General features: G+C 49.6%; 3 protein-coding genes and 1 long non-coding RNA gene across 13 annotated transcripts; 1 reads left to right on the plus strand and 3 right to left on the minus strand.

The window, feature by feature from the left end:
* Positions 4,827–206,318, plus strand: ZNF618 (zinc finger protein 618). Its single transcript, XM_021067808.1, is given in 16 exon segments — positions 4,827–4,965; positions 109,424–109,467; positions 128,840–129,099; positions 138,585–138,680; positions 142,415–142,492; positions 143,096–143,134; positions 148,226–148,315; positions 149,201–149,236; positions 149,330–149,407; positions 158,831–158,920; positions 173,747–173,986; positions 177,870–177,953; positions 181,057–181,134; positions 197,636–197,737; positions 198,420–198,590; positions 198,593–206,318. Coding segments are annotated over 16 exon segments (2,862 nt in total). The 5' UTR covers positions 4,827–4,932; the 3' UTR covers positions 199,936–206,318.
* Positions 210,856–230,191, minus strand: AMBP (alpha-1-microglobulin/bikunin precursor). 2 transcript variants are annotated; one of them, NM_001164006.1, is given in 13 exon segments: positions 210,856–211,183; positions 212,235–212,408; positions 212,661–212,828; positions 213,815–213,896; positions 219,011–219,052; positions 219,055–219,056; positions 219,795–219,891; positions 219,894–219,895; positions 220,719–220,739; positions 220,742–220,834; positions 221,944–222,020; positions 223,781–223,923; positions 225,116–225,377. In NM_001164006.1, coding segments are annotated over 13 exon segments (1,050 nt in total). In that variant the 5' UTR covers positions 225,233–225,377; the 3' UTR covers positions 210,856–211,151.
* On the minus strand, positions 238,791–247,530 carry KIF12 (kinesin family member 12). 9 transcript variants are annotated; one of them, XM_021067853.1, is made up of 19 exons: positions 246,659–247,530; positions 246,302–246,367; positions 246,125–246,203; positions 245,867–245,994; positions 245,688–245,763; positions 244,926–245,060; positions 244,625–244,760; positions 243,709–243,800; positions 243,370–243,517; positions 242,592–242,710; positions 242,405–242,509; positions 241,731–241,833; positions 241,558–241,648; positions 241,287–241,373; positions 240,840–240,930; positions 240,664–240,768; positions 239,720–239,820; positions 239,507–239,625; positions 238,791–239,188 (listed from the first exon to the last, which is right to left on the minus strand). In XM_021067853.1, the coding sequence occupies exons 3-19, from the start codon at positions 246,191–246,193 to the stop codon at positions 239,049–239,051; spliced, it is 1,845 nt and encodes a 614-aa protein (XP_020923512.1). In that variant the 5' UTR covers positions 246,194–246,203; positions 246,302–246,367; positions 246,659–247,530; the 3' UTR covers positions 238,791–239,048. The 9 variants fall into 9 exon arrangements, with proteins under 9 accessions (XP_020923512.1, XP_020923509.1, XP_020923493.1 ...); XM_021067850.1 differs by having other exon boundaries at positions 243,370–243,541; XM_021067834.1 differs by lacking the exon at positions 246,659–247,530 and adding an exon at positions 246,439–246,641 and having other exon boundaries at positions 243,370–243,541.
* LOC106509240 lies at positions 248,516–252,189 on the minus strand. The gene is made up of 4 exons (XR_002337367.1): positions 251,743–252,189; positions 250,834–250,980; positions 250,482–250,679; positions 248,516–249,833 (listed from the first exon to the last, which is right to left on the minus strand). It is a non-coding gene; the product is annotated as an uncharacterized LOC106509240 (long non-coding RNA).

Raw genomic sequence — 284,244 nt, forward strand, 5'->3', positions numbered from 1 at the left:
CAAAAATCTCACCATTCTCAATCCCTTGTTACCTTGAAATCTTCAGACTCCACCAGGAGGAAATATACCTTTCGGTGTGTTTTTGTGTCAGCCCTGGGCAGAGCCCTTTAGACCCCAAGTCTCAGCAAACAATCACCATCCTCAACAAGGTTCAATATTTAAGGGATCTGCCCAGACCGCCATGCCCCCTTCCCTCAGAGGTGGGTCCCCAAAGTCTCTGTGCCTTATGCGACCATGTTCCCCTTGCTCATCAGTGATTGGCTCCTGGTGGCGTTTGAGTCAAGCTTGGCCAACTGCGTTCTCTGACCTGAGAGTCTGGATTGCAGCGCAGAGAGGCCAACCCAGCACCTGTTGGGGCTGAGGCCATTTTGACTGTGTGTCCAGAGAGGAAAAAGTACCTACCTGGAGAGAGATGAGAAAAGCTGGGGGTGGGGGCGGAGAGAGAGACAAGGAGAATGAATTCGGCCTGAGATGTTGAGAGAGCTGTGGCGAGAATGATGGCGAGCGTAAGCCGGGTTCCTGATTTTCTAGTTCCTGACTCCAAACCTCTGGAGGCTTCATTTCATTTCCTGCCCTTGGTACCATGATTTAATTTAATAAAATAACACCTTCCTTTTTTTTTTTTTTTTTTATAAGTTTAGCATGATTTCGTTCCTACTGGTTACAGCTAAAAGAGTGTTGATAAGACTGGTAGGTTTTCGGATCCTCGTGTTACAGAGGCAGAAACTAAGGCGTAGAGATGAAGCCACGAGCCCAGGGGCACAGAGCTAGTCAGTGGCAAAGGCAGGAAACATATCTCTGAGAGTCCAATAGCTGATGTGCATGGGGTGCTTTCTTTATATGAGGCACTTTCTAAAAGCTTTATATGTATTATCCCATTTCACCCTCAAAACACCCCTAATTGCCAACACCATTTGAAGGATAGGGAAATAGAGGCAAGGGGGAGATTGGGTTGTCTGCTCAAGATCAGGGAGAATTCAAGGGCCAGAGCCAGGTTTGGGTCCCAGGAGGCTGACTCCACAGCCTGGGTTCCTAGTAGTTAATGCAGCACTGGTTTTGGAAGCAGTGGGGTGGGGATAAGAAGGGTGAGAGGTTTCTAGAATTTGATAAACACAGGCATGTTAAACTGAGTCATGGACTCTTAAAAGTATGGGCCATCCCTTGGCAGTCCCTACCGGACTCTGTGTCTACTTAGTGACAGTGCCTGTTCTCAGCAGCTCCGATCCATGGTCATTGGCACCTGTTCCATCACTGAGCAGGTCTTGTCACTAAATATTCCCTGTCCTCCCACCTCTCATCCCTGCTTGTAGTGAGCCTCCTCTTAGGTAACTCCTGAAAGGGATAAATAAATCATAGCTCTGGGTGACTATGTCATTTGGGGTGTGTGCGTGTCCATTTAGAAAGCGAGTTTTGTCGGGAAGACTTCAAATTCAGCCTTCATCCTCTGAGCTAATACCCTCTGTGATCCAGGGGGGATGGAGTGAAGAAGGGACAGACCCTCCAAGGGCCAGGCCCCCGGGGGAGGACAGTTCCACCTCCCACCCCCCTGGCCGGGTGGTGTTGAATGCACTCTGTGCTCTCAGTTGGGATGTGCTGACAGAAGAGAAGGCCCAGTTCCTGTGGCCCTGGGTGGTAGTGAAGCAGAAAGGGCTTGCAGTGATTCCAGAAAGAGAAGAGGTGCCTGGAAACAGGCTGTAGGTCATTCCAGGTAGGGGTCACTGACTCTTTTGTGAAATCCGTAAAAGCCAGAGATTTTTCTCTCCCAAAAAGCACATGTAGAGATACACTTATTTAAGACATAAAATTTCGGAGTTCCCGTCGTGGCTCAGTGGTTAACAAATCCTACTAGGAACCATGAGGTTGTGGGTTCGATCCCTGGCCTCACTCAGTGGGTTAAGGATCCGGTGTTGCCGTGTGCTGTGGTGTAGGTTGCAGATGTGGCTCGGATCCCGCGTTGCTATGTCTCTGGTGTAGGCTGGCAGCTACAGCTCCAATTTGACCCCTAGCCTGGGAATCTCCACATGCCGCGGGTGAGGCCTTAGAAATGGCAAAAAGACAAAAAAACAAAAACAAAAACAAAACCAAAGACATAAAATTTCTTAGTTCATGGTTCCCCAGACCTACCTACAGACACTTGAAGCATCCTTCATCTAGAGAGACCCTAAATTAATCTTTTTTTTTTTTTTTTAAGGATGCACCTGTACCATATGGAAGTTCCCAGGCCAGGAGTTGAATCAGAGCTGCAGGTGCTGGCCTATGCCACAGCCACAGCAACGCAGGATCCGAGGCACATCTGCGACCTATGCGGCATTTTGTGGCAACACGGGATCTTTAACTCACTGAGCAAGGCCCCGCATCCTCATGGAGATGACTTTGGGTCCTTAACCCCCTGAGCCACAAGAGGAACTCCCCTAGATTAATTTTTATCACCTGATGAAGACCCAGAGAGGAAGGATGCTTCTACCCCACCTTCCCGAAGGATGTTACTCCTCTAAGAATCTTCACCAAACCTCTCAGGGTGGGGTTGGGCCCTTTCTCTTTCTCTTGTGCCCGTGCATTTTGCTGTTGGCATGGTATTACAATGATCTTGAACATGTGGTCCTTAGACCAGCAGCGTCAGCATTACCTGGGAACTAGAAATGTGAATTCTTGGTCCCTATCCCTGACCCCTGACCAGTTGAATCAGAAGTCCAGGTAGGACTCAGCAGTCAATGTTGGAACAGGCCCTCCCCCTGATCTGAAGATCGTGCAAGTTTGAGAAGGGCTGCCTCAAGCAATCCTCTTCTGACTGTTGTGGCTGCACTACACACAACATGCCTGGCACATAGTAAGTGCTCACTGAATATTTATTGTATCACGTTTTCCTGACTTCCCAGGCAGGGTACCCTGCTCTTCCCCCACCCCATACCCTATATCTCTGAGCTATGATGACTGCGACCCAGTGTTACTTTGGATTCACTTTTTTTTCTACTCCAGAGTCTAAGGTCAGGCTTGCATCCATTAAGCAGAGGAGGGGGCTTGGTTTTGAGACAGGTGCCCAGAAACCTTCACACAGAGATGGAGCCACAGAGACATCAAATATAGAGCATTCTCTGGGTAACAGGGCCTCAGGCGTCCAGTGGGTGAGGAGCAGGTGGGCAGGGGGCTGTCTGGCCTGCACACATGCCCCGGCTCATGGGAGCCCGACACTGCCAAACTCCACCGGCAGCCCTGCTCCTTTTTTGGCGCCTGCCCTACACCAGCTTTGGCAAAAGCTGCCAAACCTTTGCCCGGGACATACTTGCCAGGCTGGCAGGGAGAAAAATGGCCACCTTTTCATTTCAATGACTCTCCAACTTTTGGGGTGGTGGGGAATGGTTCAAAGATCCCTCTTAATCGTGTATGTGTGTCTGGCCTGGAGAAGATTGTCTCAATTCTCTGCTTCCTACGTTGGGCTAACTTGTCACATTTTCATTCTTGAGGGAGAAACAGTGTCTTCTGTACAATCCTTTAGTTTCCGGACATTTAAAAAAGAACTTTTCTAGGAGGTGCAGGGAAAAACTCTCTGTAACCCTTCCTGTTTCGTGTTGACCCAACTCCTTAAATATTAATTTTTCTTTTTCTTTTTTAAGGTAGTTTCAGAGAAAAGATACCTGTTTACCCTTAATTTCCAATGCTTTTATTTTTAAAAAAGTATCCTTCTCCGTTTTCTCTTGGGGAGGGGTGAGGAAAGATTTTCTCCATCTCATGTATGTGCAGTTCTTCAAATTCTTATTCTAAAAATCAATCGTGGGCCATGTAGCATGGCTCCACTGATCTCTTTAGTCTCTCATGGGGCACATCCTTCACACTTAATTTTTAAAAAAATCTGCAGGATAAAAATATTCTTGTTTATCATTTATTTCACACAGAAACAGTTTCACACATTTTTTAAAAAATCAATTTGATTTCGGGGGCGTGGGGGCAATCTAACCCCCCTTAACCTTTAACCCCTCTTGTTTGACATGGGGCCAGTTCTTCAAACTTTTATTTTTAAAATAAATGTTCTTTTCAAAAAAAAAATTGACAGAGGTAGAGAGAAACATTCTCTTAATGCCGCATTTCACATAGAAGCAGCCCAAGTATTTATTTTTAAAATCAATCTGATTGGGGGGCTAGAAAGAGGCCCCTCAATCCCTGCCATCTGGCACAGGGCTAGTTCTTCAAACTTTTATTTTTCAATTACATTAGATTTTTTTGGAGGGGTGGCGGGGCAATAGGAATATACCCATTGAGCCTTCCCATTCTTCCGTAAGGCCAGCTCTTCAAACTTTATTAAAAAAAAAAAAAATCAATCTGATTTTGGGGGGGTGAGGGGGGAGCCGAAGAGCTCCCATTAACCCCTTGTGTTCCGTCCAGAGGCAGCTCCCCAAACTTTTTTTCCAACGTGAAAATGACCTTTCCGAGGGGCTGGAGAGCGGGGGGAGAGCAGGAGGGCGCCGGGGCGCGGGTGCGGGGGGCGCGGGGAGCGCGGGGCGCGACAAGGGAAAGTTTGGGGGGCGGGTGCGCCGCGGCCCGGTGCAGGCGGGCGGGCGGGAGCGGCGCGCCCGGGGGCCAGCCGGCTTTGTGTGCGGCGCGGAGGCCGGCGGCGCGGAGGCCGAGGCCGAGGCCCGGAGCTCGCGGGCCGCGCGGCGAGGCCGGCCCGGGGGCGGGCAGGGCGGCGGGGGGCGGACGCGGCCCCGCGAGGGGCGGCTCGGCGGCGGCGGCGGCGGCGGCGGCGGGTGCGGGCCGGGGGTGGGGGCGAGGGCCGGGCGCCCCCCCCGCGCGCCCCCAGCGCCCCCGCCCCCCGGCCTGAGCGGGGCGGGCGGAGGAGGGAGCGGCGGCGGCGGCGGCGGCGGCGGCATTGTGCGCGCACCAGCAGCCCGGCCCGGGAGGAGCAGGACGCGCCGGGGCCGCCTCCTCCCGCACGGACCCATGAACCAGCCGGGCGGCGCGGCGGCTCCGCAGGTACGACGGGGGCCGGGGGCATGCACCGCGCGGGGGACCCCGGGGGGCCGGGGCCCGGGGCGCTGCGCCACTTCATTGCAAGATTTGCAAAATGCAAAGTGCCTGAGCACGTTTGCGGGGTTTTTGTGGGCGCAAACGGGAGGGTCGGGGTCTGGAGAGCCCCCCCGGAGGCCGCGGGGTGTGAGGAAGGTGAGGGTGACGCGGGGGTCTTTTTGGGCCCCCACCCGGCGCCCCCTCCAGCCCCGAGCTCGGACCGGAGCCCAGAAAACAAAGCGGCGAGAGAACAGAGCAGCCATTTCAGTTTGGACAATTCACATTTTGCAAAAATGCAACCCCTTCCAGCTCTCCCCCCTCCCCCCCAAATTTACAATTTCCCCCTGACCCTCAGTGCGCTTGGGGTCCCTGATGACCCCCCGGGAGGTCTTTTGCTCCTAGTCCCCTATCTTTGCAACAGTCTTTTTTTTTTTAAGGCCATATTTCCCTTTCTCAATTTTTTTTTTCTAATTTTTCTTCAAACGGTAGTTTTTTCCCATTAAAACGACGCCACCTAGAGGATACTATTTTGTAAATAAAAAAAGAAATTAAAATTGAAAAGAAATATTTTTTATTTCTTATTTTTTCAAAAGTTTGCTCTATAAGGCAGTGGAGGGGAAAGAGATTCTTTTTTTTTCTTTTTGGGGGTGACAGTTTTCACTTTGATCTTTCCAGAGGCATGGAGACAATTTTTATTTCTGAAGCCAAATCCAGATAATATGTAAATGAAAATTAAGCTGAAATTTGAATGAATTCAGTCTTTGAAGGGAAGACAGCAAAATGCCTTCTAAAACCAAAGTCAGTTTGGCTGTCCAACTCATTTTAGTTTGAGAAAAAAACTAATTGGGATGAAGAAAGGAGGGAAATTGTTGAGTTTAGGGGAAACTGGGAGAATTGGCTTTATTGAAGCAATTAGAAATTGTACTTCATTGTAATTTGGAACTTGTTTAGCTCATCGGGCAAAAAAGACTAATTTCGCCATTTGGCGATCTTTAAAGTTTTTCTGTTTTCAAGAAGGAAGGATTTCAAAGAGAAAATAGACCCTAAAATGTTGGCTTTGGACACACCCAAAAATTGTAGGTTTTTTTTTTTTTTTTAATTTTCATTTACATTTTACTGCATTTAAATCCCAAGGTTCTAAAGAAAAACAGAAACTGGAAAAGTTAGAGGAAAATACTGCCTTTTTTTCCCTGCATTTGTTGGGTTTTGTGTTTTTTTTTTTTGTTTTGATGGAATAATTAAGACTGTTTTCTGATTTTGTTTCCTGAAACATCTAAGCATTTCTTTTTTTGTTGTTGTTTTATCCAGAAAATGTCAGGACCCTTTTCTGAGCAATATTCATTGGGAAAAAATGTAAATTCATTACATTATATAAATTGAGTAGCCCACAGATTTGTAGGAGAGACCGCCATTAAAATAAGATATGCATAATTAACATTATTATGAAAAAACTAACAGTGGATTCACAGAAGCTCATTTTTTATGACATGCTACTGAATCAGTTGATAAAGACAAGGGTTGAAGAATCCTTGGTAGGAAGAAAATTTTCCTTTCTGTGTGTTTGCTCAATCTTCTTCCAATTTGAAAATTTTATTATTTAAAAAAAAAATCCAGATTGGTTTCAGGCCTCTTTGATTGTGATGTGGGGTTGGTAGTTTATTAACATTTGATATTTTTCACAAATTTGAATACTTTCAAAGGGGGGAAAAATCCACTAACCTTGATCATTTGTGTGTGGGGGGGCATCTGTGATTTTTTTTTTTTTTTTTAAAGCACAAATTTTACTGACTTGAAGGATAAAAGAGGAAAGGACAGAAAGGAGATGAGAATTCTGATTTTTATCCATCTCATCTAGTGGAATACTTACTTTGCTGGAAAAATGGGGTAAAACACCAATTCAGCTGATTCTAGCATCAAAATTTATGTATTTTTTTTAAAGAAAAAAATCAAAATATAAACAAAAGCCAAACCCAAAGGTGCTTGTCTTTGGAACATGAAAGCACATGTGCAAACAGTATTTGATGTAGTTTTTTGGCCTTCAAAAGAATCGAATAAGATGAAACCCCAAAAAAAATTTTTTTTTGGGGGGGGGAAAGACAAATATTGACTGAATTGAAATTTAACAGAGGAAGATAAGGAACCCACCCAAAGTTGAAGGGTTATTTATGATAAATTAGTATCTGAACTTGCTGGGGATTTTGCACCAAAAAAAAAAAAAAAAGTTCTGATTTTTCTGTCCGAAATGAAGGGACAGAAATGTTAGCATTTGTAGGATGGGATCTTGTAGGACCTGATGGTGGCAGATTCCCACAGGGCTAAGACAGGAAACCCTGAGCCCCTTTGGACAGTGATCAGCTGCTGTTGGAAGAGATGATGGTTCCAGTCCATGGATTCACAACCCCTGTTTTGTGGAAATTCAGGTTTCTAAGGGGACACGAATTCTGTGAAATATTTTTGACAGGGGCAGAGATTCGACATTTCCCATCATCGCCATTGCATTTGGGAGATTTTTACTTTTTTAGTAACAAAATCCTTCAGGGCTGACTGGCCACATTCTGACATATTTGGAATGAGCTTTTTTTTTTTTTTTTTAAGTAGCATAATTAAATTTTTTTTTTTTCTGTTGAATTATTTAGGCCGATGCCTAGGACAGTCAAAGAATTTATAATTTCCAAGGGCTCTGGAGGCCTCTTGAGATAGTCAGGCCAGTTTAGCAAGTGATGAAGGAAAGCTTCCCCTGGACTGGGGAGGAGTGGGTGGGCACCCCTCCCTGGCATCTGAGAAAAAGTCAGGGTTGTAGATAACAGGTTATTTCTGGTGCAAGGAAGGAAAATATTGCAGCACGGTCCCTTTGTGTGTCCTAGATCTCGTGACACACCTGCTGAAATTTTGTTGTGTTGTCTACAATTTAAAGGGAACCCCTGGGTAGAAATTGAAAATCATCTGTTTTGTGGGCCTGTTTTTTCTTTTTCTTTTCTTTTTTTTTTTTTAATTGGCTATTCTGATCATGTTGGTTGTAAAGGAAATAGAGGTGCATGATGGTACTGATGGGGGCGGGGTCAGTTTTCTTTTGTTTCTATTGGCGTCTCTAAGGATTGAGACCTGACCTGGGTCTTGCCTCTCGCGCACCACCTATCATGGATGGAAGTGTGACCAGAAATGGATATCTCAGCTAATTTTTATTAGCCCCTGTCTGTTCACCAAACCCTCTTATAATATTGAGCAAAAAAATCTGGCAAATTGGACTTGAGGGGTGGTAATTTGATGATGGGCTGAGTTATTTTGGTGAAAGATCATTTATGCTCAGTTTCACAGAGGAGACTCTTATTACTTAATGTTTTGCTTTTCTGCCTAAGGAGTTTTTTTTTTTTTTTTTTTTTTCTAATTAGGTTTGAAATTTCAAGGGCTTGCTTTATAGCTTGACTTTGGACCAAGCTAAGAAAAAGGGTTTGCTTATACTTTCAGCCCCGCAAAGAGGTGAACTTGAACAAGGGCTCTTGTTTTTGCAGAAGGAAAGCAACAAAGATGGCTGGTCAGTATAAGGGTGACCTCTCCCTGGTCCTCGAAAAGAAACAGCCAATGATTTGTTTCGTTCAAGAAACAGAGTTTAAAAACTCCTCCATTGTCAGATACAGTTTTTTCCCCTACCTTTGACTCAGCTCTTGGCCTGCTGCTTCCTCTGACCTCAGAATCCTCCTGTCTTCTTCTTGGTGGGGTGATAAGAACTTCCTTGTGTGTTTCACCGGCTGCATAAGCTGCGTTTTCATGGTCATGGTGAAATTTTGAAATTTTTCCATGTTCTTGTGATGTTTCATGTCAGTTGTGTCTCCTCCCTGGTGATGGAAAGTGAAGTGGCTTTATGGGTACACAGGAACCCTAGCTCTCCCAAGGTCTTACTGTATGACCTTGGACAAGCCACTTTTTCCTTTGGAGCCTCGGTTTTTGCATTTGTAAAATGAGAGCTTTGAATCAAAACAGGGATATTAAGGAATAATTTTCTCCTGTGATTCTGACTCCAGGTAGCTGCCTGGATCACTGGATTTGAGAAGGAGTCTGAGGTTACACGTTGTGTTGTGTTGTCTACGATTTAAAGGGAACCCCTGGGTAGAAATTGAAAATCATCTCTGTTTCGTGGGCCTGTTTTTTCTATATGGAACTCATACTCTAGAGGGTGGGGTGCAGTGGTCAAATAGCAGTACCCATCACAGAATGGGGGGTGTACTTCTTATTCATCACACCCAGGCTAGGCTGTGAATCATGGTCATGATCGGCATGATAAAAAAAGAATAGGAGTTCCCATTGTGGCTCAGTGGTTAACGAACCCTGCTAGCATCCACGAAGACGCAGGTTCGCTCCCTGGCCTCGCTCAGTGGGTTAAGGATCCAGTGTTGCCGTGAGCTGTGGTGTAGGTCGAAGACGTGGCTCCGATCCTGCGTGTCTGTGGCATAGGTCAGCGGCTACAGTAACGATTTGATCCCTAGGCTGGGAGCCTCCAGATGCCTTGGTGAGGGCCTAAAAAGACCAAAAAAAAAAAAAAAAAAAAAAAAACCCACAGAAGCGGAGGCATAGCTTATCGAAGGTTAAGTGCTGTCTTGTGCGAATTAATTTTACTTAGATGTGCCCATGTATGTGCACGATAAAGCCAAGTCCTCCCACGAGTCCTGGTTAAAAGAGTTTGCTAGGCTCTGGACTAGATGATCCACCATGACATACTCCAAGAACTGCTTATACTTTGTTATCTTATTTATTATCCCAGTCGATTGTCTCGTGCACCCTGTGGGGTGAGCATCCTAGGCCACTGGTTTTGTCCCCTGGTTGAGCCTTCCTGAAGGGCCGGTTGTGAAGAAGTCTCAGCTGCGTAGCAGTCAGCCGCACCCCCAGCTTATTGGCCTTGGATGAGGCTGGAGGGACAGGTGTCCTTCCTGAGCGAAGCAGCATCTTGGCCAGGTTCTCTGGCTGGAAAGGAGAGTTTAGGTAGGCTGGGGTCCCTGTCTTGGTGGTGGGTGGGCAAGCAGCCCCAGTTCCTTTTCTTCCTCACTTGCCCTTCAGGTTGCCCAAAGAGTTTTTGTGGAGTTAGAGAGCTCCTGTTTGTGCCATATTTATACTCCAATCAGACTCTTGAGTGAATTCTGTATTTTCGCGTATATGCACTGCCGAAGAACTTCAGGACTGCTGTCTTGGTCTCCTCATCTTTTAAATGTGTCAGACCGGTGCTGTCCAATCAAACTATAATCCAAACCACAAATGCAAGCCACATATGTTGTTTTAAACTTTCTGGTAATACTTTCAACAAACGAAAAAGAAGCAGGTGAAATTCATTTTAATGATATAGTTTATGTAACCCAGTATATCTGTGAGACTGTATCATTTCAATATTCATTAATGTAGAAATTATGAATGGGCTAGTTTACATTCTTTCTTGGGGGGGGTATTAAGTCTTTTCTGACTAGCCACATTTCGTGTGCTCAGTAGCCACACATGGCTATAGTGGCTTCTGTATCGGACAGCGCAGGGCCAGACCCTTGTTCCATCTAGTTGTTACTGGGTGGCCTCAGAAGGTTAGTGACACATCTTTGAAAGCTCTTGGTTTTGTTGATGGGACTTCCTTCCTGAGCCCTGTGTTCTGAGGCATTTCAGCCTATAGTGGTGATGCATTCCATCCATTTGGCCTTTTCTGGCTAACGTGGTCTACGCCTTTATTTAATAACTTGTCCTAAAGCAGTCTTCTGCCAAGATTAGGCCAGAACACTTTAGTGAAAAGTAACAAATGGTGGCTAGAAACTCCAGGGTGCTGTGTCTTAGCATTGAATGCCGTTGAAGTTGAGAAGTGCAGGAGGCTGTCGGAAGAGGGCTTTAAATAAAGTATTGCCTGAAAGAAGGATGGAGATGGAAGATGACAGCAGGTGGGTAGGACCAGGGCTGGAGTCCAAGGGCTGGGAAGGAATTTGGGGGCAAAGACAGTCTGTCAGTGAAATCCATTTCCAAACCCCACGTGGAACCACCAAGAAATTCCTCCAGGATAGGCCTGAGGTCTGGAGTATAGAAAATTTCTGACATCTACCCAATTGGTGAAATAGGAAGCTGGGTTTGAGGTCAGCCAGACCCGAGTGTGAAATCCAGCACCACTGCATGGTTTGCTTTGTGTTATTGGTTTTGGAACCTTAGCTTCTGTATCTGGAAAAGGGAGGGTACTAATGTTGACCTTGAAGGGTGGTCCTGTGATGAAATGAAGCAACACGTGTGTTCCATCCAGCCAGTCCTTAGAAGGTGGTCACCATATGTTAGTAATCTCCTGACCACTTGGGGAGATGGAGTCCCAATGACAACAATTTTGGTAGTTCTGGAGACTTGGTGACTCATCTTTAATAGGCAGAGTTGAGTAACAACAGAAAATGTACACTTTTTTGGGGGGGATTTTAGGATGAGACATCCCCTAGACCTTACACATCTTTCTTGTCAAAAGTGTCCTCAGTGCTTTCATTGCAAGGATGTTGTGGCTCCTCTGAATATTCCTGGATTTGTCTCAGAGCCTGTGGCACAGTGTTTAAAAACATGCATCTTAATTCCCGGTGAACTGTCTACCTCTGAGCTTCCGCTCACGCTGAGCCTTCTGCCTCTGGTACCCTTTCCCTCTTTGGGCTCTGTTCTTTGAGGACCACCCCCCCGCCCCACCTTGAGACCTACTTGCCTGTTCTCTGTGGACCTCCCCAGCCTACAGTACTTTCCAGATACTCTGGGGCCACAGATGAGAGTTGGTTGTTCACATTTCTGTTTCACCAGCCAGATCGGGAAGTCCTGGAGGGCAGAGAGCATAGGTTATTCATTGTAGGGTCTGGAACAGAGTAGCAGCTCAATAAAGATTTGATGGCTTAATTTGATTTTTCTTTTGGAAAAGCTCAGGCCATTGGGATTTGGATGGAGTGAAGAGTAGGTGACCGATTTGGGTCTGGCCATGTGGTCAAAACCAGTGTTTTGTTAGGGAGCCATAAATAGATTTTCTTAGAGCCAGCTCTGAAGCCCTTGGCTCCCTTGGAATAATAAATCAGAGAGGGCTCCTTGGATGGGGATAATTCTTGGACTTTACATGATCTGGGGAATTTTTCAAAAGCTCCCCATCCCCCTTCACTCCTTCGTATAAACCATTTCCTTAACATGGCTGGGGAGGGGGAGCCTCTAGGGTTATGGTCCAGATTTGCAGGTGTGGTGAATGGGACCCAGCGTGTCTAAGGAGGGGGGAAAGGAAGGGACCTGACAGCACCCCATGTTGTCGTAGGAGCCGATCTGGGCCATGAGCCCTAGATCTGGACGTCAGGGGACTGTTTGCAGAACGCCAGCTCATTTGGGCCCCTTAAACGTGAAGCAGCTAAACATGAGATTTGATGTTCAGCCAGACCCCGTCTTTGGTGGGACTCTCATTTGTCCATGCCGGAGATTCAGGGAAGGTTTATGGGAGAAAACTGAGAACGTTCTGTGTATTTGTTTAATTTTTTTTCCCTGTAAGTTTTAGAAGACACTGTCGTTTTTAACACTTTATGGCTCCGCTCGGCAGATGGGCACAGGATCCCATCTTTCCTCAATGGTCACGTTCTCACATTTTCACATTTCTGAGATTGGGATGTGTCTTAACCGTGGATGTGTTCTGTTAGCGCACTGTTTCTTGCTCTCTTTTCTTCTCAAAAAGCTGTTATACAACTGATGGTGTGGGAGCACCCTTGTGGTACAGCGGGTTAAGCATCCACCAGCATTGTCACTGCCGCGGTCTGGGTCCCTGCGTGGCATGGGTTTGATCCTTGGCCGCAGAGCTTCTGTGTGCTGCAGGTGCAGCCAAAAATAAATAAATAAATAAAAATGAAATGGATGCTGTATCTAATAGTTTCAGGCACCTTGGACTTGAGGATGTAGTGTCCTTTTCCTGGTGGGGTGGACTGTGACATTAGGGACTTCCTATTCTGCTCTTTTTTTTTTTTACCTCACTTATCTCCGGGCTTGGCTTCACCTGTATAGTGAGGACCAAACTTCACCTTGGGAAGAGGCATCTAGAACTGTGAATTAACACCTCTTTCCTTCCATGTCTTAACCTTGGCCCCTGCTCTAAAAGGCGGAAGTAGCCAGCGGGAGGGAGGCAGAGCCTTTTGAATATGTGGTCCCTTCCGTAAGGCCACATGGCTGAGCTCTCCTCCCAGTGGCAGAACACCAGCTCGGACATTTGCACGGGGAGAACAAACAGATGGAAATGGAAGGGACAGGGTTCGGCTCTCTTCTCTGCTCCACTACTTAATCATCTTTGTGAACTTGGCCAAAGGATTTCACTTCCCTGCAGTGTGTTTTCCAGTCTGTAAAGTGGTGCTCACCACAGTGATCACAACGATAAAAGCGTGGCACAGGCTTCTTGTAAAAAGTTCCAAGGGAGGTGAGAAAACTTCGTAAGGGCAAAGTGCTTTTCACTTGCAGTATGTTTTGTACATCACATCCAGGGCTGGTAAATGATATACATGCCCTCACTCCCCATTTTTAAGCCTGTGGCAGACATTGCTAATCGATCACAACAGTCTTTTCCATGGAGTCTGTCCAGTGGCCTCTGAGTCCTTCTCAGTATGATGCCATGAAGCCAGCTTGGCATTTCTGATCTAGTTATAGGCACAGACACACACAAACACACAGGCCTGGGAAGAGAGGTAGAGATAGTTGCCCCAAACCTCAGTGACTAGGCAGAGCCACTTCAAGCCTCAGCTTTCTTAACTCCTCAACTCACTGCTTTCCCTACTCTTTGCACATACACTGTGTCAAAAGGAATTAGAGTTAATTTGGTCTTGAGAAATAGTGAGAGGTTCCTGACTCTCCCTTCCCTGTTATAATTAGGTACCTTTGGGGTTGTCATCAAAGCAGGGCTGGATGACCTGCTTCTCTGATGCCCAAGTGATCAGGTTTCAAAGGGGAGATGGTGGTGGCTGGGCCACTGGGCTGGGTGGTGTTGCCGCTTGCTCACGCCTGTGGTATAGATGCCATGGCAGAGGAACAGGGCAGGTCCTGGGGTTCCTGGATGACGACCTAGGGGTATGATGACGACTTTGCTGTTTACAGGCTCTAGGACCACAGGCTAGTTCCTCAGTCCCTCGGAATCTTCATTTCTACATCTGGGACCTGGGATGGAAATAGTCCTTCACAGGAATGACATGAGATAGCATATTTGAGAAAAATATACCTTTAAAACTCTGAAGCCCTACAGATGGATTATTTTTGTTTTTGTTTTATGCATGTTAATTTTTATAACCAGCACCAGTCACTGATTCTTGGTGTCCTGTTGGGGGAATTGTATAAACCCAGAGTCACAGGTGGAAGTCCACAGGTTGAATTGGTCCCTTGTTTTTTATTTGATTTGCTAGCCTAAGGTTTAAGACGTTGAGAACTTTTAGGCTTTTGCATTGTATGTGTTCTGTTTGAGTCAGTTCCTACCCTCCTCTCATTTCAATGCTGTATGTGACCTGCTGGCCCTGGAAGGCCCCTGGGTCTGGACACTGCCTGCTACCCCCGGGGCAGCCTCTGTTTGTTGATCCCCTGAGTGGGAGAACAGCCCATTCTGCTACCTCTGATGGGCTTTCCGCAAGCATCCCACGAGCTAGTGGACTCAGCAGTGCTTCCTAAACAGGGAAGCCACTGGAGAAACATGTTGGCGACAACTCCTTTCTTTGCTGAAAAAGGAAAGGAGGGAGGCTGAGGTGAGGGTGGTATTGAGTCGACAGAAAAATGATAAAAATATTTCGGCTGACGAAGCAGAAGGAGGCTTCACATATAAGCTAAAGAGAAAAAAAATGGAGTCAGGTGATGTGCCGCTTCCTCGGTCTGCTCTGGAAAACACAGGGACACTTGGCATTCTAGGGAAGCCAGTTCTGTGCCCGTGGTGGGATCGCCAGGTCCAAGGAGGGACCCAGGGAGAAAGGAAATCTGCCATCTCCCCCATGGGTGGAAATGACTGCTGCCAAGCGGAGGAGGTCCGAGTGTCCCTTGGCAAGCCCCCTGGCTTGCGGTTTGCTGGTAATGTTCAAAGTCAGAAGCTGTTTTGGCTCCCTTTCTGGCTGTGTTATTGTCCAAGACAGCACGCCCGAGGGGCTAGCCGTTCGGCCTCTCAGCTTTGAGCCTCTGCCTGGATGAATTCCCACCAGCCCCAACATTCTTGTAGAGAATTGAGGATGGGAATTTTTATGGGGAGAAATTTGGGGGAGAACGTAGATCTTGTATTTGGGGCTCAGAGTTTTACCTGACATGTGGACATAGCCAGGGCCCTTGGAATACCCAGAGAGAATGGAGGAAGATGGTTTTGGAGGCTGGAGATTTTTTTTTTTTTTTTTTTGGTTTTAATTTCATCAGCTGGGAAAAAAATACCTATAAAAACTTAAGTGCATTTCTGTGGGTGTTTCTTCTAATGTATGCTGGAAAGGCAGAAAGTGAAACTGATCTGAAATAAAACTGAAACTGGCCTGAAATGAGGCCCCAGGGAAGGCAGGCTTCCCTGGGGTGCTGCTAGCTGAGGTGGTGGAATGTGTGGTGAAGCTGGTCTTTTTGGATCAGAGGGCTCTAGTGCTAAAAAGGTTCATGGGGATTATCCAAGTCGGTGCCATCCCGTATGTGTTGATAACCACCAGCCACATGTGGCTGTTGAGCAGTTAAAATGCGTGGCCTGAATTGAGATGCACTGTGAGTGTAAAATTCACACTGGGTTTTGTTAAGTTAAATTAATTAATTAATTGATGGAACTATAATTTTCTCTTCTCTAGGTCTGGATCTTAAAGACTTACTAGGTAAAAGTATAGACGATCACAGTCCTTTTTTAAAATACAGGTTGACATGATAGCATTTTATATATTGAGTTATATATACAAATATATTGATATATTGATGGCATTTTATATATTGAGTTAAAGGAGATGGATTGTGAAAAATAATTTTGTGTGTTTTTTAACTTTCACTTTTTGACAGTGTGGCTCCTAGAAAATCTGATATTGCCCATGTGGCCCATGATATTTCCATTGGACAGTGCTGATTTAAGGCCACCTGCATGCTCCAGAGAGCGGAGTAGCTGGCTCAGGGTCACAGGGCAGCTTCATCTGGTCACTGGACAGACCACAAGGCTCAGAGTTTGGGATCGAGCAGGAAGGATGATGTTGCAATGTAGGCATCAGCATAACTAAATGGTTAAATGGAGGCTTAATGGGAACTTGAGAGGGGGACGGACAGACAGAGAGAAAGACATATTAGTAATTCGGGGGAAAAAATTACCCACTTTGCTTATCCATTGTCCTAAACACGAGTTAAACACTCTGGAAGAAAGCAGACCTAACAAGATGAACAAAAACAAATCGAAAAGATTACCCCTGACAATTACTCTGCTTGCTGAAAACAATTTCAGTCTGCTCAGTCTTTAACTAGGGTCCTTTTGAATCAGAGTACAGTTCAGAGCTGGTTCGGGCGTAGAAACCCAGGTCACATTAAGGGCTATGGGTCTGGGGTCCCAGAGGGCTGGAAGCCATTCTCTTGTAAGTCGTGTCTACTCCTTGTAATGATTTGGGAGGCATGCCTTCTAGAAAACCCAGAGGACATCTAGCCATAGTGGACAGAGCCGGCAGGTGGGGAGGTTAGCCAGCTGCCCTGGCATAGAGACCTGGAGGAGGGTGACTAACCTTAGGGAGAGCTGCAAAGTTAAGCTTGTATCCGGGTCTGACTTTCCAGCCTGGTTCTCCTGCTTAGTGTTTTGAAAGGATTTTAAGCGGTGTGTTGGAAATTCAACCTTACACATTTTTGTTCTTTCATCAGGAACTTTTTTCCATCAGAAGGCTCGAGTTTAGCATTCCTATTTATCTCACTTGATTTTTTTACAAAGTAGAATTTGTCTGCCTTGAACTATAATCATTGCACAGTTGTGGGCTTACTGTATGTCTGTCAGGCACTGGGCTAAGCATTTAACATCTGTTATCTCATTTAATACAATCACCCTGGAAGACAGAGATTTTTCTTTTTTTTCCTTTTTTTTTTAATACGAGAGAACTGAAATTCAGAGGTGAATGGAATTGCCCAAGGGCACACAGCTGGTAGGGGGCAGTTGGATTCAAATTCAGATGGACACCGAATTCCAGGCTCACCCTGGGCAGTCGCAGCAGCCGCTTTGAGGTGAGGAGTCATAACCATTCCTGTTTGACATTTGAGGAAGGTAAGCTTGCCCAAGACGTGGAATTGGTGATTGACTGGGACCTGACCCCAGCTCCTATAGATGCTCTGCTCATGCCCTAAACTTCGCCGTGGTGTCAAGGGAGGTTGCCCTCCCCACTGGGGGGCTTGGGTATGGTGCTGGCCGCCTCCGTTCCCCAGCTCCCTGCTCGCCTTGGTGGACCCGGGCTGTGTGTTTCATGCACACAGAGCCTGTAACACCACGTTTGAAAACAGTTGCAGAAGGTTTGCTGTAATTAATTACATTTGACATACTTGGAATCGGGGCCTCCTGGATTCAGAATGCAAATTTATGCCCAGACAGATGTAAGGTATGCTTGGAGCCAAGAGCTCTGGCACGTCCCAGCTACAGGGCTTGCAGCATCACTCGCTGCCCTGATGGGACCGCCGTCACAGCACGGAGTGGTAGAGGCAGGACTCAGACTTGGGGGATACCTGGAGCCCACAGGTTGTTGGGGATCAAACAGCCCTGGGCTTCAGGGCAGGACCTGTGGTCTCTAGTCTGAGCCCTGCTCCTAACTTAGCCATGCTCAGCCCTCTTTGGGCCTCAGTTTCCCCTGCTATGCAATGTAAATACTTAGTCTGGGTGGTCCCCTAGGTGGTCTCAGAAAGCATGTGCTATTAGTTCGTTCAAGGGCAGGAGAGCAGTTAAGCAGAGAGTTGGAGCTTGGAGTGCTGGCTTTTGGAAGCACGAACAGTCCAGGTGAGAAAGGCTTATAAATACGTAGGTAAGCAGGAGGCTGTTGGAACAGAGAGGGGTACAAGACAAGGCCTGATATCTAGCACAAGATGTTGCTAATTTCCAGGGCTCCACACAGAGAAGTTATTTATTCTGCAGTCCTCCTCCTACCCACGTATACGCATCTCACCATCTGTATTAGATATCTATTGCTGTATAACAAGTCACGCCAAAACTTAGCGGCTTAAAACAACAATGAGCATTTATTGTCTCTCATGGTTTCTGTGGGTTGGGAATTTGGGAGAGGCTCAGTTCTCACTCTGGTTCAGGTCTCTTTGTGGTTGTGGCCAGGTGGTGGCCTGGGTGGGGGTCATCTTAAAGGCTGCTCCACTCTCATGTTTGGTGCCAGGGCTTGGAAGACTCGAAAAGCTGGCGCTCCTGGAGTATCCATCTTTCGTCTCTCCACCTACTCGGCTATCTCTCTATCCGTCTGTCTGCCTCGATCCAATCGCTCTGTCCATCTGTGGATGTAATCTCTATCTAATCTGTTTAATCCATCTATCTGTTTTTGCACTTATCTCCCTCCAGCCTAGAGATGCTTGGCTGGACTTCCACATGGCACCTCAAGGTCCTGAAGACATGTGTCCTAGGCAGAGAGGGAGCCAAGCAGATGCATTGAATGATTTAGCCTCCAAAATCATGCCTCATGCTTTCCACGTCAGTCTCTTGGTTGAGACAGTTATAAAAGTGTGCCCCAGTTCCAGGGGAGAGACATAAACTCCACCTCTCTGTGGAGTTGTGTCACTGTCCCATTGAGCATGTAGGATGGGATAGATATTGATGTGATCATTTTGGGAAAACAAGGCTGCCATTCCATCTGTCTGCTAAAATCCATCTGTCTAGCTAGCTAGTCACCTGTTCCTTCTTCTCTCTCCTGACCCACTCATCCACCCATTTCATTTTTCCATCATTCAGACATGTCTTTCTTTATCCATTGATCCCATTCCATCACCCAACACATTTTGAGTACCGCATGTGAGCCAGGGACATGCAGGTGCTTTCAGTAACGAACAGAAAGGGAAAATGAAACTCATGTTTGTTGAGACTGTACTCACTGTTAGTCTCTGTATCCTCAAAATCACTCCGTAATGTAGAATTACTATCGTCTTTATTTGTCGGTGAAGAAACCAAGGCACAAAGAAGTAACTTGTCCAAGGTCGTTCCGCCAATTAGTGTCGGAGCCAGAATATAAACTCAGGACTTCCTGACCGCACTGTCCCAGGCTGGCTCCATTCTGTTTCTGAGTATGAAATGGCCATCCAAGAGTTGGTTCTATACTTCTGGTTTTTTCCTAAATGAAAATAAGGTTTTTTTTTTCCTCCTGATTTTAAAAGTAAATTACAAAAACATTCAAATGATTTCTCTTTAAAAAATCACCCCAAATCCTACCACTGTTCACATTAAACATATATACATTTTTTTTTTTTGGCCACTCTTGCAGCATGTGGAAGTTCCCAGGCCAGGGATTGAACCTGAGCCACAGTGGTGACAGTGCCAAATCCTTAACCGCTAGGCCACCAGGAAACTCTACCACTGTTCACATTTTGATGAACGTTATTCAAGTTATCTCACTGCATATTTAAATGTTAGTGTTTATAGAAATGGGATTATAGTCATGCTGTTCAGTAGCCTGCTTTCTTTTTTTTTTTAACTCATTGGATAGCTTTTTAAAAATCAATTAGTTATTTTACTGACTGCACTGTATTTCCATTGTGTGTATGTCCTCAAATTCGGTGCCTGTAGGATTTGGGTTCTTTCTAATCCTTTTACATGTGATATTCATTTGTATGGTAATCTCCTTGGTATCACACACTGAAAGACTGAGCACTGAATCATAGCCTGTTCACTTTCTACAGGTGGTATACAGTTCACTTTGTGTGTGTGTGTGTGTGTGTGTGTGTTTGTCTTTTTGTCTTTTAGGGCCACACCCACGGGATTTGGAGGTTCCCAGGCTAGGGGTCAAATTGGACCTGTAGCCACTGGCCTACACCACAACCACAGCAACTCGGGATCCGAGCCACATCTGCAACCTACACCACAGCTCACGGCAACGCCAGATCCTTAACCTATGGAGCAAGGCCAGGGATCAAACCCACAACCTCATGGTTCCTAGTTGGATTCATCTCCACTGCGCCATGATAGGAACTAACAGTTCACTTTCTACCAGGAGATTGTGAGTGCTTATTTTTTTTTTTTTTATGGGAAGGTATGAAATTTCTTTAATTAAAAAAATCATAAGCAGTCATTCATTAATTTATCTTTCACCTTATTTTGAAGTTGTAATTTACAAAGTAAAACAGTAATCCCACAAAGCTGAAGTTAGAGAAAAAATTATTCCTACAACCCTATATCATTATACCAAATATAAGTTTTACATATTCTTTTCCAAGCTTTTTACATATTCATGTGGAAAATATGTGAGTGCTTATTTTATGCATTGTGGCCATCATCTTGTATTGCCAATATTTTTAATCTTTGATGTCCTGATGGGGAAATGAATGAGGATGAACATTTGTAGGGATATTTTTATTATTTGATTGTGTTTCTTTTTTTATGCATTGCCTGTTCAAGCATTTTGCCCCTTTTTCTCTTTAGGTATTTGTTTTTTCCCTTAATTTTTTTATTTTATTTTATTTTATTTTATGTTTTGTCTTTTTTTTTTTTGCTATTTCTTGGGTCGCTCCCGCGGCATATGGAGGTTCCCAGGCTAGGGGTCCAATCGGAGCTGTAGCCACTGGCCTACGCCAGAGCCACAGCAATGTGGGATCCGAGCCGCGTCTGCAACCTACACCACAGCTCACGGCAACGCCGGATCGTTAACCCACTGAGCAAGGGCAGGGACCGAACCCGCAACCTCATGGTTCCTAGTCGTATTTGTTAACCACTGCGCCACGACGGGAACTCCCTTTAAATTTTTTTTTAAAGCTGTTTGGATTTTAGAGGTATTGGCTCTTTGTTATTTAGATTCCAAGAATTTCATTTTCCTTTTTTAAGAGAATATTATTTAGTGGCAGTTAAATAAAATGTTTACTTGTAGTGTTTACATTTTGGCGTTTTGGATTCTATTTTCTGTGTGTGTCACTCTGGAAAAGACTTCCCCACCTTAAGAATTTATAGTGAAAAGGCAGCCTGTGGCCTAGGAGGAAATATTTACAAATTCTGCATCTCATAAGGGATTAGTTTCCAGATTATGTAAAGAACTCCTACAACTCAACAACAACAACAAAATACAATTTAAAAAAGTGGGTAAAGGACTTGTAGACACTTCTCCCGGGAAGTTTAAAAAAGTGGGTAAAGGACTTGTAGACACTTCTCCCGGGAAGATATGCAAATGGCCAACAAGCATATGAAAATATGCTCAACCTCACCAATCATGAGAGAAATGCAGTCTAGAACCACGATGAGTATCATCTTACACCCGTTAGGATGGCCATTATCAAAAAACCAAAAAAACATGCTGGTGAGAATGTTGAGATCTTGGAACCATCATTTACTCTTGGGGCAGCTGCTACGAAAAATGGTATGGCCGTTCCGCAGAAAGTAAAAATAGAGTTACCATGTGATCTGACACTCCTGCTCCTGAGTCTATATCTAAAGGAATTCAAAGCAGGATCTCATAGAGGCATTTGTAATGCATTTGTGGCAGCGTTATTCACAATAGCCAAGTGGTGGAAGTAACTTCTTTGTCCTTTAATGAATGGATAAACAAAATGTGATTTCAACAGAAGATGGAATATCATTCAGCCTTAAAAAAAGACAGAAATCCTGGTCACCTGCTACCTCGGTGAACCTCGAGAACACTGTGAAAGGAAATAAGCTGATCTCCAAAAAACGCAAATATTGTATGATTCCACGCATGTAGGGTATCTAAGGTAGTGGAGTTCGCAGAAACAGAAAGTAGGGTGGTGGTTGACAGGGGTGGGGGCGGGGGGAGGGGGGAAGGGGGAGGTGATGGTTAGGGGGTATAGAGTTTCAGTTTTGCAAGTTGAGAAGGTTCTAGAGATCTGTCGCACACCACTGGCAATGTACTTAGCACTGTTGAACTGCACACTTAAACATTTATTTAACTGCATAGATCATCCGTTTGTCTTGTAGGAACATACGTACAAGAAATACTTGTGCCTGTGTACCAATGGAAATACGCATACGTGCTCATAATAGAATTGTTTATAATATTAAATACCTGGAAATAACAACAAAGAGTTTATAGAAATATTCACCCCTGTTTCTTCTATTATTTTCTATGAGTTTTGTTTTCTTACATTTCAATTGTTTATCCATCGAGAATGTATTTGCTTTAAAGGAGGAGCGTAGGGATCAGGCTCTATTTTTTTTCCAGATGGTGAGCTGCATTTTGTAATGTCAATAATTGAATGATCCATCTTTTCCTCCTGGATTTGAAATGGCATTTTAATCTTATATTACATTTCCGTAGACTTAAGTCTATTTCTTGACCCTGTTACTTTTTCTGTGTATACAGGTATAGTACTGTTTTAATTTGATCACTTTAAAAATAGGAGTTCCCATTATGGCTCAGCAGGTTAAGAACCTGACATAGTGTTGGTGAGGATGTTGGTTTGATCCCTGGCCTCGCTCGGTGGGTTAAGGATCCAGCATCGCCATAAGTTGCAGCGTAGGTCACAGATGCGGCTTGGATTTGGTGTTGCTGTGGCTGTGGTATAGACTGCAGCTACAGCTCCGATTTGACCCCTATCCTAGGAACTTCAATGCACTTAAGGTGCGGCCTTAAAAAGGAAAACAGACAAACAGACAAAAAAAACCCCTTTCATCATGTCTTGAGAACAGACTTATAAACTAGGATATAACATTGCCACCTGCAGTGCTTACCAAGTTGGGGCAGTTTTCTGGTGGGCGTCTTCATTGGACACACTCTCCTTGGCACCCATACTGTCATCACTGCCGTTATAGATATGGAAACCGAGGTTCATTGAGGTTTGGTACCTTGCCATAGGTAGGTAATTGGTGCTCTCATTCACATCTGGGAAGTGGCAGAGGGGAGATTGCAGCCTGGGTCTGAACAACCTCAAATACACACCTTGACCCCCATCGTATGTGGCATAGAGTGGTACTAATAGGTGCTTCCTCAATTGGAAGGGAAGCAATTGTCCTGTCTTATCTAAAACAGATATGAAACGGATTATTCCCTGGCTGCAGTTAGATGTATGCTGACATTTGTTTTAATAAGTTAATTTTTAAATAATTAAAGTAACCTAATGATATTACAGAGAAATCAGACAATAGAGAAATAAAATTTGTGTTAAATCTATTCTAGCCTCCTTATATTCACTGTTCTGGTGCATTTCCTTCTAGTGATTGGATAAGCATATTTTTGTTGTTTAAATCATAACGTGTGGGTTTTGTCTCCTGTCTTTTCCTTGTCTTTGTCGTCATCATTTTTCAAGATTGCACAGTGTTCACAGAAAAGAATGAACATAGTTTATTTCACCCATGCTCTGTTGCTGAACATTTAGATTGGCCCTAATTTTTCTTTTATAAAATGACACTGCAGCGAACATCCTCATATATTAAAAATTCTGATATTTTAAAGCCATCCCCTTTGGATATATTCCCCAAGAGAGAGAACTGGGTCAAAGGTAGATAGTAGGTTTGGGCATTTATTGTTACTAAGCTCTGTTGATTTGGAAAAGAACTATTTAGTAAATTCTTTAAAAATGTTTTACTGACTTTTGGAGTTCCCGTCATGGCGCAGTGGTTAACGAATCCGACTAGGAACCATGAGGTTGCAGGTTCGATCCCTGGCCTTGCTCAGTGGGTTAAAGGATCCGGCGTTGCCGTGAGCTGTGGTGTAGGTTGCAGATGCGGCTCGGATCCCGTGTGGCTGTGGCTCTGGCGTAGGTCAGCAGCTACAGCTCTGATTAGACCCCTAGTCTGGGAACCTCCATATGCTGCAGGTACAGCCCTAGAAAAGGCAAAAAGACCAAAACAAAAAAAGGTTTTACTGACTTCATTATTATGAAAGGAATTTATGTTCACGAGGGAGCCTGGAATATGTATTAAAAAAAAAAAAAGATTCCGTAATTCCACATTTTCCCAAGATGATCTCAGGTAATTTTGTTTCTATCCTGGTATTATTTATTTATACAAATATTTATTTTTCAGTAAATTATTTCAAATTTCATTTTTATCAGCCAGAATTCTCTAATAATTCATTTTTCTGCATATGTTGTAAATCCATTTTTGGATGAAGATCCTTTGAGTTTCGAGATGCTCAGTACATTTTGCATTTATCCATTCATCAACCATCCATTAAATATTTGTCCCAACTGTGGGTGACAACCTTTGATAATTGCCAGGGTACTGAATCACAGCCATCTATAATGCACTGTAGAATGTGTTGGGTGCTCTAAGACTGCTTGCCAAGGGTGTTTAATGGAGGAAAAGATGAATCCTGGTAAAGAAAATCCAGGGCAACTTCCTGGAAGAAGTGGCATTGGAGCTTAGCTTTGAAGGACATGTAGGATTTAAGGGTCTAAAGAAGGGCCTGTGAGGGGAAGGGGATGGAGCAGTGCATTTTGGATCAATGATAGAGCATGAATCATCAAAGAGAGATGAACTTCAGTGAATTTTTAGTGTCAAGTATATCTTATTGTAAATCTTAAAATCTTAATTCTTTCAAAGCTGATGAGTTGTAGAATTCTGCCCAAATGTGGGTGGGCTCACGAGTTGGTTTTTTGTTTTGTTTTTTTTTTTTTTTTTGCTTTTTAGGGCCACACCCGTGGCATATGGAAGTTCCCAGGCTAGGGGGCAAATCAGAGCTGCAGCTGCTGTCCTACACCGCAGCCACAGCACCTCAGGATCCAAGCCCGGTATGCAACTTATACCACAGCTCACAGCAACGCCGGATCCCTGACCCACTGAGTGAGGCCAGAGGTTGAACCTGCATCCTCATGGGTACTAGTCAGATTCATTTCCACTGTACCACAATGGGAACTCCTGGGATGTTCATTCAATCAGTACTCTTGTCTGAGGGGGTGGGGTCAGTGGGGCCAAGAAAGGAAGAAAGCCAGTCTTTGGTAGACTGGCCTCAGATCAGAATAGTATTTTAACTTTGCAGAGTTCTTTTGGAAATGCAGTCTCATTTTTTCCCTCCTGATATCATGACAGGACGGACCTCTGCAAGCCTGCGACTTGTTCAGAGTCTCAGAGCTAGGGAGGAGCTGTGCTGAGCAGTGGCCCTCAAATGTTCATGACTGACCCTCAGGAAGAAATATATTTTATATCACCACTGTATACACATAGGCGTACACATATAAATAAAGCAAAAGCAGAGAACGGTGTTTACACTTAACCACTTTCAGTGCATTGTGATACTTCCTATTTTCTTCTGTTGTTTTATTATTATTATTATTTTTAATGCTGGCTGTGACCCATTAAATTGATTTCAAGACCCAACAATGGGAGTTCCCATCGTGGCTCAGTGGTTAACAAATCTGACTAGGAACCATGAGGTTGCAGGTTCGATTCCTGGCCTTGCTCAGTGGGTTAAGGATCCGGCGTTGCCGTGAGCTGTGGTGTAGGTCACAGATGCCGCTCAGATCCCGAGTTGCTGTGGCTCTGGCGTCGGCCAGTGGTTATAGCTCCAATTAGACCCTTAGCCTGGGAACCTCCATATGCTGCAGGTGTGGCCCTAGAAAAGACAAAAAAAAAAAAAAAAAAAAAAACCCAAACAAACGCAACAATGGGTCATGACCTGCTGTTTGAAAACCGCCAGCCTGGAGGTCCCTGAAGCCTGTCAGGACTTCCTAGCTGTCTGGAGCAGGTAGAACCCAGAGTCCATTTCCTCCTCTTTCCAGCAGCTAAGAAACAGATCAGGTATGTTCTGCCTGCATGGCTCCCCCATCCTTGTGATAAATATTGATCTTCTTCGCTTCCCTTTGAAGATGTGAGTGCGTGAGACAGGCTGCTGTGGAGCTCTGGAATTGGTGAGCTGAGTTTGAAGATGAGCTTGGACCAGTTTCCCACAGGTGATTAAAGGGGTTCCAGTGAGCCACAAGGAACAAAATCATGATCAGAGATTATCTATGGTATAGGATTATATGCTTTCCCCCCCCTCTTTTGGATCTATATTGTAAGTTTCCTTCATTAAACTCGAACCTTTTCCATGGTAATGAAGTGAGTCAACAAAACACTTTTTGAAGAATGTAGTGTGTTTTTCCAAATCAACAGAGCTTCCCAGAGCTTAGTACCAATAAATGCTTATGTGGGGAATGACCAAAACTCTGTATGTCTCTGTGTGTGTGTACGTGTGTGTGTGTGTCTTATGGACATGTGTTAAACTAATATCTATCCTTGACCCAGTAACCCCTCTTTGGGAATACATCCAAAGGAGAGGATTTTAAAATGTCAAAATAGGATATTTTGGGTATGAAGATGCTCATCACAGTGTGATTGTACAAAAGCCAAGCATGAGGTCTGGTAGAATGTGCGGTGTGGGACCAAGTGCTGGGCTCCTAGGGCTGCTCTGGCCCGAGAGAACCTGACCTTAGGTGCCTGCTCTGAGAAGCAGTACAGCAGAGTGACCGAAGGATGTACACACTTTGTAGTCAGACTCCCTGGACTTAAGTCCCAGATCTGCCTCTTCCAGACCACACGATTCTGGAAAGATGACTTAACCTCTCTTTATATCAGTTTCCTCATCTGTGAAGTAGGGTATAGTGAGAATTACATGGGGAAATATTAAAAGTGCTAGAACAGTGCTTGAGATAGAGGAAGTCCTATGTAAGGATTAGCTGGCTGAAATTTTTTTCTTTTTTTCTTGCACAGAAGATGGCAACTTGGTGTAGGCCCACTTGTCATGTCCATTTGGGGTATAGGACATAGAGAGTGGAAGCTCCATAGGGTTGGAATTGAGAGACCTAGGGTTGAGGGCTCTGGCCCTTATTAGGCCTTAGCTGAGTTGGGGTTGTTATTTTTTCCCCCTCGGAAGCATTGTCTAGAATATGAGATAATAAGGTTTTTTTGTTTGGTTTGGTTTTTTTCTGCTTTGCCTTGCAGAATTGTCATGAGGATAAAAAACACATTCATCCATAAAAAGAAAGGATTGGATTTTAGAGATGTCTGAGTGGTTTTATTATGAATTCCATCTGTGGTTGGTTATGGATTCTGTGGATAGGCCATAGTGGGAAAGAGTTGCTGAGACTGATTAGTGATGTCTGCCACTGAAAGGCAATGTGGTCGTAGCCTAGCTCCCCTTTGCACCTCAGGGATATGTGGCTTCATGAGCCCCATCTAATCCATGGCTAGGGGTTCTAAGGTTATAAAAGGATTAAGGAATTGATTGGGTAGTACCATGACCAGAAGATGGGAGGTCGTATTTTCCAAATGGATATGTTAAAATATCTTAAAGTTACACTAATTAAAAGTGGGTGGAAATTCTATATTTAGTTTTCTGAGGTACCTCCACACTGCTTTTCATAGTGGCTGTACCAATGTACATTCCCACCAGCAGTGTAGGAGGGTTCCCTTTTCTCCACACCTTCTTCAGCGTTTGTTACTTGTAGACTTACTAAGGATGGCCATTCTGACTGGTGTCACGTGGTACCTCATTGTAGTTTTGATTTGCATTTCTCTAGTAATTAGTGATGTTGAGCATTTTTTTCATGTGCTCGTTGGCCATCTGTATATCTTCTTTGGAGAAATGTCTTTTCAGGTCTTCTGCTCATTTTTCAATTAGGTTGTTTTTTTTGCTGTTGAGTTGTATGAGTTCTTTTTATATTTTGGAGATTAAGCCCTTGTCAATTGCATCTTTTTTTTTTTTTTAATAGTTTCCTTTGCTGTGCAAAAGCTTGTAAGTTTGCTTAGGTCCCATTGGTTTATTTTTTTTTTTCTTAATTTTTTTTTTCTATTACTTTGGGAGATTGATCTAAAGGAAAACATTTGTATGGTTGATGCCAGAGAATGTTTTGCCTGTGTTCTCTTCTAGGAGTTTTATGGTGTCTTGTCTTATATTTAAGTATTTAAGCCATTTTGAGTTTATTTTTGTGCATGGTGTGAGGGTGTGTTCTGGTTTCATTGATTTAAATGCAGCTGTCCAGTTTTCCCAGCACCACTTGCTGGAGAGACTTTTCCCCATTTTATATTCTTGCCTCATTTGTTGAAGATTAATTGACCATTGGTGTCTGGGTTTATTTCTGGGTTCCCTGTTCTGTGCCATTGGTCTGTATGTCTTTTTTTTTTTTTTAACAGTACCACAGTCTTGATTACTCTAAGCTCCAGAAGTCCCACTCCTGACAGAAATTATAAACCAACTATAATAAAATTTTTCTTAAAGAGTGGGTGGACCTGGCATAGGTACGGACAGGCAGACAGATGGAGTAGATTACAGCCCAGAAATAGACCCAACAGACCCTGCTATGTATTAACTTTAGTTCTAGTTCCAACCAGTTTTGGTTAATGTTGCTTTTGAGATATTTTAATATTTGGTAAACAGCTCTCCTGATTGTTTTATTTCAAAATCCTCATTAGTCTTGCTCATCTATTGCCTTGTGGTTTTAATCGTGTTAAATAGATGTATGCATTGAATCAAGTAGGAAGGATGTACTCACGATACTGTGTTTTTTTACCCAGTAACGTGGTTTGTCTATTCATTCACATTCCCTTATACGACCTACAGTAACATTCTGTGCTTTGCTGCCCAAGTTTTGGACATTTCTTTCTTTCCTTCTCTTTTGGCTTTTTAGGGCCGAACCCATGGCATATGGAGGTTCCCAGGCTAGGGATCTAATCGGAGCCACAGCTGCCGGCTTACAGCACAGCCACAGCAATGCAGGATCCAAGCCACGTCTGCAACCTACACCACAGCTCACGGCAACGTCGAATCCTTAACCCACTGAGTGAGGCCAGGGATCGAACCTGCAACCTCATGGTTCCTAGTTGGATCCGTTTCTGCTGCGCCACAGTGTGAACTCCCTGGACATTTATTTCTAAATAGATTCCTAGGTATTTGATGTTTTTGACTGCAATTGTAAGTGGGATAATTTCCCTCATTGTATATTTTGCCTAATTAATGCAAGTACATAGAAGAGCTACCAGTTTTTATGTGTTGATTTGTTGTTGTTGTTGTTAGCGGATAACCTACTATATTGTCTTCTTAGTTCCAGTAGTTTCTTGTGGTTTTTAGGTAGGCAGTAGTATATGCAAACAGTAGTCATTCCCCTTCTTTTGCAGTATTGTCCTCCCCCCCTCATGTTGTGGGTTGGCTAGACTGTCTAGAGCAATTTAAATAATAGCAGGGATAACCAGTATTCTTCTATTGTCTTATTTCATACTTTAGTGGGAAGCAATCTAGAGTTTTATAATCAAGTATGAAGTTTTATTTTGGTTTCTGATATGTATTTTTTTATCATTAAGTATCTTTCTGAGTCACTAAGAGTGTCTTTTTAAAGAAATTTATCAAAACGGAGGTTAGTGGTATGATTTAGGGTGATTTTTACTTTTTCTGTATTTGAATTTTTCTTTTGCAGTGGAGCATGAATCATTCCCTCCCCCACTATGGAGCTGTGTAGTAATAAGAGGGGGAAGGATGATGAATTTTTAACAAATGCCTTTTCATTACATACCCAGATGGCCATATGGTTTTCTTACTTTGATCTGCTGATGTGATGAATGATATTAATAGATTTCCTAATATTAAACCATTCTAGAAGGAACCGATTTTGTTCCTGGTGTTTCATTATTTTAATACATCCTGAGTCCATTTTGCTGGGTTTTGTGTCTATATGCATTAGTGAGATTGTCCTGCAGTTTTATTTTCAGTGTGCTGTTTTTGTCATCTTTTTTATGGGGGTCTTGCTAGCACAATGGGTTGTCAGTTGGACAGCTTTCCATTGTCTTTAGTGATCTGGAACAGGAGGGTAAATACGTCTCAGATTGAGTCCCTGTTGGTAGTGGTGGCTGCAGAGATTGCTGTGTTGAGAAGGATTCTGAGGCCTTGTCATGTGTAAACAATTTAGTGTTTTGTAAGAGTGTCGGAAATGAGAGTTTAAGCATGCATGCCAGATGTTTATTTGTGGTCCCTGCCAGGAATGATTTATATTACATGGGAATTATCTATCTTTTGAAAGTTTAAAAGGACTTGCCTTTAAAACTCTATCTTTTTAGACTTTTGGAGATGATTTTTTTTTCCTATTGTAATCCTTCCTTTAATAATTTTTTGGCTTTTGCTCTTGGTGACATAGTCTTAGTCATTTATATTTTCTTAGAAATGTATTTATTTCATCAAGAATTTGAATTGTATTTGGAGAGAATAGAATACATATATATTTTTAAATGTCTTCTGTTTGTTTTTATTTCCTAATCTGATTTTTTTGTGTGTTCATATCTTTTTATTTTTTGGTTGAATACTAATATCTAGGCCTATTTTTATTTTTACCCCTCACCTCTTAAAATTTTATTTATTAATTCTAACTACTTAGTGCATTTCTAAATTATTATATATATGTTAAAGCCACACTGCTGTGTTCTTCAGATTTTTAAAAATCTGTATCCTTAGCTCTCTCTTTTTTTTTTTTTTTTCTGTTTAGCAATAAACAATGTTTAATCAATGAATTTTCCTCAGAGTACCTTTTTGGTCACATCCCATAAATCTTACTGTGAAGTATTGTTACTCTTTTCTCCCCTAAAAATTTCCACAATTTTAGTTTTGATGCTCTGTTTAGCCTAAAGATTATTTAAATTTATAATTTTAATTTTTATGTGATTCTTTTTTTTAACATTAGTGTTTATGTTTATTCATTGCTAGTTTATTGCAAAAGGAGGTTGCCAGTGATAGTTCTGCTTTTGGCAATTTATAGACATTTTGGGGTTCCTTTTAAAATATTAGTTTGTGTAAATGTTTCATTTTGCTTGCAAAAGAAGTAATTTCTGCTTTTAGGGTTTATTGTTTGCTATATACACATACTTCTCAATATTATATATCATCAGCAGTATTAATTACATTTTTCAGACTCCCCGTAGGGCCTTCGTCATATTGCTTTTCCATTTTTTATTTCAAGAATTGGAGAATGTGTTCATGTCTTCCCAATAATATGTTTCTTTTGATTTTACCTTTTCTTTATATTTTACTTTATATATTTTATTGCTAGGTTATTTAACAGAAATTTACCTGCCTACTACATTTTATTATAGGCTGTACTCTTTATCTGTAAAAATAGGCCCTCCTTGACCTATTTTGTGCTCTCTACTTTCAGGTCTAGTTTTTCTTATTTTTATAATGCATTTTCTGCTTTCACCTTTAATTCCAGTGATTTTTATAAAGCACTTCCTACTTTGTGTTTTTGGATTTTACCTGATAAAATTTTATGTGTTTATTTTACTTCTAACCTTTGTGTGCCCTTTAAAAAATTGCTCTTTCAGATAGCATGTTGTTTTTTATATTGAAAAACTCAGAGTCTCTCGGTCTTTTTATACAGAACATACCCCGTTTATATTTATTATAATAGCGAATTTTTTTAACGTCTTTCATCTAGTTTTCGTTTTCTTTTTTTAAAGTACTTGTGTAACTAAGAAAATATTTTTGATTCATTCTTATGAAAATGGAAACTTGGATGACTAGAGCATTTGGGGTTCCATGTCTTATCTCTCTATACTCTATAGATGTTCTGTAGTCTTAGGTTGTTAACATTGCAGAAGATAATTCAGCCACCACATGGTGTTTGACTTCTGTGGTTGATTCCTGTGCCCTGCTCCCAGCCTTTCTGAATGCCTGTCATAGTCTTTTTTTTTTTTTTACTCTTGGAGATTCAGGGTTATTCCAGTCAATATCTGCCTTCGGTGCCTCTTAATTCATTTGCCGGGTGGATGGTATGTGCTTTCCATCTACAGGTTTAGCTCTTAGTAACAGGAACATTTTAGTCCCATATGTTCCACTGATCTCATCTCTATTTGGAATGGCATTTTATGCATTTATATCCAAATATCCCTCTTGTTTGTTTTCCACAGTTATCTCTTCTTTTGATTATTTTAATCCCTTTTTTAAAAATTTTCTCTGCATTTTACGAGTGCTTCTCAAGCTTATTCTTCGTGTCGCCTACTCAGTTTTCTGTGCTGACAGTCGTGCTGTTTACTGCTTCAGATGCTGGTTTTACTTTCTCCAGTGGTGGTATATGATTCCTTGCTCTTTCTTCTTAATTCCTTGAGCTTCCTTTTCATTTCATTCTGCTCTTGGTTAATTTTATTGAGGGGGCAGAGGAGAGTGTGTCCAAAATTTATTTCAGCTTCCTAGAGTTAAAACTATGTTTTTTAAGTCCCTTCTCTACGTCTTGAGTGGAAGGCTTATCTCCTTGTTTTGCCACACAGTTTTGTTTCATTTGCCCTTCCCTCATTTGCATCATTTACTCATTCTAAATAAAGCAAGGTGTGTTTTGGTCTGATATATACCTTAAAATGATATCAGTGCTGCATCCTCAGATCTTGAGTTGAAAGGGCAAGGCCAGATAGCAGGCGTTTTAAGACAGGTGCGGGATGCAGCAGCCCGAACTTGATGGGGCCGGAGGTTTTCTCCATCAGTGGGGGTTCCCTTGTTGGGTTTTGTGGAGCTACGCTGGGTTGCGCCCGGTGGGCTGTGTCCAGATTCTTTCCTGATGGATTGGGGGTTAAGCTGAGAAGCTCTACCTGGGAGAAGCTTAGCTGCCACTGGGATTTCCGTGTGGAAATACCACGAAAGAGGGGTCCCAGGAGGTCCCGTCACACCCTCTCCCTGACTCCACAGCTGCTTTTGGTTTTCATCTTAGCAGTTCTGTGATGGAGTCTCGAGGAGGGTGGCTGTGAAATGATCCACTCTGATGCCCTTTGATTTGTCCCCCTGCCCTTCACATCTAGCATAGAGTCTTCCGTGGGTGGCTTGTATATATATGCAACTCTCTTCTGATTTTTAGGACACTCTTTCAATTTTTAGTTGTGGTGAAATATACGTAATATAAAATTTATCATCTCCACCGTTTTTACATGTACAGTTCAGAAGAGTTAAGTACATTCATGCTACTGTGCTGTCAATCTCTAGAACTTTCTCATCTTGCAAAACTGAAACTTCTATTCATTAAACAACTCCCCCATCACCCACTTCCCTTAGCCCCTGGCAACCACCACTGTACTTTCTGTCTATGAGTCTGACTGTTCTAAGTATCTCATATGAAAGGAATCCTACAGTATTGGTCTTTTTGTGACTGGCTTATTTCAGTTAGCAAAATGTCCTCCAAGTTCATTTATGTTGTAGCATGTGTCAGAATTTCTGTCCATTTTAAGGCTGAATAATACTTCATTGTCTGTCTGTACCAAATTTTGTTTATTTGTTTATCTGTCATTGGACACTTGGCTTGTTAACACACTTTTTTTTTTTTTTTTTGTCCTCTTGTGGCCAAACCCATGGCATGTGGACATTCCTGGACTAGGGGTCGAATTGGAGCTACAGCTGCCAGCCTACACCACCAGCCACAGCACTGCTAGATCTGAGCTGCATCTGCGACCTATACCACAGCTCATGGTAATGCCGGTGATCCCACTGAACGAGGCCAGGGATCGAACCCGGGTCCTCAGGGATATCAATTGGTTCTTAACCTGCTGAGCCACAACAGGAACTCCCTGCTTCCACACTTGGCCTATCATGAATAATGCTTCAGTGAACATGAGTGTACTATTATCTCTCCTTTGAAATTCTGCTTTCAATTCCTTGGGGTCTATACCCAGAAGTGGAATTGCTGGATCATGGAGTAATTCTGTGTTTCATTTTTTGAGAAAACGCCATGCTCTTTTTCCTCCCCTTTAAGAAAATGACTATGGAAAATTTCAAAAGCAGGCAGAGTGAACAGTGGCACCACGACGCCGCATGTCCCCTGGTCCAGCTTCAGCAGTCCTCCGCGTGTTGCCACTCATTCATCATCTCTCCCTCCACCTAAGCTCCCCACTCAATGGTGGTGATGGTGGTTGTGATTTGATTACAGCTATTGGAGGAAAACCTTTCATTAAGTAAAATAGACAATCATCGCTCAAGGTTTGATCAATGGATCAAATAACTCATGCGACTCCTGCGGTGTAGACCATTTCCGCCTCCCAGAACATCTCCTTGTGTCCTTTGTCACTTGCCCTCCGTCCAGGCTGTTCTGGTTGTCTTCATGTTAGGCTAGTTCACCTGGTCTGCATATACAGTTTATATAAATAGTGCCTCCTATTTTTATATTCCTGTGGTCCATCTCTTGAGGGCATTGACGGTCCTTGTGCCACCTGCCTTGCAGGACTCTCCTCTTTCACCCTGTGGTGGGTCTGGGGGTCCATGTCAGATTGGGTCACCACTGCCTTTGGTCTTTGTTTTTATTCTGTCCTGCTAGTGTTAGAACTTTGGAACCCAAAGAAGATGCCTCAGCATTTCCCCAACATTTAAAACTCATTGTAGGGAGTTCCTGTCGTGGCTCAGTGGTTAACGAACCCAGCTAGCATCCACGAGGACGGGGGTTCGATCCCTGGCCTCATTCAGTGGGTTAAGGATCTGGCGTTGCCGTGAGCTGTGGCGAAGGTCGCAGACGCAGTTCAGATCCTGCATTGCTGTGGCTGTGGTGCAGGCCGGCAGCTGTAGCTTCGATTGGACCCCTAGCCTGGGAACCTCCATATGCCTTGGGTGCGGCCCTAAAAAAAAGAAAAAATACCAAAATAATAGAATAAAACTCATTGTATTTAACCCCTCTTTTTGTTGCAAAAGCAGTTATTTATTAAGACTTTGAAATATAGAGAATTAAAAGAAAATAAATCCATCATTGTGATGTCACTTCATAGTCATGATGAGGGGTTCTCTCTGTTAAAGTTTGTCTTTTTTATAGGTGTCCTTTTTTCCTTTGTTTAATATAATATCATTGTAGTGCAATCTTTTTTTTTTAAGGCCACACCCACAGCAAATGCAAGTTCCCAGGCTAGGGGTTGAATTAGAGCTGTAGTTGCCGGCCTGCACCACAGCCATAGCAATGCAGGATCCAAGCCGTGTCTGCTACCTACACCGCAGCTCATGGCAGTGCTGGATCCTTCAACCCACTGAGCAAGGCCAGGCATCAAACCTGCATCCTCACGGATCCTAGCCAAGTTGTTACCACTGAGCCACAATGGGAACTCCCACAGTGCAGTGTTATATCTTGCTTTTTTCACTTAACGCTGAAACGTCAGTATTTTTCTAGCTAGCTGCATGAACGTGGCAGTGGTCATTTTCTGTTGGCTTCATAGTTGCCTTGGAGGGGCTGTCATTTGAGCACTTACACTGCGTCTTACACTGTTTTCAGTCTTATTACCTCACTGGATCCTCACGTCATACCTGTGAGGTATGTCCTGTTCCTCCCATTTTACAGATGGAGAAATTGAGGCCAAGGCAAATTACTCACCCGTTTGGTGAGCAGGAAAGCTGCTGGGCTCCTCTCCCCAACACTTAGGTACAGTAAATAATTTCATCATTCCTTTGAGTGGGTTGTACTGGCGTCTTTTACTCCGTTTTATGGATGAGTACACTGAGGCACAGAGAGGGAGAGTGACTTATCTGAAGTGAGGCAGCAAGGAAGTGATAGACCTGAGGCTAGAACCCAGGCATCTGCTTCCTAGCACCATCCTCTCTCACTGCTTCCGGAGGTCCTTTGTTCTCCCTGGGGGTGTTCTGCCTTGGTTCCAGTTCTGCTGCAGGGTAGACTCTCTCCCCCACCCCTTTTCTTCCAAGCTTCTGGTTTCCCTTTCAGTCTCATTCCTTGTCATCCTTCGAGCAGCCCCTAGGTCCCCTCGCCTGTCTGGGCCTCAGTCTCTTCATCTTTAAAATGGGCATCTCCTTTCTCCCACACTCTGTTCTGGGCTGGCTGTCGCTTCAGCCCTACTCTCCTGGGCCTGGCCAACCCGGCGCTTTTCCAGACACTTGCGGGGAGCTGTACTTGCGACTGAGCTAGCATCTGCTTCCCCATCTGGTCCCAACTTTTTCCTTAATTACCCACTGAATTGGCTCTAACAAAACGCTGACAACTTGAATGAGACATTAGCTGATACATCAGCACCCGTGCCAGGGCCTCACGGGCTTTTCCGGGATGTGACGAACCCAGGCCCAGCAAAGCCCCTTGTTCCTGGCCAGGGTCCCCCCTTGCAGCTGAGAGACAGGCCTTGCCAAGGTGCAGGGTCCTCATGGGGCCTTGGTGCTTATAAATGCCACCTTGCAAGGGCCGGACCCCAGGCTTTCCTATTGTCTTTGCGGCTGGGTCACAGGCCTGGAGGCACATTTTTGTCCTCTGTCCTGTCTCTCCCTAGTCCTTCATGTCTTTTGTTCCAAGTTACTATTTTTCAGACCATTTTCATTTGTTTTCTTCTCAGCGTTTCCGAGCAGTCTTATAACAGTGGGACTAAGTGTGCCTCGGAGGGAGGGACCTTGTCTGGGTTTTCCCGGCCTCAGGGTGCATCCCGCATGCTCTTTTTTGGCACCTGTGTTTGCATTTAGAGAAGGGATCCAATGAGGTGTAATGTAGGCTCGAATTCTAACTTTCCTGTGCTTCTGAGAAGACAAGCCAGAGCTTCCGTTTTCTCATTGAAAGGAGGGTAGGTAGAGTCTGTGGCTGCCTAGGTGAGGGGTGAAGAGTGCGGGTTCCGGGGCCAGCCAGCCTGGATTGAAGTCTTGTAGCTTCTTCCTTCCTTCCTGTGCAACCTTGGGCAACTTGCTGAACCTCTCTGTGTCTCAGTTGCCTCTTAAAAACTGGAATCCGAGAACTCCATGAGAGTTGCTTATGAAGATTAAATGAGTTAATACCTACAAAGCACAGGCACATAATGAGCACTCAGATGTTACCCATTTTCACCCCCTCCTTTTGAAGCTCATGTGCAGCAGGTAAAGTTAATTATACTCAGTTTAGGGTGCTTCATCAGTTTTGACTCATTGCAGCTCTTTCTTGCTCTGTTTAGTTATTTCTTTGTATCCTGTTGCTCCCCTCCTCTTCTCCTTTATCTCTAACCCACTTATTCTGCATATTTAACATGTTTTATTGGGGGGGGGAGTGTTATATGTGTTCTTACAAAAATACATGCTTTCGTTTCATGCACATGTTTGAAAAATTGACATCAGTGCTTTAGTGTCTGGATCTCCTTCTGTTTCTCAGGAGCTTTTGTCCCTCAGCTCCTAGTTCTTGAAATGCGTCACATTACTTCTAGCTTCTGGGAGCAGGTGCCACATTTTACCAATCCCCCTTTCAGTGGTGGACAACCAAGTTGCCTTAACTTTCCCCAGGGCCCAGATAAAGCTGCAGTGAGCCTCCCTGTGCATGGTCCCATGCGGGTCTCTCTAAGACCTTTGTTAGGATGTGTCCCCAGGGTGGGATTTAGTATAGAATGAAATGGAATTTTTTTTTTTTTTTTTTTTTTTTTTGCTACACCTAAGGCATGCAGAAGTTCCTTAGGGGCCAGGGGAAATAGAGAATTTTTGAAGGAAGCAAAAGGTAGGGTCTTTTCATGAATTGAGTAAATCACAAATGGCAATTGGCCACTTAAGAAGCTGACTCTCTGTTGGGCTTGCTTTGACTCCTACCTAAGGATTTAAAATTTTTTTAATTTAAAATCAGATGAATGTATGTTCTTTGAAAACAATTCAGATGAATTGTCATAGAAGTAAGTAGAGGAAAGACTAAAAGTGGAAAGGGCCCCTTCACATTGCTCTGCATCCTCCTAAGTCCCTTTTCCAGGAATTGAGCACTGGTGACAGTGGAATAGCTTCTGCTGGGTCTCTTCTTATATATTTACAGGCGCAAATGTGAACCTCTCGTACTGCTTTACAGCTTGGCTTTTCTCATTTCATAGGATGGTGTGTGTTAGCTCCAACAGCTCTGTCTCAGTTTTTATCAGTGCTTCTGAGGATCAGTCATAGTTTTATCAGTATTCTGAAGATCTGTCATAGTTTATGTCATTAGTCCCCTTCCAATGGGCATTTTGAATATCACCAGTTTTCTGGCCATATTGTGACAGAACCAGCACTTCTTGTGATATTGGTCTGCTAATGATGAATTCCTTTAGCTTTTGTACATCTTTATTTGTGAAAGCTCTTTTTGCTAGGTATTGAATTCCAGGTTGACGGTTTTCCTTTTTTTTTCTTTCAGCAGCTTAAAGATGTTGTTCCACTGTCTTCTGTTTTAATTGTTTCTGATGAGACATTGGCTGTAATCCTTATCTTTGTTCCTCTGTACCTTATGTCTTTTAAAATTTCTGACTACTTTTTATTTTTTGTCTTTTTAGGGCCACACCCAAGGTTCCCAGGCTAGGGGTCAAATCGGAGCTGTAGCCACTGGCCTGTACCACAGCCACAGCAACGCCAGATCTGAGCTGCTCTGTGACCTGCACCACAGCTCATGGCAATGCTGGATCCTTAACCCACTGAGCAAGGGATCAAACCTGCATCCTCATGGATTCTAGTCAGATTTGTTTCTGCTGAGCCACAATGGAAACTCCTCTGAGTACTTTTTAGAAGTTCTCTTCATCTCTGGTTTTAAGCAATTTGATTGTGATATACTTGAGAGTAGTTTCCTTTGTATTTCTTCTGCTTGTGCACTTCTCGGTTCTGGGGGTTTATAGTAGTTTGCACCAAATTGGAAACTTTTGGCTGTTATTTATTCAAATATTTTTTCTCTCTTCACCCCACACCATGTGGATGCCTTGGTTATTTCTGTCTATCTTTTTTTCTGTGTTTTATTATTATTAGTTTCTATGGTCAGATCTTCAGGTTTATCAGACTTTTTCTTCTTTAATCCGTTCTTCATGCCAGACATTGTATTCTGCATCTCTAGAAATATGATTTGGGTCTTTTTTTCTTCTTTTTTCTTTTTAGGTCTGTACCCACATGCAGCATATGGAAGTTCTCAGGCTAGGGGTCAAATTGGAGCTGCAGCTGCGGGCCTATGCCACAGCCACACCAGATCCAAGCCACATCTGCAACCTGCACTGCAGCTTGCTTCAGCACTGGATCCTTAACCCACTGAGCAAGACCAGGGATTGAACCCTCATCCTCATGGATACTAGTCAGGTTCTTAACCTGCTGAGCCGCAATAGAAACTCCAATGTGGGTCTTTTAAAATGCTGCCCTAGTCTTTCTCTAACATGCTCCTGTTTTTCCTTACCTTCTCGAATTTATGGAGTACATTTAGGATAGCTCTTTGAATGCCCATAAAGTCGTCATCTCTGTTATTTCTGGATCTCTTCCTATTAATCAATTTTTTTCTGCTTCTTTCATGTCTAGTAATTTTTGATTGACAGGTATGGTGAATTTTACATTGTTAAGTGATGGATGTGTTGGCATTCCTTTAAATTGCTTTTGTATTAGGTTATTATTGCTACTGTAACAAATTATCACAGACTTAGTGGATGACAGCCACACAAATTTATTTTCTTATAGTTCTGGGGATTACAAGTTCAAGATGGGTTTCACTGGGCTAAAATCAAGGTGTTAGTAGGGCTGTGTTCCTTCTGGAAGCTCAAAGGGAGAATCTGTTTCCTTTTCCATCTTCTAGAGGCTGTCTGCATTCCTAGGCCTGTGGCTCCATTTCTCCATCTTTAAAGCCAGCAATGTTGGACAGAGTTGGGCAGTGTTGGGCTGCCATCTCTCTAGTTCTCTCTCTTCTGCCTCCCAGTTCTACTTAGACGGACACTTGCACTGGGCCAACCCAGACAATCCAGGATCTCTCTATCTCAAGGTCATCTGATTAGCAAGCTTAATTTCTTTTACCCATATTCCAGCCTATTCACAGGTTCTGGGGTTAGGGTTAGCATCTTTGGGAGGCTCCTCTTCTGCCTACCACAGCAGTTAAATTGTTGTGTAGCACCGGAACTGTCTTTAGAGCAGAGTTTGGCTGACTTACAGTAAGTCCATGGGGCAAATCTAGCCTACCCCTTGTTTTTGTAAATAAAATTTTATTGGGACACAGCTGTGCTCATTTGTTTACATATGGTCTATGGCTGCTTTCATTCTGCAGTGACCCACAAAGTCTGAAAAGTTGACTTTCTGTCCTTTTATAGAAAAGGTGTTCTTAGAGTTCCCGTCGTGGTATGGTGGTTAACAAATCCGACTAGGAACCATGAGGTTGTGGGTTCGATCCCCAGCCTTGCTCAGTAGGTTAAGGATCCGGCATTGCTGTGAGCTGTGGTGTAGGTCGCAGACGTGGCTCGGATCCTGCGTTGCTGTGGTTCTGGCATAGGCTGGTGGCTACAGCTCTGATTAGACCCCTAGCCTGGAAACCTCCCCATGCCACGGGAAGTGGCCCTACAAAAGGAAAAAAGCCAAAAAGAAAAAAAAAAAAAAAGAGAGAGAGAGAGAGAGAAAAGGTGTTCTGACCCCTGCTCTAGGGCTCAGTTTTCCCCACTACTGAAGCCATACCTTTCTGAGTACCCTCCCCGATGCCCTTGTGTATTAGGAGATTTTTCCACTTTTGGCAAGTGGGAACATGAACTCTTCTGAGCCCTGTGTGAGCCCAGAGAATTGTTCTGCTGGGTTCTCTCTGGTTCTTGTTCCAGCCTCAGGTAGTTTCTTTATATGCATGTGCTGCCAGCACTTCAGCAGCTGGAGAAATTGGACCTCATTCTCTGGGCACCCCTCCTGCCCCGATTCTCTACCTTGCGTAGTCTAGCTTCCTTGTCCTCCCTAGTTCTAAACTCAGCTCAGGGGCACCCCTGAACTCTGCTTGGGCTCCCCGCCCCTGCACTGCAGCTTAGAAATTCTCCAAGCAGTCACCTGGGACAGTCGTGGGACCCGGCTTCTCTTATGGATTCCTGTCCCGTGCTGCCTGTTGCCCAGTGTGTAGAACTAGTTGTTTCATCTGTTTCGTCCAGTTTCTTGGTTGTTTAAGGTGGGTGGTACATCTGGCCCCTCTTAACTCCTCCATAACTGAAAGCCACTGGCATTTCTTATATCAGTATTATTTTATATTTATGAGGGTACTTTGAGAAGATAACAGACTGGAAGAGGCATCGTGGGGTCAGAGAATGTGCATTTTTATGATACTACCAAATTGGCCTTTGGAAAGGCTGTGCCACTTTATACTCTGAGAGTCTCATTCTAATCACAGAGGTTGTGGAGACAGATGATGATATGACACTGCTTTGAGCTCCGTAAAGTGCTGGGAACATGCCAGGGGTTATGGTTCCTAAGAAATGGCTTCTCCTAGCTGTTTTCTCTTTCGACTTGGGTCCCTGGTGGCCATTTTGCCCTGCCAAGCCATCATCCAGCTGGGCCTTGTAGGACTAATATTATTTCCTTAGTAAGTGGGGGTGCCTGGGGAGGGGGAGATTTTCTGTTAGGCTGCTGCTTTCTTTCCTGACATCTGTTGAGCAACTACAGATGCTAAATAATGTCACAAGTGCTTCATGTAGTCATTGTGATATAATTTAAAGCTCTATCACAACCTTGGGGGCTTGGGAAAAAAACAGAAACCTAGAGAGGTGGCATGGCTTGCCCAGGGTCACACAGCTGATTCCCAGGAGAGCAACGATTCTTTCTGCCTTTAAGCCAAATCTGCCGGTTCATACAACTGACTCTCCACTTTAGTCAAGACTCCTTAGGCTGGCATTCCTGTTGTGGCGCAGTGGTTAACGAATCCGACTAGGAACCATGAGGTTGCAGGTTCGATCCCTGGCCTTGCTCAGTGGGTTGGGGATCCAGCGTTGCTGTGAGCTGTGGTGTAGGTCGCAGATGCAGCTTGGATCCCGCGTTGCCGTGGCTCTGGTGTAGGCTGGTGGCCATGGCTCCGATTTGACCCCAGCCTAGGAACCTCCATATGCCACAGCAGCAGTCCAAGAAATGGCAAAAAGACCAAAAAAAAAAAAAAAAAAAAAAGACTCCTTAGGCTGCAAGTGACAGAAAATCATCTCAAACTTGCTTAGACCAAACATTTATTGATGTACCTACGGAAAAGTTTATGGCCAGGCTGGTCACTTAAATGAGGTTGTCAGAAATTGTTGTCTAGGAGTTCCCACGATGGCACAGTGGATTAAGAATCTGACATAGCAGCTCTGGTTACGTGGAGGCATGGGTTCAGTCCCTGGCCCAGCACAGTGGGTTAAAGGATCTGGCGTTGCTGCAGCTGTGGCGTAGGTCGTAGCTATGGCTCGGATTCAGTCTCTCAGCACTTATTTGCTTGTGTTGACTTATCCTTCATGCAGGCCCACCCCAAGTGGTGGCAGAAATGATGGTAGCATCTCCAGGCTTATTTCTTACCCCAGTGGAATAGTCCCAGCGGAAAGAGAGAGGCTGTTTCCCAAGGGTTTCAGCCAAAGTCCCAAGGAAGGCTCCCATTGGCCCAGCTTGGGTCATAGGCTTATCTCTGAGCCAATCACAGTGTAGGAAGGAGTGTTGTTCTGATTTTATGGATGTGGGTTATTTGATCCTCCTAGAGTTGGGGGCTAGGACTGTGGGTTCCTGAAAGGACAAGATAGCCTTTATTGGAAGAGGGGATACTGAATAGGCAGAAACAAAGTGTGTATGCCCCCCTCTGGCTCTCAAAGCTCCATCACCCATGGTGCTCCTTCACCTATTTGGCACCTGCAGAGTGACTTCTCTTGTCTGGCTTTGATTCGACAGTGGCATTCCACCAGTGCAGGTTCTGACCATCAGTTGTTCTCTCTGGCCACTTCGAGCAGGTGAGGCTTCCTGGCTGTTACTCCCACTTGGGCAGAGTTAACTCAAGCCCAGAACTGTATCATGTTGTCACTGGGCAGATTAGGGGAGATGCAAGACCTCAACTTTTGAGTGCTGGAGCCCTCATTCTTCAGTCCCAGGATGGGGATGAGCCATTCCCAGGGAAGGTAACACCAGGAGAGCAGAGGAATTGCGTGTTGTGTGTATGTGGGGGCGGGGGGTGGGAGTGCATGTTGAGAGAAGCCCACTACGCTGTGCCCATTCCACTCTGAGGCTACTCAACAAGAGGCCCTGTGGGGCCGAGCCTTACCCCTCCATTGGCACCAAGAAACAAGCCCCCTTTCATCATTAGTAGACGAGCACTTTCCCAAGGGCAGTCTGGGACTTCCTGCAGTAAAGAAAGCAGCTGGCAGGTTCCACTTCCCCCTCCTGCTTCTGAATCTCCATGGGGGGGGGGATGGAGCATCTGAGATTTTTGACAAGCTCCCCACGTAGGGCTTTCACACACTGCAGGTTGAGGTCCCCAGCTAGATGATCATTTTTGAATTGGCTGAGTTTTATCTGGCTTAGATTTTCCTCAAAAGGATTCTCCTTTCTCCGGATGTGACTGTACACCTAGTTTACCCGTTTGAGGGATTTCCCTCCTTCAGATTTGAACTGCCCCTTTCCGAGCTGTCCGTCTTTGTTCTTGGGAGAAAGTTCCCAATGTGAGATCCCTTTCTGACGAGATCAGCATCTAGTACTTTCTGAGTCTCAAGACATGCATTGGAAATAGCACGTAAAGAGAGAATGACGCACAGCGAGCCTACATTCTTTTTAAGAAATGCTGACATCTAAAGCCAGTGACACATCAGGACTGGTCAGGGGAACTGGGAGGCACAGATGTGTCAGAGGAATGGAGCCTTTGGCCTGGAAAAGCTTAGTGACCAATATGACACCATGTTTCATTGGTTTATAAGTTAAGACCCTAACACTTGGTCAAGTGAAACATTCTATTTATTCACTTGGAGATTTCAAAAGTCTTTTTAGCCCAAGAACCCTTTCACAAATGAAGTCCTTTAGAGGAGCTCAGAATGTTAAATAGATAAAAGCGATTTTTAAAAAAGTGGGGCAAGAGGGCCACATTATCACATTGACAGGCCCCGGGTACTTCATGGGCTCCTTCCTTCATAAAAAATATTAAAAATTACATTTTATGACTGTCTTGGTATAAAAATGAGCGTATTGATATGATTTGGTAAACATTTTTCTGACTTAAAGGTTCAGTCCCTGTATTCTGATTTTAAAGAAATTAAGGCATTTGGTGGGCCCTGGGCACTGTGACTCCTTTGCCTGATGGGGAAGCCAGCCCTAAGGGAACAGGTCCTGGCCTGGTCACCCGCTAGGTGGCCCCTGAAGCAGGCTGGAGAAGAGGCACTCAGTTGGAAGACCATTGCACAAACTTATCACTTGCACCTTATCAGACACTGTTCTGCCTTACTGGGGAGGAATCATAAGCTATTACAATAAGGACAGGATGTCAAAGTCATTCTTCTCCTCCCTGCAAAACACCCAGATCTTGGAGTTCCATCGTGGCTCAGTGGTTAACGAATCCGACTAGGAACCATGAGGTTGCAGGTTCGATCCCTGGCCTTGCTCAGTGGGTTAAGGATCCGGCGTTGCCCTGAGCTGTGGTGTAGGTCACAGATGCGGCTCAGATCCCGCATTGCCATGGCTCTGGTATAGGCTGGCGGCTACAGCTCTGATTTGACCCCTAGCCTAGGAACCTCCATATGCCACGAGAGCAGCCCTAGAAAAGGCAAAAAGACAGAAACAAAAAACAAAACACCCAGGTCTTGTCCTTCAATCTCTTAAGCATCATTCCTACCAGTCAGAACCCTCAGTCTTCAGCCCCAGGATGGGGGTGAAGTGAATTCCTCCAAGGGATCATCTCTCTAGCCTCTGCTTGAATCCCTCTGGGGACAGGGAGCTCATTCCTGTGAGTTCTTTCTGGTCCACTTCTGTAGGACTTCCTGATGACCTAGCAAGCCCCTGGCTGGGTCACCATTCATCCCCCAAGCCAGTGACTCCTGTCACGCCCACGCCACTGTGGAGCTGGGGTAGAAGTCAGGAGTCTGGGGTCCAGGGTGCAGCTCTGCCCCTCTGTTCTGTGAGCCAAGTGGGACACTTCCTCTCGGAGCCCGAGGTGCCTCATTTGGGAAGGGCGTGGGTTGGACATAACATCCTTTCTTGTATCGCTGTTGTGTGATGCTCAACACACCTGGCTCGTCCTGCAGCCCAGAGTCTTCGGGGATATACAGGGCTTGTTGGCTCTTGCTCGGAGGTCAGGGGTTGTGTGTGTCCCTGTCCCCTGTGGTCCAAGCAGGGCACTCTTACACAACAGGTGTAGAGAAAATTTGGGGAGGATGTGGGAAGGCTCAGGATGACCGCTCCACTCCTGGTCCCCCCGTCGGCTGCTGATTGACATTTTCCTGAGATTTAGGAACATTTGGCCACCCCAGAGCCCAGTGGGCAGCCGTCCAGGGCCTTATGGCACCCTCTGCTTGCCCACTCAGGCTGATGTGATGTGCTCTCCCCACCCCGGGGCTTGCTTAGGAGCGAGCTGTAGCTCTGAAGGGTGGGAACGTTCCTTCTCTCCCCTGCTCCGTCCAGCCTCTCCCAGCCCCTGGTGTTTGGAAGAGGGATGCTCCCATCCCATCCCGTGCCACCCGCCTCCACTCGTGGCCCAGCCCCTCTTCATGACCACGCCTCCTCCATGCCACCCCTCGTCCCTGCCACACTGAGTGGGTCTCCTGGACACACACATGGTTTCTCACCTCCATGCTTTGTTCCCTCTGTCCCTCCTGCCAGGGCAGTTGGTGCAGGGGCTTCCCAGCCCTCAGAGAGCGGGGTGCGGGGTGAGTCTCCATCCCGGCCTCTAAGGGAGGGAGCATCCTGCCGGCTCAGCTTCTCATCCACGCCTGGTGTTTGCTCACCTGGCTCCTGCTCAGCACTTTGTAATTATTGATTCCTGCCGCGTCCACTTACCGTGAGCCAGCTGGGGCGGACTTGTCCTCGAGCTTAGAAGTTCCTGGAAACAGTGACTTATTACTTGCTTAATGAGCGTGTCTTCCAGCCAGGTGTGTCCAGGAGAACGCGCGAGTGTGTGAGGTGCTGGGCAGGACGTCTTCCTGTACACTGGGTGAATTTTCCTTTCTCTGGGGTCTGGCTCTTCAGGGCTGTTTTCTCTCCAGCCATTGCATTTGTGCTTAAATAACTCAGCGCGTTGTATGCCAAGGGAAAAGTCAGTTTCATAGGGCGGTTCATCTGAAACCATTTTTCTCCATCCATCCATCCCTCCCTCCCTTCACACCTGGTGTGAGCAGGGCCCATCCTCCTGTCCTCCTGTCCTCCTGTCTTCCTCTCCCAGCCGGCAGGGAGCTCACGGTCCAGTGGGAGAGGGAGGAAGTCCACTGCTGTGTGAATTCCACATTCGGGCAGAGCTTCCTGGTCTCTGAGCATGTTTCTCCCAGGATCTTTCTGGTTTGTTTAAAACAAAGTTTGTTTGACTTCGTTATAAAAAGTAGCAAATGTTCTTTGTAGAAAAAGTTGGAAAGGGAGTTCCCATTGTGGCTCAACGGTTTAAGAATAGAATCCGACTAGTATCCATGAGGTTGCAGGTTCAATCCCTGGCCTCGCTCAGTGGGTTAAGGATCTGGCGTTGCTGCTTGCAGTGTAGGTCGCAGATGTGGCTTGGATCTCGCATGGGTGTAGGCTGGCAGCTGCGGCTCCTATTCGACCACTAGCCTGGGGATTTTCATATGCTGCGGGCACTGCCCTAAAAAGCAGGAAAAAAAAATTTTTTGAAAACACAGAAAAAGTCTGAGGAAGAAAGAAAAATCACCTATAGATCCCTACCAGGTGCTTCCACCTTTGACACTTTGAGCATTTTCCTTCTTTTTTTTCCTTTTTTTTTTCTTAAACCAATGGGTGCAATAGATACAATTTCTTTCCTACTTAGAAGAAAAAAGCTCAGTTTGTAAGATTGGCATTTCCCAACTGTACTGTAAACCCCTCGGTTTCGGCTGTACGCTCTTCCACGAAGTGGCTGTATCCTAGTTTACCCAACAGTGCCCTGTTTGGGGGATATTTTGCTGTTTCTGGTCTTCCCCTGTTATAAACAATGCCGTGAAGAATATCTTGTAAGTGAATTGGTTTTTGTGTTTTGGATTGTTTCCCAGACTTTGTCATCTAGAAAGAATCTTAGAGATCACCCCGACCCCTTCTCCAGCTTTAGTGTGTGTTAGCATCACCTGGAGGGCTTGTTAAAACACAGTTCCCGGGACCTCACCCTCCGAGATGCTGGTTCAGTGCATGAGGGTGGTGCCAGAGAGTCTGCATTCCTGCAAGCTCCCAGGCGGTGCTGATGCTGCCGGTACCTGGACCACACTCCGGGTGGCATCCATCCACCTCTCCTGGGCAATGAGGGAAGTTGAGGCCAAGGAGAGGGACAAGTGGGATGGGTGGGTGGCCACTGCCCAGACCAAGCCAGTGTGTGGTTCCCAAGCTGGGCCACTGACCCCAACCAAGTCCCCACGGCCTGGGGACCGTGGGGAAGAAGGCAGCGTTCATTCTCTTGAGGGATCTCCTCCCTCAGAGTGTTTCAGCCCCTCTGGGCAGGCAGGTGCCAGCCAGGCTCAGATGTGTTGGCATACAGGTGGGGCCAGGGTAAGAGCTAGTATAGGAAAGAAACCGGCAGAGACTCTGGTGAATCGTCTTGAGCGAGAGTGAGTGACAGCCCCTCTAGGATGCGAGGGGTTAAACAGGCGGCTGGCACAGCCTCCCCGGAGCCAAAGGGGGAACTCAGGAGTGAGTCGTGACTGCCTAATTAATTCAATTAAACTACTTTATAAGCTCCACTGGTGTCAGTAAATTGTTAAAGTCTATTAAAAAATCAGTGGAACGTGATGAGGGTTTGGGGACACTGCGTCACCTTCTTAGAGTTCTTCTTTGGTCTTCCTCCCCCGCTGTGGATGCGGGCGACCTGTCTGGCATCCTTGCCCACCTACCGTGTGTGCTGAGGCAGGTCCCGCCTGCCTTGGGCCTTGGTTTCCCCGTCTGCACCGTTGAGTGATGGACTGGCCCTCGAACACCGCTTCAGCACCAGAGTTATTAAGATTTTCCAGGCCCTTTGGTCGGAGGCCATGATTACTACAGATGCACTGGGCAGTTTCTGGGGTGCCTGTGAGGACAGGTGACTCAAAGGGGAGCTGTGAGCTCTGGAAAGAGAGAAGTGAGCAGAGGGGGTCTCACCAAGCCCCTCAGCCCTGCTCCAGCAGGGTCGGGAGCTGCTGGCAGGTCCTCATTCAGCACCCCCTCCCAAAGCTGGGAGTTTTACAGGGAGGCGACGGAGGCTCCCAGGAATCAAAATGACCTACCCAGGAGTACCTGGGGGAGTTGAGATTTGAACTCAGGGCTGCCGTGGCTGACTGCTTTCCTCTGCAGACTTATGAAAATAAACCTACAACACCCTCCCCCCGCCCCAGCCAGACCCTACAATATGCAACATTTGCAGTCGTGGGAAGGAAAACGCCAGAAATGTTCTTTTTCTCCGGCTAGCATCCAGACATGAGGGATCGAGAAAAGGGAGTGACATTCTTGTCTCTGGAGGTATGTAAGCAGTGGATGGCTGACTGCTTAGGCCTCTTAGAACCCAGATCATGCAACCCTGGGCCCGTTTGTCTTACATTTTTTGAGCATTTTGTTAAGGACAGGCTGGGAATTCAGCAGGAATTGCTCCCTCGTGCATGGGCACTGGGGTTCCTATCTTGTCTTCTGTCAGATCAGATCTTGTTTAGCCACTAGGGCAGGCAGTGCTGGTCTCGAGGATGACTCTGGTCCTGGGTTTGAGGGGAGCCTTTGTCTTTAATTAGCCAGGTATGGCTCTTGGGCATGTCCTTTTCCTCTCCTAATCCTAGAAGTTGAAGGTTTTTCCCCTTGTCTCTGAAAGGGTGGTCCATGGGGAGAGGGGGATGAGGAGGAGGAGGAGTTTAGGGCCAGGCAGACCTGTGAATGGAGCATGCTCGATTTTAGAGGGTCATGGCAGCCATTGGACCTTTAAAGGCTCTGAAAAGTCCTGCAGTAAAGTCTGGAGATGCATTTTGTTTACCCAGCCTCCCCCAACCTGGCCATTCTTTCTCTCTCCAAGCACACCCTTTGTTTAATGACCCGAACAGACATGAAGACTTAAATATTACCCTAGAGAGAGCGCGGCTTTTTAAGATGGTCCTTTTTTGTTGTGAGAATACCCTGCCTATAAACTGTATAAACCAGTCCTGGGCAAGGTGGTGTCTAACTCCCCTAAATTGGATTTTCTTAAACCAAAGTCCATGTTTATTCTAGGATCCTGGAGGCCTGCCAAGTTCTAGGAGCTTCTCTTGTTTCCAGGAGTCCTTGAGTGGCCAGGCCCTGAAGATCTGGACTATACCCTGCTCGGGGTTCCTTTGGTGAGCGAGTAGCTGTAGGACTTGGCATGGAGGGGAAACCCCTCTGCCTCCGTTCTTCACACCACAAGGCAGAGGAACCCTTTGGGGGAGGGGGCTCGGGAGTTGCCCAGACGTGTGCTACAAAATCCCAGCCACTCGGAGCTGCCAGTTTTAAGAATTTGTGAACTGCAGCTGACCTTTCCAAAAGAAGGTTTGCGAAGGAAAATGCTCGTGTAAACAAGATCTTCAAGGGAAGGACTGTAAGGTGTGTAAGGAATCAGTCTATTTTTAAGCCTTTTGAAAGCTCCCATTGGAACATAAACACTACACTAATTATAAAAACACCTTTTCTGTTCAAAACTGGTGTAAACAAGAGGGGGGCTGGGTGGAGGAGGGGAGGAGGGTTTGAACAGAGGTTAAACACCAGAGATTAAACCGAGGTCTAATTGGCACAGCAGTGTACATCAACGATAAGAAAACAAGAAAGAAAAGAGAAAAACAAACCACAGTCTGGCCACACTGCTTGATTTCATTGCTTATCTTTAAAAATGCAGACTCCCACTTGTTTTGACAACCTGGATACCCAGGCGGCCGTGGACATGTGCTCCTCCTGGCCAGCGGTCAGCAGGAGCGGGTGTGAGTGGCCTCCTGATCTTCCCCCAGCTTGGCTCGCTTGTGGGAGTTCCCTGCGCTGCCCTGACCCCTGGAAATGTACACCCCCGCCTTTCTAACAATTTCCCCCAATATTTTAAGAGCAAAGTTAGCATATCATTACTCATTTCCTCTCCATTGCCCATAGAGGAAGTCTTCTGCCTTGTTCAGCAAAACTTTCAAAGATAAACAGTTTCAAGAACAACCAAGCACTTTTTTTTTTAATTGAGCATCTACTATGTATCGGGCTGTGTGCATGGTGCTGGAATTTGGGATTGCGGAAATAAACATCCCCCAGCCCTGCCTCTCCAGAGCCTGCTGGCCATGGCATCGGGCACTGGAGGATGCTGTGCAGCCCCCGGCCAGGTGTCACCCAGAGCTTCTGCCCTGCCTGCCCTGAATGGGGGCAGAGGACTCTCAAACGGTGGGTGAGCTCCTTGCCCTTGTCCTGCCTTTGTCAGAGAGATGAGGCAAAGGGCGAGGGGGACCCCCGAGACGTCAGGCTGTGGGCTCCCTTTGAGCTTTGGGGATATGAGGTGGGAGGGGGGACGGGTGAGGAGACTGAAGGTGGGAAGGGGCTCAGGGACACCTGCTGGAGGGGGTGTGGTGTGGTTGACATTGAGATGGGCAGAGGGGAAAGAAGAGACCATCCTGGGCTGTGATGAAGAGAGAGATTATAATTAGCAGAGGCTTTATGTGCGAATGGTATTTGAAAATGCTTAAAAATATCTTTTGAGGGAGGCTGAAAATAGCAGGTGGTCTACTTGAACAGAGTGTATTTGAGGCGTGGTAAATGGGTTGGGGGGCTGAGGAGGGGGAAGAAAGAGAGGTAGATGGGTGGATGGACAGATGGATTGATCAGGAGTCCTGGTGTAGGACCCTGAAAACCCATTGAAGAATTTTGCTAACTAAGGAAACGTATATAACAAATCGTGTGTGTGTGTGTGTGTGTGTGTGTGTGTGTTATGGTGTTGGGAGGAAACATGGGGACACCAGAAAGATTTTTTGTTGTTGTTGCAGCACTGTGAAATATTGATCAATCTGATTCCATTGTATGACCCAGGGACAATTTTACTAGCAGAAAATATGACCGTGTTATATGGCTGCAATAAAAAATCACAGCCACGAGCCCAGGCCCAGAAAACGAAGCAAGCTGACAGTGGAGGCAGGACTCATTGACTCCATGTCTTTCTGCAGACGTGTTCGTTTGCTCTTCGTGTCTCCCCGGTGCCCGTGATGAGCTCTGTTGCAGATAGGCGGTAATACGTCCCCGCAGAAAATTTAGAGAAGAAAAACTTAACACCGAATTCAGTTTGCAGTTCTCTTGCCGTTCGGAAATGTGCAGTGTTGTTGGGTTGTAGGGGGAAAGCGTACCAGTCTGGCCTGAAAACTGTCCTGTGAGAAGGTTTGGCAGGAGGGACATGATTTGATGAACGGGTCTCGTGAGTAGTGGAAATGCACTTAACTGTGGAGAATGCGAGTTGTGCAGGTGGCAGGTGTCCTGGGGTGAGATGCCGAGGAGGTGAGAACTGCTGAGAGCGAAACGAGAGCATCTTGCCCCGCTGACTGTGGTTGTTATGTTGCAAGTTGTGAGTCTTTCACACAACACGGTCCTTTAATGCTAGCCAGCATCTTCATCGGACGCTCAACCAGAAAAGCATGGCTTTATTCTGACTGTGTAGGACAGACTGGCCATTGGTTTCCGTAAAAAATGGGAAGACAGTTTCCAGCATGGTGCCTTCCTAAGAAGGAGTTGATGAGAAATTTAAACTGTAAGATTTTAGGTTTACGTACTGGCTTTGGGACTTAACCTCGCCTAAGATGTGACTGCCTTGACTTCAGGTGGCTGACCCGGCAGCTTGTCCAGGAAGAACTGGGATGTGTAGGGAGAGGTTGAGTGGCCACCTCCCCTGGAAGCAGGGATGGAGCTGAGAGATTTGCCCCCAGGCTCAATTGGGCCGTGTTTTTCCTTTGTAATACACCAGGCTCTACAACCTCAGGGCCTTTGCACTTGCTGTTCCTCTGCCCAGAATGCACTTCCCAGTTATTTTCTTGGCTCATTCTCTCACTTCTCACATAGCCTTCTCTGACCATCCTGTCTAGTTATATCCTCCTGCCATGGTCCCAGCCTCCTTCTTTGTTCCATTTTTCTCCATAGTAGTTACCATCTAATAGTATATATTTTACCTATAGAAAGAAATTATACTTCCTTTCTCTTGCCTTCCTTTGCTTTCCCAAGAGTGTAAACTTTGCGAGGACAAGGCTTTAAAAACATTTGAAAAACAAAACAAAGCAACTTTTCATTTTGAAAGCATTTCAGGCGTTAAATTTGGCAAACAGTGACGGAGTTTCCATATACCTTTCACCCAGCTTCCTCAAATGGTAGCACCTTATATAACCATAGTGTCATACTCCAGTTATATCATGAAATCTGTATTAGTACAGGGAATTCATAGTAGTGCAATGCTGCGAACTATGTACAAACCTTATTCAGATTTCACCAGTGGTCCCCAAATGGTCCAAGATCCAATCCAGGGTCCCCCGTTGCATTTAGTTGTCATGTCTCCTCAGTTTTTGCCAGTCTGAGACAGACCCTTGGCCTTTCGTGGGATTCTGTGCCCTTGACCTCTTTAAAGAGTCCTGACTAGTATGCGCCTTCTACGTTTGCGGGATGTTTGCTGCATCGCTGATGCGGGTTACGCATTTCTGGCAGTAGTAGCCCCAGGAGTGATGATGCCCCTTCTTCAGTGCATCACAGCAGGAGGCACAGGATGTTGATATGATTTATCACTGGTTCTGTGAACTTTGAACATGCGGTTTAGGTGGCGTCAGCCTGGTTTCTTAAGTTACTCTCTTACCCTTTGTGTTAATAAGTATCTTATGGCGAGGTACTTCGTGACTCTGCAAACATCTTGTTTCTCATCCTCTTCTTTGTCCACGATTTTAGCATCCTTTGATGATTCTTGCCCATAACCATTACTATAGTGTTTGCCAAATGGTGATTTCCTATTTCTGTCATTCCTTCTACATTTATAATTGGAATTCTGCTGTAAAAAGAGCTCACCTTTCTCCTCCACTTATTTATTTATTCACTTATATCTTTACACCAGTTTAGACTCCCCAGCTGGTTCTTTTTCTGTGTTTTTGTTGGTTGTTTGTTTGCTCGTTTGTTTGGGGTTTTTTTTGCTGCACCCGTGCAGCATGCAGAAATTCCCAGGCTAGGGATCACACCTGTGCCACAGCAGTGACAACACCAGAACCCTAACCAGCTAAGCCACTAGGGAACTCCCCTGGGTGTTTATTTTATGGGCTGTAACTACCATTATTCTGCGACTCAAGTTGTCCCGGATTTGGCCACCAGCAGCCCCTTCATGTGGGCTCCTCTGCCCTTTTGACAAGTGCCCATTATTCTCTGGGCGCATCCTACTACTCTGCAAGATACTCTGGGCTCGTCTTGGGCTGTCCCTGCCCCAGTGCTGGAAACCTCTCTTACTCTCTGAAGGAGGGCAGTGAATGTCAGCATCCCTCATTTTGCTGTGTTCTTAGTGCTCACTGTGTCTGGCACACAGTAGGAGCCCATCAAATAATTTTCAGATGAATGGATGAGTAAATGACTCCTGGAAAGAAAGATTCCATAGGACTGGTAGAGAGGCTCCAATTCATACTTTTACTAGCCTCCTCCTGGTGAGCCTGAATTAGTGATGTAGAGGTGAGGGGGCTTTCCCTGTTGCCTTTCCTGTGTGCCTTAGGGGCTCTGACAGTCCCGTTTTGTGCCTTTCCGCCTGTTCTCAGCTCTGCGTGCAGTCTGAAAAGGAGCCCAGGGCATCCCCAATCTTGTCAAGTAGAAAGAGCCAAAAGCATGGAAAGCAGCCAAGAGGAGCCGGCTGGCTGGAGACTTAGCTGGGGCTGGCAGAGCCCGGACCCACTCACTGCTAATGACTTGGTTGAACACCAGCCATAGCAGGCAGGATGCTCTAGCGGTTGACGGCAGAGGTCCTCGGACCCCTGCTGGCATGTCTGTAGCTGGGGGCTGCCGAGAGCCACTTCTAGTCTCCTGAGATGCACAGGCCTTGCTTGAATATTTTATGAGTTTTTCTTTATAAAAGATTAAAACTCAGTCACATTGGCTTTGGAAAAGCTTGTGATAATCAGATTTTTATTTATGAGTTGGATTGTGAGTGTGTGTGTGCGCCCCTAAAGAGGAAAGCTGGCTGCCAGCTTTTCTTGCCGACCATTCTGGCTGAGTTTTATGCCAGGAGCAACCTTGGCAAGTGGTAGCCTTCTCAGAGTCGGGAAAGGCCTGGCTGGCTCCAGGGTTGCTGTCGCCAGTGTCCTCTGAGACCAACGCTGGGGTGGAACCTTCTCCGATACCGCCTTGATTCAGCAGTTCAGGTTTGCAGAGCACCTCAGCATCTGTGTTCTTGCTAATTCTGCATGGTGGTCCCTGGAATCAGGCCAGGCGAAGGGGATTGTCCTGGTTTGCAGACAGAGAAACTGAAGCCCAGGAAAAGGGAAATGACTGCCTCTCTGCAATGCTAAGGGGTCTGGAAATCATGAAAAATTAGAAAAATGTCACAGTACTCAGCTAAAGCCTTCCCATCATCGCCTCCCTGACTTCTTGTGAATGGAGGTGAAGGCAGTGAGTGAGGATGCTGGGGACTGTAGCCAGGATCCTGTCCCATGTGGACCAGGCAGGGGCTTGATGCCTGGTTGGAGGTAGGGAGTGAAAGGAGCCCTGGGCTGGGCATGGGAGCCTCTGTGGGTGGAGCTGTAGGGGATACTTGAACACCCATTGCCACCACCTCAGGCATCTCCCGGGTTGGGGTAATGGATCAAAGGTTTATGTGGATGAGGAAGACATGGGAGGAGCAGGAGGGAGAGCTGCACCTGCTTGGAGCACAGTCACCTGGGAGGGGGAGCTTGCCTTGAACCTGTATTTATCAAGCATCTATACTTGGTGATACCTGCTGGGCAGGGACGTGGAGAGATCCCAGCAGGTGTTGGAAGACCACCTGTCAAGGACAACAAGGCTTCTGCAGTCTCTTGTTAGGGATGCTGGAGACCTGTTTGCTCAGCCTGGGGATGTAGCCTTCAGCTGAACCAAGCATCCCCAGCCTGCTGTGCCCCCAGCTTAGCACACAGCACATCCGCTACCACCACCCCGGTGGCCCAGAGTAGGGAGGGGACCCATCCTAGAATTCATTTCAATCACTTACCCATCCATCTGAGAAGTTTATCAAGTGTTTTCAGTATGCCAGGCACTGTTCTGGCACTGGAGTGAGCTAGACAGCAGGACCCCTGCCCTGTGAGGTTCACTGATAAACTGGCAGTTATGCAACATGTAGGATAAGTGCTCTAATGGTAGAAATCCAAGGGTTTGTACAAGGCACCCCTTGTCCTTACATGAGATGTATTTCATCCTCGGGACAACTCAGAAGTAGGTTCTGGCATCATCTCCATGTTACTGATGGGAAAGGGAGGCTCGGAAGTTACTCCACCAACAGGTAGCAGAGCCAGGTTGGAGCCCACATGCCGACTCCCCAGGGAGGGCACTGGCCAGTGTGTAACAGTCAGTGCAGGAGTTCCCGTCGTGGCACAGTGGTTAACGAATCCGACTAGGAACCATGAGGTTGCGGGTTCGATCCCTGGCCTTGCTCAGGGGGTTGAGGATCCGGTGTTGCTGTGAGCTGTGGTGTAGGTTGTAGACACGGCTTGGGTCCCACATTGCTGTGGCTCTGGCGTAGGCAGGCGGCTGCAGCTCCGATTCGATCCCTAGCCTGGGAACCTCCATATGCCGAGGGAGCGGCCCTAGAAAAGGCAAAACAAACAAACAAAAAACCAAAACCAACCAAACAAAAAAACCAGTCAGTTCATGGCTAAAGCCTGCCCATCACCCCAGCCTCCCTGACTTCTTGTGAATGGAGGTGAAGGCAGTGAGTGAGGATGCTGGGGACTGTAGCCGGGGTCCTGCCCCATGTGGACCAGGCAGGGGCTTGATGCCTGGTTGGAGGTGGGGAGTGAAAGGAGCCCTGGGCTGAGCGTGGGAGCCTCTGCAGCTTCTGGTTCCGGACTGGAGAATCTCTGCTGGGAGAACTCTCAGGCCTGGATTCCTCCCCCAGGGTTTTCCTCCCTCAGGCACCCCCCCCCCCCCCGATTCCTGACAGTCTCACTCAGCCAGTTACCATGGTGATACAGAAGTCACCTGGTCTCTGAGAACTTTCCCTCTAGAGAAGCAGTTAGTGTGGAGCCTAGGAGGCCCTTCAGCTGTGATGCGTGCGCGTGCGCGCGTATATGTGTGTTGGGGGGGGGCAGGCGTGGGGGGGGCAGACCTGCAAGGGCAATTCTCTGCAGTGGTAGGAGAAAGTTCTATAAGAGAGAAAGGGCGTTCCCGTCATGGCTCAGCGGAAATGAATCTGACTAGCATCCATGAGGACACAGGTTCGATCCCTGGCCTCACTCAGTGGGTTAAGGATCCGGCATTGTTGCGGTGAGCTGTGGTATAGGTCGCAGATGCAGCTCGGATCTGGCTTGGCTGTGGCTGTGGCTGGTAGCTACAGCTCTGATTGGACCCCTCGCCTGGGAACTTCATATGCCATGGGTGCGGTGCTAAAAGGACAAAAAAAAAGAGAGAGAGAGAAGGAGATTTTTCACTTATTTTCAGAGTTTCAATTTACTTACCTGTACAATGGGGATGAATGAACTCACATCATAGGGTGGTCATGGAGATTCAGTAAAGTATGGGATATGCAGTGCCTAGCACAGGGCCTGGCACGTGAGAGGAGCCCCGATGGCAGTTTGCAGCAGTACAAATAGGATTTGCTGCAGTTTGCCATGCGGCAAGTTATTGTTTTGCTTAACTGTGTTTACTTTCCTCCTGGCTGAGGGCATGAGCTCTACCCGGGTGGCGGCCCCTTTCACAGAAGTCACTTGTGTGGTTATTAGGAGTTGTGTGATGGGTGTCTCTTGCTAGCATGTAAACTCCACTGGGGCAGGGTCAGTGGCTCTCCTGTTGGTGGTCCTAGTACAGAACCTGGCACAGATCAGGCACTCAGTTCTTTGGCCTTTTAATTTTTTTTAGGGCCGCACCTGTAATATATGGAAATTACCAAGCTAGGGATCGAATTGGAGCTGTAGCTGCCAGACTTACCCCACAGCCACAGGAATGCCGAATCCGAGCCGCATCTGTGCAACACTGGATCCTTAACCCACTGAGTGAGGCCAGGGATTGAACCTGCATCCTCATGAATACTAGTCTGGTTCATTTCCACTGCGCCACAATGGGAACTCCTCTTTTGCCATTTTAATTTAATTTAATTTTATTTTTGCTTTTTAGGTCTGCACCCATGGCATATGGAAGTTCCCAGGCTAGGGGTCTAATTGGAGCTACAGCTGCTGGCCTACACCACAGCCATAGCAATGCAAGATCTGAGCCACCTCTGCAACCTACACCACAGCTCACAGCAATGCTGGATTCTTCACCCACTGAGCAAGGCCAGGGATTGAACTGACATCCTTGTGGATCCTATTCAGGTTCGCTAACCACTGAGCCATGAAGGAAACTCCTCTTTTGCCATTTTTAAAAGTTAGTTGAACATAAAGCTTTGTTTGTTGTGATTGAGATTGGAATCCTGAGTCCTATTTCTTCTACATAATAGCTGGGCAGCTGTAGGTAAGTTACCTTTCTGATCTGTCTCTTCATCTCTCAGATTGGGTGAGTGTTGTACACCTGGATTCTGCTCTGCAACCAGAGAATTTCTTTGGCATTTTGCCTGTCAGGCTGAGGATGTTCTGTCTCCACCCATTCAGTCGAAAGTTTCTTCCTGGTTATAGCAACTGAGTATCCAGTCTGTTTTCCTGGAGTCACAAAACATCCACATCTGAAGGCTGATGGGGTCAGGGGTCCCTGAGCTCAGAACTGATGAATTGGGATGTGCTGTGACCTCCTTTGAGGTGAAAAAAAGGAAAGAGCACGTGGCTGGAAGAAGGAAGAAGGAACAGCTTCTTCATTCCCCTCCAGGGAAACAGGACTTTCTAAACGTCACACCGCCCTGAAAAGTTTCCTGCAAATCAAATCCTTTTTTGAACTGTTCCCTGCATAAAGGATTCTTATAACAAAGCTTTTTTTACAAAGCAAAAGTGCCTTCTGTAAAGTGAATCACTGTTCCTAGTGTTGCCTTTGTATAAACCTGACCTTTCTTTCTTTCTTTCTTCCTTTTTTTTTCCTTTTTACAGCCACACCTGCAGCATATGGAAGTTCCTGGGGGTCCAGTCAGAGCTGCAGCTGCAGGCCTATGCCACTGCCACGGGAACATCAGATCTGAGCCACATCTGCAACTGTCACAGCTTGTGGCAGTGCCGGGTCCTTAACCCACTGAGCAAGGCTCACGTGCTTACCAGGGATCGTGCCCACATGCTCACCAACACTATGTCGAGTTCTTAACCTGCTGAGCCACAAAGGGAACTCCTAAACATGACCTTTCTTATGTTGTTTTCTTGTCCCCCCCCTTTTTTTGCTTCTATTATTACTTTTACTAACCAAAGTAATACATGTTCACTATTGAACAGTTAGGAAGTCCAGATGAACAAAAAGGAATAAAAAATCAAAATCGCCTATACCTGGGTGTTCCTGTTGTGGTGCAGCAGAAACAAATCTGAGTAGGAATCATGAGGTTGCAGGTTCAATCCCTGGCCTTGCTCAGTGGGTTAAGGATCCGGTGTTGCCGTGAGCTGTGATGTAGGTTGCAGACACGGCTTGGATCTGGCATTGCTGTGGCTGTAGCCGTGGCTGGCAGCCGTACCTGTGATTTGACCCCTAGCCTGGGAACCTCCATATGCCACGAGTGTGGTCCTGAAAAGCAAAAAACAAACAAACAAACAAAAAAATCACCTATACCGTTCTTGGAACCCAGAGATAATCTACTCCAGGTGTTGATATATTGATATTTTGGCATGTTAGGAGACATGTGACGTGTAGAACATAAAAAGACACTCATTTAGGAAGCATTTTCTGAGTTTCTACTCTCTGCCCAGTGCTGGACCAAAAAAGTAGATAGATTTCCTCCAGGAAGCAATTTTTGTAGACAAAAGGAAGGAAAGAAATTGGAGTGGAAATGGGACTGAGGAAGAGATCTGAAATTGAAGGTAAAACTCGCCATGAGCTCTGAGAGTTTTGCCCTGATTCAGAAATGGTTGGCATGAAATGGGCTGGATGGGGCAGAGGGAGATAAGTTGGCCGCTGCCAGGCGAGCTGACACATACTGCCCAAAGGAAGTGGTGGTGGTTGGTGTCTGTATGCTGGGGAACAAAGATGGGACTGAGAAGGGTTTTCTGATATTGTCGATTTTTTGTTTGTTTTTATATTTTTTTGGTAAGGGACTGTCTGGTTATTCTAGTACCATTTGTTGAAACACTATCCTTTCTCCATTGAATCACCTTTTTCAAAGATGAGCTGTCGGTATATGTGGGTCTTTTTGTGAGTTCTCTATTCTGTTCCATTTGTCTCTTTGTCCACTTTTTCACCAATACCACACACTTGATAACTGTAGTGGGTTTTATTTTTATTTTTGTCTTTTCAGGGCCACACCCACAGCACATAGAGGTTCCCAGGCTAGGGGTCTAATTCAAGCTGTAGCTGCTGACCTACGCTACGGCCATAGCAAAGCCGGATCCTTAACCCACTGAGCAAGGCCAGGGATCAAACCCGCAACCTCATGGTTCCTAGTCGGATTCTTTAACCACTGAGCCACAACAGGAACTCCCTGATAACTGTAGTTTTTTAGTAAGTTTCAAGTGTGAGTTTTCTGACTTTGTTCTTCTTCAGTGTTGTGCTGGCTACTCTGGGTATTTTGTCTTCCATATGTACTTTCCCATCAGTTTGTTAACATCTGTAAAATAACTTGCTGGAATTTTGATTTAGATTGTGTTGATTCTATAGACCAAGTTGCCAGAAATCGACATCTTAATAGTTAACTTTGAGTTTTCCTTCCATGGAATGTGGAATATCTCTTCATTTATTTAGATTTTCATTAATTTCTTTCATCAGAGTTTTGTAGTTTTCATATATCCTTTACATATTTTCTTGGATTTATACCTAAGTAATTCTCTTTTATTGATGCTAATGTAAGTGATATTTTTTTTAAATTTCAAATTCCATTAACCCATTTTTTGTATGTATGAAAGCAATTAACTTTTTTAAAATATTGACCTATATTCTGTAACCTTCTTATAATTACTGATTCAAGTTATTTATATCAGTTTTGGGGGATTTTCTATGTAGCAATCATGTTATCTGTGAATAAAGACAATTTTATTTCTTCCTTCCCAAGTTATATACTTTTACTTTTCTTTTCATGTCTTATTGCATTAGCTAGAAGTTCAGTGTGATATTGAAGAGGAGTGGAGAAGGGACATCCTTGCCTAGTTCCCAGTCTTAGGGGGAAGGCATCTAGTTTCTCACCATTAAGTATGATGTTAGCTGTAGGTGATTTTGTATGCATTCTTCATCAAGTTGCGGAAGTTCCCCTTTATTCCTAATTTTCTGAGAGTTCTTATCATGAACAGGTGTTGGAGCTTGTCACATGCATATCTATTGATATGACGATGTGAGTTTTTTTCTTTAGCCTGTTGATGTGATGGATTATGTGAATTAGTTTTCCAGTGTTGAGCCAGCCTTGCATTCCTGGAATAAATCTCATTTGGTGGTGTATACTTCATTCTCTACGTCATTGGATTCAGTTTGCTAATATTTTGTTGGTGATTTATGCATCCCTGTTCAGGAGAAATAACGGTTTGTGGTTTTCCTTTCTCGTAATGTCTTTATCTGGTTTTGGTATTAGAATAATGCTGATCTTGTGTAACAAGGTAAAAAGTGTCCCCTCTGCTTCTGTTTCCTGGAAGAGATTGTTGAGAGTTGGTATCATTTCATCCCTAAATGTTTGTTAGAATTCGCACACAGAAACCGTCTGGGCTTGGTACTTTGTTTTGTGAAAGAATGTTAATTATTGATTCAGTTTTTTAATGTGTGTAGGCATATTTTCATTATCTGTTCCTCCTTATGTGAGTTTTAATGTGTAAACATTATATCTTTTAAGGAGTTGGTCCATTTCACCTAAAGTATCAAATTTGTGGGCAAAGAGTTCATAATATTCCCTTACTATCCTTTTAATGTCCATAGGGTCAGTAGTGATGGCCTCTTTCCCACTTTTGATATCAGTAATTTGTGTTTCTGGTTTTTTGGGTTTTTTGTTTGTTTGTTTTTGTCTTGGTTAGTTTGGCTAGAGTTTTATCAGTTTTATTGATCTTTTCAAACAACCAGTCTTTGGTTTCATTCATTTTCTGTCTTGTTCCAGTTTGCAATTTCATTGATTTCTGTTCAATTTTTTTTATTATTTCTTATGATTGCATGGTTTACATTGCTTTACTTTCTCTAGTTTCCTAAGGTAGGTGCATAGATTATTGATTTTAGGTCTGTCTTTTTTTTTCTAGCATTTGTACTCAGCTTTATAAAATTCCCGCTAAGCACTGCACTCATTGCTTTCCACAAATTTTGATAATTTTAATTTCATTTTCATTTAGTTTAAAATATTTTAAAATTTCTCTTGAGACCTCTGCTTTGACCTAAGTGTTATTTAGAAGTCTTTTATTTAATCTCCAAATATTTAACTTTTCCAGCAATATTTCCAGGAAATATTTTTGAAATTTAACCACAGTTTTCAGTTATTTCTAGTTAAATCCATTATGGTCTGAAAGCATATTTTGTATGGTTTCTGGCTTTTAGCTTGTTAAAGTGTGCTTTATAGCCTAGAATATGATCTATTTTGGTGACTGTTTTATGTGAACTTGAGAAGACTGTGTGTTCTGCTGTTGTTGGATGAAGTACTCTATAAATGTCACTTAGATCTGGTTGATTGATGGTGCTGTTCAGATTAACTATATCCTGACTGATTTCTTTGGCTTCACCTTGCAGTTCTATCAGTTTTTGCCTCACATATTTTTATGTTCTGTTATTAGGTGCATACACATTAAAGATTGTTATGTCTCCTTGGAGAATTGCCCCATTGTCATTAATTTCCCTCTTTATCACTGACAATTTTTCTTGCTCTGATTTCTGCTTTGCCTGAAATGAATGTAGCTACTCTAGATTTCTTTTAATTAGTATTAGCATAGTATGTCTTTCTCTGTATGTTTATTTTAATCTAAATATATCCGTGTCTGTGTTTTTATATTTCGAGTGGATTTTTTTGTTCACAGCATGTAGTTGAATCTTGGGTTTTTTTAATACTCTCTGATAGTCTCTGTCTTTTAAGTGGTTTATTTGGACCATTCACATTTAAAGTGATTATCGATATAGTTGTATTAATATCTGCCATATTTGGAAGTGCTTTCTATTTGTGTCCTTGTTCTTTCTTTTTTTTTTTCGACTTCTACTTTTTTTCTCCCTTCTCTGGTTTTAATTGAGCATTTTATATTATTCCATTTTCTCCCTTTCACAGCATCTCAATTCTTAAAAAAATTTTTTTTTGGTGATTGCCCTAGACTTTGCATTATACATTTATAATTAATCTAAGTCCATTTTCTTTTTCTTTTTCTTTTTTTTAGGGCCACACCCATGGCTATGGAGGGTCCCAGGCTAGGGGTCAAATCAGAGCTATAACTGCCGGCCTATGCCACCACCACAGCAAAGCCAGATCCAAGCCGCGTCTGCAACCTACACCACAACTCACGGCAATGCAGGATCCTTAACACACTGAGCAAGGCCAGGGATCAAACCCACAACCTCATGTTTACTAGTCAGATTTGTTTCCTCTGTGCCACAATGGGAACTTCTAAGTCCATTTTCAATTAACACTGTACTGCTTCACAGGCAGTGCAGGTACCTTATTACAGAGTATTCCTAATTGTTCCTTCCCATCTCTTATAAAGTTGCTGTTATTCATTTCATTTAGTCATAAGCTATAATCATCCACTATATTTTTGTTCTTATTATTTTGATTGAGGTATTATCTATTAGATGGCTTAACAGTAAGAAAAATAAAATATTTCATTTTACTTTCATTTATTCCTTCTGTACCACTATTTCTTTATGAATGTTTTCCTTGTCTCTGAAGAATTTTTAACATTTCTTGAGGAAATATCTACTGATGACAGATTTCTTTAGGTTTTGTCTGTATTTCTCCTTCACTTTTGAAGAAGAATTTGACTGGATACAGATTTCTAAGACGGTGTTTTTTTTTTTTCTTTTAACATTTTAAATGTTTTACTCCACTGTCATCTTGCTTGCATGGTTTTTGGCAAGAACTTTAGTGTAATTCTTATCCTGGTTATTTTATAGGTAAACTGTCTTTTTTCTCTCTTTCTCTATCCTCTGGCTTCTTTCAAGATTTCCTCTTTGCCTTTACTTTTTCTGCCATTTGCGTATGATATGCTGGTGTAGATTTTTTTTGTTATTTATTTTGATTGGTTCTCTCTGAGCTTCTTGGATCTGTGGTTTGGTATCTGTCAATAATTTTAGAAAATTCTCAGCCATCATTATTTCAAATATTTCTTCTGTTCCTTTTTCTTTCTTTCTGATATTCCCATTATATATATGTGTGACACTTTTTGTAATTGTCCCACAGTTCTTGGATATTCAGTTCTGTTTTTAACATTCTTTTTTCTCTTTGCTGTAACTATAGGTGTCAGAGGCTAAAATTTCCTCTGATGTCCTTGTTTTTGTCTTACTGTCATCTTTGGGTTTCCTTTGAGACTCCTTAAATAGAGTCCGAACCGTGTAGGTCTATCAGCCATAGTCCTCCATTAATTTTTCAGGAGCCTTACCGATGTGGTGGTAAGATGTGGGGGGAGGAGAACAGTTTAGAATCTTATGATTAGGTGTCAGTCTTTTTGTGGCCAGGGTCCCTGGGCTGTGACCTTTGCAAGTGCTTCTCCAATTTTTCTTTTCCTTTTTAGGTCAGACAGGAAGGCTAGAGGGGACTGGAGTTGGGTATTTCCATTCCCTTATGTCAGTTATTTCCTTGTAAAACTCACTTTGGTTAGACTCCATAAATATCTTCCCTTAAGGGTACACCTTTGTTGAATAGGACAGAATGTTCTGGGTGTATTTCAAAATTGTTACTTTCCCCTCCCTGCTGGAACCAACAGGAGAGTTTTCGTCCATCATAAATCGCTAAAAAGCTGGTAAGGCTCATGGAGGTAAAACTCAAGAAAGAGTTGGGCCCCCAGGAGTTTTCTCTCTTAAGCTCATCTACAGTCCCTCAATCTCCACAATTACCCCAAGTGTTCTACCAGTTACTGGCTTCAGGGGGCAGTTTCAGCTCATGGTAAGTTGTGGTTCTCGTTATTCACCTGTCTTTCCAGTTTTCAGGGCCCTGTGACTTCAATTCTCTGATGGTCTAAGTTAAGTTATTCATTTTTCAGTTTGTCCAGTTTTTCTCTTGTTGTGAATTTGTTACAATTTTAAGTGGAAACAAGAAGTTCATATCATCTCATTGTTTTATCTGTTTGAATTTCAGATGGGATAGTTCCAATTGACCTACCTTCCAGCTCAGTGATTCTTTCTGCAGCTGTGTGTCATCAGCTGAGGAGCCTGTCAAAGATATTTATCATTTTTGTTGCTGTGTATTTGATTTCTAGCATTTTCTTTTTAGAGCTTCAATCTCTCTGCTTATGTTATCTGTCTGTTCTTACATATTATCTATTTTTTCTATTAGAGCCGTTAGCATATTAATCATAGCTTTTAAAAATTATATTCCAAAATCTGTGTCCTATCTGAGTCTGGTTGTGATCCTTACTTTGCCTCTTTGGACTGTTTTTTCCTTGCCTTTTAAGATGCCTTGTAAATTTTTGTTAAAAGTCAGATGTGATGTATTTAGTAACAGGAACTAAGGTTGTGAGAATTTTAGTGTGCAGCTTTATTTCTATGGCTATGCAACGGTACTGGGCCACGTTTAATGTTTATTCTACTTGTAGGTGTCAGAGGTTTCCGTTTCCTCCTTGTTTGTCCTCCCTTTCCCTTTTCCTGTTGTCCTTGGGTTTCCCTATGAGCTCCTCCTTAAATAGAATTTGTGTCTTGTAGCTCTCAGTTGTGATCCACTGTTGTTGTACCTCTAGTCTTTTTGATGTGGTGGTAAGACATTAGGGAGAGAAAGGAGTCTATACTCTCAGGATTAAATCTTAGGCTTTCTAAGTGGGCCTGAGTCCCTAGGCCCTCTAGTAGCATTTCTGAACCTTTTCTTTTCCTCTCCTTATGTGAGACAGACGGCTGCCATGGTCTAGTTGCCCATCCCCCAGGTCAGATAAGTCTGTGAAAAATACTGTCTCTTGAGGACAGGCCTTTGTTCTGGAGAATAAGTGTTCTATGCTGTTTCAAAATGGTTACCCCCTTCTCAAAGCATGGTTGAGGTTCCCACAAAGTGTAGTGGCTCCCCTAAGACTGTTTCCCCAGGAGTCCCAAGCCCCTGGACATAGCCTCCAGCAATTAGGCAATTATGACTTGTGTTCTACCAGTTACTGGCTCCAGCTCTGTGCTGTTTCCATGAAGCTCTACTTCTCTGTTCGCCTGTCTCTCAAGTTTGTCAGGGTGGTGGTTTGCTCTGTGACTTCAATTCTCCAGTCAGAGAAAGTTGACTTTCAGTTTTTTTTAGCTGTGTGCTGTTGTCGTGAGGATGGGAGACGATGATATTTGTGCTCTTTACAGGTGAAAGCTAAAACCGGAAGTCAGCTCTGGGTGGATTTTGATGTTCTTTTATTTGGTGATTGTGCTACAGGGCTTGGTACCCTTACATTTTCTGAGGAATGGGGACACAGCCAGGACCTGGACATGTCATAATACTGCTGCCTTCCCCCTTCCTCGTAGCCCTGCCTGGCCCAGCTGGATAGACTAGAGTCCCTGGTTTGGCTAGTACTTCTGCTCTCTTTGGCCAGGGCAAGTGATGGTGAACCAAACTGGGCCGAGAGTTCTGCATTCAGGTCTGAGCTGCACTCTCTGGGCCTCCATTTTTCCGCCTGTGTGTCGGTGAGGGGGGAGCCCCTGTGGGGGTACAATGTGTTCCTGTGAGATTAGCACCACCCTTAGTTGACACATCACCAGGGATGAGGGAATGATTTTGTAACGAGTGTGGGTTTTATGGAAGTATTTCCAGATGCCAACTTTGCCTTTGGTGTTGCTGTTAAACAGAATAGGAAGAGTGGAACCTGCAGTCACATATGGGCGAATGAATAACCAGTAACTCAGAGTGTCTTTATCTTGGACGTTTCTTCCCATGATGAGTGTGTTTTTTAAAAAGCATTTCCCCTGATAACAGGCCTGGCTTACAGGGCTTCCACGCCTTGTGAGAGAAATAGGGTGTTTCCAGGGTGCGATAAACCAGTGGCCTTCATTCATTCCTCCTTGTTTGCACAGCAGACACAGTGCTATATATACATTCTCGGCAGGTTCTTAAGCCAAAACTTAGAAAAATTGCTTTCCTTTAGGAAAACTGAAATTTTGGAGGGGAGGGGTGGAAATATATGTTGGGGTTAACTTCTGTTCATTTTCTTAGATATGATGTCACTTAAGGCATTTGAGGTGCGGGAAAAGCATTGCACATGTCCTCTTTGCTCCTAAAAAGGTTTAGGAGCAAAGCTTTAAAAACTGCAGTTAGTTTAAGTCATTATCTCAATGCTACTCCCTATGAGTTCCTCTTAAAATTAAAAAAAAAAAAAATTGGACATGCATTGAACCTCATGATGGTGAACTTCATAGGTTCAGGAGTCCCCTATGTAAAAAAAAAAAAAAAAAACTGGTCAAAAAAAATCAGGTTGGGCCCTGCATGGACAAGAAACTATTGCCATTTTAGCAGAAGAAACTCAGGTGTAATTTTCATCCCGCATCCCAGTACCTACAAAGAGGAAATGCTCATTAGTGTTTGTTGAGTGAATTACTGACTGTAGCAACATGCCTGCATTTCTGTCGGTCAGAGCTTGACAAGAAGATGAGCACAAGCAGAGAAGGGCTCTGATTCCTTGCCTTCCTCACTCAGATCTCTCATCTATCTCAGCTGTGGGCAACAGTGGTAGCTGCCAGGGCCTGTGGTGTCGGTATTGAGCTGCCACTTTCCTGGGCTGGGGGCGGATGGTGAGCTGACAGGATCAGCTTTCACGTAGTTATTTCCCTTGCCTGGGTTTTAGCCTTGTTTGGGTGGGGAAGGGAAGTAAAGGCCAGAGAAGCCCAGGCACGTATTTGACATTGCAATGTATGTTCATCCTTGCTCCCCAAGTCAGAATCCTGGGGGAAATACAGAATTTTGCTTTTATAGGATAACATTTCACAAAATTTATTGGATTTAGAAGGAATACGGACAGTTGTAGAGTTGGGAGCATGACTCTGCTCTGTTTTTATGCTGTGAGTAAGAGCAGAGAGAGGCTGAGAGATGGAGTGAGCAGAAGTGGACATGAGTTATGCCCTGATTGGCAGGGGAGCCTTGTTCGGTCATTAATTCAGCACGTGGTCGTGGAGCATCTGCTGTGTGCTCAGCACAGATGAGCAAGGGGATCCCTGCCTTTGGGGACAACACACAAGTCGGGGAGATGGGCAGTTTGGAAGCATGAAGGAGGGGCACCTCCCCCAAGCTTAGGATGTCAGCGAAGGCTTCCTGGGTCAAGGGGTGTTGAAGATTGAGTGGGCAATTCTAGATGAATAGGAAAGCAGCCTTCAAGACAGCAGGAACAGCATGCGCTAAGGCTCAGAGGTAAGTGAGCAGATGGCACATTCAAAGATCTGAAGGTGTGGCTGGTACAGGGAGCAGCTGTTCAGAGTAAGTAAGACACTTTTGTGCCTGGTGGAGTAGCTGGGACTTTATCCTGCGTGCAGGGAGGTGTCAGGGAGGGGTTTGGGTTTAAGAGTGACTGATCCAGATCATGTTTGAGAACTGTGCTGGCTGGCACAGTAGCCACTTGCTAAATGTGGCCATCGAGCCCCTGAAGTGTGGCTTGTCCAAGTTGAGATGTGCCGCAAATGGTAAGATACACACTTGTTTTCGGAGACTTAGTATGAAAGCGTAAAATAGCTTATGAATAATATTTTCAATATTGATGTTGAAAATAACATTTGAAACATGTTGAAATCACATTTTGGATGTAGGGGTCAAATTAGAAATATATTATCAGAATTAAATTTGCTGTTTCTTTTTCAGATGTCGCTACTAGAAGATATAAAATCACCTGTAATAACATGTGGGGTTCACATTATATTTCTCGTGGACAGTGCTGTTCTCTCTGGGCCGATGGGAGGCTATTTAGTGTCGTGGTTGATTCATTTGTTTGTGAATTCATTTATTCAGCACATTTGTATCTATTTATAGGTTGCCTACTCTGGGCCAGGGATTACTGTGAGAATTGGGAATATGGCAGTGAATAAGACAAGAGCCCTGCTCTCACACAGACTTAACAACTAATTAAGTAGTGGAATTCAGGTAATATTAAGTGGCATGAAGATAAATGGAATACAGTTGGGATATAGTGGTAATATACAGGGAATGAGGTCTAGGGCTCTTTGAGATTGGGAGTCAAAAAAGGCCACTGCTAAACAGAGGCTTGCATGGAATGAGGAAACAAACCTTGTAATTGATGGGGAAAAGCATCTACATGGAGGGAACAATGAGTGCAAAGGCCCTGGGGTAGGAATGAGTATGGTGTGTTGGAGGAACAGTCAAGGCTACTGTGGCTACTTGGAGAAAGTGAGGGGTGCATTGAGATGACGCAGCCAGATAGGCAGGGTCCACCGGATCCTGCAGGGTCTAGCAGGAAAGGGTGGAAGTTTTATAAGGTTTTAGGCTAGGGTGTTCCCAGGATCTGATTTACATCTTTAAAAGATCCCCCAGGCTGCTGGGAGGAGAAAGAATGGAAATGAGAAGGCCGGTTGGGAAACTTAGAGGTAACCTAGGCGAGAGGAGATGCTGGTTGGGAGAATGGGGGAGAGGTGATGGAGAGATGATGCTCAGGAGGGATCAGAGGTAGGATGAATCTCAGAGTCAGAGCCAACGGGAGTTACCACCAGGCTGGACACGGAAAAGGAGGGAGAGCAGAGTGCGTCGAGGCTGACTCCAGCCTAGGTGTTTGCTCGAGTGCTGTGCGCTTGGTAGCACCTCTCCCAGATGGGGTGCAACTTGGGGAGCAGCAGGTCCTGGTGCAGTGAGCTTGGGAAGTGGGAACCTTTAGACCCGTGAAGTTTAAGTTGCCTCTGAGACAAGGAGGCAGTGGGATATTAGAGTCCGCAGCTCAGGGGAGCAGTGGCCAGATCTGAACGTTGAATCGTGAGTCCTCGGCATGTAGATGGCACTGAGCTCTGGGCCACTGGCTGAGGTGCCCTGGGAAGGGCGTGTCGGGACAGGGGCGTCCCAGAGCTGAGCCTCTGGCTCGGGAAGAGATGGAGGAACCAGCCCTGGGGACGGCCAGGGAGGCGGGGGCAAAACCAAGAAGTGAGGGCTGCTCAAAGCCAAGAAAAGGGTTTCAGGAAGGAAGGAGAGATCAACCGTGTTAGCCAAGAAGAGGACTGAGGGATGGCCTTTCGACGTGGCGACAAGAGGGCCAGTCTCTGGACACCTTGGGGGGAGCAATTTCAATGGCATGTTGAGGACGAGCTTGGCTGATTAGAGTGGACTCAAAAGAATGGGAGTGGGCAGTTTTGCTCCAAAGGGTTGGGGTGGCGGGGCGGGGCGGGGGGGGCTGGGAGGGGGAGTTAGGTGGAGCCTGAGTGCCGACGTGACAGCCTTTTCTGTGCTCTGGGAAGAGCTGGTGGAGAAGGGAAAACCTTCATTCAGGAGGGCGAAGGGGAACTTGCTGGAGCCGTGTCCTCGGGGTGGGCAGAGGGGGTGGGACCCAGCCCCTGAGAGGGGGCTTAGCTTGGTGGGGAGGGGTGCCTTTGGGTGTAACAGTGGGCGGGGGGAACTCATCAGTAACGATGGAGCAGCCTGTTCGATTTGGTGGTGGCAAGAGGAGGCGTTTCTTCTCATCGCTCTTACTTTCTAAGGGAAAGTAGCCATCAGCGCAGAGAGTGCAGGTTGCTTGAGGTTTGAGGAGAAAGGGGCAAGTCTCAAATACTCATCCAGGAGAGTGAGTCGGGGAGGGAAACGGTTGGGCGTAGGAAGGACCCCCTTGTGGTTTGCGGCCGTCCGTCTACAGTGAGACAAGGCGGTTGTGTGTGTTCCTCCAGCACAGGGTAGGCGAGGCCTTGACTTGGCGTTTTGCCAGGAGTGAAAGGCTAGAAAGAGCTGGCGAGTTGCATTATGCCAGGGTTGGGGGTGGGTAGGAGGGTGGTTGCCATGGGCCTGGTCTTGGCCGGGGTGTTGGAAGAGGAGGGGGAGACAGGGCAGTGGGTGGGAGGACCCACTGAGGCGGAGACTGGCGGCAGGGTCCTGGATGCTGGAGTTGGGACTCTCGTGTGGTGTCACTGGTGAGGACAAGGTATAGACGTGAATGCAGGAGTGGGTGGTTGGGCTGGTGTTGGGGAAGTGAGAGGGAGGCCACTGGGGCAAAGGATTAAAGGCCAGAGTCACAGGGGCTGTTCTGAAGGCAGAGTAATGGTGGAGGGAAAGACAGGGCTGGCCTCTTCAGCATGAGGTGTCTCCAGATGATGCCCTAGCAGACGGGTGGCAGGGGCTGCCTGGGCCGTGCGCTTCAGTGTTGCTGCCGTTTTCCAAGGAGGCTGGAGGAGAAATGCTCCAGAACTGGCAGAGTAGTGAGAGGAAGCCCACAGACCGGTCCAGCCCACCGCAGTGACTCAGCACCAGTGTTTGCCATTGGGTGGGTGACTTCCTCATCTGAAAAGTGGGGATGAGAATTGCACCAGCCTTGTCTGTCCATTGCAGGGATTAAATGGACAGAATACATGGGGCACGGTTAAGCCCAGTGCTTGGTTTATGATAAGCGCCCAAAGACTGCTCACTCTTTTCACCAAAGCAGAACTGTCCTTACATGCGGAAGATTTGTTCCCAGAGAGGGATTTGCGGATGTGTTCCCCCAAATGGGATTGTTGGAATGAGAACAGAGCCTCCCAGGGGCGCTCTGAAGGGGACGCACCCCTTTCGGTCATATGCATTCAGGCCCATTGGTAATGCATCGTTCTTTAGGCATATAGCAAAGAAACAGATCATGGTACCAGCTGGATTAAGTTAATTCCTGAGCTGCGTGTGACTCGGGCAGACATGAGGAGTCAGGGAGACCTTGGCTCTGAGGATGCTCTTGGCCTTGGCTGGAGCGTGGAGAGGCTGGGGCTGCCAGGGTATCTTATTCATAGAGCCCTTTATGCGTTATAAGCTCATTTGCTATGGCAACTCAGTGAAAGAGCCGTGGCAGGATGAAGAGGGGACTGGGGCTCCAAACGGTCGGGTCACGCTCAGGATCCCTCCCAAGCCCAGCCCTCTCCAAGTGCAGGCGTGAGCCACCTCAGACTGGGGTCTGGTTTTATGAATGGCCATGAGGCCAGCTGGCCGGTCAGAGATGAGGGGACAGTGCGTGCATGTGGGTGCCTGGCTGAAGCCCCCTGTGGCTGGTGTGGGACTGCAGCCAGTGTCCCCTGCCTGGTGGGAAGCTGCTTGGTGGCCCAGGCCCTGGGATGGAGAGACTTCCTGTGGCTGCTTTGACCTTTCCAGCCCATGCCCCTGTGAATGCAAGTTGCCCTTTCCTCCCAGGCTACCCCAGGGCCAACTGCAGCAGGTTCGTGAAGGCGGGCGCCTTGCCAAGGTCAAGTGTGCCATTTTAGGAGCTGAAGTGGGAGCTGCCTGTCCAGGGGCAGGCCCAGGAGAGGGCACAGCTCAAGTTCTCTGGACGCCTTCCCACAAGGCATTGGGATGACAGCTTTTTGCAGGGACCACCGGCCCCTGCCTATCACTGAAACACCTACCACTGTGCCCAGAACATGTGTGCATGTCACTTCACCCCAGAGAAGGAGCGCAGCCCCAGGACTGGGGTTGCAAACCTTGAATTTCAGTCTCCCACTTCCTGGCTGCATCACCTTGGAACAGAGTTCTTTCTGGGCCTCTGCGCTGCTTCTGGAGGGGGTGTTGGGGCCTTACCCCTTACCTCCTCCCTTCTCCCCGCATCAAGTCCGTGTTAATGACTTTCATTCTTAATTGGGCTGGATATTGAGTTCTCTGGACCTCAGGCTCTTTGAGGATGGGGCGAAGTCTCTGACACTCCCCTCTGTGTCCCCAGGACCAGGCACATAATCTGCTCCACAGATGTTTGCTGAATGGACCACCTTCAAGTTAACTTGCATCCCTCGGAGGCTTGGCTGCTGGAGCAGAAGCACTTTGGGCCTGTTCTTCCTAAATCCCAGGGGAGGGAGTAGTTGGCTTGAACCCACAGGCTGATTCTTTCTCCTACTGCAGGGAAAGCTGCTCGTGCAGAACCTGGCACACTGAGCATTCTCTAGAATAGGCAGTACAGCTGGGTGGTCAGAGACCAACTTTGGAGGCGGACAGACCTGGGTTCAAATCCCAGCTCTGCTGGACCAGCTGTTGCCTTGAACAGCTCTCTCCCAGAGTTTGAGCCCCAGTTATCTCAGCTCAAAAACAGGAATAAAAACCTACCTTGTGATGGTGGTATGAGAATTAAATAAGTGAAGTGCCTGCTACAGAGCCAGGAGAAGAAGATACCTTTTCTCTTTTTTAATGAGTAGTAAATACTTGTTGAGAGAGTGAATGCGCATCTCTAGAACCGTCTGGAATCTGGCTACTCCTGGATCTTCTTCAGGTTGCTGCATGGGATTTGCAAAGAACTGGGGACCTTCTGCCATGAGCAGCAAAGAAGGGTGGAGATTGGGGCAGAATTTGGAGTCTGGGAGGTGTCTTGGACTTGTGACCAAAGGTTCTCTCTGAACCTCATCCATGTCCTGGGAATAATAGAACCTGTATCATTGGGTTGTTCTAAGGATCAGCTGAGATAATATGTGTATAAAATGCTTAGAACTTGGCATACTGGTAAGTATTATTTTTTGTCATTGTTTTACTCTGCTTTCTGAAGATGCTTAGAAATACTTCGTCCTTCCAATATTGTTTTTTAAATTCTCGTATATTTATTTAGGGTTTTTTTTCTTTTTAGTGTTTTTCTTTCCAATTTTGCTATTTAATCCATCTGGCACTTATTGTTGTGTATTTTTCCAGGTAGCCCACTCTTATCTATTTCTAAATTTTATTTATTTGTTCTGCCACATCTCTTTATTTAATCAAACTTTGCCGAGAGAGTTGGAACCCTCCCCTGCAGCCTCAGTGCCCTCCCTCCCCAGAGGTACCAGCAATCTAGAATTTGGTGTTTATAATTCCCAGACATGTTTTATAATAATACTGTATATGGATGAAACCACAACTGTCCCAAGGGATTCTTGCAACTTACATTTTGTCCTTTAAAAACTTATTTTGTCAGAGTTTCAGGCTTACAGAAAAGTTGTAAGACTAGTACAAAGAATTCCTATATCACTTTCACCCCAATTCCCCAAGTGTTAACATTCCCATGTCTGCTTCCCCTCTCCCCCACTCCCCCCCCAACTCTCTACCGAATTCCTACCATTTGAGACAAAATTGCAGGCATAATAGATCTTTACCCATAAATATCTCAGGATGTATTTCCTAAAAACAAGGATATTTGCTTATATAAGTACAGTTCAGTGATCAAAATCAGGAAATTAACTGGGGGGGGGTTACTATTCGCAAGTCTCAAACCTTATTCCTGTTTCACCACCTGTTTCAATAATGTTCTCTATACAAAACGAAACCCCTGGGTCACAAACTGAATTCCCCCGTGTGTCTCTTTAGCCTCTTTAGGCTGGATCACTTCTTCAGTCTCTCCTCTGCTCTCCTCCCCTCCCCTCCCTTCCACCCCTCTCCCCTCTCCCCTTCCCTCCTCCCCTCTTTCTTTTCTTTTCTTCCCTCCCCCCCCCCTCCTCTACACCTGTGGCATATGGAAGTTCCCACGAAAGGGATCAAGCCAAGCCGTGCCACTGCAGGGACAACGCTGGATCCTTAACCCAGTCTGCCACAAGAGAACTCTGAGTCTTTTGTCTTTTGTGACTTTGTCTTTTAATTAAGTACTTATTTATTTACTTATTAGCATGGACTGATTGTTGTATAAAATATCCCTCCGTTTGAGCACGTCTCATGTATCCTTGATATTAGATTCAGGTCAGGCCGTCTTTGCAGGAATACCTAGAAGTGTCCGTGGGACCTTCTCAGAGCACAGCAGCAGGAGGCATTACTGTCGGTAGCAGGTAGTCTGTCCTCTGCCCACTGACTTGAAATGACATGTTCACAGTTGTCTAAATTCTCCCTTATACATAATTCTGCCTCTGAACTTCTTTTAAATTGATCAGTTCACCTAATTCTCTGCCATCACCCCCCCCCACCCCACCCAGTTATTTTAAGTACTGTACCTTCCAACTATACTAGGTTTGCTTCCTGGTCTTTTATAACTTTTACTCGTGGAAATGGGATTCTTCTTTCCATTATGTTTTCATCTTTTTTTGTTTTTATCCCATTATATTTTCTAATTGATTGTTGTTGGTGTGTAAGAAAGCCAGCCACTGACTTGTGAATATTTATCCTGTGTTTGGTGACCCTGCTGAATTCTCTTTTGTTCTAATAGCTTTTCGGTGATTCTCTCGGGGTTTTTTTGGGGGGGGGAATGTAGACAGCCGTTTCTGCAAATACTGGCAGGTTTGTCTCTTCCTTTTCTATATATTTACGCTTTTATTTTCTTTTTTCCAGCCTTTTTACATTGGCTAGGATCTCCAGAATAATTTTAAATAATATGATAGTGACACTGGGCATTCCTGGTTATTCCTGACTTTAATTGGAGTAGCTCTGGCATTATATTAGTAAGTGTTTGAGGGAGGTTTTGGAGCAATATCCTTCATGTGGAGGTTTTTAAAAAATTCCTAGTGAATTATGTTGATTTAAAAAAAATTTTCAAAATCCAGATCTAAGTTGGTACTTATTTTTAGGGTTGCGTTTTGTAATTTAGTGCCACGTCTTATTTGCTAACATTTATGTAGGAATTTTGGGTCTGGATTTCCATAAGATTTCTCTGTAATTTTCTCTTTTAAATGATCTTTGCCCGGGTTTAATAGCGTACGTTGGCTTTGCAGCAAGAATTGCAGTGCTGCCTTCCCCCCCCCAAAAAAGAAAAAATTCAGAGAATATAATCTGTTTATTGAGGATTTGGTAGAATTCGCCAGTAAAATTATTTGAACATTGCCAGTAGTTTTATAATTGAAATTTCTTCCTCTGATTCTTGGTCTCTTTTTCTATTTCCTCTTGAGTCAGCTTTGGGTCATTTTTATTATTTAGAAACATCTATTTTGTATGTGTTTTAAATACATATAGTAATAAAAAGTCTTCCTTCCTTTTAACCTTTTTTATCCCTCTTACTGATTCTGTACTTACAGTCACCTTCTCATTTCTTAATATTGTGTGTGTGTGTGCGTGTGTGTGTGTGTATGTGTGTGTGTGAGAGAGAGGAAGAGAGAGAGAGAGGGAGAGAGAGAGACCCTGTTGCATATGGAGCTCCTGGGCCAGGAATCAGATCCAAGCTGCAGTTGCGACCTACGCCACAGCTGTAGCACCTCTGGACCCTTTAACCCACTGTGCCTGGCTGGGAATCACACCTGCGTCCTGGTGCTGCAGAGACACTGCCAATCCTATTGAGCCACAGCGGGAACTCCTCATGTTTTAATATTTTAAATTTATTTTTTATATTCTTGGCCAGACACATGGTGGGGACAGATGGGGTTAGCTATTTTATTGCCAGTTTCAAAGGACTTGCCCTTGCTTTTCTTGTCAAGTCTTTTGTTTTCTATTTCTTTAACTGCTGATTTTTTAAATTCATTTTCAACTTTCTTTTGGTCTCTTTCAGTTTTTTTCATCACTTCTTTTTGAGGACCGTTTGGAAGTATCCCATGGGTTTTGCTATATAGTACTCTCATTGTTCATTTTTAAACAGTCTGCAGTTTGTTTTAATTTCTTTTTCAAAAATACTCCTCTAAATAACCTTTGGGTTACATTTCCAAGTAGTTAAATTTTTTGTGGCTCTCTTTTTGTTTAATTTTTAGTTTTATTGCTTCATGGTCAGAGAATATGGCCTGTGTAATTTCTAACTTAAAAAAAAAAATTGTTGAGGTTTTCTGTGTGGCCCGTCACATGATCAGTGTGTAATTGTTCTATGGATTTTTGAAAAGATGTGCATTGTTTTATAAATACATATAAAAGTATATTGAACTGACTAATTGTTTTTCAAGTCCTTTCGTGCTCCTCCCTTTTGAATCCTCATGATCTGTCCATTTCTGGGAAGTATGCTACAGTCTCCTAGTATAACTGATTGGTTTTTTACATTTCTCTTTGTATCTTCAACAGTCTTTGCTCTGTATATGTAATGGATATGTACTATTCTTTTAGTGGTTAAATTTCGTATCCCTTAAAAAAATCTTTTTGTCCTTTGTAATTCTTTTTTTCCCCCCCTCATGGAGTCTGTTACCATTTCTGCTTTTTATTGACATATGCCTGGTGTCATTTTGTTAATTCCTTATTTTTTTAAAAAAAGCTTCTTTAAAAAAAAAAAAAATGAGTGACAGCTTCATGCGAAGTGGCAGATAGTTCTCATGTGCCCTTCCCCCAGCTTTCCTCAATGATAGCCTCTCATGTCATCATAATCCCTTCTATTTTAACCTTTCGGGGTCATTTTGGTTCAGCGTCCAGCCTGCCCTCCGTCCTCCCCTCCCCCTCCTGTGATACACTGTTTTTTAATAGGGGAATTTATGGACCATGCATATTTATCATGTTTGCTTAAGTTTCGGTTTCCTTCTGCCACCTTGTTTTGCTTTTGGTTTTCCATGATGTTGTTTTTCCCTCATACTGTTGGATTGCCAAAGTTTTCTTTAGTCTCCAATTGTCCTTATTTCCATTTTTTATTCTTTCCCTTTCTACTCCTGCTGCTTGAAAACCCACCACCCCGATCCTTTCTACCGATTCGGAAGTCCTGGTCTTATTTCTCATTTCTTACGCTTAAGTTTTTAACAGACATATTTAAACTTGAGCAAGAATGAATTAGTATGTCTAATTACCCTCAAAGAGTCCCCACCCACACACAAATATTTGACCTTGAAATGTTCTTATGCTCTCCTTATCCTCTCCCTATCATCTGTTCTTGGTTCATATGATATGGAATTTTATTTCCAGCTTTAAAAAAGTTCTGCATCGTGTCTTTGGGAATTACACACGAGCTGCCTGGAGCTTCACAGCTACATTTTCAGTCGCTCTTTAGACTTAGCTCTACTGTGTTGAATTTCTTTCTCTTCCTTTTAAAATTCTATCTGATGTCTTCTTTCTTGGATTCATTTTCCTTCGTGATTTTCCGAAAAGGTGCTGGGGTGGCCCCAGAATCTTTGTGTGTCTGAAGAGGTCATTCTCTTTCCTCTCACTCGAGCAATGGGTTGGTTTGCCGTTGAGTTCTAGGTTTGAAGTCCTTTATCGCAGAACTTTATAGGCCTGATACTCTTGTTGTCTGCCCTGGATCTTGCAAATGAGAAGTCTTATGCTAGCCTGAGTCTTGTTTCTCTATAGGTTTTGGTTTGTTTTTGTTTTTGGTTTTGGTTTTTTAACCCCTCTGTGGAAGCATTTAAGGATTCCTCTTTATTTTGAGAGTTGGGAAATTTCATCAGGGCGTGTCTCAGTATCTTGTTTCATTCTCCTTCTCAGCACTTGGCGCTTTCGATTGGAAAACTCCAGCCTTTATTTGTCTTTTGTCCTTCACTCTGGGAAGAAGAGTGCTCGTTGGATCTCCAGGGTGGAGAGATAGTGAGGCCCTGGCCATCAGATGGCTTGGGATGTCAGCGCAGCTGGACAGCTGGTCGACCCTCTACCGTTTCTCACCTGGAGAAGGCAGATGAGAACAGCTCCTGTCACACAGAGTTGTTGGGAGATGACATCAGACCCAGCTAGAGAAACATTTGGGAGTGTCTGTTATGGAATAAGTGGTCGAGAGTGGGAGATGCTCTTTGTATAATTTCCTGGAGACATCAGAGGTGGGGGAAGGATTGGGCTGTTGAGCTGGACTTTGAAGAATGTATAAGACAGGACCTTCTCTGAGCCTCTGTCTCTCTTGTTAAAATGATGGATGGAGTTCCCATCAGGGCTCATCAGAAACAAATCTGACCAGCATCCATGAGAACTTGGGTTTGATCCCTGACCTCATTCAGTGGGTTAAGAATCCGGCGTTGCCATGACCTGTGGTGTAGGTCGCAGATGTGGCTCGGATCCCGAGTTGCTGTGGTTGTGGTTTAGGCTGGTGGCTACAGCTCTGATTCGACCCCTAGCCTGGGAACCTTCATATGCTGCGGGTGTGGCCCGCAGAAAGACAAAAAAAAAAAAAAAAAAAAAAAAAAAAAGATGGAGCTTGATAAGTTTATAGGTAATTGTTATCCTTTTTTGAAAAAAAAATGTACAGAGAGGAATGGCTTGATGGTAGATCATTTCTCACTTTGGGATCTTCAGTATCTTCGTTCTTGTCTCTCTCTGTCTCTCTGTCTCTCTCTCTCCTCTTTCTTTCTTGCTCTTCTTTACTTTTGTATTTGGTCTTTCTAGTTCTTGTGACCTAATCGAAGGCAGAATCCAGGGATTCAAAGAACCTTTAATTTGCTGAAGAGAAAGGACTTCAGATTGCCTACCAGAGCCTGTTTTGATGGAACACATGAAAAGTTGGAGGTCCTTGCGCATGATCTGTCTCTGACATGCCCTCCGATGCCTCCTCGTTCTCTGTTGCCACTTTGCTGGGCTGTGAACTGACCTGTGTGCCCCCCGAGTCTTGCATACAGTAGGCGCCTAGCAAATGCTTAAGGCGCAGACGTCAGTCAGTGCTCCAGTTTTCCTGCGTGGAAAAATGATGGCTTCTCGCTTCACTGGGCAGGTGCCCTTGCATTTGTTGTTTTATGAAAGATTTTATTTGTGATTGAATGACAGACAGTTCTTTCAGGAAAACGAGAAGAACTGGTTTGGGACCATTGTGAAATTCCATTTTAAGAGCAAGAAGACAGGGCTCTGGCAACTTCAAAAAGGGTGATCAAGAAATTCTTGTTTGCTCAACAGAAAGAGCTATTTAGGGCGGTTCCATGGGTTCAGAGTCACTCCAGACTCCATATAATTTTCAACTTCTGATGATCTGGGGAGCCTTTAAGGTAACTGGTGAAAGTGTAATTAATTCACAGGAGTGTTCTAGGTTGGTTCGCCAGGTGGCTGTCCCAGGCACCTCTGGAAACATCACAGGACACGCTGCAAGGCGACGAGGGGAGGGTATGATGTCCAGCCAGTTTTCTCTGCTCTTGGTGTGGTTCACAACGCAAACGTTTTTGAGCATCTCTTCTGTCTGGCACTGGTGAGACAATCGAGGGATGCAGGATGGGAATGCATTATGGCCGTAGAGGGGGCTAAGTGCAAAGTCTGTGCTCGACTCAGGAGAGCTGGAGGCTGGGAGGACTGTTGGGTAAGGAGGGCTTAGCCAAGGAAGAGGGAGGGAAGGACACTCTGGGCAGTGGTTTCTGCATGAGCAGAGGTTCTCAAGCAAGTGCTCTGCAGGTGCGGGGTGTGTCTGGGCTGGGTGCAGACCCACGTGCAGGTACGGCTGGGAGCCCCTTGTGGTCCATCTAAGGGGGAACCGCTGCCACTCAGCTACAGATCACTATGGCCATGTCAGAACATAGGCCCAGCGTGGCCAAAGCTTTGGATGTTTTTAAATGGGACGCTCCTACATCTAGAGTTTTATGTAAAATTTCCCAAAATTCAAATTATGGCAGTTCACTGAAGAGCATTTTTAAATAATGTAAGACACACACCACCACCCCCGCCCCTGCAGACTCATTCCAGGCCACTAGTTTGTGAAACCTCTTTAGGGGATGGAGTGAAGCAAGGATGAAGAGGGACTCGGGTCCCCTAACCTGTGTGCCATCCGTTGCTAGTGTCAGGAAAGAGAGCTTGGCCTGGAGTCCAGGAGACTCTGGAGAAGCTTGATCTTCCTGTGACCTTCTGACTTGGAATGGGAGTCAAAAGTTTTAGGTTTTCTCCTTTTTTTTTTTTTTGCTTTTTAGGGCTGCATCTGCAGCATATGGAAGTTCCCAGGCTAGGGATCGAATCGGAGCTGCAGCTGCCAGCCTACGCCACAGCCACAGCAGCACAGGATCCAAGCCGCATCTGCAACCTACCCCACAGCTCACGGCAATGCCAGATCCTTCACCCAATGAGCGAGGCCAGGGATCAAACCCACATCCTCATGGATGCTAGTCAGATTTGTTAACCACTGCGCCACGACGGGAACTCCATTTTTTTTTTTCCTTTTCTTTTTAAAACTGGTTGGGGAATGTGATGGCAATAGTTGGGGCTTATTTGCCCCATAGAACTTCTAGTGTCCTCTTGCCCCCTGTTCCCGCCCTACACAGGTCTGATCTGATGTGGCCTCTCTGCCATTTCTACCCTCCTTTCCTGAGAGAACGAGAGGTGGTTTGAGAGGCGGTGGAGCGAAGGCCAGATAAATACGTTTTGGGGCCCAAACTAGCCTCAGTAGCCATGCAGGCTCACCTTCCCTCTTAAAGCAGATGAATAAATATTTTATTTAAAGTTCTTCTTAGGTACATAACAGAGGTACATAACACTAGCAATGTAACGCAAGCCCCAAGTGTAACTTTAAATTTTCTAGTAGCCCCAGTAAAGGAAAAAGAAACAGGTAACATGAATGTCAGCAATACGTCTTCTTTAGCCCAGTATCTCTAAAACGTTACCGTTTCAGCACATAACCAATATTAAACTTTTTATTAAGCTGTTGTATGTTTTTTATCGTACGAAATCTTTGAAATCACTGTCTGTTTTTCACATGGAGCCATCTCTCTTTAGACTTGCCACATTCAGATGCTCAGCCACATGTGCCTAGTGGCTGTCGTATTGGACAGAGTGGCTGTATCAGGTGCATGGAAGGTGGTGATATTCCACAGACATAGGAGTATACAGGCCAGTTGTGAACCAGTTATGTGTTTATTTATTTATTTATTTATTTGTCTTTTCTAGGGCTGCACCCACAGCATATGGAAGTTCCCAGGCCAGAGGTCCAATCGGAGCCTACACCACAGCCACAGCAACTCGGAATCCGAGCCGCGTCTGCAACCTACACCACAGCTCACGGCAATGCTGGATCCTTAACCCACTGAGCAAGGCCAGGGATCAAACCCGCAACCTCACGGTTCCTAATCGGGTTTGTTAACCACTGAGCCACATCGGGAACTCCTGAACCAGTTATTTAAAAGGACATGTTAGGAGTTCCCGTTGTGGCTCAGCGGTAACGACCCCAACTAGGATCCATGAGGACTCAGGTTCCATTCCTGGCCTCGCTCAGTGGGTTAAGGATCTGGCGTTGCCGTGAGCTTGGATCTTGTGTTGCTGTGGCTGTGGGGCAGGCCGGCAGCTGTAGCTCCGATTTGACCCCTCGCCTGAGAACTTCCATATGCCGTGGGTGCAACCCTAAAAAGACCAAAAAAAAAAAAAAAAAAAAAAAAAGAGGGACATGTTAGATCATGCTTTTTCCCTACTTGATCCTTGGTCAGCTCTCCCTTCCCTTCAGGATGAAATTCTACCCGCTTTGTCCCCTTTTCAGCCCCATCTCTCACCTTCCCTCTCCCTCTCTGCCCCCACGAGACGGACCTCTTCTTCCTTCCTCAACATGCCAAGCACCTTCCAGCCTCTGAGCCCTCACACATGCTGTTCCCATTGCCTTCCACCCCCTCCCTTTGTCTGGCTATGCCATACCAGTTTTCAGGTTCATGATCAATTTTCCAGGGAGGTTTTTCTTGATGCCCCAACTCCAGGCTAGATGATATTTCCCTGTTCATTGCTGTCATGGGGAAGAGAGGGGTCTCTTTCTTCTCAGCACCTAGCACAATCATAATTATCTAGTTATTAGTGAGATAATCATTGAATGCTTCTCTGCCCCATTAGGCTGTGTGCCCTAAGAATGAAGGACCATGAGTACTTTGCTTATTTTATGCACAGCAGCTCCTGTCATGGCCACAGAAAATAGATGGTCAATAAATAGGAGATGGGAGTTCCTGCTGTGGTCCAGCAGGTTAAAGATCCAGCGTTGTCTCTGCAGTGGCTCCAGTGGATGCTGAGGAGCAGGCTCGATGCCTGGCCTTGCGCAGTGGGTTAAGGATCTGGCGTTGTGGCGTAGGTCACAGTCGTGGCGCAGATTCGTTCCCTGGCCTGGGAGCTAACTTTCATGTGTTGCGAATGTGGCCCAAAAAAAAAAAAAAAAAAAAAGAGAGAGAGAGAGATGAACCGTGTGGGGCTGAGATTCAGTCTTGTAAGGTAACAGGGCACAGACCCCTAACAGTGAGGCCAGAGCTGAATCTCCTGCTTTCTCACCAATAGAACCTGCCGCTCCCTGTCCCTCTCTTGACGGGCTTTCGGTTGCCTGTAAATTATATTTTTGGTGGCTGTTAATAAAAATATAGGGCTGGGGGAAAAAAAAAGACTTCTCCTAATAGAATTTTATTAAATGGCACTAGTTTAAAAATGTCTCGTAAAAAGTTAATTAATTTGGGATTTGGGGATGAAAGGCGTGATATAAATGTCAGTTATTATTATTACAATTTCAGCCTCACGCTTATGCTCTTGATCCAGCCCCTGATCTGGAGTTTCTCCTACACCCGGGGACTGGCAGCTCCGCTGAAATGCCAGAGGCAAATTTGAGCTCGGGGGGGTCCATCAGGGACAGAGGGACTTGGCCAGGTTAGGCTGTCCTGCCTTTTCATGGAGGATAACGCCAGGCCTCGAGAGCTGGTGTTCCTGAGTCAGGGTTGGGAGCGGTTCTGAGCGGGCTGGTCTTGGTGCTGCAGGAAGCTCCCAGCCATTGAAGCAGCCGTGAACCTCAAGGTCATGTGCCTAGCCCGAGCCTGGACACAGACTCCTGTCGAGCTGTTAGGGCTCTGAGAGATTAGAGCCCACTCTCACTTTATAGAAGGGGAAACTGAGTTTGAAGAGGAGTGGAGGCTTGCCTAACCCATGGTCACAGAGCAGGTTAATTAAATTTATGGAGAAACAGGCAGTGAAAGCAATTAGTGAAGTCGGGGAAACCTTCCAAAAAAAAAAAAAAGAAAAAAAAAAGAGGGATTCAGGCAATTTCTAGGTGACAAGTCTAGAAACTGTTTTCCAAGGAAACAGGGAGTCCTGGGACTGAATGTGAGTTCGGAGAGACAGACAGCCCTCCGCTCCTTCAAGACGCCCCGTCATCACTCCCCTGATTGCAGACACAGTACCTAGAGGGAGGGACTCCAGACCTGACCCAGTGTGTAATTACTTACTCGAGGTGGGGGGCAAGCTGGGATGTTAATCATCACCACAGCCCCTTGCATCTCTCTACTGATTATGGGCCAAGGAGTGAGGCTCGCTGTGCCTCTGCTTCCTCGAGTCTGCGGCGGGTATGCGAGGAGCCCTTGCCAGGGCGTGATGGGGACCGGGTGAGTGGGAGAGTGTGTGCTGGTGTGCTGTGTACGTGGCACTGTGCAGGCCGGGGCCTCGTGCTCTTCGACTCATCTGTAGTCACAGAGCTGAAAGGGAGACACGGGCGGGCTGTGGGTTATCCAGGGGAACCTCCTCAGAGGCCTGTCCCCGCCACAGGATCCCCAGCCAGGTGGTACTTCCTGTTCCCAGGGATGGACTTCACCCGATTCTCTCCTGCAGCCCAGCCATCGTGTCCTCTTTGGCTGTGGGAAGGCCTGTCGTCTCCTGTCTGTGGCTCCCTGATCCCTGTCCTGTTCTGAGGCCTTCAGGGAGTTCCCATTGTGGTCAGCAGGTTAAGGACCCAGAGTAGTCTCCGTGAGGATGCAGGTTCCATCCCTGGCCTGGCTCAGTGGGTTAAGGATCCAGTGTTGTCACAGACTGCCTTTCCCTCCAACCCTCTAGGGAGGGTGTCTGGTTCTGACAAGGTGTGGAGAGCGAAGGAAGCAAGCAAGCTCGTGCCCACCTGGCTCTTCAGTGAAGAATCTGTCCTGGGGCTTGAGTGCCTCCTGAACCAGTTGGTTGGGATCATCCAGGGAATTTGGGGATCAGAGTTGGAGCTGAACCTGGGTTCGTCCTACTTCATCGTGGTGGTTCTCTGTTTCCTCATCCGGGCAGTTGAGATGTGCAGTACCTACATTGTTAGGTATTATGATAAGGATTAAAAGAGCTGGTGTGTGGCAGGTACTTAGTACACGCCGCACACACAGTGACACGGTGTGGTATCAGGGATTCGAGGACACTCATGGCGTTGATGTGATTTCCATGGGGCACCATCTTGGCCCCTCTAGATAGCAAGTTCCTTGAAGTGTCCATCAAGTCCAGCACAGAGCTTGACACAGAGACTCCTTCTGGGACCTTCCAATTCCCACGGCCGCATGCCTCCTCTGATTATTAAATGAGAGTTGAGTGGAGCTGAACTGAGTTGAGAGTTCTGGCCTGTGTTAGAAGCTCAGGTTCAGGTCCCTGGTTTGGGACCAGGCCTTCCATGTGTCCCGGGCTGTTCTCTGCAGCTGGAACCAGCCCTGATGTGGAGGCTTCTGAGCAGGTAAAGGTCTCCCTGCCTCTTAAGAAGTGAAAACAGCCAATGATTGTCCCCACTAGAAAAACAAATGCCATGCCTCTGTTTTTATGTTTTATTAGACATAAAATTTTTTGCTCTTGCTCCCCATCCCCTCCCCCCTCCCCCAGGAAACCACACCTGCCTCAGACTTTTGAAGGCCTTTATTTTTTAAATTTTAATTTAGTATTTTTTATAGCTGCACCTGCAGCATATGGACGTTCCCAGGCTAGAGGGCGAATCGGAGCTGCAGCTGAGGTCGACACCACAGCCATAGCGACGGCAATAGCGGATCTGAGCTGCATCTGCAACTTACGCCAATCTGTGGCAACCCTGGATCCTTAACCCACTGAGCCAGGCCAGGGATGGAACCTGCCTCCTCACGGAGACTATGTTGTGTCCTTAACCTGCTGAGCCACAATGGGAACTCCCTGAAGGCCTTGATTTTGAAGGCTTGTAGCAATGTGGGGGAGAGGAATGAGTCCCAGACGTGCACTTGGCCACCGTCTTGCTGCCCTTGACAAAGTGCATCCGAAAGGCTGCCTATCTTCCCGTCTGTCAGTGGCAGAGTTGGGCAGGTGGCGTGGCCGGAGATCCCGGTGGCCTCTCCAGGAAGAGCATCTTCCTCGGTCCTCATCTTTATTGGATTTCAGTGAGTCTTTCTGCTCTGGGTCCTGTGTGCGGTGCAGCCTCGCAGATGATGCCTTGGAACTCTTGCTCCCTTTGTAAAGAGGGCCTCGGTCACCCTCCAGCGCCACTGTCAACCCTGAATGCAGAACATGCAGAAAACCCAGCAGAACTCACTTCTCCCAAGCAGCCCTGCGCTTTGAATATGACTGTTCTCATCTCAAAGGCACAGATGAGGCAGGAGGTGAGGGAGGAGAGCAGGGAACTGCCTCTCCCACTTCCGTGGCGCCTTCACCCCAGACCTGAATCCTCACATGCTTCAGGGGTGTTTCAGGGCTTTAGGAGAATTTCTGAACACACGCCTACCCTACCCTGACATCACAGCTTTGCAGTTGTCACATCAGAGAGATCCGAGGAGGCGTGTGGCCTTAGGAGTTGAAAGGTTCTGGAAGGAATCAGGAAGCCCTCTCTGACTGCGAAGCTGAGATGTTTTCAAACAAACACTTACTGGATTAAAAAGGACACATGTCAGAGTTCCCATCGTGGCACAGCGGAAACGAATCCAACTAGGAACCGTGAGGTTGCGGGTTCGATCCCTGGCCTCGCTCAGTGGGTTAAGGATCCGGTGTTGCTGTGAGCTGTGGTATAGGTCGCAAATGCAGTTCTGATCTGGCATTGCTGTGGCTGTGGTGTAGGCCAGCGACTATAGCCCTGACTGGACCCCTAGCCTGAGAACTTCCATATGCTGTGGGTGCAGACCTAAAAAGACAATAAAAATAAAATAAAATAAAATAAAATAAAAGGACACATGTCATTTCATCAGTTGTGGTTGCTGGTTGAGTGCCCTTTGTCCATCCACATAATCATCAGTGCCCGCTCCGTGACAGGCATTGTGCTGGGAGCCCCTGGCATTGTGGCAGTTACGGTTGTAACAACTTCACAAGGCGGTGACCTCCTATGGATAAAGTGTCTATACAGCCTCAGGTGTGTGTGGTGGGGTTATCTGTGCACTTCCTGGCTTGAGAGAGGCTTGTCCTGCTTTCCTGCATTTTGGAACTGGGCAGGGCAGGGGGTGCTATGAGAAGATCCATTTTCCCCCTTCTCCCCAAGATGGGAAACTTACGGACAGTGGAGCAGTGGATCTCTGCCTATTTTCTCAACCTCAGAGTGGCAGAGATTGGCTTAATGCAGGCTCTCTGGTCCCCAGTCCAGATGTGCTTGTATCCAACTGGAATGATGGAGAAGGCCCTGGAACAGAGTGAGGCTCTTGCAGTGGCCATGGCTGCACATGAGACACCTTGTTTTTCTCGTCGGCAGTGGACCTTCACTTTTCCACGCAAAGGTAGCTTCTGGTTACTGCAAATTGCTGCCTGTGTTTGAAAAAAAGGAAAAAATAATAATGAGAGGCTCATTTCCATTGCTTCCCAGATGTGAGGGCTGGGTCTGCACCGTGATGTCCCCGTAGCTCAAGAGGTCAGTGGCTGGAAGGCAGGAAGGGTCCTTTGAGGTGAAGAAACCCTTTCTCTCCCTCCCTGTCCTGGCAGACCCTTTGCGTCTCTGCAGTCTGGAGAGAGGAGGGGTTTGTACAGTCCCTCAAAAGTATTTGGTTCCTCCTCCTGGCTGATTCCTCTGCATCCCTACCCCAAGCTCGTCCACCTTGAATGCCTCCGTTGTCTGGGTGCTCACTTCCTCGCAGTCGTCCTCTTTCCCTGGAGGAGAAGGTTCCTCTTCAGCCTGCCTGCCTCTGATTTCTGTCCCCAGGGCTCCCCCTGCCCAGGACCACCCTCTCGCAGGGAAGGCAGGGCTCTGGCCCCACGCAGCCCAGCTCCGCCGGCCGCCACCACGCTGGCTCCGCTGGGGAAAACACTGCCCGCCGATGTGTAAGTGTGTCACTGCCAATAATAGTGCAAAGGCTCCAAATCCGAGGGCCTTTCTAGGATCGTTTCCTGATTAATTAGGTCAGCGTCTCCAAAATCAATTTCCAGTGAAGTCGTGCCGCCTGGTAGCGCCGTCCCCCCGCCCAGCCGGGCCAGGGAGTTGGTGCGGGAGGCAATTCCCCGGCCTCTGGCGCAGTTCAGGCCTCGTCTCTACCTGGGAAGAAAGTCACATTCCACATCTCTTCTGTGATTATCCTGACTTTTTATTTTATCTGCCCTCCCCCTCACATCTTCCATTAAACCCCCGTAGATCCTGCTTCAAACAGGCAATTAGACTAACAACGTAATTATATCCCTCAATGCTAATTGTAACTGGTTTAGGGGAAAAACAAAGAGAAAGAGGCTTCAAAATCTCTGGAAACTGAAAGCAGCTGTTATAATTTCCAGGTATTCCTTGTCCCCGCGTGTTTCTTTGAGAGCCCTGGTTGCTGGCCGGCTGGTGTCTGTGTCCAGGAGCTCTGCCTTTGGCCCGGATCCCCCTGAGGACACACTTGAACCTGTCCGCACTCTCCTGCGCACGTGCTTGGGGCCCCGTGGCCCTGTCCTCCCGCGCTTTGCTGCCCCCCTCTGCTCCCTCTGGCTCGCACTTCCCTGCCTCTCTAGCTCAACCATCTTTATACTTCTAGAGCTGCTGAGCAAAGAAGGAACAGGCGAGGAGGTTGAAGGTTTGGAGAAAAGGATGTTTCTTCCTGCTCTTGGCAATGCTTCATTGTCCCCAAGGACCGTGGGCTGCTGGTCCGGTGATTCTCCCTGGGGGAGGCTGGGGAGGGCTGGGCAGAGCTGGATCTGGTTCAGGGTTTGAGCCTATTGTGTGACCAGGATGCTATAGAGAGACATCTCCTGCCACTCTGCCCGTTTTTGGCATTTTCTGGGTCTGTCATCTGGGCCAGGCCCTGTGCTCAGAGGTGAACTGAGCATTGCCTGCCTGGGGGCCACCCTCAGCCTGGGGAAGGAGGCAGGCAGGTAGGTAATTGATGAGCGGGACCATTGGGAAGAGTGTGTATCGGGGGATCCAGCCCTGCCTTGGGCAGCAGGAGAGGTGGAGTGGGCAGGGTGGTGGAGGCAAGGTCTAGGAGGAAGGATGGGGATGAGGGTTAATCGGGCAGTGAGCATGGGGAGCAGGTGCAGGAGCCCCGATGTGGCCGGAGTATGAGGTGTGAGGGCTCTGGTGATGGTAGCCAAGAAGGAGCCTGTTTTTCTCTTGGCAGGAGGAGCAGAGCCTATGAAGGGCTTCATCGGGAAAGGCAGTGTCATGCTTGTATCTTATAAAGACCATGCATGGAGGTCCCATTGTGGCTCAGCCGTTAGCCAACCCAGCTGCCATTCAGGGGGATGCGGGTTTGATCCGTGGCCTTGTTTAGTGGGTTGAGAATCCAGCATGCCCATGAGCTGTGGTGTAGGTTGCAAATGCGGCTTGGATCTCACGTGGCCGTGGCTGTGGCTGTGGCTGGCAAGTGTGACTCCGATTTGACCCCTAGCCTGGGAACCTCCATGTGTTGCGGCTGCAGCCCTAAAAAGACAAAAGTCAAAAGAAATTTTTTTTTTTTTTTTGTCTTTTGTCTTTTTTTTGTTGTTGTTGTTTTGTTGTTGTTGTTGTTGCTATTTCTTGGGCCGCTCCCGCGGCATATGGAGGTTCCCAGGCTAGGGGTTGAATCGGAGCTGTAGCCACCGGCCTACGCCAGAGCACAGCAACGCGGGATCCGAGCCGCGTCTGCAACCTACACCACAGCTCACAGCAACGCCAGATCGTTAACCCACTGAGCAAGGGCAGGGACCGAACCCGCAACCTCGTGGTTCCTAGTCGGATTCGTTAACCACTGCGCCACGACGGGAACTCCAAAAGTCAAAAGAAATTTAAATTTAAATTAAAAAAAAAAAATGTAGGCTGCAGGTGGAGGCTCTTAGGTTGGAAGGCTTTGAATAGAGGCCGAAGGCCTGTTAGTAGCTTTTGAAGAAAGCCTGGAGGATTTTTCTCTGTCTTTTTAACATTTTATTTTGTTTTGTTTTATTTTATTTATTTTTTGAGTTATTTTATTTTTGGCCACCCCACAGCGTATGGAGTTCCCAGGTCAGGGATCAGACCTGCCGCAGCTGCAGCAATGCTGGATACTGAACCATGGCTGACGGGGTCAGCTGTGTGGTGCAGCAGAGATGCAACTGATCCATTGTGCACAGCGAAACTCTAGAGGACTTTTCTTGAGTGCTGACTACTCAGGTACCTTGCTGCTGCGATGAGGATGCACTAGCTGTGTTGCGTGACTTTGAGATGGTCTTGTCACGTCTCTGAGCCCCCCTCCCCTTGCCAGATTAAAGTGAGAGGAGCCCCTTTCCCCGGGGTAGGGGGCCTCTGAGAAATAAAGTCTGTAAAGATTCTGGCTATATGCTTGACGCAGTATAAACATCGAAGCGGCAATTTTGAATAGGGAGCAGGTACCAGGGTGGCCTGGGGCTCTTTTTACAAAATACGGGTCCCCCTCTCCCGTCAGTTTGTATTTCCAGAAGAGGGGAGCTCAGGCAATTATATGTTGATGGACTCCTTGTGGGAACCAGCAGCACGCGATGGCTTTTCCGTTATCCTGACCTGCCCCATCGCTGGAGTCTAGTCCTGAACCTCAGGCTTCTGAACAAATTCCTGGTGCTGAGCCATTTTCCTTTTCTTAGCAACAGGGACTTCTATTTGATGATTGAACCTGCTTCTGGCGTTTTCCCCTAGGGTAGATGTAACCCACGCTGCCACCGGAAAGCTTGGAGTGGAGGCTTTTCTTGTCTCTCAGCCTCTGATGAGCTTGGAACCACATTCTTTCAGTAGGTGTTTCTGGGCTTCCAGGGCACCAGTCTGGACCATGAAGTCCCAGGTATTCCGACCCCAGGTTTGCCATCACTTATGCGAATGGGGTGTTTTCATTAAAATTTCCATTAACTGTTTTTTTTTTTTTTTCATTTTTTTTCAAGCCAGTGAGCAATTTATAGATTCATTAACTTTTTACTACACGTGTGAAGCCAGGAAGAGGGAGAAAAAAGGAAATGAAATATTTGGCTGGCAACATTTCACTAAAAGATGGTAACCCTTAAATATGGAGGATGAAAACGCTGGATGATTACAGTTGGCCCGAAGGAGTGTTAGGAGGGGCTGAGATCTTCTGGAAGAATCCAGAACTAGAATATCCTGGCAGGGAACACCGTCCCTTTCATCTTCTCCGCGCTCCCCAGAGCTGATCCATCCTTTTGCTTGCAACACTGATTATTTTTTCACCAGGTCACTGTCCTCCCTCTGGTGACACACCTCCCCCAGGGAGCTCACCACCTCTGGGCAAACTCCATGGCCCTGAACGTTATTTCCTTGTGTGGTGGTGCAGTCTGACTCCTCATAGCTCTCTCTCCATTTCTCTGGTGGGGGAGTTAGGTTGGCGTAATGGTTGAGTGTCTGGGCTTTGGGGGCCAGACAAATTGGCTTACTAGCTGTGTGACTTGGGGCAAGTCACGTTACCTCTCTGAGTCTCAGTTTCTTTATCTATAAAATCGCAGTCGTGTTAGGAACCCTGGGAAGACCTGGAAACGTGGCAACAGTATTCTTCACTGTACACTTAAGGGGCAAGGATGAAATGGGAGGATTTACGAAAGGTGCCTGATTCTCGTCCATATTCCACACTGTGCCGGGCGGCTGGACCTCTCGGCTCCAAACCTTCTCACTTGGATTCACTTCCCGGCAACAGCAAGTCACTTTGCCTCTCAGGACCTCTGTTTCCCCAGTTGTAAATGGATGAATGATCCCTAGTTAATGAGGATGTTGGATGACTTCACACACATGTATTGAGCCTTTTTGAGTCGCTGGCACATCATAGTATCTCACTACATGCTAGCTGTTGTAGAGTTTTTGTGGCTGCAGTTACATACAGTATAAAAACATCACTCTCAGGGTCTGCTGTTAAAAAGGCAACAAGCTTAAAGATTACCTCCCTCAAGAGCCTCTTGGAGAAAATCTGAGTGCTTAAAGGTACTCTCCAGGTGATCTTGTTCAGCTCCCAGGTGGAGCTTGAATGCCCTGAGTGCTGCCCCATGGCTGGGTATGTACCTGGGTCTAAAACACCGTGTCTGCTCAAGTGGCCACATCCTCAGAGGACAGAGTGTAGACACAGATCTTCAATCTGAAGAAGGGTGGCATCCTAGGAAATCTCTTTGTCCGGATACCTGCCTTTATAGATGTGCAACCTGGGTCTTTTTAAAGTAGAGTGATTAAAAAGTAGTAATGATTACAGAGCTTATCAGGAAGGAAGGAGAAAAATCATCTATTTTTGAGGCATCCAGGGCTGGCACTTTTGGGAGTGTTATGTGCATGTAGTATTTATATTAAGTTACAAATAGAGCTTTTATTCTGTTCTTGTCGTTTTGCTTTAGCACGTAAGCGTTTTTCATGCAGCTCTCCACCATTCACGAGCATCCGTTCTCATGGCTTTGATATTTACTGACAGTGTTGTGCCTATAGGTCGTTGCCTAGTTTTTATTATAAATAATGCAGTGGACATCTTTGTGCATGAACCTTTTTCTTTCTTCTCTATGATATTGATAGAATCTGTCCCCCAACATGGTCACAGGATATGAGGGTTGGCGAGTTGGTTGTGACAATATGCCAGGCTAAAATTAGAGAAAGGCAGCAGTAGATGTGACAGCTGAGGGCACACAGCTGCTTTAGAGATTCTTTAGAAGAATCCATTTGGGAGAGTTGACATGGCCAGGATGCTGCCTTTTCATCCTCTGTCCTTCCTGGGGTTGATAGCACGTGACTTGTTTATTTGCCCAAAGACTTTGGCCCAAGCCATGCACTGGTGATTGGAATATTGATTTTTACTTGCCTGGCCTAAAACGTATACTCATGCCCGTGACTGCAGAGTTCCACTCTGGGCCTAGCAAAGGACTAGGCCTGATGAAGCTGACACCCAGGAAAGGCACTTGCAGGTTGCATTAAAATACATGCGGCCTCACACATTTTACTTCCACTCCGGGCCTTTATTTTCCCCCTGTAGGGTAACAGGCCTTCTAGCTTTAAAGACTCTGCATCAGTAAGGAACTACTATGGAGTTCCTGTGTGGCTCAGTGGGTTAAGGATCCACCGTTGTCACTGCAGGGGCTCGGGTCAGTGCCATGGCATGGGTGCAGTCCCTGGCCTGGGACCTTCCGCATGCTGTGGATTTGGCCAAAAAAAAATAAATAAATAATAATAATGAGGAAGCACTGTACTTTATGCACTGAAAGTGCTCCCTAGTGCAGTCAATAGAGTCAGACTTAGTTTTGAGTAAAGCGTTGGTGGTTGCCTGGGACGGGGAGGTCCGTGCTTTGAGAACCGCACAGTGTCTTTAAGTGTTCCCTCTTAACGGTTAAGTCATTTGACTGTCTATGGTTTTTTTCAGTTTTAATGAAATGAAGGCATTTTCCATATTCTGCTGCTTTGGCTGTCGAGTGTGCGGAGTGTAGATATTGGGGGGGGGTGACTTTTTGAAGTGAGTTTAATGGAGATGGAGAAATAATAGCAGTGGTGACAGTGAAGACAATGGTAGCCATTACTTACGTAGCACTTAGTCTGGGCCAGGCCCTGTTCTAAGTATCTTACATTTATTAACTTTTATCACTTAATGATTTCATTAAATCAATTCATGTCATGAAAGAGAAGCAAGGCATGGGATCTTGGAAAGAGAGACTGGAGCCAGGAGATGGAAGGAGCTCAGTATTTGTTCCAGAAGAAGACTTGGGTTTGAAGTCTGGCCCTGCCAGTAACTAGTGACTTTGGTCAAAGTTCCTTAACCTCTACTCTCTCCTGCCTGCCTCTTTTTCTTCCTTCCTTCCTTCCTTTCTTTTTCTTTCTTTCTTTCTTTCTTTCTTTCTTTCTTTCTTTCTTTCTTTCTTTCTTTCTTTCCTTCCTTCCTTCCTTCCTTCCTTCCTTCCTTCCTTCCTTCCTTTTCTTCTTTTTCAGCCACCCTGTAGCATATGGAGTTCCCAAGCCAGGGATCAGATCCAAGCTGCAGCTACAGCAACCACAGATCCTTTACCCCACTGTGCCAGGCTGGGGACCGAACCTGCGTCCTAGCTCTCCCAGGACGCTGCTGATCCCATTGTGCCACAGTGGGAACGCCTCCTCTCTCCTTTCTGAAGTGGAAATCATGGCTCCTACCTTGCAAAGAATTAAATAAAGTAATGGATGTTAAAATCCCACCAATCCCTAAACAAATATGGACATTGATAAAAGGTGTTGTTCCTGCAGACTCAGGATTCTGGCATCTGGGTCATTTCCCCCTTTAAGGATGCTGTGCAGATGCTTTCTGTGTGTTGGGCTGTATGGTCGGCGCTGGGGAATCCAGAGGCATGCCCCCCCCCACCGGGGGGGAAGATGTATGGTCCAGCTGGAAAGACAGGTCATAAAAAGATGACTGAGTGTACCAGCTGCTTGATCAATACTGTGTGAATGGCTCAGGCACTAAGTGCTTTAAGAAAACAGGAGAGGGAGATAGGCCCTGTGGCTCGGTGCAAGTAGGAATGGAGTCTTCGGTGAAGGAGAAGGGCCCCTTTCCTTCTTTCTTTCTTCTTCTTTTTTTTTTTAATCATTTTGTCTTTCTAGGGCCGCACCCACAGCAGATGGAGGTTCCCAGGCTAGGGGTCAAATTGGAGCTGTCGCTGCCGGCCTACACCACAGCCACAGCAATGCGGGCTCCAAGCTGTGTCTGCGACCTACACCACAGCTCACGACAAAGCCAGATCCTTAACCCACTGTGCAAGGCCAGGGATCAAACCCGAGTCCTCGTGGATGCTAGTCGGGTTTGTTAACCACTGAGCCATGATGGGAACTCCATGCCCTTTCTTTCTTTGCAGAATATGGTTTGAACTAAGCCTTCATCAACAGCCAGCACAAAGACGGTCACCGGGTTGCGTCTGTGCCCCACGGGACAGGAATACTCTTGTGATACAGTTCAGAAACCACCACCACAGAGTTCCCAGTGCAGATCTGGAGTGGCCCTGACTTTTGGGGGCCCTCGGAGTGTTTCCGCCTCGGCCTGCCCAGCTGGCATGAGGCTTGGGTATCTCAGAGCCTCCGCTCCTGATCCCATGAGCACAGTGCTCTAGATCTGGTCAGGAGATGCTTTTAGTGTGTCCACCGGGGGCGTGGGTCTTCTGAGCTGGGGACATCTCGCCTTCCGCGTTATGGGTTTTCTGTCAATCGTAGATTCTCAGTAAAAGCTGGAAGCAAGAATCTGGTGGAAGGCTGTTCAAGCATCCCTCGTGTTGGGGCCCTGAGAGTGGATGGCCAGGCTTCCATTCCTCAGACATTTAGGGTCCTTTCAGCTCTGGAGCTGTGACTCCTGGATATTGTGGAAGACAGTGCAGTTTAAGGGAGGACAGCCCTTGCCTGTGAGAGACTTAGAGTGTAAACATGGAAATAGAACCCAGGCGGACCCTCGGTGAGCTGTAAAGGACACGGCCATCGAGAGGCTTCAGCCCTTCTGGAGTATTCTAGTTGGGATCAGCTGTTAGTTTGACCTCAGCCCCATCCCTTTCTTGCCCCTCTGTGCTCTGAATCACAAGGAACTACATTTTCCAGGTGCCCTTGCTCTCTGGCCTTCGCTGGCTTGGCCAGGAGGATACACAGCAGGGACATTGGAAGGTGGGAAGAAAGGAAAAGCCCAGGGTTATTTCTCCCCACTCCTTTTCGGCCTCTTGTCATCTTTTCGGTGTAGCTCCAGCCCCTCTCTTTCTGAACCACACCCTTTGGGCAGCTCTTGCTGAACTGCCCCAACTCCAGTAACACCATCTGTTCCTGTCTTTCTTCATAGCAGCACCTCCTCATCTGCTAATCCTTGGTTGCCTGTGTCCCCCCCATAAAGCTTCTCAGCCCATGTATCACCTGAGTACTCAGATCCCTGTATTAAACTGCTTCTATTTTAAAGACCCAGAATGGCTTTCTTTTTCTGGTCCAGACCCTGAAGAATGTACCACCCACAATCAGGCCCCATGGAGCCTTGGGCTGTTCCCACCCTGCAGAACCCCATGGACGCCACTGTAAGATAACGGCTGCCCTGATGAATTCAGGGTACCTGATTTTTTTTTTTCCCCTCTGCAAAGAAAACAGAATTGTAGAATTATTTCAAAGTAGCCTGGCTGCCTAGGTTTCTCAGCAGGCGCCCATTGGGATGTGTAGAATTATAATCTTTCTTTTCTTCATGGGCCTCTCGTTTTGTAGGATAATGGGTGACTCCTTCCTTTCCAGCTGTGAGAAGAACTGTTTTGATTTTTTAAAAAATTCATGGAGCCATTCTCCCCCTCCCCCCATCTGCCTGAGCTGTTGATCTTGTGATATATTTATAGAGCTTGTGGTTGGCTGACCAGGAGTTATTTTGCAATGGGTATTTCTAAGATTTCTACTTTGAGCATGCGTTCTGGACTTTTCCTTCTTTAAAAAGAAAAAAAGTCTTTCTTAGAGCATCTACTTTGCCCTTCTATAATTATTTCTCTTTCACAACCAAAGTAAGCCCTGTGTTTTACACATTTTTTTTCCCCTTGTGTTACTTCTTTTGTCTCTGGTTTTTGTCTCTGGTGTCTCTTTTTACTCCAGATTTTAAAAGGCCATGGCTCCTCCTACATGTAGGAATGTTTTTGCGAGTGAGAATGTGGTGACCAGAAATGGGTGCTTTGGGGATAAGGAAACCTCAGTTTCTCTACCTGTAAAAGGAGAGTGTTGGACTAGACTAGAGGAGGCAAGCTGGCTGCTGTCCCCAGCTTTACTGTGCTCACTGCAGACCTCAGTAATCAATCACAGCACTCCTCCTAGCTGAGCTCTGATGTGGCCCCAGAATCCTTCTCAAGGATGGATTGCCCCAAGCAGCCATGACTAATTGATTAGAATTGGAGCTGAGAATAAAGCCTGAGAATAAATCATCATTCTTGATGATTCCTTGGATCCCATTCACTGCAGTTAAGTATTGGCAGTACAGTTCTTTTTCTTTCAATCAATTGACTTACTACACTCCTTCTGTGTGCGACGCAGCCCTGGGTACCGGGAACCACAGAAGCACACTAAAAGCTAGCTGCCCTCGCAGAACTTACAGTTTGGCAGGGAGCAAGGCTGCAAGGAGTGACCATACTCCCAGCACCGCCTTGGGTGCTATAGGAGGTTGACCCTGTGGTCAGGGGAGGGCTTCTTGGAGTAGGGCCTGGGGTCCAGCCGGTCAGAGTGGAATGCGATCTGAGTGGTGGGACAGCCTGAGGAAAAACAAACAACAGAGTCAGCAAATTGCAGAACTAAGAGGGTCCTCTGAGCTCATCTGGTTGGAACTCTCCCAGTTTCTAGCTAGGGCCACTGAGGCTCAGAGGAGGAAAGGGACTTGCCCGAATTTTAATAGATGGTAATTATCTAGCTAAAGTTTAATAAATGCTAAATCATTTTAATACATGATAATTATTTCTGCAGTTAATGCTTATATAGCACTATGTGCCAACCATTTTTTTTTTTTGTATGTTCTTTTGTCTTTTTAGGGCCATTCCCATGGCACATGGAGGTTCCCAGGCTAGGCGTCCAGTGGGAGCTGTAACCCACTGACCACGGCCAGGGATCGAACCCGCATCCTCATGGATGCTAGTTAGGTTCGTTAACCGCTGAGCCACGATGGGAACTCCCTGCCAGTCATTGTTTGGAGAGCTTTACATGTATTAACCGATTTAGCCCTGCGTGTCACCTTGTTAGGTGAGGACTCTGTTGTCCTGTTTGACAGACGAAGAAATTGAGTCTCAGAGGGTTAAGCGATTTACCTAGTGTCACATGGCTTGTAAGCGGTGTGGAGTCAGGATTTGAACCTAGGACATCCTAGATTCTCTGCTGGGAACTGCGGAGCCTAGTAGATCCTCCTGGAGTCATCAAAACACGGTGTTCTTGGGTTTTTTTTACTGTATTCATTTTACTCACCGCCGTCCGTGGAATCATGATGCCGTCATCCAGATCTGTGGCTTGCATCGTGCCCTGAGCCCTAGCTGAGAATGTCACAGGCTTCCTAGCTTCCTGTCCACCCAGCAGCTGTGTCCCATGGGGACTTTTCTCTCTTCTTTTGCCTCCCGGGAAACAGGCGGTGAGAGGTGATGTGCCCTGGGGCAGGTCACAGAGCTACTTCGTGGCCCAGGCACTAAGTTTGCAGTCAGGTCTGCCTGTCTCTAGATGTCAGAGTTGAAAGGTTCCTGAGAGGCCATCAGTCCAGCCACGTCGCTGGGCAGGGGGACAAATGGAGAGTCAGAAATCACCTCTGCCAGTCCGCAGAGAAAACGGGCTCCTGCTCTGGGGGCTGCTGCTCTTCCCTGCAGGCTGACCTGGCACTCCCAACACCACCTCGGCCTTGTCCCCGACGGCTCTAGCCCTTCATGGTCCCCTTGAAGAGGTTTGATGTCCTCTTCCTTCCCGCCTTGTTTCAAAAAAGCTACGGGATTGACTTTTAAAAATTCCGTCCCCCAATTTTCCAATACCGTATTCCCTAATTTGAAGCTTGCAACCGTCCATGTTACAGTAGGTTTTGTTTTTCCCCCATGAAGCAAAAAAAAGTTTTTCTTTTTTTTTAACCCCCCTCCCAACTTCCTGCTGATCTGAAGCGAATATTTATCACGTATTTAATGAGTAATCTGAGTCTTGGCTTGGTGAGGCTGTACCAGGACATGGTTTATGACTGAGCTGGTTTTAACTCGCTCCAGGCGGTTTTCCCTGGAGTTTTCTGTAAAATCATAAACCTGGAGAGAGAATTTTTGTGGAATCCAGTCACATGACCTGCTCTTTTGTAAATTGCGAGATTAACTGTATAACAGTAAAGAAGCGAGATGCATTTCTTTTTTCAAAAGAAAACAAACAGAGCAGCATTTATGCCCCGAGAGGAGCGCGTCCTCTCCTAAACAAGGGAAAACCGCTCGCCAAGGTCACCCCGCTGCGACTTGGAGCAGCGTGGCACAGGGTTTGAGAACATCTGGGGTGGAGGCCTGGCTGAGCCTCTTCCCAGTTATTCCCAGCCCCCTGCAAGCTTCTGGGTCCTCTCCTGGACAGCAGGGCTGGGAAGGGTCCCTGCCACTTAAGAGGGTTGAGGAGATTAAATGAGATGGTGCACACGATGCCCACGCCCTGGGCTGGCATACAGGAGATGCTCAGTAGGTACTGGCCGCTGGAGATTGCTGGCATTATCCCTGAGTGAGGCCCTTTATGCTGGATGAAGAATACAGACTGACGCTATGATGTAAAGGCCCCGCTCTAAGCAGGACTGCTTCACTCCCTTGGTCCTCACAGCAGCCCAAGTGCTAGCATCTCTCCCCTTTTCCAGAGGAAGGAACTGAGGCGCCGAGAGGTCAGGTCACCTGCCCAAGTGACATCAGTTAGCAAGTGGCAGGGCTTGTGCCCCACCTGACTCCCAGTGCCCGCTGCTCATGCTGCTGGGGTCCCTCTTCGTGGTTTAGTCTGAGAGCCTGAGGGCTTTTGACTGCTGGTTCTGGGGAGGGACCTTGCCTTGCTTACTCACTCAGGCCTCAGCTGACCCTCAGCTCAGGCAGCAGCTCCCCAACTGGTCTTCATGCTTCCATGTGCCCCCTCCAGCAGCCCTTTTGTGGACAGAATCCCTATCGTTTCTCTGCTATAGCTCTAAGTGTAAAATTATTTTAGTATAAAAAGTTAAAAAAAAGAATTCAGGAACCTTACTGGACCTGACCCTAGGAACAACCTCATGCTTTTTGATGCAACTTTAGAACCTTCTGTGATCCAGCTCAGCTGGACAAATAAAATCTATACCCATTAAGCAATCAGGACCTGTTCTAGATCCACATAGACTGTGGGCTCCCATTGTGATGGCATCCAGCGCCCTGGGATGAGAACGAGGCTTGCGGTCCGGGTGGCGAGTCTCACACGGCAGCCCAGAGGAGGCTCCTGTCCCTGCTCCCTGAGGCCAGGACACCTGCCTTCTATGGCCCATGAGTCAGCCACGGGGGTCGACGTGGATTCATCTTTTCCTCCCGTCTCTCCCAGGTGCTGAGGTGTGTGCAGAGGAGACCCAGCCCTTTGCAGGTGGTCCCAGGCTGACAGCTCCTCAGCAGCTGCAGGGGTGTAGTTATTTTTAAACCCGTCCTTTATTGAGCAACTTTTGTGTGCCGGCTCCACCCTGGGTGCTTTGCGATGCTCGTTCAGGGGATCTTTGTCACTCCCAGTAGCTCCAGGTCCTGGAGCTTCCTCTCCTCCGCTGCCATCCCCCAACCATCATCATCTCTTTCCTGGAAGATGACAGTGGCTTCCATGTTGGGCTCCATGCCTCCGTACAGCAGCCAGCAGGTGCTCTCAGAGGTTGCACGTGCCTTTCAGGTGGCCTATGCTGAGCCTTGGAGCGAAGCTGAACTTCCTGAGCCTGGGTTACAGGGGCTCAGTGATTGCCTGCTGTTGGTGGCAGTGACGGAGGCGGTGATGACCATGATGGTGGTGATGCTGTCAGAACTGCTCCAGTCCTGCTCCAGTCGGCCCTGCTGCCCACCAGAGAGGGAATAACCCGCCGGGACCTGGAAGCGTGTATGAACCAGACAAGGCCTCTGCTGGTTCCCTTCCTAGGAAGCGTGATTTCTTGACACTTGTTCTCAGAGAGCAGAGGTGCGGGGCGGGCAGAGGGGCTTCACAGCCAAGGGGAAGAAGGACACTGGCATTTCTCGTGGGTTTCCCTTGTAGTTGGAAACGTGGCCAGTCAATGAGGGGCCTCCCTCAGCCTTGGGGGTCTGGTCAGGAGCACCCCCGCCGTGTGAGCCTGGCCATGTCAGCAGGCTGGTCCCTTCTTCCAGAGGTGGAGGCCCTCAGAGAAGCCTGCCCCCTGGCAGGCTTCAGGGACCCAAGGCTTCCCAGCTGGGCAGGATGGCACTCTTCTCCTTGCTCCCTGACACCAGCTTGCGTTGCTCCATTTGCAGTAGATTTTGCATTCCCCCCAGTGAATAGGCGCTTTCTGTGTGCCCTGTTCCAGCATCCTTCCCTCAGGAAAGTCCTTCCTGACCCTGTAGTCTCATTGGGTCCTCTTGTCAGAGATGCTCATGGAACCCAGGCCTTTCTCTTCAGAGCACATGTCTCATTGGTAGTTAGAAATTGATGGCGTGGAGTAATTAAGTAGTCACAGCCTGTCTCCCCCACTGTTCTTTTTACTGTTGTATTTGCAGGAACCACCCTGGTGCCCAGCACATAGTGGGCACGTAATGAGTAGTATTTGGGTAAATAAATAATGAACCATGTCTGATTCATCTTCGTATCAATTCCCCAAAGCCTTGCCCAGAATCACACATCTAGTCTGAACTCTGTAAATAAACTTCTGTTGAAGAATGAGCCCCCTGAGTTTCCATGGGTTTTTGTTTTGTTTTGTTTTGTTTTGTTTTTGCTGTGCCTGTGGCATACAGTTCCCAGGCCAGGGATTGAGCCTGTGCCAGAGCAGCTACCCAAGCCACAGCAGTGACAATACCAGATCCTTAACCGGCTGAGCCACCAGGGAACTCCGAGTTCCAGTTCTTGTAACCCAGAGTATTCTCGGGCAGCCTCCAACTCTGCCTCTCTAGCTTGAAACCCTGAACACTTGTACTCAGTGGCTTTGAGAAACCCTGTTCAGTTGGGAAAATAAATGCAAAATTAAAACCAAGTACCACATGCTAGAAGCATATCACTGAATGTGATCTAAGAAGCAGGGTCTAATTAGGGAATTTGTAATATGTTTAGTTCTCCAGGAAAGGAATCCTCTTTTAACTTGCACAGCCCTTGTTCGGGGTTGCTCTGGTTTCCCTTGCTGGATCTTTTTCAGGAATCGCTGGTCAGTAAAAGTGGGGGCTGCCTTTGCTTGAGTTGGGACCCAATGGTTAGATAGGAAAACAGTTCATTTATTTTGTTTGGAGCCAGCTTTGATTCTTTGGTTCTAGAGATGAAAGGCCAAGCACGTAGAGGAAATGGCCATGGACTTGGAGTGAGATGCGTGTGTGAGCCCTGGCCAAGCCACTGGCCAGCTGTGTGACCTTGGGCAGGTCACTTGCCCCATCTGGGTCTTGGTTAATTCTTGGAGAAAGGGGAATAAAACTGCAGTGCCTTCTTCACAGGGTCGTTGAGAGGATTCCGTGTAGTGTAATAATCTGTAAAATGCTATGCTGATGGCTAGTATTCTCACGCAACAGAGAGACGCAATTTTGCTTTTCTTGGTGCAGAGGCCCAAGATCTTTGGACTCTTCCCTGCTTTTTTCTCTCATACCCCAGACCAGTTCACAGCAAGACCTGTTGGTTCTGCTTTCCAGTATTTTCAGAGCCCAATGCTTCCTCAGTTCCCCGCTCCTGCCACAAGCCAGGTCTGAGCCACCTTCATTTTTACCTGGACTGCTACACTCCTCATTGGTCACCTGCCTTCCTCGTCCATCCTTGCCCCAAGGTCCGTTCTCGGCGCCCCAGCCAGGATGATCTTTTTAAAATGGAAGTCAAATTGTGTGACTGGCAAAACCTTCCCGTGGTTCCCCAGAGTAAAAGCCGAAGCCCTTCCGTGGCTCAGAGGCTCTGCATGGCTGACCTCCTCTCGTCCTCACTCTGCCCCGACTTACCGGCATCCTTTCCATGCATTGAGCACCCCAGGCACACTCCCGTCCTTGGTCTTCCCAGCGGCCAGTCCCTCTTCCCCAGTCACCACATAGCCAACCCCTCACCCTCCATTGTTAGCCCAGAGGCACCAACTCTGATCCCCTTATTTAAAATTGCAGCCCAGAACTCCTCCCTTGGCCCAGCATTCCGATTACCTGCTGCCCTTCTCTCTCCGCCCTCCAACCCCCCACCAAACAGATTCCTTTCTAGCATACGGTGTATCTTGCTAATTTATTACCCCAACACTGCCGCCACTTGAGTATCATCGTCGTGAGGACAGAGATGTATCCCAGTTGTCTGATACCTAGAAGGAGCTCAGTAAATGTTTTGTCAGATGAATGATTGACTGACTTTCTCTGACTTGGGTCTTGTGCCTCAATGGGACAGATAGAAAGTTTAAGTTAAACTTGGGGGCTCCACTGGCTGTTGGAAAGGAAAGAGATGTATCAGTGAGGCTTGAGTTGTTTCAGACCCACTTGTCCTCCTGTCCTCAGTAAATAGTCGGGGACACAGAATCATCCTCTGGGCAGGTCCTGGGGCTCTGGCAGGTGTTTCTTGCAAGTTGAGCGCCTCCTGCAGGTCCCCAGGTCAAGGTCACTTGGTCTCGCTCATCCCTGAGGCTGAGCATCTTCCCACAGGGTCAGTTGGACCAGTTGGTAACTTAAAACAACTTTTACCTTCATACTAACATACATACCTGTGTATGAAGTACACAGACGTATTTTGGAGTGATATGCATTTGATGCCTGTGAATATAACATTCATGCGAATTCGTAAGAAAGAATAAAAAACGTCAGAGACATTTGAGCCTGCAGAGAATGTCCCCCTCTTCTGGGTTCATGCTCACCCAAGGAAGCCGAGACGCAGTGGACAGCAGTGGAAATCTTGGGGATTTGGCATTGTCCACCAGTGGCTTTGAGGTTGTCCATCCAAAGCTGAGCCCAAGTCAGGAGAAAGTTGTTTATCTGACAAGTATTGACTTGACACATAGTAGGCTTTCAAGAAATATCTGTTAAATGAATTAAAGAATGATTTAAGATCAATCGTTACATTTTATCTGAGTACAATGACAGGGCAGTTCCTCCCTTGTCTAAGCAACCTCAGGATCGGCGTTTCCTGAGAAATAATACTTCACATTTGCTGAATATTTCCCCGGGCTGGCAAATATTGGGGGTGCTGGAATCAGAGTCATGTGTGGGGTGTGATCTTTATCCTGGAGAAGCGCACAATCGCGGGGGGGGGGGACACAGGCCCTCCAGGAACTGTGGCCCCTGCCAGTGGGGTTGGCGAAAGGCGCTGGTAGTGGTGTGTTAGCCGCGTAGGCAGAACAATGAAGGGGGACTAATCCAGTCGGGTGGGGGGAGGGGAGAGTCATTGAGTCTCCAGGGAGGAAGCAATTTTTGCGTTGCAGTGGGGGAGGGCAAAGGCAAGATCCTAATTATACCGCTGCAGCAATGTGCTGCCCTAGGTCGGGCCCGGCCCGACTGGCCGACGCGCCATCTTGGAGGTGCCCTCTCCAAGATGGTGGCCCCTGCATCCTCCCAGAGGCCCTGAACCCCCACAGTCGCAGTGGCCGCTCGGCCTCCCTGAGCCTCTGGCTCTGCTCGCTTATCGCAGAAAGGCATTTCATTCTTCAAGATCAGGCAGCCAGGACCCAAGGAGCTGTTTTCCTCCATTGTGCAAGCATGACAAATCATTAATTTTTGATTGATTTGCTTAGAATTATGGGCGCCCCAGCATTCTTTCCGCCGCTGAACAGCTGTATAACAAATGAATATATCAGTGTGCACAAAAGATTGGCGATCTAAGAGAAGCAATTACATTGGCCACCCTCCCCCACCCTCGCCCCTTCCCGGGCAATGAAGGGAGGAAATTTTTACCAGAAATTCCTCAAGTGGCTTTAAAAAAAAAAAAAAAAAAAAAAATGCCTTTTTATAATTGAATTAAATTTTTATCTCTTCATCTTTCACAGCAGATTTCCAAACACACCAGTTCCCCATGTGCTTGGGTTCCATCCATCTAGGAAGAATCTGTAATTCACAAATTTCAACTTGTGAATTAAAACCAAAATGAAAAAAAGGGAAAAAAAGAAAAAAAGGAGCAAATTCTACCCCTCCTTTTTGCTTTTTTTTTTTTTTTTCTTTTGGTTGCTGCTATTCCTTTAAGATTTTGGAACCGTACCAGTGCACTAAATGTGACCTCCATAACTTTTAAATTAAGAATTTATGCTGGCTTGAAATTTATGAAATATTTCAGCATGAAAGAAAGCCTTTTTCCCTCAGGAAAATTGAGCAATAAATCACAGCACTGTGGATTTACTGCCCTAGAGCCAGCGAGAGATAGGATTTTTTTTTTTTTTTTTTGCTTCATTCTGAAAAAAAAAAAAAAATGTAATCATATAAGACAGCTTAGCTGCTATCCTCCCACTCTCTAGAATTTTTAATTTCAGCTGTTTCTGCTTGGATTTATTTCCAATATTCCTGCTCGGCTTTTCAATTTCCTCAGTTATTAAATTTTAATTCAGTGCATTAGCATTTAAATTAAAAAAGGGTTTATTTTATCGAAATCGTTGGCCAGCCCCCATCCCGTAGCACACGAATTGCCTGTTTCTGCCATTTGCACAAAATGTGAAATGCAGCTAATGTCTTACAACTTGCATTTGCACAAATTTAGAAATAAAATTTCTGGGTTTGGAATAATATTTTCTTTCCAAGAAAATCCTTAATAAGAGGACGGAAAAGAACAACTTAACGTTCATTTGGGAGGGAAGAGGAGGGTCAAATGGAACCACGAGTAGCTCGCCCAGGTGCTGAGAGGAAGCTGGAGCGTTAAGGAATGGATGGGGCTGGGAGAAGGGGCAGGTGCTCTTATGGGGAGCCGGGGGGGGGGGCGGGTAGGTACCTTTACCCCCCCCCCCCAAGAGTGAGGAGGAGGGTCTCTCATGAGCCTGCTTCCCCCACCATATTTCATTTACCCTTGAGGGGTTTACAGTTGGGGCAGTTGAAGATGAGGGGGAGATGATCTGGATTTCGTGCATCCCATCCCGGTTTTTCCCCGTGCGAGCCTCAGGACCAGGGAGAGGAAACAGCTCGCCCAAGGTTCAAAGCGAGACCCAGACAGAGCCGGGTGAAGCAGCATCTTCAGGAGCATGTGGCTCGGGGGCAGCAGCCGTAGAGTTTCCACTGCTTGAGTGGTTACTTCACACACCCGGCCCCCGGCTTAGGCCTTTACCTGCATCGCTGCATTCGGCGTCACTCTGACCAGCCCTCTGGAAAAGGCCTCGGGGCGGTGGGGTCTGGTGGGTGCTCGTGACCTGCTGTCTTGCAGCCCAGGATTCAGAGCAGGTCCCGAGACAGGCTGGGAAGATGCCTGGCTCCGTCCAGGCCTGGCTCTGCCTCTTGCCCATCTGCTCTGTAATCTTGTACAACTCACTCTGTTTTTCTGGGCCTCCGTTTCTTGGGCCCAGTAAATGGTGGCCTTGATAGCTGCATCTGGGGTTGTGATTTTGCTGATGATTGTTATAGCTGAGCTCACGCTGAGGACTTTTATAGATGTATCTTATTTACCTTGTTCAAGTCGTACTCCAGTCCCATGAGATAGGATTGGCGCATTGCCATTTTGTGGATGAAGAAACTGAGGCCTCAGAGTGCAGATGTCTTGCCAAAGACCATACAGCTGGAAAGTGGCAGAACCAGGACTTGAACTTGGACCATCTGACTCTAAGCCCCGTGTTCTTGAACTTTGATTCAGATTTAGAATCAGGTCAGATTACACTGGAAAAAGGTGAGTTTGTGGTTTAGGTTGAATCTAAAGAAATTGCTGGCCATAGACCACTGGGGCCTAGGAAAATGGCAGAGTCAGAGGTTCAACTTAATTTATTTTTTATTTATTTTTTGTCTTTTCAGGACTGTACCTGTGGCATATGGAAGTTCCCAGGCTAGGGGTCAGATTGGAGCTGCTAGCCTACACCACAGCCACAGCAATGCCAGATCCAAGCCACGTCTTCGACCTACACCACAGCTCATGGCAATGCCAGATCCTCAACCCACTGAGCAAGGCAAGGCCAGGGATCAAACCTGCATCCTCATGGATACTAGTCAGGTTCATTAACCACTGAGCCATGACAGGAACTCTGAGATTCCATTTAATTTAGACCCTAGGTATTGCTTAGAGAGCTCTCCAATGAGGACACAAGACAAAGCTGGTCTGGTACCTTAGGGATCTCTGCCACCAAGAATTGGTGCCCTTAGCCCAAGAGGCTGTCCCTTGTCCTTACAGTGACTCAGCCACACCCAGGGGCCGAGACTGACAGGTGCGGTGATGTTGACATGTGCTCCCCTGGGCATTTCTCACTGTGCCCATTGTCCATCTTTATCCCCTTCCCATAGCCACTCCTCACACCTGCCAGTAACTGGACATCCCACCCTTCAGAGAGACAGCACCCTTCCCTCCACCCAACCATTTCCTCAGTCACACCCTAGGTTTCTGCAAAGGGATTTATCTGGACGGCTCTTTGAACATTTTTAGCATTTTTGTCTTTGTTTTATAAATATGGGTGGAGGAGTTCGCATCATGGCTCAGTGGTTAACAAATCCGACTAGGAACCATGAGGTTGTGGGTTCGATCCCTGGTCTCGCTCAGTGGGTTAATGATCTAGCGTTGCCGTGAGCTGTGGCGTAGGTTGCAGACGCGGCTCGGATCTGGCGTAGGCATGTGGCTACAGCTCCAATTAGACCTCTAGCCTGGGAACCTCCACGTGCTGCAGGTACGGCCCTAGAAAAGACAGAAAGACCAAAAAAATATATATATATATGGGTGGAAAACAAAAATGTGTGTAGCTCCCAGTGATAAGAAGCTTGGGAGTTCCCATAGTGGTGCAACAGAAATGCATCCGCCTCGTATCCATGAGGATGCGGGTTCCTGACCTCGCTCAGTGGGTCAAGGATCCAGTGTTACCATGAGCTGAGGTATAGGTCATAGACATTGCTCTGATATGGCATTGCTGGGGCTGGCACCTGCAACTGCGATTCGACCCCTAGCCTGGGGACTTCCATGTCCCATGGGTGCAGCCCTAAAAAGAAAAAAAAAAAAAAGAAGAAGACGACGCTCAAATATCCTAAACATAATAACAGGAAAATGAATGTAGATGGTCAGGCATCCCGAAAAGAGAGGCTCTTTTCCCCGTCCAGGCCCAAGGTCAGTGCACTTGAACCCGTCCACTCTGTGTGAAATTGTGATGGCAGAGAACAACAGCAACAACTACAAAACAACATTATGAAATTTTAGAACTACATGCCCAGAGTTGCGTCTGAAAGGCGAGAGGTCATTTGGGATCTTACAGTTTTTTAAAGCTCTCTGGGGCAGAACTTCCACCCCTACTACTCTGCCTCTCCTGATAGGAACATTAAAACTTCTTCCCATTTGCTTTCCATACAAGTGCGAGGAATGCAGGATGTCGCAGAGAGGCTGTAATTGATCCTCTTCTTTTGCTCCTAGTGAAATGATATGCAAACCATTTTCCACTTTCTCGTTTCTTCTGTGGAAATAATGCACTGGCAGCCCATGAACTGCTCCCTCCCAGGCTCCACGTTTCTGCCTCCTTCTTTGTCCTTCTCCTGGCCGTTTCCCTCGTGTGAGCAGTGGGGGCTGTGTGCGTTCACCGAATGTCCTGATTGGCTCTCCTGAGTGTCAGGGTGAGAGAATATTCCAGAGTGGGAGTTCCTGTTGTGGCGCAGGGTAAACCAAACTGACTAGTAACCATGAGGTTGGGGGTTCAATCCCTGGCCTTGCTCAGTGGGTTAAGGATACAGTGTTGCTGTGAGCTGTGGTGTAGGTCGCAGTCATGGCTCAGATCTGATGTTGCTGTGACTCTGGTGTGGGCTGGCAGCTATAGCTCTGATTGGACCCCTAGCCTGGGAACCTCCATGTGCTGTGGGTGTGGCCCTAAAAAGCAAAAAAAAAAAAATTCCAGAGTGGAGGAAGGCAGGCATTGGAGTGACCCAGACTTGGGCTTGTAGCTATGGGGTGTTGGATAAATGCCTTAAACTCGCTGACTTTCAGAACCTCACCTGTAAAATGGGGCTATTGAGTGTGTATGTTGGGTGAACCAATTGAAAGGATTAAATGAAAGGCCTTAAATGCCCTTATTACTAGTGCCTGATGGGACATTAACTGGGGGCATGTGTCTGGATCCCCACAGGGCCTGGCCCAAGGGCTGGGAATTAGGCAGGAAGGCATGGGGGGGATTGTGGCGAACCAGGTGTGGCATCTCTAAGCTGACGGTCATTGAGACTGTGTGTTGCTTTCAGAAGCTGCAGTCTGGCCTTTTTTGGGTGAAATCCCTTTATTTTTAATGTATTGACTGTTTCAAAGTCCACCATCTGGTTTTGCCAGTTTGCAACTTCACGAAAGTACTCATCAAAAGGTAGCTGCTGCTGTTTTTCTTTTAGGCCCTCCATTCTTCAGCTGCAGCCCTGAAACTGGAAAAGCTTGAAAACAAAAAGGTGTTTTGTTACTGGTGAAGCGGCAGAACTTGACCTGAAGGGAGAAGAGGCTAGTTGCCTGCTTCATTGAGTTTCCGTAGGGCGGCCTGCACTACATTTCGCTATAGAAATATCAACATGCTTGAGGACTGGGGGCTCCCCAGTCCTTGGCAGGGTCATTTCAAAATGTAGAACATGGAGTTCTCGTCTCGTCGTGGCGCAGCGGAAACGAATCCGACTAGGAACCATGAGGGTGCGGGTTCGATCCCTGGCCTCGCTCAGTGGGTTAAGGATCCGGCGTTGCCGTGAGCTGTGGGTGTAAGTGGCAGACGTGGCTTGGATCCTGCGTTGCTGTGGCTGTGGTGTAGGCCGGCAGCTATAGCTCCGATTAGACTCCTAGACTGGGAACCTCTGTATGCCGCAGGTGCGGGCCTGAAAAGACAGAAAAGAAAAAAAAAGAAACAAAATATAGATAGAACACGAGTGCCACATTACCTTCCTAAAACTGGAAAAGATTCTGAATTTGGAAACACACATGATCTAGAGTTTTGAACTGCAGTTATTTCTAACCATGATTTTTAAAAGTTATTCAAATAAGTTAATATACAGCATTGCGTTAGTTTCAGGTGTACAGTTATTATCTGTGTTTTGACCAAGCTAAGGAAGGCATTTACAGCCAAGGGTGCTGGAGGATCCAGGAGTTTTGTTTTTCCCGTGTCCCTGGGCTCCACATGGAGGTCTCCCCGGCATTGGCCTAGGAGTCAGGGTCCCCGGATTTTGTCACTTGGCCCTCATGAGACTTCAGGCAGCTCCCTTTTCTCCCAGGGCCTCAACTCTCTCCCTCTGAACCAGAAACCAGAATTGTATGATTTCTGAAAATTCCATTTGGTCAGCCTTATCTCCCCGTGCCCCACCCCCAAATAAAAGAGATTATTCCCTAGTGCTCTCTTGCCTCCCCCCTGCTTGCAGGGTAGGGGGATAGACTATTTTAACATAATAGGATTATCCCCCTCCACTTGGTTGGGATAAATCTGCGGCTACTGTTTTATTGGAAATCCCAGCTGAAAATAAAAATGGTGCAATTCAATCTCAGATTTAGCTGGTTACTTACTTTTCGCCGAGTCCCCAGGGCTCTGCGGTTGCTGGGTTTGTGTTGGCAGTGGGTGCTCAGCTGGATTTGGAGGGCTGAGCAAATTTGAGGCGGGCAGGGCAGCGGGAGGGCGGGGGGAGGGGGGTGACTGTCCCAGCTCCCTCTTACCACTGGGGGCAGATTTTTCCAGCCTGAAGGAATGGAGCAGGGGCTTGTGGCCAGCTCACCCCCATGAAGGCAGGTGTCGGAGCGGGAGCTTGTTAGGGTAACAGTGGGTAGGATCTGTCTTGCCCCTTGGCTGACGGAGGTGTCTTGGGGTTTCTTTTGCAGGCTGACGGAGCCAGTGCAGCTGGGAGGAAAAGCACGGCAAGCAGGTATGCTCCCCTCCCTCTGCCCTCCTCTGCACCCCCGTTCCCCCTCTCCTTCCTCCTGGTCTCATGACCAACAGCCACCTCTCTCCACCGGCAAAGATGGATGGTCCACCTTTGCTGAGAAGTCTCCATACGTCCCTGGAGGATGTGAGGTTGTGGGTAGCACTCTCCAGCGCTCCTGGTGCCCTCTGTGGGCACCTGTGACTGGAATCTAAGGATGACTCAGTCCTGAACTGGCCTCGGCTGCTCAAGTTGGAGGAGACTCAGGGGTGAAACACGAGACTGGGCAGAAGGACCTGGGCTTGAATCCCATTCCAGCTGCTGCACTGTGAACTCCAGGGGCCCCCATCCTAGTTTGGACTTCATTGGCCTGGCTTGGGTCCTGGCTCAGCCCCCTTACCCTGCCACTCCGAAGCAGAAGGATGGACTATTCTGCTTAGCCAGACCTCACCCCTAGAGCTGGCAGGAGATGAGAGAAGGGTGGTCCCCAAAGGAGAGCTGGGGTGTTGTGACCAAAGACGGGAAGTGATGCTGGACAGACTCATGTAGATGTCCACCGCTAGCGGCACGGGCAGGCACTGGTGTAAATATTGGCGCTACTGCTGCTGTTCTGTTAGGTAGAGGGGAGCTGGGGGTGGCCAGATGACTTTTGTTTAGGGTGTTGGAGGCAGGAAGAAGGCAAGGGACAGCCTAGAGAGATGGTTCCCCAGGCCACTGCCACAAAATCTAGACCAGGCTAGAGCTTGGCATGCCAAGCAGAGGAGTTTGCCCCTTAGCCCATGGAACACTTGTTCTTTAAGTGTTAATCAATTTTTTTTTTGGTCTTTTCAGGGCCACTCGTGCAGCACATGGAGTTTCCCAGGCTAGGGGTTGAATCGGAGCTATAGCTGCTGGCCTACGCCAAAGCCACAGCAACGCAGGATCTGAGCCACATCTGTGACCTACATCACAGTTCATGACAATGCTGGATCCTTAACCCACTGAGCAAGGCCAGGGATCGAACCCGCACCCTCATGGTTCCTAGTCGGATTCGTTCACCACTGCACCACAGCGGGAACTCCAGATGTTAAACGATTTTTGTGGACAAAAAGGGTTCTATGGCCAAATAAATTTGAAGAGCAGCGAATTAAAGTCAACAGATTTCTTTGCGGTGGGACTTTTCAAAGCATTTCACATACTGATGCGCTTCCTTGAGAGCATCCAAGACGGAGAGAGAGGAGAATGACGTGTTTCTCAAACTTACCTATGAAATGCTTTTATTGAAATTTATCCCATATTCCTCGGAACATGCTGTGGGAAACCATGGGGGCAGAAGAGTGGGGTGTTCAGCTCTGTGTTTCCGGGAGATCACGCCAGGCTCCGTTTGCAGGGTGGATTGGAGGTGGTAGAATGGAGGTGACGACACCGGGCTGGAGGTCATTGTGACCCACCCAAGCCAGCTTCCACCCACCTCCCCAGTCTCCTAATATGTCAGTCTCCCCCTCGCTCAGTCCTTTTTAGCTACCCTGACCGTCTCTTATTTATCTAACACTATAAACCAGAGGCCACCCAACTTTAGCCATTAAGGGCCAGACAGCATGTATTTTATACTTCGCAGGCCATAGGTCTCTGTGGCAACGTCTCAACCCTGCCGGCATAACTCGAAAGCAGCGATAGATAATTTATACATACACAAATGGCTAGAGTTCGCCAACCCCGGGCCTGAGAGCTTTTGCAGCTGCTGTTCCTTTGCCTGGAATGTACTTTTCCCTGAGCGTCCCCTGATTAGTGCCTTTTCATCCTTCGGGTGCCCCTGCCATTCTCCCCTCCAAGAGGCCTTCCGTCCCCACCTGTGGCCTGTGGCCCTCACGGCCTGTTTATGCTCTTTAATTATCCCACGTATTTGTGTACTTTCTCTGTCTCTTGAGCGTCCGCTCCACAGGCAGAGGCCGTGTCTGTCCTGTTCACTGCTGCGGGCCGGCCTCTGTTCACGGGATGGGAGAAGATGGGAGGAGGTAGGGGCTGCGAGGATGGGCTGGAATCCAGCGCTGGATGGCCGGCCTTGGGTCTGGGAAGCTGGACAGTGACCCACGTGGGTCTCTCCTGAGCCCCTGGTAGCGGGAGTTTGTGTACGATCAGTGTATGAGGCTATGGCCTGTGTGGGACAGTGGGAGTGGTTAGTGTGGCAGTGCCTGGAAGTCTTCCTGGACCTGAGTGTCTGGCTCCCGGCGCCCCCATCCTTGTATACCTGGGGAGGAAAGGCCCTGCTCAGGGTCACGTGCTCAGTGAGCGGCTGTGGCAGGCCTTGACCCTCCCTAAGCCAGTGCTTTCTCTGCTTGGCGATGCGGAGAAAGTAGCCAGCGCTCCTCCTGCCTTCCTGTGTTCACTGAGCACTTGCTAGGTTAGGCCCAGCGTACTGTGCTATGGACTCAGGTGGGTTAGATGCTGATTTATCCATCCAGGAGGCAGCTTAGCATCCACTGCGTGGCAGGCTCTGTTCAAAGTGCTGGGTCTACAAAAGTGAACAGAGACAGATTTCCCTGCACTCCTCATCACTTGTGTGTGGATGTGGGCCTTGCCCTCGCTCTCTAGTGCATGAATCTCTCCCTCACCAGCATCTCTGCCTGGTGATCAGGGAACAGCAGGTAGGTTTCCTGACTGTGAGAATGGGTGCCTGAAGCTCTGAATCGAGTCTTATCAGCCCAAGGCTATCATCAGAGGGGGAAGAGTGCTGAGATAGATTAGTGATGCCTGCTCAGGTCAGGGGAGGCGAGGATGATATGTGTGCTGTCTCTTTACTCTCGCTGACTAATCTAGGTTTGCATAGACTCAGTGATGAGCCCCATGTTGTTATGACAGTGCCAGAATATATACCAGGAAGGCCAGCCCAGACTTAGTGTGTGATTTGAGGTGTAAAGGAAAAATTTCTGACAATAATAACTACCATTTAGTCATACTTACAGGTCGGGATCTGTAAGTGACTTACATTTCTTAGTTGATGTAATCTTTATAGCAGCTCTGTGAAGGATGCTCTTACTGTTCCCACTTTACTGATGGGGCAGCTGAGGCACAAAGAGCTTTATAGGCCTCAGGATGCCCATATGGATCCTGGATTCCTGCCCGGGTCTGACTTTGCTGAGACAGGTGTTTCACCACATGCCCACCGGTTTCTCTGTAGGAAGTGATTAGTTCACAGAGGAGAGGGGAGCCTGTTAGGGACCTAGGGCTGTGCCATAGGCTGGGGGCTTGTCCAGAAGGCAAGGCCTTGGAAGGAGCTCACAAGTAAGTGTATATTGATTCTGTCATTAAAGCGAATTAGAGCATCTTTGAAAGATCAAAGCAGCCTTGTTGTAGAGGGACCCAGCATTCAGTGCATGACGTGAATTCTGCATTAAACATCCAGAGAACATTAACCTAGTCCTGAGCTGATGCCACTGGTGAATTTGACCCTGGTCTTGGGTGAGATTGGCCAGGTTGGGTTTGGAGTCGTAGATACTTTATGGAGCATTAGACTCATGCAGTTCCTGTTTCCGATGGGGAGGCAAAGGCCCAAGGCTCCCCAGAGTCCGAGTTAGGCTGGATGGCCCTGGCCTGGAATGACCTTGAAGGACCTGCGACCCCCTCTGACATGGGCCCCCGCTCCCAGGTCCCAGCTGTGCCACGCACCCTCTGTTAATACCCCAGGGCCTGCTTTGGCCCCTGCGCCTTCCTTTTGGCCCAGCACACCTCATTTTGTTCCTTCTCCAGAGGGCCTCTGGCTAAACCCCAAAACCAACAGCATGGGCTGCTAAGGAATTAGTGTTAAATTGAGGGGGACAGGGAGAGATGGTGTTTCTGATCCTAGGAAACAACCGAATGTGGTTTGGTTTACTTCCCTGTAACCCAACCCAGGTCGATTTTACAAGGCCAGTGATTCAAGTGCTTGAGGTTAATGCTAACGTGGTGTGCAGGTTACCAATCACGTAGCACGACTGCAGCCAAACCTCGCTTACTTGAGGCAGCACGGGGGGCTGTGGGGCCTTAACTGTGGAAATTCTGTAGGAAATACGGTTTTTATAATCAAGGAAATGTAGCTACAGGCTTGCAGTAATGAAGAATTATGCTTTTTTTTTTTTTTTTTTTGGTCAGTTGAACGTTTTCAGAGCTGGAAGAACTCTAGATAATCTGGTCCAAACCTCATATTTGGAGATAAGGAAACCAGGGGTAGAATTTGCGTTGTGTACAGTTGCCGAACAAGTGATCAGGGTTTTGTCGGAAGATTGGGGAGGGGAGAAGGTATTGAGACCAAGTCTCATTCACTCCACAAACACTTTCTGAGCACCCACTAAGTGCCAGGATCTGACCTAGGTGCTGGAAATGCAGTGGGGAACAAAAAAAAAAAAAAAAAAAAAGAAATCCCTGGTCTTATGGAGGTGATATTCTGATGGGGGTGGGGGAGACGTAATAAATTCTTAAAACACAAGTGGAGGAAATGTAAGAAATTCTTTTTTTTTTTTTTTTTTTTTGTCTTTTTGCCTTTTCTAGGGCCGCTCCCACAGCATATGGAGGTTCCCAGGCTAGGGGTCTAATCGGAGCTGTAGCCACCGGCCTACAACACAGCCACAGCAACGCGGGACCCTCAACCTCATGGTTCCTAGTCGGATTCGTTAACAACTGCGCCACGACGGGAACTCCATAAATTCTTAAAACACATGGTGTCATATGGTAAAAAGTGCCAGGGCGGGGGATTGGAAGAGCCAAGAAGGTAACATTGGAACAAGGAACTGAAGGAAATGAGGGCCTGAGCCAGGCCATCGTTTGGAGGAAGCATGTTCTAGGCAGAGAGAACGGTAGGTGCAAAGGCCCTGGGGTAGAAGTGTGCACATGGTGTTGGAACAACCACAAGGAGGCTGATTGAGCCATGTAGGGCCTTAGAGATTTTTGTCAGGGCCTTGGCCTCCACCCTGTGTGCGATGGGGAGCCATTGGGGGTTTTTGAGCCAGAGGAGTGATATGAAATGATTTGGTTTTAAAAGGATCATTCTGGCTGCCAGAAGGAGAATAAACTGCAGGGGATGAGATGTTATAAGAGGTATCACCAAGGGTTCTGAAGAGGCAGGACATTACAAGTTCGGCTTGAAGTGTCTGAAAGGCTATTTGGTGGGGGGGGGGCACTGAGGAATCCAGTTTAGCAAAGCATTTTGTGAGTCCTGCATCCAAAATGCACAGCCTCCTGTTTGGTCCTGGGAAAGCCCCAGAGTGGAGCAGCGTGGCCCCTGTGGCTCCCACTCGCTAAGCCTGGTCTGCCGGGCATCTCACTCACCCCTTCTCCGAGCCCAGACTGCCTGGCTTCAGATCCTGGCATCATCTACTGCCTGGCTGCATGACCTTACCTGACCTCTGATTCCTCAGCTGTAAAATGGGGATTATGTTTGTACCTCCCCCCCCCAATTATAGTGGTGTCAGTGAGGAATAAGTGCCGTAATAATGGTAGGTATGCGCTTAGCACAAGCACAATGCCTGGTGCCTAGTAGGTGTTCAGTAAATCTTGTTCTTGTTGCCACCATCGCCGCCACGCTGGGTTCCATTTGTAGGGGGAGGGAACAGTGAGGAGCAATTAAAATCGCCTGGAGCCTGGACTTCAGAGAGAGGCTGGAGGTAGGGATGGGGTGGGAGTGGAGCTCATGTTTGTCGAGGGCCTCCCGTGAACCACCTCCTGTGTCATGCAGTTTAGACATCTCGTTTGACTGGCATCCCTCTTCCTCAGAGGGAACCAAGAATAATCGAATGGCTTTGGACCTAGCTGCATCTTGTTCGTTTTTTTTTTTTTTTTTTTTTTTTATTGTTATTTCCCCAATACAGTTTTTTTTTCTACTGTAGAGCACAGCGACCCAGTTACACATACATGTACACATTCTTTTTTCTCCCATTATCATGCTCCGTCATAAGCGACTAGATATAGTTCCCAGTGCTACACGGCAGGATCTCATTGCTAATCCATTCCAAAAGCAGTAGTTTGCATCTGTCAACCCCAAGCTCCCCAACCCCCCCCACTCCCCCTCCCCCCACCGCCCACCTTGGCAACTACAAGTCTGTTCTCCAAGTCCATGATTTTCTTTTCTGTGGAAAGGTTCATTTGTGCCATACGTTAGATTCCAGATATAAGTGATATCATATGGTATTTGTCTTTTCTCCAGAGTCTTGTTCTTTATGCCAAGATTTTTCACCAGTGGACAGTTTAATCTCATAACCACACGTGTACGGCTACATAATTGTTTGGTTTTTGGTTTTTGGTTTTGGGGTTTTTTTTTTTTTTTTTTTTGTTTTTTTGTCTTTTCTAGGGCCGCTCCCGCAGCATATGGAGGTTCCCAGGCTAGGGGTTTAATCGGAGCTGTAGCCACCGGCCTACGCCAGAGCCACAGCCACGTGGGATCCGAGCTGCGTCTGCAACCTACACCACAGCTCACGGCAATGCCGGAACCTAACCCACTGAGCAAAGCCAGGGATCAAACCCGCAACCTCATGGTTCCTAGTCGGATTCGTTAACCACTGAGCCACTACGGGAACTCCAGTTGTTTGTTAAATAATATCTTTTTCTTGTTTAGCATTTTGGTTTTCAGTAGTAAAATTAAAGTAGTCTGGAACAAATGAAGCTTTACACAAAATTCAGTAGCACCAGTAGATCCAATGCTAGTCAATGACCAGTACGGTCTTAGCAGAATGGATTGTTCGAGAATGAGTTTGGGGTATATTTTAGTCAGGCTGCATCTTCATCTTGACTCTAGGTTTATGTTCCTCTTATTGGAGTTCATTTGATTTCCAGAAATGTGTCTCCTTACCCTACCAAACTTGGAGCAGAGTTTGGCTACAAAAATCGTAAATTGCAGGCTGACTTGGGATTCACAAGCTCATTCTGAAGGGGCCACTTGCCTTTCTGGTGGGCAGAGTTCACTCTCTGCTTAGTCAGTTACTATTAAACTTGGGCTTTGCACAAAAGGGCAGATTCTGGAAAATTCAGACATGTCCTCCAGAGACTCAGCCATAGACATGCAAACTGCAAGTCATATGCATCAAAATTGGTGACTCCTTTTTCCAGAGGGCTCTGTGGTTCTTGAGCTTGGGGAGGCCCAGCAAAGGGAAGTGACTGGGAACCTGGGCTCAGTCCTCCTGCCCAGCTGGAGTTTCCCACCTGTACTCCTTGAGCAAATTAAGAGCCTTCTCCTTGTGAAGCTGCAGCTCCCAGTTCAGAGCATCCAGAAGTCTTGTCCTGACCTGAAGAAGCACAGTCTTGAGAATGAAACCAGGAGGATCTGACCTGCTTGCTTCTCAAGCCCCTGACTGACAGAGGCCCCTGATCCGAGAAAGCGCCGCGGGAACCGTCCACACCGCCTCACTGTCTGTCTGGCTCTGACAACAGGAGAGAAAAATCCTCACCCACGGCTTCTGCTTCCCCCAGGTTCCCTGCAAACCGTCACACCTACCATCGTGACCCGCCCACCTTCCCGTCCTGGAGTGAACCTGCCTACGACGTGCGAGTCCCCACCTCTCCCTCCTCTTCATCGCTGCTGCACGTCGGGGGCTGTGCCTTCCGTGGCTTTGGTTTTCACAGGAGCTAACGCTTCCTCTGCTGCCTTCATCTGCGAGTACTCACCCATGGCCTAAATGCTCATCTTTTTCATAGTGTGACCAAACTTTTCATGTTTTGCCTGGCGAGTGCTTGGTAAGGACATGAGAAGAGAACTAACCTTTATCGAGCCTCCCTATGGGTGCGGTGCTGTGCTGGGTGCCTTACGAACATCTCTGTGCTTTAATCTAAACAGGCCTTAGCAGTTAGTGCTTACACATCACCAAAGAGAGGTGTGGGCAGGTTAGAAAGCTGGGCCCTGGTCCATGCATCTCGTTTATCACCCACAGTCCCCTTGGGAGAGCTGGGCTGTGTAGCGAGGCATCTCGATTGTGTGTCCGGAGGCCGCCTGCCTCTGTGCAGGGAGGGACCAGGCCTGAGTGCTCACATTAGAGCGTGTGGACGGAGCTGGAGGTGCATTCCAAACCTCAGTCTGTCTCAAGGACTGGTGGGGTGGGGGCGGGTGGGGGGACAGAGGCCAGATGTGATGCTGGAATGTGGCGAGCATCTAAGCACCTGGGCAGCTCCGGGTATCACTTGTCAGGGTGGGCAGGATAGAAGGGGAGTGGTCCTGTTGGGAAGCTCCTTGATGTTTCATTCCAAAGACGATGGCCAGAGGAGTAGGGCATCAGAGAAAGGCCGACTGTGACTTGCTAAGTCACAGTCTCGGCAGGAAACGGCATTGATGGCAGAAGGGATGTATTTATCCTCCATTTATACATCCCGCGTGAGACCCTAGATAGGGCCTCAGTCTTCATGGTTGAGTTACATGCATGCTCTCTGGGGTCACAGGTGCCCTGGAAGATGCAGGACAGTGGGCATTGCCTCCTCCGTGGCCTCCTTTTCCTCGCCTGCCTGTGGAGGGCATTCTAAGTGGGGGAGCTTTCCTGAGTCTGCAGGGTCCCAGTAGTTGTGTGAGGGGAGACACAGCGAGGTGGGTCTTCAGAGATCAGTGCTTTCTGCTAGCTCGTGTGTACTGTACCGTGGCCAGACCCCCTGGAAAATAAAGGCAGTGCATCCATTTAAGATGCTGTTCCCGGGAGTTCTCATCATGGCTCAGTGGTAACAAACCCAACTAAGCATTCATGGGGACTCAGGTCCAATCCCTGGCCTCGTTCAGTGGCTTAAGGATCCCGTGTGGCCATGAGCTGGGGTGTAGGTCGCAGATGTGGCTCAGATCTCGTGTGGCTGTGGCTGTGGCATAGGCTGGCAGCTACAGCTCCATTTCGACCCCTAGCCTGGGAACTTCCATAGGCCGCGGGCGCGGCCCTAGAAAGACAAAAAAAGAAAAAAAAATTCTGTTACTAGTAACTCCTTTCCAGCCAGCCTTCTATGGGCCTTGAAAGGTGCCCCCAGCCTTACCTGGAGGGCTCCACCCACTAAATGCTGGAGTTGGAGTGACTTGACAGCACTGCTCAAGACTCCTGCTTTTCTCTATTTTAGGTTTAATTAACCAGGGAATTAACTTTTCATATTTAAGTCTGCATGCTGTCTTTCCGAGCTGCAGTATTACCCAGCACTGAGACTGACACCATACATCGAAGAAAAATTAAGTGCCTAAGAATCATCTCAAACTAATGATGTATTTATGCATCGTAGATTATTTTGAATTTCTAGACTGTTAAGAGTTGTTTAATAGGTTGATAGTTTTAGTCTATTAATCTAATCTTGTCTCCTTGACTATTGATTAAAATATATCGGTGTTACGTGACAGGAGTGGAGGTGCAGATAACTCTGAGGGGTGCGAAGGCAGGGCTGGGGGTGTGAAGGTTTGAGTCACGGGTGAAGTGCTAAATACGGACACAGGATTTGTGGTGGAAACCGGGCTTTTGCTGTAGGGTCGCTCTTTTGGCCTTTCCAGGCTAGTGGTGAAGCTGCGACCTTCATCCCCATTGTGATTTCTGTGCCTGTGGCTAAAAACAGGAATTTCTTTGCCTCCAAAGGACAGATGTGAGCACAGCAGCCCTTCTAGGAGAGTTGAAGGTCAATGGTAAACACAGAGCCCATGTGCTTTTCTCTGGAGCAGTGAGGGGGCCTCCACTCCTTTGTTAGGTTGCATTTCTTTATTAGTGTTTTTTTCTTTCTTTCTTTCTTTCTTTTTTTTTTTTTCCGTCTTTTGTCTTTTGTCTTTTTAGGGCTGCACCCGCGGCATATGGAGGTTCCCAGGCTAAGGGTCTCATCAGAGCTACAGCTGCCAGCCTGCATCACAGCTCCCGGCAACGCCAGATCCTTAACCCACTGAACGGGGCCAGGGATCGAACCCGCAACTTCATGATTCCTAGTCGGATTTGTTTACGCTGCACCACTGTGGGAACTCCTGTGTTAGTGTTTCAGGCATCTATCGTGTGTCCCTCCGGTCAGGATGCTGAGGAGACAATAGGAGACAGGGGAGACACATGCGTCCCCATCTCTTGCAGCTTCCAGTCGTTTAGTCACTTATTTATTCACTCATTCAACACGTGTTTTTTATTCTTTTTTCTTTTCTTGAGAAAAAAACAGAAGTCATCCAAATGATTAAAGGGGTTGGAGTCAGGCAGACCTAGATGATTCCTGCTTCTGTCACTAGAAATCTGTGTGACCGTAAGAAAGTCACTCTGTCTCTCTGATGCTGGGTTTTATTATCTGTGGAGCAAAACTATCTGCCATGTAAGAGACCGAGGAGCAGGGCGACGGAGCACGCATGCGGCCTGACTCATCACCGTGGCCACTCAGTCCGCCGCAGCGACCCCGTCCTCACTCACCCTATGATTGGCATCTCCTCCTCCCTGTGTGCTGGCGTTTTTACACCTGGCTGTTTTCTGTTTGTATCGTTCAGCAGGTGTTAGCTGACATCGGCCAGGGGCCAGGCACAAGGAAAAAACAAGCAGTGGGGTAGAGCCCTCGCCTCTGGCAGTTCCCAGAACCACATGGAACTGGCAGGCAGATTCAGAGCAGGGACCTGTTAGAAGCAGGGGGAACCTTCCCAGAGTCACTGGTAGGAGGCTGCAGGCTCCCAGTGGGTGTCACCCTGAGACCTCAGCACCTCACCTCCGCCCAAGGGCCTGAGCCTGCTAATTAATGGATGATGTAATGGTAACCCTGCATCTTCAAGAGTTGGTGTCATTTTGGGAGTTCCCGTCGTGGTGCAGCGGAAACAAATCTGAGTAGGAACCATGAGGTTGCGAGTTCGATCCCTGGCCTCGCTCAATGTGTTAAGGATCTGGCGTTGCCATGAGTATTGGCAGCCCTAGCTCGGATTCGACCCCTAGCCTGGGAACCTCCATGTGCTGTGGGTGTGGCCCTAAAAAAGCAAAAAAAAACCCAAAAAAACAAAAAACAAAACAAAACAAAAAAAACAAAAAACAAAAGTCGGTGTCATTTTGCAATATCAGATCATCACCTTGTGTGCCTTAAACTTACATGTTATATGTCCGTAGCATCTCACAAATACTGGAGGTAAAAGCTGAGCTGGTGTCAGAGCATTATCAGGCAGCTCTGTTTTGGCATTGCAGAAAGTAGGAAGGGTGGGGTGTGTTGCATTTAAGGAAATGTCTACTGGAAAGGACGAAGATGAGACTGTGAGACTCCAGGAATACGCGTCACCCATTCAGAAGGTTGGCTCCTGTGAAACATCCAGCGCATGTGAATCAAGGGCCGCGTGAGACGGCGCTGCCTTCAGTTCTGGATATCGACCCAAGCAGGTCAGCCCCCACGGTTCCTGTGGGGATGGATGGAGGGAGCTGCCTCAAAGGCCATGCTGGCATTGACCTTTACAGGGCTCGTTCTTGGCTCCTCCAGTGAATAGGTGCTTACCTATCACTTTTCCCGTGCCTGGTGCTGCTGTAGGTGCTGGTAGGTGACAGTGAACCCAGGAGACAAGTCCCTGTCCTCTCATAGCTCTCATTCTAGTTGGGGAGACAGACAGTGAAGAGGATGAGAGGTACCAAGTGTGTTAGATGAACGCAGGGCAAATACTGAACAGAACACACGGAGCCAGGAAGGGATAAGATGTGCTGAGGCTCCAGGTGGGGGTGACGGGTGACATTTTGGATCAGGCAGCCAAGAAGCTCTCGGGCAGCCCTGGGACATTTGGGTGAAGACCTGGAGGAGTGGAAAGCTAGCTAGGGGGCATCTGGGGAGAGGGGGTGAGTATTTCAGGCAGAGCCAAGAGCAGATGCAGAGGCCTGCGGCAGGAGCTTCCCCAGGCTGGTGTGGCCAGAAGGAGGAAACGGGAGGGGCCGTGTGAGCAGATGAGGTCAGCAGGTTCATGGGCCACGTCGCAGGGAGCCCTGAGGGTCGGGGTGAGGACTCTGGGTGAGACATGGAGCCAAAAGTGAGTTTTGAGCTGAGGCGTGACCCGACCTGGCCTATTTGAATAGGATCGTTCTGGCTGCTGTGTTAACCATCAGTTCTGGGGCGCTGGGCAAGGGAGGGAGCAGGGAGACAGGCTCTGGGGTGTTAGGAGAAGACAGGAGCGACAGGAAGGCAGCTTGGATGAGAGTGGTGGTCGTGGGGCAGTGAGGAGTGGTTGGGTTCTGGACATGTTTTGAAGGTGGGGATGGTAGGATTTGCTGCCGGATTCCTTCATAGGGAGTGAGAGGGAACAGGCAAGGATGTTCCCAGAGTCTGGGTCTGAGGAGCCGAAGGGGTGGAATTGTATTAACTGGAATGGGGAAGACGGCCAGTACCTGACAATAGCATTTTAGGCTGCAGGGTTTAGCAGGAAGAGCAGCGGGATTGGGGTCAGAAGAATTGTTTGCTTGACTTGGGAAGGGGCGCAGCCCTGGCTCAGTTCCGACCTGTGAATGTGGGTGCCTGTTGGGCATCCAGGAGGAGGGGTCAGTGGGCAGTTGTTCATGTTGGTCGGGGGCGTTAGAGGGGATCCAGGCTGGAGATTTGATTTGGGATTCATCACCCTGTAGTTAATATTTAAAAGCATGGGAGTTCCCGTCGTGGCTCGGTGGTTAGCCAATCCAACTAGGAACCATAAGGTTGCGGGTTTGATCCCTGGCCTCGCTCAGTGGGTTAAGAATCTGGCGTTGCCATGAGCTGTGGTGCAGGTCAAAGACTCGGGGTTTGGATCCCGAGTTGCTGTGGCTGTGGTGTAGGCCGGTGGCAACAGCCCCGATTGGACCCCAGCCTGGGAACCTCCATATGCCGAGAGTGCAGCCCTAGAAAAGACAAAAAGACCAAAAAAAAAAAAAAAAGTATATATATATACACACACACACATGTATATATATATATATTTAAAAGCATGAATCTAGGTGAGATCACGTAGGAAGTGAGTGTGGATAAAAATAGAAGAGGCTCTGGAACTGATCCTGGGGGCAGCTCGACATATAAGGGCTGGGCTGGTGAAGAGGGATCAGCGGAGACAGAGGAGTGGCTGGAAGGTGGGCGCGCTTCCCCCCCCCCCCCCCCCCGCCTCCAGACAGGCCCAGAGCATAAGTGAGAGAGGGAGGAGGAGAGAGGGGAGCTCCTCAAAGGCTGCTGATAAGAGGATGAATTCAGTGAGGACCAGGAAAGGGCCTGTGCGGTCCAGGAGCCTGCAGGTCCTGGGAGGCCTTGAAAGAACAGCTCTGGGAGTTTCCATCATGGCTGAGTGGGAATGAACCCAGCAAGTACCCATGAGGATGTGGTTTCGATCCCTGACCTTGCTTAGTGGCTTAAGGATCCGGAGTTGCTCTGAGCTGTGGTGTAGGTCACAGACATAGCTCGGTTTCTACGTTGCTGCGGCTGTGGGGTAGGCCAGCAGCTGCAGCTCCAATTTGACCCCTAGCCTGGGAGCTTCCATATGCGGCAAGTTCAGCCCTAAAAAGCAAAACAACAACAACAACTCTGGTGGAATCTGGGAGGAAAACACCTCATTGGACCTAGGAAGCATTGCCAAGGAAGAGCCTGCCCGCAGCTATGAATCTATAATTATTTGCACTCAGATCGTTGCTAGGTGGGCAGATGGGTGGGGTTGGAGAACTAGGTCAGTGGTTAGACTCTGCCACAGGGTAAAAACGGCTCCTGAAATCATGGCTGGATGTGTGTTAATTCACTTGACACCCCATGCATCCACGCATTCATGGAGAGTGTATTTAAGCTCAGCTTGAGGCCAGTTAACCCTCATTCATGATGAGTGGCGTCTTTTAATGAAGTTTTATTCTAGAGGGAGTTAACCAAGTCATTACTTACACACTGTGATTAGAGATCGCCCCCCTCCACCCCACCCCCACCCCTTAACATTGTTTCCGGAGGCTAAAGTACCAGAGGAAATAAGCAGTAGCCTTTGGAGCAGGTGGAGGGGCCCTCAGGCAGTGTCATGGGGCCTGGACAGATGCGCTGCTGCCCATCCTGTGCGAGGAGACATGCACCCGAGCTGGGTAGCGGTCTGGGCTCCATCAGGGCCTTCAGCATCTCAGACTCTGGCACATTCATCGTCGTGCGGATGGGAAAACCCAGTCAAGCAGGGGCAGGACCAACGTCTGCCGTGCTCAGGACTTTTCACGATCTCTGTGACTTGGTGGAACGTGGTGGAACTTCAAGCCTTCGCATTTTTAGTGGGGTTGATGTAGAAGCTGGATCCGGAAAGAGCATTGTCTGACTGCCAGGCACCCGGCATCACAGGAACCCTTCCTTCAGCACTTGTCTTTGGGCCTCCAGTGCACTGAGAAGTTGTTTGCTTGCCTTGTCTTGGGCTGCACGCAGGGCTTAGTGGGAACGGTACCAGAAGAAGAGTTGGAAGAGTTGTTTTCACACCAGCCCATTGGTGGAGGTTTTGTCCCCTTGGGGACACTGTTTATTCTCCGTGTTGATCGAGGTCCTGTGTGTAGCAGGCCCCAAGCTAGGGCCGGATGTGCATGTGGATGCGGACGGATCAGGCACGGGCCCTGTCCTATGTTTGGGTTCACCATCTGGCCACAGGATGCTTGCGAGCACCAGAGGTGATGGGGTGGGTGTAAGCGCCAAGACATCTGGTGAGACCCAGAGGAAGAGATTTGCTTCTGAAACCTCCCCAGGTGGGCACCTTGGATTGGTCAGATCAGATGCGGTCACGGGGCTGGGTAGGAACAGAACACGAGAAAACTTGAGGGGAGGGGTGGAGGTCAGTGGTTTGCAAAGGTGACTGCTTTGGAGCTCTTCCTTCCAGTTCAGTCACAAGTAGTGTATCAGTTTCCTGCAGCTGTTGTAACAAATAGACCACAAACTGGGTAGCTTCAAACAAGAGGCATTGGATCTCTCACAGTTCTGGAGACCAGAAGTCTGAAATCAAGGTTGTAGGTCAGGGTCACCTGCCGTCTGGAGGTTCGGGGGAGCTCCTTGTTTTCCCAGCTTTGGGCGGCTGCAGCATTCCTTGGCTTGTGGCTGAGCTGCTCCAAGCTGTGGTCATGCTGCCTCCTCATCTTCTCTGTATTGTCCCCTCCTCTGCCTGTCAGATCTCCCATGTGTCTCTTATAAGGACGCTGGTCATTGCACGTGGGGCCTGCCCAGATCATCTAGGATGATCTTATCTCAAGATCCTTAAATGAGGAGTTCCCGTCGTGGCGCAGTGGTTAACGAATCCGATTAGGAACCATGAGGTCGTGGGTTCGGTCCCTGCCCTTGCTCAGTGGGTTAATGATCCGGCGTTGCTGCGAGCTGCGGTGTAGGTTGCAGACGCGGCTCGGATCCTGCGTTGCTGTGGCTTTGGCGTAGGCTGGTGGCTACAGCTCCGATTCGACCCCTAGCCTGGGAACCTCCATATGCCGTGGGAGCGGCCCAAGAAATAGCAAAAAGACAAAAAAAAAAAAAAAGATCCTTAAATGAACTACATCTGCAAAAGAGCCATTTTCCAAATGAGTTCATACTCACAGGTTCTGGGGATGAGGTCATGGGCCTGCCTTTGGGGGGGGCATTATTTACCCCACTATGGGGAAAAGAATCCCAAGTATTTAAGCACCTCAGGCTAAAAGCAAAACTCAAGGTATCAAAGACAGAGAGAGTAGGGCTCTGAAGAGGCCTGCTCACCACCACCCTCCTCATTCAGGCCTCATGGGTGCTTCTGGGCCATCGCTGTGGAACCCCTAGGTTCCACACTTTGAGAACCATTGCCTTAGCGCAAGGCCAGGGCTCCTAGGGAATTCCTTGGGCAGGGACTCCCTGGGTCTGGCTTCTCTCCCAGCATCCTGGCATGAGCAGTAAGCAATGACCACAGACAGCATGTACTTACTGAGAAATATCCTTTTAGTGCCCGACTTTAGATTTTATGTTGAAGTGTGACTCGGGTTAAATATAAAATTCATAGCATATCTTGAGCAACTATTTTGTAGTTATCTATATATAAATCTATTTTACAGCGACACAAATAGAATAGATTATGGAGTGTCAGCATGTAGATAGATTCCGAGTGCTTTTTCACTAATATACCTAATGATTCGTGCTGAGAATATCCAAGGGCTCCACTGTACATTTAAATGGATATAATTAAAATAATGAGCTCTATTTAAAAAAATGATATATGAAAGAAAATTTTTTTAAAGAAGTTAGAAGGAGCTGCGCCGCTAATTCAAAGTGATATAAGTACTTCTGCAATTCCATTGTTATTAGGGCACCTAATTAAATGCAAAGCAGCCGAGAAAAGCAACATCTGGGCTTTAAATCTTCAGTGTGAAGCCGGGAGAAGTCACCCTTGTCCTCCGCGCAGCAAGGGCTTAGGGGGTGTCACATTTTAAGAGCGTGGATGATCACGTGCTGTTGTGCCTGGGGGTGGGAGGGATGGGGTGGTGGCTCATGTACCTCCTGGCGTTAAGAGTCACCTGTACGGGGCAGATGGGGCATTCACAGAGGGGGTCTGACTCCATCTGGAGCAAGCAGGAAAGGCGTCCCAGAGGCCCAGGTGTCACTGTGGACCCGTGTCCTCATCCTGGCAGCTGCCTTCCATGGAGGTCCGCTCTGTGCAGCTCTCTGGCTCCCCTCCTGCCCTGTGCTGGCAAGGATCCTGGTCCCCCTTTAGCGACGAGGAACCTGAGACTCAGACAAGGGAGTCTCTGACGTGAGGTTGCGAGGTTTGCGTTCACCCAGCCTGTCAAACTCCAGCAGCTCGTCCCTCCCTTCGGGATGTCAGATGCTGATAAAGTCCTGAGGGCAGGAAGACGGGATGGCCAAGTCCTCCCAGGCCACGGGATGAGGGTGTTCTGGGCAGGGGGCTCTTCTGAGTCATCCCTGTCCTGTGACCTCAGCTGCAGGGAGCACCGACAGGTGGGCCACCTCTGCTCTGGTGGGCCGCTCTGTTGGTCCTGGGAAGCACATCTGCCCTGAGCTTGGGGCTTAGCCCCTTGTTCAGGGTCGGGAGCAGCCAGGGCCAAGCCACGGATTGTCCTCATCTGCCCGCTGGTCCAGCAGCCCCCCGGGACCTGTGTGTTCTTGGTCGGGCAGGGAGGGTCGGATGGGGTCCCCAGGTTCATCTCTGTGCCCCACAAGCCTCAGGGTGGGCAGGACTGGCCAATTGTAGCCCCACTGGGTCTTAGCTAGGAAATAGGGATTTCAGCAACTTCCATCACCAGTTTCCCTCCGCAGGTTCTTATCGGCAGACAGCATCATCTGGGTGTATGTTTTTGATCCTTACAAGGCCTTTTGAGGCTTGTGGTGCCCCCTGCCTCACTGGTGTAGAAATAGGCTCAGAGAGGGTCAGGACTCACTCAGGGTCCCCAGCTGGGAAGTGGCAGTGCTGGGATTTGAACCCTGTTGATTTACCTCCAAGCCCTGCACTGAAATCTACCCGTGGGAGACCCTTTCCTTGCCCCTCATATGGTTGGGCGGTGCCTATGGAACATCTCCACTGGGGCCACTGTTCTAGGTCCCCTGCAGACATTGCCTTGTGTCTGCATCATGGTGCTGTAGGGTAGGTACCATGTTTGTCCCCATTGTATGGGTGTGAAGACTGAGGCTTGGAGGGTGGGTCGGGGGGTGAAGTTACTTTTGCAACTTAAGAGAGGCTGTTCAGAGATTTGGCCCTGGGTTGATGCAGATTCAAAACCCAGTGCTCCTCTCATCTCAGTTCATTACATCCCCTTGCTTTCAGGCTGCCACACACAGCTTCTGCTCCCTCCTCCTGGCTTGCAGACAGCCTCCTCGCTGTGTTCTCAGATAGTAGGGAAAGAATGAGAGAGGTCTCTTTCCTTCCAAGGCCATGGTCCTATCAGAAAAGGGCCCCACTGTCGTGATCTTATTTAACCTGAATGACCTCCTGAAGACCCGATCTCCAGACACAGTCACACCGGGAGTATGAAGTAGGGGGTGGGGGACTCAGCAGTCCGTAGCCCCCTCCTCCTCAGCTGGGGCCTTCCTTCTCCCTCTCTCCTCGATGCCCCAACCTGGGAGAAAGCTGAGAGCTGGGAGAGACATGGTAAAATGTATGCACTTGTGATAGGTGGAGGTGGAAGCCCAGAGAGGGGGAGGGTCTTGTCTAGGGTCACACAGCAAAGCCCACTTCGGATCCACGATGACATCATGGGTCCTGCCTCTCAGCAGGGCACCCCCACTAAGCTCCAGCTGGTATGCTAGGCGGCCTGGCCTGAGCATGCCTGGGTCTCGGCCTTGAAGTTCATTCAGCTGCTTTCTGGAGTCCTAGATAGAGCTGGACACGGCCAGGGCGGCAACCCCAGGCCTGGAACATGACCTGCTTCCCAGTTTGTGCACACCTCAATGTTGCCACCTCAGGCAGGGTCATCGTGACAGTCCCCCTGCAGGAAGGATGAGGAGCCCTTAGGAGTCTCGTTGAAAAGAGAAAAGTTCATGAGTGTATGGCAGAGACCTGGCATCATGCCTTGACCTGCCACCAGTCTTGTGTGTGGCCCTGGGCAGGTCACAGCCCTGCTCTCAGCCTCAGAGTGCCCCCCCCTTGAAGAAGATTGAGTGACAAAAGCCCTTGTCCCCCTCAATAGTGAGCATATTGACTTGAGGTGGTTTCCTCCTATTTAAGAGCCACCGAGAGGCCAGAATGTCGGGGACCAAGTGTTGGCCGTTTGGCTGGTCTGTTCCCGTCTGTAAAGAGCTCCACAGTTCTTCTGCCAGCGAGCCGCACACTCTGCACACATGGAGCCACTGAAACGCCGCTGCTCAAGGTGCCCTGAGGACTCACAGCACCAGCCTCCACTGGGCGCTTGTTAGAAACGCAGAGTCTCAGGCCAGACCACAGGCTGCTGAACCACATCTGCGTTTCACCAGGGTTCTCAGCTGATTCATGGGCATGTGGATGCTGGAGAAGAGCGGCTTTCAACCCGCCAGAGCTTTCCTTGTAGCGCCAGTTAACAGGAGTTACTGGGTACATTTAGACCCCAGCTTCCTCATCTGCAAAAAGGGTGGAGATGGAGCCCTACTAGCCCAGTGATTCCCCCCGCCCCCCAGGGCCACACCTGCAGCATATGGAAGTTCCCAGGCTAGGGGTCGAATCGGAGCTGCTGCTGCCGGCCTACACCACAGCCGCAGCAGCAGGGGATCCGAGCCGAGTCTGCAGCCTGCACCGCAGCTCATAGCAGTGCCAGATCCTTACCCCACTGAGCAAGGCCGGGGCTCGAACCCACGTTCTTAGGGATACTAGCCTCGTTTGTTACTGCTGAGCTGCAATGGGACCACCCTAGCCCAATGATTTTCAAACTGCGTTCCTTGGAGCCCCAGGATTCCCTCAAGGACCTTTAGGGGCAGCCATGGCGGTGTGTGCTTTACGGGGAAGGACATGAGAGCGGGGTGTGTAGCTCAACATTTTGCAACCGCCTGGGCTGGCAGGTTCCCGGTCGGTCTGGGGTGGGTCTGGGGTCCACACTGAGCAGCCTCTCTTCTTTGCCAGGGAGCGCTTGAAGCGCAGCCAGAAGAGCGCCAAGGTGGAGGGGCCAGAGCCAGCGCCGGCCGAGGCCTCCCTGAGCGCCGAGCAGGGAACGATGACGGAGGTGAAGGTCAAGACGGAGCTGCCCGACGACTACATCCAGGAGGTGATCTGGCAGGGCGAGGCCAAGGAGGAGAAGAAGGCGGTCGGCAAGGACGGCCCCGGCGACGTGCCCGCTGAGATCTGCGTGGTGATCGGCGGCGTCCGCAACCAGCAGACCCTGGGTGAGCACCTGTCTGCGGGGTGGGGCCGGGGCCAGAGTCCTGCGGAGCAAGGCCTGGGATCCCAGCGCCTCCCCTGCTGAGCCCGCCTTTGGTGGCTCCCCTCTGCCCTCAGGGGAGAGCCTCGGCTCCTGAACTGGCCTTTGCCTGCTCGCTTCTTCTCTGGAGCTCTTCCCACTGGACAGGGCAAAACCCTGCCTGTCCTTTAAGACTCTGCTCAGGTCAGATGCCTGGGACTTTCTGCAGTTCAGTGAACCCCTCAGGCCGGGGGTCTCCCATACCTCAGAAGGTTCTAGCACAGCCCACATTACTCTGTGCATTACTTTCACCTCGGCTTCCCCTGGGGGCAGCTTCCAGCGCAGGTCCTGCTCAGGCTGGATGACCAGTCCGGATCGAGTAGGTGGCCATCTGACCCCTTCCCCTGCCTCTTCTGACCTGGGCCAGGTTCAGGGATGCTTAGTAGAAATGAGCTTCTTATAAACCATCTCTCCCCGCCTTTACAGCGTAAGCCAGGGGATACCCCTCAGGGGCTGCCTGTATTCCTGCCAGGTTTGCAAACGCAAATGCCCACAAGGCCCAACAGATCCGTTTATTTAGCATCATGGAGATGAGCCAGACAGGCAGGTGGCAGGGCCCAGGTCCAGCTGGAGAGCGCCCGCCTCATGTACGGTAACTAGGTGGGGAGACATGGCCAGATCTCTGGCCACAGCACATGCCAGAAACGAGCATTTTAATGTAAATTCTTTTGGCTTTAAATGTGGGTGACTAATTTGACTTTTAAAATCTGCCAAACGAAACATATCAGTGGGTCAGAGTCATTCCACCGGCCACCAGTTTGCAGCCCTGGTCTGTAAAAGAAAATCCATGTGCCTCAACCTGGCATGGAGGCCTTGCCTGGTCTGTTCACAGACGTCTGTTTCCATCCGTGCCCTCCTCCTTAGTTCTCTGCTCAGCGTGTTCTTAGAGACGCAGCCACCTCGCTCCTCCCTGCCTGTCCATCCTGCAGCCGCTCTGACCACCTCCTGCTGACTTCCAGGTTCCCATCCCATGTGTGCCAGACAGGGCCTGGCGAAGAGGCTCCCCTTTTCTGCTCCCCCCAAATTAGACTCAAGTCCTGTTGCTGCCTTTTGTCCCCAGCCACTGGGATTCAGCCCCCAGTCCCTTCCCCAGCGGTTCCTCTGCTGATTGTGGCCGCTGTCAACCCCTCCTGGGTCACCATGGTGTCCCAGTCACCACCAAGCTTCCGTGTCTCTCTGCCCTCTCCCCTGGCTACCGGGGGCCTTGGCAAAAACAAGACACTGACCATGTCACGCCCCTCTGTGTCTAAGGTCAAGGTTCTCCAGGACCTGAGACCTGTAGCCCCCTTTCGCTTTTATTTCTCTCTTTCTTATCTCTCTCTTCTTGGTCCTTTTATTCCAGTACAGTCTGCTCTTCAGAGCATTTCCTGCCCTTTGCTCATGCTGATTCCTCTCCCTGGAATGCCTTTGCCAAGACGCAGCCCAGCCTTCAAGGCCAGGTCCAGTGCCCCCTCTTCCCAGAAGCCTTCCTTGATTGTTTCTGGTCAGAACTGGTCTGTTTCTGCCCTACCCCTCAGTGGGCACGTCCCGTCATCCACTTGAGATTAGAAGGGACCTGTCTGCATCTGCCTCTGCTGCAAGATTGGCAGCTCCCGGAGATTAGAGCTCCAGGATCTGTCTCACCTGTGTCTCTGTGCCCCCTGCTCCCAGCCCACATAGCCAGGTACTGGCCTCTAGGAAGCAGTGTTGTCCTTGGTGCTGTAGCTGTCAAGATAGGGCTAGGTTATGCTACAGTAACAGAAGACCCTAAGAAGTAATGAGATCTTGGGAGCTCAGACCCACAAAAGTTTATTTATTTCTTAGTCCCACTGCATTTCCATTGTGGGTCTGTCGGGGGCTCTGCTCTGATCTGGACCCAGGCTAAAAGCAGTTGTTATCGGGTGTGCTGCCAGCCAAGTGACAGAGGGAAAGAGACCTCTGGAGAGACTGCTACATTGGCTGCAGTCCCTTCACAGTCATTGGTCAGATTCATCAGGTGGCCCCACCCATCCTCACTCAGGGAGGCCAGGAAATGCCATCCTCGCACGTGACAGACAGGGGATGAACCAGAAATATTTGCCAAAGAGCGCAAGTGACTTAGCCCTGCGTCTGACCTCCCTCCCAGCATTCACTCCCCGAGGCTAAGGATTGTGTTAGCCACTAGTGGAAGTCCTCGTTAACCGAGAGAGGACCTGCCCTTGCTCACCTTAGTCGGGGGTATATTTTAAGACTCACTGGACCTAGGAGCCATTTATGCCTTTCACCGGGAGATGCCCGGGGAAGGGTAGCTGAATCTGAATCTTGAGACGGGGCCAGCAGTCAGGATTCAGCGGGGAAAGCCTTGAGCAGCCATGCTAGGGAAATGCTGGAAGCGAAGTCCTGCCCGGGGCCAGCTGCCTGCACAGTGCAAGACCCCGGGCCTCATGCCAGCCGTGGATGCTGGTTTCCAGCTCAGCTGCTACTGAGCAGCAGGGTCCTTGGCCTTGCCGTGCCTTGGGGTCCTCTCCTGTGAACGGAGGTGTGCTCCCTGTCCTGGCCACCTTCCGGGTGTGGGAACCCAAAGGGACAGTGGAAGGACCTTGGCTCCTCCGATTGGACGTGAGTCGAGGCGCCCTGAGTCAGTGGCTGGTGTACCATGGGCGTGCTGCCTGACCTCTCTGTGCCTCAGAGAGGCACAACTGCCAGTTTGTGGTTGGTGAGAATTCAGTAGGCTAATGTGTTTTGTAAAATACTCAACATTGTGTTTAGTAAATGATTCGCTGCTATGAGCAGTAATACTAGTATAAAGTACCTGTTTGAGAGGAAAGAGTAATAATAGTTTCTGCCTTTTTCCCAAGTCTGAGAGCTAAGCCACTGTGATGGGGAGGAGAAAATGGGACGCAGGAGAATGTTGGCCCTGGATGTGGTTCAGAGACGTGGGTTCTAGTTGGTCTTTGGTTTTTTCACCTGAGCTCCTAAAGTACCACCCCCACCCCCCACCCCCAGAATCCAGGGACATTGAGGATGTTGTGAAATTTCTGAGTAACTTGCTTTTGGAAGAATCTTGTGGAAAAGGTTTAAACACCAGTTGGAAATGGAGCCGCTGTTTTGGAGCCAGCACCAAAGCAGGGCCAGGGTGCTCCCTGCTGGCCTCACATCCCTCAGGTCAGACTTCCCTCCCTGAGAGTGTGGTCTCTGCCAGGGGTCAGGCCTGGAGGAATCTGTCTTGGCCTTAGCACCAGGAAAGAAAGACAATTAAAAAAAAAAAATCAGAGTTCCCATCATGGCTCAGTGGAAACAAACCCAGCTAGTATCCATAAGGGTGTGGGTTCAATCCCTGGCCTTGCTCAGTGGGCTAAGGATCCAGCATTGCTGAGAGCCGTGGTATAGGTCACAGATGTGGCCCGGATCTGGCATTGCTGTGGCTGTGGTGTAGGCCGGTAGCTGCAGCTCCAATTAGACCCCTAGCTTGGGAACTTCGGTATGTCACAGGTGTGGCCCTAAAGAGACCAAACAAAGAAAAAAAAAAAAGTTAGAATTGAACCTTTCAAACTCATCTTATCTCAAAATGGCAAATAAATTTCATCTCACTGGCCAAGTCCAAGCAGTTGCTGCTGTTTGGGAGTTCTGTGTTGAAGGTTCTGCAGTATGGCATGATTGATTATTGATGTCTGCCATGGATGTGGCTGTGGGCAGTGTGGCTCCACATGCTATATATCTGACACCCCTGACCCCCTCTTTTTATAGAGGGGCAAATAAAGACCTAGGATGTGGAAGCAGTTTGCCAGTCCCCCTCACAGCACCCCCCTCTCACCTGCTTCTGGAAATAACTCAAGGAGGGAGAGCGTTCCCAGGGGTCTGACGGGGGTGCAGAATGCTGATTGGAGCCATCCCTCTGTAAGAGTTTGTGCCATACTGTGCTTCTGTGCGCCGGGGGCTGGGCATTGTGGAGTTAATGTGTTCCCAAGCCTCTTGGCAGGGGCATGCAGGGCTCTGGCTGGGCACTGTTGCTGAATAGAATAGCGTTCCTGTTCCGTCACCCAGTGCTGTGCCATGAGGGAACCTCCTGTTTGCCTTTTCTCTGAGCTCCACCCCCCGTTGTCCCCACCCCTGAGTCCTCACTGGCCCTTTAACAGCCATCAGACAAACAGTGTTCCCAGTGACACAAACATTATCCAAGGCACTTCCCTTTGGAGGGGCTTGGGTCATGGCCACATGGATGGCATTTGGCAGCTTCTCAGGCTGGGAGAGTTGGGAGGAGCCTCAGTGCCCAGGAGACTGGCTGCCAAGCTTGCAGCAGTTACTGCTGCTTTTCTGCTGCCCAGAAATTCTTTGTGCTAAAGAGGGTATCTCTTACTCTTAAAAGGACATCCCTGCCACTGGAGCCAGTGTGGGGCTTAGGGGCAAGATACCAAGCTTCCCTTTTTAGCAAGAAGAGCAGAGATAATACTGACCGTGACAGCTTTGTGGGATAAAACCAGAAGTGAAAGGCGTCCCTGACTGATCACTGCACACTGTCCCAATAGTACACCTCAGAATCCTTCTCAACACAGCACGCCAAGAATTCACTCGCGGTCAGCTAGAATTGAAAAATCTACAATGAAAACCTGCTCGTCGTCCTTGTCCTAGATGATGAAGACACGGCAAGCTGGGTTTGCAACAAAAAGGCACCCAGCCTGTGGAGCGTTGCCTGATTCTGGGAGATAGGGACGTTTCGGTCCCATCGTGGTGGCCAGAAAGTACCAGTACCCCGTGGGTGCTCGTCTCTGTGCCTCGACACCGTTGGTCCTTAAACCAAGGGAGGCTGCACGTGAGGGACCTGGGAGAACGACAGGTGCCTGGAGACCTGGTGGTCCCAGGCTTCCCCAGGGGGAGTACGGGTACCCTTAGAGGGAGCCAGTGACCCAGCTGGGCTCCTTTTCAGTTGAGGGGCATGGACCGACCAGGCGATTTCCAGAGAGTTAACTCTCAGTGTGCGGAGGAGCTCTGAAGAGCTAAGGGCTCTTTGGCCTGGGGATGGTGCAAGGGAGAGGGTGGAATCGAAGAGCATTTTGGTGGGAGGGGGTGGAGCAGACACATTCCAAATCCCCCAGCCAGGATGGGCACGTCACCAGGAGGTGATTGCAGCTCAGTCAAAGGGAGGACTCTGTGATCATGGGAACTGTTTGGTAACGGAATATAAGCCTGCGAGGGAGAGAGCTCCCATCCTGGAGGTGGGCGAGCAGAGAGGGTCCCTGGACGGGGTGCAGGAGGGAGAGTCAGCCACCCGCTGGGAGACTGGATCCTGCAGGGATGTTTCTGGGCACCGAGCTTTGAACACTCAGGCTCGTGGTGTTTTCACACACATAAAGCTGCGCAGGGAGGAGGGGCGGGGAAAGAGGAGCCCGGCCGTGGCACTGGAGCGAGCAGCGGAAGAGCAGACGGCCATTCAGACACAGCCACGTGGGTTTTGGTGTGTTGTAAACCCGGGCAGCGAAGGTGCCAGGTCGTGCTTCGTAGTGCCAGCTGATAGTTTCCTGTTTCAGTCGCTGTTGGCAGGGCCGTGTGCCTGAGCCTGCCAGAACCAACACTCAGCTCTTTGCTGCAGCCACTCAGAAAGGAGGGGTTCTGGCCTCTTCCCAGGCGCGTCTTGTCTCCGCTGCTGACTCTTCATCTGGTCCAAGGTGGGATGGGGTTCCCGGTGGGCAGGTCTCCATGGAAAGGGCCCCTGCCCTGAAGCTAAGAGACCCGGAGTCTGCCCTACTGTGGGGCCTTGGACAGGCCCCTTAACCTCTCTGAGCCATGCTGCCTTCACTGATCAGGTATAATAAAATCTGCCTGTCTTTCCAGGAGGGAGTGTTGAGGTCAGAGTGAAGTAATGAGGACAGAGGGTATGAAAGCATTTTGATTTTTCTGTTTTTTTTTTTTTCTTTTTAGGGCCACACCCACGGCATATCTAAGGTGCCAGGCCAGGGGTGGAATTGGAGCCACAGCTGCTGGCCACAGCCACAGCCACAGCAACGCGGGATCCAAGCTGTGTCTGCGACCTACACCACAGCTCACGGCAACACCAGATCCCTGACCCACTAATCGAGGCCAGGGATTGAACCCACATCCTCATGAATACTAGTCGGGTTCGTTGCTGCTGCGCCACAACAGGAACTCCGGTATGAAAGAATTTTAGGGGGGGAAACAAAAAAAACCGCAAAACAGGTGCCAATGGTATTAGCCAAAGCCCTGGACCTTGACACATGCAGGTTACCTCTGGAGCAATAGGAGCCTGAAAGGTCAATAGCTTCAAATTGTTTTCCATCAGTACCTCCTAGAAGAATTTTGAGAAACTGTATTCTCGTTCCCATTTTTGCGTTGACAACTAACATTTTTATCCAGAGTTTAAGGAGTTGCAAAGGACATCATTTCTGGAGTATTGTGTTTTTAAAATGTGGCGTTTTGGAAATAAAACCGCGAACCACTTTCTTAACTGTTTTCAGGGGCATCCAAACCCCACCTCTTTGGATACCCGCCATCATCCATTTAAAAAACATATGAACAAGCTCATCTTAACAGTCAGAAATTTTCCATCTTTCCTTTTTCTCCTTGAACTCATATTTCCAGTCCGCTTCCCTCACAGGGAATATATCCTCGTGTGATATATTTTTTATGCTTGAGAGTCTTTTATTGATCACTGTTTCACACTCATCGCCCAAAACAGGATGTACATAAATTGAAATAGAAATTTCTAAAAAAATTTGTTGGGATCATAAAGCGCTACATTTTAAAACATTTTTTCCCCCCGATCGAATTGTTATTAGCATGCAATTTGTCAAAAACAAATTTAGATAAATAGCAAGCATAAAAGCAAAAAATTACGGAAAGTGCACCTCTTCATGGAACGGATGGGGCTTTATTTCTTTTTCATTTGGCTCATGCTTCTGTGAATTAATATTTCCTATTGTTGAGCCAGACAAGATTCAGCACTAATTTCATTCCTTTTTTTTTTTTTTCTTTTTTTTCATTTTCTTAAGTGTAAGTGCTTAGAAAGCTTGATCACCTAACTAAGGAGCCAGGGCTGGATGGAGTCTTGTTTTGGCAGTGTCACTCAATTCTTTGAACTCCTTCCAAGTGGTATGCCAAAAATCTCACAGGGGTCTATCATCAGGCATTATTTTTAATGGTCTCTTCACTGACAACTCCATTAGATCCTTCTTGGGTTTTGTTGAAAGCGAAGACTTGGAAATCACCCGATGGACAAAAGGAATTGTTCCCAGTCGATGGGTCCACCTGCTTCCTAAACCCAGCAGAGCCTCTCTCTGCTTGGAGCCTCGAGATGGTCATCCGCCATGGAAGGCAGCCCACTGGGATAGGGTGGGTGAAAGAGCCACCGTGTTTGTCATGTGGGGAAGGAGGCGGGGGAGAGGAGAACCAGCCCAAGGGGACCTCCCTGCCCACCACGTTCTCTAGCCCCTTGGTTTTAGGAAGAAATGCATTGGGAAGTGATGATCGGGATTGAGTCTCTTAAAACTCCCTGTGCTCACATATCCCCAGCGGATTATTTGTACTCTACTTGGAAGGCCCTGGGCCTGAGGACATTCGGCCTCAGTCCAGACCCCAGAGAGCCTTGGGAAACCCACTTGTCCACGACTTACCTCTTCAGGCACCCCCCCACCCCCGCCGCCCTGCCCGGCCCCAAGCAGGTCATGGGTGCAGCCCCACTGTATCTTAGAACCAAGAGGGCAGGGTGCTCCTGAGCACGTGATCTGTGAGATGCTCTGAGCTAAATACGGGACTGCCTGGTGTAAGGAGACATCTCTGTGACCCTCCCACTCCCCACCTTGGCTTTTTCTTTCTCCTTCGCCTGCTCTGGATTTCCACCTTGTTGTATTTTGTGTCTCCTGCGGGTGTCAGAGCGGGTCAGGAGCTCGCTGGGTGCACGGGGTAGTTCCGGGTGCTGCCCACGCTCCTCCTCTGCCTCCGTCTTCCCACCTTTTCTTTCGGTGGTTTCAGGAACTCAACCCAACTGCTCTCACCCGGCCTCGCCTGGACTGTCCGGTGCTCTCGGGGAGGGAGCTTAAGCCAGGCCCTCTGCCAGGTGGTTACAGAGAAAGCCAGATAGATGCTCTGAATCCGTGCCTGTGGATTCTTACTGTGTCACTAGTGACAGCAGGAAGGGGGAGAGGAAAAGCCTTGCCGGTGTGTCCTGCCAGTGTCCCTGGCAGTTGCTAAGGGCTCTTAGGGCACCTTGGGAGTCCTTAGGTGGTACCAGACAGACATGGTAGAGGGTTCTGCTGTCCTGCAGTATTAGGGGGAGCCCAGTGACTGAAGGGGGGTGTCATGGCTCTCTTGGCATCCGGAGGTGACCCGGCATGGTGGCATGAGGATGGCTCTGGGTCCCTGAAAGCTAGCTTTGAGCCCAGTTCCTCGCTAGCCACTAGCAGAGTACCCCAGCCCTGGACCACCTGGCCCCTCGAACTTTCAAGTTCCTGGTTGAAGAGGGTGTGGTGTTGTCCTCAGCACACGAGGACTGCTGGGAGGATGGAGGGTGGAGACGAGACCTCGGTGTACTCAGTAGGTGGTGACCATCGGCTGGCACCATCTCTTCTTGGCGCCCTCTCAGAGACTGCGTGGTGGTCCCACATGTCGGCTCCGGAGCAGGACAGATCAGGAAACCCCAGGCCAGATGTTTTGCCCCTCATCTGAAAAATGGGGATAATAATTGCCTTTTTGCACCGGACTTGAGAGGGTGAACTGAGCTGACGTGTGAGAAGCCCCCTAGCTGGCTCAGTGATGTGGGTAAGTTCCCGCGCACCTGAGCAGTGGGGTCAGAGGCCAGCCCATGCGTAGATGCTGGAGAGGCGTAAATGAATGAGTTACAGGGCCTGCTAAGCAGGGAGAGATGAGGTGAAGGTCAGAAGGGAAATCAGGGCACATAGCCGAGTGAGAAGTGCACGGGGCAGTGGGTCAGGCAGCAGGGCTGGGCTGAGAGCCCCTGAGAAGGCTCTCCAGGGCTCCACCGCCCCAGCCTTGGGCACATGGTGGCCATGGGTCAGGGGGACACAAGGCCACAGCACATATGGGCACATCCTCCGTGGAAGGTCATTTTGCTGGAAGACGTCCGGGGAGAAATGTTTATAACCACACAATGGATACTTTCCTGTCACGTCCATATCATGAATCGGAACACGGGAAACACAAAACTTGAGCGGACTTTGGGCCTGCGGCTGCTGGCTTCTGCCACATCCCAGCCTCCCTCGCCTTTCTTGTGAACGTGTGGCTGCCCTTAGCAAGCACAGGCTCTTCAGTGACAAAGTAGCCAGCGGGATCTTGTCCTCTCTGTGTGCAGTCGGGGAAACCGAGGCGCTGAGAGCTCGGGTGACTTGCCCACCCTAGACTCGGAGCCCTCCTCCCCGGGCCCCTCCCCAGCCTCCCAGGCTGCCCCATCTTTAAGGGCTCTTTCTGATTTTTCACGTAATTCAGATGGAAAAGCGCCGGAAGGCAGCCCCCACGGCGGATCTGGGCGAAGCCGGTATTCAGGGACCTGGATTTTTGACCAAGCGTTGAGATATGCATCTGGTAGGTGACGGCTGAGGGGCAGGAGGACCTGATCGGGGCCAGCATGAGGGCGGGGGCACGGCTAGGTGCAGCCATCAGCTGCAGACCCCCAAGCGAGCAGGGCCTGCTAGCATCTGCAGGGACTCGGCGGGCCACCTCCTCCCCCCATCACTGCCACCCGTCAGCAGATCTGAGCCTGCCCGGGAGCCAGGCAGACGTGCCCCTGGAGGGGTCATAGAGCATGTGGGAATCTGGACGTTGGGAACATCGGGACCGTTTTCGGCAGCACTCACTGTGGGCTGCAGCTCTGAAACAAGCCGAGGGGGTAGGGGAGTTCGTGCCAGGTTTGTTGGGAGACCTGGGTTAACAGGCAGCTGGATTCCTTCGGCAGAACCTCTCCGAGCCCGGCGCAGCTCCCGTGCGCTGTGCCTCCCAGGCAGGCCGTGCCCCCACTTACTTGATCACGGGCCCCTCTCCCTGGGACGCATTCAGGAAGTTGGGTTGCAGAGGACTTTTTTGGGGGGAGATGCTGGCAGTAACCACACCTCTCCTTTATTGAGCATCTGCTATGTACTGGGTACTGTGCTGAGTGGCCACAGTAGGATTGCTCATACCCTCCTGCTCACTGAGATGGGTAATGGGTAATACTGTTTTACTGTGTCCTTTTTACGGAGAGGAAGCCTGAGGTGTGGGCAGACACGTGGTGAGCCAGGATTTGAACCCAGGTTTGCCGACGTCGCTGCCCTGCAGGGCTGCTGCTCTGTCGCACTCTCACACATCCCAGCCCCCACTTCTCCGCCCTTTCTGCAGACAGGGCACCTGAAGTCTTTGGTCTTAGGGTGAGTGGGGGCAGGCAGGGCCTTGAGCTCAGGTGTCCTTCCTGCTAATACACAGTGCTCCATCCCGACACTCGGGGAGTTGGGCATGGGGCCCACTCTGCCCTGGGCTCAGCCGAGGACCCGTGGCTGACGAACTGGGCCCCAGTGACTCTCCAAATGGGTTGACCCCTGTCAACAAGGCTGTGTGTACCCTGGCTATCTGTGGGTTGAGGGAGAAGCCAGTGGGATGGGCCTATTTCTAGACAGTGTCAACTGGGTGGGTGAGTCAGGGGCTTTGCAGCCTGCAGACTCTGTCCCCCAGCTTACACTGTCTGTTGGGGGAAAGACCTTAGGTCATGGAGGGCGGCTGGGGAGACTGAGGCCCAGGTCTTGTGGCAGCAAGGGGCAGAGCTGGGGCTTCCTTATCCAGAAGTAGAACAATTCTCAACAGCTTTTCCTTCATCACAAGCTACGGCCTCTCTCCTTTGGGGAGAGCCTCCCCTTTCCCTCTGTCTCCCCCCGTCTTTCCTTCTCCTGCCGGCTCAAGGCCCCTGACTGTGGCCCCTTGCTGCAGCCGGGTCAGGGTCCCGAATCATGCCATCAGGTCCTGCACGTGGCTGTCACAGCCACCATCACCCCCAATGGCCGCTGTCTGTTTCCCATCAGAAGGAGGACAGCCATCGCATCTTGCTCGTGGTTGGGGCCTCAGGGCTGGGCACATTGAAGATACTCATAAATCCTCCATCGGTTGAAGGGGAATTAGCAGAAACTGTTGAAGAGGGTGCAGGCACAGGGAGGGAGCCCGGGTCTTTATTACTCGGTGACAGATGCCTAGAACAGCAGGATGCTGTGAATTTCCCGAGCCCCCGCTGTGTGTCAATCACAGGGCTAAAGACAAGGAAATATACACCCTAACCTTTGCCTTCCATGCGTTTATATTTTCCCAGTGAGACAAGGGTAACACATATAAAACTGCTAAAAAATAGGCTACTAAATTCTGTGCTGGTTTGGATGACAGGGTTCCCTTGAATTTCCCACAGTAGCCAAGTGGCACTGCCACCTGTGCCCCCAGCTGACTCACGGGTCGTAGCTCATTCATCCTGACTTCAGTCCTGAGACTAAGAATCCTGCTGTACGGGTGAGGAAGCTGAGGCTCGGCCTGGAAAAGGAGTCTGCCTGGGATCAAACAGCCAGGGGGTGGCAGAGCCGAGCTCCCAGCCAGGCTCCAGGCCCAGTTCTCTCTGACCTAATCTGGTGTCTGGAGTTCACACCCAGTAGCCAGGCCTCAGCCCCCCCGCCCCGGGCAGGACCACAGGCAACAGGAGTTGGTGATGCCCCGACCCACGACTATCTGGGCTCGTGGTAGGAACACCGTTCCTGCTTTATTCAGTCTCGGCATTAGTGCTCTTCCATGATCCATATTTTTCAAATAAGGAAACTGAGGCGCCACCAGTAGATGGTTGAGCTGAGACTCCATCCCAGGGCTGTTGTCTGACTTTAAAACTGGGGTTCCTAAGCCTGTTGCTGGGCATCAGAATCCTCTGTGGACATTTTGGGAAAAGGCAGATGCTAGGCCCCCAGCGCCAGCCGTTCTGGTACACTTAGCCTGAAGCGGGGCCAGGGACTCTGCGTGTGTAAGCTCCCTGGCCATCCTTTTAGGAAAGATGGGGCCTGGACCAGGGGGTGGGTGGCCTGTGTGAGGGAGGGGCAGGGCCTCCAACTCCCTGGGCCTCTGCTAGGCTGGGTCTGATGGGCTCTCCTTGCCTTCCTGCTGTGGGCTTTTGCCCCCTACTCTGCATAGATGGCTCTGCCTTTGACCCGTCTGAAAAGCCCCCTGGGATCTCAGCCCATTTTAGTCTACCTGCCTCTGGGAGAAGGGCCTGCCCGAGAGCTGGGGTCAGGCTTTCATGCGTATCTGAACCAGGCGGCTGCTCAGCAGACGAGAGGGGGCCTCTCCTTGTCAGGCATATCACATCCGTAGTAGGGCCTCCTCCTGGCACGGGCCCTCGGACAGGTGTCTGGCCAATCTGAGCCTCGAGTCTCCAGAAAAGGTAGTGGGCACGTGGGGCCACTGCTATGAGGTGGATACTTTGAGCCCCATTTGACAGATGAGCAGACAGAGGCTTAGTGTGTCTAAGGAAATTACCAAGGTCTTGTGGCTGGTAAGTGGCAGAACAGGGACAGAGACACAGATGTGTCTGGCTCAAAGCCTGTCCTCCTAACCTCTGACCATCCTGGCAGGGAGGAGCAGTAGCTAGAAATAATTCGGTTGCGTCTAAGTGACAATTTCCTTACATGGATGCAGCTTATGTTTTATTCTGAAATTCTTTTACTTTCATCTCCTTTCTCCTCTCAAGGAATAACTATGCATTACCTAAGAAGTGACCCACTCTATCTTCGAGATTGGGAAGATGAGGGCCCAGAGATAAGGGAAGTGACTTGCCCAGTGTCACTCAGAGTTGAGATAAAAACCTGGAATAGGAGTTCCCTTCATGGCTCGGCGGGTTGAGAACCCAACTAGTCCCCATGAGGATTCAGGTTCGATCCCTGGTCTCCCTCAGGGGGTTAAGGATCCAGTGTTACCACAAGCTGCGGTGTAGGTCACAGGTGCAGCTCAGATCTGGCGTTGCTGTGGCTGTGGTGTAGGCTGGCACTAATCGGCTGCAGCACTGATTCGATCCCTAGCCCAGAACTTCCATATACTGCAGGTGCGGCCCTAAAAAGAAAAAAATAAAATAACCTGAAATAGACCTGGGCCTCCTTGCCTCCTGCTCAGCTCTGTCTTCGCTGGTCCTTGCTGCTTTTTTGCTGCCAGGGGACAAGACAGCCCATTGGCGCAGAGGTAGCCTTACCTGGAGTGTCATGGTGGGTCCCGGAGCCTTGTGGTTGCACACCTGGGATGCTGGCTGACCCGTCCCTTCCTTTCCTGTTTTCCAGGGTCCTATGAGTGTGGAATCTGTGGCAAGAAGTACAAGTATTACAACTGTTTCCAGACCCACGTACGGGCGCACCGAGGTGAGTAGCAGGTCCCCAGGGCAGAGCTGAGAGGTGTGTTTTTCCACCTGGGCCCCTTGAGGGGTGACCCCAGAGCCCCTTGAGCTCTTTCTGCAGTAGGAGTGGGAACCTGAGGGGGACAGGAGATGCCTCCTTAACTTGGGGGAGCCCCCAGGGTCGGGGGGGGCGTGCAGCAGGGCATGCCAGCCGACTTCTGCCGCCAGTGCTCCATCTACCCCGCACAGGCCCACTTGTCCCAAGATGCTTCAGTGCACTCTGTGTCACTGTGTCACCTTGTGTGCTGCTCATGACAGCCCAGGAGTGGGGCAGGGGCACTGTCTCCATTCTGGGCTTGAGGATGCTGTGGCTGAGGGGCCAGGAGGGGTGGCACTGTCCCTCCCTGAGCCTGACCCTGACGGTCATGGAGGAAGGGCACCGGGTCAGGGCCTGACGGACAGCAGGGGGCACGGGGAAGGCTTTCTCCTTGCCTCTTGAGTGAGAGGAGAGCATCCTGGGCATGCAGTGGTGGCTTCTCCTGGCCTCCGCCTGCCTGGCTTTTCCTCTCGGCAGCAGCCCTTGCAGCGATCCAGTCTGCTTACCTCCTTCTCCTTCTCTCCGTCACAGACACAGAAGCCACCTCAGGGGAGGGAGCCTCCCAAGGCAGTGAGTATTTCTCCCCGCTGGCGGGCTGAGGGGCCGAGGGGGCCAGGGGTGGGAGGTAGAGGGAGAGCCAGGCCAGGGGTGACTCTTTCAAGCGCCCACCCCACCCCAGGATGGCCCCAAGCACATGACTGTGGTCCAGGCTTCCGCAGTACCTCAGAAAAGCCTTTCCCAAAGTGTGTTCCGTGGCACAGCCATCCTGAGGAAGTTAATAAGCATTCTGTCAGGAAGGACTTCTCTGGCCAAAGAACCTGGATGTCTTGAGTTCTGCTAAGATGCACGTGTTTCTTGGAGTCCCCCGTTGTGGCACAGTGGTTAACGAATCTGACTACGAACCATGAGGTTGCGGGTTGGATCCCTGGCCTTGCTCAGTGGGTTGGGGATCCAGCGTTGCCGTGAGCTGTGGTGCAGGTCGAAGACGCAGCTTGGTCCTGAGTTGCTGTGGCTCTGGTGTAGGCCGGTGGCTGCAGCTCTGATTAGACCCCTAGCCTGGGAACCTCCATATGCTGCGGGAGCGGCCCTAGAAAAGGCAAAAAAAGAAAAACACACGTGTTTCTTGGCTGTAGGCTTCTCAGGGCCCTTCACTGGTAAATGTGCACATGCATTGCCAAGAGGGGCCCAGTGTGTACACCACTTCCTCTGTTCTTTGGATTCCCACTCAGGGGGACTGGGGCTCCATAGCTGATGTTGGGGAAACGCTACTTCAGAGATGTTAGCTCAGGAGCACCCCGGGCACTAATCCTGGGGTACAGTGTCCCAGAACTTGAGACACACAGGGTCTTGGCATCTGGGGACCGTTCTCCGCTTAGCTGCTCGTGGGCGCTGCCTGCCCTCCCTCCAGATCTAAACTGGTAGGCAGCCAGCCGAGTGGGTGTGGGCTGGGGTGGAACCTCTCTGCACACCCCAGACCTGAGCTCCGGAACCCTGAGCCTGACCCTGACCACTCCCAGCTGGGTCCCCAACAGGAGTGCGTGCACACGTCCACCCAAAAACGTGAATTAGGATGTTCTCAGCAGCAGCACTGTTTGTCACAGCTTCAAACCGGAAACCACCCGAGTGCCCAGCGCTAGTGGAATTGATAAGTCACGATGTGTTCCCACAAAGGACCACAGTACCGCAGTGAGAAGGAAAGGCGGCTCCACACAGCAGCGTGGGTTACCCACAGACAGAGGGTTCGCAGAGGAGCCCAGCCCTAAAGAGTTGCTTCTCCAGGATCTGTGTCAGCAAGTACAAGAAGAGGGGAAACTAACTCAGGCTGGGAGAACTCAGGGTCCCAGTTACCCTTGGGAAGGGGCTTCTGGGTTCTGTGATTTGAGCCGGACGCTGGGTTACACAGGTGTTTTCCGTTTCCCAAAATTTAATGAGCGGAGCATTTAAGATTCGTGTATTTTTCTGCATCAGTGGTCAGCTTATTTTTTATAAGGCACCAAAGAGTAAATATTTGAGACTTTGCAGGCCAGATGTCTCCATCACAACGGCTCAGCGTGGCCATGGAGCACGAGCACAGCCAGCAATGCTCTGGGAACGAAAGTCTTACAGAAACAGATGGTGGGCAGGCCGTAGTTTGTCAGCCTCTGTTCTGCACGGTTGGTGTATCACCCCAAAAGATTTCTTAATAAATAAACATGATTCCCCCCCCTTAAAATCCAAAACAGAGGAGTTGGAGGATGCGTTGGGGGCCGGGGCAGAGCCTTAGTTGCACTGGTCCTAACAGCATCTCTTCTCGGGTGCTTTGTCACCCACTTTCTCTATAGATTCTTACACCATGTGACAGGCCAGCAGGACTGAGGCTACGCACTACCTTTTCTGGAGGCTCGAGGCTCAGATTGGCCAGACACCTGTCCTAGGGCCCGCACCAGGAGGAGGCGAGGTCCCGTGCCTCGTCCCCGAGCCCCGCCCTGCCCGGCCTGGCCCCCGGCTCCTTCTCCCTCAATAGCTCCCTTCTCCTCCGCTCCCATCGCCTGCCTGTGGTCAGCCGCACAGTTAAAGCACTTCCCTATTTATCTTTCCTTCCTCGGCTATTCTGGGCCCCGGCCTCTCCAGCAGGCAGCCCCTCAATGATCCGTTATGCTCCGTCTGGCTTCCGTTGTTCCCGGAGGCTCCCTGGTGCTGGAGGACTTCGTGACTGGGGGTATTTTTAGTCCTTCCATCCCTTTTCCCTTCCGCCCTGCGGAATTCTCTCCCCGCGGCCAGGGTGCTCTGTTTGAGTCTCAGCCCCGCACCCCGGCCCTGACCCGGGCCAGCCACGCCTGCTCAGAAAGCCTGGTGTCCCCACACACCCGTCTCAGGACAAGAGCCTGGCCGCCGAGTCCCATGGAGAATGTCGAGTCCAGCCTTGTTATTTTGGCAGATAAGGATGCTGAGTCCCAGGGAGAAATCATACAGCTTGTTAGGGGTGGAAGGGAGCCTAGAAACCAAGCCTCATACCCGTCTAGTCTGGGGATCTTTTATTTGTCAGAAAAAAATAGTACAAACAGAGGCCTATACAGGCACCCATCTCTCAACTAAGAACATAAGAGATTGTCTCCACATCCAGCTCCCTTGCCACTGTCACACTGATTCCCTTTGCTTAGCAATAACACTAGGTAACGTTTACCACGTATTTATCGCATGTTGGGTATGATGCTCATTTATTCTTTATTACAATTCTGGGAGATGAAGGAACTGTGCTTCCTGTTTTACAGATGAGAAAATCGAGGTGCAGAGGGCTTAGGGTGCACACATGTCCAACATTCATGGCACCTGTAAGTGGTAGGGTTGCATTTGACCTTGTGCAGCCTGACTCCAGAGCCTGCCTCCCACAACCGATTCGCAGTGGCATTGCTGGAGATCCTGAGCTCTCTTGGGGTTCTAAAGACGTGATCTCACTAACCAGAAGTCATTTTGCCTTCCTTCCTTTGGGGGCATAACCCTCTTGTCCTAGTGCACTCCTGCATTAGATGGGCCCGGAAATGTGGCCCCACCCACGTGGAGGAGATGCAGTGACATGGGCCTCGGCAGAGCAGGGCGGGGGCGCTTCTCAGTGGCAGAAAGCTGAGGGTTCACGTTTTCTTGGAGGTGGCAGGTGTACGTGGACCAGCTGGTAGAAGAGGCCATGTGGGCAGAGATGAGACAAGTAGGATGGGCAGCTGGGGGGCGACCAGCACTGGCCAGTGTGGGAGAGGAATTCAGGAGCAGGACCCTGTCTGTTACCGGCAGACCCCAGGTGGCCTTGACTTTCCACCTCTGTTCCCCGATGGCCAGCACCAAGAAGGTTTAGGGTCCAGATGGGACAGCACGCGGGAGGTGATAGTCCCTGCTGGATTTCTGGCCTCGGGAGAGGATAGAAGCCCGAGCCAGGCTTGGGCTCCTGGAACCGCCAGCTCAGAAATCATCTCATTTACCACCACCTCCTAAATTAGGGGGAAATGGGGACGCTGAATGCAGAAGTGGGGTTGGCACTTGCTGGCCGTCTGGACGAGGCTGGCCAGGACCAGGTCCCTCCTCCCCACAACCCCGCCGCCTCTCCCCCTTAACTCCATGGCTGACTCAGGCGGGGCCATGGAGATGGTTTGCTGGCGGCATGCCTGGGCCCCACACCCTCAGACTGTCTGTGTGTGCCGAGGCCGTGTGTCCTTTGCTCACAGACCAGTTCATCCCCTTGCGCCTCCATCCTTCAGGGCGCACCCAGGGACTGAAGGTGCCATGGAAGAGGTGGAGGCAGAGGCAGGGAGATGGCCAGTGTCATCTGTGTCCCTCAGTTCAGCTCAGTGGGGGCCAGAAACCCTCCCACAGAATGGCCTGGCATTACCTCCTTGGGATGGGGGAGTCTCATCAGATTCTGTGTTTGGGTGCTGACGAGCAGAAGAGGGGTCAGCAGACTGGTACCCCAGCCCAGGAGTAGAAAGTCATTTATCCAGGCAGAGAAGGGCCATGTGCCCTGGCTCACTGTGGCTCAGAGTGAAGTGAGTATCTGGATCCTGGCTATTCCCTGTCCCACTGGGCAGCTTGGAGCAAACCGCCCAACCTCCCTGTGCTGGGGGTGAGAGGTGGGGGCTGGGGAGGGCTGTCCTTAGGTCAGCCCCAGGAACACACACACACAGGGTCTTTGCTAGCACAAACATTAGAGGGCTTGTCAGTGTGGCAAGGGAAGTGTCCTCCATGAGTCCAGCCTCAGACTTTGGAGAGACCTGGGGGTCATCCAGACTCAGGCCCTGCCCTTATTTATAAGCTGTGTAACCCAAATGTAATGGCTTTTAAAGTAATAAGCATTGATTATGTTATTACTGTGGGAGAATCTGGGTTTGGCTTCACCTGGTCCTCTGACTTTGGGCCTCTCATGGGGCTACAGTCAAGCTGTCGGCCAGGGCTGGGGTCTTATCTCAAAGCTCGAGTGGGGACGGGGCTGCTTCAGTTCTCGCACTTGTGGTTGCTAGCAGCATCCACCCTTTCCAGACTCTTGGGCTGAGGGCCTCAGTTCCCAACTGGCTGTTCAGCAGAGGCAGCCAAGGGGGTCTCTGTGAGGCAGTTTACAGCAGGGCAGGTAGCAAGATGGTGTGAGCAGGACAGAGGTCATGGCCTTCTGTGACTTCATCTCAGAAGGGCATCCCGTCACCGGATTAGAAGCATCGCCCTTGGTTAGAAGCAGGTCACCGGATCCAGCCCAGACATAGCCCAGGATGGGAATGCCACTAGCCAGGGTTGTTGGGACCATCCACAGTGGGCCGGAGCTGTGAGGCTTGCAACAGGCCCCTTCTGTCCTCAGCAGCCCCGAGTGTTAAATGGGTTATTACTTCCAATGGAGGGATCCTCCTGGCCTGGCACCTAGCAGCACCCAGGAAGTGGTCGCTGCATTGGCTGTCATTCTCACATAACTTTATGGAGGGGGGGGGGGCAGTTATGAACCAGACCCGTAGGAGCTCAGCTCATATGCAGTGGGACTGGAGTGGGTTTGAAAGTCACCTCAAGGCTCCCCGGTCCCCTTGTGTAGAAGACGCCTAACCACCCCCTCCCCGAACTGTTCTCCACGGGGTCACCATTTGGACCCAGTCTGCAGGAATCCACCTCCCCCAGCCCCAAATGACTCATAACCACCTGTCCTTCCACCCCCCGCAGACAACTTCAGGTACACGTGCGACATCTGCGGGAAAAAGTACAAATACTACAGCTGTTTCCAGGAGCATCGAGACCTGCACGCCGTGGATGGTGAGTCAGGCCCCTCACTCCTCCGGAGCAGAGGCACCTGAAAAGACCCCCCCACTCCAGGGTGGCTCATCGGGGCCCCCGTCCCTCCCATGGCTTCCCCTCCCCCCTCCTACCCAGGGAGGGTCAGGCAGCAGCCCGACCACAAGCAGGGTGACCAGCCTCCGAGGATTCCGGGTGCGAGAGGGTCCCCATCATCCTCCATCTGCACCTCCGATGAGGGTACCCCAAGTGAAACGGCTGCTTCTGTAGGTCAAAATCAGTCGACTGTCAGCAATTTCGCATCCATTTATTTTCCCGTTTCACGTTGCAGGTTCGCATGCTCTGGCGAAATTAAACCAATTTTTTAAGATGAAGGATGATGTTTTAGCACCTTAGATTATAGAGCTAGAAATTAGAGCGATAAATTTAGGTAATTTATTTTGGGACTCTTAAGAATCCTCGAAATAGGGTGTTCGACTGGGAAGACATCTCGAGGGCTCCCTCCCTCTCCCGCCCCACACCCCCAGCCCATGTCAAGCTGTGGCAACCAGTCCGTGCCACCTACTGCCACCGGCCATCCCTTCTCTCGCCTCCTCTTTCTTTCCCTGCCCCCATCTCTTCCTCTTTTTCTCCTGCCCCGGCCCCTCGAGCAGGTGGCGGTGATCCAGAAATAGGCCAGGCAGAGAGCATCTTCCTGCCTGGGGGCGGGCGGGGAGGCCCTGCCCGGGAGGGAGGATAAGGGTTGGGGCATGGCCCCTGGTTTTCTGGGGCGTCTGCAACGGCTGAGGCAGCTCTCCGGGGCCCCAGAGCCTGGGAGCATCGGGCAGAGGCGGCTGTGGGCAGGGACTAACAGGGCTCCTGTTTGCTTCTTTCCTTCTGCGGCTGCCGCCTCCCGCCCGGGCGCAGTGTTTAGTGTGGAAGGGGCCCCTGAGAATCGGGCAGGTAAGTCCTTTGTGCCTGCCCACCTCTCCCTGTCCCCCGTGGGGCACTGAGACCTGGTTACCAGGGCACTAAGGTCCATGTGTTCTCCCACAGACCCCTTCGACCAAGGTGTCGTGGCCACTGACGAGGTGAAGGAGGAGCCCCCGGAACCATTCCAGAAAATCGGGCCAAGTATGCAGGCCTCTGTCTGGGGCCCGGGCTGGGTGGGGAGACAGGTAGGGGTGGCTGGGCGGCAGGGCGAGTCCCACCACTGGAAGGGGGTGGCACTGCTAATCCTGCAGCAGCGTCTCTGACCAGTGAGCCCCTGGCCTCCTTGTACCGCACTTTGCCCACCTGTCAAATGGGTCAGTCACTCTTAGGATTTGAGCTTTTGAGGGGCAGCAGGACAAGCACAAGGTCCATAGCAGTGAGAATAGCACAGGCTTGGTGCCCAGTCTGTGAGCCATCCTGAGCCTCGGCTCCTCACTGATGGAGTTAGAGTGACATTTCCCTGCAGGTTTGTTGGGGGATTAAATGACATCATGGATGTAAATCACCTATTAATTAGCACAGTGCCTGGTACATAGTAGGTGCTCAGAAAATAACTGTGGGTATTGTCATCTAAAGGGTTTATCAGCAAATGAATCTGTCCAAAGGAGCCACATGCAGGTGCTCTGTCCTTGTCCTAATAAACCCCTGAAGACAGGAACCGTGCCCTTGACCTGCCTGTTTGCAGCACTCTTGTGTTGAGTGTTATGGGGGCACAGCAGTGGGCAAAACAGATGTGGCCCTGCTTTGCGTGGTTCACACAGGGAGGGGCAGCGGATCGCTAAGCAGTTAGTTACACCAGTAAGCTGGAGAAGCACAGGAAGCAGCAGGGACCAGGAGGCATCTGCGTGGGGACCAGGGTAGGGACAGGCCCCTGTGTCCCACATGAAGACAGAACAGCTGTGCTTGTTGCAGGAACTAACAGGCAAATTGCTTCTGAGTTCAGGTCTTAGCCTTGACAACCAGAAGAACGCAGTTAGACTTCATCCTGAGGGGCCTGTGCCAGAGAGTTGACCCGGCCGAGATGGGACTTGATCGGATTTGCATTTTAGGAGGACGTTTTGGCTGCTGCAAGGAGAATGGATTGGGGGGTGTGGGAGGTCTCACAGGCGAGATTGGGCCAGCCTTTGAGGAATGTGCATACTCGCTTCTTCCTCTCTGTTTTCCGTGCCTCTCTTCCTCCCCAGCAAGAGGAGACCTCTGTTGGCTCTGCCTCTTGCAATAAGGATTCAGGCAGCTTGAGAAGCTATGCCCATGAATGTAGATTGAATGGATGAGGAAGTTGAGGGCAGGAGAGTCCAGGGGGCTGGAACTGTGAAGCCGGGGATCAGTCTCAGAGGGCAGACTTTGGTCCCAGCCCCTGGATGGACCCCAAGTACATTGTCAGCCTCCTTCCTCCTAGAGGATGGGTCTCTCCTTTCCTTTACCTCTTCACGCGCTTAGGAAGCTGGAGATATGGTAATATCTGTAAAGCGGTTACACAGTGTTTGTCCTATGCATGGTAACCGTGCAGTAAACAGTAGCATTAAAGCAATCTCGAAGGCAGGAAAATGATGAAATCCTCAACACGGAAACTGCTAGATGGTAAACGGTGGGAAAACCCAGACATGAGTCAGACAGGTTCCGTGATGGGCATTCACAGACCACCAGTACAGAACAGGCATGTTGAGAACTGTGACACTCACCACCCCAACTTCAGTGCTATCTGCCAGCAGCCCCAGCATAGCACCCCTCTTCTATCTGTAACATCATAATTATGAAAAGAGACTATGGAGTCCCACAGACCCAGGTTTGAAGGCTGGCATCACCCATTTACCAGCTCCTTAGCCCCTCTGAGGGTCCTTTGACTCATCTCTACACTGGGGACAAGAACATCTCTCTGTTCTGCGGGGCTGTTGGAGGATGCCTGCCTCAAGTGTCTAGCCCAGCGCTTGGCTCACATTCAGGGCTTAGCTAATGAGCGATGTTGCCGAGATAGTCAAGCGCTAGAGCTTTAGAGTCACCCCAGAGATGAACCCCCAGCTCTGCACTTAATGCCTGTGTGACGTCCTGCGAGTTTTATAATCTCTCTAATCACAGTGATGACAATACAGCGCACCTCTCAGGATTGTCATGGAGATTAGATGAGATTATATTTGTAAAGGCATTAGCATAGTCCTTAACATTTACATGGAAAGCATTAAAAAAGCAGTTCCTATTAATTACCCAGAAGGGTACAGAGCAAGATGAAACGGGGTCTCTGTAGCAGCAGCTAAGGCTGACAGTCGGCGGGTGCTAGGACCTGGGAGGAATTTATCACAGATGAGGGGGAGGAGGGAATTTCGCTGAGAAAACTGAACTGAGCTTAGCTCCCAGCTTGACGCCATGCAACTGAGACGTCTTTCAGAGTGGGAGGCTGTCCTCTGTGACCACTCCAAAGCTGCCTTGGGAGAGAAGAATCCTACCTCTTGGACTTCTGCCACTTTTCGAAAGCTGGCCCGTGCCGCAGAAGCCTGGCGGCGATGAGGCATAGGGTAAGGGGAGCCAGTCGGGGCACAGCGGAGGGACTCCTCCCCACAAGCAGAGCTCTGCAGGTCACAGAAGAGGAGACACCATGGTAGCAGCGCATGGTAGGAAGTACACTTTCCACATCCACGTCAACGGCGCAGATCGGAGAATTGAGGACTTAAAGAGGAGGAAGCCAGAGCCATGACAGGGCTGAGGAATTCTTCTAGAAGGAGAGAGCTGGTCTGGGAGGCCCTCTGTCAGCTTGCTTCTCAGCTGCAGGTCTGAGACGTCCTCCCACGGGCATGGTCTACCACGATGATGGCACCATCGAGGACAGTTCATCCATGTCCATTGAAAGAGAGTACGTCTGCATTTATTTATAGGTTACTTGATTTTTATACCTGGATCAGGACGAGTGACTTGAAAAAACCAAAAATAAAAACGTGGGAATTATGAAAATTCCGCATGACAGGAAAAGGAATTTAGGAGGCTCCAAGGAAGAGTATAGCTCTGAAAATGATCTACCACCATGTCTCGAAGAAAACTCTATTTGACAGCCATGGTCCAGTATGAGAAAATATGACTGTCTTAGGTCACTTGGGCTGCCATAACAAAATCCCATAGACTGGGTGGTTTAAATAACAGAAATTTATTTTCTCACAGTTCCGGAGGCTAGAAGTCTGAAATCAGGATACCAGTATGAATGGGTTCTGGCCTAAGAACCGTTGTTCTGCCTGTATTCTCACATGTTGTGGAGAGAAAAAGAGCTCTCTGGTGTCTCTTGTTCTAAGGGCACTAATGCCATCATGAGAGGCCCCCACCCCACCGCAGCCTCATGGCCTCATTTAAACCTAATGACTTCCCACAGGCCCCATCTCCAAATCCCACTGCATTGGGAGACAGGACATCAACATCTCTTTCGAAGATGGGGCATCAGCATCTGAATTTGGGGAGGAAATAATGCCTTCCATGGCATGACCTCTGTGCAAATGGAAGTGGTACAGTGAGAAAGCAACCAGATAAGACAAAAAGGCAAAGAGAGAGGCGTGAGATGAGAAGAAGTGGAGAGAAGTAGAAAATATAAGAACAGAATTAACACCTACACTGTAGATAGGAAAGAGCAGAATCGATCTGTGGAAATGAAATTGAGGATGTGAAGGATGAACTCGAAAAGATGAGCATGATGAGAGGAAGACCTGCTAACGACGCACAGTGGGGAACCTCTTCCAGGTAATTGGTGGTGTTCTACCAGTGGGACAGAAGCCCTCCCCAAAGATATAGGAGGAGAAAAAATGGCTCAGCTAAAGAAAGACCTGTGTGTGTCCATTTAAGGGCTCGTCCTATGTCAGGTAGAGTCAATATAGAGAGAGCCAGGAGTTCCTGTTGCGGCTCAGTGGGTTAAGAACCTGACCAGCATCGATGAGGATGCAGGTTTGATCCCTGGCCTTGCTCAGTGGGTTAAGGATCCAGCATTGCCGCAGGCTGAGGTGTAGATTCCAGATGTAGCTTGGATCCTAAGTTGCTGTGGCTGTGGGGTAGGCCGGCGGCTGTGGCTCCGATTCAACCCCTAGCCCAGGAGTTTCCATATGCTGCATGTGTGGCCCTAAAAATAAAAAATAAATAAATAAGAGGTCCATAACTAGATCTTAGTGACTTTTGAAACTGTAAATATAGGGGGGAAGACTGTACAGGCACCTGGAGATTTAAAAAGCAAGTTCCCTGCAAATGACTCCGAGATGGACTTGCCTCGTGATTCCCTGCAATATTAAATGCTGAAAGATCATGGAATAAGTTCCGAAGGGAAAAGGTTATAATATGGGCATTTTATATTTAGACAAATGGTGACTTATTTGTAAAGAAAAAGGCAAGTGCTCAAAACCATGCTATTTCTCCTGTGTATTCATCTTTGAAAAATTACTTGAAGATAGACTCCAGCAAACTGAATGGTAGAGGACATTCAAGGGCTCAATTACCAGGGGTTAAATTCATGGTACAAGAGGGCTGGTGGGTTGGAGTTCCCATCATGGTGCAGCGGAAACAGATCCAACTAGGAAGCATGAGGTTGCAGGTTCGATCCCTGGCCTCGCTCAGTGGGTTAAGGATCCGGTGTTGCCATGAGCTGTTGTGGTGTAGGTCGCAGACGCGGCTCGGATCCCACGTGGCTGTGGCTCTGGTGTAGGCTGGCCGCTACAGCTCTGATTAGACCTCTAACCTGGGAATTTCCATGTGCCATGGGTGTGGCCCTGAAAAGACAAAAGAAAGGAAAAAAAAAGAAAAAGCAAGAGGGCTGGTGGGTGAATTGTGAAGCCAGGTACACTAGAAGTAAGTTTAAACTATTGCAGATCTGATTATAAGATTGAAAGCGACAGGAGTTCCCATCATGGCTCAGCAGTAATGAACCCAACTAGTATCCATAAGGACACAAGTTCGATTCCCTGGCCTCCCTCAGTGGGTTAAGGATCCAGTGTTGCCATGAGCTGCAGTGTAGGTCACAGATGCGGCGTGGATCCCATGTTGCTGTGGCTGTGGTGTAGGCCGGCAGCTGTAGCTCCGATTAGACCCCTAGCCTGGGAACCTCCATATGCCACGGGTAGGGCCCTAGAAAAGACAAAAAAAGAAGAAATAGAAAAATGCGACAGACAGAGATCATTCTAAAATATTTTTAAAAAGAATTTTAAAACCCAAGAAGGAAGGAATAGGTGAGGGATACAGTGAAATTGGCTAAACCAGTCCTACTCACAGTGTGTCCCCAGACCAATAGCATCAGCTGCTCCTTGAAGCTTATTAGAAATGTAAATTCTGGAGTTCCTGTCATGGCGCAGCGGAAACGAATCCGACTAGGAACCATGAGGTTGTGGGTTTGATCCCTGGCCTGGCTCAGTGGGTTAAGGATCAGGCGTTGCCACGGGCTGTGGTGTAGGTCACAGAGGTAGCTCGGATCCAGCATGGCTGTGGCTGTGACGTAGGCCGGCAGCTACAACTCCGATTAGACCCCTAGCCTGGCAACCTCCATATGCCTCGGGTGCTGCTCTAAAAAGACAAAAGACCAAAAAAAAAAAAAAAAAAAAAAAAAAAAGAAATGTAAGTTCTCAGGCCCCACACCAGACCTGTGGAATCAGAATCTCTGCGGTGGGGTGCAGAAGTCTGTCTAGATGAGTCTTAATCAGCCTAAAGTTTGAGCGGCGCTGAGTTAAAGGACGCTTCTTGATGGAAACAGGTAGGAAACGATCCTTTCCTGCTTGACTGTGAAAATGAGAGACGGGTCTCTGGTATACAATCTAAAACAATGGAGAATACTGGAAAATGATGGAAAGTTGGAGACTAATGGGAAGACAGGAAAGGAGGTCAGATATCAGACAACCGAAAATTGAGGGAAGGGAAGAGTGTGAAAAGAAAGCTTAAAACAAGTAAAACCAAGTCAGTCATAGCGGTCAAAGCAAATGACAGAATTTCCTTTATTTGAAGAGAAATTTTTAGGTTTACTTAAAATAATCCCATGATTGATGGTTTATTGGAGACGTGCCTAGTTATGGCCTCATTTTCTTTTACTTTTCTCTTTCCCACGGAGCTCTTTGCCTACTCCCTTAACAAACGGAATTCCCTGCTAGGATTTTCATAGCACTGTAAGTGTCTTCTTAAGAGCACCCCTTGTGGTTGCAGTTTGAAATTTGAGTTGATTTTTCTTTCTCCGTTTCCAGACTCTAAGCTCCTTGAAGGCAGGAACCAGGGCAAGTTTTTGCTCAACATTTTGTGCTGCCATGTACCACGGTGTCTGTTTGATCAATGAAAGTGCAAGAAAATTTAAGGAAATGATTTTAGGCACATGTGAACAAGTAGGAGGAGGATGTAACAAAGGAATTATCAAGAGTTAATAACACTGGGAGTTCCCGTCATGGCTGAGTGGTTAACAAATCCAGCTAGGAACCATGAGGTTGCAGGTTCGATCCCTGGCCTCGCTCAGTGGGTTAAGGATCCGGTGTTGCTGTGGCTGTGGTGTGGGTCGCAGACGTGGCTCGGATCTGGTGTTACTGTGGCTCTGGCGTAGGCTGGTGGCTACAGCTCTAATTAGACCCCTAGCCTGGGAACCTCTATATGCCGAGGGAGCGGTCCTAGAAAAAGCAAAAAGACAAAACAAACAAACAAAGAATTAATAACACTGGGAGTTCCCGTCATGGTGCAGCAGTAACAAACCCAACTAGGATCCATGGGGATGTGGATTCGATGCCTGGCCTTACTCATTGGATTAAGGATCTGGCATTGCTGTGAGCTGTGGTGTAGGTCTCAGATGTGGCTCGGATCTGGGATTGCTGTGGCTGTGGCATAGGCCAGCAGCTGCAGCTCTGATTCAGCCTCTAGCCTGGGAACTTCCATATGCCGCCAATACAGCCCTAAAAAAGACCCCCCCCAAAAAAAGAATTAATAATATTAATAGCAGATGAACTAATAAAACAGTGTAGTTATATGTTAGAGTGGTGGTTCTTTCCCACACTTCAGGATTTTCTGTGGGACCTGTTAAAATGCAGTTTGCAGGATCCCATCCCTAGGGTCTTTCTTTTGGTATGTCTTAAATAAGTCCTGAGAATTTGCATTTCTGACAGATTCCCAGGGGATGCTGATGCTGCTGGACTAGGGACCACACTTTGAGAAGCTCTGGGTTAAAAAATAGTTAATGTTAACAAAAGATACAGTGTATAATGAAGGTTTTGATCACATGAGCCTCTCTGCATCAAATAACATTGTAACTAAATATACAAAACAAATTCAGAAATATAATAAAATAGAAGGATCACAACATTTAGTCTTTGACAGAGAAAGGAGAGAAACAAGATTATAGAGTTTAAATAATACAATGAATACAGTTGATCTAACAATTTCGAAGCCTACCAGCATTCATGAATCAGTTGCAAAAGTTATTTAGCTACCAGAGTTCCCATTGTGGCACAGTGGTAACGAATCCGACTAGGAACCATGAGGTTGCAGGTTCGGTCCCTGGCCTTGCTCAGTGGGTTAAGGATCCAGCGTTGCCGTGAGCTGTGGTGTAGGTTGCAGACACGGCTCGGATCCCGCGTTGCTGTGGCTCTGGTGTAGGCTAGTGACTACAGCTCCGATTCGACCCCTAGCCTGGGAACCTCCATATGCCACGGGAGCGGCCGTAGAAATGACAACAACAACAAAAAAAAGTTATTTAGCTACCAAAATTTTTAAAGCTTCTGTGTTGTGAGAAAAAGCTATAAACTGACTGGGAAACCAGTTGAGAAAAGAAATAACTCATGGAGTTCCCATTGTGGCTCAGCAGGTTAAGAACCCAATGTAGTCTCTGTGAGGATGTGGGGTTCGATCCCTGGCATTACTTCGGGGGTTAAGGATCCAGCGAGGCTGCAAGCTGCGGCGTAGGTTGCAGACGCGGCTTGGATCTGGTGTTGCCGTGGCAGTAGCTACAGCCTCACTCCCAGGTGCAGCTCCGATTCCACCCCAGGAATGGGAACTTTGGTATGCCACAGGTGTAGCCGTCAAAAGAAAAAGAAAAGGAAAAAAAATAGTAATATATAGAACAAAATGTTGATATCCTTAGTCTATAGAGTTGTTAGCAATTTAAGGACAATTTTAAAATAAATAAATAAATGGGTCACAGGAAAAAAAAAACACATACATAAGGTAAACATACCTGTAGAAATATTGAGTGTAACCACAAATAGGAAAGTCACAAAAGAAAAACCACGGTTTATGAACCCTGAAAAATAGTCAACTGTCTTAGAACTCAAAGAAATGGAAAATAAAAGCCACAGTGCACGCTGGTTCTCCCTGTCAGGCACAGTAAGATGATGGTAGTTGAAGTACTTAGTGCTGGCGGTAGTATATGGAAACCGGCATTTTCCACATCTCTCTGATGGGGATGAAAACCAGCCCAGGCTTTCAGTAAGTAGTTGGTGCTGTGGTGATCAGGAGCCTTACCAAGACACATCCTACATTTATCCCGAGGAAATACTGTGCAAAGATTATGAGCCATCATCTTTATTTTGCAGTGATGTGCAAAAATAATGAGCAGATGTGCAAAAAATGTCTACGAGGATGTGGGTCATGGCATTTTTTTTTTTTTTTATAAGGGAAAAATTTTTTCCGTCTAAGTGTCCTCCTGGTTTAGGAGACTGGCTCAGCAGATTCTAGAGTCCACTGGGAGCCAGGCAGCCAATAAATGCAGTGGAGATCGATGGTTATTGATTTGAGCAAGATGTCCACGGAATATTGTCGATTGAGTGCACCAGGTTACGGAGAGCGAATAGATCAGGGCTGGCTGGGTCGAGGCCTGTAGGAGCCAGTGGGCTGATGTCAGTGAGACAGGAGATGGGCGTACGGGGGCGGGGTCTGGGGCAAGTGGCCAGGTCCATGCTCCACCCCCGGGGGTAGCTGCTACTCTTTGGGGATTATAGATGATTGAAGTTTCTCTTATATTTAAACTTTTGTATTGGTATTTATCAATATTTTATAATTTTCCCCCAGTGAACAATATTACATCAGAAATTTTTAAGAAGAAAGAAGTTAGGCAGTGCCAAAAGAGAGGTAAAGATGAAGTCTGGTGGGACCCAAGAGGAAGACGTGACCCCTTCTGCCAGGGGGCGGGGGGCTGCTGGGGGGCACGGAAGGTCCTAGAGACGAGGGGACCCAAGCGTGGCCATTGCGGAGGGGCCGATAGAGAGGTTGGCACTGGAGGTCACCTTAGGTCACCACACATTTCCTAAGCACCGGGGCCTGGGGGTGGTGTGATGGAGGAGGACAGCGTGTGCCAGGTACTGTTCTAAGCACGTGACAGACAAATTTAATCCTCACAGCAATCCTATAAGGTGGGCCTGTCATTACCCCCATTTTGCAGACAGGAAAACTGAGGCACAGAGAGGTTAAGGCATTTGCCTAATGTCACACAGCTCAGAAGAGAGGAGCTGGGATTTGAACCCAGGCCATCTGACTCAAGTGGGCTCCTGGTTCTAGTTGGTGGTCCCCGAAGGAGGCGGAGTTTGGAGGGAGGGGGAGCACACTGCTGCTTCCGAATGGGAGCCATTCCCACACTTCTCTCTCCTTGGACAGAAACCGGCAATTACACCTGTGAATTCTGCGGAAAGCAGTACAAGTACTACACGCCCTACCAGGAGCACGTGGCCTTACACGCCCCCATCAGTGAGTACCTCCTGTGGTTGGGGGAGAGGGGCCAGCCATAGGCTGAGGCTCTGGAGTTTTGCCAGGGGAGAGTGAAAGAAAGGTGCACCTGGCCTGGGGCAGTGTCCAGGTGTCCCTGTCTGACCTGGGGCCACCTGACTGCGGGAGCCGGGAAAGCCACACCCTTAGCTGGGAAAGCCTGAGTCCTGCCCGAGGGATCTGAGGGGTCTGGGGTCCCTGTGGATTGGGGGTTAGGCATGGTGGGTATCGCTTGTCCTTCAGTGGCCCTGTCCCCCACCTTTCCTAAGCACCTCCAAATCAATGGGGTTCCTGAGTCCGCACCCCCAAAGCCAGCACCGCGTAATGCAGCTTTAGTCTGAACCAGCGCAGGGCCTAAGCTAGGCTAGGGGATGGTCCACTAGCAAGACGCCTTTGCCCTTGAAAGTTGAAAGGATAAGAGGAGTCAAGAGTGCCAAGCTGAGACTCAGAAGCCCCAGGCGATAGTCCAGCGGGGTCCTAGGCTTGCCTGTGGCCTTGGGCAGCCCCCATCCTGTCTCAGCCTCAGTGTCTCCCTCCTCCCCTGGTCTGGGAGGGCCAGAGTTCCAAATATCCTTCCCACAGGGGCATCCTGCCCTTCCACTCTCCTGGCGCAGCTGATGTCCCAGCTGCCCTTCTGGATGTCACGGGGCTTGGCTACATCCTTAGATTTGGCGTCTGAGGGAGGCCCTCAGTCCTCAGCCAGAGTTGCTGACAGGCGAGGCTTAACCAGAGTTACCGGGCGGTAGGGCGGCAGGTTGCAGAGGTATTTGGGAGTATCCCTGCTTTTGTTTGTCACAGCAGAGCTGCAGGGATCCTGCTCCACAGTCCATGGATGGGAAGATTTAGGTCTGGGGTCAGGGTGGGGGAGGATTATGCAAGGTTGTCAGGGTTCAAGCAGCCTGAAGTGTGGGGGCCCTGCCCTCCGCAAACCCTGACAGTAACAGCACAGGCACGTGGCCCCTGAGGGCTCAGAGGATGGTGGAGGCAGCTCCCTAGGAATTCCTGCCTACTGGTGTAGTGGCAGGGCTGGGGGGTCCCCTGTGGGTAGGAGCACCCATCCTCAGATGGAGCCCTGGACTAAGATTCTCACCCTGTTTGACCCCTGACTGCTGGGTGACCTTGTGCCTGCCACTTCCCTTCTCTGGGTTCAGGCTTCCCACCTGTAGGACCCTCAAGATCCTTTCAGCCCAGGGGGTCTAGATTCCACGCATCTCCAGCCTAAGGAGACCTGCAGGCAGGCATCTGTGGTGGCCCTACTAGAGGGGCCTTCCCACCCTCCTCATGCTAAGGTTGTATGGCTTACTTAGTACCCATCACATGGCCAGGTCCTGTAGGAGGCATGGGGAGAGGACACAGCTTCTGCCAGGTGGGCACTGACCCATCCGTTTGGCCCACCAGTGGTGCTGGTGCTGAGGCATCAGGGCTATGGCTTGAGCTCCATGGCTCAGACCCCTCTGGGATTCTGCTTTCTATGGGAAGGGACAGAGGCACCTGCGTGTGGGCCCTGCTTACCTGTGCTCTCCGGGGAAGCAGCTCCCGCCTGCTACCCAGGGAGGATGCTCCCCAGAATGCACTTAAAATTAGGTTTTAGTTACAAAGCCAGCTTGCAACTTGGGTTTCAGTCTTTGGAGGAGACCTTCAGTGCTCCTTCTGCTTTTCCCTTGTCTGGCTCTTCCAGGAACACGCTAAGTAAGATCATGGAGTTAATTAGAGGGGGAGCCTGGCCTTGAACCCTCCAGGCCCGTACTCTGAACCATGAAGTTCTGCTGCATCACATGTCAGATGTACAGCAGGACAGGGTGTTTCGTTTAACCCTCGTTTCTTCCCTAACATCCAGGTGCTTCTCTCCTGAAGGGCCTTCTCCTCTTGCTCTGTTTCTCACTTTCTTGTTCTCTTTGTTGGGGACTTTCTTTGTCTTTCTGCAGCTATTTGTTGAGGGCATCTTGTCTTTATTACTGAAGTCTCAGGACTCTATGATCCATCTGTGTTTAAAGTACAGAGAGGTTGAGGCTATATCCAACAGAAGATTGATTCTCCAAAGCTAGAAAGAGCCCCTCCAGTGGCCTTTGGATCTAAGGTTTATGGGTTCCATGTGGAATTGGAGGCTAGACTTGGTGGCTTCATCAGGTGGTACCCAGGGCCAGGCCTTGAAAGCCCCCGGGTCTGGTGAGAGCATCCAGAAAGACCCAGGCTGACTGTAGAAGGGGTCCTACGAATGGAGTCGTGGCTTCATAGCACACGTACTCTTGGGGGTCTGGCTGCTTTTCACTTAGCAAAATGTTTTTAAGATTCATAATGTTGTATATATCAGTTTATTCTTTTTTTAACTGCTGAGCAATATTCTGTTGTGTGAAAATACCACAGTTTGTTTAGCCATTTGCTTGTTCCTTTGAGTCGTTTCCAGTTTTAGGCTATTATGAATAAAGCTACTATAAAAATGCTTGTCCCAGGCTTTTGTGGACATATGTGTTCATTTCTCTTGGATAAATTCCAGAGAGTAGACTAGGGTCATAGGGGAGAGTCTGTTTACCTTTTTAAGAATTAACAATCCTTTTCCCAAGATGACTGTAGCATCTTACACTCCCACCAGCCACGGAGTTCCACTTGCTCTGCATTCTTGCCAACATTTGGCGGTAGGAGGCTCTTTCAGTCTAGCTGTTCTGGTGAGTGTGTAGTGGTATTTCAGTGTGGTGTTAATTTTTATTTTCCTGATGACTAATGAGGAACACTTTTTCATTTGCTTATCGGCTATTTGTGTGTTTTACTTTGGAAACTGTTTAAGTCTTTTGCCCATTTTTTGGGTTGGGTTGTTTGTCTTTTTATTGTTAAATTGTAGGTTCCAGCTTCTTTATCATATATATAATTTTTTCCCCATCTTTGGTGTGCATGTGATTTTCATGCAAGATCTTTTTTTTTTTTTTTTTTTTTTGCCTTTTCTAGGGCTGCACCTGCGGCATACGGAGGTTCCCAGGCTAGGAGTCAATCGGAACTGTAGCCACCGGCCTACACCACAGCCACAGCAACGCGGAATCCGAGCCTCGTCTGCGACCTACACCACAGCTTACGGCAACACCGGATCCTTGACCCTCTGAGCGAGGCCAGGATTGAACCTGCAACCTCATGGTTCCTAGTCGATTCGTTAACCAATGAGCCACGACGGGAACTCCCTCATGCAGGATCTTTTAATGAGCAGTTTTTTTTCATTCTGATGAAGTCTAATTTATCAGCTTTTCTGTGGTTGGTGTTTTCTGGGTCCTATCTCAAGGTAGATATTCTCCTTTATTATCTTTTAGAAACTTTTCATTTGAAGTTAATTTTTGTAAGTGATGAGAGGCATGATTTGAGATTCACTTTATTCCATATGGATACCTGGTCGTTCCAACACATTTGTTGAGATTATCCTTTTCCCATTACATTGCATTGGGACTTCTGTTGAAAATCCATTGAATGCATAATTTAGTGTGAGTTTATTTCTGTCCCATTGATTTGTTTGTCTGTGTTTATGCTAACATGGTCTTATTTACTGTAAGTCTTAAATCAGGCACTCGCAGTGTTTCATCTTTGTGTATTTTTAATATTTGTCTTAAACAAAGAACTTTGCAATATAAATGTTAGTCTTTTTGCCAGTTTCTACAGAAAATACAACTGGGATTTTGTTTAGGATCACACTGAATCTATAGACCAATCTGGGGAGAATAAACATCATAATAATTTTAGATTCTTCCAATTCATGAACATGGTATTTCTCTCCATTGGTTCAGGTCTGTTTAAATTTCTCTCAGAAGTAGTTTATATTTTTCAGAGCAGAGGTCTTACGCATATTTCACTAAATTATATCTATGGGGTTTTTTTATGCTACTATGATTTTTTTCCAGTTTTTATTGCTATTACATATAAACAGAATTGAATTCTGTACGTTGAATTTGTATCTTGCAGCATTGCTAAATTAACTTGTTAGTTCTGTTAGCCTTTTAAGTTTCTTAGAATTTTCCTTGTGCATACTAAAGCCATCTACTAATAAAGACAGCTCTACTTCTTTTTTTTCCAAACTGTATTCCTTTTATTATCCTGTTTCTTCCTCGTTTTGCTGATCAGGGTCCTCTAGTTCAATGTCGAATAAACAAATCGAGTGGCTGTCTCTTCCTGGTTCCCAGTCGTAGGGTCCAGTTCTTCATCATGAGGTATGATCATTTTCATCATGAAGTATTGTGTCTGCTGAAAAAGGTTTTCATAGATGCCCCTTTATCAGTTGAGGAAGTTACCTTCTATTTCTGGTTTACTGAAAGTTTTCGCCATAAACTGTGTTACGTGTTTTTTCTACGTGTATTGAGATGCGCCTCTGAGTCTTATCTTTTATTCTGATAATGTGGTAAATAACATGGATTGATGTCTTTAAAAAAACTAAGTCACCAGGCCTGTCCTTTCTTTAAATACATTAAGACTATCAGAAAACCGTGAAATGAACTAAAAAAATTACAGTGTTAGAGTGTTTCTTCTTTTCCAGAAGAATGACTTCTTTCTTTGAGCTTCTTTTTCTTGGAAAGGCATCTAAGAGTAAAGTTAATTGGCTTCCAAGCACATTTTCTAATCACGTCTACCTAAAATTCCCGAGGATTTTATCTTGCATTTAATATCACCCTCCAAACTGACCCCTCAAGGGCAGGGAACTGTAGTCCTAGGACTAGCAGAGTGCCCAGATTCAATCAGTGGTGTGTGAATCATGGTCAGAATAAAAAATATATATGTATTTCTGGTGTTTTTTACAAAACATTTTTATTAAAGTATATTGTCATCCAATAAAAGTGCCTTATTTAAAGTAAACAGTTTGATGTGGTGGCCAGGGTACATACCCATGAAACCATTACCGCAGTCAAGATAATGAACGTATCTTGCCAAACGCCCTTTCCTGATGCCCTCTTCGAATCCTCACTCACCGCTTTCCCATCCCCAGGCAAGCACGGATCTGCTTCCTATTCCTGTAGATTAGTTTGCATTTTCTCAAACGGTGCAGACATGGAATCTTATCTATGCTTATTTTGTATATGGTGGGATCTGGCTTCTTTCACTCAGCATAATTGTTTAAAGATTTCCCCCAATAGTTCCTTCCTTTTCACTGGTGAGTAGTGGTGTTCCATTGCTTGGATATAGATACCACAGTTTCCGTCATCTTTTCCATATGGATGGACATTCGGGTTGATTCCAATTCAGAGCTCATACAAATAAACCGGCTGTGAACTAGGTGTACGTGCTTTCCTGTGGACAAACGCTTTGTTTCAATTCTCTTGGGTAGATGCCTCGGAATGGAATGTCTGGATCATATGATGGGTGTATGTGTAACTTTTAAGAAGCAGCTAGTCTCTTATGCCATTTTACATTTCAGCCGGCAGGGGGCCTTTCCTTGTAATGTCCTTGTCTAAGCTGGGTATCAGAGTGATGCTGGCCTCACAGAGTGAGCAGGGAAGAGTGTTTTCTTGAGCATACTGTCAATTAGATGAAGTTCATAAGTGCCTCAAATCTCTATACCTTTTCCAAGCTTTGTAGGAAAAAAACCCTGCTCATTCTGTTAAGTAGAGAGAGACGCATTACCATCTGCTACTGGGATTGTGGCTATGTGCTTTCTCCCTTGATTTAGTTCTGCTGGTTTTTGATTCACCTATTCTAGAATTTTGTTTTTAGCTGCACACATCTGAGGATCATTAGGTCCTGATGAATTGACCCCTGTAAAAACTGTGCAGTGCTTGTTTTAATCGCTGATAATACTTCTTGTCCTGAAATCTACTTTTTTGATGTTAATATAGCCACTACAGACTTCTTAGGATTAGGATTTGTGTGGTAAATCTCTTTTCGTTCTTTTCTTTTAAGCTGGCTTCCGTATATATGACGTGTGTACATATCGTTGGTTCTTGCTCCTTTTTCCAGTTGGGCAATCCCTGCCTTTTTTTAAAATTAGATTTTATTGCAGTATAGTTGACTTCAAAAGTTGTATTAGTTTCAGGTGTACACTAATATGAATCCGTTATATATTCCCATCTATCCGTTCCTTTTCAGATTCTTTTCCCATATAGGTTATTTCACAGTATGGAATAGATTTCCCTGTGCTATCCAGTAGGGCCTTGTTACCCATCTATTTTATGTATAGTAGTGTGTCTGTGTCAATCCCAACTCGCTAATTTATGTCCCCCTCCGCCACGTTTCCCCTTTGGTAACCATAAGTTTGGTTTCAAAATCTTTGAGTCAGTTTCTCTTTTGTAAGTTCTTTTGTATCATTTTGTATCATTTTTATTAGATTCCACATATTAGTGATCTTATGTGATTATTTATCTTTCTCTGTCGGACTTAATCCACTTAGTATGATAATCTCTGTAACCATCCTTGTTGCTGTAAATGGCATTATTTCCTTCCTTTTTATGGTTGAGTAATATTCCAGGGTGTATGTATATGTACCATATCTTCTTTATCCAGTCCTCTGTTGATGGACATTTAGGTTGTTTCCAAGTCTTGGCTATTGTAAATAGTGCTGCAGTGAATCTTAGGATGAACGTATCTTTCTGAATTACAGTTTTTCTGGATATATGCCCCAGGAGTGGGATTGCTAGATCATATGGTAGTTCTAGATTTAGTTTTTTAAGAAAGAAACCGCCATACGGTTCTCCATAGCGATGGCACCGAATTACATTCCCACCAACAGTGTAGGAGGATTCCCTTTTCTCCACACCCTCTCCAGCATTTGTGGCCTATAGGCCTTTTGATCATGGCTATTCTGCGTGGTATGAGGTGATACCTCATTGTAGTTTTGATTTGCATTTCTCTAGTAATCAGTGATGTGCATCTTTTCCTGTGCTTTTGGCCATCTGTCTGTCTTCTTTGGAGAAAATGTCTGTTTAGTTCTTCTGACCATTTTTTAAAATGGGTTGTTTGTTTGTTTTTGGTATAAACCTCTATGAGATGTTTGTATATTTTGGAGATTAATCCCTCGTAAGTATTTTCTCCCATTCTGTGGGTTGTCTTTTCGATTTGTGCATGGTTTCTTTTCCTGCGCAAAAGCTTTTAAGTTTAATTAGGCCCCATCGGTTTATTTCTGTTTTTATTTTCACTGTTCTAGGAGGTGGATCAAAAAAGATAACTGCTGTGATTTATGGTCAAGAATGTTCTACCTGTGTTTTCCTCTAAGAGTTTCATAGTATTTGGTCTTATGTTTAAGTTTTAATCCGTTTAGAGTTTATTTTTGTGTATGGTGTTAGAGAGTGTTCCAATTTCATTTTTTACACGTAGCTGTGCGGTTTTCCCAGCTCTACGTATTAAAGAGGCTGTCTTTTCTCATGCTTGCGTTCTTTGTTGTAGATTAACTGACCATAGGCGCATGGGTTTATTTCTGGGCTTTCTATACTATTCCACTGATCTACATTTCTGTTTTGGTGCTGGTACCTTACTGTTTTGATGACGGCAGCTTTGTAGTAGAGTCTGAGGTCAGGGAGCCTGATTCCTCCCGCTCTGTTCTTCTTTCTCAAGATTGGTTTGGCCATTCTGGGGTCTTTTGTGTTTGCATGCAAATTTAAAAACTTTTTGTTTTAGTTCTGTGAAAAAACGCTGTTGAGAGTTTGAGAGGGATTGCCTTGGGTAGTAGATCCTTTTGGCAGTGTTGATTCTTTCACCTGTTTGCATCATCTTCCGCTTCCTTCATCAGGGTCGTACAGTTTCCAGAGTACAAGTCTTTTGCTTCTTTTTGGTAGGTTTATTCCTAGGTATTTTGCTCTCTTTGATGTGATGGTAAATGGGATTGTTTCCTCAGTTTCCCTTTCTGATCTTTCATTGTTAACATAGTAATTTTGTATCCTGCAGCTTTAACAAATTCATTGATGAGCTCTAGTAGTTTTCTGGTAGTATCTTTAAGATTTTCTGTATATATTATCATGTCGTCTGCAAACAGTGACAGTTTTACTTATTTACCAATTTGGATTCCTTCTATTTCTTTTTTTTTTTTTCTCTGATTGCCATGGCTAGGACTTCCAAAACTATGTTGAATGAAAGTAGTGAGAGTGGATATCCTTGTCTTGTTCTTGATCTTATAATTGAAGTGTTTAATTCATTTACATTTAATTATTAATTACATAATTTATTGGTATTGTTGGTTTTAAATTTACTATCGTTATAATTTTTCCTGTTTGTCCCGTCTGTTTTTATTCCTCATTTTTTCTACTTTTCTTGTCTGCTTTACTATTAATCAAGAATGTTTGGAGTTCCCCTCATGGCGCAGCAGAAACGAATCTGACCAGCATCCATGAGGATGCAGTTTTGATCCCTGGCCTCGCTCATTGGGTTAAGGATCCAGCATTGCCGTAAACTGAGGTTTAGGTCACAGACTCGAGTCAGATCTGACGTTGCTGTGGCTGTGGTGTAGGCTGGCAGCTACAGCTCCAATTCGACCCCTAGCCTGGGAACTTTCATATGCTGCAGGTGTGGCCCTAAAAGACCAAAAAGAAAATTCTTTTTGGTTTCCTCTGTTAGGTTCCTCGCACTACTTCTTTTTTTCAGTGGTTACCCTGTGGTTTATAACATTCATCTTTAATGTACTGTAGTCTGTCATGAGTTTAATTATAACACATTACACATAATCCAAGAATCTGATAACAGTATACTTCTGTTTACTGTCTTCCTGTTCTTATGCTATTTTTATCATATGTATACATCTACACAAGTTATAAACCCAATAATTATTCTTTTTGCTTTAAATAGTATTTAAGAAATAAGAAAATGCCTTTTATATTTATCCACATATTAAAATTTTCTGTACTTTTCTTTCATCTTTGTAAATCTGAATTCTATTATGATTTTCTTTTATTCCTTGAGCACTTCCTTAAACATTTCTTACAATTGTAAGTCTGTTGATAAAAGATTCTCTTAATTGAAGATTTACCTTTTCTCTTGAAGGATATTTTCTTTGGATATGAAATTCTAGGTTGAGGAATTTTTCTTTCAGCTTTTTTTTTTTTTTTTTTTTTTTTTTTTTGCTTTCTAGGGCCACACCCACGGCATCTGGAGGTTCCTAGCTAGGCTAGGGGTCTAATTGGTGCTGTAGCTGCTGGCCTCTACCACAGCCACAGCAATGCGGGATACAAGCCACGTCTGTGACCTACACCACAGCTCATGGCAATGCTGGATCCTTAACCCACTGAGCAAGGCCAGGGATCGAACCTTTGTCCTCATGGATGGTAGTCAGATTCATCCACTGAGCCAGAAGGGCAACTCTTCTTTCAGCATTTTAAAAATGTCTTTCCTTTACCTTCTGGCTTAGATTGTTTCTGATGAAGAGTCAGAGAACATTCTAATTGTTATTCTATATTTAATGTGTCTCTTTTCTCTGAATGCTTTTAAATATTTCTCTGTACACTGATTTTCAGCAGTTTGAGTATGTATAGTTTCTTTGTGTTTATCCTGTTTGCAGTTAACTAAGCTTCTTTGATGAGTGGGTTTATAGTTCTCGTCAAATTTGGAAAATTTTCAGCCAATTTTTCTGCAGATACTTCTCTTTCCCAATCTCTTTCCCCTCCTATTGAGACTTTAATTTCATATGTGTTTGTTTTCTGATGTTTACAGATCAACTGAAGCTCTGTTCAGTTTTTCAACCTTGTGTCCCCTCTGTTTCAGTTTGGATAGTTTCTAGTGTCTTGTCTTCAAGTTTACTGATTTTTTCTTTTACAGTGTCTAATTTATTTCATTAGAAATATCCATCAAGTGAATTTTTCATTTCAGCAATAATATTTTTCATCCCCATACCTTCCACTTGGTTCCTGCATTGTTTCTTTCTTCATTATATTTGTTATCCTTTAAATCTTTGAGCCCTTTTTTTTTAAGGCCACTCCTGTGGCACTCCCTGGGCTAGGGATCTAATCAGAGGTGCAGCTGCTGACCTATGCCACAGCCACAGCAATGCAGGATCTGAGCCATGTCTGTGACCTACACCATAGCTCAAAGAAACACTGGATCCTTAACCCACTGAGCGAGGCCAGGGATCAAACCTGCATCCTCATGGATACTAGTTGGGTTCATAACCTCCTGAGCCACAATGGAAACTCCTCTTTGAGCATATTTGTGATGGCTATATTAAGGTCCTTGTCTGCTGATTCCATCATCCCTGTCATTTCTTTATGTTCCTGTTGATTTTTTTTTCTCTTGATTATTATTCACATTTTCCTGCTTCACCTAATGAATACTTTTTTATTCTGTGCTGCACACTGTGGATGCTATGCTGTTGAGTATCTGGATTTTGTTGTTTTCTCTTAAAAAGTGTTGAATTTTATTCTGACAGGCAATTCATTTATTTACATATCAACTTGATACTTCAAAGGCTTGTTTTAAAGCTGTATTAGGACAGTTCTAGAGCAGTCCTTATTCTCGGGTTAGTATCTTTCTGAGGCATGTCTTTTCTGGGTCTCAATTGAATGCCTGAGGTATTCAGCAAGATCTCTCCTCTGGGACTTTCTGCAGTGGCGAAGTGGTTTAATGATCTAGCTTATCTCTGTGGAGGTGTTGGTTTGACCCCTGGCCTGGCACAGTGGGTTAAGGGCCCGGCACTGCAGCTGTGGTGTAGGTTGCAGCTCTGGCTCGGATTCGATCCCTGGCCCAGGAACTTCCATAGGCTGCGGGAGTGGCAGGTGGAACTCAGACATCTCATCACCTGTGCACCCTCGAGTCCGAACTCAGCTCCCTGCCCCTCAGTAGCTGTTGGCCGCCAGTCTTTGCAGCAGCTCCCTCTGCACAGCTTGATCTGGAGCCAGAGACTTCCAGGGGCCCCTCTGCACATGTCTGGAGTTCCTTTTTTTGCACGATGTCCTCATCCCTGTTATTCCGCCCTGCAACTTTCAGACACCTCAGAAGCCCTGCACTCTGTTCACTGTCTGTCCACTCAGTGAGACTGCAGTGCATCCTTCAAGCTCCACCTCTGTGCTGTGGTCTGTCCTGGCCAAGAGCTGGAGTGATCACAGGCTCACAGCAGCTCTTCCATGAATCACGGTCCCGCCCCATCTACCCTTCAAGGTCTGACCATTCTTGTTCCATGTGTTTGGTCCAGTTTTACAACTGAATCTAGAGGAGGGCTAGTCCTTTGCCAGGTATCCATCATGGCCAGAGTGTAAGGTCTCCAGTTCTTGTTCTAAGACTAAAATCCGTGAGCAGGGGTGCTCAGTTCTGTTCCTCTTGCATCACATCACCCATTCATTCCCTCCTCCAGCCTTTTTGTGTGTGTTTGTCTTTTTTTTTTTTCCCCTTAGGTCCTCACCTGTGGCATATGGAGGTTCCCAGGCTAGGGGTCAAATCAGAGCTGTAGCTGCCAGCCTACGCCACAGCCACAGCAACGCCAGATCCGAGCTGTGTCTGCAACTGACACCACAGCTCAGGGCAATGCTAGATCCTTCACCCACTGAGCGAGGCCATGGGTCGAACCTGCATCCTCATGGATGCTAGCTGGATTCGTTTCCGCTGAGCCACGACAGGAGCTCCACCCCCTCCAGCCTTTGAACCCTATTCCCTTTTGCCTCCAGTGCAGTTCCAGCCCCTGTACCGAGTAAAGGTTTCAGGGGGATCCTCTGGTCTTTTCTCCCTCTCAGCTGCCTGGTTACCTTTCTTGAATCCTTATTATGTTCTCTGAATTTTGTGTGTGTGTGTTCCAGTTAAATTTTCAGCTTTACAGAAAGAAGAGACCCCGTCTTATTTTCAGATATCTCTTATGTGTAAGTATCTCATACATTTCTTCCTAGAACAGTCAACCTGTCTATCCGACACGCTTTCTTCCTTTCTTGCCGAGAGCCCTGGTAGAAATTCCAGCCTGAAAACATTCCGCGTGGGAAGGTCAGCACATGGAGCAAACTGTTAAGTGAAATGACTTAGGACCCTGGGATGTGCATCTTGGCTCAGCCCCGACCTGCTCTGTGACCCCAGAGCGGCGCCCATACCTCTCTGAGCCTCTTCGTCCCTGTCTGCTTTACACCCTTGCGGCTGGTAGGGGATAACACGCCAGTGAGCTTCTTCTGTCTTCCCTCAGGTACCCCATCTTTGCTGTGCTCAATTTAAACAGTTCTGACCCATTCATGCCTTGACCCCTGGTCCCATCATATCTTTCGAACATTCTTCCTCCGTGTCAGGGAATATGCCAGGCACAAGTGCATGGTTGGGCCAAATTGACAGGATCCCTACCCTCACAGAACATACTGGATACTGGCGAGGGAGACACCCATCACAGGATCACACCCTGTGTCCTTCGTGGTGGCTGTCAGGTCTTGGAAGGGCAGAGAGGAGGGCCTGAAAGATGAATGGCCACGTGGGGTGTCAGGAAGGGCTGCTCGAGGAAGTGATGTTTAGGCGGAGGCGTGTAGGCCCCGCCGTAGTGATGGAGGCAGAAACTGGAGGGAAGGCTATGCGGGCGGAGGGAGTAGCACGAGGAAAGGCCATGAAGCTTGAAAGCGAGCAGACGCTGTGGACTGAGAGGCAAGAGGTAGGCAGGTCCCAGGCCAGAGCAAGCAGGAGGAGCCCTGGGGCTTTTTGTATCCTGTGTATCTTGGGGGTCCCGAGCTCCCTGCCAGAGGGAAGGAGGGGCCCTCCCACACAGAATGCCAGAATTGTGGCAGCCAGATCACAGGCCATGAAAAGACCTGATCTGGAGGGTCGCCTAGTAAAGCTGGGGGGGGAGGCATCGTGCTCCATTCATTGCTCAGAAATTCTCGCTCCTTGTGCCAGGGTCTCCAGGGTGTGTGTTTGTCCCTAAGGGGACCTCCTGGCCTTGGGCAAAGGCCTCCTTGAGAAGCTGGCAGGCTTGAGCCCCTGTCCCATCCCGGCACTAAGTTTCTGGGTGGTTCTAAGCGTATGAACCATTTAGGGGCCTGGTTTCCTGATCCCCCCCAAAATGCCGGTCGTAACCACTTACCTTGGAAGAGTGGTTTACCATGCAGGGCGCTTCCATGATTTGTGTGGATTCTCACAAAACCCCTGTGAGGTGGGTGGCGCAGGGATGAGGGGGTCTCGCTTTTATCAGCAGAGGTGAGATGAGGTGCGGGAACTCAGGCCGAGAGGAGAAATCAGGAGTCCAAGAGCCCGGAGGCGAGAGGTGACAGATCCAGGACTGGGAGGTGGGTCGACCTCACTCTCGAGCTCCGTGCTGGCTCCGTGACCGTGAACCTCAGGCTGTGATTCCCAGGCTGTGCTTCGGGAGCCAGGGGAGAGCTCAGAGCTGGGACGCTGGAAGCCTCCCTCAGAGTTTGAGGTGTGGGTCTATTCTCTGGCTAAAAACAAAAAATTGGAAATTGTGAGATGAGCCACCCTTCTGGTTGGCCTGGGGGCCTTCCAGGCTCTTGGCTCTGAAAGGGAGGAGGGAGGGGGGAGCAGACAGAATGCCCTTCTCTCCAGGGCGCCCCTTCAGTTCAGGATTGAGACTTGAGAACTGGGGCATGAGGAGAGCCTCAAGGGACTCCTGTGTGCCCCGCAAACCAAGCCCTAGGGGATCCTTCCCGGGGCTGGGGGTGGCAGGTGGGGGGTGTGCGTAAGGGGCCGTGCCCGGAAGACTCCCCATCCCCAGCTGCTGGCATCCAGACCCCACTGTGGTGGACAGGCAGTGACCCCCCCAAGAGGGAGAAGGGGCCAGCCCAAGGATGCCTCGGGCCGTGTGAGACCCAGGCCAAGGCTCTGCCTGCTGCGTCTCAGGACCTGGGCTTCCCCACCTGCCAGGAGTGGGCAGAGGCAGAGGGTTGGGGAGCGGCTGTTTCATTTTCGGCTTTGAAAGCCGTGTGTGCAATGTCCGATGCCCAGGATGGACGTTGGCCTGGGAGCGAGGGTATACGGAAGCCAGCAGGGCAAGGTCTTTCCCAGGCTCAGGCCAGGCTCTGTGGCAGGATGGTTCCCGATGCCTGTGGGTCCCGTGGGTCCCAGTCACAGTGATGGGATCACTTCTCTCGAGGCCTGGTCCGCTCACACCTTCAGCGAGAGTTGCAATTGAATGAGGCCGCTGCCCCCCACCCTTTGGGTTGAACGTGGGACCATGGCCACATCGAGGGGCTTGCTGCCGCTCATAATGACATCTCTGAGCAGCATGAAGGAGGCCACCCAAGCTGAAGACCCAAGGGTTAGCCTGCCCCACCCTCTCCCCGGTTCTCAGTGACTCTAGAATTCAGGTGAGGGAGGCAGGAGGTCTGAGAAAATGTGACACAAGCTGCCCCAAACACCACCAGGGAGCTGCTGCCCCTATTTTCCTTTAAAGCATCAGGCGTTGGGTTGAGCTCTGTCTCCTGAGAATATCGATTCCCAGGCAGCGCCCAGGAGCACCGCCAGCCCCCTCCCCTAAGACCTTGGGGACATGGGGCCCTCTGCCATTCCCCTCCCCCACCAATCAATCCCACACGTCTCTGCCTGGCTGTTGTCACTACTTCCGAGCCAGCCTGCCTTGGAAGGAAAAGGGGCTGATGGACCAAACATCTAGAAAATGCACTTGGCCCGGAGGTGACAAATTCAGGTGCCCCAAGCATGGGTCCCAGGCTGAGTACTTAGACACTTAGAGCCTGGGCTGCTCAGGGGTTATGGGCGACCCACCCAGTGGGCTGGTCAGTGGCCTCCAGGTGATGCTGCATGTGAACTGCCAATCAGGCTTTCCTCGAGGAGAAGCTGGAGAAGGTTCTAGGCTCCCAGACTTGTTTGGGCTCCTCGTGGGAGCCAGAGCCTTTGCTCTCAAGAAATTTTGCCCCTCGAGCGTGGGGGTCTGTGACCCGAGAGGCCCCGTACTCGGCCAGCTCCGAGGGCCCTCGGGGACTGAGAGCGTGACCCTCTCAGGTACCGCCCCCGGGTGGGAGCCACCGGACGATCCAGACACGGGCTCTGAGTGTTCGCATCCAGAGGTCTCCCCGTCTCCACGCTTCGTGGCAGCGAAGACCCAGACGAACCAGTCGGGGAAAAAGGCTCCGGCCTCCGTGGTCCGATGCGCCACACTCTTACACCGCACTCCTCCAGCCACCCAAACCCAGACGTTCCGCACTCCAAATTCGGGATCTCCAGCAAGCAAGGCGACCGCAGGTACCAGTGGCCTATGTTACTCTCACACCTCCTCCACTCCCGCCCTTCTCCCCACCTGCCACAGCTGTGCCCGGGGTCATTGTTCCCTCGCAAGAACGAGGGTGGAGCCCCCCTGGCTCTCTGGGACACATCTGGGTCCCGGCTTTGCCTCTGATGGGCTCTGTGACCATGGCAAGCCCCCTAACCTCTCTGAATCTAGGTTTTCTTACCCTCAATCGGAGGGTTGTACCAGAGGATTTTGCAAACCAATATTTTTTTTTTTTAAGCAGGAGACTGTTTTTTCCCCAAGTCATGGCCTAGGGGTGTAACTCTTTTAACTGAACTGCCAATGTTGGAATATTAGGAGCTTTTATATGAAACTTGATCTGTAGCTGACATTGAAAAGTCAGATCCAGCGGTCCTGGGCCCACCTTCCTACAGGACAGCAATTGCCTTGGGGCCGAGGCCCCGCTGCCCGCTTCAGTAGAGCGGGTGCTCTCCAGTTTTCCGCCGTCCCCGTCGCTCCCTCCTGCCCCCCAACACAAGGGCCATGTGGCACGTGCCATTTCTCATTGTGATCACACCGTTGTCTGTCTCACATCCAGCCCAGTCCATCCATTCCCATCACCTGCCTGGACTCTCTTGGCATGAGCGCGCATCCCCCATCCTTCAGAAAAGCCCGTCTCAAAACTCACTTCTGCGAAGTGCTGCTCGCCATGCAGAAGAGTGGTTGCCTGGGAGCCTCCCTCTACCTAGTGCTACCCGTGAAACCCCTCCATGAGCCATAGCCTCGTGGGAAACCAACAGAGGCCAGCTCCAGGGCCTTCTGAGTTTATGCAGAGAGGGGCTCAGGCTCCCGAAGGGTGAACAGCAGCCATTTCTTCTCGGTTATCCGGGAAAACTGTAAAGACATACTCTGTGCTGAGTGCCAGCTAATTGGGAATCCTGGTGCGTGCCTGGATAAAAAGAGTCTTGGTCCTCCTCCCTAGATGTGGGGGGTGGGGGTGGGGTAATGACATGGTCTTTCTGGGACTCCAGGCCTTTCAGACGCCCTCAGGAGGCCCCGAGCCACTCATTACATGTATAAGCGATCAAACTGAGAACTCAGTTCAATGAACGCAGAGGCTGGACCAATGACAGCCAGCTGGTCAGCTGTGTTTGCCTTTACCCTGGTTCGGGACGCAATCAGGAGCGAGGACGTGGTTTGTAGAAATGCTCGACGCTATGCTTACTGTGCTTGGATCTCCCAAAAGGAGAGTAAGTAGTTCATCAGCCTTGAAGGTAATGCTTTGCAGGTACTGTGTAGAGAAGAGCCAGTAGCCATTGTTCTGGGGCAAGAGCCATCATAAATTAGTTAGAAAGAGTCTGGGCATCACGGGCTCCTTGGTGGTGGCTCAGCTAAATAATGGGATCGGGGCTTTCAGGTGTTGCTTTTACTCTGGACCTTGTGGCTGCTTTTTGTATCTGCGGTTTCCGCAGAGAACTGCCTACAGGGGCTGTGTGGTCTATGGCGGCTCGTGGAACCCTGTGTTTCCAAGCAGGCATCCAGCCAGTGATGGGGCCTGCCTCTGGCTACCTTTATGTGACCCAGGAGGCTCGTGGTGGGTGTCACTCCTGGGTTACCAGCTGCACAGCGCAGAGGTCACCAGGTTGCCAGCCAGAGCCTGCATATTAGAGCTGGAAATCGTTCCTGCCCCCATCCTGCTAGAATAGGCAGCCCCTCCTGGGTGTGCGTGCGTCCTGTGGGGGGGGGGGGGGGTCCCCTATGTTGCCCTCACTGCTTTACAGCCAGAGGAGCCTATGGCAGGGAAAGCTGGTCAAAATCTGCGTTAGCAGATGAGCCATGGGAAACTAATTTTAAGAGTCTGTGGAGTTCCCCCTGTGACCCAAGGGTAACGAACCCAACTAGTATCCTAGTATCCATGTGGATCTGGGTTAAGGATCCAGGGAGCTGCGGTGGAGGTCACAGACATGGCTCAGATCTGGCGTGGCTGCGGCATAGGCCAGCAGCTGTAGCTCTGATTCAGTCCCGAGCCTGGGAACCTCCATATGCCACACCTGCGGCCCTAAAAAAGAAAAAAAAAAGGGGGGGGATTTGTAACCTCAGTTGTGCCAAATTCCACCCATATACTTACTGGTCAGGCGGCACCAGAATCCTCCACAGATGGGTAACCAAGCTCCTGCATGCATGAGGATTCAAATGGAGAAAGGAGTTGCTTCCCTGGCACAGACTTTGTCAGGGAGGAAGCGTCTGTCCCACGAATGAAATCTCCTTATTCTGCCGGCTTGAGAGGGTTAGGAATGTCGCCAGCCCCAGAAACTTGGCAGCCTCACTTTCCTCTGGGTTTTTGCCTGTAAGATGAGAATGACAGCAGGGACCTCGTAAGGCTCTTGGGGATTAAGAGAGACCACGGATATAAAGCATCTGGACCAGCGCCCGGCCCGTAGTAGGTGCTTCATAAATGAGTACCCCCCTTTCCCCTAGACAAAGAATTGAGGGGCTTTCTCTGCCAATTTACAGATGGTCTCTTGAAGAGGGCAGATGTGTCCCTCTCGGTCCAGGCATTTCACAGACGCAGAAAGGAGGGTCTCGCTGGTGATGTTGTCAGCGGCCTCTGCGAAGAGCAGGCTGCCTCGGGAGGCCTTGCTGGGGTTGGGGACAGGGGACCTGAGCAGGGTCTATAGGAGCCACCTCTGGCTGCCTTTCCCATCACCCCGATGACTCTCTGGAAACCCAGCCCCCACAATCAAAGCACTGCCCTCCTGGCATTGAGTGGGCTGGGGGATAGTGGCATATCCCACAGTGGGTTCCCAGGATCCCCATCTTTGAGGGATATGAAGGAATCTGATTTGTTTTTAAACAGGCTTCAGTGGCCAGTTAATTATACTGGGGGAGGTTGGGTTAAATCGAGCAAAATGGGTCTCTCTCCAGTCGACCTCGTCAGAGTCTTTGACACCCTCATGCAAGTTGTTTCTCCTTAAGAAAGGGCTGGGGCACTGCTCACCCCAATTGACTTGTTCCCGGGAGCCTTTATCTCCTGGCACAGCCGGCGTCCCCACTGTGCCAGGAGCAGCCTGGAAAAGCCCTTCCCTTCAACTCAGACGTTCTGTCCTCAGTACTTTCTGCAGGAGGGGGTGGGGACCACATCGGTGTTTCCCACCTGGGTGGAGCCTGTCTCTGCACTCGGCGTTTATGGCAGGTGCTGGGAGAAGGTGAGCCTCTCAGAAATCGCCACCAGCAGAGACACCCCAGAAATCGCTCAGAGAACCAGCCCCTTGTCTCGGTTGAACGCTGACCAGCCCTGACCTGGTCTTTGGCCTCCCAGAGGGTGGGGCTGCCCCAGTTTGCTTGTCATGACGTCTCTGCCACCCAAGGACACCCGTCGGCTTATGGAGCCAGAATCAGCTCTCTGGCTCTCCTGTTCTGCCAGAGCCACCATCAGAGAAGAGTCTGTCACCCTCCCTGTCCCTTTGCAGGGCCTGTGGCAGCAGAATCCGGCAGGCCGGGTAGTGAGTGGCGGGTCCAAACTGCTTGATGTCCCACGTGGCTCCCCAAGGGCCAAAAATGGGAAACCCTGCCCGTTTGCCATCTGCTCCGTCACCTGGATCTCGTGTGCGCTCCCAGATCACATACGCATCCACCACCCTGTGCCTGGACTAACACCCACTCTGGGCACTGTCAGGGGTAGGGGGTTGTCTCCTGGGGTCCTGCCAGGGTATCAGGCAGTTCAGGAGAGCCTGTGTGGTTTGCGGTTCTCCAGCATAAAGCCTGGCGCCCACCCAGCCCAGCGGCCCGGGCAGTGCCCACGGACCGGCCTCTGAGCCCTCTCTGGTGTGCCCCTCCCTTTGGACCTGGTGCTGACCAATCACCATGGTTTTTCCTTTCTCATCTGTCCCCACCCAGCAGAAAGCGCTTTCAGTCGGAGGGTAGAAGGCAAAGCACAAAACCACTTTGAAGAGACAAACAGCAGTTCCCAAAACTCCAGCGGTGAGTGTGCCCCACGAAGCTTTGACCTGTGCTGCTGCCTCCATCTGCTCCGGGCTCTTTGTGGGGTGTGATGGGTGTGGTGTTGGGAGGAGGCTGGAGGGAGTGAATTGGAAGGCGGCCAGGGCCCGGCAGATGTGGGAGGGTTCTTTTTCTTCCAGGGACATCCCTTGAGGCCTCAGGAGCATCTCGGCAGCTATGGCTTCTTTTGTCTTTTTCTCATGGAGAGAGGAACTCCCCCGTCCTCATGGCTTGTGATATATGGACTTGGATGGCGCCCTTTGAGCCATTGCCAAGTTTGTAGGATGAACGTCGCAAACATTTTTTTTTCAGGAGAGGCAGAGCAGGTGCAGTAGAGACAGCTCCCTAAGAGCCAGAGGCCCTGAGTTCTGGCCCCACTTCGAACCTGGGAACCTGCAAAGGTTCCCTTCTTATCCTACCAGCCCAGATCTGTTTGCCTACGGTTCTCGGTGATGTTTTGGCGCCCCCTGGTGGCTGCCTCCTACAGAACCCCGATGGAGCCCTAGAGCGCTTTAGAACACAGCAGCTGAAGGCCACTGTCCCCAGCCGGACCTGGGGCCAGCCTGGCAGGGCCATGGGGGATCACAAGAAGCCTCCGTCCAAGAAAGACACAGCAGACTCTCTGCATGGTGTCAGCCAGGGAAAGGTATGAACAGAATTCTGATACTTCCATTACACTAAGGTAAGGCATCACTCATTTTTTTGGCTCAGTGGAAGTTTAATTCATCAGAGTCAGTGTCAGCCTGTGCTCAGCACCATGCTGGGCACTGCCTGGCTATAGACAGATGATGGACGTGGCTTGACCACTAGTCAGGGGCTTTAGGAAACACCCAGGGGCACAGTCTTGAACATGGAAGCTTCCACACAGTGATCGAAGCTCCAGATGAGGCTCCACCCCAGCTCCACCATCTAAAGGCTGGTGACTCGGGCTTGCCTCTCCAATTTCTTGTCCGCTGTAGAGTGGGAATAGCACACGTGTCCTGCATAGATTACACACTCACGTTGTAGGCCCTTTTGGTGGTGGTTGCTTTTATAAGTAATCCAGGTGCTTGGATGAGTAAGTGCCCCAAAAAGGGAGTGAACTGCATCATGGGCGCCCCAAGAATGTTGACGGACTCCTATAAACCATAGAGGGCTTTTCCAAACTCTTCATCCTTTTCCAAACTGCCTCATCCTTTTGAAAACTGTAACCCACTCAGCCCCTCCACAAGGCCACACAGGAATACGCAGCAGCACCCGGACTAGAACTCTCCTGGGAGTCCTTGCTCTCAGCCAGCCGGCTGGCACCCCCTTGCCTCTCCTTCCACCAGAACCAGTGTTCAGAATTGGGGATGATGGTGTGACGTGCTGCTCCCACCGGCAGCGGCCATTTATTGAGCGCTTACTGTGTGCCTGGCACGTGTTCAGAGCTGTATGTGTCTCACCTGTTTTCATCCTTACCACAGCCCAGTGGGGGTCGGTGTTACTGTTAACCCACCTCTTGGATAAGGAAACTGAGGCTCAGGAGAGGTAGATTGTTGCTGCAGGTCCCCAGCTTGTTAATGGTAGAGCCAGGGTTCCTGGTGTCGTCTCTCTGGTCCCATTCTGCTACCTCCTGCCAAGGCCAGGAAGTGTGGGATAGCTGCCAGCAGACAGAAGCCCTCCCTTGGCTGCTCAGATGTTTGATGCCAAACATGCCCACCCCAGTGCCAGGACCTCAAGCAGCTCCCAGCTCCCTGTCCTAAAGAGGGCAGCCATGCAAAGAGATTTTCTCATTGGTGCTCTGGGCTCACTTTGTGAGCCGTGAGGGTATCCTGCAGGGATGGCCGTGGCTGGTCTCGCCCTGCCTGTGCCCCAGCACCCCCCCCCCGCCACCCTAGAATGGGAGCCTGCCTCCCAGATGCCCCCTCCGTTGAGAGTCCACCTGGCTTGCCACCTTTTAAGAACAGAAAATAAAGACAGTCATCTCCGAGCATCAGAACCGGAAGAGACTGAGCTAAACTGTTTCTCTTTTGCAGAAACTGCAAGTCCCCTGATTTCCAATCCTTTCCCTGTCCTACAGAGTAAGTGGTGGTCCCCTCGGGGGGCTGGAGAGGGCAAGGCAGGGCAGGGAATGAACTCGGCTGGCCACATACTAGAGACCTCCCAGAGCATCTGAGCGGGGTCGACCCCATCTGTCTCAGGGCAGAGCATCTGTCCCAGGCAGACCCAGCAGCTGGTGGAAGCAGGAGGAGGCCCAGCCCAGGCGGGTAGAGGCATTTGGACAGGGGACGGGCAGAGTCGTGACCATGGGCAGCCTGCCTCGGCCACCCTGCTTCCTGCTCATGGCAGGGAGCAGCCTCAGGACCCCTCTTCCAAACCCCATCTCCGCCATCCTCCTGCTCTCTTTCCCTTACTCGTCTTGGCTCCCTTCTCTCTTTCTTCATCCTTCCTTGTCCTTAGGCCGGGCACCGACTTGAGTGCTGGGCGCGCTGAGAACAGATCCCCAGTCCTTGGCACCCGTGCTCGGTTCCTGCGTCACTGTCACTCACTCTTCCCGCCCTCCTGGCCTCTCCTCGCCCCTTTCCTTGTCTCATGCCGGCTTCTCCCAGCTCTCCTTCGGTGCTTCTCCACTTCCTGCCCTTTCTCTTGCCCCCTCTCCCCTTCTCTTTCCTGCCCTCCATGTCCATTCTGTTGTTTCGGCTCATTCCTACTTTTGTTCACGTGTTCACGCAGCAAGCAGTGCTGTCTGTGTGCTTCCACCGGCAGAGAGATGGGCCGTGGAACACATCACACATGACCGCTGTCCTGAGAGAGCTCTTGGTCCATTAGTGTCGTTTCCACCCCCCCCAACCCTCCCCCGGTGCCCAGAACAGTGCCCGGCACACAGTGAGCACGCGCTAAATGCCGCTTGGTTGCCCTGATGGTCTTGATCTGCCGTCTTCCTCTCTCCCTCGCCGCTTCCTCCACCGCCTCTCCCTCACTAGCTGGTGAGGGGGAGCAGACAGGCCCAGTGCACCGCCCCGGTGTGTGTTTGGTTCCCAGTTCCAAAGCTGCCTGCAGCCCAGCTGAAAGGCACCCGGGTGCGAGCTGCTCCTAAAACGACTGCCCCGTTTCTCTGCTGCAGAGCCCTACACGTGCGGCGCCTGCGGGATCCAGTTCCAGTTCTACAACAACCTGCTGGAGCACATGCAGTCCCATGCGGGTAAGAGCCTCGTGGTGGGTGGGGGCGAGGGGCCGTGCAAGAGGCAGGGACGGCCAGGGCAGCTCAGGCCACTCTCAGGAGACATGGGAACCCCGATCCATGGTCAGTCCAGTGTAACCCAGGCGGTCTGTGCCTGTGGGTGCAGCTGGCTTGTGGGACCACAGCCAGAGATTGGGCGGGGGGCGGGGGGGGGGGGAGCTAACAGCTTCCAAAAGTTGTGACTTCTGCCCGCAGCCTAGAGGCCAGTTGGGAGCTGAGTGGGACAGAGACAAAGCAGTGGAGGTTGAGTGGTTTGAGATCCAGGGGCCGGCCGTCTCCACTGTCTGCCTGGGGTGAGCCGCACCACTTTCACTGTAACCCCCGGTTCTAGTCCCACGAAGCAGCATCCTCCAACGTGGGATGGAAGATGCATCAGCGCCACCAGGCAGGCTCATGACAGCACAGATTTCTAGGCCTCACCCTGAATTCCAGATTCCTGGGTCTGGGGTGGGGCCTAGGAGTTACATTTCTAACAGCTCCTCAGGCCACACTCCCGCTGCTCATCCAGGGGCTACGCTTTGAGAACCCCTGCCCCAGAGCTACAGCCAGGAGTCTGCAGTCCAGACAACTTGTTTATCAGCTGTTGCCCTCTGTTCCGCTTCTAATATCAGCTCCCTCCCTAGACCACCCTGCCTCCAATTTTAAGTTTTTGTCATAGTAGCACCGACCTCTGATCTAACCTATGTGTCCGGCAGGGTGACGCTGCTTTAAAAGGTCAGTCCCCAGTTTTCAGCGGTTTAACCCCCTCACTTCTTTCTCAGTCACAGCACAGCCTGATGCAGGCAGCCTTCCACGTGGTGATTCAGGGATCCAGAGCCCTTCCTTCACGCGTGGCCACCCTCTCCTGGGTCACAGAGGCCCCGCTCTCTGCCTGGCGGGCAAGGAGAGAGGCACACTTCTTTACCGCTTTCGACCACAAGTGACACACATGGGCTCAAGTTCAGGGCATGTCCAGAGCACTGCCCAGGGACGGCCTGACACTCTGCCGAGGGAAACGGGGATGTGGGGGCGCAGCTCGCTGGCACTGCCACCCCTCCTTCAGGATAATCCTCCGGAGGCCTTGGAGATGCTGTGAGAACAGCGCCTGCCACAGAGGGTGGTTCAGTAAGGACCAAATAGGGGTGGCTGCGGGAAGAAACGTCCAAGAGGAGGCTGAGTGTGTGTTAGCTGCTGTTAGCTCTGCTGTTACTCAGGTTGTTATTGTTCGCTGTTTGCTTGTATCTCTCTTGGGTTTGTGACTCTTTCACAGCGTCTTCCAGGGCTAGACGCGCTGTAGGCAGGGGCTGTTCTGTCCGTGGGACCCGTGCTCATTCATTTTTTGTTTGTTCCTTTATGCAGCCTGAAGCTATTGCATATCCGCTGGACTCTAGGCACCCGCTCGTGTGATTTGGGGTTGGGGGGGGCAGGTGATGTCTGTCGAACGCACTCATTAAAATCTGTGCAGGGCTGGGCTGGCTGCTGTGACCCTCGAGTTCCAGTCCTGCTCTAACCCGGGTGTCTCCATACCGTGTGGCCTCAGGCAGGAAGCTTTGTCCCCTTGGCTGAACGTCTCTTTCTCTAAAACAAGAGCACGCAGACCCACGATCCCCCACTGTCCCCTCCTGCATAGTTTAGTCTTCATCTGTCTCCTGCTTCCAGCTTGCCTTTGCCAGCAGCCAGCCTGCACCAGGAAGGGGCTTGAACGCAGCTCAGAGTGTTTAGACTTGACCGTGTGGGGAAGCAGTGGCCCAAGTTGAAAGGCCGCCAGGGACCACTGCCCCAGGACACCCCTTTGGGCCCAGCCCCACTCGAGCCTCCTGTGAAACCCTCTGCCAGCTTCTGGAAGCTGAGCCCTAATGAGGGAAGAATCTGGGTGCCCGTGCTTCTGTCCCTCAGGCAGTTGGGCGGAGGCCAATTAACATGCAAATCAAGGATGCACCCGTGGGGGCCCCACCTCCCCAAACATCCCGACTTGTTTTCCGAGAAGAGCTTTGGGCTGCTTTGTTCTGGTCCAGCGCGGGCAGAGAATGCCTCGTCGGCAATCCAGTGCAGAATCAGGCTGAATCCCAGCCAGGCTGAGTTGGGATTAAAGGATTGACTCCGTAGAGAGAAATTAAGCGTCATGATCTGCGCAGTTCACAGGGCTGCTGATAAGGGGGATCAGCCTCGAATAACACCAATCTCATTAAGAGGCTGCTGAATGGCACAGGGTAATTCCCGCTAATAAACTTCCTTTCTGCCATGTAGGAAAACCCGCCCGGCCCCTGGCGACCGTTTAGGAGCAGGTTTTGGCAGCAAGGCTGCTGAAGAGAGGAGCGAGCGAGTCCTGCGTGCTGGGCCTGGGTATTGCACTGGGGCTCCTGAACAAGCTGGCTGATGTCCTCTTCCCCATTATACAGATAAAGAAACTGAGGCTCAGAGAACAGAATCGCTTTGCCCCAAATTGTGTGGCGCTAAAAAAGGACCTAACATCCTCTGAGTTCTAACACATGGGTTCTTACAGACCCTCAGAACATCGCTGTGTGTTAAGTGTGCCCATCTTAGCTCCACTTTCTATAAAGATGAGGAGCCCGAGGTTAGAATGGCTAAGGAACTTGCCCGAGGTTCTGCAGCCGCAGTATCCGACCAGGTTGCAGAGCTCCCGTGAACTGCAGAGCCTGTGCTCTCAACAGCCACCGTCTTCAGCAGGGTAGGTGGGGTGGAGGATGAGGGAGCAGGAGCCCCCCCTCCGAGGTCCTCCCTTCCGGCCTATTTTCAAGTGCAGTCGGGGCACCGAAGCTAAGTGAGGCCCAGGGATGCTCCCAGGTAGCAAGCCAGTTGGCAGCTCAAGAGTGGTGGGGTTAAGGAATGGCCATGCTTGATTTCCTGTCCTTTTGAGAGGCCCCTTCACCTCTCTGGCCATCAGTCTTCTTGGCTGTAGAATGGGCTCATCTCCGCTGCCCACCAGCCAGGGGAGGGTTCCAGAGATGCAGTGCATGAAGTATTAAGGGCTGAGGCACATTCTGAACTAAGACCGAGGGAGTTCCCATTGTGGTTCAGTGGTAACAAACCCAACTAGTATCCATGAGGATGTGGCTTTGATCCCTGGCCTCACTCAGTGGGTTAACAATCCAGCGTTGCTATGAGCTGTGCTGTAGATCGCAAATGTGGCTCAGATGGGATCCCGAGTTGCTGTGGCTGTGGTGTAGGCCAGCAGCTGTAGCTCCATTTTGACCCCTAGTTTGGGAACTTCCATATACTGTGTGCGGCCCTAAAAAGCAAACACAACGGAAACGAATCTGACTAGGAACCATGAGGTTGCAGGTTCGATCCCTGGCCTCGCTCAGCAGGTTCAGGATCCAGTGTTGCCGTGAGCTGTGGTGTAGGTCGCAGACGTAGCTCAGATCCTGTATTGTTGTGGCTGTGGCGTAAGCCGGCAACTGTACCTCTGATTCAACCCCTAGCCTGGGAACCTCCACGTGCCACTAGTGCGGCCCTAAAAAATAAATTAAAAAATAAATTAAGACCAAAATAACTCAGGTTTCTCCTTTTCCATCCCTTGCTAGGAACAACCGCCTTCTTTCTGCACCTGGTCCCTCCCTGGGAGACGGCCTTTTATTCCAGCTTTGCATCCAACCTGTTTCACATGTCTGTGTATCTGTTCGTGTGCGTGAGCACGTGCATCTGTGGTCCACAGGGAGAGCCACAGGAGGAAGCCTTGTTTCCCGAGCACCTCAGCCATTCCTCAGCGCTATATGCGAGATAAGAAGGAAAAAACCTTTTTTAATCGGCCATATTAGACATTATCTAATTCAGGGTTGAGTCATCTTGATTCTAGGTCCTGCAGAAAGGCAGAGAATGAGGGAGCCACCCTGTAGCTTTGCTCTCCAGCCCCAGCATGTGGAAGGAGGGGAAACTGAGGCCCAGAGAGTGGAAGTGACTAACTCGAGGTCACACTGCATGGCCACTCAGAGCCTGGTTCAAATCCAGCGCTTCCATCTCTCCATACTCTATTAGAAAAAGTTAACAACGGCTGGTTTCCATTTTAGAATGTGTGTTTGTTTAAATGTGAGATCTGTTCATTAAAGGACATTGGGACAATGCAAAGAAGTCAGAAAAGAAAGAACTGGCTATAATCTCATCACTTAAAGCTAACCACTGTTGCCTCTTTTAGTGGTTTCTTTTTACTCTATTTTAAAATCAGATTTATTGAGCTATAATTTACAGAAGTAAAATTCACTAATTTTAAGAGCACAGTTTGATGGGTATCAACAAACATATAGTCGTTTAACCACCATCACAAGCACAATGCACAAGGTTACCTTCACCCCCAGAGTTCCCTTTCGTACCAAGCTTCCCAGACCCCCACCCTGGCAACCGCTTGTCTGCTTTCTCTTGTGGTTTTGCCTTTACTGGAATTTTGTGCAAATGGTAGTCTTTTGTGTCTGACTTCTTTATATTTTTCTTTATTTTTTGGTCAAGCCCATGGCGTCTGTAGGTTCCCAGACCAGGGATCAAATCGTGCCACAGTAGCAACCCAGGCTGCTACAGGAACAGCATTGGATCCTTAATCTGCTGTGCCGCAGGGGAACTCCTATGTCTGACTACTTTCTCTTAGCATACTTTTGAGACTCATCCATATCGTTCTTGATATTCATAATTCTTTTTTTTTTTTTTTTTTTTTTTTTTTGCTTTTTAGGGCTACATCCACAGCAGATGGAGGTTCCCAGGCTAGGGGTTGAATCGGAGGTACAGCTGCCGCCTACACCACAGCCACGGCAATGCCAGATCCAAGCCGCATCTCTGACCCTCACCACAGCTCATGGCAACGCCAGATCCTTAACCCACTGAACGAGGCCAGGGATCAAACCTCATGGTTCCTAGTAGGATTTGTTTCCGCTGCGCCACAGCAGGAACTCCCATAATTCTTTTTATTGCTGAGCTGTATTCTCTTGTTTGGATATTCACAATCTGTTTATCCATGCACTGACCAGTGGACCTTTAGGCTGTCTCCAGTTTGGGGCTGTTAGGAATAAAGCTGCTGTGAAGGGAGTTCTACTGTAGCACAACATGATTGGCAGCATCTCTGCAGTGCCAGGATGCAGGTTCAATCCCCAGCCCAGCATAGTAGGTTAAAGGTCACAACTGCAACTCAGATCTGATCCCTGGTCAGGAACTCTGTATCAGGGCAGCCACAAAAAAAAAAAAAAAAAAAAAAAAAAAAAAAAAAGCTGCTATGAGGGTCCAGTTACAAGTCCCTGTGTGGCATATGGTTTTTGTTGGTTTTGTTGGTGTTTGGGTGGTTTTTTGCTTGTTTTCTTTTTTCTTTTTTCTTTTTGGCTGCCCTGTGGCATATGGAATTCCCAGGCCAGGGATCAGATCCGAGCCATAGCTGAGACCTAAGCCTCAGCTGCAGCAACACCGAATCCTTAACCCACTGTGCCAGGCTGGAGGTTGAACCTGAGTCCCAGTGCTCCCAAGATGCTGCCAATCCCGTTGCACCACAGTGGGAATTCTGACATATGTTTTTAACTATTAAGGAGGTACCTAGGCATGAAAATTCCGGTCACATGGGCACTCTGTGTTTAATCTTTTGAGGACCTGCCTCTGTTTCCTAAAGTAGCTGTACCATTTCACATTCCCACCAACAGTGTCTGAGGAGTCTGATTCCTCCACATCCTTGATAACACTTGTTAGTCTCTGACCTTTGGATTATAGCCACTCTAGCGCATTAAGTTCTACCTCATTGTGATTTTGATCTGAGTATTCCTGGTGACTAGTGATGCTGAACATTTTTTCATGTGCTTATTGGCCATTTAAATATCTTCCTTGGATGGAGTTCCCATTGTGGCTCAGTGGGTTAAGAACCCAGCGTAGTGGCCATGAGGATGCTTGGTTCAATCCCTGGCCTCACTCATCCCTGGGTTAAGGATGTAGCCTTGCCACAAGCTGCAACATAGGTTGCAGATGTGGCTCAAATCTGCTGTGGTTGTGGCTGTGGCTGTGGTGTAGGCCTCAGCTGCAGCTCTAATTTGACCCCTAGCCCAGGAACTTCCATATGCTTCAGGTGCAGCTGTAAAAAGAAAAAAAAATTAATAAAGAAGTAAATATTGGAGTTCCCGTCGTGGCGCAGTGGTTAACAAATCCGACTAGGAACCCTGAGGTTGCGGGTTCGGTCCCTGCCCTTGCTCAGTGGGTTAACGATCCGGCGTGGCCGTGAGCTGTGGTGTAGGTTGCAGACGCGGCTCGGATCCCGAGTTGCTGTGGCTCTGGTATAGGCTGGTGGCTACAGCTCCGATTAGACCCCTAGCCTGGGAACGTCCACATGCCGCAGGAGCGGCCCAAGAAATGGCAAAAAGACAAAAAAAAAAAAAAGGAAGTAAATATCTTCCTTGGAGAAATGTCTTATCAGATCCTTTGCCCATTTATTTATTATTTTTATTATTGAGTTTGTAAGAGAGCTTTATATTTTTAGATACAAGACCTCCCTCTATATATATATATATATATATGATTTATGAATATCTTCTCCCATTCTGTGAGTTATCTTTTTACTTTTTTTTTTTTTTATGCTTTTTAGGCAGTATATGGAGGTTCCCAGCTAGGAATCAAATCAGAGTTACAGCTGCTGGTCTATATCACAGCCACAGCAACCCGGAATCCGAGCCACATCTGCCACCTACACCACAGCTCATGGCAATGCCAGATCCTTAGCCCACTGAGTGAGGCCAGGGATCAAACCTGCGTCCTCAATGATGCTAGTCAGATTTTTAACCCCTGAGCCACAGTGGGAACTGCACTATTCACTTTCTTGATGCTGTCTTAAAGCACAAAAATTTTTTATGAAGACTATTTTTTCTTTCATAATTTGTACTTTTGATGTCATGTGTAAGAAATCATTGCCTAACCCAAAGTCACTTAACTCCTGTTTTCTTAATGAGAGTTTTACAGTTTTAGCACTTACATAGTTTTATAGTTTTAGCTCTTTTCTTAATGAGAGTTATAAGCTTTAGCCTATAGTCCATTTTCTGTTAATTTTTATATGTGGTATGAGGTAGGCATCCAACTTCATTCTTTCTTTTTTAGGGCCGCACCTGCAGCATATGGAAGTTCCCAGGCTAAAGGTCAAATCAGAGCTGCAGCTGCCAGCCCCACCCACAGCGACACCAGACGCAAGCCACATCTGTGACTTATGCCACAGCTCACAACAATGCCAGGTCCTTAACCCACTGAGCGGGGCCAGGGATCGAACCCGCATCCTCATGGATACTAGTCAGGTTCATTACCATGGAGTCACCACAGGAACTCTGTTTTTGGATTCGGAATTCTGTTTCATTGATCTCTGTGTCTATTTTTTGTCCCAGGACCACACTGTCTGAATTACTGTGGCTTTACAAAAGCTTTGACATCAGGAAGCCTAAGCCCTCCAGCTTTCTTCACCTTCGGGAGTGTTTTATTTATTCTGCCTCACCTTGCCTTAGGATCTGCTTGTCAGTATCTGCAAGAAAAGTCAGCAGGACTTTTGATAGGGATTGTGTTGAATCTGCATCGCTTTGGGAGTATTGCTATTTGAACGAGCTTGTCGTCCAGTCTATGAACATGGAATATGCCTTTCTGTTATTTACATCGTCTTCTTTCAGCAGTGTTTTTAGTTTTAAGTGTACCAGTCTTATACTTCTCTTGTAAATTAATTCCTAAGTGTTTTATTCATTTAGGAGCTATTGTAAATCAAATTATTTCTTAATTTAATTTCTGGAGAAGTTCCCGGTGGTCTAGTGGTTAAGGATTCGACATTGTCACTGCTGTGGCTTGGGTTCAATTTCTGGCCTGGAAACTTTTGCATGCCCTTGGGTATGGCCCCCCAAAATTGGAGTGTTCATTGCTAATGTAGAGAAATATACTTGATTTTTTAATATGTTGATCTTATATCCTGAAATCTTGCTGAACTTATTTTTAAGTTCTAATAGTTGTGTGTGTGTGTGTGTGTGTGTGTGTGTGTGTGTGTGTGTGTGGATTCCATAGGATTTTCTGTACACACAATCACGGCCTCTGTAATCTGTAAGTAGAGATAATTTTACTTCTTCCATTCGTCTAGGTACCCTTTCTTTTTTTTTTCCTTCTTTCTCTCCCTCCCTTCCTTCCTTCCTTCCTTTCTTTCTTTCTTTCTCTCTCTCTTTCTTTCTATTTCTTTCTTTCTCTCTCTCTTTCTTTCTGTCTTTCTTCTGTCTTTCTGTCTTTCTGTCTTTCTTTCTTCTCTCTTTCTGTCTTTCTTTCTTCTTTCTGTCTTTCTGTCTGTCTCTCTCTCTCCTTATTTGCCCTGGCTAGAAGCTCTAATACCTGTTGAATAGAAGAGAGAGCGGACATTCTTATCTTGTTTCTAGTCTTAAGAGGAAAGTCGTCAGTGTTTAACCATTAAGTGTGATGTTAGCAATGGGTTTTTCATTGATGCCCTTGGTATCAAGTTGAAAAAGTTCCCTTCAGTTCCTGGTTTGTTGAGTGTTTTTAATCATGAAAGGGTGTTGGGTTGTATCCAATCATTTTTGTGCATCTGTTGAGATTATCATGTGCTTTTTTTCCTTTATTCTATTAATAGGATATTGATTTTTGTATGTTGAGTCAACCTTATATTCCCAGAATAAGTACCACTTGGTCATGATGTATATAACCTGTTTTATTTATATGTTGCTGGATTTGGTCTGCTGTATTTTATTGAGGATGTTTGTGTCCATATTCCTAGGGGATGGTGGATTCTGGATTCTTTTCTTGTGATTTCTTAGTCTAGTTTCGGTATCGGAAGAATACCAGGAGTTCCCGTCGTGGCGCAGTGGTTAACAAATCCAACTAGGAACCATGAGGTTGCGGGTTCCGTCCCTGCCCTTGCTCAGTGGGTTAACGATCCGGCGTTGCCGTGAGCTGTGGTGTAGGTTGCAGACGCGGCTTGGATCCCACGTTGCTGTGGCTCTGGCGTAGGCCGGTGGCTACAGCTCCGATTAGACCCCTAGCCTGGGAATCTCCATATGCCGCAGGAGCGGCCTAAGAAATAGCAAAAAAAGACAAAAAAAAAAAAAAGAAGAAGAAGAATACCAGCCTCATACAATGATGTGAGAAGTGTTCCCCCCTCTTCTATTTTGGAAGAATTTGTGAAGAGTTGTTTTAACACATGATAGAATTCATCCGTGAAACCATTAGAGCCTAGGCTTTTTTTTTTTTTTTTTCTTTTGTAAGGCCAATGTTTTGATGACTAATTTCATCTTTTTCTGTAGGTCTATAGACATTTTTTTACTTCTCTGATCAGTTTTGGTAGTTTGTGTTTTTCTAGGAACTTGTTTCCGGAAATCAGGAAGTCGAAGCCCTCCAGCTTTGTTCATCTGAGTGTCCCATTACTTTAGGATCCATGTGTCACTCTCTGTAAAAAAAGAGAGCAGAGCTTTTAGTAGGGATTGCATTGAATCTAGATCAATTTAGGAAATATTGCTGCTTTAACACGTTGTCTTCCAGTCCATGAACATGGAATGCCTTTTCGTTAGGTAAGTCTTCTTTCAGCAGTGTTTTTAATTTTAAATGTAAAAGTCTTATACTTCTTTTGTAAATTTATTCTTTTAGGAGCTATTACAAATGGAATTATTTCCTTAATTTAATTCTTGGAAAACTTCCCTGGTGGCCTAGCAGTTAAGGATTCAGCGTTGTCACTGCTGTGGTGTGGATTCCGAGTCATCTAATTTGTTGGAATACTACTGTTCTTAGTATTTCCTTATAATCCTATTTATTTCTATCAGATCAGTGTACTTTAGTTTTTGTTTCGATGTCCTTTATCAGGTTGAGGAATTTTCCTTCTCTTCCTGGTTTGCTGAGATTTTGTATCATAAGCGGATATTGAATTTTGTCACATTTTAATGTGCATTTATATCTATGGAGATAATTTTTCCTCCTTAGTATAGGAAATTACACTGATTGGTTTTTCTATGATTATCACATTTCTGGGATAAACTTCATTTAGTTGTGATGTATTACTATTTTTATATATTACCATATTTCATTTGCTAATGTTTTGTTAGGGACGTCTGTATATATATTTATGAGGGATATTGGTTTGTAGTTTCTTTTTTTGTAATGTTTTTCTCTGGTTCTGGATCAGGGTAACGCCAGCCTTATAAAATGAATTGGAAAGTGTTCTTTCCTCTTCTGTTTCATAAAATAACTTGTTTAGAATTTGTATCATTCCTTCCTTAAATATTTGGCCAAGTTCACCAGCGAACCCACATGGGAATTTTCTTTACAAGAAATGATGTCAACTGTGAACGGTATTTGTTTGTTTTGAGTTTTTGGCTTTTTTTTTTTTTTTTTTTTTTTTTTTTTAGGGCTGCACTCACAGCATGTGGAGGTTCCCAGGCCAGGGGTCAAATCAGAGCTACAGCTGCTGGCCTATGCCACAGCCACAGCCACAGCAACGTGGGATCCAAACTTGGTCTGCAACCTACACCACTGCTTACAGCAACACCGGATCCTTAACCCACTGAGCAAGGCCAGGGATCAAACCTGTGTCCTCATGGATACCAGTCAGATTCATTTCCGCTGATCCGCAACAGGAACTCCTGAACTGAATTTTGTAGCAGTTACAGAACTTAACAGATTTAAGGTTACTTACCGCTTCTGGAGTGAACTTTGGTACTTTTTGTGTGTGTGTGTGTGTGTGTGTGTGTGTGTGTGTGTGTGTTTTTCTAGGGCCGCACCCACGTTACATGGAGGTTCCTAGGCTAGGGGTCAAATCGGAGCTGTAGCCGCCAGCCTACGCCAGAACCACAGCAACGTGGGATCCAAGCCGTGTCTGCAACCTACACCACAGCTCACAGCAATGCCGGATCCTTGACCCACTGAGCGAGGCCAGGGATCAAACCCACAACCTCATGGTTCCTAGTCGGGTTTGTTAACCACTGAGCCACAACGGGAACTCCAACTTTGGTACTTTTTATCCCATAGGGTTTTTGGTTTTGTTCTTTTGCCTCACTTGAGTGGTTGAATTTACTGGCATAAAGTTGTTAATACTTTTTTTTTTAAATCCGCATCCACTGCATGCAGAAGTTCCAGAGTCAGGGATCAAACCTGTGCCACAGCAGTGACAACACCAGATCCTTAACACCGATCCTGCGCCACATGGAAACTCCCATAATCACTTTAATCCCTTTAAAATGTGTAGCATCTGTAGCGATGTTCCCCTCTTTTATTCCTGTTTTTAGTAATTTTTGTCCTCCTTTTAAAAATCTTTCTTGTTAGAGGTTTATCAATTTTGCTGATTTCCACAATGAATTCACTTAGGTTCATTGATTTCTCTCTTGTGTTTATCAGTGTTCTGTTTCATTCATTCTGTTTTTATCTGTAGTATAAAAAATAAAAATTTCTTTTTACATTAGACTCAACTTACTCTTTAGATCTCCCAGGGTAGAAGCTTTATAACACTGATTTTAAACCTTTCTTCTTTTCCAGTATAATTATTTAATGTTATAAATAACACTTAATTAAATATATCCCACAGATTTTGAAATGTTATGATTTCAATTTTTTTTTGTTCAAAACGTTTTCTGGGAGTTCCCATCGTGGCTCAATGGTTAATGAACCTGACTAGTATCCATGAGGACTTGGATTTGATCCCTGGCCTTGCTCAGTGGGTAAGGGATCCAGTATTGCCATGAGCTGTGGTGTTGGTTGCAGATGTGGCTTGGATCCTGTGTTGCTGTGGTGTAGGCCAGCAGCTACAGCTCTGATTCGCCCCCTAGCCTGGGAACCTCCATATGCCACAGGTGTGGCCCTAAAAAGACAAGAGAGAAAAAAAAAATTTTCTGATCTCCCTTAGATTATTAATAAGTGTGATGTTCAATATTCAAATAGTTGTAGTTTTCCAATATCTTTTTGTTAATTGATTTCTAATTTAATTCATTTATGGTCAAAGACTATATTTTATATGATTTTGATATTTTGCTGTGGTGTTCCCATCGTAGCTCAGTGATTAATGAATCTGACTAGGAACCATGAGGTTGAGGGTTCGATCCCTGGCCTCACTCAGTGGGTTAAGGATCCGGCGTTGCCATGAGCTGTGGTGTAGGTCACAGACATGGCTCAGATCTGGCATTGCTGTGGCCCTGGTATAGGCCAGCGGCTACAGCTCTGATTAGACCCCTAGCCTGGGAACCGCCATATGCCGTGGGTGCAGCCCTAAAAGGACAAAAGACAAAAAAAAAAAAAAATTGCTGTACCACCTCCTTTTTCTGGGAGTCTAATTATATGTATATCAACTGCTTGATATTGTCCACGCTTTGTTCATTTATATTCAGTCTTTTTTTTTTTTTCTTTCTCATGAGAGTAGCAGTTACTAAGAGGAGAGAATTGAAATTTCTCGTAGATTTGTCTGTGTCTTACATCAGTTCTCTCAGCTTTTGTTCCATGGGTTTTGATGCTCTGTTGTCACATGCATACACATTTAGGATTCCTATGTATTCCTGGTGATTTCACCCCTTTATTGTTATTCAGGGTCTCTTGTTACCCTTGGTCATATTTTTTGTTCTGAGATCTGTTTTTTCTCTAACACCGTCACATACATCTTCAGCTTTCTTTTCATTACCGATTGTGTTGTATACCTTTTGTAGCCTTTTACTTATCCAGGTCTTCATATTTAAATAGGTTTCTTATAGATTACATATTGTGAAGTCTCTCTTTTGTTTTATGTATGACAGTCTCTTCCTTTTATTTGGAATGCAGAGGCCATTTACATTTAATGTGATTTCAGTACCATTGGGTTTAAATCTACCCTTTTGCTGTTTGTCTACTAGCTGTTTCCTTTGTTCTTTGTTCCTGTTTCCCTAACTTTTTGCCTCATTTTGCACTGAGAATTTTTTAGGATTCCACTTTTATCTCTACAATAGATTTATTAAAATCTTCCATTACCCCTTTCTAGTCTTTCTGCTATTGTTGTCATATAGTTTACTTCTACATGTAATGACCACAGTTCATGGTTATTATTTTCCAATGTCCAGTCAGTTTTCTTAGTACAGTGATCAAAAATTAGGGAAATCATTTTTTATATCCATACATGTAAAGTTTCCAGAACTCTTCATTTCTTTCTGTAGATCTAGATTCTTATTTGATGTCATTTTTTTAAGACCCAGAGAACTTCCTTTCACACTTCTTACAGTTGCAGGAATGATTTTTCTGTCCTCATTTTACCTCCATCTATGAAAGATACTATCACTGAATTTAGAATCGATATTTTTTAATACTTGCTCTGTTGCCTGCTGGGTCTGTTGTTAGCTTATTTTTGTTCATTTGTACTTAATTTTCCCCTCTCTATGGCATTTTCTAGGAGGCATTGGTATTTAACAGTTTGGTTATGATGCTGTGCCTTGATGGTGTTTTCCTTATGTTTCGTCTGCATGGGGTCAGTCGACCTTTTAGAACCTGGGTTTATGATTTTCATCCAATTTGGAGAAATTCTGGCCATTTCCTCAAATATTTTTTCGGCCTCACCCCCTCTTTCTGGGACTCCAGTTACATGCATGTTAAACTGATGAATATTGTGCATACTCCATTTATCTATTTTCAGGCCTTTACCCTCTCTGGGTTTCATGTGGAATATTTCTTTTACCATGTCTCCAGCTTCACTGATTTTTTTCTCCTGCAGCATCTAATCATGTCTTATCTTATTTAGTATAGTTTTCCTATACCATTTATTTTTATATTTAGAAGTTCCACTTGAGTGGTTAATTTTAGTTTAGTTTTTTTTTAACATCTTCCTTTTCTGTCCTTATAATATTCATGTTTCCCTTTATATCTCTGAGCGTATTTATGGTAATTACAATAGCTCTTATAAGCTCATTGGCTAATTCCATCATCTCTGTCCTTTATCGGTCTGTTTCTATTGATTGGTTTTTCTCCTGGTTATAGGTCATATTTTCCTACTGTTTTGAATGTCTAGTACTTATTAAGTAATTGACATTGTGAATTTTATATTGTTAGGTGCTAGATTTTGTGTTTTTTAAAGAGTCTTAAACTTCGGCTTACAGGTTGTTACGTGGGATCACTTCAGTACTTTGGAGGCTTGCTCTTAAAATGTATTAGGGCGGGTTTGGTTAGCCCTTAATCTGTGGCTAATTTAGCCCCACAGTAAGGGGACCCTATCCAAGTTCTCATGCATTGAGCTCTCTCTATTCTGGTTGAGGGGACGCCGGTCATCTCCCCCATGGGGGAGCCCTGGGAATTATCAGCCTACTGCATTTTAGTGATTCTTTCCCCGGTCCTGTGGAATCTGACCCTAGACAGGGTCATTTCAGCAAAGACTTCAGGGAACCCCTCTGTAGTCTCTAGCGCACTTTCTGTAATTGCCTCCTCTTCAGTACTTTTCCCTGTAAATTCTGGCTGTCCTGGGCCTCCCTGAACCTTGATTTCCGTCTCTTCAACAGGCTCTGTTCAGTCCCCTGCCCCTTTGCTGCAGCTTGAGGACTGCCTCCAGGTAGTAAGTGGGGCAGTCAGAAAGCTTAACAGCATTTGTTTCTTTTTCTGGGCTCACACCCTGGGCTGCCTGTTGGAAAGCAGTCATATCATGATTCATGGTTGTTTGCATCTGGATATGGTGGGCAGTTCCCACAGCAGGCCGGCCTTAATTGGAACTCCCCCCTCTATTTTTGATGCATAGGTTTGTGCATTATTCGTTCGTTCAGTTGTGAGTCTAAAATACATATATATGGAGTTCCCGTCATGGCTCAGTGGTTAATGAATCCTGCTAAGAACCATGAGGTTGCGGGTTCAATCCTTGGCCTCACTCAGTGGGTTAAGGATCTGGTGTTGCCGTGAACTGTGGTGTAGGTCGCAGACGCGGCTCGGATCTGGCGGTGCTGTGGCTCTGTATTAGACCCCTAGCCTGAGAACCTCCATATGCCACAGGTGCAGCCCTAGAAAAAGACAAAAAGACAAAAAATATATATATAAATAATACATAAGAAATGATTAAAGCTTGCTTTTCATTATCTTACACATTTTCCCATGTCACTCTAGTGTACATGACCACCTTAGTAGTGGCCGCAAAATATTCCTTGGAGTGCACATCCCAGATGTTTCTGAACTTGCCCTGCAGGGCTGACTGGATGTGTCAACACTGGGGAAGTCTCTTCTCTAGATATGGAAAGCGTGGCCTTGACCTCAAAGGCCTGATGCCTTTAATTGAGAAGAGTGCAAGGAAGCTGTCTGGCAGCCCTACGCGGGGGCCACTGACTGACCCATTCATATCCCCAGGTTGTGAATTCTACCTGTAAGATGACGTCTTAAGGAGATACACCCACAACAGCAACAAAAGAGCACAGAGAAACAATAGTGGAATATTAGACAAGGAGGTACAGAGCAGAATGGTAATGTTGGGAATGACACAGCCCAGAAACTCCGGACTTGGGGAGTTCCCATCGTGGCTCAGTGGTAGTGAACCCAGCTGGTATCCATGAGGGCACAGGTTCGATCCCTGGCCTTGCTCAGTGGGTTAAGGATCTAGCGTTGCCATGAGCTATGGTGTAGGTCGCAGACGCAGCTTGAATCCCATGTGGCTGTGGCTGTGGCGTAGGCCTGTGGCTGCAGCTCAAGTTCAGTGCCTAGCCTGGGAACCTCCCTATGCCGCAGGTGTGGCCCTAAAAATACAAAAAAGAAAAAAAAGAAGAAACTCCGGCGCTGGAGTATAGTTAAGCAGTCTGTGGAATATCGTGTGATAAAAAGTTGTGTGGCAGTTTGTGATGACAAACATGTAAGGCAGACCATCTGTCCTAGGAATGATTCTACAAAAATGTCAAGGAGTGACCGAGTAGAGGGGAGACTAGGCACAGGCCCACCACCTAAACTGAATACAATGGCGCGTGTGCACCTCAACAAAACTTAGGGCGATGCATGGCGTGGGCATCTAGGAACCAGGGGACCTGGGAGGTCCATCCCAGCTCCACTGCTGGTGTCCTGTGTGATCTTGGGCAAATCCTTTCCTGTGTCTGGACTTCAGTTTCCATTTCCTGTATGTAGTGAGGGGGTTGAGAATTTTATACTTCATGTCCTAGAGGGCTTTGGTTTGGTTGTGTTCATTTAATTGTTTCTAGTAAATATTACTGAAAAGATGAGAAAGCATTCTTTAAAGATATGAGAGTGTGAGATGCTGTTGGCCTCTTGGGGTGTAACAAGCACGTCCTCCCCAGTCTCAGAGCTAGAACTTTGTGCTTATGGCGGGGGGGGGGGGGGGCCTCCCAGGGTGGTTCCCATTCACTGAGTGCTTACTCTGTGCCAGACTCTGTGCCCAGCTCTTTCCCTGTACAGTCTCTTGTTGGTCCTTCCTGCTCTTGTGTGATTATCTTCATTTCTCCAAATGATGAGAATGAGGCTTTGCAGGCATCAAATAGTCGGCTGAGGAGCCAGGACTTGAACCCAGGCCTGAGTCCCAGAGGCCAGGCCTCTGGTGCTTCAGGGAAGCACACTGTCCCCTTTGTGCCCGCAGCGGACAATGAGAACAACATCGCCTCCAACCAGTCCCGATCGCCCCCTGCCGTTGTGGAGGAGAAGTGGAAGCCCCAGGCCCAGAGGAACAGTGCCAACAACAGTAGGTCTTTCCGGGCTGCCGAACCCTGGACCCTGGGAAGAGTCTGCCCCGCCCCCATGCACCCCTTGACCCTCTGCCCAGCCCTGCTTGTTCCCCTCTGCCCCCCATCCCCACCCCTGGCCCTCCCATGGTGACGTAAGACCACACAGAACAGTTTCCAAAGCACTTGACCTGAGACCGTGTTGATGGGAATCCTGACCTCACGGGATGGACAGAGGAGGCCTAGGGCGAGGTGACAATCTGTGGTCAGAGAACACAAAGTAGTGACAGAATCAGATTTAGGATCCACTCTCCATAATTTCTCTTGTCTGTTTTTTCCCTGACACTGTGGCCTCATGTATTTTATTCTGTAGGAGCTCCTGTATTAGAGGCCATTCATATCATGAGGAAGAGGTTAGACTAGTTGGCTTCAGAGGTCAAGGTGAAGGACACATGCAGCAAGCATTTGCACACACGCCACCACCCTCCATTCCCGTGCCCATGATAGGCATTACTAATCAATCACAGCACTTAATTCCCACGAAACTGTCCCATGTTAAAGATGGCCAGGACTGCGAATTTGTGTGCAAGAAGGAGTCTATTCATAATTCCTAATACTAGATGCTTGAGGACTAGGCCACTGCCAGACCAAGAAGTCTTGAATGCCAGGATTAATCACACCTCTCTTTGTGTCCCCTGCCAGCCACGACCAGTGGTTTAACACCCAACAGCATGATCCCCGAGAAGGAGCGGCAGAACATTGCAGAGCGGCTGCTGCGGGTCATGTGCGCCGACCTGGGCGCGCTGAGTGTGGTGAGCGGGAAGGAGTTCCTGAAGCTGGCCCAGACGCTGGTGGACAGCGGCGCCCGCTACGGGCCTTCTCAGTCACCGAGATCCTGGGCAATTTCAATACACTGGCCCTGAAGCACCTGCCACGCATGTACAACCAGGTGAAGGTGAAGGTGACGTGCGCCTTGGGCAGCAACGCCTGCCTGGGCATCGGCGTCACCTGCCACTCGCAGAGCGTCGGCCCCGACTCCTGCTACATCCTCACGGCCTACCAGGCCGAGGGCAACCACATCAAGAGCTACGTGCTGGGCGTGAAGGGCGCGGACATTCGTGACAGCGGCGACCTGGTGCACCACTGGGTGCAGAACGTGCTGTCGGAGTTCGTGATGTCAGAGATCAGGACAGTGTACGTGACGGACTGCCGGGTGAGCGCGTCCGCCTTCTCCAAGGCCGGCATGTGCCTTCGCTGCTCAGCCTGTGCCTTGAACTCGGTGGTGCAGAGCGTGCTGAGCAAGCGGACGCTGCAGGCCCGCAGCATGCACGAGGTCATCGAGCTGCTCAACGTGTGTGAGGACCTGGCCGGCTCCACCGGCCTGGCCAAGGAGACCTTCGGCTCCCTGGAGGAGACCTCGCCGCCGCCCTGCTGGAACTCGGTCACGGACTCGCTGCTGCTGGTGCACGAGCGCTATGAGCAGATCTGCGAGTTCTACAGCCGGGCCAAGAAGATGAACCTCATCCAGAGCCTCAACAAGCACCTGCTCAGCAACCTGGCCGCCATCCTGACGCCTGTGAAGCAGGCGGTCATCGAGCTGAGCAACGAGAGCCAGCCCACCCTGCAGCTCGTGCTGCCCACCTACGTCAGGCTGGAGAAGCTGTTCACGGCCAAGGCCAACGACGCGGGCACCGTCAGCAAGCTGTGCCACCTCTTCCTGGAGGCGCTCAAGGAGAACTTCAAGGTGCATCCAGCGCACAAGGTGGCCATGATCCTGGACCCACAGCAGAAGCTGCGGCCCGTGCCACCCTACCAGCACGAGGAGATCATTGGCAAGGTGTGCGAGCTCATCAACGAGGTCAAAGAGTCCTGGACCGAGGAGGCGGACTTCGAGCCCGCCGCCAAGAAGCCCCGCTCGGCCCCCGGCGACAACCCCGCCGCTCAGGACGATGACCGGCTGGGGAAGAACGAGGTGTACGATTACCTGCAGGAGCCCCTCTTCCAGGCCACCCCGGATCTCTTCCAGTACTGGTCGTGCGTGACCCAAAAGCACACGAAACTCGCCAAGCTCGCCTTCTGGCTCCTTGCGGTGCCAGCCGTGGGGGCCCGGAGCGGGTGTGTAAATATGTGTGAACAAGCACTTCTCATCAAAAGGAGGCGACTGCTCAGTCCAGAAGACATGAACAAACTCATGTTTCTGAAATCCAACATGCTTTAAGACTTCCAGACGGGGAAATTAAAAAAAAAAAAAAAAGAGAGAGAGAGAGAGAAAGGACAAGGAAAAAAAATAAAAATAAAGAGAGAAGAGAACGTTAGAAAAAAAAAAAAAAAAAAAAAAAAACCCCACAACACTGTCGCAAACAAAGAAAAAGAATTTAAGTTCTAAACACTGTGGACCTCATTATAAATGCCCCCTGGAAAACTTAAGTGCTTTTTTTCAGTGTGCGTGTGCATGTGCGTGCCCATCCGCGTGGCCGCAGAGGTGTCGCATCTGCGTGCACACACACACTCCCCTGGTGCATGTCCGCACGCCTGCCTGCTCGTGGGCGCGTGTGCATTAAACTGGGCGTGTCAGGAAAGCTGAGTGTTTGGGAAAGAGGGAAGATGCTTCATCTCCTTTTCTCAGTAAGGGGGCTTTAAAAGACTCCATTTTCAGGTGTGCAGATTGGTAGAAAACTGATGTAAATTTTTCAGGCAGCTGAGATCTGAAGTGACTTGACGCTCTCTGTCCTTCACCCCGCGGTCCCCCCCTCCCCCAGCCTCCCTCGGCCCTCTGTCCTCTTCCCCAACCTTCCTGACCCTCCCACCCCCACCCCATCCCCCGGCTGCCCTGCCATGGATTCTCCAAACTGCATTAGATGGACGGCTTCTGCACTGGACTTCGTTCTCGTTCACCTTCAGGGCATTGAGCTGCTGCCTTCCTGACACCCTTGGGTGTCACGGGGCAGCCGCCTTAGAAACACACCTATCTATCTCCCCAAATCAGGAAAGGAGACTTTAAAAATATAAAGCTGACCTTTTGCTTTTTAATATAAGATAGGGGGAAAAAAAAAGACATTTTTCAAAGAAGTTTAGATACTGTCTCCACTCCTTAATAATTTTTTTCCTAACGTTTTAGCCGTTTTTACCTTTTTTTTTTTTTTTTTTTTTTTCAAATTTGATTTAGACTCTGCTAGGAGGCACTGAATGTCTATAACTTATGTTTTGGAGGGTTTGGGGGTTTTGTTTTTTATTGCCCTTTTTGTTCCTCAAATCACACTGTAAACTAGCTCATCTCAGTGGTATAGTCAATATCCTAAGGTTTTTATTAGCCTTCCCTGCCCATGTATTCCAACAGCCAAGACTGTGAACTTGGCTGTGCTGTGTGGAGACCAGGAGTGGGGTTGGAGTCACAGGTTTCGCAGATGTGGGGTGAGGCGGAAGCCATAGGGAAGCGTGTGGCTTAGGAGTTCTGAATGTAAGCAACAGACTGCCCTCCTGGCTCGCTGTGTCTGGTCCTGCGAATGTCTGATTTCTATACCCAGAGTGCATTACACTACTCGCCACATCCCAGACGCTCCCAGCTCCGCAGGGGCTCCTGCGTTGATCCACGTTCACATCCATCACAGCCCAGACCCACGCCCCCGGGGATTCCGGTGCCCGCAGCCCCGGGGGCTCCCCCCACGTGAGCCTCAGCCCTCCTTCTGGGACAGTCGTTGAGCACGGTGCCTTGTGGGCCAAATGACAGATGTTTGGAGGGTGGAATGGCCTTAGGCTACGTTCAACGTGATGCTGTGAAAGATGTTTTTAGGCTTTTCTCTCCGTGAGCAATTTATGGAGTCCACACCCTCAGCCCAAACGCCCACAGGGAGACCCTTGTCCCCCTAAGAGGTAGTCCCATCAGGATCAGTGCTCAGCCACCCCCCCACCCCTGACCCCACCTCTCCGTGTATAAGGTGCTGGTGGTCCCATGTGGTCCCCACCCCCTCCCGGTGCCCTGGCTGTGGGATAAGAGCTGGTGACCCCCAGGGCTTCAGGCTGAGGATGACCGCCACCGTGGGGGCCATTTGCAAAGGCACCTCCTGCCATGCTGGGGTGACTTCGTCCACTCCATCCCTTCCTCGTGATAAAACATTGTTCAACTTCGAGATACCTCGACTACAAAAAGCACTGTACAACAGCCCTCTCCCCTGGTCCATGGCAGTCAAGGTGGGGGAGCAAAGTTAATTGAAAACTCAAGGCTTAGGATCATGGACCAGAACACTGTCCCAGGTGCCAAGCCTGCTCACTTTGCCTCATGAGAACTAACCCTCGAGTCTCGGACACACTGAACTGCATCAAAGTGGGCGCTTTCCACGTTCCCTCCAGCAAGCCATGGTCTCAGGAACCACCATGCCACTTCCTCTCCCGGAGAAGTTCTCATATTTACTATACAGCATTTCCAGCTGGGGTCGTGCCATCAGAAGAGCCTCCGTCCACTCTGGACAGTCACCTGACGTCGCTTCCTGGAGCGTACAGGAGCATCCACAGGCTTTCCCTTGAGACCTTTGGGGACATTGCCGAGGGTGGCTGCAGGGCTGCTGATGGGTGACAGATGCCTACAACAAAAGGCCTCCACCGTTGCTTTGCTGCCGGGGAAGGGTCCGTGACCTGGCATTCTGAGCCACGCCAGGAGGATGGGAGCTGCCCCTTCCGTGTGGTTGGTAGGAGCCAATCCTTGGAGACGTATCCTGGCTCTCCTTAGAGCAGAGCTGTGCCGGTGTTGCCTGATTAGTGGGCCACTTAGTTAGAAAAGAGGCATTTCGCTTCCTTGCAGAGCCATCAGGACCAGCCCAGAGATAAGCCTCCTCCTCGGAGCTCTGTGATGTCTGCCCTCCAGCACGAGAATGTGAGGAAGTCTTACTAAACCCCTGGAATCTAGTCGTATGTGTCACCTCCTGTTGTCGTCCTCCTTTCCACCTCATTTCAATCCCTGGGGCTTTGGCTTGCTCTTCAGGTTTGATGCGAGTGCCACTAGGTACCCCAAAAGCTGTCTCCCCGGGCCGCCTCAGCCAGATATGGGAGCAATGTGGCAGCTTGTCATTTCTCCCCTGCAGCTTGTGGTTCTTCAGAAACTGTCATCACCAACAGGAAAGGCTGCACCAAGGAGTCCCCGTCCCCGTCTTCTTTCCCACACAGGCATCTTCCCATAGTGCAATGCCCTTGCAATGAACAGCTTGATAAAACCCAAAGATCTCACAGGTCCAGCCACTGGCCCCTTATCTCCAGCAATATCCACCCTATCCAAATTCTAGCTCAGCCAAAGGATCGAGGTTGGCTCCTCCCGTGCATCTCCTAGCCCCCAGCCTGGCATTGACCTTCAGAAGGATGTTGTCTTCTGTTACCCAGTTCTGTGGCCACACCAGGACTCTGCAGCTCAAGGTGGTTGGTTGCCTGCGGACTTGGACACAACTTGCCTGAAGCACGTGATTCCAAGGACAGGACTGGCCTTTGTGTGGACGTACACAGCCCCCCGAGGGAAGATGGAGAAAACACACCTCCACTCTGCAGGATTCCCCCTCATCGGAGGTCAGCCGGCTCCACCACCAAATCTCAAGCCAAGGACCACAGCCTCATGGGGGCGGGGGTCTCTCAGATTTGAAGTCACTGAAGTCCAGTTCCACCGGGAACAGCAGTGCCAACCAGTCGTCGTCGTGAGGGCCCTTGTGCCCACGTGGTTCTTCTTCCCTGTGCCCAGGTCCACCAGCAGAGCCTCCCTCCAGGAAACAAGACAGAGGGGCCACCGGGTAAAGCTCCTTCTGGCTGCTCTTCTTCTTGGGGTTCACGGTATAGAAAGCCTGCTACTGCGTCTGCGAGCGAAGACATCGTGCCCCCAGGCCACCTGACAGCCTCGTGCTGGGCGTTCAGGGCTTGACTCCTGGCTGGGTAAAAGGGGGCTGAGGTTTCCTGGTGAGGAGATGCCAGTCCGATGGCGCAGCAGAGAAGGTCTGGGTCTCCAGTTTCTAGGAAGGACTCTTGACACGATCTCCGCAGGGTGGCAAGCGTCCTCTCTTTCAGTTGGCTCCTTTCTCTCCTGCACTTTCACAACACACCAGAGAAAAACTCTGTAAGGCACGTTTTCCACTGTGAAGCTGACCCTCTACCTTTAGGGGTTCCCTAAGCCTGCGCCTGGACTTAGACTAGACTCCCTGGAAAGTGGGCACCCGGAGAGCTGTCACACCGTCTCGGGGCCACAGGTTCACAAGAAAGGTTTGGAATGAAGCAGGGGTGCGGATGGAGAAGGGCGATCCCATGAGACGTGGCCCAGGAGGGGACCATGCCTGGATGTTGCCGTCACGATAGATGCGCTCGCTGAGACGGGACGAGGAGGCACCCAGGGCACGGCTGGGCAGCCTCCTCCTGCCCCGCTGAGCCAGGGCAGGTGCACAGCTCTGTCCTTGCCTTGGGAACGGCAGCAACACCTCTGTCCATGGGACATCCCTGATGGAGGGCTTCTAGAAAGGCTGCTGGTTTTGACAAAACCAAGCAGCTAAGTAAGGCTCAGGCTGTGCCCTGGAGACAGTAGGTGGAGGGCTCCAGTCTCGGGCCTGCAGCCCCGCCCTGGCCCTCTGTATCCAGCTGGGCCAGTGGGAGAACTGGGAAGGGGCCCGCCCCCTCGTCACTGTGGCTAAAGTTTGCTAGGCCAGTTATGGTGAACCAATGATGCGGTGTTTTCCCCCCGTGTTTCCCTCCCAGTTTGCCCTTTGCAGGGTTCTCTGGAGGATTTTGTTGTCACTGTTGTTGTTGTTTCTTTCTCTTTTGTTTGGGTTTGAGGATCGTGGTCAGTGGAGCCCGCCTTTCCCTGAAGGGCCCTGTGGTTTCTGGGCAGAGAGGCACCTGCTCCCGCTTTGATGAGGGTGAAGGGCGTCGGGTTGCTGTGTGGTCTGTTCATGTCCCATCACCGCCACGGGCGTCGCTTTAACGATCCAACTCCTGTACAGAGAAGGATTTGCTAGGTTGGCAGCTGGGTGTCAGCATCAGGTTCCCAGGGGTCCTTCCCCACCCACGCGTCCCACCTCCGGGCACCTCGACTCTTCGAACCAAAGTTCCTTAAAGGGGCACAGCCCAGCCTTGTCCGCAACCTCAGGGGCCCGGCATCCCTGTGGCACTTCCGGAAGTCCAGGGTGGCAGAGACCGAGGGGCCTGAGGCCATCCGGAAGTGGGGGGGGGGTCCTGCCACAACCCAGGTGCCAGCCGGTCCCCTCTCGGGACCCTTCCCTCCCACCCCACCAGGGTGGCCGGGTTCCACGGTGGTGGGCGAGCTCGTGGACTGGCATGGGGCCGGGGGCGCGCCAGCCAGGAGACAGAGGGACCCGCCGGGCAGCGCGTCCAGGGCCATTCAGACCCCGAGCATCAGGAAATCATTTTGTACAACCACCCGAAGCAGAGATATTTTTTAAAAAGCCTAAATTATTTTCAGTTGTTCGGTGATGATCCTGCCTTTTTCTTTTCCCCACAAACGTCATGTCAGTGATTCTTTCACATCAGGTAAATCTCGAGAAAGCCTTGGTGCCCCTCCCTCCCAGGCCCCCCTCAGTAACCACGTGCGTGCGCCCCCCCCATCCTTTCTCAGTAGTTACGACGTTCTAGGCAATACCATAGACACACCTGACTGTGTCTCTCTCTTCGAGTGCAAGAAACTCAAAGTCATCTTAAAAAAAAAAAAAAAATACAAAAAAAAATTTACAAAAAAACAAACACAAAAAAATATCTTTTTTAGGCCAGAGTTTTCTACAGGTATTAATGAATATTTTTCTTAATCCTTATAAGTTTTATGTGTTTAATATTTCTTAATACCGGTAGCATTAATTTATACTTTTGTAGCAACACAATATTTTTATAAACAGCCAGTGCTTGGCTCAAGTCTCCACAAGGGGTTTATACAGGGTTATCTTGCGACCCTGTGAACCATGTACTGTATTTAAAAAAAAAAAAAAAAAAAAAAAAGTTACCTAGTGTCACCCTTGCTGTGTTAATTAACAAAATCATTGTTCTCGGTCTCCGGTGTCGTTGGTGTGGATCCAACAGTTCTCTAAGGAGTCAACATTGCATGGGGGTTGAGTTGACGGTTCTCGTGATGTGTAAACCCCCGAGACCCACCTGGAGGGTTTATTTAGGGCTTTCTGTTTGTCCTTTGCGTTTCCGGTTTCGTTTGGTTTGGGTACCGTTTCTCCATTTACAGCCAAATGAGTTTTGTGATGTCGAAAACTTTTACTGACGTCAAATGGAGGAAAGGAACAGAAAAAAAAAGAAAAAAAAAAAAGATTTTTACAAAGTAATAAAATTGAAAACTGAGCTGTTTAAATGTTGCTGTTCTTACCTGTCTGTCCTTGTCCGGAAGTGGGACGTTCCCAGGGAGAAGAGGAAGGTTCCACTTGGTTTCTTATGTTGCCAAAAGCCCCATCCCAGGATTCAGCACCCCCTCCCCGCCCCCACCCAGCCCCGAATTCTCGCAACATTATTTCCCGTTGGTTGATGCCAAGGCAGAAAGACATTCTTTTAATGGTTAGAGAGGATCAGTTGCCTAAATGATTTCATGTCAGTGTTGTATTTATGGTTTTACAATAAAACGACCTTTAGGAAGATGGCAGTTGTGGTGTTGTTTCTTGGGTTTGGGGTCGGGTCCCCGTCATCCAGGTAGGAGCGGGGCTCTGATGAGTAGAGATGGACCAGAGGGCAGAACATCTGGGGGGATGACAGCTGGAGTCCATCCCCAAGGGACAGTACGTGTGGTCGGGGTTGTCAACTCCTTTGAGCTCACTGCTCGCCTTGAGTACCAGACCTGGGTCAGCAGTGGCGGCATCTGCTGAATGAGAGACATGGCCACAAGAAGATGTGGCCTCCGGAACCTTGCTGTGTCCTTTGGGAGAAGGGATGGACTTAACCTGAGTCCTGCAGGCCCAGCGCCTAAGGGACTCATCCAAGTTCACCTTGCCCAGAGGTCATTCATGTGACGTTGTGTGTTGTGTGGACTGTCTGGTTTTTGGACAAGAGTGTCGGTGGCTCTTGTCCAGTTCCTGATGGCATCTGTGACTTAAAGTTAAGAGTCAGGGGGAGCTATGGAACACATTTCAGCCTGGTGACTGGACACATTGTCCCCAACGCAGCCTGGAATGGAAAGCCTGCCTTGCGAGGAAAGGCACTCTCCACCCCAGGAGAGATTCAGGCAGAGCCCAGATGCCAGGTGTGGTGCAGACCCAGTGCCTGGTGGGTCCTCCGGGCAGCTGTGCCAGGTTGCTCTGGTGTCCTTCCTCTGCTGCAGCAGCTCCAAGCAGCGTCCCGATGCGCCAGCCCACCTGGTCCCCCTGGGAACTTTCCCACAGTGTCCCCTTCCCTGATGCTCCCTCCCCATCCGCTGGCCGCTGAAACGCTGCCCTCCTCTGAGCCAGCGCCCCCATCCACCCTCCCACTGCCTTCACGGACTTCCCCACATGCATGGAGGCCAAGCACCTATCTCCTAAGTAAAGCACATGTCCACGTTCACCTTGTCACTTGCAGGCCTCGTGCCCCTTTGCCCCTCGACTTGGCCTCCCAAACCATGTGCGTGAGGTTTGTAGCGTTAATGGATCATCCTCCGTCTGGGGGGGAGTGTGGCTTTGCCAAATTTCCGATGCACCCGCAACTCTGGTCACATTAAGAATTAGCACCCGGAGTTCCCGTCGTGGCTCAGTGGTTAACGAATCTGACTAGGAACCACGAGGTTGCGGGTTCAATCTGCCTCGCTCAGTGGGTTAAGGATCCAGTGTTGCCATGGGTTGTGGTATAGGTCGCAGATGTGGCATGGGTCCTGCGTTGCTGCGCCTGTGGCATAGGCTGGCAGCTCTAGCTCCAATTCGACCCCTAGCCTGGGAACCTCCATATGCCTTGGGGTGGCCCTAAAAAGCAAAAAAAAAAAAGGATTAGCACGCCCTCCATGGGTAAGCAGCGGGGGCACAGCCTGGGTGGACCTGCCCCTCTGCCATCCTCAGCCTCAGCCTCACGCTGCAGACACGCACACAGAAGCGTGGCTTGGAAAGTCGACTAAAGGTAAGTCCTGGAGAGAAGATGCCACCAGAAGACAGTTGTGGCTTGAATGGATGGGGAGGCGACAACTTCTCCTGAAACAGGTCTGCTGCTGCCAGAACAGCCATTCAGAGGTAAAACCGGGTCTGGCCTCATCCCTCTCCTCCACCAAACACAGGCACTCTCCTCCAGGAGGACATGCTGCTTGATCAGCTGAGCAAATTCCATCAAATCGCACGGCTGAGGGCACGAATCTGCGGTAAGTCTGGGCCAGCCCCCCAGGGGCATCGGCCCTGCCCCCTGAACTGTGGGAGTTTCCTGCTGTTCAGTGTACCGAGTGGACATTCCTGAGCCAGGGGTTGAAGTTTAATAGAGGAGTTGTTACTGGATCTCAAACAAAAAAGTCAGGAGTCCTGCTCTAGCTGGGCGGCCCCTCCCCCACAACCTGGGACCGTCGCCATCCAATAAGGCCAGGGTGTGGCCAGAGCCTGGAGAGGCTGAAGGGCCAGCCTCTGGATTTAAAAAAAAAAAAAAAAAAAAAAAAACTTATGTTTCTTTTTTTTTTTTTCTGCATGTATATTTATTTTTTAAATTTTTTTATAATGATCGTAACAATCTGATTTCACAGGATTTCCATCCCACAGCCCAAGCACATCCCCCCACCCCCCAAGCTGTCTCCTCTGGAGACCATAAGTTTTTCCATGTCTGTGAGTCAGCATCTGTTCTGCAAAGAAGTTCAGTCTGTCCTTTTTTCAGATTCCACATGTCACTGAAAGCATTTGATGTTGGTGTCTCATTCTATGGCTGATTTCACCTAGCATGATAATTTCTAGGTCCATCCATGTTGCTAAAAATGCCAGTATTTCGTTCTTTTTAATGGCTGAGTAATATTCCATTGTGGTACATATACACAATGGAATATTACTCAGCCATTAAGTATGTTTCTTTATTAAGCAGCCACCTCTATTTTGTAACAGAGATGAGCATGACTAGTTATTGTCTTTAAGGGAAAATTTGAGGCAAGACTATTTAAGAATCAAATGAGTCACCAGGGCAGCTGCTTGGCTAAGAAGGATTCTGGTGCCTTCTGGGATGAGTGGACTCCTGACTGGGGTCCCAGATGGGCTTCCACCCCTTCCTGCCCCTGAAGGAAAAGATAGGATCCAAGGGAATTTTTTGGAGTGAAAATTTTAGCAAATGGCATGGAGAGAAATGCCCCCAGGACCAGGCAGGGTGTCAGGTGGGACTGCTGACCCACAGGGGAGGCCTGGTCTAGGTGGACGGAGAAGCGGGGGCGGGTGTCTCAACTCAGGTGCAGCATGCAGGCCCGGGGCAGCAGGAATTTATTTTCCAAGAAAACTTAGAAGCCTAGGTTTTTCTATGGACGGTCCATTTTTTTTAAATGTGGGGTTGTTCTTTTTTTCTTTTTGCCTTTTAGGGCCGCACCTGTGGCATATGGAGGGTCCCAGGCTAGGGGTCGAATTGGAGCTACAGCTGCTGGCCTAGGTCACAGCCACAGCAGGATCCAGGCTGTGTCTGCAACCTACACCACAGCTCACTGCAACAGCAGATCCTTAACCCACTAAGTGAAGCCAGGGATCAAATCCGCAACCTCATGGTTCCTAGTTGGAATTGTTTCCCCCGCGCCACAGTGGGAACTCCGGAAGGTCTGTTTTTAAATGGTGAATTCAGAACTGTGCAGGATCCCTGAGTCAAACATCCCATCCACCAACTGAGTGGAGGCTAGCCAGCCCACCTGTGGCTTGTACCCTCTGGCTTAGGCATTTATCCTTCAGGTCACTTCAAAGTATCCCTCTTCAGAGCGGCACCTTCAAACTGCTAGGCGTGAAGGGGGCAAGGTATTGACACAGGACATGATGCCATTTGTTAGTTCCAGGCTAGAGGGCCTGTCGCTTGAGCCCTTGCCTGTGTCCCTGCCCCTGACTCCGCCCACTTCTGCCCAAGAGTCCAGGTCAGGCCCACAAATTTGGTGGCTTTATATCTGCAGAGCATGGAGGACGAGGTTGACTTTTTGAGAGGACTGAAACTGTTTCATATTGTAGTCTTCGTTTTATGTTGACTGTACTCCCTAAAGTACACCTTAATAAATATTTTATGACCAGAAAAAAAAAAGTCAAACCCTCTCTGTTGGAACCTGGAAGCCTGACGCTCCAGACTTTAGGGGGAAAAAGGAGGGGCGTCTCCATGGTCTGATCAAGAGGGGTGCAAAGCTCGCTATACCCAAATCCTTGCCTCCGAGTTCACCTGCCCCCCCAACAGGAGATGGGCCAGACTCTCCCTTCCTCGCTCCTGAGGGTCTCTTAAGCAAATGGGCTAATGGCACGAAAGGGACCCTTGACTGAGTGAGCCGCCAGCCCCAGCACACTGGTCACCCCAACGGAGAAGAGGCGCTGGCCCCAGCTGGGTTTTTGCTGCCAGGGTCAGCCTTCCCACCTCAGAACACGCCAGGCTGGGGTTTTCACTGTCTGCAGCGGCAGCGATGGCAACAACCATCAGGGCTCCGGGCGGATAGAGCGAGCCAGGGTATTGAGAAACCCGATGACTGTGAATCTGGTGAGTGGCAGCTGGAGGCTCCTGGAGACGTGCGCCTGGGCCAGGTCGGTGCCTGAGCCACCCTGGACAGTCCACCTGCTCTCTTCTCCGGGGGAGGAGAAACCAGGCCGACCCAGGGCTTCTGGCTCCAGCCCAGGGCCAGCTGATAATCCCGGATGCAGAGCAAAGGGCAGAGAACAGTCTCCTTCCTGGGCAACGGGCCAGAATGAGGATCCCAGGAGACGGGATCTCCAGGGCCTCGTGGAAAAAAGGCCCAAGGCTTCTGAGAAAAGCCCCTGGCAGCTACTGCTGCGGATGTGGCTGTGAATAAAGTAAAGCATTGGCGGGGGCAAGGGCGGGGAGGTTCCACGTGGCCCGGGATGGGGCATTATTTCAGGCACTTGTGGGCATTGATCCCGAGCTGCCTGGGCTCACACAAGGGCCAGCGATTTCTTCTGACCCTGGGTCGCTGATGACCCCTGTCAAACCTCTCTCGGAAACGCGCACCCAGAGTGCTCCCCTCTTTCCTTCTCTAGCTTCATTAAAACAAAGCACAACCATCCCATTTTATACAGAAGGGTGATTTATGTTTCATAATTTGCATAGCCAATTTCACGTATGGAGGAGAGTTCTATTACATTTCCAACACAGACATTTTTCACTTCTGGGGATGCTGGGGTTACTCGGGCCCCCACCCCAGCTTGTCCCCCCCTCCCCTCCCCCATCTCATTACACTTAATGATGAACAGTCAGGATGTGGAATTTCAGGAGGCTACGATTTGGTTTTTATTGGAACCTGCCATGGGGCACCAGGCAGGCGCTGGCGCTGGCCCTCCTGCTGCCCTGTGGCCTGCGGGCTGGTCAGTTGGAGGAGCGCAGCAGCTCTTCATCCTCTGTGGATACAGAGAGGCTCAGGGAGTAGGTGTGGGACTCACGCAAGGGTCTGGGGGTGGGGACAGCCAGGGGATGGGGGATGGGGGTGTCCCCCGGAGGAGAGAAGGCTGCTTGGGCTGAGTCTGGACCTAAGTCTGAGGCCAGAAACTTGCACCTGCAAAATGACTTGCTATCTCCAAGGTGCATCCACAGAATGATTTTGTTTGCTTGTTTTTTGGGGGGTTTTTTGTTTGTTTTTGCCTCTTGATTTACTTTAGGTACCATTTTTCCAGCAGAGAGTTAAGGCATAGAAATTTTATATTATTATAATTTTTTGTGTATCTTTTGTCTTTTTAGGGCCCACTCGCGGCATATGGAGGTTCCCAGGCTAGGGGTCAAATTGGAGCTGTAGCCGCCAGCCCACTCCACAGCCACCTGAGATCTGAGTTGTGTCTGCGACCTGTACCACAGCTCATGGCAATGCGGGATCCTTAACTCCCTGAGCGATGCCAGGGATTGAACCCACATCCTCATGGATGCTGGTCGGGTTCATTAACCACAGAGCCACAACGGGAATTCCAAGGCATGGGAATTTTAAATGGCTGCTCTTCCCTGGAATGCTATTCCTGTTAGCATTGCAGCATCACCAGTGTTATTAGCAACGGCTGCCACTAGATGAGCATGAACCATGCTGGGCACTGTGAGGTCTGGCAAGTAGGGACTTTGTCTCATTTTACAAAAGAGCAAACTGAGGCTCACACTGGCACACACCCAGCGTGGCCAGTCCGAATGTGCCAGTGCCAGGCTTTGAGCCCACCTCTGCCTGACTCAGCCTGTCCTGGCTTCCCTCTGCTGGGCCTGGCCAGCACCTCCCCAGGGGCTGCAGCCCAGCTGGGGTGAGGCCTCAGGCTTGGCCCCATTTCACAGGTGGGAAACTGAGGCCCAGAGGGGGGGATGAGCTGGTCCCTTGGTACAGAGCTCAGGCCTCAGCTCTCCAGACCCCCACCTCCTCTCAGGGCTCTCCCACCTGGACCCCAAAAGTTCCCAGCCGGGCATCACAGGGCCTCCTACCTTCACCGGGGACGCCGCAGTACTCTTTGCACTCCTTCTCCGAGTAGAACTGGTTGCCGTTGCCCTGGCAGCCCCCATAGTTGAAGAGAACACACTTCCCCTGTACGGCATCAAACGCCCAGAGCTGGAAAAAACCTCGGCAGGGGCCGGAGACGATGGGGAGACTGCAGGCCTCTGCGGCATGGGAGGGAGGGCAGAGCGTCAGGAAGCCTTCCGATCACCGACCTGAGACCAAGAGCCTGGGCCAGGGACCCTGCTCATCCAGAACACCTAGTTCCCTTGCCTAGGGTCACCCATACCCGAGTGTGCAAGTCCGGTGGCTTTAGGAGGCTCGCCCTGCAGTCCCACCGCTGGAGCCTCCTCTCATAGCTCCCTGATCAATGGGCAGGTGGTCTGTGGGGAGGACAGGGCCGGGGCCGCACTCACCCACAGTCCGGCAGGTCTGCAGACACTCCTTCTCCGAGACGAAGTTATTGCCGTTCCCCATGCAGCCACCATAGTGGAAGGTCTCGCAGGCCATGGATGAGCCATTATAGAAATACCTCTTGATCATGCCCAGGCAAGGGCCTTGGGAGTAGCCCAGCTGGCAGGAATCTGGGGAGGCGCCAGAACAGCAGCGCTCACCAGGTGCTGCCTGTGTACCTGTCGCCAGGCTGGGCACCTTAACGTGCATCCTCTCATTTAGCTTTCATCTCTGCATTTAGAGGAAGGATTCTCAACGTGTTTTCAGGGTGAGGAAATTGACTCCCAGAGAGGCCACGCAACTTGCCCAGAGTCACATAGAGCTGAGGTTCAAAACCATATCGGTTGGACTCCAAAAATCCATGATCCTTCCATTCTGTAACGTGGGACTGTTCCCAGCGACCCACAGACCCAGCATCCCCTGTGTCTGTCGTGTCTGCCCAAAGGCTCTGTGAGGTTAATAGTTGATGATCTATTCACCAGCCCCCAGGCCGGCCAGCCTGACCTCTGCCTGACATCCCATCCCTGTGCCTTTGCTCTCATCATTCCTGTCCCTAGCATGCTAGAATGGCTTCCTCCATAAAACCGTACCTGGATGCAGCATGAATTCCCCTTCATCCAGGAAGTCCTCCTGATCACCTCACCCCTCCATCCTCTGAGCTCCCCAGCCCTCCCATTTGGGTCCTTGATGGCCCCCTCTACTAAACCAGAAGTTCTAAAAAGATGTGGGTTGTCTGTCTCGTGACCCCCACACAAAGCATCCTTATGTCCTTCCCCACATGCTCCCACCAGAGCCCCTGAGGTCAGCTCGGTGGGCTGTTATCCCATTGTACAGATGAGAAAACCAAGGCTAGGAGGCCACACAGTGTAGGATACAGACAGGCAAAGAACTCACTTCTCATCAGGGAGCGGAGAGCTTTTAAGCTCAGCGACCGTGCCTTAGTCTGCTCTCTCCTGCCCCACAACCCCCGGCACAGTACAAGGCACTGGATTTGCCTTTTCTAGGCCCAGTCCTTGATTCTAGCAGAAAAATAAGAGACTTCATGGTGATGAGGGCAGCCAGGGTGAGCTCTTTCTTTCAGGACCGTGACAGAGGGATGAAAGGGCGTGATCATTACCTTCTTTCTTGCTGAAATCTGCTACTGGTTGTCCAGCTCCTGATCCTTCCTCTTCCTGGGGCAGCACGGCCCGCCGGGCTCTCTGGGGGAAGAAAGAAAGAAGCTGTTGCAGGAACAGCTGTTGCACCCCTGTACCCCAGGACTGTATAAGCAAACCATTTGTTTTGGGGATCTGGGCATAGACAGAAACACAGCTATTAGACTGGTTAATGGCCTGGTTTCCCAAAAACATCCACCTGAATTCCAGAATAGGCCTCACAGGAGAAATTTCTGGTCTGAAATGAAAAATGAGAACAATACCTAGGTATCCAACTTCTAATGGAAATGCCCAAAGGAATATAATACGGGGAAAAGTAATCTATCCCAGGCTGGGAACCACGGAAGGGCAGCATTCCCAGCCTAGAAACTGGAAAGCATTTCTACACAAGGGAATATGAGTGTGACCGGTTTGCAGGAAGGGCTGACTATACCATCAGTAGCTGCTTGCGAAGGAAAAGTCACCCAGAGAGTAAGAAGGAGCCCCCAGATTGACCCTAACCCTCCTAGCTGTGGTGGTGGGGACTGCAGAGCAGGGCAGCCTGCCCAAGCTGTCAAAAGGATCTCTGGGGGTAGAGTCCACTGAGACAGGGTCCCAGGACACTTAGAGAAGGATGAACAGGGAAACTGCCAGCAACCAGGCAGTCTTTCTGCCCACAGGTGAGACCTGGAATCTGAAAAGGTAAAACTGTAGTAATCGTCAACTTCTTCCTCCTCCTTTTAAGATGCAACCAAAGCATCAGGGACTCCCTCCGCTGGAACCCATCTCAAGCTGATCACACATAGGTCTTTTTTGGTAGGGATGAAGGAAAAGAGAAAAATCATGGAACACATTATGCAACTGCTCAGAAGAATCAGAGTGAGCTGGAGAACCACCTCCACTAAACACACGATGTCAGTAAGAATTAGGAGAAAACGTCAACCATCAGTGAAATTCGAGATGACACTACCTCAGTATAACAGGAGCCCACTGTTAGGTAAATGAATAATATGAGAGAAGTAGAAAGTTACTGGAGGTGGAAAAGTGTTTGCGGAACACAGTTGAGATAATAAACTGCCGTTTAGAAACAACAAGAGATAAATTCACAGGGAGTTCCCATCGTGGCTCACTGGTTAATGAACTCGACTGGGAACCATGAGGTTTCGGGTTTGATCCCTGGCCTTGCTCAGTGGGTCAAGGATCTGGCGTTGCCGCGAGCTGTGATGTAGGTTGCAGACATGGCTCGGATCTGGCATTGCTGTGGCTGTGGTGTAGACCCCTAGCCTGGGAACCTCCATATGCCATGGGAGCGGCTCAATAAATGGTAAAAAGACAAAAAAAAAAAAAAAAAAAAAAAAAAAAAGGAAGGAAGGAAGAAAAGAATAGAAAGGAAGGAAGGAAGGAAGAAAGAAAGAAGAAATTCACAGAATAGGAATTCCAGAAGGTGAGGCATCAATATAGAAATAGTAGAAGAAAACTTTTACAAGTTAAAGTCTTGAGTTGTCCAAACATAAGGGCTCAAAGAGAATGAGGGGAAATTAATGAAGCACCTACATAGACCTTTCCTAAAGGCAAAGAATAGAGCCAAATGTGGCCCGCAGAGTAAATGACAGCATTTAATGGCAGAAGCTACAGAATAATATCTGAAGGTTGGAAGACGGAAAAGGTTCTAACCCAGAGATTCTTCACTCAACCAAGCTGTTGATCATGTATATAAACACAGAAAGACATTCTCAGACATGCAAGGATCCGGTCGTTTTTCCACCATGTATCTTCCCAGAAAAAAATTACTCATAGAAATAGTCCCACCAATTGAGAAGGGAATTTAAATGCAAGAAAATAGATGATGCGTCTCAAAGAAATGATGGTAAACTAGAAGGCAAAAAAAAAAAAAAAAAAGAGAGAGAGAGAGAGTTGAGGCTTAATTACTGTTAAAATGGTCATACAACCTGATCTAAATGTTAAAAGTAATTCCCAAAACCAAAGGCAGACAATACAAACATCAATCTCAGATTATTTCCACAACAATGAGGATGTGGGAAGCCTGGAAGGAAGAAATAAAAGTGAGGAGCATTTCTCTCAATCCTGAGATCCCGAGTTGCTGTGGCTCTGGCTTAGGCCGGCGGCTACTGCTCTGATTCGACCCCTAACCTGGGAACCACCAGATACCATGGGAAGCAGCCATAGAAAATGGCAAAAAGACAAAAAAAATTAAAAAAAAAAAGGAGCATTTCTCTCTTTTACAAAGGACATCGTCAGTTATTGTTTCACACACTCTCTCTCTCTCTCTTTTTTTTTCCCATTTTAGGGCCACATCTGTGGCATATGGAAGTTCTCAGGCTAGGTGTCGAACTGGAGCTGCAGCTGCTGGCCTGATCAAACCCACATCCTCACAGACACTGTGTCAGGCTCTTAACCTCTGAGCCACAACAGGAACTCTGATTGTCTTACTCCGGACATGGATGAAGAACACAGATTTGGTCTGAGAACTGAATTAATTTGGAAGATTGAAATTTCCCTCAAAATTGCCCTCCCCCACACCTGACCTTTAGCAAAAGATGAATTCAGGAATTCCCGTTGTGGCTCAGTGGAAAAATATCTGACTAGCATCCATCGAACTAGGATTGAACTAGGACTCAGGTTCGATCCCTGACCTCGCTCAGCGGGTTAAGGATCCAACATTGCTGTGAGCTGTGGTGTAGGTCGCAGACATGGCTCAGATCTGACATAGCTGTGGCTGTGGTGTAGGCTCGCAGCTAGAGATCCAATTTGACCCCTAGCCTGGGAACCTCTATATGCCTTGGGGGCAGCTCTAAAAAAAAAAAAAAAAAAAAAAGATGAATTGAGAAATCCCAGCACCCAGGTATTCATCACCATCACTCACATGAGGACAGGGGCATAATTTAAAGTGAAAACTGAACTCTAGCTGATAACCTGGAGGTGAAGAGCAAGGTCAGCAAGATTCAGCTCCCAGCCCTGCCCTCCAACCCCAGTCCTGGCAAGTCACCACGTTTCTTTTTTGTCTTTTTTTTTTTTTTTTTTTTTTTAGGACCACACCCACAGCATATGGAGGTTCCCAGGCTAGGGGTCAATCGGAGCTGTAGCTGCCAGCCTACACCACAACACAGCAACGCCAGATACGAGCCACGTCTATGACCTACGCCACAGCTCATGGCAACGCCGGATCCTTAACCCACTGAGAAAGGCCAGGGATTGAACCTGCAACCTCAGGGATGCTAGTCACATTTGTTTCCGCTGAGCCACAACAGAAACTCTCATCAGGTTTCCGACAACCCTCTCTAACTCCCCCAAATCCTGAGAGAAGAAAACTGAGAGGAGCCAAACTTTTTCCTCTTCTGACAAAAAAGTAGTGAAAATGACATCCAGGGGCGGGGATGGGAAAACAGACTAGAGGCTGACTTTAAGTGAAGGTTCTGGAGCCATATGATCTAATGCTTCAGGGGGTCCGGGGGATGTCGCCACTCTATGTGAGAGGAGGTGTATCTCATGGCCAGTTCTGACCAGGTGGAAGGAACCCACAGAGGATCTTTATCAGTCCTTCCAAAGAGAAAGCACTGCGAACACATGCCAGCCAACCCTGGACCTCAAAGAAATGGATGGCACACAAAATACCCAGACCTTGCACTAAATGGGGGGCGGAGGGTGAGGACTAAGCTCAAATTTGTGGCAACAAACACCAGATCTGAGCTGCATCGGTGACCTATGCCATAGCTTGTGGCAACACTGGATCCTTAACCCAGTGAGTGAGACCAGGGATCGAACCCGCATCCTCAGAGAGGCAGCATCAGGTTCTTAACCCCTTGAGTCACAACAGGAACTCCTATTTAGAGCATTCTTTAATAAACTATCTTGGAGTTCTCTCATCATGGCTCAGCGTCCATGACGAGCATCCATGAGGATGTAGTTTCGATCCCGGGCCTTACTCAATGGGTTAAGGATCTGGCTTTGCTGTGAGCTGTGGTGTAGGTGGCAGATGTGGCTCAGATCTGATGTTGCTGAGGCTGCAGTGTAGACCAGCGACTACAGCTCAGGTTCGACCCCTAGCATGGGAACCTCCATATGCCTCAGGTGCGGCCCTAAAAACGTTTTTAAAAGAAAAAAAACATATCTCTTGGCAAGAAGAAATATTATTTGAAAGGGTTTTTTTTAAACCTTCAAACCTCTTTTTTTAAAAAATTCAACTAAAACTAAAATGAATGCTTTTAAAATTTAGAAATAGAATGTGCATGATAATCCCATTTCATAAGAGCAGGTCTAAATCTATGCCTCTTTGTGGCCACACTTCCTTCTCTCTGTCCCTCTCCAGGTGTATACAGGTCAAGATTCCTGGAACAATGTGAATGCTGGTAGTTTGGGTGTAGTAGAGTTTTTTTAATCTTATTTTTTTATACTTTTATACCGCATTGTTTCAATTCTTTATAATGAGTGTATGTCAGTTTTATAAAAGCAGTGGCAATTTTTTTAAAATATGAAAGCATATGATGTGTTAACAGGGTTAATTCCATTATTAAGGACACTTATTATTTTGCTTCATTGTATTTTTTAAAATTTTAAGAATGTTTCTAAAATACACATTGCATATATATATGTTTATATGTGCATACACATATATAAAAGTATACACACACGACAGAAGGAAATGTAATTTCCAAATAATCTGAGAAAGAAGGATGCCTTCATATGGCAAAAGGCAGGAAAATAAAGCAGGAGAAGGGAGCCCCCACCCCCCAAAATCAAAAGGCCGCATAGGAGAGGCATTGGTTTGAAAAGCTGCTCGCTCTTAAGTTTGTGTTTTTTAGGGGGAGTGATTGACTTTATTTTCATTTATTGAAGGTCGCGTATCGTTATCCCCTTACTGAGTATGTCCCTGCTCTCAGGCACTATGTGAACAGCTTTGCCAACACATTATTGAACTTGAGCGCCGGGAAGGTACAGGTAATTACCCCATCTCACAGAAATGAAGAAAGGGAGGTCCAGACGGGGCAGCATCTAGCCCAATGGTAGAACCGAGACTGAGCCCAGGTGGGTCTGGCTTCAAAGCCCACGCCCATCGCCCATCACTGCCTTCCCCCAACCACCCCTCCCACCGGGACAGTGGGGCCTAAGCAAAGGTGGCAAAAGTCGGGGGGGCAGGGATGGGCTGGGGCAGAGGTACTCACCGAGAGTAGGGTGGGCTCAGGCTCCTGCTCCCCAGGGACACACTCCCTAGGTCAGAGAACAGGAGAGAGGGAGTAAGACCCAGACCTCCCAGCCTGTGCAGCTAATGGCCATGTGTCAGGCAGGCATCGTGCTGGGACTGTCTTGTGCATTATTAGCCCACCTCGTGGACGGCTCAGCCACGTGGCTTGCTAATGTCATTCACTGGAAAATCGACAGACCGGTGGCTGCACCATCTCCCCCTCTTCGTTGTCTCCATCCCCATCTCACAGCTGGCATCTACTGAGCACTTAACCAGATACCATGCAGGCACGCAGCGCTACTGTATTTAATGGCTTCACCTCATTGATTCCTCCCAGCGACTTCTAAGGAAGCCATAATTATTCCCATTTTACAGATGAGGACATGAGGCTCTGGGTGACCAGCCAGAAGCCACACTGCTCCATCTGAACCTCGGCGCTCTACCTCCGGGGCCCATGCTCCTCACCCCAACACGCTATTGCCCCCCAAGAGGTAGCTGTGGATTCTGGCCATGACCCCACTTAGCAGGCGGCAGCAGAGTGAACAGCGGCATTAGGTCCAGTCTCAGTTCTGCCAGAAACACACTCTGTGACTTGGAGCAAACCCAGGGGCCGGAGCTGCCTTTTCTATAAAGAGGGGAGGGGGACTGTAGCCCCGCTTATCTCAGGTTACGGGAAAGACCCGGGGGGCTGGGAAGATGGTCTCTGGGGGCCATGAAGGATGAGGAGGGGACAGAAACATGCGGGGAGCCGGGGTGCCGCTTACCTCTGTCGGGCATCGTAAAGATGGAGTCCTCCGGGATGCCCACGCCCAGGGCAACCTCCCTGAACTCCTCCAGCAGGCTTTCCCGAAGCTGCGGCTCCCGCCTGCGAGGGGGAAGCAGGGATCACACCTAGAACCACAGGCACCTGGGCCGGCAGGGCCAGAGCTGCTTTTGCCCTGGGATTTTCATCCCGGCAAGTTTGAAAACGATTGGCCCAATTCAGTCGCTTTGAGACACTGATGGAAAGATCAGCCCCAGAAGAGGGACAGGTGTCCCTCCCAGGCTCCCGTCCCATGGCCTACGGAAGCTCCCCCCAGGGATTGAATCCGAAGCGCCACAGCTGCAGCACCGGGGGATCCTCAACCCACTGGCGCCGTGGGGGATGGAACAGGCAATGCCTTGGAGACAAGCTGGATCATGAACCTGCTGCACCACAGCAGGAACTCCCTCCACTGGTTCTTTTAAGGGCCTGGAGGTTCTGGAATTCTCTGAGTCTGGGATTTTTGAAATCAAAAGAATTCTACCTCAAATGGGAGACTGGGCTCTACCTCCTCCAGGGAGAGTAAACGTTTCCACCTTTTGTGAGAAAGAAAAAGCAGGGCTCCCATTGTGGCTCAGTGGTTAATGAATCTGACTAGGAACGATGAGGTTGCGGGTTCGATCCCTGGCCTTGCTCAGTGGGTTAACGATCCAGCATTGCTCAGATCTGGTGTTGCTGTGGCTCTGGCGTAGGCTGAAGGCTACAGCTCTGATTAGACCCCTAGCCTGGGAACTCCATATGCCACGGGTGCGGCCTTAAAAAGACAAAAAAAAAAAAAAAGAAGAAGAAAAAGCTACACTCCCTGCTCTTCCCACTCCACTTCCCAAAATCATGAGTCTCCTCCCACCTCTACCTCCAATGAGCTTAGCCAGTTCCAGGCCTTTACCGTAGAGCTTGGCAGTAAGGGTGGTCCATGGCGGCGGCTGAACTTCTTGGTCAGAAATATGGCATACTCATCATAGTTGGTGTGGACCACATAGGACTCCATGGTGATGTTCCATTCTTCACGGATGATGCAGGGAGACAGAAAGACCAGTGGTCAGAGGCTCTTCCAGCCTGAGATCCTTCACTGGTTCCCATACACATCATCTCTGCATCCATCCTTCTGTCCACCCCTCCCTTCCATATGTTCATTTAGCTATGCATCCACCTTCACTCATCTCTCTAGCCATCCATCCCCTCCAGATAGTATCATTAATTCATCCTCCATCATTCTACCCATCCACCCTTTCCATATACTGATCCATAAATTCATCCATTTTCCTTGCTTCTGCTTTCCTTTCTTCCTTCCCTCCATCCATAAATCCATCACTTTATCAAATGACTAACCACTAATCTACCATCATACATGTATTCGTTTTTTAATTCTCTCTCACTCATTTATCCAACCATCCATTTACTCAAACATTCAACATGGAGGTCTTGTCATGGCTCAGTGGTAATGAACCCGACTAGTATCCATGAGGATGTCGGTTCGATCCCCGGCCTCGCTCACTGGGTTAAGGATCCAGCGTTGCTGTGAGCTGTGGTATAGGTCACAGACCAGACGCGTTTCAGATCCTATGTTGCTGTGGCTGTGGCGCAGGCTGGCGGCTGCAGTTCCAATTTGATCCTTAGCCTGGGAACTTTCATATGCCGCAGGTACAGCCCTTAAAAAGACAAAATAAATAAATAAAAACTTTAAAATAATAATGAAAAAAAATCACCCTGACAATGATTTGAGGGATTAATGCATAAATTCATGCCCAGTACCTCTGTCACTTAGCACTATACACCCTGTACATGGTAGATGCTTTGCAAATTTGCAGCAGCTGACTGCAGATGCCTACCATGAAGACTGATGCAATCTTGATGTTGTCTTTGACATTTGGCACCATCCCTGGAATTCTGGATGAGCACGTGCATAGATGGGGGGGGGCGAGAAGGAGAAAGAGAGGAGGAAAAGGAAGAGGGGGAATTGGAGGAAGGCTAGATGACATCTCAGAAAAATGGGAGGAAAGGTTGTAGGGGCAGAGCTGAGGCAGAAGGGATGAGAGCTTAAGACATCAGATACTTTGCTTGCTTGCTTTAGCAAAGGAAAGATCTGTGGATTCTCCTTCGACTCAACTTACTGGATTTGTGATAGAGGAACTTTCCATCAGTGCTTGTTTTCTCATAAGCCCCAGAGATCACCTCACAGATACCTTTCCTGGAAAGGGACAAACCAAGAGAAAGGTAACTTCTGGCAGAGACCACAGTCCTGACACCCCACTTTCCTGCAGGTCCTTCCAGATGCCTTTTTTTTTTTTTTTTTTTTTGTCTATTCTAGGGCCGCGCCCGCGACATATGGAGGTTCCCAGACTAGGGGTCTAATCAGAGCTGTAGCCTATACCAGAGCCACAGCAACGCAGGATCCAAGCCACGTCTGCATCCTACACCACAGCTCATGGCAACGCCGGATCCTTACCCACTGAGCGAGGCCAGGGATCGAACTGCAACCTCATGGTTCCTAGTTGGATTCGTTAACCACTGCGCCACGACGGGAACTCCTCGAATGCCTGATTTGATTCTCCCGCCAGCCTTGAGAGACACCCATTTCACATGAGGGAACAGAGGGACTGAGGAAAAAGGAAGGAGGTAATCCACGCCACCCTCTTGACAAACCCAGCACTAAAAATCCTTATCCAGATCTACACATTGTATTGATGGACCAGGAAGTCAAAATGATGAATTAACACAGTCATTCATGTATTACTCTGTGTCTCTCTTGCCCTCTAAGGAATGGGGACAATGACAGTTTCTACCTTGCATGATGATTGTGAGGCTCTGCGTATCGGATTTATATGCAGAGCTTGAGTCAACACTAGGCACGCATTAGCTATTATTGTTACAGTGATGGTTATTTATCATATTAATATGTATTGAGCAGCATCTATGTGCCAAGCACTGTGCTACATGCCGGGGACACAGAGGAGGGCAGGACAGACCCTGTTCCCTTATGGAGCTTACAACTGAGTGGGGCAGGTGAGGTGGGCAGGTCAGGGGCAGATGCAGTCAGTGTGATAAGTGCCATGAGCAGAGCACAAGGGAAAGCACGCAACCTGAACCTGGTGGGGTGGGGAGGAGTCAGGGAGGACTCCTGGAGGAAGCAGCAAAGAACGTAAGTCCTGAAGGCTCCATAGGAATTAGTACAGGGAAGCGGGAAAACGTTTTCCGGGTAGAAGAAACATCTGATGCCAAGGCCTGGAGGGTGGAGGGTTCCAGGACCTGAAAGAGGGTCCACTTGGTTGGGTCACAGAATGCCTGGTAGAGAATGAGGCAGGGAGTGGGGGTGGGGTGAGCGCTTGGGGGCAGGGGGCACTGGAAGGCCATGGTGAAGGAGTTGAATTTTCTTCCCAAGGGCAATAGGGAGCTAAGGAGTTTAAGCAGATTTGAGTTTTGTGAAAGGTCTTTCTGGTTGTTGGGTGAGGAATGGGTTAGATGGAAAGCTGGAGATAAGCGGGGAGAAACACAGAGAGACTATTGCAGACAACCAGGCAAAGAAGGGAAATGGCTTGGTCCGGGGTCGGGGCAGTGAAGAGGGGAGAAGGTTGGAGGGATTCAGAAAGAGCTCGGGCAGGGCTTGATGATGGATCGAATGGTCTTGGCAGCGCAAAGAGCAGTCCACGAATCCCCCTCCCACCAGGTTCCCAGGTTGCAGGGCGGAAGTGCCCTTACTGAGGTAAGGGACGCCCAAGGAGCAAGAGCAGGTTGGAAGAACAAGCATAGCGCTGGGGGCGTTGTCCTTGAGGTGCAGGCGGGACAGTTACAAGGGACGCCCGGGTGGGGGCAGCAGAGAGGTCTGGAGCTCAGAGGCCGGTCCTGGCCGGAAGTAGGGATCTGAAACCTTCCTGGACAGGGTGGGGGTGGGGCTGGGGGGGGGCCCCGGTCCCTCTCGCCCCTCCCACTGCACCCCCCCCCCCCGCTCACCTCCGGTGAGTCTTGGTCACGCTGATCTCCCTCTCCGTCGCCCCCTCTCCCAGCATCAGCGTGCCCATCGTCATCTTGTCCTTGAACCTCTTCAGCCAGGGGCAGGTGGAGCCCACGGCCACGTGGAACCATTTCCCGTAGATCTAAGAGGCAGCCACAGGCTCTGAGCATCTGGACCTTGGCGAAGACCTGGAGACGTCTGTCCCTTTCCCTTCCCTCAGTGACCCATCCTCCTAAGCGATCATGTCTTATAGCTAATTGAAGGCCACGGAGCCCTCCTGGTGGAACGCTAGGCATTGGCAGCCTGCACGGGAAGATGTGGGTGCGCCCTGCCCGCTGCCAGAGGGCCGGATTCCCTGAGTCACTGCATCTGGATCTGGGTCCAAATCCCCACGTCCTAAGGTCATCATCAACCCCTGCTCCCCAAGAGCGGGCATCCTGTCTTGTACCCCTCCTGGGACAGGGTGCTCACCACCTTGCAAGCAGCCTATACCTCGTGTTAGAAAGTATCTCCTTTCCTTAGGCGGAGTGTGACCCAGGGCAAGCCTGCCCCCTCTTTCTCCTGACAGGGCCCTCAGGTCCCTGCAGACCCTTCGCCATCCCAGACCACCACAGGCCTGCTCCTCAAGCTCCTCCCCACCCCACCCTTCCTCTTCCCACAGGAGCCACAGCTACAAGGATCTGACTGAACACAGGTGGTGGCAGGGGCAGGGCCAGGCCCTGTTCAAGGTCACTCAGTGATTTGGGCCAAGCTGAGGCTGGAGGACAGTCCTAGGACCCCCAACCCCCAGCAGCCTCTTGATCTCACCAGCCTGACCTCTGTCCTGCTTCTCTTCTCCCCATGACCCCACATGCCGCCCTGTGCCACCCCAGGCCTGGGAGGGCAGGGGACCCAGGAGGGAGTAACAGAGTGAGCAGTTAAAGGATGAAGGGCTGCAGGGTGGGTGCAGGGGGGTGGGGGTGGGAATGGGGAAGAGTCACAAAAAGCTAGGCGCTCTGCATGGGCTGTAGGGGCGCAGTCAGCACCAAGCCTTCTCGGCCCGGGGTGGGTTCGAATCCAAGCACAGATTCCCCTTGGAGCCCAAGAGGATAGGTTCACCCATGGGGCCCTTGGACTCAGAATGTCAGCCTAAAGACCCACGGAACCATGGATGCAGAGCTGTAGCTTCAAAGAATCCCTGATCTCTCAACAGCAGGAAGGGCCCTTCCAGACCCACTCCCCGGCTCCGGATGGTGAGCCTGAGACCCCAGGGCAGGTAGGACCCGTCCTTCTCCCCCCAGCAAGGCCCCGCTGCTCGGACACCCTGCCATGGCCGCCAGAGAAGCCAGTCTTACCCTAGACAGGTCGAAGTTCTCCTGCACCTGGATGTCATTGGGCAATGTCAGCACAGGGCTGGCGCTCACGGCCAGGCAGGCGGTCAGCAGCAGGAGCAGGGTCCCGAGACTCCGCATGGCTCCAGGCTCCTCTGCTTCGAGTGTCACTCACGGGCTCAGTCGGGGACAGGACAGCCACCACCTCCCTGCCTGAGGTAGCTGTGAACTGGAGCTGGGGAAGGGGCCTGTGGCTGTAGATGACTCTGCTGTTTGCCCTGCTCAGTAGGGACCAATCAGGGCCCAAAGGCCAGAGCTGATCGATCCCTTGTGGTGCCCTGGCCGGGTCAGCGGTCTCGAGGGGCCAGGGTGGCTGTTCCAGCGGAGCCACTGGCCAAGGGCAACCGGGTCCAGGGGCAGTCCCAGGCTGGATTCAGCCTCTGCAAAAGCTTCTCCAGAAACTCCTCACCTGCCCCAGGAGGGATGGGAGAGACAGGCAGCCCCTGGCCCTCCCTGCTTGGGTGATTCCACCTGTGAGTCAGGAGGACAAGCCTGATTGGCCCATTTCTCACATGAGAAAACTGGGGTCCGGGGAGAGGAAGTGACTTACCAGAGACTATAGGGTGGTCTATGGCAGAGCCAAGACTAGAACTCAGGCATCCTATCCCCAGAGTTCCTTCTCTGACCCCTGGCTTCCCACAGCCCTAGCAAATAGTAGTAGAAATAGGAGTTCCCATTATAGTTCAGCAGGTTAAGAACCTGACTAGTATCCACGAGGATGTGGGTTCGATCCCTGTCCTCACTCAATGGGTTAAGGATCTGGCATTGTCGTGAGCCTCAGTGTAGGTCACAGATGCGGCTTGGATGCCGTGTTGCTATGGTGGTGGTGTAGGCTGGCAGCTGCACATCTGATTCTACCTTTAGCCTAGGAAATTCCATATGCAGCAGGTGTGGCCCTAAAAAAAAAAAAGTAGAAATAATGAAGAAGACATTAACAACCTCTGTTCACTGAGCACCTGCTGTGTACCAGCCAGGTACCAGCTCCTTACACCAGTCATGGAACTGAATTCATCCCCACAACAACCCCATCAAGTGGGTGCTATTTTTCCCCTTTATAAGACAGGGCGTTTGAATCTCCAAAAGGTGAAGTGACTTGCCCAGGGTCTCCCAGCTAGGAAGCAGCATGGACTGAGGAGGCAGACTGCTTTCTGTGCCGCTTACTGACTGTGTGGCCTTGGGTGAGTGACTTTACCCCTCAGTGCTTCTGTGTCCTCATCTGTCAATGGGGATAACAGTAACTCCTGGTTCAGAGCCTTGTCTCGAGGCTGGAAGGAGTTAATGTTGTAAAGTGCCCAGATGGTAGCTGGCCACGGTAAGAACTGAACGCTAAAAAAAAAAAAAAAAAAAAAAAAGGAGTTCCCGTCCTGGCTCAGCAGTTAGTGAACCAGACTAGGAACCATGAGGTTGTGGGTTCAATCCCTGGCCTCACTCAGTGGGTTAAGGATCCGGCATTGCCATGAACCGTGGTGTAGGTTGCAGACGCGGCTTGGATCCTGCATTGCTGTGGTGGTGGCATAGGCCAGCAGCTGAAGCTCCAATTAGACCCCTAGCCTGGGAACCTCCATATGCCGTGGGTGCAGCCCTAGAAAAGAAAAAGAAAAAAGAAAAAAAAAAAGAACTGAACGTGTTCATAGCAGGTGGGATAGCATCTCCCCCAAATTCAGGTGCACCCAGGACCTCAGATAGGACTTTATTTGCATATGTAATTAGTCCAGGTGAGATCATACTTAGGGTGGGCCCTAAATCCAAGGACAGATGTTCTCATAAGAGAAGGGGATGGGAGATTTAGACACAGACACACAGAGACCCACAGGAAGACGGCTACATGAAGGCGGAGGCAGAGGTTGGAATGAAGCAGGTGCATGGCAGGGAATGCCAAGGGCTGCCAGGAGAAACCAGGCACAGCAGGGAAGGGGTGTTCCCTAGAACCTTCAGGAAGAACGTGCCCCTCCTAATAACTTGGTGTTGAACTTGTAACCTCCAGAACTGTGAGCTGATACATTTCTGTTGTTTCATGCCACCCAGTGGGTCAGGCTTTACTAATGGCAGTCTTAGGAAATGAGATAGCTTCCTTACCTTAGAATATTTAAATGGGAATTTTTAAAAATCCAGGTCTATTTGTCTCCTGGATAAACACTTAGCAGGAATCCCGCAGGCCCTCTCTAGAAAGAGCTCTTCTCCAGTGGTCAGAGCGGCCGTCCCTCCTCCTCTCTGCCCTGGGCACAGAACTCTCCATACACATGGGAGCTCCCCGCTGCAGCGGGGAAGAACCCCTTCAGACGGGCGGTTCCAAAAGCAAGACCCCTGCTCACATGAGGATCCAATCCGGGAGTTCCCATATACACAGTCAGTGGCACCAGCAACTGGTGTGTCATGTCCCTCTGCAAGAGCCACACAACGCATTCCTCCTCCACCAGTATCAGGAACAAGTGTGTCTCTGCTCGTTATAAGTGAATGCATTTCCTTTGCTCCATCACTGACAGCTTGGCCATTTTTGCTTTGACTGCCAGGAAGCTCAAAGCCAGTGTACAAGTTGAATCACAGCAACCATTTCAGCTTAGATTTCTTTTCTTTTCTTTCTTTCTTTTTTGCTTTTTAGGGCCACATCCAGGGCATATGGATGTTCCCAGGCTAGGGGTCAAATCAAAGCTGTAGCTGCTGGCCTATGTCACAGCCACAGCAATGCACCATCCAAGCTGTGTCTGTGACCAGCACCATAGCTCATAGCAACGCCGTCTCCCCAACCACTGAGCGAGGCCAGGGATCAAACCCGCATCCTTATGGATACTAGTCGGATCCGTTTCTGCTGCGCCATAACGGGAACTCCTCCGCTTAGATTTCTGAGACAGTTATCTTTCCTTTTGTTCACAAAGTTTCTCGATCGTTTATGGCTTGCTTGGAGTGGCAGTAAGGAGGCAGTCTGAATTAAGAAGGGTGCAAAGAGCTGGGAGCCAGAAGCCTTGACTCATTCTGCATGACTGTGGGGATGGCCTTCCCTCTCCGAAGCCCACTTTCCTCACCTGTAAATGGAAGATAACAGTCTTTGATCTGCCTGCCAAGAGGTCAAGTGAGGTGATGTGTGTGAAAGTGCTTCTTAAACAGCTCACTGCCTCTCCTCTGTGTGGTGGTCTCAGGGAGTCTGTCTTTGGAGAAACCAGGCCGGGTCTAAGAATGAAAAAATAATGATGAATCAGTAATAGGAACAGAGCCGTCCTATGACAGCTGCCTGCTGGGTACCACGGTGGCTCATCTGACCCGCACAGGGTCTGCATTACTAGGGTCGCAACTTCAGTGGCCCCACGGGAAGCCTGAAGCCCATGAGGGTATAGAAGAAGCCCGGCCTCTTCGGGACGGGCCTGCTCATGCAGCCCACGCCTCGACTGGGGAGGGGGGAGGGGAGGCCCGGAGGACCGGCCCGGGATGTCAATCGCTCCTCCCGCCTCCAGAGGTGTTTGCTCTCCTGAGATTATTAACCAGAGCAAACAGAACAAACTCAGCCCAAGCCCACCTGGACTTTGGGCTGCTTTTTAAAAATTAACCTCCGGCCACAAGGATACACTGGCGGGAGTGAGTGGGGGCGCAGGGTACTGACCCCTCTTCTCCCTCTGGCCATCAATGTGGGAGGAGAGAGGATCTGGGGCCTCGTAGGGGACCCAGGGGGACAAGAGTCCACTGAAACTGGCCAGGTTCCAGAATCATTTCGAGGGGAGGGCAACAGCCTGTCCATGTACAAGGTGTCAGAGCCCCAGAGGTACCCAGTGCCACAGGGCATAGAGGCCTGATTCAGATGAACTCTCTGGGGCTCAGAGAGGGAATGGCACCTGCTCAAGTTCAGCTCGGGCCCTGAGCTGGGAGCCAGATGGGCCTGACTCCACCACCCAGGCTTTACCTGGTCACTTATTCCTTCATCCATTCATTCATTCACCAAACACACACTGTGCTGGGTGCTGGGGACAGGACAGAGCAAGACAGACCTCCCTCACCTCCAGGGGTGCAGGGGAGTGAGAAGATAATAAGGCAGCCTGGTCTCTGCAGTGATGGGGGAAGCAGAGGTCAAGGGGAGGGTGTCTGACCTGAGAGGAGTTAGCCAGACAAAAGTGCACAGGGTGGGGTTGGAGGGGGGAGAAGGGAAGGGTGTTCCAGACAGAGGAACAGCAACAGTGAAGGCTCAGAGGAGGAAGATGGAGAAAAGAAATGCATTCGGAATGCAAAAAAGCAAGCAAGCAAAACCATAGGTCTGGAGCTTGGGAGACATGGATGTAGGGAGAGCCAGGCTGGGGAGGTGGCCGAGCAGAAAGGACTGTGATGCCAGGCCAGGGGACTTGCTTGTTACCCGATGTGTCTGCCTAGGGGGTGGGGGGTGCTGGCAGGTTTTCAAAAGCATTTTCAGATTTATAACCAGGAGGGATCATTGAAGCAACACCAGTGGGAGGCCCAAGAAAGCAACTCTCTAAGAGGCCTTCTAGGTGGAAGGAAGGGGCTGGGGCGCTCGGATTAGGCAATTGGACCAGTAGGGACATTAAAGATACTGGGTGGATGTGGTCAAGGTTAGGGCCTTCCTCTGCTAATGGCAACAGTAGGGGATGGTGGGGAGACCTCCCCCACCCCCCACCAACAAGGAGGTGTCCAGCTGCAGGCCTCGCCCCCGCGTGACTCAGAACCACAGTCCACCGCTTCGTGGGGAAGCTGGAGGTGGCAGCACCCAGGACTCCATGACAGTGATGGGGACAGGTTGTTCTCACTGCCCAGCTGTGTCTAGATCTTGTCACTCACTCCCCACTGTCTCAAAGAGCCAGGACACCCAGGGACTTGAGTCCCAGCTCTTGGGACTTGCTGGGTGACTGTGGGGCAGTCCTTTCCCTCTCTGGCCTCAACCTCCCCAACTCTAGACCTTCATGTGGGGTATAATAACTCACATGACAGGGCTGAAATAAGCACTGAATGAGGGCTTCTGCAGCAGGGCTCACCGGCGTACACTCTGGAGGGACCAACGTCATCACAGGCACTTAGCACAGCTCGTGATACCAGGTAAACGCTCAGTACAGGGCAGAAATTAAGCTGTGAGATGGTGAGAGTGTCCCATGTCCACTAGAGGGCAGCAGAGAACTCCTAGAAAGCCCACTGGGGTTTGTTCCAGCCCTCCAGCCAGAGACCTAGAGCAAAGGCCTACAGAAGTGGTTGAACCAGGGCTAGAACCCAGCCTTCCTCACCCCAAGCCTCCTTATATGCCCCTGGTGAGTGTAAAACACTCAGCTTCTGCTTTGCTTCGCCTCATTCCAGCCTCAGAGCTGGATGCTTAGATGGGGCTATTTTATTATTATTTTTTGGCATGCAGAAGTTGCCTGGGCCAGGGATCAAACCTTCACCACAGCAGCAACTTGAGCCACTTGCAGTGATCACCGGATCTTTAACCCACTGTGCTACCAGGGAACTCCAAATGGGACCCTTTTAAAAATAGTTCCCTATCAGAGTTCCCATCGTGGCACAGTGGTTAATGAATCCGACTAGGAACCATGAGGTTGCTGGTTCAATCCCTGGCCTCGCTCAGTGGGTTAAGGATCCGGCGTTGCCGTGAGCTGTGGTGTAGGTTGCAGACACAGCTCAGATCCCACATTGCTGTGGCCCTGGCATAGGCCGGCAGGAACAGCTCTGATTAGACCCTTAGCCTGGGAACCTCCATATGCCGCAGGAGCGGCCCTAGAAAAGGCAAAAAGACCAAAAGAAAAGTTCCCTATTCAGTGAATTAAATTCTCCTGGGGGGAATTCCTGACGTGGCTCAGTGGTTAACGAGGATGCAGGTTCGATCCCTGGCCTCGCTCAGTGGGTTAAGGATCCAGCATTTCTGTGAGCTGTGGTGTAGGCAGGCAGCTGCAGCTCCTACTCAACTCTAGCCTGGGAACCTCCATATGCCATAAGTGCAGGCCTAACAAGACAAAAATAAAAAAACAAATAAATTCTCCTGGTGAACCAGAATAGGGTATTGCTGCTATGGACCACCAAGGCTGCAATAACCTGTAATCCCTTGATTAAGCACATACTGTGTGCCAGGCCCTGTGCTAAGCACTCTACAACACGTCTTACGAATCCTCCCGTTAAGCCTCCATCATCTCGCTATGACAACAGCCCTGTTCTGCAGATGGGGAAACTGAGGCTGAGAGATCACGTGATCTAATGACAAAGGTTGCCCAGCCAATGAGTAGTCATCCCAGCCCAGATATGTCTCCCTGACACCCTGTCACTCTGCTGGTCCCTGAGACCCTTGTCCCCTGATAAACAGCATGCCCTTGGCCATGTTCTTTCAGACCGCTGGAGCAGAGGGGTGGGTGTCCCCCTTCACTGGACCCCCTCACAGCAGGAGTCCGCTTACCTGAGCCTGGTTCTCCCTTCCCCAGGCAAGAGCATGCTCAATCTCTGCCACACCAAGACCTGACCCTTCTCTTCTTCCTTGGGACCCAGCACTGTCCTGGACACTTAATAGGCTCTCAGTGACCACATGCTTATGGACTGACTTAGAACTGGGAGGCAGAAATGTAGGTCAGATCCCCAAGGACCGCCCACCTAGAAGACACCTGGGGAAACCAGGGGTTGAAATCACCATAGCTAAATCCTTGAATGAGGGAGTTCCCATCGTGGCTCAGTGGGAAAATGAATCTGACTAGCAACCATGAGGACGCAGGTTCGATCCCTGGCCTCGCTCAGTGGGTTAAGGATCCGGTGTTGCCATGAGCTGTGGTGTAGATTGCAGACGCGGCTCAGATCTGGCATTGCTGTGGCTCTGGCGTAGGCTGGCAACTGCAGCTCCGATTCACCCTCTAGCCTGGGAACCTCCATAAGCCACAGGGGTGGCCCTAAAAAGCAAAAAAAAAAAAAAAAAAAAAAAAAAAAAAAAAAAAAAATCCATGAATGAGTACTCAGGTGCATGAGTGACTGGGATAATCAGTGGCACAATTTAAATAGCCAAGAGCCCCGTTCCCTTGCATCAGCGATTTTGAATTAGTCTGTGTAACACAGCTGGGGGTCCCTAAAGGTTGATGCAGCAGAGTCATGGTCAGCAGCTGAACTTTGCACCCGGGAGTCCTGAGTTCCAATTATGGCTGTGACCCCTTTCTGCCTATTTGGCCTTAACTGACTACAACTGTCTCAACCTGAGTCTTTTCCTCTGTTAAATGGGGTTCATAAGAGCTCATAGGGTAAGGTTTTTTCTTTTTTTGTCTTTTTAGGGCCGCACCTGCGGCATATGGAGGTTCCCAGGCTAGAAGGCGAACTGGAGCTGCAGCTGCCGGCCTAAACCACAGCCACAGCAACTCAGGATCCAAGTCACGTCTGCAACCTACACCACAGCTCATGGCAACACCGGATCCATAACCCACTGAGAGAGGGCAGGGATTGAACCCACATCCCCATGGATACTAGTCAGATTTGCTTGTGATGAGCCACGACGGGAACTCCAGGAGCAAGAATTTAATGATGAGAAACATATCATGTTCTTGCTCCTTGAAGAGAGCTTAGCAACTAATAAATGTTAGCCCTGGGTGGACGGTACCCTTAGATGTTGTCCATTTAGCCTCCTGGTCGTGGGAGTGGGTGGCTTAGCCTGGAGAAGCAGCTCCAAAAATGAGTCACTTTGGAGCTGAGTGTCCCTGAAATCCAGCTGCCCCAGGGACAGTCTCCTTTTATACCCCGGAAGAAGGGAAATCCCAAAGGAATAAACTTTCAAAGGCCTGTCTGCACACGGGAAGATGACACAGGAGCTCCCCTGCTCTTTGCAGGCTGGTCTTATCTGGCCTGCATTAAACCGGACCTCCAGAGGCCTGCCTGACTCCTGGCTGAGTGAGTTGACGTCACCCAATATCCGTGGAGGGACTAAAATAGCTCTTTCCTGAAATTACAAGGCAAGCCAGACTCCCTGGAAAGTCCCACTGGCCTTTCTTCAATGAAGAGAGATGCATCTCTTGCAATCAGCTTCCCTGGACGGGCAGTGGGAACCCTTCTCTGGATTTTGCATTGGGTGACAGAGTCCTGAAGGGACACCCTCTCCCTGCAAGAATCCGTATGAGAAGGCTCACCTTGCAGGAAGAAGCTGGCAGAGTTGGACGTCAAGTTCACGAGTCTACATAACCCGAGTCCAGATGTCAATGCAATCCCTCTCCCGGAGACGAGGACTGGTAGAATGTTTGCGCTGAAAGCATCCATGAGTAATAAAAATAGTATTAACAATTAGCATTTATTTAACACTGACCACAGGCCAGGCTCTGTGTCCTAAACGGTTTACATGGATTCACTTTCTTAATCCTCGCATCATCCCCTCTGTGCCCATTAACTTCTCTCTGCATAAACCAACCGTATCCCTGCTTTGCAGAGGAGGACTGAGATTCAGAGGGGTTAACTACCTTGCCCAGGCTCCCACAGCCATATGTTGAGCAGAGAGGCTGAGAGTAGCTTTGCCAAAGTTCTGTAGCCTGGAGGCCACCCAGATCGCCCTGCTCAGCCCACAAAGGTTGGACTTCAAGATCCATTTCTAATTCTCTAGGTTCTGGAAAGGCTGCACAGAACCTTCCTTCGTTAGGTTGTCCTTACCTCTGGGGGTAATGACATCTCCTCCATGGGGGAAAAGAGCTTGGGACGTCCCTTCCTCTACCTCACCAAAGACCTCTCTGTGGCCTGGCTTTGCTGGGTTGGTACTGGGTTTGATGGAGCCCAACTTCTTCAAGGAGGCTGCTCTCCTCTGCTCACTGTTCCTGTTCAGATAGAAACTGCTCCTCTATTTTTCCTTCCTCTGTGGCCCCACTGAGTGGCACCGGGCATGGCTGTCGAGATCACCTATTCAAGAGCCTGACCACCCTGGTACAAATCCCACTTCTGCCACCTGTGATCTGTGGGACCTTGGGAAAATTCCTTGGGGAAAAAGCCTTGGTTTCCTCACTCTTATTACCCAAGAGAGCTGTACAGAGCAATGAATGCATTAATACATGGCCAGTGCTAGCAACGATGCTTGGCACCGGATACAATTGGTAATTGGTATTATTTATTCCATTGCATAGCATGGTCACTTTTTTTTTTTTTTTTTTGCCTTTTCTAGGGTCGTTTCCCACAGCATATGGAGGTTCCCAGGCTAGGGGTCTAATCAGAGCTGTAGACGCCAGCCTACACCAGAGTCACAGCAACGTGGGATCCGAGCCACATCTGCAACCTACACCATAGTTCATGGCAACGCTGGATCCTTAACCCACTGAGAAAGGCCAGGGATCGAACCTGAGCACTCATGGTTCCTAGTCGGATCCATTAACCACTGAGCCACGACAGGAACTCCCAAGCATCGTCACTTTGGTTGTTCTTTTCTCCCACCTGGCTGGAAGCTCTTTGAGAACAGAGCAGTGGCTCAAGGTCATGCCTCTGTTCCTCATGCCTGGTCTTCAAGGACTTAGTCAATGTCTGATAAATGAGAGACAGTGTGATCAGAGCCATGGGCTGAAGGAAGTTTCTAGAGCAAGACACCTATGGTCAGCCTTTAGAGATCTTTCTTGGCTGGTCAGCAAGAGGCTTAGAACCTAGGTCTCCTGACCCCAGAACTGTTCTCCTACCACAGCACCAACCTCTTTACAACTCCCAGGAGTTGCTGCTCCTTGTCTCATAGCAAAACCCCTGCCACCTGCACAACCCTGCTCCACCATGTATGTTTGCTTAATATAAAGGAAGACAAGTCTTTGTAAGCTCAATAAGAAGGAAAAAAATAATCTAAGAGGGCACAAAATATCCCTCAAAGGGACTGAAATTAACCTGTTGTGTACAAAACTGAATGAATATGAATTGGGGTAGATGTATCATTAGACAAAGGCAAGAAAGACCCCGAGTGAGAGAAAGCAGAGTACATGTGGGAGGCAGAGAAGGCTGATGCAGAGAGAGAGAGGGGGTGAGATTCTTTGGACAGTAGTGTCTTCCCAAACTCTCGTGTTCTCTCTGCCTCTTGGGGGCTATCTTGGGGTTGGTCACTGAGATGAGACCTTATAGCCTTTTAAACACAAGCGTCCACAGGAATGCTTTTCCTGAAGTTTCTGTTGTCCTCCGGTCATGCTTTCAAGCCATGCTCCCCATTCTGCACTGGTGAGGAGCTGGAGTCCCCAGGGACCGGGAGAACTCAGCCACGGTTCCAGACAGCAAGGTCGATCCCGAGATTTACCAGCATTTTAGAGACTCGTGAGTACTGGCAAACCTCCCCATCCCCACCCGAAGATTCCAGAGAATCCTACTCAATTTCTACGCAATGTTTTACAATTTCAGAGAGTTCTTTTAGGAATGTGGAATTCTGGGAAATTCCTACAGAGCTTCAGGATTTCCAAGAGCTGCCCCCAATTCGAATGTACCAGAGACTTTCTTCTAAATGTTGACTGTTTGGAGAAACGCTACCCTGTTTCATGGGGCCAGAGAGCTTATGCCAGTTCCAGGGTTCTGGGGAATGCCAGCCAGCAGTGTCCCGTGGAATCCACAGCGCTCGGTAAAATAAACTGGATTTGGAAGAGTCTTGATACATCACTGAAGTCCTATGGAATTCCTCCAGGGTTTAAGGGCTTTGGACAAGCAGTCGTTCTAGAGTAAGGATGCTGATTGGGAGATGGATGCGTGGTTTATGAGATGGGGGAGTGGAGACTTAGTTGCCTTGAGTCCTGGTTTCTCCCTCTCTTTCTGAGAAAGGAAGTAGGGCTTTTGCTGAGCTGGAACTAGGAAACTGGAAACTCCTGGCTGGCTCCAGCTGGAGAAGGAATCGTCCAAACACGAATGAACCGCCAACAGCCAGGGTCCCCCTGGGTGGTCCCTGTCCATTCTTCCCAAGGCGGTCAAGGAAACTTTTGGCGCTTGGTGCCAGGGGCCTCCTCTGCCTGAGGCTGGAGACCTCCCAGCAAGCAGGGCCCCAGGAGAGGAAGGGAGATAAGGGCTCCAGGGAGAGGAGAAGTCCAGGATCAAACCTGCAGAGCCACACAAGCTGATGTGGCATCAAAATTCCTGAGAGCCGGAGTTCCCATCGTGGCACAGAAGAAACAAATCCGTCTAGGAACCATGAGGTTGCTGGTTCGATCCCTGGCCTCACTCAGTGGGTTAAGGCTCTGGTGTTGCTGTGGCTGTGGTATAGGCCAGCAGCTGTAGCTCTGATTGGACCCCTAGCCTGGAAACCTCCATATGCCATGGGTGTGGCCCTAAAAAGACAAAAGACAAAAAAAAAAAAAAAATTTCCCTGAGAGTAGGAAAAAGTGGCTTTTGGGCATTAACGAGGCTCACCCTCCTTCTACCCCCTAGGTCTGCACAAAGGGCACCTGCGGGGACTTTTTCTAACCCCTTATTTAGAATTGCACCCATCCTGACAGTCAGACCTCCCTGCTCTATTTTGCTCCACAGCCTTCATCACCATCTGACTTCCTGTGGATGTGGCCCATTTTCTTGCTTCTTGTCTGTTTTGGAGGTAAGGCTTCTTGTGCTTTGTTCGGTGCTGGCCCAAAGTAGGTTCCCAATAAATTCTTCTGGAACCCAGATTGTCAACTCCATCAATTGTCACGTTGACTAAAAGCTGCCTTTGCCTAAATGGTCTGCAACAGGCGAAGCCTCGTGCTGCAGTCTTTCCATATGTCTTTAATCCCCATGGGTGTCCTCTGAGGGGCTATTATCCTTGTGCCTCTTCTGCAGATGAGGCGACTTGGGCTCAAAGCAGTGAAGTTACCTGCCCAGGATCACGCAGGGTAGGTGATGATGCTGAGACTGGAGCTTTCGTTGTCCAGTCTATGGACTGAATCCCATCCACCGGTGTCTGGCCCTCATCCCACATCCCCCGGTTCTGCCTCGGCGGTCTAGCCTTCCACAGACACCTCAATTCTCAGGCCCAGGTCTTGCCTGTCAATACCTGGCCACTGGGGGCTCCAGCATGGGCTGACTCTGCCTGCCCCAGCTTCAGGGACAAGCTCTGCAGAGACTCAGGAGTCCCAGCCATGGGAGAGGCTTAGAGAGGCTCAGAGAGGCCCACTCACCTGCCCCAAGTCACAGCGCACAATCGAGTGTAGCCTGAAGGCACCCTGCATTTGTCTGCAGGTCTTTACCTCCCTGGAGAAAAGAGGGCCTAATTAGGGACCATTCCCAGGGCTGCTTTCCACCATGGTGGGTACCAGAGGGCTGGGTTTTTCCTTGCTTGGTCTTGCACTGGGGGAGCGGCCTGGGGGCAGCTGGACTTCATTTTCTCAGGCCAGGTCTGTGAGCAGGTCTGAAAATTGCTCCAGATGATACCTGTGATCCTGCCCCAAGGTGTCCCCAGGCTCCCTGACACTCCCCAGAGCTCACTGACTTGCCCTCCAGCCTCGGCCTGGCCCTCCCCCAGTGCTCCCCAAGCCCGTGGCTGAGGCTGGCCTGCCTGGGGTCTGGCCCAAGCCCAGGTTTTAAGGGATGCCCAGCTCAGGTACCACCGGTCGAGGCATCGTCTCTCTCCCTACACTGGTCCCCCACCTCCAGCTCACCCTCACTGCTCAGTCCACCTGCCACAGTGGCCAGCATGACCTCGGTGTAAATCTAGGCTAGTGACTCCCCTTTGCCTTCGGGACAAACCCAACTCCCCCCGTGGCTGACAAGGCCATGCACTTCCTGGCCCCAGCAACCTCTGGAACCCAGGGGCCCCTGAGCCTTTGCCTCTGCAGCCCCTCCACCTGCCCTTGGCCATTGGCCTTTCACCCTCTGAGCCTTAATCGTGGCCTCTTTGGGAAACCTTCCCTGACTCCCCCAGCAATTCTGACCGGGTGACCGTCACTCTGGCGCCCCGGGCCTCCCGCATCCAAGCCATGTGTGAGATCGTACATGTCTGTCTGTCCCCCACCAGGCCACGAGCTCCCTGGGCAAAGCCAGCTTGTCCCTTGTTGGTCTTCTTTGCTACTCCGATTTATAGTTGATGCTAGTGGTGTTTGTTGACTGAACAAGTGAATGAATGTATGAACAAACAAAGGAATGAGCCATGTGGGTCTCAGTTTCCCTAGTGAGAAAATAGGAGAGTTAGAGCAGCCCTGTGGCTCTTTCTGTATTGAGGTCCTCCCACTTGAACTCCAAGTTCTCATGTGATGTTTGGATTTACCCCTAACTGTAGACCCCCTGTGTCCTCCTGGGCGCTGTGCTGGGCCTCAAGATACTTCTGAGCTCCTTGACCTTCACGAGAGAGCAACTGGCCAGGGAGCCATGTCCTCCATCTAACTGATTGGAAATCAGAAAGTGGTCCAGGGAGAGGGTGCGGTTTGCCCAGGGACTCAGAGCAAGCCTGTGGCATCAGAACCCAGGCTTTGTGATCCCTCCAGCACCAGGGCACATGCAGCTGGCATAGAGAGTGCGAGCCCCTCGGTCCACCACCTGCCCCAGTGTAAGGCCAAGTCTGTTTCCCCCAGGCCTCCCTCATGGAGATGCTCGCCATTCAGTTTCCCCATACCTGCCCCATGGCATATAGTAGCTGCTCAATTAAAACCTGTACAATACCTGAAAGACAGTGGGAACCCAGAATATTCCTAATCAGAAGGGAAAGGCGCACACATCTCTGCCAAGAATCCCTGCCTCCTCTTCCTCAGGCCAATCCGGGGTTCCCCCAAGTGCAAGTGACTGACCAGTCGGAGGACAGGACCAACCAGACTTGAAGCTGATGCCTCTCTTTATTCATAAATGTCATCGCCTGCTGCCTGGTTTCTCCGGAATCCAGTCTCACTTCATCTAGCTCGGGGTGGCACCCTCCCTTGGCTTCCCCAAACTGCCCCACCGGCCCTCTCCCCTAGCCCAGCTGCAGACTGGAGCAGCGGCCACTACCCCATGCAACAGACGGGGAGACTGCAGCCCAGGAGCACAGAGCCCAGTCCAAGGTCGCACTGTGGTCTCCTGGGTTCCCACTTTGCCCTCAGCAGGGAGGGAGGACTCGGCTAGGGCTCCGCGTGCCCTCACTCAGGGGTGGCTGGCTCCGGCCACGTCGCAGGGAGCTGCCGATCTGGTCTCTGAGGGCCTCCAGCCTCCGGGCCAGGTTTGGAACTGCAGCCCCACCTAAGGGGCATGGTGAGACTTGAGGCTGGCGCTCCCTTGGGTCCCTCCCCACCCAGGCCCACTGGGGTCCCAGCATCCTCTGGTGCTATCCATGCCCCTCCTCCTGCCACTGCACACCAGATGTAGGCTCCAGCTACATCTGGAAGTGCAGGGGATCCTAGCAAGAGAATTTCAAGTTTGGGAAATAGAGAGATCTCAGAACTCTCACCTCTTAATATGCCCCCATCTCAAAGATGGGAAGACTAAGGTTTGGAGAAGGTGGGTTTAGCCCAAGATCACAGAAAACACTAGGGGTCCTTCCCTCACTCCCCACTTCACCTCTTGGCACTGGTGATGTGTTCAGGGGCCCCGCGGGCAGTGGGGGTGCAGAGGGTATCACTTCCTCCTTGGTCAGCATCTCTGCCAGGACTCGGGTCTGAGTCCAGTCGCTGTGACTCCTGGGCCCGGGTGAGTTGGAGGGTGGGAGGTGAGCCTTCAAGTTCCCGGGCCTCCTCCACCACCCCATCCCCAGGATCCCAGGGCCGGGCCCACCTCTCTCTTGAGCACTTGGCAGAGCCAGGGCTGCATGGGGGCGCCCAGGGTGGGGGCCGAGCAGACAGGGGCACATCACCTGGGGCCTTAGAGACAAACATCTGCAGGAAAGACACGAGCCCATTCTGGGTGACCTCAGCCCTGCCTCTCTGTGACACCCCATTTCCATGGTGCCAGCCTCGACACCACCATCCCTGCCACACCTGCCCCATGGGGCACTAAGAATGTCAAGTGAGCATAAAGGAGCAGGGTCATGGTCACTTTTTCCATGGGCAGCGGGTGGCACTTATGATGTCCTCTCTGGAGACAAGGAACTCTACAGGGGCAGGGGCCACATCTGGTCTATGAATCCTCAGCGCCCAGAACAGGGGCTGCTGGCACAAAGCAAGGAGCTTAAAGGAGAGTTACTGAATGAGTAAGCGAACATGTGATTAAGCAAATGTGTAATGAGTGACGTGGAGTTCCCGCTGTAGCACAGTGGAAATGAATCCGACTAGGAACCATGAGGTTGTGGGTTCGATCCCTGCCCTTGTTCAGTGGGTTGAGGACCCGGCGTTGCAGTGAGCTATGGCGTAGGTCGCAGACGCAGCTTGGATCCTGCGTTGCTGTGGCTGTGGTGTAGGCTGGCAGCTACAGCTCCGATTTGACCCCTAGCCTGGGAACCTCCATATGTTGCAGGTGCGGCCATAAAAAAGCAAATAAATAAATAAATACATAAATAAATGACGTGTAAGTGAATGAATAGACAAGCAAACGGCAGAGTGAATTCCTGAAGGAAGGTAGGATGTGAGGTAAACAGCTATTTCGAACCCTGGGCAGAAGGAACTCAAAGCGGCCACTCCTTGTTGTGAGCCAGCGCCGGGTCCTGCAGTCCTTCCAGACTGCAGACCCCCAGATCCAGGTCCTCGTCTCCAGCCTTCCCTCCCCAGCCTCAGCCTGCCTACCTGGGGAATGTGGAGCTCCCTCTGTGGGCAGGCCCAGTGGGCCAGCGGTGCTCGGCACAGGGGGCAGAGGTGGCAGCAGGAACAGGAGCAGAGGGGTGGCAGGGCCTGCAAGAGGTCACGTCAGCGGCTCCGTGACATCCCTGCTCCTCCCCTCCCCATGCTGGCCGGAGACTCACGTGGCAGGGGGGAGGTGGCGTCATCACACAGGGACACGGTGGGGCTGGGCCAGAGCCTGGCTGGTGAAGGTAGCAGGCAGAGAGGAGGCGTCTGGAAAGAACAGTGGGGTCTGCCTGCAGCCCTCAACGCCACCACCCAGCTGGCCCCCAAGTCCCTGCTTTTAACAAACACTAGTGCCAGGCACTTACTATGTGCTTTACATCTGAACTCATGCGATCTGATGTTTAAAATAACCCTGAAAGGCAGGTGCTCTATCATCCCCATTTTATAGAAGAGGAAACCCAGGCAGTGAGAGGTTCAATGAAGCACCCACGGTCACACAGCTGGGGACAGAGCTGGAACTGAACCCAAGGGATCTGGATCCAGAAGTCAGACCTATTCATTTCACTGAGCCGCCCCTTTCCCACCGGCCCTCTGTCTAGAGGCCAGGCTGCTGTGGTGCTCACCTCTCGAGCTCATGGACCTGCTGTGCCAGGACGCGCTGCTCATCCCGGGCCAGATCCCGGCTGCTCTGCAGCTGCCTCTTTTCTTTCCTGAGAAGAACCCAGGACAGTGACTGGAGGCAGGGCTGGTGGGGGTATCAGTCAGCTCGTCTTTACCGCAGCAGAGCAGGAGCCCCAGGAGGCAGGTGGGGACAGAAGCAGAGCAGGCTTGACAGAGGAAGCCCTGCAGTGAGGGGCGGGCCACAGAGTCCCTTGGCTGGGGGCAGGGCCCTACCTGAGCCTCTCATTCTCCAGCATGAACTCCTGTAGCATCCCGTAGAGGTTCCGCTGAGCCCAGGCGACCCGGGCCCCAGCAAGGCTAGAGGCTACAAGGAAGAGGGAGGTGGTGGGGCCCCAGCAGTCCCAGACCTTATTCTCATCTCACCGCCACTTCCGGGGAGCTCATACCCTTGGGGTCCATCTGGCCCAGTTGGGACCGCAGGCGACAGTTCTCCTCTCGGAGCTGTAATAGCTCGGTCTCCAAACACAGGGGCGGCTTTGCCAGGGGGGACTGCAGAGAAAGAGGCCTAGAGCTGCTGTTTATGGTTGTACACGTTTCGCACTGCACAAGGGCTCCGGGTGGGGAGTGAGTGGAGCCTCGAATCCAGCCCATGTGCCACCAGCCAGCCCTGAATCCTGGCCCAAGGCTATACCCACCTGGAGGGGGCACCTTGTTCTAAGGCCATCAAAGTGCCTCGTGGCCTCAGCCACATGCCAGAAGGGACAGCTCTAAGCTGGTCCTTGCTCGCTGTCCAATCCCAAACTCAGTTCTGTTCAAACCTTGGCCCAGATTCTGACCCCAAACAAGTCCCCACATCAGACTCCAACCCAGACTTAATCACAATACCAATTGGGATGCTGGCCAGACCCTGAATCAGATCCTCAGTCAGACTCCAACCCTAGATCTGCCCTAACCTGGACCTGACCCAACCCCACTCCCACCCAACCATAACCCCATCATCAAGACTCCAACTCTAATCTCAGCTCTGACTCGGTCCTAGACTTAACTCAGGCTCCAACTACTGCCTGATTCCCCACCATCTCCCCTGCCCGGCGCTCTGCCTGCATCTCGCTTCACTCACCTTGGGGCCCTGCGGCCGAGTGGTGACCCGCTGAGCTCGGCTTGCATATCGCAGGGTGCTGAGAGTCTCAGGAAGGCACTGGGCCGAGGGGGACACGCAGGCCACCTGGGAAGGACTGCCCCTGAGTGCTCCTCTCTGGGAGACCTCCCTCGGGACCCAGGCCTCCCTGCCAGCCCCCCTCGGGTACCATCAGGGTGACCCCGCGGCCCCCCAGCGAGTCCGCCAGCAGCTTGGTGAGCTTGCTGTCTCGGAAGGGGATGTGGCTCTGCTTCCGCTGTGGATCCAGCAGCAGGGAGATGCAGTGACCTGGGTGGGGAAAGCAAGGCCCTGCAAGGTTATCCTCCACGTTCAAGGTCACCCAGCTGGTATGCTGCAGAGCCAGGATCTCTGCCCGGCCTATGTGTCTCTAAAATGCCTCTTTCCACACGATCGGCTTCTGCCACCAGACTGGGGCTCCTGGAGGGCACAGATGGCCATGTCCATCCCTGATCCCCAGGGCCTCGACCTTGGTGGAGGTTCGAGAAATGTCTGAGGGTTGAACTGAATGAAGCATCTCCCTGAGCAGGCAGAGGAAGGCCAAGGTGCGGCTCTTAGGGACCTCAGGGCCCAGCGACCTGCAGGGTCTGGAGGTGGGAAGACAGTGCCCTTCCCCTCACTGGGCCTCAGTCTTTCTAAATGGGACAAGGGACAGCTTGCATGTCTGCGGACTCGTCCTCTGCACTTGGGCCTTTCTACCTCCCCAGTCAGAACCTAACTGTATCCTCGGGGTTTATAGATTTGTAAACAAAGTTCAAAGCACGGGACAACAGCAAGCTGCAGCCAGAAGAAGGACGGTGGCTTCAGGATCCCAGCTCTGGACCTCTTCTCCACGCATTACGCCCCTTCTGGTTTCCCCCACTGTGGACAACTACAGTCAGGCACAGAGGAGGGGCTCGGGATGTCAGTCCAGCGGCCCCAGACCTCACCCAGGGCCAGCAGGCTGCGGTTGATGCTGTTGGCCTCAAGCATCAGCTCCCCACGGGATCCTGTGGCTGCCACCTTCTCACTGCCGGCCAGGTCTACGAAGCACAGCTTCCCACCAGCAGGCGGTTCCCCGGGATCCACAAGAGGCATCTGCTGGGGTTGGGGGATCAGGGCCTGATGGGGATGTGGGAGGGGCTTGTCCCCATCAAAGTCACAAGGCCAAGGGTTTCCACCAGTACCTGTTGTGCACACCCAAGTTGGTTTAAAGATCCAGAGGCAGACCCTTGCTGGGTCTGCTGGGTGGCCCGGGGTCAGCTCCATCCCCAAGCTGGGGCACTCACAGTTTGGTGGCTGATGTAGAGGGTGAGCAGGGCATGGCTTCGGCTGGAGGCCTGGTTCAGGGTGTGAGCGGAGCTCCTTCGACGGCTAAGACCTGGAGGGGAAAACACGTGGGGCTGGAGGTGGTGGGAAGAGCAGATGGTCACCAATGAAGAAAAAGGGGCAAAGGCATCCTGGTAGAGGGGCCAGCGCATGCGGAGGCACAAAGGTGGGAGCGTGGACTGATGGGTGTTGGGTTGGGCTCTGGCACAGATAGGTGAAAGGGGGCTGGAGAGATCTGAGTGGAAGAATGTCAGTCCGATTCATATTATCTCTACACTGCTCCTACTGCTCCTACACGTTGTACCAAACCTCTTCTACTGCTGTGTAGACAGAGAGAAACTCAAGCAGAGAGATCATCTGGGTGGCACAGCACAAGGCTTGGCTGGAACCCGGAGTCCCAGGGTCTCCGGGGCTGGCCACAGGGTGGGTGCTCAATAAATATTTGATGAATGGATGAATGAGGCTGGAAAGGAAGGGCCTTAAGGCTAGACTAAGAGGTAAGATCTTTACGCTCAGGGGAAGGTCTGGCAGGTAAGAGGGATGTGGTTTGCTACACAGAGTTGCATGGACTGAAAGGGAGAGGCCTTGAAGTGGGGAGACCCCTCCTGGGGGTAACACTGAAGCCTGACAGGCAGAAGCCCAAGGCTGGAGAGAAGCCGTGGGAAGAATCTGGAAGGCAAAATCAGCAGGCCTGAGGGGTAGGGATGGGAAACATCCTTGGGCTGTGTCTGAATTGTTGGTTTGCTGGCCCAAACTCCCACAAGGGTCATCTCTGAATCCACAGCTCCAGCCTGGGGCTCCAAGGGCACTCAGTGAACAGGTGGGGAAAAAATGGGCATCCCTTGTAATCCCAGACTCCCTGGAAGTAGCACGCACCCATTTGCAGAAGCTCCATCAGGGCCTCTAGATTCCCAAACTCCACTACCCGCAGCTGCTCTACATAGAAGCCCCGGGTCTTGTTCCAGCGAACAGGGAGGGGCCGGGGAGACCCCAGGCTCAGCAAGTCTCGAACCTGAGGGATGAGGATGGAGGGTGAGGGGGTTGGCCTCTCTGAGTCCCACCCCCAGACCTCATGGTCCATAGTCCCCCACTTATTCTACCCCTTGATCCAGGCTCCTTGGAAAGAAATGCCTCCTTTTCCTTATAGGCTGTCTTTCTGCTCATCTCAGTCCCCCACCTGCTCATTGTAGATCTCCAGGTAGGAGGCATGGAGAGTGACAGGGGCACCCAGGTGCTGCACACGGTCTAACAGCCAGGCGAAGGTCCTCTGCATGATGCCAGCCAGGCTGGGGGGGACCGGCACCCCCTCCCCCTGAGGGCAGAAATAGCTGACCTGGGGCTGGGTTACCATCACCACCACCAATTATAATTACCCTTTGTGGTGTTCCCATCGTGGCTCAGTGGTAATGAATCTGACTACCATCCATGAGGACACAGGTTTGAGCCCTGGCCTCACTCAGTGGGTTAAGGATCCAGCCTTGCCGTGAGCTGTCTCAGACGTGGCTAGGATCTGGCATTGCTGTGGCTGTGGTGTAGGCCGGTGGCTACAGCTCCGAGTCGACCCTTGGCCTGGGAACCTCCATATGCCACCGGTGCGGCCCTAAAAAGACAAAATAATAATAGGAATAATTACCCTTTGTAAACACTGTGCCAAGTTCCCACACATCTCATTAATTCTCAGTCAGTACTATCAATTCCATTTTACAGATGAAGAAACTGAGAGCTAGTAAGCAAAGGGGACACGATTTGAACCCAGGTGTTCTATATTGACCAAGTCCCTTCAGCTCTCTAACCCCTGGTTTCTTTGTCTGCAAATAAACGGGGCTGGGCTGCATGGTCGAAGCCCCTTTCCTCCGGGAGTCTGCGCTGCCCGCGGCTCGCCAGGGCTTCCAGCCCACCGACCCCTGGACTGCAGAGACTCCGCGTGTGCTCGGCCCACCTGGGGAGGAGGTCCGGTCAGGGTGTAGGTCTTCCCGGAGCCGGTCTGACCGAAGGTGAAGACGGTGCAGGAGAAGCTGGGGGCGGCAGGGGTGTGGCTTAACCCGGCGGCGCCCCAAGGGGGTGGGGCCTGGGGCGGGGTCGTGCGAGAGGGGCGTGGCGTCACCGGGCCTCACTCACCCGCGCAGCGCCAGCTCGCCCAGGCGCCGCACGCCGCTCGCCCGGAACACGTCTTCTTGCGTGCGCGTCCCGTCCAGCACGGCGCCGAAGCGGAACGCCACGTCGGGGCCCCCGCCTGGGGGACTTACCTGGGGAAGGGGGCGGTGGAGAAGGAGCGGGGGACTCTGGGGAGGGCGGAGCCTGGGGGAAATTTGCCGGGAGGCAGCGACCTGACGTCTTCCGGGTAGGTGTTTTTTGGGGAGCGGGTGGGGTCTTCACCTGCAGAGTCCGAGTCCCTGAGCAGTGCAGCGCGCTCTGTTCCCCTCGACGCAGCTCCGCCGCGCTCATGGGACGCACCCTGTGGTCCGACGGGGCGCGGAGGGGACGGATGGTCCACTCTGAAGTCTCCATCAGTCCCTTCCTCGCTCCGACCCCTCCTCGCCAACTTGTACCCACCTTAGCACCACTTGGATAGGCGTTTCAGGCCCCTCTGGCCCCTGCTCCAGGTTCCGCGCGGGGTCTCTATGGCAGCAACTGTGAGTTAACCATCCCTGCGCCAGCGGCTCCTCGAACCTCCCTAAATCTGTACTTACCCGTCCGGGGATCCGCGTTCCTCCATGTCCTGCTTCGCACACAGAGTTAGCTCCGCCCGAGTCTCCTTCCTTCTCCTCCCCAATACCCTCCCTTCTCCACCACACTGGGACTGGCTCTACACACCTTACATCCCCCACCCTCATCCCCCACGTCCCAGGCAGCCATCCATCCGGAAAGGCTTGAGCCTGCCCAGGGCTAGCTAGTTAAAGATTTACACACCTCCACCTCTGTGGTGGAGAGAGTCTGTAGCTAGGAGGTTCTGGGGCCGAGGATCACTTTGTCCTTCGCCAGTCCCTTCCGGAGGGACCACCTAGACTAGCCTCTGCACAGATGGGGATACTGAGGCTGGGATGGGAAGGACTCAGCCAAGGCCACAGGGCAAGTCTGGGCAGAACGTGGACCAGGCTCTTCCCACTCTGACCACATGCTCCTCCTCCAGTTTTGCAATCTTCCTCCCCAACCTAATCCTCCCCAGCTGTTCCAGCTTCTTCCAACTCAGAGCCCAGGGAGGGCACAGGGGTCTAGAACGGTGGGAGGGGCCCAGGTCTCAGCTCCAGGAAGATGTGGCTGGGTTGAATTCATGAGCTGAGCTGCCAACAGGCTCTGCAGCATCTGGTTAAACCCTGGGCCACCTGCCTCACCAATGCCGCAGCTGAACCAAGGCCAGGGTGGTTGTTTAACCCTCCCCTGCTCTGGCTGATGAGAGCAGCAGTGATGTCTGTGCATTTGCTGGGGCAGGGCAGTCACCGGTTCAATGCCAGTCCCCATGCAGGGCCCCAGGGAGGAGAATCACATGCAGATTCTGACCCTTTCAAGCTCATAGTCTTGCTAGGGAGACAGGTAAGTACAACCTAGTGTGCATGGGCTTGGGGGGCGGTGTGTGAATTCAGAGGCTTGTAGGAGGTGAGAGTGGTGCGTGAGTGTGTTCCAGGCAGAAGGAGCATCCTGCAGGAAGGCCGGGGAGAGGTGTGGAGATGTGTGTGGCCTTGAGAGGTAGTTTGAGGTTGGACTCAGCTCATGAAAGGCACATAAAGAATTCTGGACTCAGGAGTTCCCGTCGTGGCTCAGTGGTTAACGAATCCAACTAGGAACCGTGAGGTTGCGGGTTCAATCCCTGGCCTGGCTCAGTGGGCTAAGGATCTGGCATTGCCATGAGCTGTGGTGTAGGTTGCAGACGCAGCTCAGATCCTGCATTGCTGTGGCTGTGGCGTAGGCCGGCAGCTACAGCTCCAATTAGACCCCTAACCTGGAAACCTCCATATGCCGTGGGAGCAGCCCTTGAAAAAGCAAAAAGACAAAAAAACAAAAAACAAAAAACAAACAGAATTCTGGACTCATTCCTCAGAAAATCAGGAAGCCATCAAAGGGTTACCAATAGGGAAGTGACACCATCAGTAGGTAGTAATTGTTATTTTTTTATTGTCATCCTGACTATTTCTGCATATTCTCTGAATACTTCTATAAAGTCCTCTTCCCTCAAACACATTAAGATGAAAGCGCTAACAATCATCCCCCCCCCCGATGTAATACGCTCTAGACCACCACAAATGACAGCCAGCTATCAGAGCCACCAAACTAGCAAATGATTTATCATGGGTGGCAGTGCGATGCGCATACACTGGAGGCATGCAAGCAAGAGCCACTTGACATTTTGGTTTGATAGGGCTTTCTAGATGAATCTGTAGGGAGAGGTAGGTAGAGCAAAGAGGCCCTGTCTCTGGCTCTGCCAGCAGCATACTACAGAGCCCTGCACAAGTCTTAGCCTGTTTCCTTCCCATGAAAAGAGATGCATGATCCTGCCCTGGTGTTATATAGTTCTGTCATTTCAGTGAAACAGTGTAATTGAACATGATTCGTATATTGTAAAGAATTACTTAAAAGCAAAAATAGGGTTCCCATCATGGCTCAGCAGGTTAAGAACCTGACTAGTATCCATGAGGATGTAGATTCAATCCCTGGCCACTCTCAGTGGGTTAAGGATCCAGCGTTGCCACAAGCAGCGGGGTGTATTGCACATGTGGCCTGGATCCCGTGTTGTGGCTGTGGTGTAGGACTGCAGCTGCTGCTCTGATTTGACCCCTAGCCTGGGAACTGCCATATGCCATGGATTCGGCCCTAAAAATTTTTTTAAAAATAAATAAAAGTCCCTAAGTGATCTCTAAGATTCTTTTCAACTCTGAAGTTCCTTAATCTGTTATGTGTTTTGAATCCTTGAGGTGGATAGGACAAGAATTACCGTTCCTGTCTTTCAAATTTAAAAAAAAAAAAAAAAAAAAAAAGCAAACAAAAATAGAGGTAGGCAGGGGAGGCTGTCTAAGGAGAAAGCAGCTGTAAATGGCCAAACCAAGTCAACCTAGAACCAGGAACCCTAAGTCCTGTGCTGTCTGCTTCAGGGTGTGTTTTTCAGTTGTAAACCCAGTAAGTGAACACGCTGCTCCTTTAAATGCCCTGAAGAGAGTTAAAGGCTATGGATCCCTCACATCGTAGTGGGGGTTGGTTTGAACAGATTGCCCTGCTGAAGGGATTTTGAGAAACGTGCCAAGACAGAGGACGTATGCACATTGGGGTATGAGGAGCTGTTCGGTAGGGACTTTTGCACCAGGCTCCCCCGCACCCCCGGGATCAGACTGTGTCCCTCACTGGATGTGCACAAGCAGGAGCAGAGGTCTGGTTCTATCCTCTCGTGGTGACTGCGAACATCCGCCTCCCTTAAACTGAGCATTCATTCAGCCAATTTTTATTGTCTCCTCGGTATGCCAGGCTTCTAGGCACCTGAGCTACATTAGCAAACCGAATGGACACTGCTTGAGTATCTATGGGGATGTGGAGCATCTGGAACTCATACATTACATGTAAATACAACCTTTTTTTTTTTTTTTTTTTTGGAAAGCTGTTTGGCACCATCTACTAACACTAGACGTGTGCCTGTCCTGTGCCCTGGCAATTCCACTCCTGGGTCTGTGCCCAATAGAAACGAATGCACACTCCCACCTATAGACGCACACGAGAATGTTCTTCCCAGCTTTATAGTCATATTAGCCACAACCTCCATCATCATCATCATTACCGCCACCATCACCATAACCCCATCACCATCATCACCAAAACTCCCACCATCACCACCGATACCTACATAACCAGCAGTGCCCGTAATCGTATAGTCACAGCACCCACTGTGTCCACCATCATCGTCACTGTTACCATTGTGTGTAGCCTGTGTTTATTCACTTAGAAAATTCAGTACCTGGGCCCTTCCAAGCTCCTCCTGGGCCATGATGCTGCCTGTTCCCGCAGATGGGACTGGGTGCCTCCATGTCCCCTGCCCCTCTTTACCCTGTTTTGAGCCTGTCCTCTACCCAGAGGCTGCTCCTTTTCCTCGGGAGCCGTGGGACCCCTGTGGATGAGGGAGGGATAGAGAGAAGACCTATAGGGAAGCCCAGAGCATCTCAGCAGCATCTCAGTAGCTGCCCGGACCCTGCAGGGGCGCATCTCCAGGCCTCACTAGAGGGCAGCAGAGCATCGTGCCACCATGGCCCCAGGGCTCATCACAAAGGAGGCTTTGTCCAGCACGGGCACCTTCTTTCTATATGTTTTCTCCTGAGCTTGTGCACTGGGCAGGGGCTGGCCAGCCTGGTGCCCGGAAGAGGGGAGAGCAGGCCCTCAAGAGGTACTTCACGAGGGACTGAATAAAGCAGCCTTGCTGTGAGCAATCAAAGGACCCTCCCCTACACACCCTGCTCCTGGTTCCAGCCCCAGCAATTTATTCTCCTCCCTTCAGCCCCAGACACCACCCCTGAGAAAACCCTCCCTGACTCCCTGGGGCCTCCGAATAAAGTCTGAGGTCCCCCACTGGGACTCAAGACCGCCATTCAGATTCAAGGCCATTTGAGCACCCTCTCCTGCAGAGCCCTGTGGCTGTCCCTCTCCACTCCCACCGCCCCCCAACCCTGGCCTCCTGTGCTCCAGCCCTAAGCTTTCCCAGGCTTTCCCTTGATTTTTTAAAACCTTTGCCCCTGCTGTGCCCTCTTCCAGGAGCGCTCACTTCTACGCGGTGGATTTGTCCTGCAAGCCTTCGCATCCTTAGATCACCTTCCCAGCGCCCCCTACCGAGCAGGTCAGGTTGGAACCTTGTCTGTGTCCCTCTATTACAGTGCTGATCACATGGGAGCGCTCTTCCTGTCCCCGAGCCGGGACTGTCGACTTCATTGCTGGGGTCTCCAAGCTGAGCCGGCACTCGGCCCTGCAGTCAACAAATGGTGGAAAGAAGGGAAGGAGCTGGGAAGCAGGAAGGGAGGCTGGCGAGAGGGCTGCTGGAGGCATCCTCGCCTCCCTCCCTGCCACCAGCCTCCCGCCCTCCCTCCCTCCCTTCCTTTCAAGGCAAACCGCAAACTCACAGCTTCTGAAGTAAGGATTCATTTAGGGAGCCATTTATCATGGAGCTCATCAGCTCCTGCCACAAAACTGCTCTCAAATGTGCCCAGAAGCCGGGTGACACTCTCCCAGCTCCCCGGCCAAGCCAGCTGCTCGGACCCAGCCATGTGCTGCAAATTTAGAATTCCCAGAGGATGCAAGACAGGCGCCAGCCAGCCCTGGTAAGCCCAGGGGTCACTGTCCTCTGCTCCTCCTGACACACACATTGCTCGGAAGGGCTCATCCCATTTGTGAGGTGCCGAGACTGAGGCCCTGGGGGAAGAGGCCGAGCCCAGCCCAGGGCTCACCCTGCCATATAGCCTTGCATTGGGCTGAGGTGGAAGAAAGAGGAGCAGGAAGATCACTGAGGGCGACAGTCTCTATCACGTGACACTCAGCTGTCATCGTTTTCCTTGTACTCCCTGCCCGCCCGCCCCCCCCCCCATTGGAGGAACAGCCAGATGGGCCCAAGGCCTGTTGTGAAATTTTCCAAAGAGAACTTGCTGTAATTTTTAATTAGAACATCAATGTGGGCCTCGGGACTCATTTCACAAAATTCTCCAAAGCAGAGAACTTCAGGGGTCATTGGATTAATGTACTTCTGGCCACTTAGCCCATTTTACAGATGGAAAAACCGAAGGGGCCAGCACGCAGAACAGCAGTTACATTCATGGTGAAGAGTAATGACTTTAGACTTTAAGAGTCACAGAAACCCCCTGGCACCCTCAGGCCTCCACTGTTACCCCTCCTGGCTCTTCTCTTCTGAGGCCACACATACCGTGCTATGTATGGTGGGTACTGGAAGCCATGCCAGGCTTCCCACTAGACAAGGAGTTGGGTGAGCGTAGGGGATCCCATCACCAGCGCAGGGCCTGGTACAGAGGTGTACTCACTGTCTGTCTGTCTGTCTGATGAAGGCATGGAGGTCCAGCCAGAGGAAATGAACCTGCCTGAAGCCAAGCTTCATCTCTCGGTGAAAATGAGCCGCTATAGGTGGTTGTGAAATCACAGGACCTGGGTTGTTGAAACTCCTCTTGTTTCCGGGATCTCAGCTCTTCTCTTTAGAAACAGAAACAACTTTTCCCTGAGTCAATCCACCCACTGCTCCCCCAGGAATGACTTACCCTCTAAAAGCCATAACGTTCATGTGTACGAATGTTAAAGTGTAATAAGGACCCTCTCTTGCACAATGATGCCTCCTGTGTCTGGAACCCTCTGGGTCAGAGGACTGGGAGTTAATATTTATGGAACGCTGGGTGCTTTTTCGACTTTAATGGATTTTTAAAGCAACCTCAGGTTGGCACCTATGATTGTTCCCATTTTACAGATGAAGAAACTGAGGCTCAGAGATGTTCCGTTAACTTCCCAAGGTCAGGCACCCACTCCTTGGTGGGGTGGGGATCTGTCTGACACCAGAACTTGTATTCTGTCCTCGACTCTCTGCAGCCTTTTCCTGCAGGCTGTTCTGCAAAACTGGACTCGGGTAACTGACATTGACCTTTTATGTACACACTTTGCCTTATTTTACCGTCCCTCCTGCAACACGCTCCCCTCTGGGCTTCAACACGTCCCTGCCTTCTTCCCCGCGGAAATCCTGAGTGATACTTTAAGGCACTGGAGCTCCACCCCTGGCATCAGAATCACCTGGAGACTCCAGGCTCCACCCACAGGATTCTGATTAATGGGTTCGGGGTGGGGACCAGGCATCCGTGCTCCAAAAGCACTCCAGATGGTTTCGATGCACCGCCAGGACTGACAACTTCGGCTTTCAATGTTCCTTGGTGACCAAAGTTGTCCTACGCAGTGTATGTCTTAGGCTACGTTCCAGCCGAGCAATTCCTTGCATCCTGAAGGGCATTTTAAGACCTCGCGTCTACTTTATCGAGAACATCCACCTTTCTCTTGGGACCAGACTCCTGAACGAGCCATCTTATTGCAGCTCGAGGTCCCTTCTTTTCGTTTCTAGCTTAGAAGCCACTGAGAAATCATAGACTGAAAAGAGCAGAGCTGCCCACAGGCCCTGTCTGCAGGGCCCTTGGGATCCATTAAGGGTTTTTCAGATTTTTTTCTTCCTTTCTAGAGTTCTTCCACACAGGGTGACAGGAAGCTGTCCAATGGGTAAGGCGAAGCTGCACATTCCATTCAGATGTTAATTGGGTGCATCCAAAGCACCCGCTATGTGCCAGGTCACAAACGAGGTGCTAACAATGCACTATGTCATTTGTGCTGTTTGGTTGAGCGTAGAGAAGCGGCCTCCTCTCCCGGGAAGCCCTCCTGGATTGGCATGAGAGCCCTCCTCTAAGGACCCACACCCTCCCACCCCTCCTAGCCCCATGACCTGAACCCGTTTGGTGGGGGCAGGAGTGGGGCATTGACATCTGTCTGCCTCAGAAAACTCTAAGCTCTCTGAGGGCAGGGACTCATTGGTGAATCAGGGCATGACTGTTAATCTGAATTACTCATAGCAGCTGGAACCGAGTGCCATGGGAGCACAGGCAAGCAAAGCGCATCCTTACTGGAGAGGAAGGATTGGAAAATCTGGGAAGGCTTCCTGGAGGAGGTGGCATGAGAGGCTTTAAGAATGGGTAGAAATTGAGGCAGGCAGAAGGAAGAAGAAGAGCATTTCAGGCAAAGGGAACAGTATGAGGAAAGACCCACAGATGGGACAAGCGGAAGAGCAAACTTGCATAGTGGGATCAAGGGCTGGGAAGTTTGGTGGGCTCATCCTCCAAACTTCCGGAAGACAGCAGTTTCTGTGGAAGCCCTGGAAATGGTACTGGCTATGAAAACTTGTCTTTACTCACTCTTCCAGATGAGCAGATCCTGGGGATGCCCAGGGCCCCTCCCTGTGATTATTCAGGCTCTTCCCAGGAAGCCCCGCCCACCTTATCAGCCTGAGGACTCTGAGTTCCCGCCTGGGCAGGTGCCAAGCCCTGCTGCTGACTCGCCCCTCTGGCAGCTGAGGATCTGGAACACGAAGCTGAGGCTTCCACATAAGTCCAGCTGCCAAGCCCTCAATGCTGGTCCCGCTGGAGCAGCAGGAAGCACATCTCCCCAGCCCACAAAGTCATCATTCTCTGCTCTGTGACCCAAGAGAGAAATACACACACACACACACACACACACACACACACACACACACACACACACACACACACACACAGCCTCAGTGTATGAGGAGGACGATGGACCAGAGGCAACCAGGACCCTGCCCCTCCAGGGCTCTGGAATTTCTAGGGACACACTCTGTCCCTGCCTCTCCAGGGGGAGGGGGAGGGGAGGAGACACAGCTCTCGCAGCCCCAAGGCTCTGTCCCCAAAACAGAGTCATGCTCTCTCACCAAGCCTGGGGGATTTGATTAGCACCAGTTTCTAGGGCTCTGCACCACTTCGTTTCTTCTTGCCACCTTCATCTCTCTGGAGCCCTCTCCCCTTCCCATTTCCATAAACCGGATCCGGTCCCGGCTCCCCAGAATTAGAAGGGGCTGAGTTTTCTCAGCCTTCCCTCTTTCCTTTGGCCCCAATATTGCTACTATCATACTAGTCCGTCCACAACCACTACCTCTTCTGCTACTCTGGCTACCCCGGTTCACTAGCACAGCTCGTACTTCTACTGCTACTATTACTACAGCCAATACTTCTGCTACTGCTGTTATTAGTACGGGTATTTCTTAATACCACCACCACTGCTACCAGTACTCTGCCTACTATTACTATTATTCCTTCTACTACTACTACCATCCCCTCTACGGCTCCGATGAGTATTTATTCTACTACTATTTTACCGCTGTTGCTACTCCAACAATGAACTCCTAGCTGCTGCTACTTCTAATAGCAACAGACATGATGAATTAAGCACAGTGGGTGGAGAATTGAGCTAAGCCCTGCAATGGATGTAATTTAATCATAGCCACAGCCTGCTGTGGTTTTAGTATTCCCCCTCCGTTATGGGTGGGGAAACTGAGGCTTGTAAAGCTAAGTGACTTGGCCAAAGTCTCCGTGCCAGGAAGAGAATGAGACAGGATCTCGACCAGCAACCTGACTCTGAGGGCCAAGTTTGAGCCCTAGAAGCCTTCTCCTCTCTGCCCTCTGTCTGGGCTCCTGAGTACATCCTGGGATTATCTTGAGGCCTCAGGAAAGGATTCCTTCAAGCTGGGGAAGGAAAGGGACCGCCCTCTGCAAGATGTCTAGGATGCTTTGAGCAAGGGACAAAGGAGGCGCTCAGTGCCTATGCTTGAAGTCATTGGACCTTTTGCGGTAGGAACAAGGATCCAGATGTTCCAGTCAGGGAGACTGACACTCTCAGAAGGGCTGCGATTTATCCAGAGGTGAGTTGAGACGGTACACTAGAACTGTCTCTTCACCACCTCGAATATACATCAACGGTTCACCCCCACAACGAACTCTTCCGTGTGCGTTGCACTTTACAGTTTATGAAACTCACGCACCTATTATATTATTTCTCACAATGGCCCTAGAGGGAGGGATCGGCTCCATTTCCTGGATAAGGAAACTGAGGCTCAAATTGCTAAGGCAGCTTTTGAAGCTCTTGGGAGGAGTCGGGACAAATCCCGGATGTGAACCAACTTCCATCCGCACCCCCCACAGCCCGCGAGCAGGGGCCTCCCAGCTGGAAGAATCCAAGAGGCCTCTCTTGGGACAACCCTCCTGCCTCGCTCCAGCCAGCCACCACGGCCCCTGCGGTGGGCGAGCCCACAGTCCCGAGGGGTGGAGAGAACTGGTTATTTCCAGCCTGGTACTTAAGGGCTGGCCAGGGAGTGGGGTGTGGGCTGGCCAGAGGGCTCTGTGTTCCCAAGAGGGTCTGGCCTTTGGCTGCTGAGACCTAGGCAGGGAGTCAGGGATTTCTGTCCAAGCCATCTAGGCTAGCCAGAGCCGAGCAGGCCACCCCCTCTCCCAAAAGGTAAGATGTAGGTAGCCAAGATGCATACAGGCAGCTCGTTCAACCCCCTCCAGCTCAGCTGACCCTGCCCTGGGCCGTGGCCCGGGCTGGGCACTGCCCTGGCTGCTCCCAAGAGATGCAAAGAGCGGGCAGCAGTCCTGATAGGGGCCTGAAGCAGCCACAGGGGCCTGAAGATCAGTTAAGAGCAAACACATTATGCTCCGAGCACCTACTCTGTGCCATCCTCCCTCCCAGCAGGCCTGCAAAGTGAAATGACCACCCGTCACGGGGCCCTGTCCCCCTCGTATGAGAAATGCTATTGCTACACTGAACCCTTGCAAAGCACCAAACATTCCCTGCCTCAGGACCTTAGCACATGCTATTCCCTCTGCTAAGAGCACCCTTCCTTCAGCTCCTCCCATGGTTGGTTCCTCTGTCTTCAAATTTGAACGTCATTTTACTTTATTTTTTAGGGCCATGCCCTTGGCATATGGAAGTTCCCAGGCTAGGGGTTGAATTGGAGCTGCAGCTGCCAGCCTACGTCTTAACCACAGTAACACCCACACCAGATCCAAGCCCCATCTGCAACCTACATGGCAGCTCATGGCAATGTTGGATCCTTAACCCACTGAGCAGGGCCAGGGATCAAACCCAAGTCCTCAGAGATACTAGTTGGGTTCATTACCACTGAGGACACGATGGGAATTCCAAATTTGAATTGCAAAAGTCACCTTTCAGCAGTGTCTCCCCTGACTCCCCCAGCTAATAGATTCCCTCCAACACCCCTTTGCCCCACTCCTCTGCCTTCTCCTCAGCATTTGTATTTATTTTTTGGGTCTACTTACTGAAGGCCTCTCTTCCTGATGAAGGCAAGGATGAAGTCTATTTCATTGACTCCTAAGGTCCAACAGAAGGCCAGACACTTGGAATAAATGTTTGTCACTTAAACAAATGGAAGGGAAGTGAAGGCATTTACCCACATCTTGGCTGGGTCATCATCCGCACTGGAACTCAGGTCTCCCTCTCTCCAAGGTGCCACTTTGCCCCGTGAGCGTGTGCAGTGATGACGCCACATTCTTGAAGTGTTCCTTCCTCAGCCCTAGAGGTATGTCCTTTACACATGGGGCTCTGCTCCTTCTCTGCCTCCCCTCACAAGCCCTCCAGCCTCTGCTTGCATATCTCCAAAGGACAAGGAGCTCACCCCAGCCATCGCCATACTAGAGGTTCCCTTTCAATGCCATCTTCTCCTATCCTCGGATTTCTACCCTGCAAACTGTTACTCAGACACATAAGAAAGAGCCTGAAGGAGTTCCCGTCGTGGCGCAGTGGTTAACGAATCCGACTAGGAACCATGAGGTTGCAGGTTCAATCCCTGGCCTTGCTCAGTGGGTTAACGATCCGGCGTTGCCGTGAGCTGTGGTGTAGGTTGCAGATTTGGCTCAGATCCTGCGTTGCTGTGGCTCTGGCATAGGCCGGCAGCAACAGCTCCGATTCGACCCCTAGCCTGGGAACCTCCATATGCCGTGGGAGCAGCCCAAGAAATGGCAAAAGACAAACAAACAAACAAACAAACAAAAAAAACAAAACAAAAAAAACAGGCTGAAAGTGTCAGACTCTCGATCCACCCATCTCACCCAAGGCAAAGTCTGGGCTCAGAGAAGCTGAGTGACCAACTCAATGTGTGACCTTCCCAGTGACAGAACAGGCTGTTCCTCACAAGTTCTCCGTTGCTGAAGAGGAAGAATTTCTGTCCCTAGCACAAGCCTTTGGGCTTTGACAATGCACTGTTCTGTTTGTTCATTTATTTCCTGAGCCCCAGCCACGGGCCAGGCCTGTAGTCACCAAGGAGAGAACACAACGGCGTTAATGGCCCCCTCAATGATATCGAAGGACTGTGACGGCCCTGGAGCCTTGGAACAGCCCTCGTGGTGGTGGAGGGGCACGTGCTATAGCTCAGATGCCTCTAAAACCTCATCATGCACACGCATCACCCGGGGATCTTAAGAGGCCGATGCTGGTACAGCAAGTCTGGCCAGACAATCCGCATCTCTCAAGCGATGCTGATGCTGCTGGCGCATGGACCACTCTTTGAGTGGCGTGGTGTAGACCCAACTGACAAAGAAGGACCGTGGGGCCCAGAGTGAGTAAGGGACATGCTCAGGGTCACCCGCCGCAGCAGCAGGGGCTGAGAAGGGACTGTCCGGCTCCCCCCGGCCAGGGCTCTGGAATTCACGGTGCAGGCTGGGCTCAGTGTGTCTTTGTGAGACGCGGCATACCTGGACTCACCCGGGCTGCCCGCCCCTGCCCATGAACACTGGGCCTCTTTCCTTCCTGCACCAGGCTGGCGGGCGCACGCCCACAGACGCCCCCTCCCCTGCACACACACTCACACACACTCACACACCCTGGCCGGCCCTGCTGCCCTCCCTGTTTGGGGAAAGTCAACAAGAGCATTTGAAAAGTCTTTCTGTGTGGAGAATCTGTTTGTATAGGGGGAGGAAACGGAGAGCTGGCCAATAGGTAGAAATATTAATGAAGCTTGTTATAAAGGGCCCATTCACGGCTCTCCGGGTAAATAGGGCTCTTGTCGGGCTGCCACGTTATCTGCCAAGTTCAAGAATGTGGTTTGAAAAAATAGAATTTAAAGGGCTGAGGTGGAGCCTTAAATGGCCAGCCTGCTGGAGCTGGAGCCAACGACAGACGCAGCCTCTGCTGAGGGGCTGGGGCCAGGGGCGCTGGGTGAGGGGCTGCCCAGAAGGAGGGAGGGGGAGGAGCCACCGGAGTGCGGGGCTCAGAGCGCATCTGTCCACCGGCCACCATCCACCGGCCGCCTGGTCCATCCCTGCCTCGCCTCCGTGTCTGGCCCAAGGCTGGCTTTTCTTTTGTTCAGGGCCCAGCACAGGTCAGGAGTGGAGCGAGGCTGCCGGGGCATTTCATTCCCAGCTACCTTAACTCCTCTGGGAATGTTGACTCTTGGGGTGCTGGTGAGGGGGGTCTCTGAGTGGCAGGAGAAGGACGTTTTAGTAACTCAGCCGTCCTACAGAGCCACTCCACAAAATGCAGCCACCTTCTCCCATGCCCTAATTTCTACTTGGCAAATTGTTACTCAGACACATAAGAAAGAGCCTCTCGATCCACCCATCTCACCCAAGGCAAAGTCTGGACTCAGAGAAGCCAAGTGACCAACTCAAGGACCCTCGATTGTCTTTCACGGGATTGGGACTTGCTACCACCGGCTTCTTATTGGACCAGGTCTCCAGGACTGCTGATGGTGCCTGGCCCAGAGGAGGTGCCTTGTCGTTTCAAGTCCACAATGGATTATTTTGAGCCCTTGACTTAAAGTCACTTATGAACAAGGGTCCTGTCTTATGCCCAATTTGCCCCTGGCCAGCTGTGTGACCTTGGGCAGGTGACTCTGCCTCTCTGAGCCTCATTTTCCCTTTCCATCATAAAATGGGGTTATTGAGACCAAACCTTCCTTAAGAAGACTCAAAAAGAGGGTGTTGGTGAGGTGCCCAGTGCTGCGCCAGGTCCTTGGTGGGTGGCCCAGGACAGTGGCTGTGGGTGTTTCTTTTTCTGTCCCAGCCTGCGGCACAAGAATAGAGTCTCCAGAAAGACTGCGCCTTGGCCTCTAGGTTTCAGGGCGTGGTTTCTACTTGGGTCCTAGAAGGCTGCCCAGGGCTGAGGGTCACAGGAAGCTGGTTAACTGGGAGTCGGGGGCTTCTGCCACAGATGACCTTGGGCGGCACAGCCACACCTGTGTGTGAACTATCTCGAGGGTCCGAGAAAAAGCCCTGCCGGAAGCCGTGGCAAGCTACCCACCCTCCATCCTCTCCTCTTAATGGATGCCCAGAAGCCGCCTCTGTCAGACCAGGGTTAACCTGTGAGGGGGGAGGATATTTCCACAGGCTTTTCTTTACAAATAAAAGAGGGGACATTCTTATAAAGCAAAGAGGAAATAATCAATGTGAAAACTAAATGGAAACATTTTTTTTAAGAGACTCTGCCAGGAGCTTGCTCTGTGACCTTGATGAGTGGGGACTTAAGGACACGTGGAAGACAGGAAGGCAGCAGCATCCCTTGAAGGGGAGTTGATGTGGGCTACGGTCGCAAGCACAAGTTTTGGGGCTCACAGCCTCGGGTTCAAACCTGAACTCTCTTCTTCATCCGCTGTGCAGTCTCAGGCAAATGCTGGACCTCTCTGGGCTTCCATTTCACGGATCTGACAAAAGAAGAGAAGAGAGGGTTAAAGTGTGTGGAACCCTGGCACATCGTGGATGCTCATTAAATGTCAATTTCCTTTCCTTTCTGGGCCTCTTGGCAGGCCAGCGGGAAGTGTCTGACAGGTCTCACCAGCCAGGCCTGAGAGAGACCCAGGTCTGCAGGTCTCGGCGCCCGCACAGCAGCTCAACAGCTTCTGCTGATTGTGTTACACAGCGGCTTACAGTGTGCAAAGCACTTACCTCTTCACCATTAGAGACTCACAAGAAGAGGGAAGGGCAGTGCTCACTACCTATTGCGATGAGACTGGGAGAGGGTCTTAGACTTGAACCCAGAACTCTTGGGTCGGGTCCAAATTTGTCTTCCTTTCTTCACTCCTTCAGCAAAAAATGGTTCAGGGTTATGTGTCAGGCACTGTGCTGAGCATGGTGGATACAAGAGTGAGTAAAAATAGATGGGTGACGGTTGGATGGATGGTGAATGGATGAAAGATGGATGGTGGATGGATGAAGGATGGATGGTGGAGGGATGAAGGATGGATGATCCTTAAGGATGGATGATGGGTGGATGGATGGTGAATGGATGAAGGATGGATGGTGGAGGGATGAGTGAATAGAAGAAGAATGACAAGTCCCTTGAGGGCAGGCCCCTTGTCTATTCTGTCCACGATGGGGCCTCCAATACTGAGGATGGTGCCTGGCACAGAAGAGGTGCTAGAACTTGCCACATGATTTCTCCTTTGGTGGCGCGGACTCAAGAAACAAGCAGTACACCTTTCTAGCTGTGTGATGGAGGGGAAGTTACTTCACCTCCGGGTACTTCTGCTTCCTTATCCGTAAGATGGGACTGACAATCCTTTATAGGTTGTGGTGAGGATTAACTGAATTAACCCATGAAAAGCCCTTAGAACAGAACTGTCTCTCTGATGCCCAGTAAGTACCACGTAAGCATGGGTCATTATTATTTTTCTGGTTTCTCTCCTGAATTCCCTACTGTCTTAGGAAGATGATTAAACTCTGAAGGCAGGGCTCTGGGTGCCCCACCTGGGATGTCTTAGTAGAAACATCTGTTGATGCTGTGGTTCAGAGAGGCGAAGGTCTTGAGTCCCGATCAGGGTTGGAGAACTGCATGCTCCACTGGGGTCAAGGGCAGAGCTGGTCCTGGCTGAGGGAGGCAGGAGGGCAGAATGGTCAGAGCTGCTTTGGGCTGGGAGATGCGAGGTCACGTGTCCACTCTGGCCCTGCCACGGTCCTCCCCCCTGGGGCCCGGCCTCCTTCGAGCCTGGGTCTCCCCATGAGACCTGCAGGGGGGATAGTCTGCCATGAGCCAGTCAAGTCGGCGCAGACTGAGGAAACTCGCATCAGGCTATCTTCGGCTCCTCATCCTCAATTTTCCTTTCTTTGAATGGATTTTTCCGGATCGGAAAAACTGAGCCTTTGCTAGCCTTGGAACACACACGCACTCTCGCGCGCGGCCGAAGTGCTGTGTCAGCGTCAGCTAGTGGTTGAGGATGGCACCAGATGGAGGGCTCATTAACCCCCCGAGCGGGGCCCTGGGTCCCCCCGGGTCACCTCCCTGGAGCACACAGGCTGAGCTTTCTCTCTGAAGGGTGCCAACAGTCCCACCTTGTCCTAGCCCTGCGATTTACAGGAGCCGGTGGTTGACACAAGTTCCCGCTCGGCGTGGGCTCGTGGGTCCGTGGGCTCCGCTGGACGCCAAGAGCCACAGAGACAGCTCCCGCCCGCCTGCCCCTCACTCTGTAAGTGAGTCACTGGGGTTTGGAGTGGGCCACCCTGGGGGTGGCTCCTGGTTGGAAGAAGGCAGTCACCCTCAAACAGAGCAAGCAAAGAGGGCATGCCAAACCCTTAGCTTGGCAAAGCTTCTGCCCAGAGGGCACCAAGGCACCTCCTTCCAGCCAAGGAATTGCAGGCACTCGGGCTGGCATGGCCCTCTGGGAGCCTGGAGCCCAACTTCTCCAGATTGGGACAGGGAGATGGAGGCTCAGCCCAGGAGGGGAGGTGACAAGGCCATGACACATAGCAAGTCAATGGCAGAGCTAGAACTCTGGAGACCAGGTTCATGGGCATCTCAGGCTCCCCTGAGGTTCTTCCTCTAAAGGAAAGGGAGCCACTGAGGGCCTCCCTGGCTGCTACAGCTGACCCCTCACTGGTCTTCTGGGAGCCAGGTGGGTGCCTGGACATCTGATGTGAGGAAGAGATTCCTGGGTCTCCCAAGCTTCCAGGGAAGCCAATTTGATGTCCCTTTTGTCTGACAGGAAGAGAACAGGGTGTGGCCTGGAAGAAGGGCCTGGGCCTTGCCATTGGGCTCAGCTGGGTCCTGATCTTGTCTCTGTCAGTCACGAGCAGGATCAGCATAGCCCACTTGCTGGACTCCTCTGAGCCTCAGCTTTCTCATCTCCGCAATTGCTAACTTATCACCTACGCGGTAGGCCCTAATGTCAAGTGTAGGCACTTAATAAATGGGAGCTACAGCAACGGCAATACATTCTGCTCCAACTGCCTTGGGCAGCCAGAGCGGAGGGCATAAGGGGGCAGGACCCGGGTTTTTGAGGTGTTGGGGCGCTAGGAGACAAGCAGAAGCTGGATGACTGTCCTTTAAGTATGGGAAGGCGAGCTCTGGGGCTGAAAGTCTGGGTCCCCACCCTGCTGGAGAATAAACAGGTAAGGCTCGGCACTCTCTGGGACTCAGTTTCCTCATCCGTGCAATGGGTGTTGGAACAGCGGCCATGGTTGCTGCTGCAAACTCCGGGCTGGCCCAGCTGGCAGGGTGAGGACGGCACCCGCCTTGGGCCTGCTTCCTGCCTAAATGGATGTTGTCTAAGGAGACAGAGACTCAATACAGGACATCTGGGATAGGAGATGTGTAAGCAGGTGGGCGGAAAGTAAGGGATCAGGTTAGGCTGGGTCTGGCAGAAGTGGATTATCCCAAGGGCTGTGAAGACCACGTCTTCTTGGGCTGGGCCCAGGCGCTCAGCACCAAGGGTCCTTGGCAGCAAAGAAGAGAGAGCCTCAGGCCCTCCCTCTGATGCTTAGCACCCTCGGCTGCAGCCATCCTGGCTCAGGGCACAGACCTAGTCTTTTGCATCAGGTCCAAGCAGCCTGGCAGGGTCTTCAGGAAGCAAGGGACGCCCTGGGAGATCCTGGGCCTGGTGAGCCAGCCTGCCAGAGGCCTCTCTGCCACACAATTAAGGCCACACTGCTGCAGAGTCACCTTCCTGCAATGCAGCTCCAAGTCCGCCATCTCCTCAGCTCAAAAACCCTCCATGGCTCCCCAGTGCCTGGAACCAGCTTCACATCCTGGGGTCTCCATGGGAAGAACTTCAGAGGGTCCCAGAAGCCCTGCCCTGGGTGCCAAACATTGGGCACATACTTCTGTCAGGGAGAGTTCTGGAGATTCACATAAAGAGCCACGGCCCCGGAATTCCCGTCGCAGTGCAGCAGAAATGAATCTGCCTAGGAACTATGAGGTTGCAGGTTCGATCCCTGGCCTCACTCAGTGGGTTAAGGATCTGGCATTGCCATGAACTGTGGTGTAGGTCACAGATGAGCCTCGGATCCTGCATTGCTGAGACTGGTGCAGGCCGGCAGCTACAGCGCTGATTCGACCCCTGGCCTGGGAACCTCTGTGTGCCATGGGCGTGACCCTAAAAAGCAAAAAAAAAAAAAAAAAGCCACGGCCCCACAGGCTGAAGTCCAGGCTCTTGGTCAGCATTCAAGGCTCTCCCCAAGCTGACCCCAGGTCTCAATGTCTGCCCCTTCTTGTCCCCAAACTTCATGCCCTCCCTCCCTCATCTCCTGTCCTGGAAGTTTTCCTGGACACTGGCCCCTTCTCCCAGGCCCCACAGCATCATCAAGGCCCCATCCTTTGTGGACTTTCTCAGACCATCCTCTCCTCCACCTGTAGTTTGTTGGGCCTTAGACCTTCCCCTCTGCTGCTCGGACTGGTGCAGTAGCCTCTTGTCCACTCGCCCTGCTCGCCCCTCCTCCAGCCAACCTCCCAGCCCTGCCTCGGCCTCTCCCACCCGAGACCCATTCTCTCTCCCAGGTGAGTTGGATCCTAGAGCAGGGGGGAAACGGAGAAGGAGGAAGAGGAGCAGACAGAGGAAGGGGAGGGAGAGGAGAAGAGGCAGAAACAAGAGAGAAACAGGGAGAGAGAGGAGGGCCTTGGACAGGAGAGAGAAATGCAGTGAGAGCAAAAGAGAGGCAGAAACGTGGTGGGGAGATGGACAAGAAAAGAGAGGGGGTGAACCAGGGAGCCTGGCTGTAGAGACAAAGGGAGATTCATAGTGAGAAACAGAAAGAGGCAGAGAGACGCAAACAAGGCCAGCAGAGACAGAGACATACAGAGACCGCAGCCAGAGGCCCGAGCGAGAAGCAAGGCAGAGAGAGAGAAGAGACTAAGGTGGGGAGAGCCCTCAGCCTGCGCTGGAGAAACGGCTTTCCAGTGCTTTCTATCCCTGGAGTCCTGGCCCTTCTCCCCTCCTTCGAGCAACTGATTCTCACCAGGGAGCAAAGGAGCAGAGCCTGGTACCCGATCCCGCCGCCCAATGGCTCCCTGCCCTCCCCACGCTGGAGACCCTGGCATGGCTCCCTGTCTAAGACCCCCTTGAGAGGCTCCCCTGTCATCATCCCCCGTCCCTAAAGAAGTGACCCTGGGCTGGGCTGGGGCATCCCAGAGTTTTAGAATTTAGGAACCTCCAGTTCAGATAGTCCACTTAGCTGCCAGATAAGCTGTGTGATACTAGCCCAAGACCTCAACCTCTCTGGGCCTCTGGGGAAGTCGAAGGGCAGATGCAGTGTTGTCTGGGAGGGACCTTGAGAGGGCTTGTGTTACACCCCCTCAAACCACCTCCTCCCAACATCCTCCCAATCCCAGTGCCACTTGAGACTGATCTCGTTTCACCGTATCTATGACCACTGCTCTGGGAAGTGGGAGAAGAAAGAGCTGGGGTGAGAGCCCTGGTCATTTCGCTGGGGAGCACACGGCCCAGGGCTCATCTCATATTCCGGCCTCACCTCTGTGCTGGCCTCTGTCTAAGCATCTGAGATGGGAATTAAGTTACCTGTCGCCAGAAAGAACCTGGTTAACTGTTCTTCCCCCGGGAGGATAACCTGGTCCTTGCAAAGCCAGGATCCTATTGGGAAACTTGGCAGGCATCCATCGAGCTCTCTCCTGCTACTCTGCTGAGCCTTGTACATCCTGGGCTCCGTCACAAGACCACGTGACATGGGCGCTCTCATTCTCCCCGCTGACAGTTAGGGAAACTGAGGCTTGGGGGCAATAAATGGTAACACCCAGGTTCAACTCCAGGCAGCCGGACTTCAGAGCAGTCTTACCCCATTAAAAGGTACGACAAGAGTGACACCCATCCAGGCAACTCTCCTCTGGGCACAGACCCAAGGGTGGGAGGCAGGAACCTGCAGCCCCACCCTTGAGGTGCTCCCCTCACAGTGGAAGAGAAGACAGCTCCCCAGGGAGCAGAGGACTTGCCCCTTAATGAGCTTCTACTACGTGCCAGGGTCTGCAGGGTGCAGCTTGAGTGCCGGCTCCTCAGCACTTTGCCTGGTTTTGAATGTGTATCAACTGTTAAAAATAATAATAATAATAATAATAATAATTGAAAAATAATGACCCCTAGCCTGGGAACCTCCATATGCCTCAGATGTGGCCCTAAAGTAAAAAAAAAAAAAAAAAAAAAAAAGACAATAAATAAATACTGTGTGACCTTTGGCAAGTTCCTTAACCTCTCTGTGCCTCAGTTTCCTCATCCGTAAAATGCTTCCTTGAGTTGTTGTGAGAACAGAACATCCTGATGCTTAGAGGAGGTTCAGAGCCGTGCTGGGCACGTGCCAAGAGCTTAGACACGTTACCCACCTTCTCTCTCACCACCATCATCTTCTTCATCAGCACTTTTTAGAGACCATTCCACTTGATTGTCTCAGTATGATTATCCCCATTTTACAGATAAGGAAACTGAGACTCAGAAAGGTAAGAGGACATACAGCGAATTAGTAAAAGGCCGAACCAAGATTTGAACCCAAGGTCGTAGGCACATGACCTGTGTTTTGAACCATCTTGTGTGCCAAGGAAAAAGAACTTTTCTTTCTTCCTTTCTTTCTTTCTTTCTTTCTTTCTTTCTTTCTTTCTTTCTTTCTTTCTTTCTTTCTTTCTTTCTTTCTTCCTTTTTTTTCTCTTGTGGACCACACCTGCAGCACATGGAGGTTCCTAGGCCATAAGCCGAATCGGAGCTATAGCTGCCAATCTACACCACAGCCACAGCAACACAGGATCCAAGCCACGTCTGTGACCTACACCACAGCTCACAGCATTGCAAGATCCTTAACCCACTGAGCAAGGCCAGGGGTCAAACCAGCCACCTCCTGGTTACTAGTCGCATTCGTTTCTGCCACACCACAATGGGAACTTCTATTTTTTCCTTTCCTTCTTTTTTCCGCCTTTCCTTCCTTCCTCCCTCCCATCCCCTCCCTTCCTCCTGCCTCCCCCGCTTCCTTTTCTCTTTCGCTCCTTCTCCCTCTCTCTTTCCTTCTTGCCTTTACTCCAGGCGTATTTATTGAGCATCTCTACCCGCCAAGTTCTGTGCTTGGGTTGGAATACCTGTGCCGACCCCAGGGACCAGGGAAAGGTTTCCGGCTCCCCCATGCCTGGCTGGACCTGGGCCTCCTCCCACCCCTCTGGCTGCAGCTGCTAAGGGAAGAAAGCTTTGCTTGGGCCCCGAAAGGTGGGAGCTGGGCGCGCCAGGGAGGTACTGTGTTGGGAGGCAGGCTCCCTGCATGTGACACACTGCCTTCCTCTGTGTCCCACTGGCTCTGTTTACCTTCATGAGAAAGTGCACTTGTCCAGGACTGGCTTCATGAGCTAAGACTTGATCTAGCAGAGCCTGTGAAAGGCCGTCTGTGGGGAAAGTGCAGGCCACAGGGGGCCCAGAAAAGAGCGGACCCGAAGAGCTGCCAGGAAGCAGACGCCTTTACCAAGGTCTCCTTGAGCCCGTGGGGTCCTGGGGCCCAGTGGGGCCAGAATGAGTACAGCCTGGGCCAGTCCTCCGTCCTCTGTGGGGTGGGGAGTATATGAGAGGAGTCGCCAAGACCTCCAATGTGGGCCGTCTCCACGCCAATCATCAGCTGTCTGCTCACATGTCCTTTCCTTCTAGAACCTTCTCAGAGGTCTCAGGGCCCTCAGCTCTGTTCCCACAGTCTCTTGAGCCCATACTGATTGCTTGTCCCATGGACTGGAACTGCCTGATTATTTATTTGCTTGCTCTATTCTCACCTATGGGCTTAACGCTCTGCCTCTGCTTTGCTCCCTACCTCATCCAGGCTCTCTTTACATGTCACCTTCTCCGAGGACCCTTCCCTGACTACCCCATCTCAACTTGCCCTGTGGTGACGTTAAAAACATGGCTGCAGGAACTCCCATTGGGCTCAGTGGTGACAAACCCACCTAATATCCATGAGGGCATGAGTTCAATCCCTGGCCCTGCTCAGTGGGTTAAGGCTCCGGCATTGCCATGAGCTGTGGTGTAGGTCACAGACGTGGCTTGGATCCCACGTTGCTGTGGCTGTGGAGGAGGCCTGCAGCTATAGCTCCAATTCAACTCTTAGCCTGGGAACCTCCATATGTTGCGGGTGCCGCCCTAAAAAAAAAAAAAAAAAAAAAGGCTGCAAATTCCGACCCTCTTCCTAGCGAGTGGTGGGGTCTCTGTCCCTCCCCTTTGAATGGGTGGGCTTGTGACTTCTTTCCGTAGCGTGCAGTGGAAGTGATACTATGGGGCTTCGGAAGCTGGCCTGTGAAAGGCCATGGAGCATCCTCATGTTTGCTGGAACACTTGTTCTTAGAGCCATGAACCCCCATGGAAAGTCCAGCCCCTCTAAGGCCACCATGCGGTGAGGAAGGCCAAGCGACACGGAGAGGTCGTGCGGGGGTGATCTGGTCAACTGCTCTGGCGGAGCCCACTTTTTCGTTACCCAGCCAAGGCATCAGACATGTTGTTTTCACTTCTTATGGTTGCTCTGTTTTCAAATTACCATAAACTCAGGGGCTTTGAAACAATGCAAATCTGGAGTTCCCATCGTGGCGCAGTGGTTAACAAATCCGACTAGGAACCATGAGGTTGTGGGTTCAATCCCTGGCCTTGCTCAGTGGGTTAAGGATCCAGTGTTGCCGTGAGCTGTGGTGTAGGTCACAGATGTGGCTTGGATCCCGAATTGCTGTGGCTCTGGTATAGGCCAGTGGCTACAGCTCTGATTCGACCCCTAGCCTGGGAACCTCCATATGCTGCAGGAGTGGCCCAAGAAATGGCAGAAAGATAAAAAGAAAAAAATTAATTAAAAAAAATAAAATAAAACAATGCAAATCTGTCTTGACACTTCTGCAGGTCAAGTCCCAAATGGGTCCCTTTGGGCTAAAATCGAGGTTCTAGCTGGGCTGCATGCCTTCTAGAGGCTCTGCGGGAGCACCTACTTCCTTGCCTTTTGCTGCTTCTGCAGGCTGTCTGCACTCCTTGGCTCAGGTTCTCTTCCTCCAGCGCTAACAGGGTAGCATCTTCTAAGCTCTCCTGACTGTGTCCCCTGCCTCTGTTGGCACACCTCTGACTTTCCTGCCTCCCGTCTTCCCCTTATCAAGACTCTCATGATTCCACTGGCCCTGCCCAGGGAACCAAGGATACTCTCCCTGTTCAAAAGCCTGAATTTTTTTTTTCTTTTTTTTTTTTTTTTGTCTTTTTGCCTTTTCTAGGGTCGCTCCCTTGGCATACGGAGGTTCCCAGGCTAGGGGTCTAATCGGAGCTGTAGCCACAGGCCTATGCCACAACCACAGCAACGCAGGATCTGAGTCACATCTGTGACCTACACCACAGCTCACGGCAACGCCGGATCCTTAACCCACGGAGCAAGGCCAGGGATCGAGCCCGCAACCTCATGGTTCCTAGTCAGATTCGTTAATCGCTGAGCCACAGTGGGAACTCCCCAAACCCTGAATTTCATCACATCTGTGGAGGCCTTTTACCATGTAAGGTAGTATATTCATAGGTTCTAAGCATTAGCCTGTGGACATCTTTGGTTGGTGGGGAGGCACCATTCTGCTTGTCACACACCTGGATGGAGATGCTGCCAGATGTTTCCAGACCCCAGTTTTTCGAGCCCCCCCCCCACCCTACCGCCACCCATGACCATTTGCATCTTCCCAGCCAAGGCCCCAGACCTCAAGGAGCTGAGACAAGCCCTCCCGCTGAGCTCGGCCCCAATTCCTGACTCGAAGCATCTGTGAGCATAAAAATGGTTGTTGTGTGAGCCACTGAGCTCGTGGTTGTTTTTGACACAGCAATGGTCAACTTTAACAAGCCTCGTCATTCTCATCATTCAAACCACTTGGCCTTCTTCGATTTTTTTTTTTTCATGGTACTTGTAAAATTATCTTACACATTCATGGGTTTCCTTGTTTATTTTCCGTCCCCCAGCTGGGAAGTCAGGGAAATCATTGCTTGTTGCCATGTCCCCAATACCCAATTGTGCCTACCAGATCTTTGTTCAACAAACAAATTCATATCACTCCCATCAGACCATAAGATCCCCAAGGTTAAAAACCAGCCTGTCTGGGAGTTCCCGTTGTGGCTCAGCAGGTTAAGAACTTGACTGGTATCCACGAGGATGTGGGTTCGATCTCTGGCCCCACTCAGCAGGTTAAGGATCTGGCATTTCCACAAGCTGAGGCATCGGTCACTGATGCGGCTCAGATCTGGCATTGCTATGGCTGTGGCGCAGGCTGGCAGGTGCAGCTGCAGCTCAGATTTGACCCTTAGCCTGGGAATTTCCACAGGCCGTAGATGTGACCCAAAAACCAAAAACAAAAACCAGTCTGTCTTGACAATCACTGGTTTTCCAGAACCCCAGCTGGTCCCCAACACAGGGCAGGGGCTCAGCACATGAACAAGTGACTCTCTTTTCTCCATCTAACCCCCTCTTCCCTGAGTATCAGAAAGTCAGAGGGGCTTGAAAGTCACCTCTGAGGTCATCTTTCCAGGGTCACAAACCCCATTGCCTAGAGGGGCCAACTGGGAACATATGTAACCTGGGCCAGCTGAACTGTAAGGCAGTTGGGAACGCTGAGGACTGTGGCTAACTGCAAAGTGCCCTACCACCGAGGTATTTAAAAAAAAAAATGATAGACACGTGGACAACCAATCAAAACACATATCCTCTTGTTATTTTCTCCTCCCCCTCTCAGGTCCCTCCCTCCACTGCCTGCCCTTCCTTGCCCTGCCCTGTGCCCCAGGAGGCCGACCGCTACAGGCTGCCCAGCTCCCTCGTCCCCTAACTTCTGAATGCGTTTGGTTTGTGGGGGGCATTGCTGATCAGAGGGCAGGAGGGGAGAGAGGCTGGGGTCTTTGATCCCTCTCTGCCCCGCGCTGCTGTACCTTTATGATGGCTGCTTTCCTAAGGCTGCAACTCTGCTAACTCACTCCCTCTCCTCCCCGTTCAGGCTGGAACAGCAAGGGCTTCTTACTGCTCCAGGGTGCTCCCCAGCCCTGGCTGATTTCCTACGGCCTGCCCAGGCCTCTGTGAATTCTTTGTGTTGGATCTTTCCATTGAGAAGTTCCACTCTAATTTGTTGTTGCTGTTAAATCCCTGTCACTAATAGTAGTATCATTATTTATCAGCTACTTGGTCTGTGTGCCTGGAGCATTAAATGCTCTCTCTGTTGACCCCTTTAGCGTGTTCTGCCTCCTGCCAGAATCTTGAGTGTGACAACATCTGTAGACCTCATTTGGCCCTGGATTCTGATCCAGGCTCCTAACCAGGCCAGAAGTTTCTCCTCAAGCCTCTGCCAAAGGGTCATTTATTTCTGCGTGTGCTGCCCCGCCCCCTTCCCTGCCAGGCTTGGTCGTTTACCCCCCGACACCCCATTTTGACCCGTGCCTTGTTTGAAGCTCAAGTTCCTTTTCAATGTGGGGTGAAATCTCCCTCTGACCTTCCTCCGAGGCCACCCAGACCACATGGACTGTCCTACAGGACAGCCCTTCAAGTGGATCTCCCCTCACTGAGATGACACTGCTTCAGGTCAAACCCCCCTTCTATTTTTGCCTGGGCCTCAGAGGCCCCCCCCCCCGGCCCCGTCTCTCCCCCACCCTGGTGTCCCACCTATGCCCCAACCAACCATACAACATCAAAGGGAGCTCCCGCTGTGGCTCAGTGGTTAATGAACTCTACTAGTATCCTTGAGGATGCGGGTTCGATCCCTGGCCTGGCTCAGTGGGTTAAGGATCCGGCATTGCCGTGAGCGGTGGTGTAGGTCACAGATGTGGCTCAGGTCCTGCGTTGCTGTGGCTGTGGCGTAGGCTGGCAACTACAGCCTCAATTCGACCCCTACCTAGCCTGGGACCCTCCATATGCCGCAGGTGCAGCGCTAAAAAGACACAAAAACAAAACAAAAATGGGAATACCGGGCTCTTCCCCACGGACTAGGTGGGACTGGGAATGCACATGAAGTCGCTGTTGATTGTGTTCCTGGGTATTAGAGGCCAAGAAGCAGATGAAACATGTCCTCCCTTGGCCTGGATTGGATTTTTTGGTACTCATTCTCCATTAACAGAGAGATGTAATGAGTTTAGGAGACATGTTCTTCTATACGTGGCTTGCATTGATGGCAGTCAATAAGTTTCCTTTACCCTAATTTTCTTTACATTTTCCCCCAAGGTCAAGGGCAAGGCTGCCAGGATCCCACCATTGTCCATGCTGTTCTGCCACAGTCCAGCCAACGCTGGGGGCATACAGCTCGGGACCCTGGTACCCTTTGTGGGTACTTTAGGGTCCTTGTCCCTTTCCAGGCCTCTTTTCCTTCTTGTGAAAAATGAGACATTTAGATTGGGTGGTTTGAAAAAAAAAAAAAAAAAAGCCGAAGTCTGACACTGTGTGTAGCTGGGCCTTCTTTTCCACGGTCTTTATCCAGGTGCTACGTGTTTTTTCACACGCGTGGTTGCCTTCTCCTTAGCAGGCCGAGGGCTCCACCAGCGAGAAGCTTTTGTTCCCTCTGGGTTTGCTGTGTCACCTGACAACAGTAGGTACTCAGTAAAGGTTGGCTAAATGAACGACTGCCCGGTTGAATTTTAAAATATCGTCTTCGGTTCAGGGTGTGTAGAGTCCAGCTCAGCTCCACAGATCACCTGGGGACTCCGTGCTGGCCCTCAGCCCAAAATGAAACCGTAAAGACCTTCTTTGAAAAAAACAGTTTTTGTTTTTTTTTTTTTCAGTTTTGTTATTCATTTTATTATTCAGTCAAGATACAGAAGTGTCTTATAGAGTGGAAGCTGCGAAAAATTTTTTTAATTAAAAAAAAAAGGTTATTCTTTTTTTCTTGGGGTCTGCATGGCTTCCACGCCCCCTCAAATGCCCCAGGAATATTCTCCGAGGCAGCCCTGATGGAACAGCCCAGAATTCTGTGAGGAGCTGCATTGGTTTTGCCTTTTTTTTCCCTGCTGCCTCCTAATATTAACCTGGCGCTGGGCCCCCGGCCCCCACGCAGTGATGGGAGGCCCTAGATGGAGCCAGAAAACAGATCCATCTGGAAATAGAAAAATAATCCCAACACTAGCGGTTTTGTCTGGCCTCCCCAGTGGGGTGTGGAGCAGGCCCATGAAAGGGGCTTTGAGGGCCGGTGGGTGAGGGCCGCGGAAGGGAACGCCCATGCACACGCATCAGCCGGGTACCTGTGCCCAGACCCCGGGGCCGAGGGGCAGAAACCAGAGATCAGAGGCTGTGTCGCAGCTGACTCCAGGACCAGCCAGGATTCCACAGTGTTCTGGCCCAACCTTGAATCTGCATGACCTTGAGCGAATTGCTCGGTCTTTCTAGGCTACAGGGCCCCTATGTTTAAAAAGGAGGTAATAGCAGTTCCTGTTGTGGCTCAGCAGGAACAAACCTGAGGAGTATCCGTGAGGATGCGGGTTCGATCCTTGACCTCGCTCAGTGGTTTAAGGATCCAGCGTTGCCCTGAGCTGCGGTGTAGGTCGCGGACGAGGCTTGGATCCAGGGTTGCTGTGGCTGTGGCGTAGGCCAGCAGCTGTAGCTCCAATTTGACCCCTAGCCTGGGAATTTCCATAGGCTGCAGGTATGGCCCTAAAAAGCAAAAACATAAAAATTTATAAAAGGGGGGCCATAAGACCTATGCCTAGGAATTGATCCCATGGCCAGAGCACCCCGCCTTGGGGTGGAGAAGGGGCTGAACAAATTGCAGCTGCAGCAGTTACTGTAATTTCTGACTTCAGGAGAGGTCGTTGCTGAAGGCCTGCACAGAATCACAGGATGACCTTGGGGGAGCCCCGCCCCTGCTCCCCGCCCCGATGCCTCTGTCGTCCCATCTGGGCCATAGGCTGTGGTCTAGGTGAGGCGAAGTTCAGCAGCCGTGGGCCCCAGGACAGAATGAGGCACCTTCCTCCCTCAGGGAGCCCACCTGTGTGCACAGTGCCTGCGCAGACGCCTCAGAAGTGTCTGGGAGCTGCCCGTGGCCCATCGCCAGCTTCCTAGGAGAGCCCGTGAGTGTTCTTGGGCTTCTGCTGGGGCTGCTCATTATTTCCATGACTCGGGAGGCCAGGCATTGGCAGGAAGGGGCTGCTCCCAGAGACTCAGAGAGCCCGGGATGGGGGCAGACGAGTCCCAGGCTGGCCCCCAGAAGCTCCCACTGCCGGCTCAGCCTATAGGAGGCTGTGAGGGCAGGAAGCCGGGGTCTGGGTTTGTTCTCGCCACGCTCCGTGTGTTCTTAGGCAAGTTGTGTCCTTTCCTCGTTGCTGTTTCCCCCTCCCTCCCTCATCCATTCATTCCTTCACTCCCGTGCATTCGGCAGACGTTCAGCCTTGAGTATCACCTCTATTCCAGGCTCAGTTCCAGTCCTTAGAAACATCAATAAATGACCAAGTATCTACCCTTCTCGGGGGCAGAAGGTGGGAGGGGAGAACTGGAGGGGAAGCAGGTCAGGGTCCGGGGAGGTGACAGTTTGGGACAGCGTGAGTTTGCAGTATCCATGGACAGCCAGGCTGGACCCATAGGGAGGCGGATAGATGGGCGTGAAACACCAGGGAGCCAGCGACGCTAGAAGTAGAGCACTGAACAGAGGAGGGACCCGCCTGGCTTCTGTCCCCCCACTTCCCCGCACCCTCTGTGCTGGTGACGGTGGTGGTGACGAATGGGATGAAGGTGCTGATGACAACAAGCATTTATCAAGGGCTCGCTCCATGCCAGGCAGGCCCCTTATCAAGCGAATGGCGTATCGCCTTTCATTTAATTATCAGAACCACCCTGAGGAGTGCGTCTGATGAGCCCTATTTGCAGAAAGAATTGAAGCTGAGAGGTGTCTTTGGCCGGCTTTCCTAGAGACGAAGCCTGAGACGGGGAGACTAGATGTGTGGTTTCGTGATAAATCCTGGACAGGAGTGAGGGCAGCCGAGAGGAGCAGGACAGGGAAGGGGAGGGAGTATGGATGGGGGCGCTGGGGCGTGGACTGCGGACAGGCACCGCCAGGCTTCTGGACCTCTGTCTTGGATCTCGGCCTCCAAGGACGGTGCTGTGCAGGAGGTCACGACTCGCGTTCCTTGGGCCGGGCGCACAGCAGGCCAAGGGAGCAGCCTCACGCTGCTGTGGTCCGGGTGCACTGAGCTTGCTGCATCTGGGGCTTCTGAGGGGCCTCCGGGGGTCCTTGGGGGTCTGGCTGAGTGGGAGGGCCATCCTGGCTAGAAGCTCAGCCCCAGTGTCTTCCAGCTCCTCTCCTGGCCTTGTCCTTGGTATGTGTGATGGTGTGTGTGCTGTGTGTGTGGCTGTGTGTGTGACTGTGTGTGTAACTGTGTGTGGCTGTGTGAGTGTGTTATAATTGTGTGTAACGGCTTGTGCGTGAACTGTGTGTGGCTATGTGTGTATGGTTATATGTCTGTGTCGTGTGCATGTGTGATGACCGTGTGGACTTTGTGTGTGGCTGTGTGTGTGCTCTCCTCTCTCTCGATGGTCCGTGTCTTCTGCATTTCTCCTTCGGTCTCCGTGCCTGTATCTCAGAATCTCTGACCCCCTTTCTTGCTCTCCTGTGATCTTTTTCTCCCTTTAAAACATATCTTTCTCCAGGGCCGTCTGTCCTCTTTCTCCACATCCCTCTCTTCTCATATGTGACTGTCTTCTCTCTCTCCGTTTCTTTTTCTTTCTTTCTTTCTTTTTTTTTTTTTTTTTTTTTTTTTGGTCTTTATGACTTTTCAAGGGTCACACCCACAGCATATGGAGGTTCTCAGGCTAGGGGTTGAATCAGAGCTGTAGCTGCCGGCCTATACCACAGCCACAGCAATGCAGGATCGGAGGCTCATCTGTGACCTACACCACAGCTCACGGCAATGCCAGATTCTTAACCCACAGAGCGAGGCCAGGGATCAAACCTGCATCCTCATGGTTCCTATTCAGATTTCTTAACCACTGCACCACAACAGGAAATCCTCTCTCTGTATCTCTGTTTCCACTTCCCTTTTGGTCTGTCTCTCTAGATTCTGTCACTCTGTCTTTTTCTGCCCCCATTTCTCACTCTCTGCATTTTTCTCCCCCGTTCCTGCCCACAGCTGGGTCTGGTCCTGAGGGCTGGGCCACAAGGGGTGCTGGCAGGGAAGAGTGATAGGGCTACAAGGGTGACAGGCAGGACCACAGGGGTCTTGCTGCCTGGAGGGTGGCTTTTAAGTCTTTGCACCTTGGCTGCCCTCCTTGTCAGGCTATGTGTGTGCATATAGATTTATGCGTGTGTGTGTGTTCGGGGTGGTGGGGAAGCACCAGCCTGACCCCTGCAGCTAGGAAAGAAGGAGCCAGGAGAGGCAGCCACTTCCTTTTTTTCATCCTTATTGTGATATAAATGACATATAACATTGCATAGTTTGTTATAGAATGAAATTATTTAATATATGTATAATCTGGTAAAATGATTACCACAATAAGTTTAGTTAACTCATCTATCACTTTGCATAATTACATTTTTTGTGGCAAGAACTTTTAAGATGTACTCTCTTTATTTCCTTCTTCTTCATGGCTGAATAATATTCCATTGTATATAGAGAGATACGGCCACTTTTGACTGGCCTGTGTTCCACCCCATCCTGGACCTGAATCCACTCAGACAGCAGCCTTTGGCCAGCCCTGTTCAAGATGGTGGGAGGGGCTCTACGGAGACCAAAGGCAAGGATGACACTAGACCCCAGTTGGAGATACGTAGCCATCAACACCGGGGAACCAGGACCTGGCCCTGTGAGGGGAAGACCAATGCTCATATTTTCAGATGGAGAACCTAGGCCAGGAGCAGAAGGGTGAGGGGATTTGGGGGTTGGTGGACAGGCGTGTTCAAAGTTTCACAGTGAGTTGTGGCAGGTCCAGGAGAAGAAGTCAAGGCTCTGGACTCCACGGCCAATGATTTTGCTTGGCTGACAGATGCCTCCTCATAAAGTGGGGCTGATCTTCCTCTCTAGCAGCTTTCAAGATCCTTTCCAGGGCTGCGGGCAGGTCCAGGGGAGCTCAGAGCCAGTCAGGCCCCCTCCAGATACCCCGCCCCCTTTCCAAGCTCCTCCCTCCCAACATTGCCACGCCCAGCTTTAATTTCCCAGGCCTCCCCTCCTCATCCAGCCCACAAACCTTACCCGTGTGGTGCCCCATTCATCCAGAGTCCTGTTCTTGTCTTTGTGAGTGAGGAGCCAGCCACCTGCTCCAATAAATCTTCCAAGGTCAAGTGCAAATGAATGTGTGTGGGACGATGAGCTTGTGAGATACTCCTTGGCCCTGTGATCTGTATGCTTTTTCCTATATCTCCAGTTCCACCCAGCAGCTGGTCAGCCCTCAAGGTGTTCTGGTGGCTGGCGTTTTGGGAGAGCTGGAAGCCAGGGCTGCTGAATGTTAAGTCTTGTGTGAGCTCAGAGAGGAGGTAAGGGTCCCAGAAGGGAAGGGAAGAGGTGAGGAGGAGAGGAAAGTTGGCGTTGGTGAGGCCTCAGCTTGGTGTGAATCGGATAAGGCCCCAGAAGGGATCATCCGTGGTGTCCCTAAGGAGGCTGGGCACAAAACATTGGTCTTAGCTTCCTATATCCAGAACATGCCACCAGGTCACTGGACCCAAAGGGACATGTGGCACAGATGATGAGCATCCCAGTGGCCACAGATGGGAGAAGAACAGAGAAATTATCCAAAATGAATTATTTTGCATAAGACCCCAGGACCTTTGTATGACCAAAACTAGGATGGAGAATGTAAAGGGCCTCAGCAACGACTAACACTGCACCTCCTGTCAGCATGGTGCAATGTGGACTCAAAGTTGGATTTTCCTTTAGTCAAAGAAAATAAAAGAAGCCTGTATTTCTTGGGCCCTGTGTTGTGGACTGAGGCTTAGCCTTTGTGCATGTTGAATAAATGAGTAAGACGATGAAAGAAGAATGAAAGATCCCGGGAGTTCCCGTCGTGGCTCAGTGGTTAATGAACCTGACTAGCATCCATGAGGATACTGGTTCGATCACTGGCCTCGCTTAATGGGTTAAGGATCCAGCGTTGCCGTGAGCTGTGGTGTAGGTGGCAGACGCAGCTCGGATCCCGCATTGCTGTGGCTATGGTGTAGGCCGGTGGCTACAGCTCTGACTCGACCCCTAGCCTGGGAACCTCCATACACCGCGGGTGTGGCCTAAAAAGACAAAAAAAAAAAAAAAAAAAAAAAAGAAAGGAAGGAAGGAAGGAAGATCCCTCTCTCCCCTCCAGCTAACACAGTCTATCCAGAGGCCTTCACCTAAAGGAGCATCTTCTAAAACTACTGCTCTTAGGATGGATAAGCAAGGAGGTCCTACTCTATAGCACAAGGACCTAGATCCAGTCTTTGATTTAGACTATGATGGAAGAGAATATAAGACAGGAAATGTATAGAGATGTATGACTGGGTCACTTTGCTATACAGCAGAAATTGGCGCAACATTATAAATCGACTATACTTTATTTTTTATTTTTATTGTTTTGTCTTTTTTCTAGGGCCGCACCCATGGCATACAGAGGTTCCCAGGCTAGGGGTCAAATCGGAGTCGTAGCTGCCAGCCTATGCCACAACCACAGCCACACAGGATTTGAGCCACATCTGCGACCTACACCACAGCTCACGGCAACGCCGGATCCTTAACCCACGGAGCGAGGCCAGGGATCAAACCTGCAACCTCATGCTTCCTAGTTGGATTCGTTAACCACTGAGTCATGACGGGAACTCCTACTTTGATTTTTTAAAAAAGGAGCATTTCCTACCAATGGGCTTTCAAACAAAGGTAGTCCACAGAAGGAGGTGTTTTGAGGCTGATGGAATCTCTGAATCACCCAGGTGTGGATAAAACAAGTTATGACCCGCTCCAGGGACAAGCCCACCTCTGATTTCTCCAGTGCTGAGTCCCTGGGGGAGGTGCTGCTTGGGGAAACATAGTCACTGCCTCTCTATGTCTCTGCCCAGTGGGAATGGGTGCTGATGGGGGAGACCAGGGCGCTGGTTACCGAAGCAGCATCCTTGCCCACACCTGGTGATGTGGGCATATGGCTAGGGAAAGGTCAGAAGGCAAGCCCGGCTCTGGGAGCCTCTGGGCCAGGAATGCTCCCCATCACAGACAGAGGAGTGGCCAGGCAGCCACACGGGGCGCCTTTGAGTGTAATCCTTGCTGGGAATGAATGCCCCCCTTGTGCGAGGTCCTTGTTGGCCCTGACGTAGGTCACAGAGTTGAAGGATCACAGAAATCTTAGCCTCAGAAGCATGGAATCATAGAAGCTGAAATGCAGTGCCAGGTAGGATTCCAGGATTTTAGAGCCTCAGAGCCCTGGCATCAAAAGGCAGGAGAAGTCTAGTGTTTTGGGCATGAAATTTTATGGCTCAAGGGATCTAGGAACCACAGAACCTTGCACTTGGATGACCTTCGGAGGTTCTCATGTCTGATACACACCGGAGTGAAAGTTACTCCTCCCTAGAATGTTCCAGAAGGTAGCAGTCTTTTTCAGATAGGCAAGGAGGTGACAGCAAGGCGGGACAGGGCAAAGGAGGTTTCTATGTGGGATGATTTTAGGAGCTCTGGGTTGGAATTCTTGACCTGGAAGATCTTTGTCCGTGGCTACCACAGAGTCTGAAATTGAACCCTCAGCTGGTCTTTCTTTGGCTTTGGAGAGTCCCGTGAGCTCCCAGGATCAGTTTTTTGCCATAAACCACCTCTCAGGTCAGAACAGCCTCTCAGGACCTTCTCTACACGGGCTCTGATGAGCAAGGCAACCCGAGATGCAGACGGCGACCTTGGGCCTCCCTCTGCCATCACCCTGGGACCCTCCCCCTGACCCAGCACCATCTCTGGGTCCTCATTCCCTTTGCACTGACCACCCAGCTCCCGGCAGGAAACCAGCTGGCTGGGAGAGGCGAATTCAAGCATCCCGAGGCTGGCCACGGTGTACAGTGTGGTTCGGCTCTAATCCCACCACCTCCTGGGGGCAGGCGACATGGACAGCAGCCTGTAATTTGGGGGTGGGAGATGGGACACCCAGGTCAGCGCGGACCACGGGGTCCCCAGAGGAAGGGAGTGGTCCAGGGGTTTGGAGAATCAAAGCCTTCCTCTCAGCTCCCGTGGTGACCGTGAAGATAAAAATATTTATGGACAATTTTCCTCTCTCTGGGGACGGCCAGGCACAGAACAGGGCTGTTTTTTTCCTTGGCTGTGGCTGACCTCTCAGGATGGAGGGAGCTGGGACAAACGCAGGTTGTTTATGGGGTCTGCAGCAACCCCAGAGAGACACGCCACATACAGTTTCCCTTTTTCAACGGGGACGTGAGCTGCTGGAAAATTGCCCAGAGGAACAAGGGTGGGTTTCTGTCTTCTGTTAGCTTAGTTCTTGGTGGGGCTGGAGGGATTTTTTTTTTTTTCTTTCCCTGAGAGATGGGGTGAGTGTGTTATGGGGAATAACATGTTTCCCATAATTTGCCTTTTGAAAACACAAGGAAATTTGCGTATGTGGCTGAAACAGCCTGGGCAGAGAGCCTTCTGGAGAAGCTGGGCCTTCATTTCCCTACCGTGTCAGGCTGCTCGAACTCAATAAACACTTGTTGACTGAATGAATGGGTCATAGAAATGGCAAGCTGGGGCTGGAAGGAAGGGCCCATGGAACTCCTCTGGGCCAAACTGCTCGGGTTTCAGGAAGGGAAACTGAGGCCCAAAGACGGGGAAGGGCTGGAAGTTGCAGACAGGGACAGATTTCACAGCTGCTGCTGCTGCTAATGGTGATAATGACAATCAATCTTTTCTGAGTATTGGGTGTTTTCCAATTTACCAAAAGCTTTCCCATTGGCCCAATTCCCAGCAAGACTCTGGAGGAGGCAAGAAAAAGATTAGAATTCCTTGTATCATGGACTGGAGAAGAGACACTCAAAGCTATCAAGCAACTTGCTCACTCGTCCAGAAAGGGGTGAAGTGTTGTTTAGCAAAAATGCGGAGCTGCTTTTTCATCACTCAATAGATACCGCGCATGTGAAATCCACTCCGACTCAGCCTGACCCTAAGTCCCAGCTCTGCCACGTACAAGCAGTTGAAATAGCTCACTGCACCCATCCAAGCCTCAGTTTCCCCAGCTGTAATTGGGGCTTGCACTCTGCCCATTTACCATGCTGGCCTTCTAAAGTAGGACAAGAAGAGTTTCCGTTGTGGCGCAGTGGTTAACGAATCCGACTAGGAACCATGAGGTTGCGGGTTCGATCCCTGGCCTTGCTCAGTGGGTTAAGGATCCAGCGTTGCCATGAGCTGTGGTGTAGGTCGCAGATGCGGCTCAGATCCCGTGTTGCTGCGGCTCTGGTGTAGGCCGGTGGCTACATCTCCGATTCGACTCCTAGCCTAGGAACCTCCATCTGCAGTGGGAGTGGCCCTAGAAAAGACAAAGATAAAATAAAATAAAATAATAAAATAAAATAAATAAAAGTAGGACAAGAAAGGCACCAGAAAATGAATACAAAGCCACCTTGGAAATTGTCAAGCAAAGGGGAGGTCCCATTGCTAGAATTATGATGTGTCAGTGGATATTTCTCTCCGTCCAAGGGAGACAACATTCTGATTCCAGCTCTTGAGATAAAAATAGATTTAAGGGGAGGGGGGGGCGGCTCCCTAGGATATCTGGGCAGGATAAAAATAACCCTCAAGAACAGCTGGCTCCTTTTCTTCACTTTGGTATTCACCCACAGTCTTCTGATCTCTTATTTGGTTTCCCAAGTCAACCTACCATCCCAAGCAAACAATCCTCCTTGTTCTGGGGCCAGGCGGTGGCACATCTATTCCAGGCTCTGGGAGTAGAGGTTTTGGAAGTGAGAAATATGTGTCCCATCCCAATTCTCTTTCCAACTCTCTGTGAGGTTCCAAGCAAGTCATTCTCGGAGTCCCCATTCTACCTCAATTCAGTGCTGTCCCATAGAACTTACTCCAAGGGGGGAACTGTTCCATGTCTGCCCTTTCCAAATACAGTAGCCTCTAGCTGTCTATGGGCCTTGAACATTACATTATTGTCAATTTCTCCCTTTATGTCTCTTAGCATTTGTTTCATATATTTAGGTGTTCTTATATTGGATGCATATATGTTAAGTAGTGTAATATTATCTTCTCGTATGGATCTTTTCATCATTATATGGTATCCTTGTTTTTCTTTATGGACTTTGTTTTAAAGCATAATTTTGTCTGATAGGAGTATTGCTACTCCCATTTTCACATCATTCCCATCTGTATGAAACATCTTTTTCCATCCCCTCACTTTCAGTTTATGTGGGTCTATCTCACTAAAGTGAGTCTCTTGTAGGCAACATATTGTAGGTTCCTGTTTGTTGGTTGGTTTGTTTTTAGGGCCTCACCCGAGGCATATGGAGGTACCCAGGCTAGGGGTTGTACACCACAGCCATAGCAACAGCAGATCCAAGCCACATCTGTGATCTATAGCATAGCTCGCAACAATGCTGCATCCTTGACCCACTGAGTGAGGCCGGGGATCGAACCTGCATCTTCATGGATGTTAGATTTGTTTCCCCTGAGCCATGACAGGAACTCCAGTTCTTGTTTTTTTAAATCCAGTCTGCCACTCTGTGTCTTTCAACTGGAGCATTTGGCTCTTGAACACTTGAAATGTGGCTAGAATGATTGAGAAACTTATTTTTAATTTTAAGGAATTCAGGAGTTTCTGTCATAGCATAGCAGAAATGAATCCAACTAGAAACCATGAGGTTGCAGGTTTGATCCCTGGCCTTGCTCAGTGGGTTAAAGATCCGGTGTTGCCATAAACTGTGGTATAGGTTACAGACGCGGCTTGGGTCTGGTGTTTCTGTGCCTCTGGTGTAGGCTGGCAGCTACAGCTCTGTTTGGATACCTAGCCTGGGAGCCTCCATATGCCTCGGGTTCAGCCCTAAAAATAAAAGACAAAAAAAAATTTTTTTAAGGAATTTAAATTTGGCTACCGCATTGGACAAGGCAGGCCTTTAAAACAGAGATAGGAAGAGTACCTGCCCCCAGCCCTGCGGTACAAGGGACTGCTGGCATGTGTGCAGAGCCTGGCATGGAAGAGATGCTCACAGCTTATTCCCTGTCTCCGTCTCCCCTGCCCCCTTGAAATGTGGATTTACATGAGTCTTTGAGAACATGCAACTCCTCTTTGGAGACTGATGGAGAGGTAAATGGAATGGTGTCTGGAAAGGGGCTTCTGTGCTGGGTGGGCTGGGAGAGCAGGGAGCACGTCCAAAGCAGATGATGAAGCTAGGTCAGGATAAGTTCAAAAGTGGCTGCACCTGCCTATTTCCACCTCCATTTTTTATTCTCAAGGACAGCAGAACTCAAAGGGGGTCTGTCTTAGAAATGTCTTCTCTTTGCAGAGATGTGGTTCAGACTGTTGACTCCGGAATTAGATGGTCCCTATATTAGCATTTCACTTCTCTCAGTTACCAGCTGTGGGACTTTGGGCTAGTTGCCAACCTCTCTGCTTCTCATCTGGAAAGTGGGTAGAACAAGGCCAATTTCGGAGGGTTTTGTGAGCAATCAATGAACTAATGTGTGCAAAGCTCTCTGCAGTGGGCCCAGCACATAACAGGTACTTAAGACACAGAAGCCGGAGTGCCCATCGTGGCGCAGGGGAAACAAATCCGACTTGGAACCATGAGGTTGCGGGTTTGATCCCTGGCCTTGCTCGGTGGGTTAAGGATCTGGTGTTGTTGTGAGCTGTGGTGTCACAGATGCAGCTCAGATCCCGCATTGCTGTGGCTGTGCTGTAGGCCAGCAGCTGCAGCTCTGATTCAACCCCTAGCCTGGGAACCTCCACATGCCACGGGCACAGCCCTAAAAAAAAAAAAAAAAAAAAGAAAGAAACAGAAGCCATGGTCAATCTTATAGAATAGAACCCTTTAACTCCCACCCCAACAGAAGTGGGAACTCTGCTACCTCTGGAGTTGGGTGATAAAACTGATGATAGGAATCTTTCCTGGGATACGGAATGGCTGGCTTTCTGTGGCTTCCTGCCCTTGATTCTAGGACAGTCTTTCCAAATTCAGCTTCCTTTCATTGCTGCCCCAGGGTGGAGGTGTCTGCAGATTGGTCCTGCTGAAAATACAGGGGCTGCCTCACCAGCGTCAAGGGCAGGGTTCATCTTGATTAAGTTGGAGGAGCTGAAACTCAAAAGCTCCAAACTTACCCCTAGTTAGGAACAGAGGCTGCCTTTCATCAGCCTGTCTCATTGTGTGGACAAAGGAACTGAGGGATTGGTTCATCCTTTCGTTCATCCACTCCACCTCTGGAAGATAGTTATTGAGCACCTACTGTGTCCTAAGAACACGGAAATGAATTCCTGTCCCCTAGGTTCATGGTCTGGTAGGGGAGACGGCTATATCAATGATGATTGTGACCGAGTGAGGAGTTCCCACTGTGGCACAGGGGGTTAAGAATCCAACTGTAGGAGTTCCCGTCGTGGCGCAGTGGTTAATGAATCCGACTAGGAACCATGAGGTTGCGGGTTCGGTCCCTGCCCTTGCTCAGTGGGTTAACGATCCGGCGTTGCCGTGAGCTGTGGTGTAGGTTGCAGACGCGGCTCGGATCCTGCGTTGCTGTGGCTCTGGCGTAGGCCGGTGGCTACAGCTCCAATTCAACCCCTAGCCTGGGAATCTCCATATGCCCCGGGAGCGGCCCAAGAAATAGCAACAACAACAACAACAACAACAACAGCAACAACAAAAAGAATCCAACT

This window comes from Sus scrofa, chromosome 1, assembly GCF_000003025.6.
Source record: "Sus scrofa isolate TJ Tabasco breed Duroc chromosome 1, Sscrofa11.1, whole genome shotgun sequence".
In the NCBI taxonomy this organism is placed as follows: domain Eukaryota; kingdom Metazoa; phylum Chordata; class Mammalia; order Artiodactyla; family Suidae; genus Sus; species Sus scrofa.

Coding starts and splice junctions, on each gene's coding strand:
- AMBP (XM_021083336.1), bottom strand. CDS start 225,232: ATGCGGAGTCTCGGGACCCTGCTCCTGCTGCTGACCGCCTGCCTGGCC. Junction 223,924..225,115: donor AGAACTTCGACCTGTCTAGG/GTAAGACTGGCT, acceptor GCTGCCTCTTAG/ATCTACGGGAAATGGTTCCA. Junction 219,896..220,718: donor CCTTACTGCCAAGCTCTACG/GTAAAGGCCTGG, acceptor TCCCCCTCGCAG/GCGGGAGCCGCAGCTTCGGG.
- KIF12 (XM_021067812.1), bottom strand. CDS start 246,582: ATGAGGGTGGGGGATGTAAGGTGTGTAGAGCCAGTCCCAGTGTGGTGG. Junction 242,711..243,369: donor CCGCAGCCTGCTGGCCCTGG/GTGAGGTCTGGG, acceptor TTCCCCACCCAG/GTCACTGCATCTCCCTGCTG. Junction 239,821..240,663: donor GGGAGCTCCACATTCCCCAG/GTAGGCAGGCTG, acceptor TCTTTCCTGCAG/ATGTTTGTCTCTAAGGCCCC.